The sequence below is a fragment of the Hyperolius riggenbachi genome, chromosome 12 (genome assembly GCF_040937935.1).
Source record: "Hyperolius riggenbachi isolate aHypRig1 chromosome 12, aHypRig1.pri, whole genome shotgun sequence".
Classification (NCBI taxonomy): domain Eukaryota; kingdom Metazoa; phylum Chordata; class Amphibia; order Anura; family Hyperoliidae; genus Hyperolius; species Hyperolius riggenbachi.
The window spans coordinates 91,542,629-91,786,421 of record NC_090657.1 but is presented as its reverse complement, the minus strand read 5'-3'; the positions used below and the strand labels follow the sequence as shown (position 1 = coordinate 91,786,421).

Here is a 243,793-nt window from a genome sequence, read left to right as displayed (position 1 = left end):
ATGCTACATACTTTAGTGGAAAGATCTTTAAGGATCTGTACACACAGCCGACATTAAACAAAGTGATCTGATTTGATTTGATTTGTTATGAAAGTCTTTCAAAATGCAAAAGCATTTTCTTTAAAAAAAAAAATGATTTTCCAGGAATGAAAGGTGAGAGGTGAATTTTGTATAAAGCCACATATATTTCTTTAAATCTACATAGATTTCCCAGGAGTGGAAGGTGAGAGGTAAGATTGGCATAAATCTACATAGATTTGCCAAGAGTGAAAGATAAGAGATGATATTAGCATAAATCTACATTCATTTCCCTAAATCCTCAGATTTGCAAGAACTGGAAAATGACAAGTGAAATTTGCATATAGTTGCATGGATTTGCCTGAATCTACATACATATACCTTAATCTCCATGTTTGCCAGAACTGGAAAGTGAGATTTGCATATATCTACATACATTTGCATAGATCTACATACATTTGCAGGAATCTACATGAATTGCCTAAATCTACATACGTTTCCCTTAGGCTGCTTACACACAGGGACGTTACAGGCGCACGTTAGTGCGCCTGTAACGCTCCCCCAACGCACAGCAATGTAACACAAGTGGGCTGTTCACACAGCCCACGTTGCGTTACATGTAACGCTGCACGTTCTCCCGAAAGTGCAGCATGCTACAGCGTTAGAGCGGCTATAGCCGCGTTAGACTGTTTGCACATGCTCAGTGGGGGGCAGAGAGGAGGCGGGGAGAGCCAGCTACAGTAGCCGCGCACATGGCTACTTAATATTCACTGCACTGGCAGCAGCTGATTGGCCGGCGGGACCACGTGATGCGGAGTGTCTCGCTCCGCATCACGTGGTCCCGCCGGCCAATCAGCGCCACTCTGGGAGACCTTATAGGGATAGAGCCGCCTAACGCGGCTCACTCTACCGTCCTATCTTGCAGCACCATACGTTGTGTTAGGTGCACGTTATGCGACCTTAACGTGGCACCTAACGCAACGTCTTGGTGTGCAAGTAGCCTAAATCTACATATATTTGCCAGAACTAAAATGTTAAAAGTGAGATTTGCATATATCTACATTTCCATAAATCTACATGGATTTGCCTAAGGGCTCGTTTCCACTATAGCGAATCCGCATGCGGGCACTGCATGCGGATTTGCATAGTCAATGTAAGTGGATGGGGCTGTTTCCACTTGTGCGGCGGCGGGAGCGTTTTTCGGAGCGGCAGAAATCTGCACGGCAGAGCCGTCAGATTTCGCGTGCGGGAGGAATGCGGGCGAATCGCCGCTAATGCATTTAATAGGGAAATCGCATGCGGCTTTGTCATGCGGATTTCCCCGCGATTTCGCATGGTTTGCTATGGAACTTTACTCCGGCAGTGACATGGTTAAATTCGCCTGGCTCCTTGCCATGTGAAATCGCATGCGAAATCGCGGCTAAATCCGCATGTCGAAACGCAGCCGTATGCGATTTCTTCAGCGGTGGAATGCAGGCGATTCCGCACCGCAACAGTGGAAACGAGCCCTCAATCTACATAAATTTGCCAAAGCTGGAAAGTGAGATGTGAGTTTTGCATACATCTACATATCTTTGCCTAAATCTACATAAATTTGCCTATATTTACATATATTTGCTTAAACCTACATATATTTGTTGGAACTAGAAAGGGATAAGTGAGATTTGCATACATCTACACACATTTGCCTAAATTTACATACATTTGCATGTATTCATACATTTGCATAAATCTACATATATTTGCATACATCTACATAGATTTGCCAGAAAAAAATTAACGTGCGATTTGCATATATCTACATAAATGTGCCTAAATCTACATACATTTGCCCAAATCTACATGTATTTGCAGGTCTGGAACGTGAACAGTGAGATTTGCATACATCTACATAGATTAGATAATAATTTAGATAGATAAATTATGTAGATTTAGGCAAATTTAGATGTAGGGAAATGTATAAATTTGCCTAAATCTACAGACATTTGCCAGAACTGGAAAATGAAAAGTGAGATTTGCTTAAATCTACATAGATTTGCCTAAATCTACATACATTTGCCAGAACTGGAAAGTGAGAAGAAATATTTGCATGTGTCTACATAAATTTGCATACATCAACATAGATTTGCCTAAATATACACACATTTCCCTAAATCTACATACATTTGCCTAAATCTACATGAATTTCCCTAAATCTACATAAATGTGCCTAAATCTACAGACATTTGCCTGTACTGGAAAGTGAAAAGTGAGTTTTACATACATCTACATAAATTTGCATAAATCGACATAAATTTACCCGAACTGGAAAGTGAGAAGTGATGTTTGCATGTATCTACATAAATTTGCATACATCTACATTGATTTGCTTAAATCTACATAAATTTGCCTAAATATATTTGCAAGGTCTGGAAAGTAAAAAGTGAGATTTGCATACATCTACATAGATTTGCCTAAATCTACATAAATTATGTAGATTTAGGCATATTTAGATTTAGGGAAATTTATAAATTTGCCTAAATCTACATTAATTTGCATAAATTTACATAAATTTGCCAGAACTGGAAAGTGAGAAGAAACATTTGTATGTGTCTACATAAATTTGGTCTGTATAGCAAGGAGAGACAGGAGATCCCCTCAAGACAGGTCCCACTAGTTCTGCAGGCGTCACCCTGCTTTTCCAAGGACAGGAGGATTACTGTGTGCCATCGCCACCATTATGGCATTTAAATGAGTAGAAGAGGAGGGATTGTCCAGCCAGTCATCGCTAGTGTCCCGGAAGTGACTTCGGGGGGCAGAAGGAGAAGAGGAAGAAGATGGAAGAAATAGTAACCAGCGTGGAGCGCAGCAGCTCCAATCAGGAAGTGCCCGATATGCTGTGTCAGATTCAAAGGGGGGGGGGGGGGGGGGGAGACCAGTGTGATAGATAGCAAGGGAGAGTGCATTCCAATAGGGAGAGCGCACATCAATAATACAATACTATTATCTATATCAATATCATAATGCATAACTATAGCAGAATAAAATAGACATCATAGTAATAATTATCATAGCCATCCTTTTTATATTCCATATGAATCTTTTAATATGCATTACATCCAGTTCCTGTGATATGCAGGGTAATGTCCATACTGAAATAGCTAATAAATGCCCATATAAAAAAAAATGAAAAGATAGAAATAAAAATATATACATGTCCATCTTCAAGGAGGCAATTTTAAAAGGGCCAAGTCCAAGAAAGGCAAATAAACCTTACGCAGCCTTAAAGGGCCAGTAAAAATGGCTGCGACTCCAGGGTCACAATGCAGCAGATGAAGCTCTGTGTCCTCCTGGAGAGCACAGAGTACTTAGAGGGGAAGGGGGCGGGAAAGAGGCGAGGAGAGCCAGTGAGAGGGCCTGAGAGGTGGGGAAGGGGCGTTATGCAGGAATGCCTCTCTTGCTAAGGATGCCCTTTCACCATTAATCTACCGACAAGCTGCTTCGGGGGGTTAGGGCGTTGGTGCGGTCTGATCGACCTAAGTTGTTTAATTTTTATTTTTATAAATATAGGTTTGTTTTTTTACTGTTTTTGACTATTTTATTTATTTTTCAATCCCCTCCCTCCCCCCCAGCCGGCCATTTACGGCGATCGGCTGTCATAGGCTTCTGTCTATGAGAGCCGTCGCTCTCTTGTCCCCCAGGGGGACAGCCATGTCACATGGCTGTCCCCAGTACAGCGCTGCTGCTGATCACAGCGATGTACTAACAGTAAAGACGGCGGTTTCGCCGTGTAACAGTCTCCAGGCGGGTGGAGGAGCTCTGCCCCGAGCAGGAGATGCGAGCACAGCCTGCGCGTGATCTCCTGCAAAATGCAGCTTCAGGACTTGACGCCAATTGGCGTTAGGCGGTCCTGGGGCTGCCGCCGCGGCCACTCCCATGGGCGTAGAGCGGTCTTCAGGTAGTTAAAATTCTTTGTGACTATCCCTAACCTCCCATACCATGTGTGATCCTCTTCCTGAAACTAACCCTATCCTCCCCAGCCCCCCCCCCAGTGCTATGTCACTTTCCCGACACTAAACCCTAACCTCCATCGCCTAGCACAAAACACTCTTCCTCATGCTTAACCACCCGCCAATACTAAATCCCCTTCCACCTAAGCTTAATCTAATGGTGTTGCCAAGACTAAAGATTAGTGCTGCGTTCACCAAATCCCTAGTAGTGATCCTCCGATCCAAATAGTCACGCTTCAGGTTCCCTAACCATCATCAGCAAGTAAGGAGGCAGCTTTGAATATCATTATCTGCACATGGCAAAATTGGCAAGTGCAGGAGGTTAAAACATTTTATGGCATTTTATGGTCATCAGTGCAACCTTAGGGAAATGCCTGCCCACCCCTTGGACAATTTATAGAGATTTGTGGATTTATTAAAAGTATTGGTAGTCTCATGGACAAGAGATGGGGGATAGCATTGAAACCTAGTCAGGGAGTATATTTCTTCCCCTCTACAAGCACGATACTTGATGTACATACAAATGCACAAGTCAGTGATGAAAAAAAGGTGCCTACTCCTTAAACACCACTAGGTGTCACCTGTAAACCTAGGAAATCTTACAGACTTCACATTTATAAGCCATTGAGAAATAAACTGTTCAATTCACTGCATAGTATAGCTCCCGTTTTTATTCAAAGCAGACCTGAACTCAGAACTTCATCTCTGCTCTAAAAGATACGCAACAGCATAATAACCTTTAAAGAAAAACATTTCTTTGTTACAGCTGATACAAATCCTGCAATAAATCTGCAGGGTTTATCCTTTCTGCTTTCATGGAAGCAGGCATATTGTTAACATCCTGTACTTTCAAATGAATGTATCTGCCATGGCAGTCAGGTGACACGGGAGAGAGATCAAATAACAACTTGTGATTAGACACAAATTAGGGGGATTAGATAGGCTAAACTCTCTAAATACATAAAGGGTGCATTTCTCTATGTTTTCCTCCTGTCCTGATGATTTTGCATCGATTTGTTACTAGACTTCCGCTCAGTCTGCAGCCAGCTGTTAGAGGCTGAATCAGGGGCGCCTTAACCTACTGACCACCCAGGCAGCGGCTTGGAGCGGCTTTGATGGGGAAGGCGCAATAAATTACTGTCAGTCCAAGGGGAAATACAAATTCCTGTCCTGAAAGACCTTTGTAAGGGACTGGAGAGAAATAGATTTCCTTCTGTTTTAAGAAGGCAAATTACACCAAGCTTTGCTTTTTTAGTAAGAGGGCATTTTGGTAACTTTTATCTCCCTATATATTCCTAGTAGCTTGGGTCACCCTGAGCTGCTTGGTTCCTCTGCTCTTTTCACAAATAGCATTCTGCTAAGTCAGGGATAAAGAATCATTCAGAGTTCAGATTTATAGATACTGAATCATGCATCCTTGCAATCTGATTGAAGAAGTATCCACTGGGCAGAATGGTGGTGTAGTGGATAGCACGATTGCCTTGCAGCACTGGGTTCCTGGTTTGAATCAAGGACTATCTGCATGCACTTTATATGTTCTCCCTCTGTCTCCATAGGTTTCCTTTCTCATCCCCAAAACATGCAGATAAGGTCATTGGCTTCCCCGTAAAACTGGCCATAGACTATGATGGACATATGAATATGGTAGGGGTTAGATTATGAGGCCCTCTGAGTGACAGTTAGTGACAAGACTATATGCTCAGTAAAAGGACTGCTGAAAAGTTTTCGTTACGTAAATAATAATAATTAATAATAATAACAAAAACCTCTAAGGCACACCTGAAGTGAGAGGGATTTGAAGGTCAACATATTAATTTCCTTTTAAACACTGCAAATTGTTGATCTTTTGCCTCTAATACCTTTAGCTGTGGACCCTGAACAAGGATACAGATAAGATGTTTCTGACTGAAGTCTGACTAGATTAGATGCGGGTAATAAGCCTTGTTCTTTGGCAAACATAAACGAAACATAAATTGCAAAAGAATGTTTCTCCTCCGTATGTCCAGTGTATATAAGCTCTGAGTTTTAAAGGATACCCGAGGTGAGATGTGACATGATGAGATACACATGGGTACTGTATGTACAGTGCCTAGCACACAAATAACTAGGCTGTGTTCCTTTTTTTTATTTCTCTGCCTGAAAGAGTTAAATATCAGGTATGTAAGTGGCTGACTCAGTCCTGACTCAGACAGGAAGTGACTACAGTGTGACCCTCACTAATAAAAAATTCCAACTATAAAACACTTTCCTAGCAGAAAATAGCTTCTGAGAGCAAGAAAGAGATAAAACGGGGAATTTCTTATCAGTGAGGGTCACACTGTAGTCATTTCCTGTCTGAGTCAGGACTGAGTCAGCCACTTACGTACCTGATATTTAACTCTTTCAGGCAGAGAAAGAAAAAAAGGAATACAGCATAGTTATTTGTGTGCTAGGCACTGTACATACACATGTCTATCTCATCATGTCACATGTCACTACGGGTATCCTTTGACATCTAGCTAATATACAGGAACAAACTCTGAAAAAGGCTTATTAGCCGAAAGCTTTCTTTTTTGTTTACCTCTAACTTAGCCAATAAATGGTATCATCCTGATTCAAAACATCTTTCTTTTGAAAATAATATTAATTACATTACAGGGAGTGCAGAATTATTAAGCAAATTAGTATTTTGACCACATCATCCTCTTTATGCATGTTGTCTTACTCCAAGCTGTATAGGCTCGAAAGCCTACTACCAATTAACCACTTGCCGACCGCACACTCATACCGTGCGGCGGCAAAGTGGTAGCTGGAGGACCAGCGTCACACATCTGCGCCGCCAGGTGCCTCCCTAATTAATCAGGAAAGGCCGCTCGCGCCAGCGGCCGTTTCCTGTTAGATCACGGAGCAGGTCTCCGTGAATAGCCTGCGAGCTGCTGATCGCGGCTCGCAGACTAAATGTAAACGCTGGAGACGTTTGTCTCCTTTGTTTACATTGAACGGCGCTGCTGCTACAGCAGCGCCGTAAGGCAGATCGGCGATCCCCGGCCAATCAGTGGCCGGGGATCGCCGCCATGTGACAGAGGACAGCCTGTCACAGGCTGCACAGGACGGATAGCGTCCTGCGCAGCCCCGATCACCAGGGGTGAGAGGGAGGGGGGGAATTTCGCCGCGGAAGGGGGCTTTGAGGTGCCCCCCCCCCCCCCCCGCAACACCCAGGCAGGCAGGAGCGATCAGACCCCCCTGCACATCATCCCCATAGGGGGGAAAAAAGGGGGGTGATCTGATCACTCTGCCTGCAACCTGATCTGTGCTGGGGGCTGCAGAGCCCACCCAGCACAGATCATAAAAAAACACGCTGGTCCTTAAGGGGGGGTAAAGGCTCAAGTCCTCAAGTGGTTAAGCATATTAGGTGATGTGCATCTCTGTAATGAGAAGGGGTGTGGTCTAATGACATCAACACCCTATATCAGGTGTGCATAATTATTAGGCAACTTCCTTTCTTTTGGCAAAATGGGTCAAAAGAAGGACTTGACAGGTTAAGAAAAGTCAAAAAAAGTGAGATATCTTGCAGAGGGATGCAGCACTCTTATAATTGCAAAGCTTCTGAAGTGTGATCATCGAACAATCAAGCGTTTCATTCAAAATAGTCAACAGGGTCGCAAGAAGCGTGTGGAAAAACCAAGGCGCAAAATAACTGCCAATGAACTGAGAAAGGTCAAGCGTGCAGCTGCCAAGATGTCACTTGCCACCAGTTTGGCCATATTTCAGAGCTGCAACATCACTGGAGTGCCCAAAAGCACAAGGTGTGCAATACTCAGAGACATGGCCAAGGTAAGAAAGGCTGAAAGACGACCACCACTGAACAAGACACACAAGCTGAAACGTCAAGACTGGGCCAAGAAATATCTCAAGACTGATTTTTCTAAGGTTTCATGGACTGATGAAATGAGAGTGAGTCTTGATGGGCCAGATGGATGGGCCCGTGGCTGGATTGGTAAAGGGCAGAGAGCTCCAGTCCGACTCAGACGCCAGCAAGGTGGAGGTAGAGTACTGGTTTGGGCTGGTATCATCAAAGATGAGCTTGTGGGGCCTCTTCGGGCTGAGGATGGAGTCAAGCTCAACTCCCAGTCCTACTGCCAGTTTCTGGAAGACACCTTCTTCAAGCAGTGGTACAGGAAGAAGTCTGCATCCTTCAAGAAAAACATGATTTTCATGCAGGACAATGCTCCATCACACGCATCCAAGTACTCCACAGCGTGGCTGGCAAGAATAGGGTATAAAAGAAGAAAAACTAATGACATGGCCTCCTTGTTCACCTGATCTGAACCCCATTGAGAACCTGTGGTCCATCATAAAATGTGAGATTTACAAGGAGGGAAAACAGTACACCTCTCTGAACAGTGTCTGGGAGGCTGTGGTTGCTGCTGCACGCAATGTTGATGGTGAACAGATCAAAACACTGACAGAATCCATGGATAGCAGGCTTTTGAGTGTCCTTGCAAAGAAAGGTGGCTATATTGGTCACTGATTTGTTTTTGTTTTGTTTTTGAATGTCAGAAATGTATATTTGTGAATGTTGAGATGTTATATTGGTTTCACTGGTAAAGATAAATAATTGAAATGGGTATATATTTGTTTTTTGTTAAGTTGCCTAATAATTATGCACAGTAATAGTCACCTGCACACACAGATATCCCCCTAAAATAGCTAAAACTAAAAACAAACTAAAAACTACTTTCAAAAATATTCAGCATTGATATTAATGAGTTTTTTGGGTTCATTGAGAACATGGTTGTTGTTCAATAATAAAATTATTCCTCAAAAATACAACTTGCCTAATAATTCTGCACTCCCTGTAATTACATCTTTACATATCCTTCCATAGCTTCAACAAGGATAATATAAACTCACATCAAAACAGGGCTGGATTTATCAACAATGGGGCTCCTGGGCAAAGTTAACCAAACAGACACCCCCCAACCAATAAGCAGTATTAAGTGCCCATTGTTGCTGCCAAAATTCTCCCCGGGGCCCCTGAGTCAGCTGCTAAATGCCCCCCCCCCCCCCCACCTAACTGTGCTCCCCAGGGCCCCTGCAAAGTCTTTGCCAGAGTAGTGTCTCACCAGTGCTGGCAGAAACTCTCCTCTGTCTGTCTGTTGCTCCGTGCATTAATGTCTTCATCCTCACAGGGGCACCTCTCCTCTGTGACCCGGCACGTTATTACGTAATATCATACCACGGATCACAGAGAAGATGCAGCCTGCAGTGGATTGAGGGCTCGTTTCCACTATCGCGAATCCGCATGCGTATTCGCACATGTACTGCAAGTGGATGGGCCTGTTTCCACTGTAGCGTTGTTGAGGTGCGTTTTTTTCAGTGGTGAAAAAACGCACAAAAGAGCCGCAGAATTCGCCTGCGAGTGGAATGCATGCGAATCGCCGCTAATGTATTTAATAGGAAATTTAGCATGCTGTTTTGGTATGCGAATTTTCATGCGAATTTGCATGCGAACTCGCATAAAATCAATGGAAAAGCACACCGGCATTGCCATGGTTAAATTCGCATACATCGTCATCCATGCAAATTTTCATGCGAATTTGCACGAAAATTTGCATGCATGTGAAATTCGCATACGCATGCGAATTTTACCACAGCGATTTCGCAACGCAATAGTGGAAACGAGCCCTAAGATGGAAGTGCAAAAAGCCACACACTGACAGAGGAGTGCAACCGCCAACACTGGGGAGACACTACTCTTCCAAAGACTCTGCAGGGGCCCCAGGGAGCACAGTTAACCACTTGCCGACCGCGCACTCATACCGCGCGTCGGCAAAGTGGCAGCTGCAGGACCAGCGACGCAGTTCTGCGTCGCCGGCTGCAGGCTAATTAATCAGGAAGCAGCCGCTCGCGCGAACGGCTGCTTCCTGTCAATTCACGGCGGGGGGCTCCGTGAATAGCCTGCGGGCCGCCGATCGCGGCTCGCAGGCTAAATGTAAACACAAGCGGAAATAATCCGCTTTGTTTACATTCGTACAACGCTGCTAACAGTAGCAGCGTTGTACCAGATCAGCGATCCCCGGCCAATTAGCGGCCGGGGATCGCTGTCACATGACAGGCAGGAGCCTGTTAGAGGCTGCACAGGACAGATCCGTTCCTGTGCAGCCTCGGATCTCCAGGGAAGGGAGGGAGGAGAGGGAGGGGGGGAATTTCGCCGCGGAGGGGGGCTTTGAGGTGCCCCCCCCCCCCCGCAACACACAGGCAGGCAGGAGCAATCAGACCCCCCCAGCACATCATCCCCCTAGTGGGGAAAAAAGGGGGGCGATCTGGTCGCTCTGCCTGCACCCTGATCTGTGCTGGGGGCTGCACAGCCCACCCAGCACAGATCAGCTAAAACAGCGCTGGTCCTTAAGGGGGGGTAAAGGGTGGGTCCTCAAGTGGTTAAAGAGACACTGAAGCGTAAAAAAAATGATGATATTATGATTTGTATGTGTAGCACAGCTAAGACATAAAACATTAAGATCAGATACATCAGTGTAATTGTTTCCAGTACAGGAAGAGTTGAGAAACTCCAGTTGTTATCTCTATGCAAACAAGCCATTAAGCTCTCCGACTAAGTTAGTCGTGGAGAGGGCTGTTATCTGACTTTTATTATCTCAACTGTTCCTGGACTATTTACTTTTCCTCTGCTAGAGGAGAGTTCATTACTTCACAGACTGCTCTGAAAGACTCCTTTTGAATGCTGAGTGTTGTGTAATCTGCACATATTATAGAATGATGCAATGCTAGAAAAAACACTATATACCTGAAAATAAAAGTATGAGAATATTTTCTTTGCTGCTAATCTTCTAGTAATTATTCATAGTACACAACCAATTCACTATATCATATTTTTTTTTTCGCTTCAGTGTCTCTTTAAAGGAGAGGTCCAAGCTAATAAAAAAAAAAAAAAAATCCACTTACCTGTGGCTTCCTCCAGCCCCTGGCAGCCGTCAAGCTTGGGCAGTACATACCTCATGACGTCGGCTAGATCACGTGACCCGCACCGTGGAGTGCACAAGAAGTCGACCCGGAAGCCGACCTGGCGAGGTCGGCTTTTGCAGTGAAGGACACCGGCAGTGAGCAGAGCTGCGGCGAGGGCACAGGATGGCTGCCAGGGGCTGGAGGAAGCCCCAGGTAAGTGGATTTTGATTTTTTTATTAGCTTGGATGTATCCTTTAAGTGGGGGGGAAACACCTTGGGGGCTCCTACAGGCTCTGGGGCAATTGCCCCCTTTGCCTCTATGGTAGCACCGGCCTCGCATCTGAACTTTCTGCTGATAAATGCAAAGTGTCATTATCAGGAACTTATAAGGAGTTATAGACAACCAAGAGATGAACAAAAAATAAAAATGTAAAGAACAAAAGTTGTAAAGCTATAAACATACTTATCCAGGAAACATTACATTTCACCGAAGTTCAGACTCTTGTAGCATTATCACAATTCTTATGAGTTAGGAACAGTGACTGGGCTTTCCAACCAACAGTCCCAAGTTCTGTAGATTTTATTCTGACAGCCCCTATTTTAATAGGTGATTTTTTTTTCCAGTGATAGAATAAAGGGAATCTGAAGTGAAAATAAACTTTCGAAATAATGCATTGTATGTGTAGTACAGCTAAAGGTGTGTACACACGCACTACAAAAGGAAATGACGGGTCCCCCCTGCTGTCGGCGGATTGATAAGGCTATTTCTGAACGATCCGCGAATCGTTCAGAAACAGCCTTATCAATCCGCCAACAGCATGCACACACACGCATTCTGTCGGCTAAAGACCGCCCAGCGGGAGGGTCCTGCGGACCTGTCGTTTCCTTGTGTAGTGCGTGTGTACGCACCTTAAGGACAAGAGCAGGGGTCCCCAAACGTTTTGGTTCGAGGGCCGGTTCAACATACTTCAGACTGCTGGGGGGCCGGAGTATGCATAAAATTATATCTTTGTGGGCCAGACAGTGAAGCATACACAGGTGACAACCTGAAGTCCAATGGGACAGCAGTGTCACCTGATGTGGAATTGGATTGTAAACCAGCGAATTACTGCTCTCTGGCTTCCATGTGGATGGGTGGTACCATCACTGCTATTCTATATGTGGATCACCAATATTTAAAGATGTAGCTGACCGCATCTAAAAGTAATACATTGTGTGTGTGGGGCCGGTAAAAAAGCCTCAGGGGGCCGCATTCGGCCTGCGGGCCTTAGTTTGAGGACCACTGGACTAGAGCATTAGTAGAACAGGAACCAGTCTCATATTGTTTCCAGTACAGGAAGAGCTAAGAAACTTCACTTGTTATCTATGCTTCCCTGAGCTCTCCAACACAATTGGAGTCACTGTTTTCCGAGGCACTTGCACTTCAAAGAAACAATGACAGGCAGCTTCAGATAAGATAAGGGAAGTTAAAAGGGTCATTCCCTCCCCCCCCCCCCCAAAAAACAAAACAAAAAACAAAACAAAAACAAAAACAAAACAAAAAACAACAACATAGCCAGTCACCCACCCACAAAAGTTAGTAAAAATAAACAGTATAAATGAAAAAAGAAGATAAAAAAAATAAGACTACAGCTGTTGGAGACCGGACCATGAGGACCCCACACCCCCGGGTCCCCCCAAAACAACCTCATGACCTAATCATTTTTAATGAAACAAAGGAGACTGATCTCGACATTGATGGTCCCCATGTCGTAGATGTATCTAGTCTCCTTGCGGGAGATCTCCTTCTCTATGACACCCCCTCCAGGATGGTTTAGGGCCCATTCACACTAGAAATTGTTAAACGCTAACGCAAAACGCTGAGCGTTTTTCTGGCGTTTTTTCCTAGCGATTTTTCACTGTATAGAGAGCGTTTTTCCAGCGATTAGCGTTTTGCGATTTCTAGTTCAATTCAAATACTTTTATTGAAATGCTAATCGCTCCAGAATCGCTCAGAAAACGCTGCATGCAACGCATTTGCGTTTCAGCAAATCGCTAAACGCTTAGATGAGAACACTTCCATACACTTTCATTGTGCACACGTTTTTCAAATCGCTGGCAGTTTTTAGCAAAGCTGAAATCGCTCTGAAAACGCACAAGTGTGAATGGGCCCTTAAGCCTCTTCAGGCCACACACTCTCAAATTACTACTACTGTCACATGCACCTCTGCAAAATGTTTAGCAACATTGTGCAGTCCTTTCCCTATGTTGTACAAATGCTCACCCCTTTTCTTCACCAGTCTAGTGGTTCTCCCAATGTATTGCTTACCACACGTGCACCGCATATTTTCATTTACATATTTAGTGGCGCACATGATAAACCCCTTAATTTTAAATTCCTTGTGATTGGTGGATGAAACCATCTTATTTGTCCGTACAGTAAGCCCATCTTTACAAATAGAGCATCTACAGAATGGAAAGAAACCATCTGTCTGCCATAAATTAGATGACTGCTTGGGGAGAGTAGCGCAAGTAGGAGCCAGATGGTTCTAAAGACTGGGGGTCCTCTGATCCCCCACCGTAGCTCAGTTTCGCTTTCGGCAACTGAGCCTGTAACCAGCCCCTGCGTAGCCCTGGCCGCGCGCGTCCTCATTCACGCAGGCGCAGTAGAGATTTTCTCATATTACACCTGCGCAGAATGTGAATGAGGATGCGTGGTCGGCGACAGGCTCAGTCGCCGAGAGTGAAATTGAGCTACGGCGGGGGGACTGGAGGATCATTTAGTACTGGCGCGGGCACAGGGCGACTGCAGGGGGCCGGTAGAAGCCCCAGGTACAATTGTACAACTGTAAGTAAAACTGACTTTTTTCTGACATCAGGCTTCCTTTAGGCACCCCCCAATGTTTTCCTGACCCATGCCAGCCCTCCATGATCCTCCATCCTCCCGCCGCGGTGCAGAATAGTTACCGATGACTTGCAAGTCAATGGCAACTGCATCTGCGCAGCCCTGGCTCCTCCTATTTTAAAACATATTTATGTCCAATAATGTTGTGGGGAGGTGACCTGCCTGGATTAAATACCGCTGACTGAGGACTGGGAGCGCGCTTTGGAGACAATAACAGGAATCTTGATAAATATAGGTACTTTGACGTCAGCAGACAAAGTCCCAGTTTACTCAGTTACTTAAAGGGATACTGTAGGGGGTCGGGGGAAAATGAGTTTAACTTACCCGGGGCTTCTAACGGTCCCCCGCAGACATCCTATGCCCGCGCAGCCACTCACCAATGCTCCGGCCCCGCCTCCGGTTCACTTCTAGAATTTCAGACTTTAAAGTCTGAAAACCACTGTGCCTGCATTTCTGTGTCCTTGTTCCCGCTGATGTCACCAGGAGTGTACTGCGCAGACACAGACCATACTAGGCCTGTGTATTACGCTCCTGGTGACATCAGCGTGATCGAGGGCACAGCAACGCAGGCGCAGTGGTTTTCAGACTTTAAAGTCTGAAATTCCAGAAGTGAACAGGAGGCGGGGCCGGAGCATTGGAGAGTGGCTGTGCGGGCACAGGATGTCTGCGGGGGACCATTAGAAGCCACGGGTAAGTTCAACTCATTTTCCCCTGACCCCCCCTACAGTATCCCTTTAAGTTCCAGGATATTTCATTTACAGCTAAAATCTTTAGAGGCTGTGAAGCAGCAAAATGTCATATGTCACATATTCAGATCTTGCCCTAAGTTGCTTGTTAACCAGGATTTACGGTATGTTGCATTCATAGTTTGGGGCGGTTATGCAGGAAGACCCAATCTCAGCACTTTTTTGTTTAGTCTTGAATGAAGTGGGAAAGGTTTTTATTTCTTTATTTATTTTTTAAACGCCTGTGTTCCTGTTGTGGAAGTTCACCTTACTTCCTGTAACAGTAAAAGAGATTCTAAACCTTCCTCACTCTGTCCAAAATGCATAAAAAATGTTTTACTGACAAATTCTTTGACAACAGATTTGAAGCCGACGGAGAGGATATTGACCAGACAGCAGATCAGCTAAGAATGGGCCATCCCTATCATCTTTCTGTTGATTGCAGTTCACATCAGGGCCGTTTCTGTGCGCTTTTCACAGCACACTGCCCTGTGCAATCAGCAAGGTATTAATTTTCCCCTATAACTAAATGTAGCTGGTTCACATCTATGCGCTGCGCTGAGCAGCATTACAAAAACGTAGGGTTGCATGCATTTCTGTGCATTGAGCTGTAAAGCGAACATCAATGCAAGTGAATGGGTGCGCTTTTTTAGCGCATAGAAGCGCGTACAAGCGCATAGAAGCGCATGTGTTTTATACCCCTATTTGGGAAAAAAATATATTTACATAGAAAAACAAAGTTTTATTGACAACTGCTACTGCTACAATAAGCAAGACGTGCTTTAAAGAAGCGCAGCGCAATGCACAGAAACGTGCACTAAAGTGCACGCGTTTTTTACCACACGCTTTCACACGTTTTTCAGCGCAGCACATGTGAACGAGGCCTAATTTTTAGGATTTGCCATGTTAGACTGTTTGTTGTACTAGGCTGGAATTTATTTATTACCCTGTAAACCCTGTGGTGGCTGGAAAGTACAATGGTTAAGGGCTCTGCCTCTGACACAGGCGACCTGGGTTCAAATCTCGGCTCTGCCTGCTCAGTAAGCCAGCACCTATTCAGTAAGAGACCTTGGGCAAGTCTCCCTAACACTGCTACTGCCTATAGAGCGCGTCCTAGTGGCTGCAGCTCTGGCACTTTGAGTCCACCAGGAGAAAAGCGCGATATAAATGTTCTGTGTTTGTTTGTTTGTTTGTAAACGTCCTGGAACAGGTCAGGGTGCGCATACTGATGATTTAATTCAAAGCGCAGCGACTAAATGGGTCTCAACTGGAAGTCAATGTGTTTTGCTTTATCAATAGTTTAACCGCTTGAAGACCGTAGGCTTACACCACCCTAGTGACCAGGCTATTTTTTTTTTACAATTTAGGCCACTGCAGCTTTAAGGCCTTGCTGCAGGGCTGTACATCTCAGCACACAAGTGATTCCCCCCTTTCTGCTCACCTACAGAAAGCTTTCTGTTGGTGGGCTCTGATCTCTGCCGGCATGTTTATTTATTTTTTTATTTATATGTTTGGTTTTTTTGAATAAATATTTTTTTTTTTTTTTTTTTATACCCGGCCCTCCCTCCCTCCCCTCACCAGCCAATCACCGTGATCGGCTGTCATAGGCATCAGCGTATGACAGCCGATAGCTCCTGTGCCTCCCCAGGGGAACATCCGAGTGACACGGCTGTCCCAAGTACAGCACTGCCTTAGAATCAGATCACAGCGCTGTACATTGTAAATAGATGGGGGTTTCGCCTTCTAACAGTCTCCTAGCGGTGATCGCCGCTGGGAGACTGATGACGAAGCGGAGCATGGCAAGCTAATATTTGTAGGAATCATTCAAAAGACCAGAGCTTAATATAAAACTATACACATTTAATTTAAATTCTTATTGCATGATTAGGAAAAAGTTACATAGCAAGATATTTACCTACATAGTTTTACAAGTAACAGATTTTTCTGCTCTGTAGTCAGTAAAATGACCATGCAGTTACACCATTTGACATTTAGCTGCATGTAAATGAACCTGATGATGTTTTATATTACCAGTTTATATAATATCATAGGTTGCTTGATTTCCCCTCCAACCACCTTCCAAGCCAACGGTGGATGAGTAGGTTGTGAAGAGATCTGCACAAAGAAGCAACTTTATTAAAAAACACCCAACATATCACTGAGCTATCAGGTTTCCCTGACAACACTGATCACATGACCAACATAAGACATACATGATAAAGGGATCAGTACCAGGACAGGCCCATATAGAAGATGCCTTATTTTAAAGCTCTTCTCTGAACTACCATACATCCCCCCCCCCCCCCCCCCACACACCACCACCACATAAATAAACAATGCCAACATTATAACGTAGTGAGTTTAGATGTAATAATATGCTTATAATTCTGGCTTGCATACAAATTTCAAGAAAATTGTAGGACGCTTGGAATGGCGAATTAAAGGGAACCTGCAGTGAGAGAGCTATGATGGCTGACATATTTATATAATTTTAAACATTTCACATTGCCTGGCTGTCCTGCTGACCCTCTGCCTCTCCTACTTGTAGCCACAGACCTGACCAAGCATGCAGACACTGGCATAAATATGGGAGAGCAGCTGCCACGATTGTGGGGGCGGCAGGGAGGAGGGCCTGGACTTCTTCCTTCCTCCTCCTCCACCAGGCCCCCTCCTCCAAGCTCTACCACTAAGACCTGCAGATCAGTGTGGCAGCTGTGACTGAACTTACCTATTCCCCCATTGGGTCTCTGCGGTGCTCCCATTGCAGCCAATAGGTGTCACTGTCTACCCTGCCTTCCTATCGATCTGACACACATGGTGTGACGTGCAGAGAAATCCAGACTGAAAGGAAGGCAGAGAGTAGAGAGGGCAGTGACATCAAGTGGCTGCAGTGGGAGTGCCTGAGAGACCTGATGGGAATAGGTAAACTCTGTCACTGCCACCATGCTGATCTGTAAGTATGAGTGGCAGGGCCAAGGGAGATGAGGAGGGCCCCCGACCAAGGAAGGAAGATGTCTTGGCTCCTCCTTCCCACTGGGCACAGGGGTAAGGGGGGGGCGGGTTGTAGGAAGGGGGCCAAGACTTTTGCAGGGTCGGCTCCTTCAGGCATAGTTATACCCCTGCATGCAGATTAGGTGCTTCTGACTAAAATATGACAAGATTAGCAGCATGCTTGTTTCCGGTGTGTGACTCCACTGATGACAGTAAGATCAGCAGGACTGCCAGGCAACTGATATAGTTTAAAAGGAAATAAATATGGCAGCCCCAATATCACTCTTAGTTTAGGTTCCTTTTAAATGAACCTCCCACCATAATTTATTGGCCCAGTTCCAGGCTGCGTACCATTTCCATGCAAGACAGAATTATTTGCATCTCACTGACCATCTGTAGTAGTGAGTAAAAACAAAGAATGGATACTTATAGCACAACATAAATATGACCTATACATTTCTATACCTGGACCACCAGTTCCCAACCAATAGTAATGAGATCTAAGTGCTCTTCTGGCCATATTGTTGCTCTTGGAATCTCCCAGCAGTCATTCTATATCTCAGACTATACATGACATTGAGCATTTTAATTATGTCCAATAGATAATCGTCACTGATCGTCTTCACCATCAACAAAATCATCAGAATCGCTATCATCATCAAGGTCATAAACATCATCATCATTGCCACTAACGTCCAGATCATTCTCCTCGGTGTACTGAATGTAATCAAAGTTCTCTATCCAGCAAGGTACACTCTTCCATTGTTTGATGGATTGTGTTCCTTCAGGAGTTTGCAATACAAAGCTCTTGTTCCTGACGCTGATGGTTGGAAGGGCCACTGATTTGTATATCATTATGAAACCCCACTGCAGCTGCAAGGAAGAAGATATCATGTTACTGGAGGGTATACAACGGTGTACAACCGCTTTCATAGAAAATATTTTAATAATTCAAGCTGGTGTTTCTTAACCACTTTCAATTTCAGCCTAAACAAACATACTGTCATTAAGTTACATTAGATATGTTAATTAAAATAGATAGGTAATATAATATCTTACCCACCCTGTTTTAAAAGAACAGGCAAATGTTTGATTTCATGATGGCTGCCATCTTTTTGGTTGAAAGGAGGTGACGGGGAGCATGAGACACAGTTCCAACTGTCCTGTGTTCTGATCACCCCTCCCAGTTGCTAGGCAACGTGAATAACAACATAGGAAATCCCATCATGCTTTGCACAGCATCAGGGGAAAAAAGCCCGCACAGTTTTCTTTGATGGGTGGAGCTTAGCTAAAAATGAAGCTAAAAATGATCTTTTCGTAAGAAAAACAAAGTTCTGATGCTGTGAAACTTTTAAAGAAACACCAAGCCTTTTCAGTTCTGCTGAGTAGATTTTTAGTCCGGAGGTTCACTTTAAGGACTGCAGTCTTAAAACCCCTTAAAGGGGAACTGTAGTAAGAGGTATACGGAGGCTGCAATATTTATTTCCTTTTAATCATAACAGTTGCCTGGCAGCCCTGCTGGCCTATTTCTCTGCAGTAGTATCTGAATAACACCAGAAACAAGCATGCAGCTAATCTTGTCAGATCTGACTTTAAAGTCTGAATCACCTGATCTGCTGCATGCTTGTTCAGGGGCTATGGCTAATAGTATTAGAGGCAGAGGATCAGCAGGGCTGCCAGGCAACTGGTATTGCTTAAAAGGAAATAAACATGGCAGCCTCCATACACCTCTCTCTTCAGTTTCCCTTTAAGGACCAGACTTTTTTTTTTCCATTCAGACCACTGCAGCTTTAACGGTTTATTGCTCGGTCATACAATCTACCACCAAAATGAATTTTACCTCCTTTTCTTGTCACTAATGCAGCTTTCTTTTGGTGCTATTTGATTGCTGCTGTGATTTTTAGTTTTTATTATATTCATCAAAAAAGAAATGAATTTTTCAAATACGGTAATGTAAAATTTACATATACATTTTTGTCCAAATTTATTGTGCTACATGTCTTTGATAAAAAAAAAATCCAATAAGTGTATATTTATTGGTTTGTGTAAAAGTTATAGTGTTTACAAACTATGGTGCAAAAAGTTAATTTTCACTTTTTGAAGCATCTCTGACTTTTCTGAGCACCTGTCATGTTTCATGAGGTGCTAGAATTCCAGGATAGTATAAATACCCCCCAAATAACCCCATTTTGGAAATAAGACATCCCAAAGTATTCACTAAGAGGCATGGTGAGTTCATAGAAGATTGTATTTTTTGTCACAAGTTAGCGGAAAATGACACTTTGTGACAAAAAATAAAATTAAAAAAAAGTTTCCATTTCTGCTAACTTGTGACAAAAAAAAATGAAATCTGCCACAAACTCACCATGCCCCTCTCTGAATACTTTGGGGTGTCTACTTTCCAAAATGGGGTCATTTGTGGGGTGTGTTACTGTCCTGGCATTTTGAAGGGTGCTAAATTGTAAGCACCCCTGTAAAGCCTAAAGGTGCTCATAGGACTTTGAGCCCCTTAGCGCACCTAGGCTGCAAAAAAGTGTCACACATGTGGTGTCGCCGTACTCAGGAGAAATAGTATAATGTGTTTTGGGGTGTATTTTTACACATACCCATGCTGGGTGGGAGAAATATCTCTGTAAATTAGATTTTTTTGATTTTTTTACACAGATATTTCTCCCACCCAGCATGGGTATGTGTAAAAATACACCCCAAAACACATTATACTACTTCTCTTGAGTACGGCGATACCACATGTGACACTATTTTGCAGCCTAGGTGCGCTAAGGGGCCCAACGTCCTATGAGTACCTTTAGGATTTCACAGGTCATTTTCAGGCATTTAGTTTCTAGACTACTCCTCACGCTTTAGGGCCCCTTAAATGCCAGGGTAGTATAGGAACCCCACAAGTGACCCCATTTTAGAAAGAAGACACCCCAAGGTATTCCATTAGGTGTGTGGTGAGTTCAAAGAAGATTGTATTTTTTGTCACAAGTTAGTGGAAAATGACACTTTGTGGGGAAAAAAAACAATAAAAATCAATTTCTGCTAACTTGTGAATGTGCACAAACTGTGCATGGAATAATTATATAATCTTACCTTACAAAACCTGCATCTAATCATTCTCCCAGGGACCCAGTCCACCATCTTCTTTTGGAGATCAATAGGAGGTCCAAATTCTTCATAGTAAACTCTGATAAGTGATAATAAAATGAGGTATTAAGCCACAGCAAATACAATACAAAGTTAAGCTTTGCAAATACAGTAGCCTGAAGTTAAAGAAATATGGATGCTGCCAGAGAGCGGCACACAAAGAGTCCCTCCTTCTTCCTCCTGATTTTTGAGCTAGGGCACTGTAAAGGTAGGTCATTCATGATACAACCAAACAATTCAATCTTTAATTATTCGATAAAACAATCTACTGTACAGGAAAGTAAAAAAAAAAAAAAAACGTTTCAATCAGAAAAATCTGATCCACTATTTTGAAAATTCTGATACATTTTTCAGAAAATTGAATAGTATATGATATATTGAAATGATTTTTCAAATTGTACGATCGAATATTGATCACATTTTATAAATAAAAAAAAGCTACAAGTTTAAAGAGAGCCCGAGGTGAGCTAATACAATAAAAAAAAATCTAGGCTACCTGATCCAGAGGACTGAGCAGATCAGGTAGCCGCCAAAACCGCTGCTCCCAGCTGTTCCTGTGGCCGCACTGGCCAACTTTCACTTTCGTGACCTCTGGGTCATGACGCTGGAAGGAGAGATTGATTCTCTCTCACAGCGTGCAGGGAGGCAGGGGAAGGGCAGGGGGCGCAGCCGGGGGGAGAGAGAGCTCTGGAAACCCTGAAGGAGCACCCTCTCAAATGTTTACCCTCAAGATAGCAACAAATATTGTTGCTAATCTCGGGGGGGGGGGGGGGGGGGGTGAAGCGCGGTGGGGGCCAAAGAGCGGCACACAGAGGCATGTCATGAGGCAGAGGACATAGACAGAGGCAGTTCGTGGGGGGTAGACGGGACACAGAGGCTCTGCCTCATGACACGCCTCTGTGTGCCGCTCTCTGGGGGGGGGTTGAAGCGCGGTGGGGGCCAGAGAGCGGCACACAAAGGCATGTCATGAGGCAGAGGATCAACCTCTGACATTGCAAGGTGAGGGGGGGGTCCCTGTCACTACCTAACCTGGGGGGCGCCGCCTGTCACTCACTACCTAACCTGGGGGTCCCTGTCACTCACTACCTAACCTGGGGGGTCCCTGTCACTCACTACCTAACCTGGGGTCCCTGTCACTCACTACCTAACCTGGGGGTCGCCTGTCACTCACAACCTAAACTGGGGGTTGCCTGTCACTCATTACCTAACCTGGGGGGTCCCTGTCACTCACTACCTAACCTGGGGGTCGCCTGTCACTCACTACCTAATCTGGGGGTCGCCTGTCACTCACTACCTAACCTGGGGGTCCCTGTCACTCACTACCTAACCTGGGGGGTCCCTGTCACTCCCTACCTAACCTGGGGGGTCCCTGTCACTTACTACCTAACCTGGGGGGTCCCTGTCACTCACTACCTAACCTGGGGGTCCCTGTCACTCACTACCTAACCTGGGGGGTCCCTGTCACTCCCTACCTAACCTGGGGGGTCCCTGTCACTTACTACCTAACCTGGGGGGTCCCTGTCACTCACTACCTAACCTGGGGGTCCCTGTCACTCACTACCTAACCTGGGGTCCCTGTCACGCACTACCTAACCTGGGGTCCCTGTCACGCACTACCTAACCTGGGGGTCCCTGTCACTCACTACCTAACCTGGGGGTCGCCTGTCACTCACTACCTAACCTGGGGGTCGCCTGTCACTCACTACCTAACCTGGGGGTCGCCTGTCACTCACTACCTAAACTGGGAGACTCCTGGCGCTACCTTAAAGGGATACTTAAGTCAAAAATAAAAAATGATTTTTACTCACCTGGGGCATCCCTCAGCCCCCTGAAGCTGTATGGTGCCCTCGCAGCCTCGCTCCGATCCTCCTGTCCCCGCCGGCGGCTACTTCCGGGTTTCGGCGACAGCCGCCGACAGGCTGGGAACGCGAGTGATTCTCCGCGTTCCCAGCCGCTATATCACCCTCTACGCTGCTATAGCAAATAACATATACGCTATAGCAGCATAGAGGGTGATATAGCGGCTGGGAATGCGGAGAATCACTTGCGTTCCCAGCCTGTCAGCGGCTGTCGCCGAACCCGAAAATAGCTGCTGGCGGGGACAGGAGGATCGTAGCAAGGTTGCGAGGGCACCATACAGCTTCAGGGGGCTGAGGGATGCCCCAGGCGTGTAAAAATAATTTTTTATTTTTGACTTAAGTATCCCTTTAACTAGGGGGCACCTGTCACTACCTAAACTATCCAGGCCTGCCAGCCCAGCATCACCAGCAGCCAACCAGCCCAGAATCACTGTCAAAAAGGCCACAGCATCACCACTAGTCAGGCCAGCATTTACTTCAACCAGCTAAGCACAGCCCAGCATCACCGGCAGCCAACCCAGCCACAGCATTTTCCACAGCATCACCGCCAGCCAACATGGCCACAGCATCACCGCCAGCCAACATGGCCAAAGCATCACCGCCAGCCAACCCGGCAACAGCATAACCGCCAGCCAGGCCTTTCAGCCCACACATCATCCCCAATCCAGCCAAAAACAGTATTGCCAGGCAGAGCAGCCAGTAGGGGAGAATTCAGAAGCCAGGTGAGAGGCATCTACCATATTAAGGGGGCATTCTGCCTAGTTATGTGAAATGCTGTCTATTTATGTGCCTCATGACTGCTGAATTTGTTTTGTTGGGGGCCTCATGATTGCTGAATTTGTCTTGTTGGGGGCCTCATGATTTGTTGGGAGCCTCAAGATTGCTGAATTTGTCTTGTTGGGGGGGCCTCATAATTACTGAATTTGTCTTGAAAGGGCCTCATGATTGCTGAATTTGTCTTGTTGGGGGTCACATGATTGCTAACTGCGAGACTATGGGAAAAGCTGAATCATCATCATATGAGACAATAGCATTAAAGTGGATCCGAGGTGAAGTTTTGATCTTTTCATAAAATGTGCCCCTTACATAAACTTCATAGGGCAATTAAAAAAGTACTTTATTTGTTATTAATCTAATGAAGCCCCCACCCCCTCAGCTCTACTTTTTTAGCTTTTTAAAACAGAAAATAAAACTGGGAGGTTCTAAAAAAAAATGAATACATTTTTCAGGAGTAGGATGGATTAAACTGTTTATCTTCACAGTTTATTTTCAACTTGAATATTCCATAATGTTCATGTATGAGTTAAAACGTTTGTACAGTATTTAGTTTAAATTGCTGTTGCCACTTTACGACAGATAAGTGACTTTTGGGTTGCAGTTTGGGCACTCGGCCTCCAAAAGGTTCGCCACCACTGTCATAATCTAATGTCCCACCAGTGTTGCCAACTCATCCCTTCATTTACTGACACATATGAATTATACATGTTTTGTGGCTAGGTAGATGCAGTTAAGGCACTGATTATGTACAAATACCCCAGAACCTGTATGCCTTAGATGTGTCAGTAATTAAAGGGATGAGTTGGCAACACTGTGTCCCACCATTGGTAAGTTCATGTAAATTTGTCTCCACCCGTGACCACACCCACATTCTGGTCCATAGCCGCACACAGTATGTACAGTATAGGCTGTTCTCTAGTGCCTGCACTGTGTGTGCTGATCTAACTCCAGTGTGTACTGTATAAGGTGTTACTCTGTGCCTTTACTGATTTAAACCAGCTGTATTGTATGCTGATCCCTGCTACTTTCAGTATGTACAGTATTAGCTGTAAAGCCTGGTACACACATACAATTTTGATTAGCCACTTTTAGCTCTGTTCATCAAATTAATTGTCTGTTGGCCCACTTACTGCTTGGGGGGGAGGGTAAAATTGGTCAGTGATTGACCAATCAAAATTGTATGTGCGTATACATCTTTGATCTATGCGCGCGCCCCACCTAGTGCCCACAGATGCCCCCGATCTCCAAGGACCCTAGGAACGCCCCTGCTTATTGTACAAAAGAGGTATCTCCCCCTCAAGCTCTTGTTTCAGGGGTTGTTGGCTAGAGGCATATCAGGTTCATTGCTAGTGGACATGTCCTATTGGTTACAGGAAGAGTGTTTCTAATTGGCATCAGAAGTGCTTGAAATTCAACTGTCTCCAAATCCTTGGGTTGCCCTTTTCCGCATAAATAGCTCCTACCTTAACTAAATATTACAACAATCTCCTGGCTCAACTTTGCAACGTAACTAAATCTATTATAGCTAAAGAGTGGAAATCTATCACTCTTAGGGCTTGATTCACTAAACTGTGATAACTCAAATATCACACCTTATCAAAGATATCACACCTTATGAAAAGATATCACACCTTATCAAAGATGTCACACCTTATCAAAGTTAACACGCCTTATCAGAGTAGCATAGCGAGCACTTCAAACTCGCAGGGGCTCAGGGCAGGACGAGTGCCATTGCCAATTAGCAGGCATAAGTTTGTAGCGCTCGCTATGCAACTCTGATAAGGCATGTTAACTTTGATAAGGTGTGATATCTGTGATAAGGTGTGATATCTTTTCATAAGGTGTGATCTTTGACAAGGTGTGATATTTGAGCTATCACTGTTTAGTGAATCAAGCCCTTAGTGTGGTGGCCTTAAAGAACAAGGTTCAGGAAATGTATTTGTTGGAAAAGATCACCCTCTCCCTTAGCAATAAACAGGACCAGTTTCTTAAGATCTGGACCCCCTGGTCGGAGTGGCGTCTTGCTCACTAGTGATTATGGGTATGGATTGGTGGCTCAATTTTGAGACTCTGTTTGATTCTAGCTCTGGGTCTTGTTTTTGCTCAGTTAGGACTGTCTTAGTATCATGTTTCAGGGTTTTGACTGTTATAATTGTTTTTTTTTTATAACCTGCACAGGCGCAGTACAGCCATGCTTGTACATGGACAGGAGCATGGCCGCAAACAAGAAGGATCCTGGACAGCAGCATTGGGATTGAGAACATCTGGAAAGTCTCTTACTTAGGTAAGTATCCATTATTTTACGGTTTGCTTTAAAGGGAAGGTCCAAGCAAAAAAAAAAAAAATGAGTTTCACTTTCCTGGGGCTTCTACCAGCCCCATGCAGCCATCCTGTGCCCTCGTAGTCACTCGCTGCTGCTCCAGTCTCCCGCTGGCAGCTTTCTGACCTCGGAGGTCAGGGCCGAATTGCGTACATTTTTACACATTCCCGCTAGTGCAGGAACATTAACACATACATTTTTACGCGTTAGTGGTGCAACGCATACATTTTTGTTCCTGCACTAGCTGGAATGCGTAAAAATGTATGCAATGTGGCCCTGACCTCCGAGGTCAGAAAGCTGCCAGCGGGGGACTGGAGCAGCAGTGAGTGACTACGAGGGCACAGGATGGCTACATGGGGCTGGTAGAAGCCCCAGGTAAGTGAAACTAATTTTTTTTTTTTTGCTTGGACCTTCCCTTTAAAGGGACCTTGAGCAGAGCTTTAAAATGAAAATCGGCACATACCTCAGGCTTCCTCCAGCCCCCCGTAGCCTGTGAAGTACCTCGGCATCCTCCAGATCCCGCTGGTGCTCCGTTAGCCTGGCGACTTTGGTCAAAAGACTGAAGTGTGCATTCGCAGGGGGCCTACGGCGACACGCTCATGATCGAGCCCGGTGCGCGGTTGGGACACACGCGCACTTGTGCATGACTTGGGCTGAAGTCGCCAGGCTAACAGGGCCACCAGCGGGACCACGGAGGGGACCTGGATTACGCAGAGGGACCTTGCGGGCTATGGGGGGGGCAGGAGGAAGCCCCAGGTAAGTGCCTATTTTCCCTAGGGCACTTAAGTATACTTATCTTTTAACAAAAAAATAAAATAAATAAATAATAAAAATACATTCCTAAAACAAGCAATTACACATGAGGTCTTTCCAAAACATAAACACTGAACTTACTTAAAGGTAGGGTTCACATTCACATAATGAGTGTCTTCAACAACACGAAAGTCACTGCCAACAGCAGCTGCAATGCCGCAGTTCCTGCAGTCAAACTGGACATCTTCTGGGAGGAACTTCTTTTCCATCTCCACCTTGGCTTGTTTAATCTGCCGTTCTGTTACAGATTCTGTTTGCAGTTTGTTAATCTGTGTCAGAAAATCAAGAATTTATCAATTGGCTGAGCATTACACACCTAGATTTATGAATAACAGAAACATAGCAGCTCCATAAATATGGTCCATTTGCCAGAAAAGGTCTATAGGCAACACATTTGCAAATACCCATCACAAAGAACTGGACAATAATTATTATTGGTTGTACACAAGGGCGTTTAAAGTACACCTTTTGCCAGACCAAACCTTTTTCAAATAAAGCATGAAGATGCTATTTTCAGCTTGTCACTGTAACGATCGGTGTCAGCACGCAGAGAGAATCTGATTATTGGTGATCTGCAGTATCACCAAGAATGCAGATATATACCTGATTATGGATGATCTGCAGAATCACCAATAATACAGATATAGTACTAACCTCTGGACACCTGTATATAATCGTGAGTGTTTGGTGTAACAGTATGACTTTGAGTAACGCACCTGATGAGCAGGTGATCTTAGGCAGTGTGGGAGACACTGCTATCAGAGAGCACAGAAACTTTCCAGCAGCCTGAGACTCTCCAAGGGGTGGAGTCAGGCTGAAGGTAGGAAGGGCCAGAGAGTGGGTGACACCTGAAGGTGGATGTCACTGACAGATCTAGAGACTATCTCTTAAGGGGAGAGATAGCTCTTGAGGTCGGGCAAGCCAGGTCGGTAACACACGGACAGACAAAGTACAAAGACAGAAAACTGATTCGGTATCCAAGGCAGGCAGGGTTTGGCAACGGAATATCAGATAAGCGTGGTACCGAATCAGAGAGCAGAGGAATAGTCAGGAAAGCAATAGGTCATAACAGATAACAAACAATGCGACCTTGGGTGTGAGGTCTGTGGTCTCTACACCCTGGAACTAGTCTGAAGTATAACAGAATGATAACACAGTTCCCTAGTCTTGGGTGTGAGGTCCGTGGTCTCTACACCCTGGAACTAGTCTGAGGTGTAACAGAATGATAACACAAGTTCCCTAGTCTTGGGTGTGAGGTCCGTGGTCTCTACACCCTGGAACTAGTCTGAAGTATAACAGAATGATAACACAAGTTCCCTAGTCTTGGGTGTGAGGTCCGTGGTCTCTACACCCTGGAACTAGTCTGAAGTATAACAGAATGATAACACAAGTTCCCTAGTCTTGGGTGTGAGGTCCGTGGTCTCTACACCCTTGAACTAGTCTGAAGTATAACAGAATGATAACAATAGAAGTAATCTGGCTCAGTGTGAATTCCCAGGTCCTCCTGGTTCAAACACACTGTTGGATCTGACTAAGGTCCGAATGCTTCCACGTAGTGTTCGCAACGGCAGACAACTCGTGAGTGGCCAGCAGTAACTATATATACAGCAGCGCTCTCCCGCGCCACCCCTAAGTGATGAACCAATGGTTACCCGCTCTGAGGTCAGCTGACCAACCTGGTCAGCTGATCCCTCCTTGGCCACCATAAAAGTTCTGCCTCTCAGCGCGCGCACGCGTATTCCTAAACCTATGTGAACTAACAGACTCAGCCACACCAGATGCACGTTGCTGCGTGCAAACCGCCGCGCTGGACGCAGAACCAGCCGCCTCGCGGTCCACACATGCGGCGGCTTTTCCGCGTTCCCTCAGATTACCAGACGCACGCTTCCGCGTGCAAAGCGCCGCGCTGGACGCGGAATCAGCCGCCTTGCTGTCAGTACACGCGGCGGCTTTTCCGCGTTCTCTCACAGTCAACCTGTGCTGGAACAACTAAAACCTTGTACACCCGGTACATTGCAGGTAGCCGGGGCCATCTGTGCCCAAAATCTGTGTACTGTGAGTGCGCGTCCTGTTCTGTTTCACTGGCAGAGTAGCAGAGTGCTTCCAGCCACGGGAGTGCAACGGTGGAGAGCGCATGGGCGGACTGGCCCCAACTAACAGGGCATCTACCAGACCATCCAGGACAATATGGGTGAAAGAGGCACCCTGGTGTGTATAAAATTCTTTAAAAAAATTAAAAATAAAAAACGAAAGAAAGGGAGGTAGCTTACCTCAAATAACAAAATCTTTGTAACAAGAAAATATTTTTATTATTAAGTACAGGCAATGCTTTTCACGGGTCTAAGTCTGCTTCTTCAGGCCAGTAACCGTGCCAAATGAAAAATCCGCATTAGCATAGGTGTGGCTCCCTGTGCTAATGAGTTTTTTTCATTTGGCACTGTTATAGGCCTGAGTAAGCGGGATTAGACCTGTGAAATACATTGCCTGTGCTTAATAATAAAAATCTTTTGTTGTTACAAAGATTTTGTTATTTGAGGTAAGCTACCTCCCTTTCTTTCATTTTTAAACAATTTTATACACACCAGGGTGCCTCTTTCACCCATAGTGTGTTTATATACCCCCCGACATATCCTTTTGGAGGGGTTCAGACAGACTACATGTGGTTCACACAACAGGGGCCAACAGTCGATTTTCCTAGAAGAGCGACCGTCACCAGGTCCGGGTGGACCACATCGAGTGGAGTCAGGTTTATGGTCTCCACCTGCTTCTTGCAGTCGCTTGCCCCTCTGCAACCCGCTTTTCTGAGTAGTTTTCATTATACCACTTATTGACCTTATACTAAAACGTATTACGCTATTGGGCTCCCATCCTTTTTGTGTTTCCTGTGTCTTTTCTCCAGGGTGTAGAGTCAGGGTGTTCCATACCACGGACCATCCAGGAGGACGGCAGCATGGGAGTGATCGGTGCGGAGGGCGCTGGAGGAAACGCCAGGTATGTATAAAACTTTTCCATCCTTACGTCTCAGGTACACTTTAAAATGAACCTCCGGACTAAAAATCTACTCAGCAGCACTGGAAAGGCTTGGTGTTTCTTTAACAGTTTCACAGCATCAGAACTTTGTTTTTCTTACCCAAGCCTCATTTTTAGCTACACAGAAGCTAAGCTCTGCCCCTTTAAAGAAATCTGCCCGGGCATTTTTCCCCTGATGCTGTGCAATGCATGATGGAATTTCTGATGTTGTTCTCGCTGCCAAGTAGGCACAGCTGGGAGGGGTGAACAGGACACAGGACAGTTGGAATTTTTCAGCCAAAAAGATGGCTGTCGCCGTGAAATCACAAACATTTGCCTGTTCTAAAACAAGGTGGGTAAGAGATTATATTACCTATCTATTTTAATTAACATAACTAATGTAACTTAATGACAGTATCAGTGGTGCTCATCCAATATTCGAGTATCCAAACTACCCAGATAATCCGAATTTTTTCCACTACCCGAACTTTGAATAGCAATTCGGATATTTTTAAAAACCGGATAGCACTATCTGAGCAAACTCGGATTTCCCATCTGAAATCCGGGCGGATAGTTTATTCAGATATCCAAGCAGAAGCCAAAATTACCTTCAATGGCAAAAATCCCTTTCGAAGAGAGAGAGAGAGAGAGAGAGAGAGAGAGAGAGAGAGAGATCTATGTTATTTACTGGCATCACCCCTAAGGGGGACTTTTTGCCTCAGTTTATGCATAACTTGTAATATGCCTTCTTTATAAATAAACACCCTTGAAACGAGAGAGAGAGAGAGAGAGAGAAAGAGAGAGAGAAAGAGAGAGAGAGGTCACTTCTGGGTTTTATATCCGGATATCCGAATCCGGCCGGATATCCAAGTTTACTCGAATACCAAAAAGTTCAGATTCGGATATCTGATTCGGATCTGGATATCTGGGTATCCAGATCCGAATTTAATTTGGATTTTGAAAAGGGGTATCCGAGCATATGGACAGTATGTTTGTTTAGGCTGAAGTTCCTCTTTAAGTCCCAATACCTGTGCGTTACAGACAGTAATTTTGCATGTGTACCTTTAAGGCATGGTGCACACTGCATCGAATCCAGCCAAAGCAGTGCCATATCTGTACTGTACAGACACACTGTACAACTTCAGGGACTGATAAAGGGTTCATTGCAACTTTTGAGCAGATGCATGCCATTTATAAAATGATTGGCAATACGTCTGCTCTTCAAAACACAAACATACCTGTAAGGATTATTTGAAGCAAAAATCACAATAGAGAAACAGACGCATTAATAACAGATTGTTGTGAACCAAGTTATAGAAAGCCATTGCTGGTTGTGTCCCATCCTTTTTTGTCCATCACTACAGGGCTGGATTTCTAGATAGTGCCATCAGTGACTTTATTCATCAGGAATGGATTTATGTTGAAGAGGGACGTTAGGAAAGAGGCTTTATTAAAGAGACTCTGTAACAAAATTTTCAGCCTTATTTCTTCTATCCTATAAGTTCCTATACTTGTTTTAATGTGGTCTGTCTTACTGCAGCCTTTCCTAGTCAGAGGCGTAGCTAGGGTTTTCAGCGCCCGGGGACAAAGACTATTAATGCACCCCCCAAAGTCAAGGTTGCGGCGCGCTGCGCCGCGCCAAGAAGGGGCGTGGTCACATAATAAATGTGGGCGTGGTTATGGGTGGAGCCAAATGTATATGGAGGTTAGCAGGCTCACGCTCACCCACCCTCCCTCAGTATGTACCTTCCAGCATGTTCCAAGACAAATTCAGCAATCATGAGCCCCCCCCATCAAGACAAATTCAGCAATCATGAGGCCCCCAACATAACCAACTCAGCAATCATGAGGCCCCCAACAAGACAAATTTAGCAATCATGAGGCCCCCAACAAGACAAATTCAGCAATCATGAGGCCCCCAACAAGACAAATTCAGCGATCTTGAGGCCCCCAACAAATCATGAGGCCCCCAACAAGACAAATTCAGTAACCATGAGGCCCCCAACAAGACAAATTCAGCAGTCATGAGTCACATAAATAGACAGCATTTCACATAAATAGGTAGAATGCCCCCTAAATATGGTAGACACCTCTCACCTGGCAGCAGTTCTCCAAAATACACTCAATCTGATGTGGTTCCCCAAAAATAGGTAGCCCCAGGTCTATAGTTGTCCCCAGAATAGGTGGCCAGCAGTATAGATGTCCCCAGAATAGGTGGCCAGCGGTATAGATGTCCCCAGAACAGGTAGCCAGGGGTAGAGATGTCCACAGAACAGGTAGCCAGGGGTATATGTGCCCAGTATATGTAGGCAGGGATATGTGTATCCAGTATATGTAGCCAGAGGTATATGTGCCCAGTATATGTAGCCAGGGGTATATATGCCCAGTATATGTAGCCAGGAGAATAATATGTGCCCAGTATATATAGTCAGGCGTATATGTGCCCAGTATATGTAGCCAGGGGTATATATGCCCAGTCCATGTAGCCAGGGGATATATATGCCCAGTATATGTAGCCAGGGGTATATATGCCCAGTATATGTAGCCAGGGGGTATATATGCCCAGTATATGTAGCCAGGGGGTATATATGCCCAGTATATGTAGCCAGGGGTATATATGCCCAGTATATGTAGCCAGGGGTATATATGCCCAGAGTAGGTAGCCAGGGGTATATATGCCCAGTATATGTAGCCAGGGGGTATATATGCCCAGTCCATGTAGCCAGGGGGTATATATGCCCAGTATATGTAGCCAGGGGTATATATGCCCAGTATATGTAGCCAGGGGGTATATATGCCCAGTATATGTAGCCAGGGGTATATATGCCCAGTATATGTAGCCAGGAGAATAATATGTGCCCAGTATATATAGTCAGGCGTATATGTGCCCAGTATATGTAGCCAGGGGTATATATGCCCAGTCCATGTAGCCAGGGGGTATATATGCCCAGTATATGTAGCCAGGGGTATATATGCCCAGTATATGTAGCCAGGGGGTATATATGCCCAGTATATGTAGCCAGGGGGTATATATGCCCAGTATATGTAGCCAGGGGTATATATGCCCAGTATATGTAGCCAGGGGTATATATGCCCAGAGTAGGTAGCCAGGGGTATATATGCCCAGTATATGTAGCCAGGGGGTATATATGCCCAGTCCATGTAGCCAGGGGGTATATGTGCCCAGTATATGTAGCCAGGGGTATATATGCCCAGTATATGTAGCCAGGGGTATATATGCCCAGTATATGTAGCCAGGGGGTATATATGCCCAGTATATGTAGCCAGGGGGTATATATGCCCAGTATATGTAGCCAGGGGTATATATGCCCAGTATATGTAGCCAGGGGTATATATGCCCAGTATATGTAGCCAGGGGGTATATATGCCCAGTCCATGTAGCCAGGGGGTATATATGCCCAGTATATGTAGCCAGGGGTATATATGCCCAGTATATGTAGCCAGGGGGTATATATGCCCAGTATATGTAGCCAGGGGGTATATATGCCCAGTATATGTAGCCAGGGGGTATATATGCCCAGTATATGTAGCCAGGGGTATATATGCCCAGTATATGTAGCCAGGGGTATATATGCCCAGAGTAGGTAGCCAGGGGTATATATGCTCAGTATATGTAGCCAGGGGGTATATATGCCCAGTCCATGTAGCCAGGGGGTATATATGCCCAGTATATGTAGCCAGGGGTATATATGCCCAGTATATGTAGCCAGGGGGTATATATGCCCAGTATATGTAGCCAGGGGTATATATGCCCAGTATATGTAGCCAGGGGGTATATATGCCCAGTATATGTAGCCAGGGGTATATATGCCCAGTATATGTAGCCAGGAGAATAATATGTGCCCAGTATATATAGTCAGGCGTATATGTGCCCAGTATATGTAGCCAGGGGTATATATGCCCAGTCCATGTAGCCAGGGGGTATATATGCCCAGTATATGTAGCCAGGGGTATATATGCCCAGTATATGTAGCCAGGGGGTATATATGCCCAGTATATGTAGCCAGGGGGTATATATGCCCAGTATATGTAGCCAGGGGTATATATGCCCAGTATATGTAGCCAGGGGTATATATGCCCAGAGTAGGTAGCCAGGGGTATATATGCCCAGTATATGTAGCCAGGGGGTATATATGCCCAGTCCATGTAGCCAGGGGGTATATATGCCCAGTATATGTAGCCAGGGGTATATATGCCCAGTATATGTAGCCAGGGGGTATATATGCCCAGTATATGTAGCCAGGGGTATATATGCCCAGTATATGTAGCCAGGAGAATAATATGTGCCCAGTATATATAGTCAGGCGTATATGTGCCCAGTATATGTAGCCAGGGGTATATATGCCCAGTCCATGTAGCCAGGGGGTATATATGCCCAGTATATGTAGCCAGGGGTATATATGCCCAGTATATGTAGCCAGGGGGTATATATGCCCAGTATATGTAGCCAGGGGGTATATATGCCCAGTATATGTAGCCAGGGGGTATATATGCCCAGTATATGTAGCCAGGGGTATTTATGCCCAGTATATGTAGCTAGGGGTATATATGCCCAGAGTAGGTAGCCAGGGGGTATATATGCCCAGTATATGTAGCCAGGGGTAAATATGCCCAGTATATGTAGCCAGGGGTATATATGCCCAGTATATGTAGCCAGGGGTATATATGCCCAGTATATGTAGCCAAGGGTATATATGCCCAGAGTAGGTAGCCAGGGGTATATATGCCCAGTATATGTAGCCAAGGGGTATATATGCCCAGTCCATGTAGCCAGGGGGTATATATGCCCAGTATATGTAGCCAGGGGTATATATGCCCAGTATATGTAGCCAGGGGTATATATGCCCAGTATATGTAGCCAGGGGTATATATGCCCAGAGTAGGTAGCCAGGGGTATATATGCCCAGTATATGTAGCCAGGGGGTATATATGCCCAGTCCATGTAGCCAGGGGGTATATATGCCCAGTATATGTAGCCAGGGGTATATATGCCCAGTATATGTAGCCAGGGGGTATATATGCCCAGTATATGTAGCCAGGGGTATATATGCCCAGTATATGTAGCCAGGGGGTATATATGCCCAGTCCATGTAGCCAGGGGTATATATGCCCAGTATATGTAGCCAAGGGGTATATATGCCCAGTCCATGTAGCCAGGGGGTATATATGCCCAGTATATGTAGCCAGGGGTATATATGCCCAGTATATGTAGCCAGGGGGTATATATGCCCAGTATATGTAGCCAGGGGTATATATGCCCAGTATATGTAGCCAGGGGGTATATATGCCCAGTATATGTAGCCAGGGGGTATATATGCCCAGTCCATGTAGCCAGGGGGTATATATGCCCAGTATATGTAGCCAGGGGTATATATGCCCAGTATATGTAGCCAGGGGTATATATGCCCAGTATATGTAGCCAGGGGTATATATGCCCAGTATATGTAGCCAGGGGTATATATGCCCAGAGTAGGTAGCCAGGGGTATATATGCCCAGTATATGTAGCCAGGGGGTATATATGCCCAGTCCATGTAGCCAGGGGGTATATATGCCCAGTCCATGTAGCCAGGGGGTATATATGCCCAGTATTTGTAGCCAGGGGTATATATGCCCAGTATATGTAGCCAGGGGTATATATGCCCAGTATATGTAGCCAGGGGTATATCTGCCCAGTATATGTAGCCAGGGGTATATATGCCCAGTATATGTAGCTAGGGGTATATATGCCCAGTAGATGTAGCCAGGGGTATATATGCCCAGTAGATGTAGCCAGGGGGTATATATGCCTAGTCCATGTAGCCAGGGGGTATATATGCCCAGTATATGTAGCCAGGGGGTATATATGCCCAGTATATGTAGCCAGGGGTATATATGCCCAGAGTAGGTAGCCAGGTGTCCCCCTCCCTGGCTCCCCAGCAGGAGGGGAGCAGCGCAGAGAAGAGGGAGAGCTGCTCTCCCTCCCTCGCTGTCCCCTCCATTAATGTCCGGGTGCTGGCAGCGGCGGGCGGAACTTACCTCCGTCACGTCGCAGCGCGGATGGATCTGCCGCTACTCTGGTCTAGTCCAGACCAGAGCAGCGGCTGCGGGACCCGAACTTCCGGCCGGCGCTGGAGCGAGACGGAGGTAAGTCCCGCCAGCTGCGCCAGACACCCGGACAATAACGGAGGGGACAGCGAGGGAGGGAGGGAGAGCCCTAAGGTGAGAGAAGGGGGGGAGATGGCCCCCTTCTCCACCGTCCGCATAGCTCTCCCTCTTCTCTGCGCTGCTCCCCTCCGCAGAGAAAAAAAAATCAGCTCAGCTGGGCGCCCTTAGGGACCCGGCGCCCGGGGGCACTTGACCTACCCCGACCCCCCCTAGCTCCGCGCCTGCTCTTTGCAGTTAACTTTACACAGTGTAAAGTTTACTGCAAAGAGCACTGTCTGCACTAAGGAGAATTGAATCATCTATTGATCTATAAGCAGGGCCGGTTCTAGATTTTTTGCTGACCGAGGCAAACGTGTGAGGATGTGCGCCCCTCGACATTTGGAATGATCGCACAGCAACCGACAATTTACTTTGCTTCATGGGCGTACTGCATCTCAAAATAATAACACGCTGGCTGGCTGGCTGCACGTCTGTGACAACCAAACTGCTCACCCTCCTCCATTTCTCCTCAGTCAGGACAGCAGTGCCACTTCCTCCCTTCTGCTGTGCAACTCAAATGAAACACTGCTGCTCTCCTGCCTCCCCCCTCCACACTTACTGTCAGACTCCTCACACAGCACAACAAGATGCTTTTCCCCAATAATGACCTCTTCACTTCACTCTCCCCTCCTCTCGCTTCTCCTCCTACTCTGACTGCATGCTGTGTGTGTAAACACAGTACAAAAATGCCTGTAATCTCTGAGCTTGATGCAAATGTTTCACCTTGCTTCATGAGAGAACCAACCCTGTGTATAAGTGGAATAGAGGTCCTTGGATGCAATAGGGACAGTTGATCTTGGGAAAGGCTTGTATTGATTCTTTCTTTTCGCATTCACTAGGCTCTGTTTCAGCTGGCTGAATCTGCTATTGTGTTAAAGGTACGTACACACCTTTGACTTATGTCACCTGTCGGGAATCGGGACCCAATCCCCTTGGGTGACATTGCTGGGCCGGCCAATACAGACTCATGCCAGCTTTGTAGCTGACAACGTGTTCTGTTGCTATGCGGGGGGCGGACGCACAATGGAACGGCGCATATGTGACATCACACGGTGGGCAAGGGGAGCAGCGTGCACAGAAGGAGTAGGCTGTCGCTCGACCAAGTTGATCCACCGGACAGATCGCTTATGGACTGATGGTCGAAGATACTGTACACAGGGGTGAGCCTGGGGTGCCTGGCACCTGGGTGCAAGATTTTCTCTGGCGCCTATAGGAGTGGTTAAATTTACCGTGCCCAACCACATAACCACACCCGTGTCCTGCCTAATCACACCCACACCTTCCACCTCTTTCCGCATGCATGTGATACCCCATTCCTACCCCTCTTCCATGGGCTTGCTCCTGGCTGGCTTTGGCTTCCTGCGAGTCTGCTAGTCTCTGGACTGACTCAGGCTGAGAGGCTCTGCGAGTGCGACGCAGTCACACACTGTGTATTTATGGCTGCCTGCGGCCACCCTACTCTCGCTCGCTGTTGTCGGCTCCTCCCCCCGCCAAGCCCAAGCTTGAGGTGGGCTGCCTGTATCTTTCCCGTTGCGCCGCGCAGCCTGCCAGTGTTGCCAACCTTTCACGTTATTTTTTTACTGACAAATACCTAAAAATTTACTGACAAAAGATTGTTTTTACTGACAAAATTTTCCCACTAAATGCACATAAGAGACAGCTTTTCCCCATTTAAATGCACATAACAAGAGACCGCTTTTCACCAGCAAATGCACATAACAAGAGACCGCTTTTCACCAGCAAATGCACATAACAAGAGACCGCTTTTCACCAGCAAATGCACATAACAAGAGACCGCTTTTCACCAGCAAATGCACATAATAAGAGACAGCTTTTCACCAGCAAATGCACATAATAAGACAGCTTTTCACCAGCAAATGCACATAATAAGACAGCTTTTCACCAGCAAATGCACATAATAAGACAGCTTTTCACCAGCAAATGCACATAATGAGACAGCTTTTCATCAGCAAATGCACATAATAAGAGATTTTCACCAGTAAATGCACATAATGACAAACAGACAGTGTCCCCAGGATAGGTAGCCAGGGGGTATATGCGCCCAGGATAGGTAGCCAGGGGGTATATGCGCCCAGGATAGGTAGCCAGGGGGTATATGCGCCCAGGATAGGTAGCCAGGGGGTATGTGCGCCCAGGATAGGTAGCCAGGGGGTATGTGCGCCCAGGATAGGTAGCCAGGGGGTATGTGCGCCCAGGATAGGTAGCCAGGGGGTATGTGCGCCCAGGATAGGTAGCCAGGGGGTATGTGCGCCCAGGATAGGTAGCCAGGGGGTATGTGCGCCCAGGATAGGTAGCCAGGGGGTATGTGCGCCCAGGATAGGTAGCCAGGGGGTATGTGCGCCCAGGATAGGTAGCCAGGGGGTATGTGCGCCCAGGATAGGTAGCCAGGGGGTATGTGTGCCCAGGATAGGTAGCCAGGGGGTATGTGCGCCCAGGATAGGTAGCCAGGGGGTATGTGCGCCCAGGATAGGTAGCCAGGGGGTATGTGCGCCCAGGATAGGTAGCCAGGGGGTATGTGCGCCCAGGATAGGTAGCCAGGGGGTATGTGCGCCCAGGATAGGTAGCCAGGGGGTATGTGCGCCCAGGATTGGTAGCCAGGGGGTATGTGCGACCAGGATAGGTAGCCAGGGGGTATATGCGACCAGGATTGGTAGCCAGGGGGTATATGCGACCAGGATAGGTAGCCAGGGGGTATATGCGACCAGGATAGGTAGCCAGGGGGTATATGCGACCAGGATAGGTAGCCAGGGGGTATATGCGCCCAGGATTGGTAGCCAGCGGGTATATGCGCCCAGGATTGGTAGCCAGCGGGTATATGCGACCAGGATAGGTAGCCAGGTGGTATCTGTGCCCAGGATAGGTAGTGAGTGACAGGAGCGCGCCCCGCCGCCGCTCCCTCCTCCGCTCCCCCCTCACCTTGCAGCAGCTTCAGTCAGACCTCAATCAGCGGGCGACCCGACCAGGAAAAGGGCGCCGGACGCACCCGCTCTATATGCGGAAGTGATGTCACTTCCGCATATCAGTGCGGCGTGCTAGGTCCTAGTGCCCGCCCGCCTGATCGAGGTCTGACGCGGCGGCGCCGGCAGCTAGAGGGAGGGAGGGAGCTTGAAGCTTCGGCCACAGGGGGAGAGCGGCGGCGGCCACAGGGGGAGAGCGGGGCCGGGCGGCGCCTCTCAGAGGCAGGCGCCTGGGTGCCTTGCACCCGCAGCACCCGCCCAGGCTCGGCCCTGACTGTACACATGCCTGACTATCGGCTGAGGTGGTCGTTATCGGCTGCCTCAGCCAACTTTAGCCACGCGTGTGTTAGCCATTTCTCCCACAAAAAAGACAGCTATTGTTTTTACACATTACTGTGTTATACTTCAAGCTGTTAAAGTGGATCTAAACTCTTGCACAGGACACCAGGAAAACATAACAGAAATGCACCCTGTATGTATTTAAAGAGTTTAGCCTGTGTAATTCCCCTTCATTTGTGTCTAATCACAAGTTGTAATTTGATCCTCCCCTGTGTCACATGACTGCCTATGGCAGATATGCAGATAAGTACATTTGAAAGCACAGGCTGGAAACAACATGTCTGCTTCCATGAATCAGAAAGTAGAAACAAGGCAGATTCATTTTAGTATTGGTATCAGCTGTAACAAAGAAATGTTTTTTGTTTAAAGGATATTATGCTGTTGTGCATCTTTTAGGCCTTGTTCACATTGCGTTCGGCTCGCGTGTCCGTCCGCGGTGGGCTTATTTTGAGGCGTTTTTTCTTTCCGATTCCCGGCGCTTGGGTGGACTTTTTTTTTTTGTTGTTGACCGGTTTCCGACACGATTTTCCCGAGCTTTTTGGTAATTCACTCCCTGATCCGGAAAAGAATAAATACAATGTATTTATTTTTAAAAACGAGAACGCAATTGCTCCACAAAGCGGTTTTGTGAGCGTTTTGCATTTTTTCTATACCTTCTATTGAAGCGGAATCGCCTCAAAAATGGCTAAAGCACCACTTATCTAAACGGATCGGAAACGAACCGCTTAGATATGAACTCTCTCATAGAGAATCGTGTAAGCGATTTCAGGGTGATTTTGAAAAATCGCCCGTGCTTAAAAAAAACAAAAAACGCCTGCAGTGTGAGCAAGCCCTTAGAGCAGAGAGGAGTTCTGAGTTCAGGTCCATTTTAATCATATAATTAATATCCAATTATATATCCTCTGATTCATTCAAGTAGGGTAAGCTAGCCAACTGGCTAAAGTGTACTTATAATTAAGAGTGGTAAAAATGGAACTCTTAATAGTAAAGGGTGAATGGATTGCTCAGTGAATCAAAGAAGTTGACACCTCCCCATTATACCAAGTCAATCAATTAAAAACGGTCACTTCCTTATTTGCTTTATTTATTTCAAGACAAAAAACAGAAGTCAATGATTTGGTACCGTACCGCATCCTGTCCCTTTATCAATGCAAACTGTGCTTGAATGCACAATCTGCCCGCCCCTCTGTATGATTTCAAACAAGTAAGTCTTGGATGCAATAACTTCTAATGCACTCACAGTGGTGTGCAGCGTTTGAGCAGCTGCTGCACAAATTAAAATGAGACTAATAATAGGACAAATAGTATCTGTGTACACCCAAGGAAGGGCAAGTGCACCCATAATACATATCTGCTTGCTCAATAAACTGTAAATGCAAGTTTGCAGTGTATGGAGTGCCTTTTACTAACGTGTGGATTGTCTGACTTGCAGGAGTGGTGTATATATATTATAACATTACTGGGGTTCAAGGTAACTCTGGTATCCATTTTGTGGGTGGAGTCTAGGGCGCTAGAACGTCTGTGCCTGTAGCCTCCTGTGATGTAAATCCAGGCCTGCCAATAGCACTTTATGAAGTTCCATCTTAAAGGACCACTATCGCGGAAAAAGTAGGTAGTTCAAATCTTACAGAACCGATCAGTTTTGAGCCAGTCCATCTCCTCATGGGGGATACTCTGGGTTTTCTTTATTTTCAAAAGCATTTTCAAGAAAACCCTGAGAATCCCCCATGAGGAGATGGACTGGCCCAAAACCTGACGGTTCTGCCATATTTTGACTGCCTACTTTTTCGCGATAGTGGTCCTTTAAAGTATCCTATCAATGGGTGGCATAAAAAAAGCATGATAACAAAATATTGTAATATGTGAAACATTCACCAAGAGCACTAAAAGTAGCTACTAGCTTCGCTCAGAAGGTAGAAGTTGGCATCAGTAAATCACTGACTGCTGGCTAAATTGTTCAGCTGCACAAGGCCTTGATTTGCCCAATCCCAATTTCAGCTTCCTGGGTGAGGATGATTTGCCATATTAGGAGAATTTCTGCTTATCAGTAGATATCAGGACACTCTTGCTTTTCTGTGAAACACAAGTTGGAAGAAACTAACTAAGCAATACCCACCTCTCTGCAATATTCTCTGTCAGGCAAATTTTGCACCTGTTCGATGGCTCGTTTCATTAAATCCTCCAGGAATTCATTGGTTTTCTCTCTGCGACTTTCTTTACCTCCATATTTAGCCAGAAATGAGTAGCAGCTGTCCTTGTCCCGAGCTCTGCCTCTTGCCTATAAAAAGTTCCATTAGAAATGTTAGCCCCACAACATATTGTCAAATACATTATTCCCAAACTCAGTGCCGAAAGGCAATCTGGACTTGATTCTGGACCCTGTCATAGTCCATACATCCCAGACCGTCATCGTCCAAACATCCCAGGACCCGGTCATAGTCCCTACATCCCAGACCCTGTCATAGTCCATACAGGGCCGGCGCTACCATAGAGGCAGGGAAGGCAGCTGCCCCAGGGCCCCAGAGCTTGTAGGGGCCCCCAGTGGCTACAAGAGGAAAAAAAAAATTTCAAATCGGCCTTATCATTTTTGAGAAAATCGATTTTAAAGTTTCAAGGGAAAAAAAATACACATTTAAAAACCTGCCGACTTTAATGGTTGATAGCAAATCCACCTTAAATGCTAAAAACCCTAAATTTGCAGGATATGTTAAGGAGATCATTAGGAATAAGAGGAAAAAACTATTTTTCAAAAAGACCTTATAGTTTTTGAGAAAATCGATTTTAAAGCTTCAAAGGAAAAAAGTATACTTTTAAATGCGGTAAATGTCACTTTTAGTAGCAAACCTAACGGTGGTGTAATTTTACATGCATCAAACGAAAGCGCAATAAATTTCCTGACGGGGTTTCCAGGGGGTCTATACGCAGCCGCAGCGCTTTGGCTAGGGATCGCTATACAGCCGCAATATGGCTGTATGAAGATCCCTGGCATTTTTTCTATTTTCCCAATTTTTTTTCATGTTTAGAGTGTGGGAATCTAAAAAAAAAAAATTATGTGGGGTCCCCCCTCCTGAAACTTTTTAACCCCTTGTCCCCCATGCAGGCTGGGATAGCCAGAATGTGGAGCTCCGACCGATTGGGACTTCACACCCTGACTATACCAGCTGCAAAAAAGGTCCCCTAATGCCGATTTTTGTTCCGGGGTAAATGTTGGGGGGGCCCCCCAGGTTTATTTTGCCCTGGGGCCCCATTGTTGCTTAAACCGGCCCTGAGTCCATACATCCCAGACCCTGTCATAGTCCCTACATCCCAGACCCTGTCATAGTCCCTACATCCCAGACCCTGTCATCGTCCGTACATCCCAGACCCTGTCATCGTCCGTACATTCCAGACCCTGTCATAGTCCATACATCCCAGACCCTGTCATAGTCCATACATCCCAGACCCTGTCATCAATGATACATCCCAGACCCTGTCATAGTCCCTACATCCCAGACCCTGTCATAGTCGCTACATCCCAGACCCTGTCATAGTCCATACATCCCAGACCCTGTCATCGTCCATACATCCCAGACCCTGTCATCGTCCATACATCCCAGACCCTGTCATAGTCCCTACATCCCAGACCCTGTCATCGTCCATACATCCCAGACCCTGTCATCGTCCATACATCTCAGACCCTGTCATAGTCCAATCATCCCAGACCCTGTCATCGTCCACACATCCCAGACCCTGTCATAGTCCCTACATCCCAGACCCTGTCATAGTCCCTACATCCCAGACCCTGTCATAGTCCATACATCCCAGACCCTGTCATCGTCCATACATCCCAGACCCTGTCATCGTCCATACATCCCAGACCCTGTCATCGTCCATACATCCCAGACCCTGTCATCGTCAATACATCCCAGACCCTGTCATCGTCCATACATCCCAGACCCTGTCATAGTCCATACATCCCAGACCCTGTCATCGTCCATACATCCCAGACCCTGTCATCGTCCATACATCCCAGACCCTGTCATCGTCCATACATCCCAGACCCTGTCATAGTCCATACATCCCAGACCCTGTCATAGTCCATACATCCCAGACCCTGTCATAGTCCATACATCCCAGACCCTGTCATCGTCCACACATCCCAGACCCTGTCATAGTCCCTACATCCCAGACCCTGTCATAGTCCCTACATCCCAGACCCTGTCATAGTCCATACATCCCAGACCCTGTCATCGTCCATACATCCCAGACCCTGTCATCGTCCATACATCCCAGACCCTGTCATCGTCCATACATCCCAGACCCTGTCATCGTCCATACATCCCAGACCCTGTCATCGTCCATACATCCCAGACCCTGTCATCGTCAATACATCCCAGACCCTGTCATCGTCCATACATCCCAGACCCTGTCATAGTCCCTACATCCCAGACCCTGTCATCGTCCATACATCCCAGACCCTGTCATCGTCCATACATCCCAGACCCTGCCATAGTCCATACATCCCAGACCCTGTCATCGTCAATACATCCCAGGACCCTGTCATCGGCCATACATCCCAGACCCTGCCATAGTCCATGCATCCCAGACCCTGTCATCGTCCATACATCCCAGACCCTGTCATCGTCCATACATCCCAGACCCTGTCATCGTCCCTACATCCCAGACCCTGTCATAGTCCCTACATCTCAGACCCTGTCATCGTCCATACATCCCTGACCCTGTCATCGTCCATACATCCCAGACCCTGCCATAGTCCATACATCCCAGACCCTGTCATAGTCCCTACATCCCAGACCCTGTCATAGTCCCTACATCCCAGACCCTGTCATAGTCCCTACATCCCAGACCCCGTCATAGTCCATACATCCCAGACCCCGTCATAGTCCATACATCCCAGACCCTGCCATAGTCCATACATCCCAGACCCTGCCATAGTCCATACATCCCAGACCCTGTCATAGTCCATACATCCCAGACCCTGCCATAGGCCATACATCCCAGACCCTGTCATCGTCCATACATCCCAGACCCTGTCATCGTCCCTACATCCCAGACCCCGTCATAGTCCCTACATCCCAGACCCCGTCATAGTCCATACATCCCAGACCCCGTCATCGTCCATACATCCCAGACCCTGTCATCGTCCCTACATCCCAGACCCTGTCATAGTCCCTACATCCCAGACCCTGTCATAGTCCATACATCCCAGACCCTGTCATCGTCCATACATCCCAGACCCTGTCATCGTCCATACATCCCAGACCCTGTCATCGTCCATACATCCCAGACCCTGTCATCGTCCATACATCCCAGACCCTGTCATCGTCCATAAATCCCAGACCCTGTCATCGTCCATACATCCCAGTCCCTGTCATCGTCAATACATCCCAGGACCCTGTCATCGGCCATACATCCCAGACCCTGCCATAGTCCATGCATCCCAGACCCTGTCATCGTCCATACATCCCAGACCCTGTCATCGTCCATAAATCCCAGACCCTGTCATCGTCCATACATCCCAGTCCCTGTCATCGTCAATACATCCCAGGACCCTGTCATCGGCCATACATCCCAGACCCTGCCATAGTCCATGCATCCCAGACCCTGTCATCGTCCATACATCCCAGACCCTGTCATCGTCCCTACATCCCAGACCCTGTCATAGTCCGTACATCCCAGACCCTGTCATAGTCCCTACATCTCAGACTCTGTCATCGTCCATACATCCCTGACCCTGTCATCGTCCATACATCCCAGACCCTGCCATAGTCCATACATCCCAGACCCTGTCATAGTCCCTACATCCCAGACCCTGTCATAGTCCCTACATCCCAGACCCTGTCATAGTCCCTACATCCCAGACCCCGTCATAGTCCATACATCCCAGACCCCGTCATAGTCCATACATCCCAGACCCTGCCATAGTCCATACATCCCAGACCCTGCCATAGTCCATACATCCCAGACCCTGTCATAGTCCATACATCCCAGACCCTGCCATAGGCCATACATCCCAGACCCTGTCATCGTCCATACATCCCAGACCCTGTCATCGTCCATACATCCCAGACCCTGTCATCGTCCCTACATCCCAGACCCCGTCATAGTCCCTACATCCCAGGCCCCGTCATAGTCCATACATCCCAGACCCTGTCATCGTCCCTACATCCCAGACCCTGTCATAGTCCCTACATCCCAGACCCTGTCATAGTCCATACATCCCAGACCCTGTTATCGTCCATACATCCCAGACCCTGTCATCGTCCCTACATCCCAGACCCTGTCATAGTCCCTACATCCCAGACCCTGTCATAGTCCATACATCCCAGACCCTGTCATAGTCCATACATCCCAGACCCTGTCATCGTCCATACATCCCAGACCCTGTCATCGTCCCTACATCCCAGACCCTGTCATAGTCCCTACATCCCAGACCCTGTCATAGTCCCTACATCCCAGACCCTGTCATAGTCCATACATCCCAGACCCTGTCATCGTCCATACATCCCAGACCCTGTCATCGTCCATACATCCCAGACCCTGTCATCGTCCATACATCCCAGACCCTGTCATCGTCCATAAATCCCAGACCCTGTCATCGTCCATACATCCCAGACCCTGTCATCGTCCATACATCCGAGACCCTGTCATCGTCCATACATCCTAGACACTGTCATCGTCCATACATCCCAGTCCCTGTCATCGTCCATACATCCCTGACCCTGTCATCGTCCATACATCCCAGACCCTGCCATAGTCCATACATCCCAGACCCTGTCATAGTCCCTACATCCCAGACCCTGTCATAGTCCCTATATCTCAGACCCTGTCATCGTCCATACATCCTAGACCCTGTCATCGTCCATACATCCCAGACCCTGTCATCGTCCATACATCCCAGACCCTGTCATCGTCCATACATCCAAGACCCTGTCATCGTCCATACATCCCAGACCCTGTCATCGTCCATACATCCCAGACCCTGTCATCGTCCATACATCCAAGACCCTGTCATCGTCCATACATCCAAGACCCTGTCATCGTCCATACATCCTAGACCCTGTCATCGTCCATACATCCCAGACCCTGTCATAGTCCCTACATCCCAGACCCTGTCATAGTCCCTACATCCCAGACCCTGTCATCGTCCATACATCCAAGACCCTGACATCGTCCATACATCCCAGACCCTGTCATCGTCCATACATTCCAGCTGCCATCTTTTTTTGGGGAAGAGCAGTCCCTATTTTTTCACCAATTTTCTCTGTTCCCGCTTGTTTCTCAGTTGTCCTTCTTTTATGTCTTACATGTAGGTCTGTATAAAAAAAATGTTTTTCAATTTTTTTACTTCTGAAGATAATTACATTATATGCAACCTCCAAACTACTGCATTACTTAATTAAAAGTCAATTTTAAAGCTCTAGCATTCTTTCCTATCCGTTACAGTAATTTGGTGAAGCATGAAAAGTTTTCTATTGGCCATCAGTTCTTCAGGGTCCTCATAAATGGAGGTCCTCATAAATGGAGGTGGTGCGTTTTTTGCCAAAATATTTTTTCCCACTAAATGGTATCCAGATTTACCATTTTAGAAAGCTGAGAGCTATGCAGTCCTGGGCACCTCCTGCGAGTCACAACCCCAAGGTGTTCATTATCAGTACTATATTTTTCTCACATGTGATCAGGGAACCCTAAATAATCAGTAATTATTGATTATTCCTATAAACGGGTTGATTAGGGCACTTTCACTTTTTAGATATGATCGTAAAATCCAACATTTCCAATCCACAAATCAAACATAGAATCATTTACTGTTTTATTGTTGTTGCTCAATGACACATTCATTGAAGTATTCCAGAGCTAAAAACTATGCACTATTAACCCTTTTTATCTATTTCCTGCTCTCGGAAGCCATTTTCTGCTAGGAAAGTGTTTATGGTTGAAATTTCTTATCAGTGAGGGTCACACTGTAGTCTGATCCAGTTCTGCCAGACAGGAACTGCCACTTTCATACCTGATGTTTAACTCTTTCAGGCAGAGAAAGAAAAAAAGGAACACAGCCTAGTTATTGGTGTGCTAGGCACTGTACATAAGCATGTCTATCTCATGGTGTCACATGTCACTTCGGGTATCCTTTAAAGAGAACCCGAGGTGGCTTTGCAATTACGTTAGTGGGGCACAGAGGCCGGTTGTGCACACTAACCCCAGCCTCTGTTGCCCCATCGTGTGCCTCAAAGACCCCCCTGCTCGCCGCTATACTCCCCGCAGTGGCGACACGCAGCGCGTCGCCAGCACAATGTTTACCCTAGCGCTGTCTGTCAGCGCCGCTCCCCCGCCTCCTCCGCATCGCCGCTACCCGCCCTCGTCCCTTCCCTCCAATCAGCGGGAGGGAAGGGACACGGGCGGGTAGCGGCGATGCGGAGGAGGCGGGGGAGCGGCGCTGACAGACAGCGCTTAGGTAAACATTGTGCTGGAGACACGCTGCGTGTCGCCAGCACTGCGGGGGTATAGCGGCGAGCAGGGGGGTCTTTGAGGCACACGATGGGGCAACAGAGGCTGGTGTTAGTGTGCCCAACCAGCCTCTGTGCCCCACTAACGTAATGAAATGCCACCTCGGGTTCTCTTTAAGGTATTTTATTAGCTCATTAGCCTTGACTTGCTCTGATGCTTGCACTGGATTCAACAGGAATCAATCCTGAAAGCCGCATCTACACACGTAGATGCGGCCGCGATGTTCCTTATCAATCGAGCCGCTGATGCGGCTCGATTGATAAGATCCAACAGGACGGATCTTGCTTCCGCCGATTCCCTGCTCGCTCCCCACGAGGGGACAATGGCAGGGAATCGAGCAGAAGATAAGCGGCGCCGGCGGGGACGAGCGGGAATCGAATCCGGCGCACGCGCGGCGAGCAGGTACGCGCGGGGACGCGGAAGAGGCGATCCGGCGGCTAATCGAGCCGCCGGATCGCTGCAACATCTCATAGTGTAGACGGGGCTGAACTTGTCTTGGGTTATTAACTGCAGACTTATCTTGTTCTTCATTTAGCTCTTTCCTGCTCTTTGGAATCTTGACTATACTTTGCTGGATTTCTCTTACTTATCACAGTTCACTTGACAATGACTACTGGATTCTGTTTACCAACCACAGTTTGCCTGATTAAGCTCTATTAGATACCTGTTGTTAACCACAGCTCCATCCAACCACTGTATGCCAGTTCCATGCTGCTGCTTCTACATGTGCTGAAAACTGAAAGTGTGTACTTTCTGCCTACTTGACGATACAACATATTCGCATACTGCCTGTTGTCTTTAGGTAGTTAACACTCCTATAAACCTTTACATTGCATCCATTACCCAATATATCAGTACCCGTAAGCAGCTCTACAGTTATATTACCTGCATCATTGATATCTCATTAGTCATCAGACCGTATCGCACAACAATATTGCATTCTGGGATATCCAGACCCTCCTCAGCAACACTGGTTGAGATTAGCAGGTTTAGAGAACCCTCGCGAAATTTTTTAATGACTTCCTGTTGCTGATTCTGTAAATACAGAATAGTATATACATTAACACATCTAATTAAACAAAGATCAAAAGAAAAATCTTGTAATATCCAGAAGGATTTCACTGGTTTGCTAACAGAGCCATTAAAATGTTGGCACTGTCTATTCATCTGATGATGTGTTTGCATTAATGCTTTCATATCATCATGATGTTTGACTGTTGCCTGAGAAACTGCTTCTTGCGCCAAACCCTAGTCAACCGAAGCAGTACATCAGCCTGCCTCCCTATCCTGCAGGAGGAGGTGGCAGAGCTTCTCAAGGCAGGCTGCATTTAATTGACTAACCTCTAATTAACAAAAAAACATAGTGTGGACCTGGGGGCAGCTGGCCAGGGGCGTAACTAGGCCCCACCGGGCCCCCCTGCAGAATTTCTGAGCGGCCAAAATGTTTTGTGGGGGTTGGAGGGGACGCAGCATGAGGGGAAAGCCATGCAGCAATTCGGCGGGGAGGGGGGAAGGTCCCCCCCCCCCTCCCTCACCTCGGGGCTCTCCCCTCTGCGCTCCCCTCCGCCTTAAATCTAAGTCCGGGCAGTGTCTGGGCAGCGGCGGGCAATCTTCGGGTGATCCGGATAGTAGTTATCCGGGTGACACCCAGTACTGCTGTGCTGTGCGGGCTGGGCGGAGGATCAAGATTACCCTTCTGACGTCTTCTCCGGCCGTCCCTCGGCGCCTCCCACGATGCGTTCCACTTGGCGCTCACGTGACTTCAAACACTTCCTCCTTCCGGGTTGAACGAGGAAGTGTTTGAAGTCACGTGAGCGCCAAGTGGAACGCATCGTGGGAGGCGCCGAGGGACGGCCGGAGAAGACGTCAGAAGGGTAAGCTTGATCCTCCACCCAGCCCGCACAGCACAGCAGTACTGGGTGTCATCCGGTGAACTACTATCCGGATCACCCGAAGATTGCCCGCCGCTGCCCAGACACTGCCCGGACTTAGATTTAAGGCGGAGGGGAGCGCAGAGGGGAGAGCCCCGAGGTGAGGGAGGGGGGGGGACCGAATTGCTGCATGGCTTTCCCCTCATGCTGCGTCCCCTCCAACCCCCACAAAACGGCCCCGAGCGGGCCCCAGGAGGGGGGCCAGGCCCCCCGCGGGTGCAGGGGCTGCAGGCCCTATTGTTACGCCAGTGCAGCTGGCCATAAAATGGTTTACACATTTTTGGGGGGAAACAGGGAGAAATTGGCAGTGTTCCTAATCAGGCTGCAACTGAAATGACTACCAACAGAAGCACGTAGAGCCCCTAAGGGCCCATTTATGCTTAATAGCGCAAAACATTTCAGTTGCAGCCCGATTAGGAGCGCTGCCAATTTCTCCCTGCCTCCCCATTCTGCCTACAGTTCTATTAAGATGTTAGCAAGAAGATCTATTAGAAGTTCTTTTTATGTAATTTTATTCAAGAAAATCACTATGAGTTTTAAAATAGCTACTAATACAGCTGAGACTATTTTTGATCTTATTCGACATAATGCCACTGTTATGAATCTTCTTGATACATTGAAAAATAAGAGTCATGTTTGCTTGACTATAAGGGCCTGATCAGGTGGAATACTTGTAGAGGGAATTGCTACTTAGAATGGTTTGTGTTTTTGTTTGTATGTTGTATGATAGGCAAATACTTTTATATAAAATCAAATGCTGGGTGCGCAGATTCATTTCAAGGTATACAATCAAGCTATAATTACCATTATAGAGGGTTCAGACCCCACTTTGCAGGATTTATGACAGCAAAGCTTTAAAGTGAACCCGAGTTATATGGAGGCTGCTATATTTATTTCCTTTAAGCAATACTAGTTTCCTGGCTATCCTGCTGATCCTCGGCCTCTAAGCCATAGGCCCTGAACAGGCATGCAGCAGAACAAGTGTGTCGGACAATTTTGTCAGAACTAACAAGATTAGCTGCATGCTTGTCTGCATGTCAATATGGCAGCCTCCAAATCACTCTCACCTCGGGTTCACTTTAAAGGCTAGTTCCTTTAGTGAGTATTGTTTAAAAGGAAATTGGCAAAAAAAAGCAAGAACCACGCACATTTTTTTGACACTCCCATACACCATTTTGGATACTATTATGCTAATATTATGTAAATTTATACAGGTTTGATTTACTAAGGTTCTTTCAAGATGCAGCCTATTGGAGGACATTAGTGATACTTCAGACCTAAATCACATCTGCTTAAATTGTCTGCTATGGCAAACTGTTTTTAACTCTTGCCTGAGGCATAAAAGATAAGAGTAAGGTTTGTCTAACAAGTATTTAAACATGTTAAAGTGTACCTGAGATGAGGTCAAAGAAAAAAAAAATTATACATACCTGGGGCTTCCTCCATCCCCCTCTGGCCTGATCGCTACCTCGTCGTCCACCACCTGGTTTGTCCGCAACTGGCCTGGTAAGTCGTCCAGTTGGCGCAGGCGCAGTCTGGCTATGCACGCTTCATCATCATGCTCCCATGATCCATGCTCCATTATCATGCTCCCACAGAAGCGCGATGTGGGCGTGTGTGGCCAGGCCATGCATGCGGTATGCCCCGGACTGGAGGACTTTCAGGGGAAATTTGCGGAGGATCCAGGCGCCGACTGAAAACAATGAGGGAACTATCAGACCGGAGGGGGCTGGAGGAAGCCCCATGTATGTATACATTTTTTCTTTGGCCCCATCTCAGGTAAACTTTCAATGTAGAAGTTCTATACCTGCGTCATGTGTTTGGTCTGGTTGCTGTACCCGGCTCCAGTCAGTGGTGCAGTCTTTATGTTAAGATCTTTAAGCATCCCATTGTTGGTAATCCACTCATGCAAGGCGTGGGTAGTTTGCCGAGTACGAGTGAATATGATGCCGCGGGAACCAGAGGCAACCTGGAAGTGATCCTTCAGAATCTCTTCAAGCTTCTTCAGCTTGGGGTTTTCATTGTTCTTGTCTCGAGATAATTCCATCAATGTATTGCTGTTTTCTTCAAAGACAAATAAGATACATTAATCGGTTACAAAAAAAATAAATAAGCCAAAAGCCTGCAAGAAAATAGGCCATACTTATGGAAATTGTTGGACACAGGCTGGTAAATAAACATTTACAGTTTAAAATACATTTTGCACTCTGCAATTAAAAAAGTACATTAAAAGTGTTTTCTTGCTTGCTGGTGGCTTAAAGAGACTCTGTAACAATTTTTTCAGCCTTAGTTCTTCTATCCTATAAGTTCCTATGCCTGTTCTAATCTACTCTGGCTTACTGCAGTCTTTCCTAACTGCACTGTCTCTGTAATAAATCAATGTATCTTTCCTCTGTCCTGTTTGTCGGGCTAAAGCTTGATTGTGTGGAATGTGCAGGGCTGCTTGTGATTGGTAGAAGCGATACACACCCTCTGCAGGCCCCCTGCATACTCTGAATGACTCATACACTATGCTTAGCTGAGCCTATTAGAAGCTGGTTAGTTTGTTTGTAAACACTGCCTAAAACTGTTAATTACAAGCCAGGATTGCAGCAGAGAGTGGCAGAAACAGCACAGAGGGGCACAGGAGAAAATAATGAATAGAATGGTATGCTTTTTATTGTAAGAATATTAGAGTACAGATTCTCTTTAAGAGACTCAGAAGTCTCCTAAAAATGAGGTTTTTACTTTAAAAACCTCTTTAACATAATTGCCCCACCTAAAATGCTGCACCCCTGCAGCTGAAAAAGCCATAAATCACCCCTAATTCCCCTGGCAAAATCCACGACTTTCCTGGTCATGGATTTTGCTGCCCAGGGAGGCAGAGCTTTGGGCTGTAGCTCTGCCTCCATGCGCGTCAATCAGTGCTGATCCCTGCCTCTCCCCCACCCCTCTCAGTGAAGGAAAACTGAGAGGGGCGGGGAGAGGCGGTGATCCGCGCTGATGGATGCATGTAGAGGCAGAGCTGCAGCCAAAAGCTTTGCCTCTATGCGGAAGGAGCCCCGCGATGTGCCCCAGGTAATTTGGGCGTTTTCAGCTGCGGGGAAGCGGCGTTTTAGGAGGGGCAATTATATTAACCACTTGAGGACCTAGGGCTTTCTACCCCTTAAGGACCGGCCACTTTTTTTCCATTCAGACCACTGCAGCTTTCACGGTTTATTGCTCGCTCATACAACCTACCACCTAAATGAATTTTGGCTCCTTTTCTTGTCACTAATACAGCTTTCTTTTGATGCTATTTGATTGCTCCTGCGATTTTTACTTTTTATTATATTCATCAAAAAAGACATGAATTTTGGCAAAAAAATGATTTTTTTAACTTTCTGTGCTGACATTTTTCAAATAAAGTAAAATTTCTGTATACATGCAGCGCGAAAAATGTGGACAAACATGTTTTTGATTAAAAAAAAACCCATTCAGTGTATATTTATTGGTTTGGGTAAAAGTTATAGCGTTTACAAACTATGGTGCAAAAAGTGAATTTTGCCATTTTCAAGCATCTATGACTTTTCTGACCCCCTGTCATGTTTCATGAGGGGCTAGAATTCCAGGATAGTATAAATACCCCCCAAATGACCCCATTTTGGAAAGAAGACATCCCAAAGTATTCACTGAGAGGCATAGTGAGTTCATAGAAGATATTATTTTTTGTCACAAGTAAGCGGAAAATGACACTTTGTGAGAAAAAAAAAAAAAAAAGTTTCCATTTCTTCTAACTTGCGACAAAAAAAAATGAAATCTGCCACGGACTCACCATGCCCCTCTCTGAATACCTTGAAGGGTCTACTTTCCAAAATGGGATCATTTGTGGGGTGTGTTTACTGTCCTGACATTTTGGGGGGTGCTAAATTGTAAGCACCCCTGTAAAGCCTAAAGGTGCTCATTGGACTTTGGACCCCTTAGCGCAGTTAGGCTGCAAAAAAGTGCCACACATGTGGTATTGCCGTACTCAGGAGAAGTAGTATAATGTGTTTTAGGGTGTATTTTTACACATACTCATGCTGGGTGGGAGAAATATCTCTGTAAATGACAATTTGTTAATTTTTTTTACACACAATTGTCCATTTACAGAGATATTTCTCCCACTCAGCATGGGTATGTGTAAAAATACACCACAAAACACATTATACTACTTCTCCTGAGTACGGCGATACCACATGTGTGGCACTTTTTTGCACCCTAACTGCGCTAAAGGGCCCAAAGTCCAATGAGTACCTTTAGGATTTCACAGGTCATTTTGAGAAATTTCGTTTCAAGACTACTCCTCACGGTTTAGGGCCCCTAAAATGCCAGGGCAGTATAGGAACCCCACAAATGACCCCATTTTAGAAAGAAGACACCCCAAGGTATTCCGTTAGTAGTATGGTGAGTTTATAGAAGATTTTATTTTTTGTCACAAGTTAGCGGAAAATGACACTTTGTGAAAAAACACAATTAAAATCAATTTCCGCTAACTTTTGACAAAAAATAAAATCTTCTATGAACTCACCATACTCCTAACGGAATACCTTGGGGTGTCTTCTTTCTAAAATGGGGTCATTTGTGGGGTTCCTATACTGCCCTGGCATTTTAGGGGCCCTAAACCGTGAGGAGTAGTCTTGAAACGAAATTTCTCAAAATGACCTGTGAAATCCTAAAGGTACTCATTGGACTTTGGGCCCTTTAGCGCAGTTAGGGTGCAAAAAAGTGCCACACATGTGGTATCGCCATACTCGGGAGAAGTAGTACAATGTGTTTTGGGGTGTATTTTTACACATACCCATGCTGGGTGGGAGAAATACCTCTGTAAATGGACAATTGTGTGTAAAAAAATCAAAAGATTGTCATTTACAGAGGTATTTCTCCCACCCAGCATGGGTATGTGTAAAAATACACCCCAAAACACATTGTACTACTTCTCCCGAGTACGGCGATACCACATGTGTGGCACTTTTTTGCCCCCTAACTGCACTAAGGGGCCCAAAGTCCAATGAGTACCTTTAGGATTTCACAGGTCATTTTTGTTTCAAGACTACTCCTCACGGTTTAGGGCCCCTAAAATGCCAGGGCAGTATAGGAACCCCACTAATGACCCCATTTTAGAAAGAAGACACCCCAAGGTATTCCGTTAGGAGTATGGTGAGTTCATAGAAGTTTTTATTTTTTTGTCACAAGTTAGCGGAAATTGATTTTAATAGTTTTTTTTCACAAAGTGTCATTTTCCGCTAACTTGTGACAAAAAATAAAATCTTCTATGAACTCACCATACTCCGTACGGAATACCTTTGGGTGTCTTCTTTCTAGAATGGGGTCATTTGTTGGGTTCCTATACTGCCCTGGCATTTTAGGGGCCCTAAACCGTGAGGAGTAGTCTTGAAACCAAATGTCGCAAAATGACCTGTGAAATCCTAAAGGTACTCATTGGACTTTGGGCCCCTTAGCGTACTTAGGGTGTAAAAAAGTGCCACACATGTGGTACCGCTGTACTCAGGAGAAGTAGTATAATGCGTTTTGGGGTGTATTTTTACACATACCCATGCTAAGTGGGAGAAATATCTCTGTAAATGACAATTGTTTGATTTTTTTACACACAATTGTCCATTTACATAGAAATTTCTCCCACCCAGCATGGGTATGTGTAAAAATACACCCCAAAACACATTATACTACTTTTCCTGAGTACGGCGGTACCACATGTGTGACACTTTTTTGCAGCCTAGGTGCGCTAAGGGGCCCAACGTCCTATTCACAGGTCATTTTGAAGCATTTGTTTTCTAGACTACTCCTCGCGGTTTAGGGCCCCTAAAATGCCAGGGCAGTATAGGAACCCCACAAGTGACCCCATTTTAGAAAGAAGACACCCCAAGGTATTCCGTTAGTTGTATGGCGAGTTCATAGAAGATTTTATTTTTTGTCACAAGTTAGTGAAAAATGACACTTTGTGAAAAAAAAACAATAAAAATTAATTTCCGCTAACTTTTGACAAAAAATTAAATCTTCTATGAACTCGTCATACACCTAACATAATACCTTGGGGTGTCTTTTTTTTCTAAAATGGGGTCACTTGTGGGGTTCCTATACCGCCCTGGCATTTTACAGGCCCAAAACCGTGAGTAGTCTGGAAACCAAATGTCTCAAAATGACTGTTCAGGGGTATAAGCATCTGCAAATTTTGATGACAGGTGGTCTATGAGGGGGCGAATTTTGTGGAACCGGTCATAAGCAGGGTGGCCTTTTAGATGACAGGTTGTATTGGGCCTGATCTGATGGATAGTAGTGCTAGGGGGGTGACAGGAGGTGATTGATGGGTGTCTCAGGGGGTGGTTAGAGGGGAAAATAGATGCAATCCATGCACTGGGGAGGTGATCGGAAGGGGGTCTGAGGGTTTGGCCGAGTGATCAGGAGCCCACACGGGGCAAATTGGGGCCTATTCTGATGGGTAGGTGTGCTAGGGGGTGACAGGAGGTGATTGATGGGTGTCTCAAGGTGTGATTAGAGGGGGGAATAGATGCAAGCAATGCACTGGCGAGGTGATCAGGGCTGGGGTCTGAGGGCATTCTGAGGGTGTGGGCGGGTGATTGAGTGCCCTAGGGGCAGATAGGGGTCTAATCTGATAGGTAGCAGTGACAGGGGGTGATTGATGGGTAATTAGTGGGTGTTTAGGGTAGAGAATAGATGGAAACACTGCGCTTGGGTGGTGATCTGATGTCGGATCTGCGGGCGATCTATTGGTGTGGGTGGGTGATCAGTTTGCCCGCAAGGGGCAGGTTAGGGGCTGATTGATGGGTGGCAGTGACAGCGGGTGATTGATGGGTGGCAGTGACAGGGGGTGATTGATGGGTGGCAGTGACAGGGGGTGATTGATGGGTGATTGATAGGTGATTGACAGGTAATCAGTGGGTTATTACAGGGGAGAACAGATGTAAATATTGCACTGGCGAATTGATAAGGGGGGGTCTGAGGGCAATCTGAGCGTGTAGGCGGGCGATTGGGTGCCCGCAAGGGGCAGATTAGGGTCTGATCTGATAGGTAACAGTGACAGGTGGTGATAGGGAGTGATTGATGGGTGATTGATGGGTAATTAGTGGGTGTTTAGAGGAGAGAATAGATGGAAACACTGCGCTTGGGTGGTGATCTGATGTCGGATCTGCGGGCGATCTATTGGTGTGGGTGGGTGATCAGATTGCCCGCAAGGGGCAGGTTAGGGGCTGATTGTTGGGTGGCAGTGACAGGGGGTGATTGATGGGTGATAGGTGATTGGCAGGTGATTGACAGGTGATCAGTGGGTTATTACAGGGAAGGACAGATGTAATTAATGCACTGGCGAATTGATAAGGGGGGGGGGGGGTCTGAGGGCAATCTGAGCGTGTGGGCGGGTGATTGGGTGCCCGCAAGGGGCAGATTAGGGTCTGATCTGATAGGTAACAGTGACAGGTGGTGATAGGGGGTGATTGATGGGTAATTAGTGGGTGTTTAGAGAAGATAACAGATGTAAACGATACATTTGGGAGGTAATCTGACGGCGGGTTTGCGGGCGATCTAATGGTGTGGGTGGGTGATCAGATTGCCCGCAAGGGGCAGGTTAGGGGCTGATTGATGGGTGGCAGTGACAGGGGGTGACAGGGGGTGATTGATGGGTGATAGGTGATTGGCAGGTGATTGACAGGTGATCAGTGGGTTATTACAGGGAAGAACAGATGTAATTAATGCACTGGTGAATTGATAAGGGGGGGTCAGAGGGCAATCTGAGCGTGTGGGCGGGTGATTGGGTGCCCGCAAGGGGCAGATTAGGGTCTGATCTGATAGGTAAAAGTGACAAGTGGTGATAGGGGGTGATTGATGGGTGATTGATGGGTAATTAGTGGGTGTTTAGAGGAGAGAATAGATGTAAACAATGGATTTGGGAGGTGATCTGATGTCGGATCTGTGGGCGATCTATTGGTGTGGGGGGGTGATCAGATTGCTTGCAAGGGGCAGGTTAGGGGCTGATTGATGGGTGGCAGTGACAGGGGGTGATTGACGGGTGATTGATGGGTGATTGACGGGTGATTGACAGGTGATTGACAGGTGATTGACAGGTGATCAGGGGGATAGATGCATACAGTAAACAGGGGGGGGGTCTGGGGGGGGGGTCTGGGGAGAATCTGAGGGGTGGGGGGTGATCAGGAGGGGGCAGGGAGCAGGGGGGGGGGATAAAAAAAAAATAGCGTTGACAGATTGTGACAGGGAGTGATTGATGGGTGATTAGGGGGGTGATTGGGTGCAAACAGGGGTCTGGGGGGTGGGCAGGGGGGGGTCTGATGGGTGCTGTGGGCGATCTGGGGCAGGGGGGGGAGAAATCAGTGTGCTTGGGTGCAGACTAGGGTGGCTGCAGCCTGCCCTGGTGGTCCCTCGGACACTGGGACCACCAGGGCAGGAGGCAGCCTGTATAATACACTTTGTAAACATTACAAAGTGTATTATACACTTTGTATGCGGCGATCGCGGGGTTAACATCCCGCCGGCGCTTCCGTATAGCCGGCGGGATGTTGCGGCGAGCGAGCGGTGACAGGCGCCGGCGGAGGATCGCGTCACGGATGACGCGATCGCTCCGCCCATGCCCTTAAATGGACCGCCGCCTCTGTGGGTGAGCCGGTCCTTAAGGGCTCCACTTCCCGGCCGCCTCTGTGCGTTAGACGGTCGGGAAGTGGTTAAAGAGGTTTTTAAAGTAAAAACCTCATTTTTAGGAGACTTCAGAGTCTTTTTAAAAGGCATTTTATTTATAAGGAAAAATAAATCACCTACGAGAAAACTTAGGAGAAAAAGTGAATTGGATCGGGCCATATGATTGTGAACATTTTTCACTACCTCATCTCATCAATCTTGATTGAGTAAAACCTTGTACACATCTACAAGGACCGTCAGGACTTGATCCTCCGGGTGACAGTTTGGGGCTAAGTGCTGTACTTAATGTTGTTAGTCTGCAAATTGATGTGTTCAGTTGCTATGGAGGGTTGCAGAAGGACTACAACACGCACAGGATGGACTGACACAGGGGTAAGGAGGAGAACAATGTCCTCGACCTGTGCTAAGAAGAGATGATCTGGCAGTCTGGATCCCCAGCTGAGGGCTTCGTACACATACTAGATTCTTGGCTTAGGTGGGCCTGACTGGCCTTCTCAGCTTAGCACCATCTAGCTTGTGTACAAAACCTTAAACAGAGAAATCTTTGCATCCTTGTCCATTTCATTTAATCTAGAAGACTTTATCTACACAATAGTAGAGAGGTTTTATATGGGAACAGCAGCCAAGATGAGGAAGAGTATCTTTTTGTTTTGCTGTAATCATATTATTATTATTATGTGTAAAATAGTAACTTAAAAATACTCACGCCAGTCAAATGTAATAACCTAATCTAACCTAACGTAAAAATAAAAAATATGTTTTTACCATTGAATAGCTTCCAGAGGAAGACATCTGTTGGCTCATCTGAATTTTTTATGAACTTCTCTGTAATATAGAACAAATGCAGAGACTCCAAGGCATCCTGCATCCGGACTGTGTCGTGGATAAAGAGGGCATCATTGTATTTACGCAGGTGCAGAGCACATGTCCTTTTCCTTCTATCTTTCTGCATTGCTCCTGAAGTACAAGTACAATTCAAAATGAATACATTTGAGAAACATTTTAACAGCATTTAAAGAGAGACTGAAGTCTCTCAAAATACTGTTTTTTTTATTTTAGAAATCTCTTTAATACCAATGCCCTAACTGAAACACCGCATCCCTGCGGCTGCACACTAACTAAATCACCCCAAACTCCCCGGGGCACATTGCGGGGAGCGCTTCCGTGAAGAGGCTGTAACTCTGTCTCTACACGCATCCATCAGCACGGATCGCCGCCTTCGCCCGCCCCTCTCAGTCTTCTTTCACTGAAAGGCGGAGATACGCGCAGATTGACGCACATGGAGGCAGAGCTACAGCCCAAAGGTCTGCCTCCTCCAGCAGCAAAATCCACAACCAAGAAAGTCGTGGATTTTTGCTGGGGAGTTTGGGGTGATTTAGTTAGTGTTCATCCGCAGGTGATGCGGCGTTTCAGTTAGGGCATTAATGTTAAAGAGATTTAAAAAATAAATCTGTATTTTTAGAAACTTCAGAGTCTCTTTAATAAAAATCTTGCTGTAGTGAGCCAAAAACTGACTATTTAGAGAAATTGGTAACCATTTATAGCCAATAAAATCTCTACTGAACATATAAATACCACAAAAAAAAATACAAGAGGCAAAATAAAAGCGTTATTACAGACAATGATGCATCCAAAGTAGCAAACAGTTAATTTGACACCCCACCATGAGTACTACAATCAGGGATGATTTACCATAAGGCACTGTAGGCACTTGCCTACTGGCGCCTAATGATGGGAAGGTGGCTCACGCCCCTCCTCTAGTGCCTCCATCCCTTCTTCCCTATGCAGAGTCCTGAGCAGAGAGTAAATGAGAGGTTACTCACCCTGCTCTTGGCATTCCACTGACGAGGTCTCCCTTCAGTCAGGGCACCACTAGCTATTTAATACTGAGGGTACCTCTGGCTACCTAATGCTAAGAAACACTTATAGCTATGACAGGCAATGGAGAAGTGACAGCAGGGACAGCCAGCACACTTGTGGAGGGCGAAGTCTAGGCTGCCAGGACATCTGTACCTATAGGCTCCTATGATGTAAATCCGAGTCTGACTACAATACTAGGTCAGCTTCCAGATCATAGTAGAATTATATTACTGTCAGTAATTGTATTAATTAAATTTAAATAGTTAAACTCCTGTCAGTTGTTTTTTCACTTGCCTCCCTGCCCATACAATTCTATACTGCCCCCATTCCATCCTCAGTCACTTCTCCCCTGTCCCTACCCGATCCCAGTTACAATGACTTGCTAGAGATGGTCAGTGAGATGCTTCCAATTCCAGGTGGCATGCACATTCTGTGCAAATCGTATGCAGCTGGGAACCAATCAAATATGCAGAATTTTGATTACTAAATTTTGAGCTGCATACAACTTGCTGAAATAATAAGCATTTGATTGACCATCTCCTTTCGTAACCCCAATCCAAACACACTTCTCATTTTTGGTGATCTTTTAAACTGAAACACCAAAACATACAAGAGAACCAATTTGTGAATAGGTGAGGGGGTCTGCAGTGATCGCTACACTTATTCACATCAGAGGGAGTGGATATCTGAGAGCCCCATCATTATTGAAGGTGCTTCAAGAGTCCATCATTAGTCCACCCCCACCACATTTACCATTGCACCCATCTTAACCACTTGAGGACCCACCCTTTACCCCCCCTTAAGGACCAGCGGCGTTTTAGCTGATCTGTGCTGGGTGGGCTCTGCAGCCCCCAGCACAGATCAGGGTGCAGGCAGAGCGACCAGATCGCCCCCCTTTTTTCCCCACTAGGGGGATGATGTGCTGGGGGGGGGTCTGATCGCTCCTGCCTGATGGGTGTTGCGGGGGGGGGGGCACCTCAAAGCCCCCCTCCGCGGCGAGATTCCCCCCCTCCCTCTCCTCCCTGTTCCCCCTGGTGATCTGGGCTGCACAGGACGCTATCCGTCCTGTGCAGCCAGTGACAGGCTGTCCCCTGTCACATGGCGGCAATCCCCGGCCGCTGATAGGCCGGGGATCGCCGATCTGCCTTATGGCGCTGCTGCGCAGCATCGCCGTACAATGTAAACAAAGCGGATTATTTCCGCTTGTGTTTACATTTAGCCTGCGAGCCGCGATCGGCGGCCCGCAGGCTATTCACGGAGCCCCCGCCGTGAATTGACAGGAAGCTCGCGCGAGCGGCTGCTTCCTGATTAATTAGCCTGCAGCCGGCGACGCAGAACTGCGTCGCTGGTCCTGCAGCTGCCACTTTGCCGACGCGCGGTATGAGTGCGCGGTCGGCAAGTGGTTAAGGTAAAGGGTTATGGGGAACTGTGTGTGTGTGTGTGGTGTGTGTGGGTGTGTGGTGTTTGTGTGGTCTGTGTGTGTGTGTGTGTGTGTGGTGTGTGTGGTGTGTGTGGTGTGTGTGTGGTGTGTGTGTGGTGGGTGTGTGGTGTTTGTGTGGTGTGTGTGTGTGTGGTGTGTGTGTGTGTGTGGTGTGTGTGTGTGTGTGGTGTGTGTGGTGTGTGTGGTGTGTGTGTGTGTGTGTGTGTGTGTGTGTGTGTGTGTGTGTGTGTGTGTGTGTGTGTGTGTGTGTGTGTGTGTGTGTGTGTGTGTGTGTGGCTTCACCAGTCCCCACTCCATGGAAGGAACCTCTTAATGTGGAAAATGATGTTGCGTGGTCTGGTACAGGAAAGGGAATCTGGGCGCTTCATGACCTTCCTTGACAGATCAACCAGGTTGCATGCCTCCTCCTCACGTCATTTCCCTTGTGGACCTCCCTTCCTACCCTATACAGCTCCCTGGTCTCTAGTGGTCATCCCTCCCCTATACAGGTAGTGTTTATCGTTCCTCTCCCTCCCCAGTTCCCTGGTGTCTAGTGGCCAAAACAGCCCCGCCCCCCAGTTTCAAGATGTCTAGTGCTTTCCCCTTTCTCCACTTCCCTGGTGATCTAGGGCTTTACCTTCAGTATAGCTTCCTTGGTGGTCTTTAGTGGCCCAAACATAATGCAAAGTGGAAAAGCTACTTTCTCTGCTGACCAGTGTTGCTCAGTGGCAAATTCAGACAAGCCCCATCAGTGCTTATTTTAATTTTCCAACAGGCCTTATTTACATTTTTCATTCATTCACTATGAATCAATGAAACGCCCAAGCAAAAAAAATCTAAAAATGGTAATGTGGAGGCTCCCTCTTGGCTAGGAGTGGGGAAGTGATGGAAATGGGTGGTGTGGTGACATCTTTGACGCCACTACTTAGTGAGGCTTTAGTAAATCAGGCTCACATTGTGCTGAAGTGCTAATGGCAATTTGTACAGAAGTTGGAACACTTACCATCTTCCTCCATTTTAACAACTTTCTGCTCATACATCTGAGTGCCAAAGTCCATTTCCACAAAGTCAAAGTCGCCAAGATATTCATGGATGATTTTCATGGAAGACTTTAATTTATCTCCGAATGGATCCTGGAGAAGAGGAAATATTGCGTAGAGCTTGTTACAAAAATTTGTATTAGGAGGCAACTATGTACCCACCTCCGCTGTATCAATTGCTGACATCTACAAACTCACTCAAAAAAAAAAAAAAAACAACTAAAATCATTGCAGCTGGTCAGGATCTATTACAAATGGTCCATGCCAGATGTTCATGTGTGGAATGGAAACTGCATAACTGCTGTTCCACAATTTTTTGGCAATACTCACCATGGTCTGTTATGACAACTGTTATGACCCAGGCAAGGGTTTCAAACTATCATCTATTTGCATATAATTTGAATTAATCCAGTCTAAATTTCTTGGATCACATAGGTTCTCGACTGTTCTTCAGGCCTTTAGGAAGTATGCCTTGTGTGTATGTATGGAGTATGTAAGTACTCCTTGTGCTTGTGAGGCTTTCCTCTGGTTCATCAGTTTGTCCTCCCCATACAAAAAAAAACACATTTCAATGTTAGGTTAATTGGCATCTGGCCTACTTGCAATTAATGTGTGTATGTGGTAGGGACATTAGAAGGTTAGTGGTGTCAGTGGACAGACTGACTCTCAACCAGAGAAATCTTGTGAATGCGACTTAAATAATGGCCAATCAATGTGAAGAAGGGAATATTGGAGAACTGGAAAGAGTTCAAGACACTCCTAGGCTTGGGGACATAACTATAATGCAGCAGAAAACTTGCTTTATATGCCACCATACTATGCCTAGCTTTGTATAGCTGCTACCATCTAAAAAGTGGTGGTGGTGCTATTCAGCTTTATAAATGAACTGCTTCTTGTCATATATTACCTGACAAAAACAGACACCGACCCCAACCACACTACCTGATTTTATCTGACACACAAGAGGAGACTACACAGATTGGTACACGTCAATAGCGTTCAAAATGTTTTGGATTAAAAGTTTATACTGAAGTATTTAGACATACAAAGTTAGAAAATGCTCATAACACAATAATACATAACATATACTCATAGTCATCCTTCTGCATGTATTGGACCTAAAGCACCCCCAGATGGAATTTAGCTCAACTACAAAAACAAGTTCCTCTTGGGAGCTAGGAAGAATGCACAAAATAATACATAACAAATGATAAAGACTATGGCTGAGTATTCGAGTAATACTGGGTTGAGCATCTAGAGGAGTACATATCCGATGTCATTTCGGGTAAGCACCTATAGGAATAGCCATACATACATAGTTGGTAGGAGTAGGCAAAAAATGTGTAGCGGTCGACAAAATGAAGAAGTAAAAAGAGAAATATGAAAAGAGTAGTGAAGGAAAGGGAAAGCCAAAAGAGAGAGAGGGAAGTAAAAGAAAGACTGAAGGAAGAGGGGAAAAAGGAACAGGAGAGAACGAAATAAGAAGTGATGGACTGTCAACCGCCTAAACCCAAAGTGTAGTTTAAGTTACTACAATACAGGATACAGGATAGCCTTCCCCGTCAAAGGATTTCAAGCGTTCAAAAGTTTTAATTGAATGCTTTTCCTAATCCAAAAAAAAAGGCTTCCTCTTTGTGGAAACTTCAATTATTTGGTTATATATGTACTACAGCTTAATAGAATATAGAGGCACACCATAAGAAGCAGTAAATGGAAGATTGCTAATTACCACAGTTCTTTCTGGCACCAAGTCATATTGCTTCCGCGGTTGCTGAGCTTCATTCTTCAGATCCTTACTACTGATTTTAGCCGACATGATCTTCCAAGTGTCAAGATTTGCACATAACTGAAGAATATAAAAGTACGCTACAACATTAAAGAAAATAATGTAGCAACATGGCAACAGCATACACACACTTTTCATGACAATCCTGACTTCTACATTTTCATGGATATCCACAGACATCAATGTGTTACATCACTAGGGAAACGAAGTGAGGTTCAAACTGATCAAAAAGGGACTTGAAGCAAAGCCTAGCAAAATGCTAATCACAATGTAAATATCTTCAGTGCATGCGAAACTGACTGTTGATTCCACTGAAACATCTGTTCTGCTTCCAACTGTCATTTTTACAGTACTGACTTTTCACATGAAACAAGAAAGGTGACTAATTGCCATAAGTAAAAAGCACAGATACTTTCCAAGACTAGGAAACACCATGACAATTACAAGTATTGTAAGAAGTCTTTGGTTCCAGTTGTATCTTGGCCACACTGCCTCTGAAGACGCTAATACAGCAAAACGGACATTAGGCGGGCCGCCACTCCCACACCACCCCACAGCCATTCTTAAAGCGGACCCAAACCAAACATTTTTTTAATTCAAAATATTTAGTTGCACCACTCTGACACATACAAATATAAATAAACACTCCTTCAAGCCTATGATCATTTCAGTGCATGCTTTTCACCCTTCTCTTTTCATAACTAGGGTTATACTGGGTGCAGCCATTAGCAATTCCTCCTTTGTTGGACACTATCTACTCCACCAGTTTGCCGGATTATTTGCCGTTAATATGAAAGGAAGGGAGGGGTTTCTCCAATAAATGTAAAATATTTTATTATTGTCATCATGCAGCTGAAAAAAGGCTGCTATTTATTATTATAATTTAGAAAATAGATTTTATTTCTGAAATCTTGTATTTTTAGTTTGGGTCCGCTTTAACGGAATGGGTGTGTGCGTATGATGTGTCATGCTGGTAGTCACTTGTGATAGCCATTGATGTTTTATATACGTGTAAGCCAGCACAAGGAAGCTTTTTTTCCAGGGGAAACGGAGTGCCGTTGTACTTATCTTTTGCATCAAAGCCAAGTAACTACCTAGCTTAGAGAAAGTCAGATCAGGATTTTTATTGTAAGTCCAATAAAAAATAAATAAAAAAAAAAGCCTCCAAGGAACTTGCTGCAAAATGCTTCTTAAAATGGAATATATTTATATGCCAGAATTAAAATACATGAACTATTGACCTTTTTCTGTGTCTACCCTGCCTTCAGGAGTTGTATTCTGCCTGGAAAACTTTTATGGCTGTAATTTGCTTATCAATGAGGTTTACTATATTTCCGACTTGCATGCCTGAAAATTAACCATTTCAGGAACCAAAAGAACAAAAAGAAAACCAGTCTAGTTATTGATGTTTTGCACTGCACACACACGTTTTTCTCAACATGTCACGTCACTTTGGGCACACTTTAAAGGGATACTGTAGGGCAGTGTTTCTCAACATTTTATTGGTATGTACCCCTTTTAAAACCCAGTAATCACCAAGTACCCCCTAGCATAATAAAAATTATCACAAGTACCCCTTGACAAATATATATTTGATTGTAGTACATTATAATTGGTTCTAAACAATTTCCAAGCATTTACTATTGCTTTTAACTAGCTAGAATGTTAACTTGGTGTTGTTTAAATAAGATTTATCATTTTCTAAATCTCTAAATTTGTTATTCTTGGTTAAGTATATCAAGCCCGAGTACCCCCTGGAACCATCAGAAGTACCCCCTGGGGTACGCGTACCACACGTTGAGAACCTAGGCTGTAGGGGGTCGGGGGAAAATGAGCTGAACTTACCCGGGGCTTCTAATGGTCCCCCGCAGACATCTTGTGCCCACGCAGCCACTCACCGATGCTCCGGTCCCCCGCAGACATCCTGCGCAGTGTACTGCGCAGACACAGACCATACTGGGCCTGCGCTGTGCGCTCTTGATGACATCAGCGGGAGCGAGGACATGGCAACGCAGGCGCAGTGGTTTTCAGACTTTAAAGTCAGAAATTCCAGAAGTGAACCGGAGGCGGGGCCGGAGCATCGGTGAGTGGCTGCGCCAACACAGGATGTCTGAGGGGGACCGTTAGAAGCCCCGGGTAAGTTCAACTCATTTTCCCCGAACCCCCCTACAGTATCCCTTTAAGCAGAGCTCCAGCCAAGATACACTACACATTTTTTTTTATCATTACTAGAGTTCCACCAATTATGTTTAATTATGTGTAAGGGGTCTCCCTTGAATTGTGAAGAGACAGTGAGGTCAGTTCAGCCCTTGCATAAATTGGTACTGCAGTTTATATGCACATACTGTGCCTTTAATTTGCTGATGGGATTCTGCAGACTACATATATATATATATATATATATATATATATATATATATATATATATATATATATATATATAAGGCAGGTTCTGCTTTAAAGTCAGTTTTTACCTATTCAGTGTTAGTTGTATGCTTGTGGGAGGAGGTTGTGTGGGCAATCTCCATAGGGGTGGGAGCAGTTGTGGATGGTCCTACCAGGTGGTGAGAGCAGATTTTGGGGGCTGTCTGCACTGCTCCCGACTCCCTCGAGGTGTAGCTTGCAGAGCGTGGTCATGGGCGGTGTGAGCTCCCGGACCCTGCCTATATTGCACACCTCTGTGTTTGTATGGATGTGAGGACAGGCCAGGAGATAGGCCTGTTGTCAGATTTTCATCTGAATTTGGGGACCTGTTTGGGTTCAAGAAAGTGAGAGCGGAGAGCACTACTGACCATCTGTGTGTTAAGGGCTGGTGCACACCAAGAGGGCTTGTGAGTGCTTCTCAGATTGCCAGCACTTTGAAAAGCACTTGGCTACTGAAACCCTATGAGGGTGTTCCCACAGTGTTGTGATTTTTCTAAAATCGCAAACGCGCTGCATGCAGCATTTTTTGGAGCGACTCAGTGTGAATGAATGAGCAAAAATTCTCATTCAGAAATTGCTCTGAAAATCACTTCACAAAATCACTATCCCAAATTGCTAAGCACCAGCCCTCAGAAGGACAGATCTGAACCCATTAGAGTTTTCCATGAAGTTGACATGTTTAGCTGTGTTTTCTTAATGTATATGTTACCCTTCATCCTACCTGTAAAATGTGCTCTACAGCACTATCGAAGTTTGTAGCTCCGCCAGTTCCAGGAGAGGCAGTGAGTCCCAGGATCTGTGGGAGTTTCCTCTCGTTCCTTATTTTTTTATCCAGATAGATCTGCATGATCTTGTTATACATGCTGTCTTTCTGAGTGTGGTGGCATTCATCTATGATTAACATGGTGAAATCTGGAGGGAAACATAATGATCAGATCTACAAAATGCTTCACATTCTTTACATTAAAATAAAATGCCCTGAGCACAATTCTTTATTTATTTATTGGGTTTTAACATTTTTTTAATTAGTAATTTATCAGATATTAGAAATATTTTTATTTTATTTTTTAGCTCCGCCTGCCAGTATGACTGGTAAACTTTTGAGAGCAGCAAAGAGTCTATTGTGTATACCAGTTTCTGTAATCAGTACTGTGAGATGATTATGCTTTTTATGTACATATAAACAATATAATTAAGCTGACAAAAAATGTACTTGCATAATTATGGTCAAAATGAACATGTTGCGTTTTTCTCAGTAAAACTGAAACTTCCTCATAATTGTTTCCGTTTCCTGGCTGAACATGTAAATCATTAAAATGTCTTGATTAGGATAATAAAACAGCGCTGTATGTTAATGATAAATGGTGCAGAAAGCCCACTTCCACAGTGTGACACAAATTATGCTTCTTGTGAACCAGAATGTGCACCTCACCATCCTCAAATGAGTCGTAGGATACCTCAGAAAGGGAAAAAGCACAGGGAATACAGAAGCTTACTAAGTGCACTAGTATATGGACCACTGCAGATGCACTACAGAGAATTATACTTATGTAAGGGTTGCTAAACTATAGATATTGCATACGCGGAAACCCCAATGTACTCTAGGGTCGCTGTTTTTGCAGTTGTGATTGATTGCTCTCTAAACTGTGGGGGAGGGGGCTGCGGTACTAATAGTAGAGACTATATAGAGGTGCCTTTTTTAATTTTACAGTTCAACGATTTTATTGACACTTTCACAACAAATTCACAAGGCTAAAAGAATGGCATCATACCACAAGACATACAAAAAGTACATATTATATGCAAATATACAATCATACACAAACATACACTACCATGCTAAAGATAATAAACAGAACAGTAGTAGTAAAAAAAATGTCTCCTGTTTGTTCATTTAGACCCTTATATCACTGTAGGGGTTTTGAAGCATAATATTTAAACAAAGTAATTACCATAAAAAAATTAGTATAGGAAGCACTGGCATTATTTAGTAGTATATAGTACTAGTAAACACATCTATTAATAAAAGAATGTTAACTCTTTGGAAAAAAAACTTTTTTTTAGTGTTTACCACCCTATTTCAGGTTGCAATAAGAAACTTCTCACGGAAATTCTTCTAAAACTCTCATAAAAACATCATTAGCACAATAAAACTACTGTGAAGATCAAAAAGATAATTGAAATAAAAAAAAATAATAGATAATAAAATATGTTGAGACTAACATAAATATGTGTAAGTACTATGTGATTGAAGAATAGGGTAAATAAAACTAATAAATCTCAATGACTGGCTGACCATCCGCAAGCATGAGTGCTGAGTGCTGCAATCTGTGTGTGACACACTTAAAGAGGAACTCCAGCCTAAACAAACATTAGTTATGTTAATTAAAATAGATAGGTAATATAATCTCTTACCCACACTGTTTTAAAAGAACAGGCAAATGTTTGATTTCATGGTGGCAGCCATCTTTTTGGTTGAAAGGAGGGGAGCATGAGACACAACTCCAACTGTCCTGTGTCCTGAGCACCTCTCCCAGTTGCTATGCAACGTGAATAACAACATAGGAAATCCCATCATGCTCTGCACAGCATCAGGGAAAAATGCCCGGGCTTTTTTTCTTTGATAGGTGGAGCTTAGCTAAAAATGCAGCTAAAAATGATGTTTTGGTAAGAAAAACAAAGTTCTGATGCTGTGAAACTGTTAAAGAAACACCAAGCCTTTTCAATTCTGCTGAGTAGATTTTTAGTCCGGAGGTTCACTTTAAATATCCTAAATGTATGCATTTTTTGCGCACGTGTATTACTTTTTGGTTTCAAAATGTAGTGTGAATCCATTTTCACATATGCATGAGCCTATGGATAGCATTCATGTAAAACTGAGCATGTGTCATCCATCAATGGAAAACCACTAAATGCATAACAGTTGGATTAATTCTCGTACCTCTGAGGTAAAAGGAGCTATTTCTAGTGGGGAAAAATGGAATTACATGGCTAATGAATTAGAACTCAGATCTGAAGGTAAAATCAGTAAAGAAATGCCAGTAAAACCATAACGCTAGAAAGAAATGATAAGTGGTGCAAACGGTTTTCCACAATATGACCCTTTCATTAACAGTCAACAACACTACAATCATAATAATAGCAATAATAGTAAAGAATACAAAAACATGAACTGCAAAAAAATAAATAAATAAACAGACAACATAAAACATAACAAGAACTAAAAAATACTTATAAAACACAAAAGGCCTTTATTTAATTAACTTATTCTAGTTTTCACCTGATCTAGGTTATATTTTTACACTTTAGCAATAACATGTCATTTATGCCACCACCAAGCAAGACACCAGCAAGGAAGAAAATAGTCAGAATAATTTTGATAGTACTTTTTCTAGTACTTTTTAGTACTTTTTCAATTGCAGATTGCTGAAAAGTAATTTTAAAAAGAAGATGAAAATTGATCTCCTAGGAGAAAACTTAGGAGATCTGAATTAAATGAAGGACCAAAGTATGCCTTAATCATCTATAGTCATAAAATTCATAATCTAATAAAAGTAATCAAACTCCTAACAAGATACTTTTAAATGGTATAAAAATGCTCAGAAATAGTTTCAGTAATAACAAATAACCATAGTAAGCTGTTAAAAATGTTGAGAAAGCACGAGCCATCATAAAAAAGGCTGAGGGAGATTTAGGGAATCTTCCATGAATTAGCTACAAGGTTGCATTTCCTGAAATCTTGTTGAGCCCTTCTGGATGTAGTGTTCTTAGTCTAGAAATCCAGAAGGACTCCCTGTTTCTAAGTCTCTTCAAACGATCTGGACCTTCTGCAATCACTTCAATTGGACAGAAGAGCATTTGAGAGGAGTCTGAGTTATGAACCTCTTTAAAGTGTTTGGATATGCCATATAACTCAAAACCATTAGTAATATTACGTCGATGTTGTCCAAGTCGTGTTCTAATTTCTTGAATGGTGCAGCCTACGTATTGGAAGCCACAGGGACATTGAATTGTATAGATGACAAATGTTGTAGAGCAGGTAATGGAATCCGTAATTTTGAAAATTTCTTTTGTCGTCGTTGAAGAGAATTCCAGTATATTTTCGGTCATATAACTGCAACCTTTGCAGCGTTTGTGATTACATTTGAAAATCCCTATGGTTAGTGCATCAGATCTGGTATTGTGGCTTTGCAGAGAGGGTCGTTTGCTTGGAGCCACACAGTTATTTGTTTTAGCTCTCCTGTACACACATTGCACATCAGTAACTGCCTCTTTCTGGAAGGGATCGGCAGCAGAGATGGGCGCCTCCACACACTTTACACTTGTATGTATATCCTCAAAGGAGTTTTTTTTCTTGTTTAGCTGTAGTTGGAATGAAGAATCCTGTCCTGCAAAATTATCCCACTTTTTTCATCAACATACACTAATGTCTTATCATCCTTACTACAGATAGTCAAGTAGACGCTTATGATTTCGGCATGCAAGCAAATTACCATATTTGCTGCCGTATAAGATGCACGGCAAAGGCAGAGAATCCGCGACATACAAACCTCTGACCCGCTTGCACGTTGGGGATTCCCTGCCTGTGTGTGCACTTTGCCGCTCCCATCCCTGCGTGCCTCTCTCCCTCCCTCTTGTGTCTGCTGGCTCCCCGGGTGTAGCATGCATAGCAGCTTCTTAGCTATCCATGCGCAAGCGAGGATTGCAGACATCCATCTCCTCTCCACTTCTCGCTCTAGTGAGCGGCTTGAACTGATCATGTCATCAGTTCAAGCCGCTCACTAGAGAGAGAAGGGCAGAGGAGATGGATGTCTGCAATCCCCATGGGCACATAAGAAGCTTATGGTTTTGTAGAGTGGATCTTTGCATAAATTGTCTACATTTCACGATTGCAATCGAGAAGTATTTGTACCATTCAATAATAAAGATTGATGCTTTTCCTACTAAAACCCCTATAGTCTCGGGACTGTTTTGTATATACTAATTGCATAGTGTGTTGGGGTGGAACTATACTAGTTTATTTTATTCTCAGATATATTAAGTTTAAACTTTGTTGCCTCAGGTGAATGGCAATAGTACTTATGTGCCATGCAAGAGTTTAATGGCCTGTAATTAATTATCAGTGAGTTACGCTAAAGTCTGACTCGAGTGTCATGTACAGCCCTGAATTCTTAACAGCGGGAAAAAAATCATGGGCAGACCCAAAAATACACAATACACAATATAAGTAGCAATTTTATTCACAAAGAGTGGGTCTGACAAAATAAACTTTAGATAAAGTAATCAAGTAGTAACATGCCTCTTGATAATTCATCAAGTAGTCAAATGCCACTAAAATATTAAGTATTCACACACCTCCAGATAAAATAATTAAGTAGCCAGATGCCTTACAATGAACAAAATAAATAGCCAGATGCGCCAAAATAAAAATCCTTTAGTAACCAAATGGGCCCTGTATACATAAATTAGTAAGCCATGTTCCCCAGAAAACAGAATTAAGTAGCCACGTGCCCATATATATCAGTATTAGGTAGTGAGCTATAGGTGTCCCAAGTATAGGTCATTATAGGTGTCCCCAGTATAGGTGTATAGGTAGTTATCTATAGGTGTCCCCAGTATAGGTAGCAAGTTATAGGTGTCCCCAGTATAGGTAGTCCCCAGTATAGGTTATCTATAGGTGTCCCCAGTATAGTTATAGGTGTTCCCAGTATAGGTAGTTAGCTAAAGGTGTCCCCAGTAGATAGCTATAGGTGTCCCCAGTATAGGTATAACGTAATGGAGAACAGAGGCGCCAAAAAGAATAAAAACAGATATTAAAAAGTTTAAAAAGACTGAGGCACCAGGTGTTAGCTGGACGATTTGCTGTTGTGTACTCCAACTATCTATTGCCTGATGAAGCGGGTTTAGGCCTACGAAACACGTTGCAAATACCCCCTGGAGTGTACCAATAAATTTACTTTATCGTAAAATACACAGCTTGTTGTGTCTGCTTGCAGGAGGTAAGTCCACCACTGCCTCCTAAGTATTTTTAAACTTTTTAATATCTGTTTTTATTCTTTTGGCGCCTCTGTTCTCCATTACGTTATACCTAATATCCACCCCTGGTGGAGGGGGATACCCCTTTTTCTTCATATCTACAGAGAGCGGCTTCTTAATCCTGAGTGAGGACAGGATAATCTCCTCACCTGCTTATACAGTGGTTGCCTGGAGGTAACCCTGCTTGTGAGTATATTTCTGTACTCGTTTCATGAAAACCCAGTTATCAATACTTACTACACTATACTGGGCTCTCGGTTCTCTCTCTCTTTACATATAATTACCTATAGGTTTCCCCAGTATAGGTAGTTAACTATAGGTGTCCCCAGTATAGGTAGTTAGCTATAGGTGTCTCCAGTATAGGTAGTTAGCTTTAGGTGTCCCCAGTAGTTAGCTATAGGTGTCCCAAGTATAGGTAGTTGGCTATCGGTGTCCTAGTATAGGTAGGTAGCTATAGTTGTCCCCAATAGCTTGGAAGGGGGAGCTTGCTGGCACACAGCAGTGGAGAGGGGGTCCAACTCCCCCCTCCCTCACCTGGGTCCCCCCTTCTTCTGCGTTCCCCCTCTAGTTTTTAGTGCAGTGATGGGCTGGTGGCAGCGGGCGGGGAATGACTCACCTCATCCTGGATCCAGACGCCGGTGTTCTGCCGCAGAGTCTCTGCATGTCACGTATCTTCTGCCTCCAATGCCGCTCACTGTACTTCTGCTAATCAGGAAGTACAGTGAGAGGCATTGGAGACGGAAGACAAATGATGTGCAGTGACGCAGATCCCCAGCGCCTGGAATGCGGAAGTAGTAAGTAGTTTCCTGCCCGGCCGCTTCCATTGTGTGAAATTCTGGAGGGGGTAGTGCAGAAAGGGGGGCCCCAGGTGAGGGAGGGAGGAGTTGGGCCCCCTCCCTGCCGCTATGTGCCCAAGCCCCCTTTCCTGCGCTGCTACCCTCTCCTTTCCTGCTGCTCGGTGCAGGGCCTGGGAGGGTCCATTTCAAGGTAAAGGGGCTAGACCTACCGGGAAAATTCCTGTGTTCCTGGTGGCCCAGTCCAAGCCTGAACATGGCCTCATTCTATGTAGGATTGGAACTATGCAAATACAGTATATGTTTATCTCACCATGTCACATCAGCTAAAAAATGTCAGCTCAAGTACACTCTAATTGACAATACGGAAGAGTTTTCTTTTTACACAATAAATATGTAAATAAAATATGCATGTTCCTATGGACAAATAATTAAGAACTTCATCCATCACCATATGGAGGCATTAGTGGAGATGCAGGCAGATTTGAGAGTGATACTCGCCTACCTGAAGACTTTGTACCTTCTTCTTTGAAACCCAGTAAGTGATGTTGTGCATGTGTGTTGCTCTGCCCTGATCTTAAAGGGAACCAGAGACGAAGCACCCTTGTGTATTTTACCATGTATATCAGTAAGAACATTAGAGAAAACACTTACCATGCTCTCTGTTTCACCCTCACTGCTAAAAGTGTCTGTTATCAGCAGTCACAAGAATCCCAGACTGAGCAATTAAATCTGGCTTTGCTGGGAATGATTATTGCTGAGTCATTATAGCAAAGCCACAAGGGGGCAGGCTTGGGCTTGAAATAACACCACAGAAGACAGACTTAGCTATAATCTTTCTGTAGCAAAGCTAGACGGAGCAGCCTGACTTCTCAGTCGGGGATTCTTATCAGACGTGATAACAGTCAGATTACACAGAGAACAATGAAACAAAGGGCAGATTAGGTGTTTACTGTCATGTTCCCACTGATTTATAAGGTAAAATACAAGAGGGTGCTTCATCTCTGGTTCTCTTTAAAGGGGTTCTTCCGCGAAATAGAAAAAAAATAAAAAGTGGTTTATTTATAAACTATTAAAAATCCTCTTCAAATAGTGCGAAAAGTGTTTTTAAAAAATGAATAGTTTCATCAAAGTAACACGTAATGTAATCAGTGACAGATGTCGGCCAGGGAGGCTAATCCATTTGTTAGGGGTTTTTTTTTTGTACTATAATAGCACAAACATAACTGCTGCGTACCTAGTTGACAGTTCTGTAGTCCGTTGCTGTCAGGAATGGCTCTTACAATTAGAATAACGGCTGTTATCTCCCGGAGCTCTGCGCAGTTATTTATTTTAGTTTCAGGGAGGGAGAGAGAGGACCCCGGAGCAATGAATCAGGCAGAGGGAGATCAGCTGATCAGTGAGAACGTAATTTGTTGACGTCATTGCCCGGCAACCAGACTACGGCGTGTATGCAGAATCCTCTTTATCTCCTGAAAGCGAGTGATCTCTTTGTCGCTGCAAGATTTATGGGTTTGTGTTTTCTTATTAACTTTTAGCTGCCTGGAGAACTCAACACAAACCAATAAATCTTGCAGCGACAAAGAGATCACTCGCTAGAGGATTCTGCATAGACACCCTACGTTCTCACTGATCAGCTGATCTCCCTCTGCCTGATTCATTGCTCCGGGGTCCTCTCTCTCCCTCCGTGAAACTAAAATAAATAACTGCGCAGAGCTCCGGGAGATAACAGCCGTTATTCTAATTGTAAGAGCCATTCCTGACAGCAATGGACTACAGAACTGTCAACTAGGTACGCAGCAGTTATGTTTGTGATATTATAGTACAAAAAAAAACACCCCTAACAAATGGATTAGCCTCCCTGGCGTCATCCGTCACTGATTACATTAGGTGTTACTTTGATGAAACTATTCATTTTTAAAAAACACTTTTCGCACTATTTGAAGAGGATTTTTAATAGTTTATAAATAAACCACTTTTTATTTTTTTCCTATTTCGCGGAAGAACCCCTTTAAGGCCCATTTTACTTCTTCTTCAGACCTTTCAGACAGATTTCCAACATTTCTATAGATGCACCTGTCATGTGAAAGTCTTCAGCAATGTTTGTAACACTCTCATACCTGCCCACACCTCCACTCATGATATAGTTGAGATCTTCTATAATGACAAAAAAATGTTTTACCTGTTATTTCTACGTGCTTCTCACTGTTTGTTGTGTGGAGAGCATTGTGCAGTATCTGAGCTGTGCAGATGATAACATCTTGGCTTTTTACAAATTGTGCAAAGAAGCCCCTCTGCTCCGTTTCTCCACTTATTGCGATAACTTTGTATTTATCCTTGAGGTGTGGATTAAACTCCTTGTCATAGTGCTGCTGTGCCAGGTGCACCTAACAGGTTAAAGAGAATATATTTTAATGTTTGAAAACCTTTAGCACGAACGTGAACCAAGAAGAACAGTGGTATTTAATTAATAATTAAAGCTCAACTAAAACCTCAACTCTCAAACCAAGTAGGTTGCTTAGTGAACATTACAAGTATTACCTTTAGAACTGAACATTTAAAATGGTGAAACTTATGTACCCATGGTCTGTGTTGCTCTCCACGGCCTCGTGATCACGGGTAACCTGTGATCCCGAGCTGTTTTTTCTGATCACGAGGTCAGATTCCAAATTCGTGATCACCTCTCGATCACGGATTCAGTTCCAAATGCATCCGTGATTGTGGTCCAAATCTGGCTCATGATCACGGATTTAGCCGTGATTAATACCTGAAAACCTGTCGACTTTAGCAAAGCCCCCTTACATGCTAGAAACACCAAATTTGCAGGATATATTAAAGCGGACCCAAACCAAACATTTTTTTGAATTACAAATATTTAGTTGCAGCACTCTGACACATACAAAGATAAATAAACACTCCTTCAAACCTGTGAGCATTTCAGTGCATGCTTTTCACCCTTCTCTCTTCATAACTAGGATTATACTGGGGGCAGCCATTAGCAATTCCTCCATTGCCGGACACCACCTACTTCACCAGTTTGCCGGATTTTGTCCCGGCAATTTTAAAGAAAGGGAGGGGTTCCTCCAATAAATGTAAAATATTTTATATTTGTCATCATCCAGCTAAAAAGAGGCTGCTATTTATTATTATAATTTAGAAAATAGATTTTATTTCTGAAATTTTGTATTTTTAATTTGGGTCCACTTTAAGTAGAACAGCGGGAACAAGGGGATTTTTTTTTTCAAAAAGACCTTATACAGTAGTTTTTGAGAAAATCGATTTTAAAGTTTCAAAGGCAAAAAGTGTACATTTAAATGCGGTAAATGACAGTTAATGTATTTACCGCATTTACATGTATACTTTTTTTCCTTTGAAACTTTAAAATCGATTTTCTCAAAAAACTATAATGTCTTTTTGAAAATGTCCTCTCGTTCCCACTGTTCTTCTAACAACATCTAACATATCTGGCAAATTTGGTGTTTCTAGCATGTAAGGGGACTTTGCTATTAACCACTAAAGTCAGCGGGTTTTGGTGGGTTTTTAATCACAAATACTTTTTTCATTTGAAACTTTAAAATCGATTTTCTCAAAAACTTGTTACTGTAACTATGTTAGCCACTACTCACCTTTATAATCCATGCAATTTTTGTGATTGTAGCATGTATAGGGGCTTTGCGTTACCCGGTTCAGCACCGCAGTGCTGAAAATCACATGCATCCGAGCAACGTTCACCTCCCATTTATTCGCCTATAACTTTATTGCTACTTATCACAATGAATTGATCTAGATCTTGGTTTTTCCGCCACTAATTAGGCTTTCTTTGGGTAGTACATTTTGCTAAGAATTATTTTTTTCTAAATCCATTTTAACAGGAAGATTAAGAAAGAAATGAAAAAAAATCATTATTTCTCAGTTTTTGGCCATTATAGTTTGAGATAAATATACGTGTAATAGATTGCGGAAAAGCCGCCGCGCGGACTGGCAGCAAGGCGGCTGGTTCCGCGTCCAGCTTAGCGGTTTGCACCCGGCAGCGTGCGTCTGATGTGGCTGGGCCTGTTAGTGCACACAGATTGAGGAATACGCGCACACGCGCGCTGAGAGGCAGAACCTTTATGACAAACGAGGAGGGATCAGCTGACCAGGTTGGTCAGCTGATCTCAGAGCGAGTGGCTATTGGTTGATCAGCGATGGGTGGCGCCGGGGAGCGCCGCTCTATATATAGTTATTGCTGGTCAGTCTCAAGTTGTCTGCCGTTGCGAACACTTACGTGAAAGCACTCAGACCATAGTCAGATCCCACAATGTGTTAGAACCAGGAGGACCTGGGAATTCACACTGAGCCAGATTACTTCTGTGTTACTATTGTGTTATACTTCAGACTAGTTCCAGGGTGTTGAGACCACGGACCTCACACCCAAGACTAGGGATACTGTGTTACTATTGTGTTATCCTTCAGACTAGTTCCAGGGTGTTGAGACCACGGACCTCACACCCAAGACTAGGGATACTGTGTTACCATTGTATTATACTTCAGACTAGTTCCAGGGTGTTGAGACCACGGACCTCACACCCAAGACTAGGGATACTGTGTTACCATTGTGTTATACTTCAGACTAGTTCCAGGGTGTTGAGACCACGGACCTCACACCCAAGACTAGGCATTGTTTGATCTCTGTTATGACCTATTGCATTCCTGACTATCCTTCTGCTTTCTGATTCGGTACCTATGCATATCTGATTACCTGTTGCCAACCCTGCCTGTCCCTGGTTACCAAATCAGCCTTCTGTCTCTGTACCTTATCTGCCCCTGTGTTGCCGACCTAGCCTGCCCGACCTTGCGAGCTATCCCTCTCCATTGAGAGATTAGTCTTCAGTCCTGCTTGTGACGCCCACCTTCTAGGTGTCACTTAACCACAGGGCCTTCCTGCTATTCAGCCTGGGGCTCCACCCCTTTGGAAGTCTCAGGCTGTGGGAAGGTCTTCGCACTTCCCAGAGGGAGGTATTTCTCATACTGCCAAGGACCACCTGCTCCTCGGGTGGTCCCACTCAAAGTCATTACTGTTGCACCAAACACTCACACTATATAGGTGTCTAGAGGTTAGTTATGCTTGTATTGTTGGTGATTCTGCAGATCATCAATAATCGGGTATATATCTGTATTCTTGGTGATACTGCAGATCACCAATAATCAGATTCTCTCTGTGTGCTGACACCGATCGTTACAATACGCTACCGTAATTAAAACCCATGTATTTTATTTGCCCATCTGCCCCGGTTATTATACCGTTTAAACGATGTCCCTATCACAATTTATGGTGCCGATATTTCATTTCGAAATAAAGGTGCATTTTTTTAATTTGCGTCCATCACTATTTATAAGCTTATAATTTTAAATAATATGATAACATACTCTCTTGACATGCATATTTAAAAAGTTTAGACCCTTGGGTAACTATTTTTGTTGTTTTTGTTTGTTTTTTATTGTATTTTTTTTATTTATTTTTTTTAATAAAAAATGTATGTGGGTAATTTTTGGTGTGGGAGGGAAACTGCTAATTTTAAATGCTAAATATAATTGTTTAAATAAAAATGTATGTGGGTGCAGTTTACTATTTGGCCACAAGATGGCCACATTGAAAAAAGTCCTGGATTCGAACGATCTCGCATCCAGGAACCAAAAAGCAGAGGAGAAGTTTCCTGGGGGCAGAAATACAGCGCTCTCTGGATAGAAAGCGTCGGTATTTCTGCGGGGAAGTTAGATCGGTGAATGGGAATTATATTCCCATTCACTGATCGGGGGGCTAGCGGCGGGTGCGCGCGCGGGAGCACGCCCGATTGCGCGCACCGTGCGGTGGGAGCAGCAGTGCCTATCTGGACAAGGAAGCTCGTCCAGATAGGCTGAACTGGTTAAAGTCAAATCTGTGATCACGGCTGTGATCACAGATTCTACATGCATTCACGGCTAAAATTTGAGTCGGAATTCCGTTTCAAATCTGGATCACGATCATGGTGTATCTGGATTTTGATACTGCCGTGGCTGGATTTACTCGAATTCGTGATCAGGGGTATCCGAGCAACACTGCTCATGCTTGCCTATTAACAGAGGCCTAAGATCTCTGGACCTTTATCAGCTTCCTGTTGGCAGACTACGGTCTTACAACTGGTTACCACCTACTTCCTGAAACCTTCAAGTCCACCTCCTCACACAGAGGACATACTGGGACAAATTTCCTAAGCCCCAGGATTGCAAATTACGATCCTTTGGCTTAGTATGCTACTAGGATCACAGAGCAGGATGTTTTGCAAGAAATTCAGAGGATCCTGGACTCTTATGGTTCTGCCCACGTCACCAGCTACAATGTTCTTCAATTAAATGAATAGGGAAATGTGCATGCATGTGGTTGTGTATCTAAGACAGTAGAATAGCTACCTTATTCACAATCATGGCCACTTTGGCATTCGGAGTCATTTCCAGATGCCTCATTGCCACATAAACAGCTGCTCTAGTCTTTCCACTCCCTGTTGGAAGCCAGATGATGATGTTCTTGCCCTCTAAAGCAGGAGCAATGACTTCCCATTGGTAAGTTCTCAGATCCATCTGCAGAGAAAGTACATGAAAATCAAACAACAAATGAATAGAGTTTACTTGTACAAAGGCAGTGATGTCAAGAAAAATGCATTGGGATCATTATTTGGCCATCTGCATGGTAGAAAGATGTGTAAATACAGGTTAACTTGTCTCAGGATAGGAGTGTGGTGGATTGCCCCAGTTCCGTCTTTCAACTGAGAAACCCAGTTTACACTCACGTACAGGGGTCTGCAACATCAGGAGTCCTATAATTACACATACCAGTAGACTGTGGTGCTCCTCCTCACCACTTCACTCCTAGGCCACACCTCCTTTTCTATGTATCCCCTCTAGTCTCAACCATGAGGATGGGGTGGGAGGAGGAAGTAGCATGTGTGCTACACCTACTCCAAGGTGGTTGACATTAGGGGGATCTAGTGAGTAGAAAAGGAAGCTTGTGAGAAGAAGAGTATGTATGTAGAAAAAATAATGAGCCTAAGTTGATGGCTAGGATTTAATTCTTGACCATTATCTTTGACAGTATAAAAAATTTCTCAATTCAACATCAGACCTAACCGGAATTTAGGTATATAAAAAAGGAGGTCTAAATACCAAAATCTGCATTATAACTGCCCACAGAAGAGAACGTGAGTGGCAACTCAACCATGTCTCCTCCCAGAATGCACTGGAGGAGAGAGGAAAAATGAAACACTGGTCATGTCCCTGCCAAAGCTCTGTCCCTCTCCTTCATCGGTCTTGCATTTAGGATTAATTAACAGATCTACATATATATAGGTTTGGAGGTTCGTTTTTTTAAATGAATAATGTGTTTAATTTATCATAAACATTATTCCTATCTTCAAATTGATTTATTTCTTAGTTTCAAATGTTAGTATGAAGGAATATGATGAGAGCAATGATCAGTGTGGCTTGAATGACAGAATCTGCATCTTTTGCTTAGGAGTTGTTTGTGGTATGCATGCTAGGGGTGTGGAAGGGGTGTCGAACACTGCGAATCCAGCGCAGGAGACTTGGGTGCAGCCGGCACCACCATAGACCGTAATAGGAAGTACGGCTATATCGGAGCACAGTGAGCAACTTCGGCGCTGTCAGAAGACGGAGCTGAAGTTACTTTTAAAACATTGTAATTCGTCCGCCGGCAAAAGCTGGAAGCCGAATTATATAATTTCCCACCATCAACATGGATCTAGAGGGGGAATAGTAATTAACATCGCGGGGACTTGCGCAGCAGCAGGATAAGCCGTATACCGACTGTATCCTGCACCCAAGTCTCCCGGCGGCAAATTCTCTCACACGCAGGGGTGTGCATAGAGGGGTGTCAGGGGCGTGTCTTAAATGGTCCCCTCTTTCTTGCCTCAAAAAGTTAGGCCGTTTGGGTATATTTATTTTTTTATTTTAGATTAGTTTTAAATAAAGTTCTCTGGTGAAGAATGCTAGTCCACTCTTCTTTAGATGTGTGGAAATGTTTGAATAAGGATAATTAATGTCATTGATGTGAAAAACATTATTTCTAGAATATATTTGATTTCAGTTATTTCTGAGAAGGGTGGAGTATGCAAGAAGGGGACACCTCTTTTTCACATGTGCTACATGGATACTAAGTAGCTTTGTTCTTGAAAAATAGAAAAAATAAAGTTAAATTTTGAAAGCTAATGTGTTGTGTCTAGTCAGGGATTCTTTGTATTCCTGGTATTCTTTTGCTTAAAAACAGAAATCATTCAGAGTGAAAAATATTCAGTTACTGGAAATTCAGGACGGGGCACATACTTTTCACATCACTATGACACATCAAAACTAGGTGCATAATGCAAATGTGAAATCAGTCATATAAACCAATGGCACTGAAGTTTAACCTCCTTGGAGGTATCCCCGAGTGTAGCTTTTTACAGCAATTAGTACCCCCCACGCTACACTCGTGGATACCGCTAGGAGAGCCATGTGCAGTGATCACAGCAGAGCTGTCGATCACTCACTTTGACGGGTTCTAGTGGTGGCAACCTTGTCTTCTCTCTGCCCACCCAGTGATCCATCATTAAGTGGAAATCTCAGCATAGAGATACAGCACCTACCGCAGGACAGGAGGAAGATCTTCAGGACGTGGCCAGATCTTTAGAGGTGAGTGATATAGGCGGTGCATAAGGGGATGGGGGGCACTATCGAGAAGGCTATGCTGAAGGGGGGGTACTGGCTACCTTTACTGAATGATGTAAGGAGCAAACTCTGGCTACCTTCACAGGTGGGGCCCTCTGGCCGCCTATAACGGGGGAGCACTGTCTTTCTACCTAAACTGGGGGGGACACTGCCTGGTAACCTAAAAAGGGGGGGGGCACTCTCTGCTTATCAATATATTCTGGTGCTCTTTGGCTATCCATACTGAGGAGGGGGGCACTTTTTGGCTACTGATAACAGAGGGCACACTCTGGCTACCTGTATGGGGCTCATGTTTTGGCTACTTAAACTAGGCGAGTACACTCTGGCTGCCTAAACTAGGGGGGGGGGTTCTCTTTGGCTGCCCATACTTAGTGGTGTGATTCTTGCCCAAGAAAGAGTTGTACCGCTTTTATACTTTTTTTTTTAAAGAATCATGGCATTAAGGAGGTTAAGTCAGAGGTAGTTGCGGTTGACCACTCTGCCTATTGAATATGTGCTCACTGTGATACAGGAAGTAACAGAAGATTTGTGGGTAGCAAACATTTCTCTGAAAACAAAGCACGGTAGCCAAGATACAAATGCTGTGTTAGTCTAGAGCTATTTCTGACAAACCTTACCTTAGCTTCGTGGTCACCGGTATTCCTGGGTGGCTTTGTGTGGTTGTAGTCTTCTTCAGAACACCCCTCACATCCAGTCACAGTGCTGTTTCCTGTCACACTGCCTCTCACAGCTGATCTCTCTGGCTTTTAAGCTGCAATGTTGGGTTTCCTTTCACCTAAAGGGAAACTGCAGAAAAGGTGTCCTTTAGGGGCTCTGTGAAGGCCAAGCAGGAGTGGATCTGATTGAGGCTGCTTCAGCTGCTTGTCACTGCTGAAAAAACGCCGAGATCCCCAGCAGCACCTTGTCATAAGCAAGAATCGAAACTGAAACAGGGACTTTCCTCTAGATTTCTTCTACATACACTAACAATACAATAACATACATAAAACAATGACCCAAATAATGCTTACATCATGCACATGCAGAAGAAATGAAACCAGAATAGTTATAGCAGTATATGCATAGTTAACCGTTTGTATAATCCTAGGAGACGTGACATAGCATAGCAATAGCATTGCCCCTGTGCACTAAACAAGGCAGTGCTGCATGTATAATTTTACTGCTCCTAAGCCAAATTTCAATCTCAAAGCTGCATTATAACAGCCAGCACAGCGACACCTATTGTAGGCTGTTGAAAGACTTCAGTTAGGCCCGGTTCACATTGGCGTTTTGAGTCAAAAGGATCCGGTGAGTGGATCCGGTCTCCGCTTCACCAAATCCGGATGGCTCAGTCCGTGGCCCGGTTCACATAGTACATAGTGAAAACTGATCTGATCAATGATTGATCGGATCCGTTTTCACTCAGCAACACATACCTAATTTTCAAAGACAGCCGGCGGTAGAGGCTTCCTCTTCTTCCGCTGTGACTACACAGCGCGTCATGTGACTAGTCAAGAAGATGAAAGCCTCTACCGCCGGCTGCCTATGAAGATTAGGTATGTATAAACCCTCCCTAGTCCACCCGCCCGGCTGCTGCACCCTCCCGTCGGCCCATGCCCCTATCCCCCATGGTACGGTCCGTTTCTTCACTGGTGTGAAGAAACGTTCCGTTTCCCATTGCCCCCAATGCTGCAGTATTTTTGTCCAGATCCGTTCCGCTAAGCAGAACGGTTCGGAAAATTAGGGCCTGCAGCAATTTTTAGGTCCAGAACATATGGAAAGTATCCGTACCAACGGACGCATGTGAATGGATCCATAGGTTAACATTGGATCCATTAACATCCGTTCCGTTTGTACAGTATATGTTCTGGTTACGTTCCGGAAAAAACGCGAATGTGAACCGGGCCTTAGGCAGCACCTGTTCAGCAAGGGATCCTTTGGCTAGACTAACACTGCCTAGTGCCTACCGATCACGCCGTAGTGGCTGCAGCTTAATGCAAACCTGAACTGAAAAATAAAAGTCAAAATAAACATATACACGTCATACTTACCTCCCGTGTAGTCTACTCATAAATCTCCTTCCTCTCCTGCGTCCTGTTTGTCCACAGTGATAGATGGAATTCCCTGTCCTCCATTTTTAAAATGGCCATTACACCATAACAGCTTCTTGTTCAGCACACTGTTAAACTGTAATATCGCCCTCTTGAGCTATAGGGAAAGATGGGCATTACATTGCTCATCAGTTGTCCTTTCAGTTATAGCTGACAGCAACTGATATATAACTGACAGCAACTGATATATTTCAGTTCTGACAAAATCTTGTCAGAACTGGAAAGAATCGTAAGAAGAAAGTGGTGAGCTTCTGAGAGGAACTGAGGGCAAGGTAAGTATGGCATATTTATTTGCAGTACATCATGTGTTTACTTTAAATAATTTTACTCAGTTCAGGTGCCATTTAAGCGCTTTGCGTTTACCAGGAGAAAAGCACAATATAAATGTTATTTGTTGTGTCTAGCTGATAGGTAACACTTGGCTATATAATATACAGTATACCGAGGCGGAATGAAGACAATGGTAGATGTCCATTAGTTAGGGATAGAGGCTGGGGTGATGTCATGTTATGGCTTTTGGTAGATTAGGGTTCGGTATCAAGAAAGGCTTCATATTATGGGGAAAGTTAGGGTTGGGTGCCAAGAAGGGGTAATCAATTGGGGAGATGTTAGTATTAGCCATCAGAAAAGGGCTTATAATAGAGTTGGAGTTTAGATTTAGAAAGAAGAAGGGAATCTTATGTCTGGCTGAATGTCAGGACAGAAGCATTGAAAACTCTGCTGAAAGGACTCTGCAGGGCCAACAGCAGGATATCAGTAAATACAAAATAACAAGATTTAAAAGGTATCACCAGTTAGGTGCCATGCCCTTAAACCGTGAATGCCGTACAGGCTGTTGTCTCCCGCGTGCTTGGGTTCAGCATGAGGTGGAACGAATTGACAGATCATTAGGTGGGGCTGGAGAAGAACCGGCTGTCATGGTACACATTGGCACCAATGACAAAGTTAGTGGGAGATGAAAGGTCCTCAAAAATGATTTTCAGGTACTTGGAGATAAACTTAAAGCAAGGACCTCCAAGGTGGTGTTTTCTGAAATACTGACAGTGCCACGCGCTACATCTGAGAGACAAAGGGAGCTTAGGGAGTTAAATAAGTGGCTGAGAAATTGGTGTAGGAAGGTGGGGTTTGGGTTCCTGGAGAACTAGGCAGACTTTGCAGTCGGCTACAGGTTCTACAGAAGGGATGGGCTGCACCTTAACCACTTAACGACCACGGTCAGCCGATCGGCGGACCTAGGTGTTAAGTGGTTTTACATGGAAACTTCCATGTCAGTTCACGAAGGGTGTCTCAGTGAACAACCTGCGAGCCTCCAATCGCGGCTTGCAGGCTAATTGTAAACACGCGGGGAAGAAATCAATGGTGGATGACCAAGGTAAGGCAGAGTTATTAAATGCTTTCTTTGCTTCTGTCTTCACAAGGGAGACATCACTGTTGCAAATTACAGATGCAGAAGAGTCTCAATCTTCCAATTGTAATATTAAATACTTAATGCAGGAAGAGGTGAAGGCAAGACTTAATAAATTAAAAATAGACAAGACACCTGGCACGGATGGCGTGCATCCTCGGATCCTAAGGGAATTAAGTTCAATTATCCATAAACCCCTTTATGTTATCTTTTGTGACTCTCTTTCAACTGGCAGAGTCCCAGTAGATTGGCGTACAGCCCATGTTTTCCCATTATTTAAGAAGGGCAAAAAATCAGACCCAGGAAATTATAGACCTGTAAGCTTAACATCAGCTGTATGCAAACTATTTGAGGGGTTACTAAGAGATACTATACATGACTTCATAGTAGAAAATAATCTTATTTCTCAACATTAGCATGGGTTTAGTAAAGACAGATCCTGTCTGACTAACATGCTCAGCTTTTATAAGGTGGTGAACGCTAATGTGGATATTGGGAATGCTATAGATGTGATATACTTGGACTTTGCAAAGGCCTTCTACACTGTTCCCCACAAAAGTCTGGTGCAAAAGTTGAGGCTGCAAGGACTGGGGAAGAGTCTGTGTGCATGGATAGGGAACTGGCTAATGGACAGAAAACAAAGAGTTGTGGTCAATGGATCATACTCCAAATGGATGACTGTTAGCAGTGGGGTCCCACAGGGGTCTGTACTGGGTCCAGTGCTCTTCAATTTATTTATTAATGACCTAGTAGATGCAGTAAAAAGCAATGTTGCCATTTTTGCAGATGATACAAAATTGTGCAGAATCATTAACTCTCAGGAAGATAGTGACATACTGCAACAGGATCTGGATAGGATGGCTATATGGGTACATAAATGGCAGATGAAATTCAATGCTGAAAAATGTAAAGTCCTGCATTTTGGTCGTACCAATGGTCTAGCACTATACAAAATAAATGGGATACAGTTGGGGACATCAAACTTGGAGAAAGACTTAGGAGTACTCATCAACAACAAGTGTAATAATCGTATTCAATGCCAAGCCGCTGCAGCTAAAGCTAATAAAATTTTGGGATGCATTAAAAGGGAAATAAAAACTCGAGATGCTAGCACAGATTTCCCCAAACTTTTTTGTTCAAGGGCCGAGTCAACATACTTCAGACTGCTGGGGGGCCGGAACATAGATAAAATGATGTTGAAATACATTACATTGAATCTTGGTATCAATTCCCCCCAGAACTCCCAGCAGCAGCCATTCAGTCATGCGGTGCCCGAAGAACATCTTTGTGCAGCACTGCTATTCTATATGCGGCTGCCGATATTTAACCACTTAAGCCAACAGGGTTGTTTATTTTTTGCATATGAGCAACTTTCACCTCCCATTCATTTGCCAATAACTTATCACTACTCATCACAATGAATTGATCTATATCTTGTTTTTTTTCCGCCACCAATTAGGCTTTCTTTGGGTGGGACATTTTGCTAAGAATTTTTTTTTTCTAAATCAATTTTAACAGAAAGAAATGGAAAAAAAATCATTATTTCTCAGTTTTTGGCCATTACAGTTTAAAATTAATACATGTTACTGCAATTAAAACCCATGTATTCGATTTGCCCATTTGTCCCGCTTATTACACCATTTAAATGATGTCGCCGATATTTTATTTGGAAATAAAGGTACATTTTTTTCAATTTGCATTCATCACTATTTACAAGCCTATAATTTAAAAAATTATATTAATATACTCCTTTGACATGCATATTTAAAAAGTTCAGACCCTTAGGTAACTTTTGTTTTTTTTTGTTTGTTTTTTAACCACTTCACCACTGAGGGGTTTTACCCCCTGAGCACCAGAGCAATTTTCACCTTTCAGCGCTCCTTCCATTTATTCGTCTATAACTTTATTATTACTTATCGCAATGAAATGAACTATATCTTGTTTTTTTCGCCACCAATTAGGCTTTCTTTAGGTGGGACATTATGCCAAGAATTATTTTTTTCTAAATGTGTTTTAATGGGAAAATAGGAAAAATGTGGGGAAAAAAATAATTATTTTTCAGTTTTCGGCCATTATAGTTTTTAAATAATGCATGCTACTGTAATTAAAACCCATGAAACGTATTTGCCCTTTTGTCCCGGTTATAAAACCATTTAAATTATGTCCCTATCACAATGTTTGGCGCCAATATTTTATTTGGAAATAAAGGTGCATTTTTTTCAGTTTTGCGTCCATCCCTAATTACAAGCCCATAGTTTATAAAGTAACAGTGTTATACCCTCTTGACATAAATATTTAAAAAGTTCAGTCCCTAAGGTAACTATTTATGTATTTTTTTTAATTGTAAATTTTTTAATTTTTTTTTAATTACAAAAAAAAAAAAAATGGGGAGTGTGGGAGGTAATGAGTTAATTTTATGTGTAAAAGTCATTTATTTGTATGTGAAAAATGTGTAGGGTGTAGTTTACTATTTGGCCACAAGATGGCCACAGTAACTTTTTGTTTTAATGCGACCTCCAAGCTTCCTTCCGGAAGCTTGGAGGAAGAATAAGGAGGCTGGACACGTGAGTTTTTTCTCACAATGATCGCGCTGCCCATAGGAGAGCAGCTGATCATTGCGGGGCTTAGATCAACGAACGGGAATGGATTTTCCCGTTCATTGATCTCTGGGCGAGCGGGGCGGCGGCGGTTTTACTAGCGGCGGGCGGCGTGTTTACGAGCGGGAGCGCGGGCAGCGTCGGGAACGCGGAAAGTACGTGTTTCTCCGTCCCTGGTTTTTAAAGGATGGAAAAAGGGGCGGAGAAATACGTACGCGCGGGGGTAAAGTGGTTAATTATAATTTTTTTTTAATTAATTTTATTTGGGTAATTTTTGGTGTGGGAGGTAAACAGCTAATTTTAAATGTAAAATAATGTATTTATTTAATAAAAAATGGATGTGGGTGTAGTTTTAGTCAAAAAGTCCTGGGAGCGATCGGAACAAGAATGAAGACGGGAAACTTTTTTTTTTTTTACTTAGAAAAACTGCAGCCTCTGTCGGTTTTTCACCGGGGGACTTTGATCAATGAATGGGAACTATGATCCCATTCACTGTTCGCTAGGCTAACGTGATGTGCAATGTGACATTGCACATCACGCAACAATATTATTGGTCTGTACTAAACCTAGTAACACTTGTTGCGGCAGTAGCGTGACGAGTGTTACCATAGCAATTCACGTAAATGGCGTACACGCGGTACAGCAGTTGTGTAACGCACGCTACTTTACCCTCGTACCATGCGAACACGGTTTATGCGCATTACTAGGTTCAATACAGGCCGGTAAAATTGCAGCGCAGTGTGTAAAGTTACTGGCCTTTTTTGCATCAAAAAAGGCCTTTTCTGCACTATCTACGACAGGTTAAATAAACTAAGTTCACTAAAGTTTAAAGCAGTCGTGATCAGTGGCGTGGCTACAGACCTTGGAGCACCTACCCCCCCAATATAGTAGCCAAATGTGGCCCCTAGCAATCAATCCCCAAGTATGGTAGCCAGATGTGCTCCCCACTCGCTCCCACCCCAGTGTGGTAGCCAGATGGGCTTTCCCCTTCAACCCCAGTCTTGTAGCCAGATGTGCCCCCTTTCCCACTCCGTTATGGTAGGCAGGTGAGCTCCCCCATCCCAGTATGGTAGACAGATGGGCTCCAGGTCCCTTGATGCCAAGAGGGCTACATCGGGGAGAGAGAGGAGGACAAGCAGGCACAGGACTGGTACCTATGCCATTGGTTATGGTGCCTTTGCTGTGCATTTTCTTTTGATTCTCATGGTAGAGATGTCCCGAACTGTTCGCCCGGGGAATAGTTTGTGGCGAACAATGCGTGTTCGCATCTATTCGCGAACATATGGCATGTTAGATTCACCCCCTATACATTATAATGGAGACAAAAATTGACCCCTCACCCCAGAGTCAGCAGACACGACAGCCAATCAGCTATCCCTCCCACCTGGACCCCCACCCCTTCCCTAGCAGAAAGCCAGCACAGCAGCCATTTTACACTCTGCCTGTGGCTGCTGTGAAGGAGACTAGGGACAGAGCTGTTCTGCTATTAGGTAAAGGGTGCGTTCGGCCTGTGTTCTGTGTCCCCAGTGGAGTTTCTTGCTGCTACAATACCAATTCACCATCTACATAACCCCAAGAGTCCTTCTAAAAGGATGTGTTTTGATCTTATATTGATATTGATGTTCAGTGTGTCCACACAGTGCACTTTAGTGCTACAGTAGTTGACCCTTCTGAGGGCCGTTTTTCTTTTTCTTGCCATTGTTCTATTGCAATTCTGTGTGTCCAGTGCACCCATTAGCTTTTGGAGACAGGTCTGATGGTTCTAATAGTGCACCGACCATAACCCAATAATCCTTCACCACCATTACTGGCATCTAGTATCTCCATATGGCCTCAGTGCACAATCAGTTTTTTTGTCACTTAACTGTCATTGAACTACTTCAGCCCGCCCATAGAGGCTGGAAAACTGCGATCGCCTGCACTCCCGTGAACGTGCGCACAAGCACGGCGGTCACTACACAAAGATTGCAGCCGAGAGGACTAACGTTTAGGATAGCATAACAATGATTTGGTCATCTGACATCACTAAAGCGCTTTGCGGTTGTTTGCGGCGAGTTAAACGCATCATTTAGTCTGTCAGTGTGTACCGGGCCTAACCCTTACACCACCTTATCGCCGTGTACGCATGCTGGATGTTTTAAAGCACTTAATTCCACAAATTTAAAATGTAGTGCAATTTCTGCCCTTTAGAGAGATTAAAACACGACTCTACGTCAACTACGTAATTTTTGGTAGGACTTTTGCCATGGATCCTCCTCCAGCATGCTACGGTCCAGGTAATAGGCCCCTTGAAACAACTTTTCTATCACTTTTGTGGCCAGAAACAGCACCTATAGGTTTTAAAATTTGCCTGCCCCTTGAAGTCTATGGCGGTTCACCTGTTGAGAACTTTTGCAGAAAATTTGCGTTTGCAAACTGAAACTTTCATGTTCAGGCCATCACTTATGGTAAACCCCTGCGGAGGGTCATTTTGTGCAAGGTACATATGTACATATTACACATTAGATCATACATGTCAAACTCTGGCCCATGCGCCAAATCTAGCTTGCAGAGCCATCAAGTTTGGCCTACAAGTTGTTTCCTCACTTTGCATTATGTTTGGCCCACTCTAGACCACCAGAGAAGCTAAACTGAGGGGTGAAGCCTTATGGGGGAGGGAGAAAAGCACTAGGCACCAGGTAACTGTACAGGGGAGGGAGGGCCACTAGACACCAGGGAACTGTTTAGGGTGTATATACCCCCTATGTATGTAACCCCCCCCCCCCTCCCATGATGGTTAGCCTAGACTATTGAGTAATGCAGCCTTAATTTTATATGAAATGTTAAACATCCAATGCACTTGCATGGCTGACTTGTAAAACAACATTGAGTTTGCTGGATGGGCTGTCCTGTGTATGTTGGCCACGGTTTGGCCCATCCACCCACCTGACTGACCCACCCCAAGGGTCCATTCACACTAGGGCGATTAGCGGGTGATTTCCGCTAATTGCCGAAGCGCTAGCGCAATATTAACCCTATGGCAGTGATCTCACTACCGCGATTGTTTAGCGATTAATGGCAATTGCAAAACGTGTTGCCTGCAGCATTATCTTGTGATTCAGGAGCAATCGCGATACAGTGCTTATAAAAGCGCTGATCGCAATCATCGGGAATCGAGTGTAGAGTGATTTGACTGCACTAATCGCAGTAAAATTACCCACGCAAAATGGTAGCGTTAAGCTACGGCTAAGCGCTAACGTTTTGTGCTTTTAAGTGTGAATGGGCCTCAAGTGCTCTGTACTGTTCAAGCTTGCTGTTTCTCCTTAGAGGCAGTGCAGACTCTTCTTCCACATTTAGACCTGCCCTTCATGTTTTGTAACGGAATTACTAATCAGGGGCTCTATTGACTATGGCTATGTTTTCACTGTGCCGGGATGCATCTTGCTAGGCGCAATAGCAATTGTGCAATGCGAGAATGCATCTGAAGCCCTCTAGTCGCACCATGCACCGCTATGGCATTCGGTTGTGGTACACTGCTGACCATCAGTTTTTCTCCGCACGCAAATTCGGATGCAGCCTATTTATATTAATAGACTGAAAAATCTCATCCAAATTCATTTGCAGGGAATCGCACAAGTGGAAACCAAGCCTAAGTGGAGCATGTCGTTTATATGAGATGCAAACTGTCTGAACTAATAAAGGAAGACATTTTTGGAGCAAGCAGCAGGCGGCAGGGCGAGGTTCAGTTCACATTATGGTGTTCAGGGTCATTGACAGTGCAGCAAATATGCAATCACTCTTCACGGAATGGAAAATTTACAGAACCACTGTTCAGACATTTTCGTTGCATGGGACGTCACAAAACTGCTAGTATGACATGCCTGACTTATGTCTGATGTCTGGGAAAAACCGGTGTAAGTTTGAGTTCAGACACTGTAATAGACACCGGACAGGACAGATATGTGGGACCATTTTCTTGTCTAGTGCGAAACCAGCCCTTTATCCAGTATATAGGCTGTTATTGCAATGAATAGGCCTTATACTTTTTTGAAAGCCGCCTAATTTTATAGCATTTTTTTCCCCCATTTGTACCCAAAGCCTTTGCACGGTGCTGTACATACAAGACTGTTACACATCCATTATTTAATACAGCAATATTTATTCTGATAGACGGCAAGGCATTCATACAATCTCACAGTATAACACAGTCATGTTCATACAAAGAAACAGATGTAAAGAGGTGTAAGGCAAAAAATAAACACTGACCAAACCATCCATGAACGGCCACCAGGAATGTGCAGTGCGGTTGGTGCAGACATTTCAGTGTACATAATAAGTGATTGCTTGATTAACAGATTTTACCGCAAAAGAGACCACAGGTTGGATGGCTAGGGATTCAGAGCAATATTAAAGCAGGATTGTCACCATAAAAATCAAATTTCAACAGCAATTGGTCTGAGTGCATTAAGTGATAAAGATGCTAATCCTGCATTCAAAACTCTTTCTGCTGTTATGGTTTGGAGTTATCACATACCTTAGGAGCACTGGCCCTTTAACTGCCATTGCCTGGTGAAAGTTGCATGCTGGGGGGTCTTTATCTATAATATATTCCTCCTCTTCCCTTTATTTCCCCCTCCTAATGACATAAAAGACAGTGCACTTCCTAGTATAGACCTCAATGGGAGTCGGAGGAGGAGGCTGGGTGACGAATACACAATTAGCAAGAGGAGGGAGGGAAAAAAAAATTGAGTGAGGGAGGAAATTATGTCAGGATTAGCTTCATTCAAAGGTAACCGAGATGGAAACTGTCTAGAATAGGATTCTCTGCTTTTCCTTTATACAATTCACAGGAATCATAACCCGGACAGTGCAATACATCTGTTATGTAAGTAGAACTAGTATTTATCTACTTATGTGTTTTTTTTATTTCTATGGTAGCATGGGTGTCACTTGTTCTTTAAAGTGATATTCCACTCTTTTTGATGAAAAGGAAATTGCCTCACTTCAGATCTGTACGTCACAAGGGATTTTTCAGATATTCTAAACGATTCCTTGGTGGTGTCAGCAGAAACTTCTTCATGCATAATCAGCCTTCCTGTCTGTGAGAGTCCTTGCTAATGCAGTACAACTACCCTCTGTCTTATAGCCGTGCAAGTGCTGTGTTATAAAAACTAAGGGTAAGGTCACACTTGAGCCCCTGGAGAAAAAAAAAAAACATAAGCATTTCTCAGCAGACGAATGAGCATTTTTGGCCGACAGCCAGCTGAGAACAGCCAACTTTCGGCAATAGGGAGACACACGATGTGCAAATAAAACCAAAAAGCAGTGGTGTTAGCTTTTACTTTTTATGCTGCGGTAAAACGCATTGCTACCAGTGCACTGCGATTGTGCACTGGGAAGCATATGTGCATTTTTGCGTTGCAGAAAACACACAGGGCCATATGCAATTCACTTTTTCACCTGAGTTTTCTCCGAGGTGATATTCTTAAACTTGTCAATAAAATGCTTTTTAAACCACCAGAAAGCAAGAAAATACTCAAAATTTTTATATTCCTTTTTCACCTACTTTTTGGTACTTTTTTGGTGAAAAAGTACTGGAAAACTTTTTTAAATCGAAGATGAAAAATTATCTCCCAGGAGAAAACGTGAATTGCATATGGCCCACAGTATTTTAAGCAAGTTTGACCCTGGCATGAAGCCCTATCTAGTGACCTCAGTATTTGAGTGCTATAAAGTAGATATTACTGTATTTTTGGAACTAAAAGACAAGAGTTTCTGCCACAAAGGGGTATAGAGGAGCAAGGACGACACAGGAGGACACAAGGGGGGGGGGGGGGGGGGGGAAGGAGGAGGACACAGGAAGACACAAGAGGTACAAGGGGGCATAATCCACAAGATGCCCCATCACCATGGATGCACGAGGTTTAAAATATTTATTTTTAATTTTTTCCCCTGGTTTTTGTCCTCTAAACCTAGGTGCGTCTTATGGTCAGGAGTGTCTGAAAAATTCCGTACAGGATTGGGAAAATTGTTATTTCAGCATTCAGGCTCTTTAAAGCATACACAAAGGGCTGAAGACTGAGCAGAAGTTTTTAAAACATTAAATTACAAAATAACTCTCATGCTCCACTGATATAGGTCATAGAATTGTTTCTATAACAAATGTAGAAATGTACTTCCCAGTTTTTCAGTTAACTGTAGACGGCAGTGTTTTAAAATACTACTGGTAATTCTTATTCAATGCACATTATGAAACTTCATAAAAAAGGGAGTAAACAGCATGGTCTGCAGCATTCTGCGCAGGCAGAGTAATTCTGCACCTGCACAGAACGCTCCAAGCCACGTGAGCGGTGCAGAAGACACTGACCTTGCGAGGTCGGCATCTGCAACGGAGGGGACCCCGGGACACCGGCTGGAAGCAGAGCTGTGGGGAGGGACACATAGGCTGCTAGAGGAAACCCCAGGTAGTTTTTTTTTTTTTTTTAACTCCTCGCACCTTCCCTTTAAGCATTACTGTACTTTTGTGTGGCTCTGACAAAACTTTTAAAAACTTTAGATTTTTTGATGATCGCTTTAAAAAATATTGAGTATGAATATCATACAAGAAACGTAATTACATATTTTCCAACACTGACCAACTAATGCTCGATGACAAATACCAACATTAAACTGCATGTACACAGATTTACAAGAAGACAGCTAAGTTGGCCATTAGGGGAGGTCCATGAGATGCTAATTGTTACGAGTTGATTCAAATTTTATGTAACTTCAAAATGGATCGATCAAATGTGGCAGCTGCTGTATTTAAGTGGCCTAGCATAAAAATTTGCATTAACTGGAATCACCCATAGTAAAATCTATGTTGCGCTTGTGGTGGCTTAGGCTTGATGCAGCATAGATCTTACTACTCTGAAACTGTCATAAGGAACAGGCTCACGAGTCCTCGCCGGTATTCAACTCAGCTGAGCTTTGTACTAGTCCGGAGCCAATGAAGTGATCACTGTGAGACAATCACAGTGATCTCAAGGAAAAAAAGGTTCTAGTCCTTAAAGTGAACCTCCGGACTAAAAATCGACTCAGCAGCACTGAAAAGGCTTGGGGTTTCTTTAACAGTTTCACAGCATCAGAACTTTGTTTCTCTTATACAAGCCTCATTTTTAGCTGCACAGAAGAAAACTGCCCGGGCTTTTTTCCCCTGATGCTGTGCAAAGCATGATGGGATTTCTGATTTTGTTGTTCTCATTTTGCTGTTTTGGTGCAATTTTTTTTTTTTTTTTACATTTGGAATTTGACATTTGAAGCCTAGCGTGTGCAGCTGGGAGGGGTAATCAGGACATAGGACAGTTGGAACTGTGGCTCCTGCTTCTTGTCACCTTCTTTCAACCAAAAAGATGGCTGCCCCCATGACAAAGATGGCAGCCCCCATGAATCACAAACATTTGCCTGTTCTTTTAAAACAGGGTGGGTAAGAGATATTACCTATCTATTCTAATTAACATAACTAATGTAACTTGATGACAGTATGTTTGTTCAGGCTGAAGTTCCCCTTTAAGGGTCCAGAACCTAGTAGTCCCAAATGAGTTAAAGGACACCTGAAATGAGAGGGACTTGGAGGCTGCCATATTTATTTCCTTTTAAGCAATACCAGTTCCCTGGCTATCCTGATCCTCGACCTCTAATACTTTTAACCATAGACCCTGAACAAGCATTCAGATCAGATGTTTCTGATTGAAGTCTGGCTGGATTAGCTGCATGCTTGTTTCAGGTGTGTGATTCAGACACTGCTGATGCCATAGAGATCAGCAGGATGCCAAACAAGTGGTATTGTATAAAAGGAAAACAAAAAAGTAATCCTCCATATCCCTCACACTTTCCTGTAACTTAGTATTATTAGCATTTAATTGACCTTCCCTAGTGGTCATACGTAAGATGTTCCAGCAGATTAAATCTCTTGGGTTAAATCTGCCTGTAACCTATTGACCCCCACAATAGGTTCAATAAACGTCTGATCCATTTGGGAAAAGCATGATTGGGCTCAATAGTACGTTTTAGTCAAGCAGGCGGGGGGGGGGGGGGGGGGAGGAGTGGTGGGCGCCACAGAGCTTTGTGCTGCATCAAGCAATAGAACAGCACTGTGGACAGCGGTCAAGTTCACTCCCAATCAGATTTCTGTTACAGGGTAACAGATTGATATGCCTACATTTGTGACTGGGGCATAACTGATCGCTTGTTAGATCAGGCCACTGTCAGTCTATGGCTAGATTTAGCAGGAAAAAGCAGACAAGGACAACCAGTAAACCAGCTACATGGTATTAATAAAACATCTGACTTTAATGCATTCCTTACGTAAGGTGCCTGTCCATAAACTGGCAAATATTTGGCAGATCCAATATCCACCTATTGTCATACATTCAGAGTCACAAATGTCCCCATCATTCACTAACAAATCCACCCCCCTTCCACTAAGAGTCACAAACCTTTATATATGCATTTCTCTTAAGAAAAACAAAAGATGTCTTGCTTGGTTTAAAAAAAAATAAATAATAATAAGTTTACAGTTGGGGAGACATAGCCGCGGCTCATTAATTCTTTAATTATGCCAGTTGCTTGGTCATCATTGCTGGTCTTTGGGATTCGAACCTGGAACAAGCATGCAACCAATGGAATCAGAAGAGCTGATCTACATACTTTTTCTGGGTCAGTGACTCGGGAGGCATGCAAAGCAGACGATCAGCACAACAGCCAGCCCTGTAGCAATGATTTTTTACGCCTAATACACACCATGCAATTTCCTATCACAGCTAAGTTTTGAATTGATAATTTCCAACAGGTCCGATCAGGTTTCTGATTGATTTTCCAATCAATTTTGTTTAGTAGTGATGAAAAAAAAAACACAATCGGCAGCCTGAATTATTAATTCAACCTGTCGATCTGACAGGAAATTGCATGGTGCGTACCAGGGAGAAGTAATCAAACGCACACACTTCCAAGTAACTCTTACTTTAAGTTTCCCTTAGAGCAGGGGTGTCAAACTCAAATACAAAGTGGGCCGAAATTGAGCTCTGGGACAAAGTCGCGGGCCGACCTCAATGTCTAGTGGCCACCATCCTTTCTTATAAAGTTCCCTGGTGTCGAATACCCCCCCCCCCCCCCCCCCCCACATACAAATATAATGCAAAGTGGGTAAACCACTTGAGGGCCAAATCTGATGGCTCATAGGACCAGATTTGGCCACCAGCCAGAATTTGACATGTATGCCTTAGAGGAAGCAGGAACCATAGTAACTTGTAATGTCCATGATTTATCACACATACTAAGTTCACCTGCTTGGAAAAGATCTCACTAGGCCACGTGGAGCTGCACTACTGGGCCTACCTCACCAGCCCATAATCGCACGATCATGTAACTTGTACTGTTTGCCTTGTATAACCTTGTTACGTCTGTCATTCTTGTATCATTTTATATATTTATTGTCCAGCACTGTGTAATATGTTGGCAATTTATAAATACAATAAATAATAATACTATAGATGAATGACTATGCCTTTAGGCCTCTTTCACAGTGCGATGTTAAACATTAACGCAGAATAACTCACTGCAATGAAAAATAAATGCCCTGTTCACAGTGAGCATGTTGCGTTGGTGACTAATGCTGCGCGTTAAGTGAAAGTACTACATGCAGTGCGTTATACACGTTATTAACTGCGTTGGACTGTGTGCACATGCTCAGTAATGACTTGTAAGTATACTTTTCATTGCCTGTATGCTCTACTGTATGCGACAATAATGGGGCATTAAGTTACGTTGTGACTTTTTTGGGGCGATGCGTTGTAATTTGCATTGCGACTTTAACGTCACATCAAAATGCAATGTTCTACTGTGAAAGAGGCCTTACAGTTCATTCCAGAGCCCTCAAAAAGTAAATGGCAGCAAAAAAATGAAATAAGATCCTGGATAACTCAGCCAGCCTTCATGCAGATTAGATCCACCCAATCAAAATGTACTTTTTTGTTTCTTGGAACCTGCTCTGACCAAACTTTTCAAGTTTTTCGTTCACTGCCGTCAATGTAGCCGATTCCTAAAAATATACTTCATTGCAGACAAGCTCTTTAATTTAATGGAGTTGAGTTAGAAAGTGTTGCTTAGAGCAAGAGAAATATCTGCGAATACACTGGTGTCTTTTTTACCTTATCTGAACTGAAGAAGCTGCTTGTATTTGCGACTAAACATTCTAGTACACCAACGTTTATTTTTATCATCTTGGTACAGTATAATCTTGTTATAGTACTCTGGTTACAGTAAAGCTTCTGGTATAGTAAACTAAATGTCTAGATCCTGGTCAAGCACCATTATAAGTATATGGGAGTAATGACTGGTATGAACCCGGATATAATAGAACTTATGTTATCGTAAACCTGTTTTTTGGCCCCTGCGGTATTCTGTATCAGGCTATAAATGGTGCATGCATCATGCAGAGACCGGTTAGCTGTGGTCCATGGGCTGGCTGGCAGCCACTTGTAACCTGCTTGCTGTCTGTATACTACTTTGGGCCTGTGTGGATTACCTCAAAAGCACCAGCTGGTGAGACCTAAGCTTCCCGTTTTCACTATAGAAGTGATGCAAATTCAGCTACCTCACTGCATCACTTCCGCATCTCCTGATCAGCCCTGGGCGCCCATGAGGCTGGGTGAGGCAGGTTCCTCAGGTGGCGGCAGTTGGGGGGCGGCGCACACCAGCCTGTGGGTGAGGAGGGCCACCGAGCAGGAGGAGGTAGCAGCCAGGATGGGGGAGCAGCGGGCACAGTGGTGAGGAGGGGGGGGGGGGTCGGACCCTCCTTCCCACACCTGGGGCTCCCCCGTCCACTCTCCCCCTACAGCGATTTGCTCACAATTCAATTAGTTCAGCCAGGCAGTGGGAAGCGTAATGACTCACCTACTTCCTGGATCCTGCGCCGCGTTCCACCTGAAGTACAGTGGGCGGCATTGCAGGAAGTGACGCGAGCGGATGAACGCATCGCAGGATCCAGGAGCGGAACAGGGGAGCCCCAGGTGAGGGAGGGGGTCCGACTCCCCTCCCCACCGCTGTGCCCGCTGCTCCCCCTTCCTTGCCGCTACCCCCTCCAAGCTACATATACTGGGAAGCAATTATACTACCTTTGGGATGGGGGAGGGGAGCATCCTCACAAGTTTGCCTCAGGCGGCAAAAAGTATAGGACTCCCGATGCAGAAGTGAATAGAGGAGATGGGATGCGGACAGATGCAGCTGTGCAAGAATCTGCGGCATGCTGTAGAATCTTGGATTACTCTACATAACCTGCATGCAATGGGAACTGTTCCATTGCCGTGCATTGGTTTCCGGACACCCGCACGTAATGGAAACGGGTCCCTAGCTGCTGTCTGATTACTGAGGGAATTGCCGGTCATCTGTGACTTCCTCGTGCATGGCTGCAACACTGCACCATCATCCAGGCTGCAGAGAAGTGTGGACAGAGGAGCACACAAAGGCCTCAATTCACTAAGCTTTATCAAACGTTTGAAAATTTACCTCATGGGTAAAATCTAATTTTGAATTCACTAAGGTGTTATATATTTATCAAATGTTTTATTGATAAAAAGTTCAATAACTATATAACACCTTAGTGAATCAAAATTAGATTTTACCCATGAGGTAAATTATCAAACATTTGATAAAGTGTTTGATAAAGCTTAGTGAATTGAGGCCTATCTAAACTGTACCTGCTTTAACTGGTGAGACCTAGGCTTCCTGTGCAAGCTGTTGTGTCATTATTGCATGCAAATCCCTGCATACTGAGCACTGTGCATTTTGATCAAGCTTAGACAATGTGTGCTCACTGGCTGAAGCATTGAAAAGAAAAAATGACCCCCAATTAAAGACTGAATAAAGATCCAGTACTAAAGTATACTTTATGTACTGGAGTATGAAAATTTCACATAAAGTGAACTTCTGCTATAGTAAACCACTTTGCCCAGTCCCTTGGTGTTCACTATAAAGGGATTCTCTACTGTATACGTCCATTAATGAAATGTATATCTTGTTTCTAAAGCAAGGTGCTTGTAAATTATAACGGGACAATATAGGGTTAACCTTGTGTACTTTTGGTGTGTTAATAGTTTATCCTAACCCCATTACATACACCAACTCGGTTAGAGACCATTACAGCAAATATGCTATAGTAGTGCACTTTGTTCTCTTGTTTCTTCCTTTGTTGTACATAAGAGCCACCCTAGCCTTTTCTTTGGCTGTGACCACTAAACCAGCAAAATTAGGCCTACTGGCTATTTGGCATCAGCTTCCAACACAGATATAGCATTATATGGCCACACCATTGTCAGTATTCCTACATGGACTCACTGGACTCACCTGGCCCTGCACTGATCTACTACATGTCAGCTGAAAACAGCAACTTTCATAGAAAGTAAATAAATAAAAATTAAATTGTGACCATGTGGAGATCACATAAACATGACCTATTCATAAAAAAAATCCAATTGCCTGCATATAACTAACATCAATTTATTGTCCCTTCGAGAGCAAAAGGCAATAGTCGTTAATTCATATACTGTACAAGAAAAATCGCCACCTAGTGGCCAGATCATTTGAAATCTACAATGATTCTTCTGTCTTTATCAGTAATTTTAGCTTGACATCAGTTCAAGCAGTGGGGAGAAAACATGTGACAGCTAGTTATCTGTGATCCATGACGTGGGGCTATACTATTATAAAAAAAAAAAATTGGGTGTCTACCTACTTATCATAAGTATGCATTAAATGATGTGGCCATACACAGATTTTCTCATTCAATTCCTAGCAGATTAGATTCATCTGCTAGGAAGAGATTCCCCAAAATATCAGATTGGTTTTTGATTGACAGGATGGAAAACTAAGGCCTCTTTCACAGTAGGACGCTGCGTTTCAGTGCGACGCTAAGGTCGCACAACGCGACCCTAACGCAACGCATATAGACTAACATTTTCTTTATGTGTCTCTTGGTGCGCCGTTTTCGTTGCACAGTAATGGAACTAAAACAGTGCATGCATTACATAAAAAAAAAAACACTTTACTGAGCATGTGCAACACACATAGCGCAGCAGATTCATTGCTAAACGCACAGCATGCAGCACTTTAATAACGCTACACACAAACGCAACGTGTGCACTGTGAATGTCGATTGATAGCCTATATAGCTTTGCACTGCATCGAACTGCCAGCTGGTGTAACACTTATAGATTTCCACCCAATGTTCCAAAACAAATCAATTTCTTGCTGAAGTAGTATCAATTCAGAAGGAATCATTTCCTACCATACAATGCACATCAATCTATTGAAAATCGATTGAATTGCACAGTTGCACTGTTCAATGCAGAGCAAATCTATGGGCCAATGTTCTTGCCCTGCCCCCAATTGCTTTAAATTTTCCATCCTGTCCAATCAATTCTTTCGATCCATTTTTAGTCAAAAATGTATTTAAAAAAAAAAAAAAACAGACATTTTGGGGAATCCATTCCCAGCAGATGAATTGGATCTGAAAGGAATCGTATGAGAAAAATTGATGAATGTATGGCTTCCTGTGTAATTTTCTTTTATAACAGATGGCTTAAAGGGAAGGTTCAAGCAAAATAAAAAAATGAGTTTCACTTAGCTGGGGCTTCTACCAGCCCCATGCAGTCATCCTGTGCCCTCGTAGTCACTCACTGCTGCTCCAGTCCCCCGCTGGCAGCTTGCCGACCTCGGAGGTCGGCGGGCCGCATTGCGTACATTTTTACGCATTCCCGCTAGTGCAGGAACATTACATTACTGGTTCTATGCGTAAATGTTTACGCATTGAACCAGTAATGCGTAAAAATGTATGTGTTAATGTTTCTGCACTAGCGGGAATGCGTAAAAATGTACGCAATGCGGCCCGCCGACCTCCGAAGTCGGCAAGCTGCCAGCGGGGGACTGGAGCAGCAGTGAGTGACTACGAGGGCACAGGATGGCTGCATGGGGCTGGTAGAAGCCCCAGCTAAGTGAAACTCATTTTTGTATTTTGCTTAAGGCTGGTTTCACAGTGGGACGTTACAGGCACACGTTAGAGCAGCCTGTAACGCACCCCACCGCACAGCAATGAAAAATCAATGGGCTGTTCACAGTGCCCACGTTGCGTTACACAGTAACGCTGCGACACCAGACAACGTACTGCATGCAGTACTTTTTAAGCGGCAGAGCCGCGTTAGACTGCTTGCACATGCTCAGTAACGTTGAGGAGGAGTGGAGAGCGGCCAGGCACATGGCTAATTAATATTCACTGCACTCAGTGACGTGCAGTGTTTACTTCCTGGAGCGGCCGCTCTTTGCAGCGATTGGCCGGCTGGACCACGTGATGCTGCATGCGCACAAGAGTACGCATCACGGACGGCAGAGTGAGCTGCACAACGCGGCTCACTCTGACGTCCACCTTAGAGAGCACCAGGCGTTGCGTTTTAGGGGACGTTATGGTCGCATAACGTGCCCCTAACGCAACATCCTGGTGTGAAACTAGCCTGAACCTTCCCTTTAAGCTGGCCATACACTTCTTGAATTCCACCAAACATTCCAAAATGATTGATTCCTTTCTGAAAAGAATCATTTCAAAAGAAACAGATTCCTACGGCAGAGCAATTTCCAATAAATTCCAGCAGGGAATCTATTGAAAAATCGATCAAACTCCAGAGCTGCACCATTCAATGCAATGCAAAGTTATAGGCCATCGATCTGCCAATACTCTTGCCCCGCCCCAGATTGTTTTACATTTTTTTCATCCTGTTCGATTTTTTATTTGAAATGGATTAAAAATGGATCAATATGACATTTTGGAGAATAGATTCCCAGCCGATAAATCAAATCTACAAGGAATGGAATAAGAAAATCGATGAGTGTATGGCCATCTTTAAAATTATGTAGACAACGTCGCAGTAACACCTGAATGATAAATTCTGGCTCCTCTCTCAGATATACAGCAGTATCAGTTCCTATATATACCAACCAGAGCAATTTTTACACCCTCACCCTGTGAACAGTTTTAGCCTTGAAACTTCCCTGTCAAATGGATTGGAAAAACAAGTCAAGCAAAGGCTATGGTGGCATTCTCAGTTTTAGCATACATTGTAAGTCACCTGACAGCATTTCTTTAAAAAATTCCTAAGTGCTGTTGCACTTTAAAAAGTAAACATGTCATGTCAGAAGCATGGAGGCCGTCATTGCTGATTCTCTGGATATAAACTGTGTCATACAAATCAAATGTATAAATACATGAAAAAGGTTTGGTCTGCAGGTTCCAAGTAAGTTATTCCAGGCAAAGGATCATCAATCATTTCAATCCCTACTTCATGTACGAGGAATTTCCTATACACAAGTTGTAAGGCTCTTTGGGCTTGATTCAGTGGCTTTCTAGGACGCGATGTCTGCTCGATGATCTGCCCAATCGGCTGCCTGTCAAGTGACAGGTAGCCTATTAGGCCAATGAAAGCGCCGGGATGACGTCCTAGAAAGCCACTGGACCAGCCTTTAGTTACAAGGAGCACGTGTAAGTTACCAGCGCATGCTACGCTGCACTACCACAGCACAGCGTGCGCTAAGCTCGCGCTCCTCTCATTAAGCTGCTCTGATCTATGCAGATGTCCGATAAATCACTTTATATGTACCAAGTCAAAACAAACTGGCCACTTCCTGCTCCAGAGACTCTCAGTACAATCTCAGAATCAGTCTGTGCCACCCCCTGGCAGTCTGGGCAGTACGATAATGCAATCCAAGAAGCAGCAGTGGCCAGACACACACACAGCTGGAAACCAACTCCCTGAACTCAGTGCTTCTGGTTATGTAAATAAGATTTCAAAACAATTTTAACCACTTCAGGATCACAGGTTTTCTTCCCTTAAAACCAAAACAACTTTTACATTTCAGCGCTCCTCCCATTCATTCACTGATAACTTTATTGCTACTCATCACATGTGAATGATCTATAGGTTGTTTTTTTCGCCACAAATTAGGCTTTTCAAGGGTGATATTTTATTTTAGTAATAATGTTATTCTCTATGCATTTTAAAAAGAAAAAAGAGAAAAAAATGAAAAGATACACTATTTCTATATTTCTAACCATAAAAAAAAAGCAAGGGAGGCTAGGATTAGATCAGGGTTGATCAGGGTTAATCAGGGTTGATCAGGGGTATATAGTCCTGGTATATTTATTTATAAGTCCTGGTATATTTATAAAATCCTCTAGGTGGCAGTCAGACTACAAGAAAAGAAGATCCAGTTACCTTGTAATCCTCTCAGGAGTGATTACAAGGTAACTGTATCTTCTTAAGTGCTGGCAACATTGTTTGTAAACCTCACAAATGAATGAGCACTGCTATTGGCTTATAGCAGTGCTCATTCATGGTTACAGGCATCTGATTGGTGATGGGAGTAATTACTCCCATTCATCAATCCCACCCAGAAATAAATGAAGCTGGTGCACGTGCACGTGCACGCACGGGGGCGCGCACCCGCGGGCGGGAGCGCGGGAGCGCGCGGGAGCGGGCGCGCGCGCGTGCACGCGCGCGATCGCGCCCGCACAGCACAATAGCGGCAGGGGCGTTTATAAACGCCCCTGATCCGCTAATTAAGTCAATAGGGGCGTAGTTAAGCGTCTGGGAAATCCGAAAGTGGTTAAGCAGCAGAACAGTCACAGATTACAAAGGTATTACGTGGTGCTTTTTAAATCTGGGCCTGGAGATGGGCTACAAATTCAGGAAACTATCATACTTAGAAGGAAAGTTCAGCCTCAATATTGCGCTTACCCACTTAGTTACTTTTAAGAGACTCTGAAATAGTCCCCAGTAAAATATATTGAGCATATGATAGAATAAATTATCCTGGTTTACCTACAGTAAAACCTGTAAAAAAAATTGTGTTATAGTTACACCCAGGAGAAGTATTATTGTTGTGGAGAGGCCATGGATGAAGTTCCACAGTGTCAGGAGAAAGTCTTGTCCCTTTTCACCATGGACCTTTAATAGTGTACGCGGCATCAACGACTACCAGGAGGACTCAGGAATTAAGCTCCCTTAATGCTAGGTACACACTGAGATTTTCTGGCAGATTTACTGTCAGATCGATTATTTCCAACATGTCCGATCTGATTTCCGATCGATTTCGGAGCATTTTCCAATCGTTTTCCAACCGTTTACTTCAATAGGAAATCGATCGGAAAATTACTCTATTCCACTTACAACTTTGCCTATCTTTGAACCTGCTGAAATTTAGGCCCTGCTCACACAAGAAAAGAAAAAAAAAAACCCAAAAAAAAAACCGCAGCGTTTTCAGGAAAGCAGAAAAAGCGAAATCAGATGGTGAATCGATCCAATATTATTAGGATGCATTCACACTGTCAATCAGAACGTGAATGTAATGCACAAGGACTGAACTGTGAATGCAAAGTCCCGACCAAATTGCAAGCGTGATGCAAATCGGACGCAACAGAAGCCTATATGAGTGGACAGTGTCTATTCCCACTGAACTGGTCTCCGCATGGCAACGCTCACCTGTCCCGTGGTTTGGCAGCAGTGGGAACGACTTAGCACGGACGCCGCACATCCTGAGCGGATGCACTTACCGCACCACTTTCACTGCATTTGCCTCGCAGTGTGAAGCAGCCCTTAGGCTTCCACTGAAGATGGCCTCTGATTACGTTTATCATCATATAATCTTTTTCCCCATGTTTCCTTCAGGGTCATTTTAAAAAGCACACAAAGGATGACCAGAGTAACCATATATTGTCCACCTTATTTTCCAATGTGCCCTCAGAGTAATAGTCATTAAACACCAACACCCGACCAAAAACATCCCCACTTTCCTCCTGCTGAGCAGGCTTAATATGAATATGGCAGCTCTATAGCATACATTTTAGAATGGAGGGAGTTTCAGTACAATGTAAATCCAATGAATATACTGCTCATCTGACACCTGGAACAGAAATTTGATCTCAATGCACCTTTAGCAATGTTCTGAAGAAAGGTCCCAGCATTATTCAGGTAACGAAGTCCCAGGAATGATGCAGTGGAAAGGCAAGAATGGGTGTTTTAGATCTTGCAGCAAAACAACCGTAGCTAAAATTCCACCGGGGTTCGGTTCATGTTCATGGGCTTCATCAGTCTTGTAAACAGAAAACAATTGTGCAATCCTATGAGGCTAGACAACCCCAAAGTGCGGAGAGTCGTATGGAGAAGCCACAACACCTCTGCTTCTTGAAGAATGATAACATCCCCATGCTGAGATGTCAGCAATTTTTCCTCAGGTATCAGCAACAAAGTTTAAACTCCTTGTAGTGAATTTCATGTCACCCATACTAGTCATAAGGCTGTGGTGCCACAGAGTTTGTCAAACCCTTGAAGCTCATTGGAGGAGGAATGAAATGGTCATCTCACAGCAGCTTCCTGCTGGACTTATTTGTCTATCAGACCACCTTCTTTCAGCTTAAAATAGAAGAATTTCTCCAGGGTATTGGCACATTTGCAGTACTCGCTGTCAGGAGGGTTGTACTCTCGACAGTTGGTGATGATCCTCTGCAGATCAGCAATGAAGATCTTCTTGGTCACATAATATCGGTTCTTCAAACGTTCTGTCATGGTTTTCAGGTCTTGCGTGGAATGGAAAAACAGGGGCCATATTAATAAAAGTTGCTTGAGGTACACATGTACACACATACACATTCTTAGAAATTAGCAACCAACTGATGCCTAACCCTTAACCTTGCCCCTCAATGCACACAAAAAGAAAAAATATCAGGTGCCATGGAACTATGGGTGCCACCATAGGTGCCCATAGAAATCAGGATTGTGGAGTCGGAGTAATTTTGGGTACCTGCAGTCGGAGTTGGTAGTTTCATAAACTGAGGAGTCGGAGTTGGATGATTTTTGTACCGACTCCACAGCCCTGATAGAAATGACAGCTATCGGGGAAATTTGGACACCAGGGGCCTCTGAGCAGACACTTGCGCTAGTTTATATTTGTAACACAGTTTGCATACTAGGCAGCAGCAAATTTCCACCTTTTAGCCATAATTTCTATGAGTACCTATAGAGGGGCCCAAAATTCCACAGCCCTACGGTGTCCAAATTTCATGCTTCCAAATCCCTCACGGCCCTTTTCCACTACCTGCGATTTATGGTCTTCAAAAAGTGGATCAAAGCAGTTTTCCCGACTGCAATGAGAACCGCGATAACCTGTAAATCACGGCGCTCATTTTCCACTACTGCAATTTTTTCCCCCTCAAATCACCATGGCTGGCTTGCACGATTTCCGTCGCGATCACATTCCTGTGACTGGAAAAAGCTGCAGGCTCCCATTGACTTGCAATAAAGTCGCAGTAAAATAGATTTTTCAAGAGATTGTAATTGTTGCTATTTTTCCACTACTTTACTGCAAGTCAAAGGTAATGCTTTTAAAAATGCAGACGCAGCAAAGCGCTCTGCAGTCTGGCTCAGCAGTACAGTCAGATGTTGGTAAGCAACAACAACTGAGGTGAGGTAGGGAGGGGCTCTGACTAACTCTCTTCCATACGGATGCTCCTGGTGCTGAAGGTACTGCTGGAGATGTGCACTGGAGGGCAGGATGTGTGGCATGCTCGCTTCTCACTCCCCCAAACTTCAAAAGCATCGGCACAGCAGGCATAGGCTGGGCAGGAGAGAAGGGGTCGGGCATCATGCAGAGATACCCGCACTGCACAGTATTTTGGAACGCAGAGTGCCTCTGCATGGTGCTCCACCCCTCCCCAAATCTGCCACCCAATGCCCATCATGCTGCCACTGGGAGGAGTGAGTAGTAAGTGTGACCACACTCTTTGCACACAGCTGCAGCTGGGGCCTGTGCACGTGGCACTGTTTGCCAAAGTCACTTAAGCCCCTGTGTTGCCCTGGCGGTGGCCCTGACTATGGGTACTAAAAGGGAACCAGAGAGGAATGGGGGGTGAAAAAAGGAAAAGATTTTATACATACCTGGGGCTTCTTCCAGCCCCATAAGCCTGAATCGCTCCCACGCCGCCATCATCCGCTTCCTGGATCCTCCGGTACCGGGCCCGTCACTTCCGGCGGACACGGCCAATTGTCCGCATCACAGGGGCTCCCTCCATACCTGTACGCATGCGGCTGCGCAGTAGGCAGCCCCATTCGTATCTGTATGGAGAGATCACCCTGTGATGTGGAGAATTGGCCGCGTCCGCCGGCCGACTCGCGGCAATGACGGGACCCGGTGGCGGCAGATCCAGGCAGTGGAGGTCGGCGGCGCGGGAGCGATCCGTGCGTATGGGGCTGGAGGAAGCCCCAGGTATGTATATTTCATCCTCTCTGGTTCCCTTTAAAGGTAAGTCTAAATACAAAGGTTATTAAAAAAAAAATGGAAAAAACAAAAAAATGGTACGATAATGTTCCTTCACCCTCACACCTCCTAGTTAGAAAAAGGTGAAACCCAAAAAAGGTGAAAAAAATGTTTCCCAACTCCAGATGGCTATCAGATAAAATTCCTGGATCAACACTGCCGGAATGACCCAATAATTGTAGCTGTGAATGTTCTTCAATGCAAGAAAAGCATCCAAGCCACCTTTGGAAGCATTTGAATTTACCATACCTACTTTCTGTGATGGTTAAAATGTAAAATATCTCATTTATGCCGTCTGGATGTGATATGGTAGCTCGGAGATCAATGAATGGGAACATGGTTCCCATTCATTGATCTAAGCCCCCAGCAGAAAAACTGACGGCCTCTTAACAGAGGCCACAGTCTTTCGGGGGGGGGGGGGGGGGGGGGGGGGGCAAAATCGTAAAACTACATCTACATATATTTAATACTGTACAACACATATTACATTTAAAATTAACTGTTTATTTCCCACTCCAAAAATTACCCAAATAAAAAGTTACCTAAGGGTCTGAACTTTTTAACAGGATACTGGGGGGTCAGGGGAAAATGAGCTGAACTTACCCGGGGCTTCTAACTGTCCCCCGCAGACATCCTGTGTTGACTCACCGATGCTCCGGCCCCGCCTCCGGTTCACTTCTGGAATTTCTGACTTTAAAGTCTGAAAACCACTGCGCCTGCGTTGTCGTGTCCTCGATCCCGCTGATGTCATCAAGAGCGCACAGCACAGGCCCAGTATGGTCTGTGTCTGCGCAGTACACTCCTGGTGACATCAGCGGGAGCGAGGACACGGGCGTGCAGGCGCAGTGGTTTTCTGACTTTAAAGTCAGAAATTCCAGAAGTTAACTGGAGGCAGGGCCGGAGCATCGGTGAGTGGCTGCGCCAACACAGGATGTCTGCGGGGGACCATTAGAAGCCCCGGGTAAGTTCAGCTCATTTTCCCCCGACCCCCCTACAGTATCCCTTTAAATATGCATGTGAAGAAGGTAGATTACGAACATTTTATTTAAATTATAAGCTTGTAAATAGTGATGGACGCAAAACTGCACCTTTATTGCCAAATAAAATATTGGCACCATACATTATGATAGGGACATAATTTAAATGGTGTAATAACCAAGACAAATGGGCAAATAAAATACATAGGTTTTAATTATGATAGCATGTATTATTTTAAAGCTATAATGGCCGAAAACTGAGAAATAATGAACTTTATTTTTTTCGTAACATCCCTGTTAACATGCATTTAGAAAAAAAAATTCTTAGCAAAATGTACCACCCAAAGAAAGCCTAATTGGTGGCGGAAAAACAAGATATAGATCAATTCATTGTGATAATTAGTGATAAAGTTATTAGTGAATGAATGGGAGGTGAAAATTGCTCTGTTGCATGAGATGAAAAATCCCCGCGGGCTGAAACACAGTGCCTTGTCCCCTCATTTCCATAACATACCAATTGGAAAACGGATCACTTCATAGTAATCTGGGGCTTCAGATTTCTTTACTGGCTCCATGAATGGCCAAGCGCTTGGGTGTGTCTGAAAAAAAGAAAAAAATTAAGCTGGACACAGTGCTATACTTAATATGAAAAAACAAAATGCTCCGAATAAAAAGGGAATGTAGTTGTAGCTGAACTTAAGAGATATCTCTTAATGTCACAATAGGTGAACCACAAAAAGTTCTGTAAGCCACAACCCAAATATAATGTGCAGGCTAAAATACATAACCATGCAGCACTTACCAAAGGTTTTCATATTCACAACCCCCCCATACACTTTCAAACTTCGAATTCTACAGACATTTTCATCTACCCATCAGGCACAGTGCCTTGCAGCTACTTTCTCCAACACGTGCCTTGTCATAAACCACTGCGTATAAACTCACCATTTGAGTGCAATTTTTGCCGTCCAACAGAATTGAACTGGATCCTGCAGGTGACACTACAGGTCCTTAATGCTGTACATATGCATCGCTAGGCAAAAACAAAGTGACCTGCTCTGTCTAAGTTCTTCAGCCTGGAACTTGCTGAAGAACTTAGTAAATTCTACTGTAGGTTTGAGAGAACGGAGAGTCCGGAGAGGCACCTGGAATCTCCTGCCCCCTCTCCGTCCACTGTAAACACCCCGAGATCACCCTCTCCCTCTGAGGTCAGTGAGGCTGAGGTCCTGCAACTCCTATCAACTCTGAATGCCAGGAAAGCCTCCGGCCCTGATGGCGTTTCTCCTGCTTGCCTGAAAACCTGCTCATGGCAACTTGCTCCCATCCTCTCCGCTATGTTCACGATGTCACTAAAAGAAGGCAAGGTCCCCGCATGCTTCAAGAGGTCCACTATCATACCTGTTCCCAAAAAGCAGGGGGCCGTCGACCTTAATAATTTTAGGCCTGTGGCCCTGACATCTGTTATCATGAAAACCCTGGAGCGCATAGTCCTGTCCTCCCTGAAGCACTCCACTACGCCCCTCCTTGACCCTTACCAGTTCGCCTACAGGGCGAACAGGTCCACAGATGATGCAATAAATATCTGCCTGGAGTTCATCAACGACCACCTTGACAGACCAGATGCGTACGCCAGAATACTACTCCTGGACTTCAGCTCAGCGTTTAATACCATCTGCCCACGCATTCTCCAGGATGATCTGGTCGCACTCGGCGCCCACCCAAGCCTACGCCTTTGGATCACAGACTTTCTCACCAATAGGTCCCAAGTCGTCAGGCTGGGCGACATTTGCTCACAACCAAGGACCACGAACACAGGTGCTCCTCAAGGCTGCGTCCTGTCTCCACTGCTGTTCTCCCTCTACACAAATAACTGCAGATCCGAGACAGACTCTGTCAAGGTCATCAAATTCGCTGATGACACCACCATTGTTGGCCTTATCACGAAGGATAATGTTGAGGAGTACCATCAGCAGGTGGTGAGAATCTGCAACTGGTGCAAGGAGAACAGGCTAGTGCTCAACACTGCGAAAACAGTTGAGCTAATCGTTGATTTCAGGAAGTCGGCTCCCGCCCCACCTCCAATTTACATTGATGGCACTGAGGTAGCTAGGGTTCCCTGCGCCCGACTTCTGGGCACGACCATCTCCAGTGATCTCAGATGGACGACTAACATCACTGCCACCCAGCGGAAAGCCCAACAGAGACTGTACTTCCTCCGCCAGCTGAGGAAGTTTGGCATGTCCCGAGAGATTCTGACTAGCTTCTACTCCGCCACCATTGAATCGATCCTCTGCTCTTCCATCTTAGTCTGGTATGCTGGCGCCACCACCAACGACAGGAACAGACTTCAGAGAGTCATCAGGTCGGCGGAGAGGATCATTGGGTGCTCCCTCCCCTCACTTGCCATCTTACATAAAAAGAGACTGCGATCTAGGGCACTGAGGATTGCTAATGACCCCTCACACCCAGGCCACCGCTACTTCAGGCTGCTTCCACTGGGGCGGAGGCTATGTGCCATTGCCACAAAGACCACTAGACACAGCAACTCATTCTTCCCCACGGCTGTCAGCCTCCTTAATTCCCTCCACATACTCCCATCAGGGCAATCCAAATGAGCTGCAGACCGGGCAGAGTCACAGAAAACCAGGCAACCGGCCCACGTGACTAACTGGGGGAATCTAATGTCACATTGGGATTGTGATGTATAATGTAACTGATGTAAAATGTAACTGTTGTAAAATGTAACTGTTGTAAAATGTAACTGTTGTAAAATGTAACTGTTGATGTCTGCTAGCTTGTTTTTTCTATCTGTCTTGTTCTTCTTTTCTCGAGCCACCTGTACTGTACTGTGCCAAAACCAATTCGGGGCATGGATCCATGTCATGCTTGGCGAAATAAAGATTTCTGATTCTGATTAATGTAGATGCAAGGAAGGACCACAACGCTCTGCACCACAGAGCAGCTTCTGTGGGTGGGGTAAGGAGGTGAACAATGGACTTGACTCAGCTGCTAATTATAGTTTAAAGTGTACCTGAGATGAAAGCTATCTCAGGTACCATACTTACCTGGGGACTTCCTGATGCCCCCTTGAGGCTGCTGAGTCCCTCGCCGACTTCCCAGGTGGGTCCCGTCCCCAGCAATAAGACCAGGAAGCTTGGCCGAGATCCCACGGCTGAAAGCATTCTGCACTTGCGCAGTACTACTCTAAGTATAGAAGCCGAGATGTCTGTCATCTGTCATCTCAGGTTCACTTTAAAGATCTGGCATGCCGGATCATTAAGAGACCTCAGGGAACAGCCTTTTACATTAGTACTGGCCTTTAGTATATGCTCTCAATCTCATCTCAACTACTCTAACAAAATCTTTCCCTATACAATTCCATTATGAATGGCCGAGCTAGACAAAGTGGACCTACAATCAGGATACGTTAGATATTTACCTCAGTAGGAGGGAGAGAATCTCTGAGACCCTGTCCACAATATTTGACTTTAATGACAAAATATTGCTTGCTGCCTCACACCTTTGTGTACGAGAGTGAGCAGGCACACAAATGGCCCATGCCTGAACAGTAGCAAGGAGTCGCTCATGCATGGCTTTTTCCTCTGTGCAGGAGCAGCTTTGTGTCACTGTATAGGCCGTCCGTGTGCCTACATAGTGCTGCCACCCTCATACACGGCCAAAGAGGTAGAGGGTCCTGGCCAGCACCAGAGGGGTCATTGACATTGGAGAAGTCTCTACAGCATCCAGAGGCTTCCCCCTACTCATGTAAGTACGCAACTTTTTTTTTTCTTAAACTCCACAGGTGTACTTTATAGTAGGCATACATCTGTGGATGTAGTGGACTAATAATATCAACCTAATTTCAACGGTTTACCAGCTTGCCATTTTATATTAGCATAGATCTGATCTAATATCACTCTCCACCAAATCCACAAGCTTCATAATGCTCAGTGCAATTCAAAGTGCTCCCAGGAATTCTATTGTTCAAAGAATAGCCTTACTTAGTCAATGTTCAGTCGATAATTGATCATCAGCTGAGGGGCCTTCAACTGTATTTCAATAGATATTAATTTGACTTAAAGGACACCTGAACTGAGGTGTCCTTTAATGATTTCAATCTAATTAAAAATATTGCAAAATCTTGCACAATGTGTACCCAGCGTTAGTTATCCCTTCACATTACTCATCTGCAGCTCTGTATAGATGAAGCTCAAAATCAAAAATGAAGATACAGTGCCTTGTTCTTTTCTCACTTACTTCTACCCTTCAGTTCAATCTGCACTCCTCTTATGATCTGCTCATTTAACACCTCATCGCACCCTGCCTGCTTACAGAACTTCACTAGGTCTACCAGCACTCTCCGTGACTCTCTATTACATGCAATTAGGCTTGCATATACCCTTAGCACATTCAGACAGGTGTTTAGAACTAACCTCTTCTAATTGGCCTGCTCATTCCTTTCTGTTCTTCCTCTTCATTACTAAAATAACTATGTCGGGTGTGTTATTGTGGTGTATGATACATGGTGGTCTTGATAATGTATGCAGCAGGGTCAACCTTGTATATCTTCATGGTTTAGTTCAAGGGAAATAAGTATATGCCATAAGTGGTGTCTGTCAATTATACATTATTGAAGAGAGAAATGCATTGTACACATGCACGAGGCAAAGGGCCTGGCAGGATTCAGTACTTGACCTTTTGGGTGACAATGCTGGGCCAAGGTTGTACAGACTGTTGCCATGCGGAGGAAAGAGGGCTGACAGAGCAGTGCATGAGAAGCACTAGAGTGGACAGGGATGTGTGGGACAATGCCCTCTGCCAGCGCTTGGCTGAGTTGATCCACCAGAATGGTTTTATGTGCAAAAAAAGTGCTCAGTCTAGCTCTTGAGTTGCTTGAAGATTATGCAGAGTCTCTTATAACTTGGATTAACTAGCTGGATTGAAGATCAGTTTATAAGCAGGAGATTGTGCCATGCTTTTCTAAAGCCTTGTACACATGCTAGATGGAGGCTGAAAAGGCTGAAAGACCACCTCTGCTAAGAATCTAGAATTAATACAGAAGGCCTGATGCCGCAGCTTAGCATTCAACTCACCCACCCTACAGCACTGTTCTCCTCACTCACGCCACCTGCAGCATAACGTTCCATGTGTAATCGCTTTGTCGGCTCCTCCCCCCCATAGCAACAGAATGGGTTGCTAGCCATGAAGAGTCTGAACAACATCAGTCCTGCACTGTCGTACGTGTGCATGAGGCTTTATTTATAATGAAATATTACAATTTGTAATTTGCCTTTATTTGTAATGTTAAGATTGACATAAATGATACTCAGCAGAATTCTGTGAAATACACTTTACCTTAATCTGTGCCAGAAGGTTCTTCAGGACGTTGTAAAGCTGGTCTGGATCTTTAATCTCCTTTCTGTAAGAAACCAAAACATTGGGACTGAACATTTTATTAAATAACTTTAAGAAGCCCTTTAAGATTATCTGCACTCTCACCACTATTCTAACAGTGCACAAAGATCAGTTTATCGTACTTTTTAATTACATATCAAAATTGGCCTTAAATTGTGGTAGCGACATAAGACTATGGTACTGATTACATTGGGAGCTCCTCTTAGGGACAGTTAAAGTCACGACTATGTACTCTAAAGCGATATGCAATATGTCAGTGCTATTTCAATACAAAAGAATAAAAATACTTTTAGAATCCTAGCCTTATTGATAATGCTGCAGAAGAGGTCAATGCTATAGAAGTACATATTGATAATAATGTACAGAGCACTTCCGCTGCTTCCACCCTCATATTCCTCCAGCAACACAGCAGCCTGTTCTGAGTTTCTGTACGAGGCTGTAAGTGAAAATATAAAACAGGAGTGCTTAGGAACCAGCTTTGTGGTTAGCAATTGCAACTAGTTTTAGTACGCTCTAAGGTCTTGTCATAAGGGTAATTCTCCACTTGTTTACAACAGCTTTATTGCTGGCAATACTAGACTAGCAAATAATTCATAGACGCTATTCACCGTTGGCAATGAGTGGTAAAATTGTGTTAATTAGGCCTTAGGGCAGGGGTCTCAAAATCAATTTACCTGGGGGCCGCAGGAGGCAAAGTCAGGATGAAGCTGGGCTGCATAAGGGATTTCACAAAAAAAGTCAATCAGCAGCTTCCACCTCCCACTCAGCTTCAGCTCTGCCCCTTCCAGGAAATGCCGGCGGATTGCCCCCCGGGCGATTTGGGGGCTCTGCAGCCCTCGTTTAGCGGCGGGGAATACTTGGGATACTTGGGAATACTTGGGAGCACTGAAGCGAACTATAAGGAAGCTTTTTCCGGCGCGGGCCACAAAATATGGTATCAAGGGACGCAAATGGCCTGCGAGTTTGAGACCCCTGCCTTAGGGCTTGTACACACTGTTGCACTTGCGCTGAGCTATTAAAATCTCACGCATTTTTTAATCGTAAGGTCTTTTGAAAAATCATAAAAATCGTGAAGACCTGTACACACTGGTGCGATGGGATTTTTCTATTTTCATGAAGGCTTTGCGATTTAAAAATCACATACGATTTTTAAAACACAGCACAAGCTCAGCAGTGTGTACAGGCCCTAAATGAGTGATAACATTAGTAGTTACTGAAGCTGTGGCTGTTAGCAGCAGGATTATTAGCAGCTGTGTCTAACAACATCTTTAAGTGAACCCGAATGGAACCTCGGGTCAAGAATCAAATACCTACCTAGGGATTTGCTTTGCCCGGACCCTCCTGCACGAATGCATGCAGGTGCAGTACGACCACACTTGTGTTTTCTTGGAATCAGACAAGCGCTTGTCAGATACCTTTGGGAGATCCGCACTTAGCAGACTTTCCTTCTTAGGTAAGTATTTGACCTGAGGGTCTCCTCAAGTACACTAGAAGTCTTTATTAGGGCTCGTTCACACTGAAGGCGTTTTTGGATTCTTTTGAGCACCTGTGATTTTTCAAAATCACCCTGAAAGCGCTTACACTATGCTATCCTATGCGCTAGTTCAGACTGGGGCCATCCATCCGCTTTTCGTTCAGAGAAGCATTGCATGGACCATTTTCGGGGTGATTTTGTTACAATGGAAGGTACAGGAAAACTGAAAAACACTCACAAAAATCCCTTTTTGTGTTCACTTTTTTAAGAATAAATGCATTGTATATATTCTTCTCCAGATCAAAGAGTTTACTTCCTGACTCACGTCAGGAAGTGAAAAAAATGGAATGGCTCTGCAAAAACGCCTACAAAAGCGCTTACCAAAAACGGCCAACGAACAGAAATCGCCGGGAAGGGGGGGGGGGGGGGAAATGGCTTCAAAAAACATCCAATGCGAACACTAACGCGATCGGAACGCAATGTGAATGAGGCCTTACAGCTGGTAGGTTTCTGCTACAAACTGCTAGCATGACATGGCCCTTCTTGTTACCACAAGTAGGTGATCATGAAGAGGGTTGACAAAGCTTTGTGAAGGATCTGCGTGCAAAAAACAGGGGCGCCTTTACTCGTCATATTTTTATAGGAGAAAAATTACTAAGGATTTCATCACCTCAATGAAGCAGACCCCAAAACCAAAATTTTAGGACCTACTAATGGGTCAAAAACAGGGACATATTCATCTGCTATAACCAACAGTCCCTACTGGAAGGTATAGAATAGTGATCAACCACCCAGCTGCTGCTGGAGGGTCAGATCAAAATTTGCTCAAGTCACGTTGATGCATAATGTAACAGAATATAAACAACACACATACCCCTTTTCCTTGCAAGATGGCTTCCATCCAGTCTCTCCTGAAATGAAAGAAGAAGTCAGCCCTGCAGCCACACATCCACGTATCATGCTTTTCTCACATGTACACACTTACGTATGCCTGGGATACACTCTACTGGGATCTGCCGCACACCCTCCTTGAAACACGTTAAGCCAGGATACACTTTGCGGATCTGGGCCTGCCTACGTTCAATCAACTTTTTGATTATCTGCATTAAACAAACAAAATGATAAAGAGACCACCCAAAGGCTTGCAATCAAGTGTACAAATTCTAAGTTCCATTTAAGGAGGAGGCACTAATTTCAAAATGCATAAAATACTGGACTTCAGAGTTTATTCATTTTCAAATCTTTGCTGCAAAACGGAACCATCTGAAAAGTTGTGCATGAAAATTACCATTAGCTGACCCTGACACTAGACTCATAAGATGCCTCACTAGAATATATGCTAAAGCCCAATTTCCATGCCCAAAACTAGGCATGTACTTATAACTATCACCCTTAGAGGATTGTTCTGGGAGGATTTCTGGGAAAGATTTTAGTACAGACACACTGCTCAGCAGTTTTTTTCTATTCTATGGGGCAAAGAGGGGCAAGGGAGCAAAAGGTGTCCCGATGCAGACACTAGAACAAAAGAACAGAGGTGGGTCATTAGTGATCCAACATGACTGATCACTAACCAGGATGTAAATGGAGTATTGGAACACCTGTACTCCCACAAGAATGCCCTTTCAATAAAAAAAAAAAAAAAAAAAAAAAAAGTTTCAGGCAAAGAAAATGGGATGAGGGATGAGCCTCCAAATTTGGAAATCCACTCCAAACGTGTCAGAACAGAAACAGATGTGGCCTGTGGTAGAGGCGGTTAACTCACCCTGGTCACAGCGCTCCACAGCACGTTCCATCTCTCCGACACTTCCTCCTTCTCGCTGTGAAGAAGGATGTATCAGAGTAGAAGAAGGCTGCACGCGCCGTCCATGCAAGGCGGTGAGTACCTGGGCCCGCCCACACCACACCCCTTCCCCTTTATATGGCCTGCTGCTCCCAAGTCAATGTTGCTAGCATGTTCCCAAATCATTGGGTGATTTTAAACTTAGGTTAGGGTGGGGACCCCGAGAGAAGGCTGCACGTGCTGTCCCTGCAAACATGCTTCGCAGCGTGGAACCAATGTCTCTCTCAATAAGAGAAAGGTAAGGTCCCCTAATAAGTTGAATAATGTGCATAAGTTTTCTTCCATTATTTGTATTGTGAGATGCATTAGTTCTTAATGCACCTGTTCTACTGCAATGAGCACAATTGTGCCTTTGTGAGGCTTATTAGCCCTATGCAGTGAGTTTGTCAGGTGCATCTTGGTTAGATGCACGCCCATTTCATTGAATCTCTTGTTGAATACTATCCAGTATATCAATGGAGTCTGGGAACACCTGTACTCCTCCACAAGAATGCCCTTTTCATTTAAAAAAAAAAAAGTTTCAGGCAAAGAAAATGGGATGAGGGATGAGCCTCCAAATTTGGAAATCCACTCCAAACGTGTCAGAACAGAAACAGATGTGGCCTGTGGTAGAGGCGGTTAACTCACCCTGGTCACAGCGCTCCACAGCACGTTCCATCTCTCCGACACTTCCTCCTTCTCGCTGTGAAGAAGGATGTATCAGAGTAGAAGAAGGCTGCACGCGCCGTCCATGCAAGGCGGTGAGTACCTGGGCCCGCCCACACCACACCCCTTCCCCTTTATATGGCCTGCTGCTCCCAAGTCAATGTTGCTAGCATGTTCCCAAATCATTGGGTGATTTTAAACTTAGGTTAGGGTGGGGACCCCGAGAGAAGGCTGCACGTGCTGTCCCTGCAAACATGCTTCGCAGCGTGGAACCAATGTCTCTCTCAATAAGAGAAAGGTAAGGTCCCCTAATAAGTTGAATAATGTGCATAAGTTTTCTTCCATTATTTGTATTGTGAGATGCATTAGTTCTTAATGCACCTGTTCTACTGCAATGAGCACAATTGTGCCTTTGTGAGGCTTATTAGCCCTATGCAGTGAGTTTGTCAGGTGCATCTTGGTTAGATGCACGCCCATTTCATTGAATCTCTTGTTGAATACTATCCAGTATATCAATGGAGTCTGGGAACACCTGTACTCCTCCACAAGAATGCCCTTTTCATTTAAAAAAAAAAAAGTTTCAGGCAATGAAAATGGGATGAGGGATGAGCTTCCAAATATGGAAATCCATTCCAAACGTGTCAGAACAGAAACAAATGTGGCCTGTGGTAGAGGCGGTTAACTCACCCTGGTCACAGCGCTCCATAGCACGTTCCATCTCTCCGACACTTCCTCCTTCTCGCTGTGAAGGAGGATGTATCAGAGTGATGGAGAACCGTGCTCAGAGGCAACAATCAGGGTGAATTAACCCTCTCTGCTGCGCGCCACACTTGTTTCTGTTCTGACACATTCGGAAGCGGAAAAAACATCTCTCCAACAGCACTCTTCCTGCTGGAAGGCATACAGGAAAATTATTTCCAAGTATATGACAGCATGAGGTAACTAATAATGACAGCAGATGGTTCCATACATACCTCCTTCTGTTTCTTTATGATGTGAGACAGCTCAGTATAGGGAATACGAGGATTCAGCTCACATTCCATCAAGGTGGCTCCTTCATAGTCTTTGATATACCCTAGATAGCGGCTCTTAGGAACCTTGATGTCCTTTGAAAAGCCCTGTGAAAAAAAAATAGAAGATTCTATATTAAATGAAGAGGAGTATAAATACTGAAGGAAATTAATGTATTGAAGCTTATTAGCTACCGCACAAATGAAATCACCACACCAGTAGATGCACTCCACACGCACAACGCTCTTTTGCTTAAATCTTTTAGTGTGTTTAACATAAAGGTGGGTACACATGCATGATTACAGTCACCCACAGGGATTGGGACTCCATCCCTCTGGAAACCAGTTTGGGGCCAAGTGCTGTACAGACGTGTTGCTTGCCTATAAGTCAACACATTCTGTTGCTATGCATCCTACGATGTAGCATCTTCAAACAGGGGGGTAAGGTGGAGAACAATGCGCTTGGCAGAGAGGAGCTGACCTTGGCAACGCATCAGGACCACCTGAAAGGCTGCCTCAGCCACTAACTACCCTTGGTACAAAACTTTAGGTTTCTCAACATTACTAAAAACATGTATCTCTTTGTAAATAACTGTTTATATTCCCACTCTGTGGTGGGTACCTTCAACTCAGGCACCCCTTAGCACGCATTAAATGTGAGGAATATTCTAGAATTGTGCATGTCCTTTAAAATCATTACATTAGGATTTAAATTAACTACAAATACGTATTTAAGTCTGTTTATGTACCATTTCCCTTATTTTTATTTCAAAATTTACTACAATGAAATTATGAATTGACTAATAAGCTCAAGTCCCCACTGATCCAGCAATAGTCTCCCCACCACTGAGGAGAACGTGTGGAGAATCTACAGTCAATGCACTAGCCTCAGGTTTATAATCCCTGAAAATGTCATTGTTCTCATAGCTTGTTGAAGTTCACAGGTTTTATTTTTTTGCAGACCAAAAAAGCGAATCAATGCAGGACCTAATTTACAATGCTTGAAGGCTGATCTTCTAAATATCATGCTGTGCAGCCTATTGAATGTATTCTCTGCTATTGTACAATGCCAGCAGTGGATTCATTTTAGCACTGCCAGGGGAGAGCTGTACAAACTGTCAGCTAAAAGACGAGCCTGAGAAAAATGGGCCAGGATGTTAACATGGAAAACGACAGGTTCAGACCCAGCGTGATGCTGCACTGCTGACAGGCTCATTTCCTTACAGCAACAAAAGCATCAAGCTTTATGGCTTCCTACACGTAACTGTATGTAAGATGAAAGCAGACAGCTCGTGTGCGCTGCCAGTAGAAGAAAGGGATGAATAGGCAAATTAAATAAATATATGGTCAATACATACTCTGCTTCAGTACAACTGAAAAACGTTTTAATCCTTGTACAGACAACAGAATTCTGCTACCCAAATAAACAGTGCCGGCGGTTCCATGGAGGCAAAGGGGGCAATTGCCCCAGTGCCCCAACGTGGCTCTCCCCCTTTTCTCCAGCTATGGTGACCCTATTCATGTCTGCAGGGAATGAGAAAGAGAAGAAGTCCAGAGCAAAGAGCAGCCTCCTGTGTCCCGCCTGCATTAGATAAGACTCTGCTATGTGTACTCTCTGCATTTGTGGGGTAAAAGACAAGGGAAATAATGGGTACCCCAACAATGTTGAGGACATAGGATGGACACCTACTGATACTGTGACTGGGGGGGTATGATAGGACGCCCCCAAGTTACTTTTGCCCTGGGGCCCCATTGTAGCTATGACCGGCCCTGCAAATAAACTGTATGAGTGACAGTCTGTACAGACATCCCTGATCCAGCCAAGTCCACTCCACCTTGCACTAGGGAACACAAATGAGGCACACTGGATGTTTCTGGCTGGTTGCTGATGCAGTCCCCTAAAACACAGGGCCCAAACCTCTGCTCCATTGCACAGTTAATGCTGCTCCGATGAACGAGTCTGTACAGACTAAAACATTGTTGAATTATGATTTGCAGACAGACCATAAATCAACATCTGAACACTGCTTTTTTTTGAACTTAGAGGACAACTGTAGCGAGAGGTATACGGAGGCTGCCATATTTATTTCTTATAAGCAATACCAGTTGCCTGGCTGTCTTGCTGATCCTCTGCGACTAAGGGTACGTACAGACATACGATAACGATCGTTCGTTCTGAACGACGAACGATGTTAAAGGAGGTATCGGCCGATGATCGTTTGAAGAAAGGCTACTTTGAACATCGTTCGTGTACGAACGATCTTGGAACGAGCGTTGCGTGCGCAACATAATGTATAAACTGATTTCAAACACAAGTGTCAAAAAGAACTGTTTGAGCATGTGCAAAGCTTTGAGAACGAACGATGAACGACCGATCGTTGTACAGACATTACTTTTTGAACGATGGTCGTTGGAAAAGATCTGGAAGAATGGATCGTTCTTTACCAACGACATATCTCGTTGGTCGGTCGTTTTAATGATCGTTAGTGCACTTTTTACGAACGATCGTCGGGCAATGCCGTCGGTAACGATCGTTTTAAACGACTATAGTCGCATGTCTGTACGCACCCTAATACTTTTAGCCATGCAGCAGATCAGGGGTCTCTGACATGATCGTCAGATCTGACAAGTTTAGCTGCATGCTTGTTTCTGGTGCGCTGCAGGCAAATAGATCAGTAGGGCTGCCAGGCAACTGGTATTGTTTAAGAGGAAATAAATATGGCAGCCTCCATATAATGTTCACTACAGTTGTCCTTTAACTGAAGTCTTCATAGGCAGGGATCAAACTTGTCCTTGTGGTTTTGCAAGCACCCTGTAATCGCATTTTCTGTGTACAATTTTTGCATTTGTTTGTTGTTTTCACACTCTGCAAAATACATTTACATTGAAAATGTATGCGATGTGCAAAAAAAGCAGAAGGTTGAAAAATAAGCATGGATAATTGTGAAAACTCTGCTTCCCGAGCACCCATTGACTTGGCCGCCTATGGCAAAATGTGCGCTAATTCACTAAGTGTGATCCCTTTCTTAGAGTATGACATTCAAGTATAGACAAAAAGACACTCACCTGCTTCTTAAAATATCCAATAGCATATTCATCTGCATATGTGAGGAAATAGAGGATGTTATGTTTAATATGGTATTCCTTTAAATGGTTCATCAGATGGGTGCCATATCCCTGAGATTAAAAAAGACAGCAATCCGATTAATAAAAATGTATGGACAGTTTCCTTCAAATTATATCTAAGCCTACTTAATAGATTATACAGTATTTGCAGAAATACCTGACTTTTACCCCTAAATACTGGTCATGTGTCCTGTGGCTATTCTTACTAAACCAGTTTATACATTTGAGTGTCTACCAGACAGCAGAATACTGCATCCTCTCCTTCAGATTTACATTGTGTGGTTTAATTCAATCCCCCAGCTGCTGTGTCACTTCACATGTGTGGGTGTTACTGGGTGGATGGAAGAAATGTGAAAGCTCTTCACATGAAGGCTGTGTACAAAAAAATGAGATACAAGCAGATAGGAGTAATAGGTACACGGCTAATCTGTTCATATATAGACTGTGAGGTAATCGTTAGGAACAGAGACAGAGCAGGATCTGTCAATAGCAGTTTTCAGAGAATAATTGCAGGATAAAATGAAAACTCCTCTTTCCCAATAGGCCATTTGATTTTTTACTAGTTACTAGCTACCCTGAAAGCTGTATGGGCACATTTTTGTGGCTGACGTTACACTGAAAAAACCCAAGTAAAAGATGCAAGAGATACACTGGGGCAGAGGGCTGTGCGGGTCCAATTTTTCAGACCGCGCCCCGACACGACCCGCAACCTGCTTTCTGGTGAATCTGGTACCCGCACCCACAGACCCGCTACCCTCACCCGACCCGCAACCCGATAAAAAGCAAAACTGACCCGATGCAGGCCTTTACGCTGGGGCACCCTGCAGCAGGACCCAGTGCTTAAATGTTATTTGCCAGATAGACCGAGATTTCAATACAAGAAAGACTCTTAGATACTCTCTGCCATGAACGAGGGGAATTTCCAATGGATTTTTGGAAATAGAGGCAGTTGGCTCACTTCGTATGCCTCTCTGGCCGGGCCAATAAGGATGACGAATCAAAGTCAAAAATTGTAAATCTTGGTTAATAGTAAAATCAAAATTAAACATGGTATTTCTGTATTTTATAGACTGTTGATAAATTCTGTGTACCCAGACATCCCTAAATATATGGCGGAATGGGAGAGAGAAATGGGGATACCCGGCTCAGATATGCAAAAGACTGTAGCCTTAGGATTAGCACATACATCTTCTTTTGGATCACCTATCCAAGAAATCAACTTCAAACTGCTTGCTCGATGGTATATGACCCCGGACAAGATACATAAGATATATTCAGAAAGTTTGGATGAATGTTGGAGAGGCTGTGGGGGTTTGGAAACACACTTTCATATATGGTGGACCAAAAATCACGGCTTTCTGGGATGCTACTCTTGAGGTGGTGGAATGAATTGTGGGAGAAAATCTCGAGGGAACCTTGGGTTATCTTATTACATGGTATTAAAACAGGGGTAAAGAGCTATAAAAAGTCAATTATACCTTCATTACTTAACGCAGCTAAGAGTTTAGTACCCAGATATTGGAAGTCGCATACAGTCCCTACAGTAAAGGAATGGTCTGAGGTAGTAAATAGACTGTCGACATTCGATGAATTACATTTCCTGAAACTGAATAAGCCAGATAAATATTATGCAAAATGGAGAAGGTGGCCAGAGTTTAAGGAAAATGAAAGATACGCAGAATTTTTCTCTTTCTAATATCAAGAATGATAAGAATAATTAATCTATTTTCTCTATATGATGTATTAAACATTTAGTCGACTCTCCCTGGCAGATAGATGAATAAAGATAATTAATGCTTGGTTTATGGAACATGGGAAATGGATATACCGTATATACTCGCATACAAGCCGAATTTTTGACCCCCAAAAAGGGGGTCAAAAGTGTGTGTGTGTGTGTGTGTGTGTGTGTGTGTGTGTGTGTGTGTGTGTGTGTGTGGGGGGGGGGGGGGGGGGGGGGGGTTGGCTTGTATGCAAGTCTTCCCTGGTGGTCTAGTGGTGGGTGGTCCGCGCCCCGCTCCCCCCCTCCCCGCGGCCGCCGCTGCTATTCCCTGCTTAGGCAGCGGCCGCTTCCTAATCCGCGTTCCCCTTCTGAAACTTTTCAGAGTGTATCACAGCAGCGCGCCCGGCGCTGCTGCTGTGACGATGCAGGGGGCAGGAAAGAGCGGTTCCCTTGGTAACGGCGATACAGATCGCCGCTATAGGGAGCCGCGCTCTTTCCTGCACTCTGCATCGTCACAGCAGCAGCGCCGGGCGCGCTGCTGTGATACACTCTGAGAAAGTTCAGAAGAGGAACGCGGATTAGGAAGAGGACCGCTGCCTAAGCAGGTAATAGCAGCAGTGGCCGCGGGGGGAGCGGGGAGCGGAGGGGAGCACTACCTACCTATGCTGGGCACTATACTGGCTAAACTGGGCACTATACTAGCTAAACTGGGCACTATACTAGCTAAACTGGGCACTACACTGGCTAAACTGGGCACTATACTAGCTAAACTGGGCACTATACTGGCTAAACTGGGCACTATATTGGCTAAACTGGGCACTATACTAGCCATACTGGGGCACTATACTAGCTAAACTGGGCACTATACTGGCTAAACTAGGCACTATACTGGCTAAACTGGGCACTATACTAGCCATACTGGGGCACTATACTAGCTAAACTGGGCACTACCTACCCATACTGGGCACTATACTGGCTATACTGGGCACTATACTGGCTATACTGGGCACTATACTGGCTATACTGGACACTTTACTAGCTATACTGGGCACTATACTAGCTATACTGGACACTACCTACCTATACTGGGCACTATACTAGCTATAGTGGGACACACTGGGGGGCTGCACCAATCCAGCATTTCCTACCCCCGGCTTATATGGGGGTCAATCATTTTCCCTGTTTTTTTCAGGAAAAGTTGGGGGGGTCGGCTTATATGCGGGTCGGCTTATATGCGAGTATATACGGTACCACCTCGGAAGGAAAAGACAGGAACTAATAAGTGATTTGTTTTGCTTTTTTCTTTTGTTGTGTTCTTTCTTTTTGTCTTTAAAGTGCAATTAGAGAGATAAAAGTATTAGAATCAAAATAATGGAGAAGGAAGGAATTACTGCGAATAGAAAATAGGCTGTTTTGTATAGTTCAACTTATAGTATATAATGACCATTGTAAACCACTGTATTTGTAAGTCGGATGGAGTGCGTTATATATATCTTGAACTGTGGTATTTTTATGTAAATTTTGTAGACCTAAAAATATAAATATATTAAAAAGAAAGACGGGAACCTAAACATTTTTTTAGCATCTAGCTGTGTAAACTCCCCTAGAGTATTAAGAAACCCATGACAAAAAGCAGGGTTCTACCCATGCAGGACCTGTAGGGCAGTGTTTCTCAACATTTTATTGGTATGTACCCCTTTTAAAACCCTGTACTCACCAAGTACCCCCTAGCATAGTAAACATTATCACAAGTACCCCTTGACAAATATATATTTAATCATAGTACATGATAATTGGTTCTAAACAATTTCCAAGCATTTGCTATTGCTTTTAATTAGCTAAAATACTCATTTGGTGGTGTTTAAATAAGATTTATCATTTTCTAAAACACTAAATTTGTTATTCTTGGTTAAGTATATCAAGCCCGAGTACCCCCTGGAACCATCAGAAGTACCCCCTGGGGTACGCATACCACACGTTGAGAACCTAGGCTGTAGGACATGCAGGGAGGGATTAAAGGGAATGTCCAAGCAAAATAAAAAAAGGAGTTTCCCTTACCTGGGGCTTCTACCAGCCCCATGCAGCCATCCTGTGCCCTCGTAGTCACTCACTGCTGCTCCGATCCCCCGCTGGCAGCTTGCCGACCTCGGAGGTCGGCAGGACGCATTGCGTACATTTTTACGCATTCCTGCTAGTGCAGGAACATTAACACATACATTTTTACGCGTTACTGGTTCAATGCGTACATTTTTACGCATTGAACCAGTAACGTGTAAAAATTTATGTGTTAATGTTCCTGCACTAGCGGGAATGCGTAAAAATGTACGCAATGCGTCCCGCCGACCTCCGAGGTCGGCAAGCTGCCAGAGGGGGACTGGAGCCGCAGTGAGTGACTACGAGGGCACAGGATGGCTGCATGGGGCTGGTAGAAGCCCCAGGTAAGGGAAACTCATTTTTTTATTTTGCTTGGACATTCCCTTTAACTGTCAAAACTAACTTTGTCACCTCTAGATCTATTGGGATGGAGGGGCATCACTTCATAAAAGGGGGAGGGGACACATCAGCAAGGGCCTCAAGCAGCATAGTGTCTCAAGACACTTCCTTCAACAACACAGGTCATGTTCTAGTCTTAGAATTTGTGGGATACAAAAGCTTGTCCCAGGGTGAAGGGAGGGAGGGTGCAATAGGGAAAGGGAGGTGTGGAGGTTGAAGGCTCGTTCAAGATCAGTTCCCTGGATGTGCTGGGTCTCCACACTGACATCGACCTTAATTGCTTTATTAGTAGTAAGTAGGCCCATGTTTTCATGTGGGTGACCACTGGCCCTTTAAGACATTGAGACAGGGGCTTTTTGTCCTGGTTGGTTCCAACATGAGCTGATGGGGAGTGGCTATCTTATTTATTTTATTGGTAATTGTTGCATGTATACCAGGTTGTACAATCCATTAGATTTGGGTTGTGGACACGAGTATTGGCATGTGTATGGTGATAACCCGATGAGTTGCTAAGCAACAAAACACGTCAGGCGGACCTACGGAGCGACCTGCTGTGTTTGTTGCCATTCGCTGGATGTGGTGCCGACGTTAACACACATTTTTCCTTAGATCTAGCCACCAAGATTGTGACACGGGCCAAAGATTGCCATTCAGCTGGTTGATGCACCATGTGTCCACCCATAAGCTGGGTACTTGCAAGCTTCAAATTGGTTGCAAGCTTCAAATGGTCTAGCAATGCACTTGTTGGAGACTCATACTGGTCAGTGACTGCTACAAGTCTTTAGACTGTCAATTTTTTATTAGATCTTTCATTAAAGACTATACAATTTTACGCTATGAGAGTATTTTTTAATGACTGATCCAGGGGTTATATGGTGACTGAAGGCCAAGTGTCGTGCAGTTTTTTCTGAGTGGCGTCGGGGGTGGCCTGTACCCCAGGTGCGCAGATTGCCTTCCTGGGAGTCAGGAAACAGGAAGGCGGGGGGGGGGGGTGTCCTTGTGGACATCAGACATTGCCTATGTGCACATTCTCTGTGTCACCTGCTGGATATTTATTGGTGGCTATCACATCTTTTACTTTATGCCTGGTACACACCATGCAGTTTCCCATCAGATGGATGGGTTGAACTGATAATGTAGACAGGTCCAATATGATTTACAATCGTTCTCCCGATTACTTCTGTACAAAATCAATTAAAAAAAAAAAAATCTATCAGATATCAGATCAGACCAGTCGAACATTATCAATTCGACCAGTCTATGTGACAGGGAATTGCAAGTTGAGTACCAGGCATAAGCACTAAATACATTTAGTTGAAGAGCGCTCCATCAAAGAGACTATCTAGTTAAATCGATGTTTATACCAAGCTAGAGGAAACAATTGAAGAATTTTCTTAATTTTTATACCTTGATTTGAGCGCCTAAAATACCGGTACTGTCTAACTAAAATATACAAGCAAAATTATTTGCCAACAACTACACAGCATAATGGGGAAAAAAGATTTTAAATGATAATTCAGTAGGCAGTAGCAGTGGGAGTTTTCCGCCTCAGAGAGCACACTGCACTTGCTCAGACTGGCTTCCACTGGCCGAAGTTACGGGACCCCGTGGAGAAAAGACGGGAGGACGGTGGCATGGGAGCGATCCGTGCGGATGGGGCTAGAGGAAGCCCCAGGTATGTATAGATCTTTTAAAGTATGTTTATCTCTGGTACACTTTAAAAGCAAGTTAGCATTGGCACTTTCTGACTGCACTGCTTTGGTTTCAAAGATCTGCTATTCATTTATTGATCAACAATAATAAAATAAAAAATACAAAAAAAATTACAAACCTTGACTTGCTCATTGGAAGTGACTGCACAAAACACAATTTCTGTGAAGCCTTGAGTGGGGAACATTCGGAAACAGATTCCTCCAATAACACGGCCATCTTTAATAAGTGCAAGAGTTTTGTGTTTTCTGACAAAAAAAACAAAAACATAAAATGTGACCAAAAGAGATATGAAAATGGCACTAAATCCTTTCTATGCTTGGCCAGCATAAAAGCAAATTTGTAAAAATGTGCTTAAAGATGGAATTGAAGATGGCCCCCAAATAAAGGGTCCCCTTGATGACTTGATGTTTTTATTGATTGATATGCTCAATAAACAAGAGAGTGGTTTGTAAGTACAGTGGAGTCTTGCGTGATACCAATTGTAAGCACAGTCTGCACTATCTCTCCGCTTCTCTCAATTCAGCTAGACCTTTTTGAAGTGGTAAGACAGAAGGGCCGTCACACAGTGCCAGTACTCCTTTCCTCGGCATTGTACTGTTCTGTGAGCTTAGAACTGGGCTCACTCTACCTAGTAGCTCAGCCCTTATTGTGTGCTGGTGTCGCTTAATTTTGTGCAAGGGATAGCCTAATGATCAGAATGAAGACCAGAATGGAGAACTTACGGGTCAAAGACAAGACGCGTGATGTATTCTTTAGGCATTCGGGGAAGCTGGTGGGAGAAGACATTCTGTAGGCCTACAAGCCACATGAGAATCTTCTTATTAGACTTCTGAGACAAGGAGTTTCCAATAACATGAAACTCTATGATCCCCCTGCGCTCCTCCAGCCGTGCAGTCTCATCCCGCGCTGCATTTGCAGATAGTAAGCTCGTCTGCCACAGAATGAAGAATGGAGATCGATACATTGGAAGACACATTCAAGGATAGCAACAACAATTTGTATATTAGAAGAAACCTGAAATAACAGGGATGTGGAAGCTGCCTGCTGTGGTAGTAAAAAAAAAAAAAAAAAGACAGAGGCATGTTCCCATATGAAGGACATGCCTCTGTGTGCCCTCCTCGCGGCTCTCAGTGCCCCATGTGCCCCGCTAGACCCCCCTGGAATTTGCAGACATGCAGCTCGTCACCAAGCTAATGGGGAAGGGGTGTCCCTTGCAGGAGTGGAACTCCTGCGTAACGCCCCTTCCCCACCTATCAGAGACTTCTTACTGGCTCTCCACCACCTGCTCTCCGCCTCTCCCCTGCACCCTCTATGCCAATCAGCACTCTCGGAGGAAAGCACAGAGCTACATCTGCAGCGTAGTGACTGAAAGGTCCCAGAAGTGATCTGGATGTAGGAGCGGCAGGAAGCAGTGATAATGGATGCCGCCTGATCCGGCTACCCCTCCTCAAACTCCTGAAACCAAAGGATCAGTTTACCAGCCAAGTTATGGGCATTTTTGAGGCCATAAAATGCAGCAGCTTCCATATTCCTCATTATAGGATGCTTTTAAAAAGTAAAATTTCATTTTTTTTTTCCCTTAAAGAGAATCCGAGCTGGGGTTCTAAGAATGATATCCGCACAAAGAGGCTCGGTCTGCCGATACAGCCCAGCCTCTGTTGCTATGTAGTGTCCCCCCCAGGACCCCCTGCTATGCCCCCATAAATCACAGCCGCGCTGTCGACACGCAGCATGTCGCAGCGGGCTGTGTTTACCTATGTAGTATCATAGGTAACTCACTGCTCCCCCCGCCTCCTGCATAGCTCCGGTCCCCGCCCGTGTCCCTTCCCTCCATTTAGCGGGGAGTGTAAAAAGGGCCTAAGCTGCGCTGCTTGAACTGTGCAGCTTAGTGAATCAACCCCTACTGATTTGTATGTGAGCCACATGTAGCCATCAAAAGAGCCACTTCTGGCTCCCAAGCCATAGGTTCCTTACACCTGTTTTAAGCAAATACAGAAAATTTAGAAATAAAAAGATAACAGCTAGGTATTTTTTTCCGTCTGCTCTCTGGGGGCGGAGTGCAGAACGGGAGAATTACTGTAGGAGAGTATTTACTTTTAAACCCCTCCTCTCAGGATTAATGCCTGTTTTGATAGAAGGTGCGCAAAAAAAAAAAAAAAAAAAAAATGCACAGTCAATTCTATTTAAGCAATACATTGCATCAAAAATGGCCTTTAGTCTTACATCTGGGCCCAGCATGGCAGCGGGATCAGTGATAGTCAGCATAACCTCATTCACCAACTCCATGGGAATGTCGCCCATAACACGGATTCTCTTGGCATCCTCCAGGGTCAGGCTGTCTGACAACTTCCTCTTCTCCCCTGTGTGAAATATACAAAAGCTATGGGTAAGAAAGTAAATCCATGAGACGCAAACTAGGAAACAAACTTACAGGCATCTTTAGCTTACAAAGTACAAGATCCAGTGAGCAAACTAAAAGCTGAAGTGGTGTGCTGGGGCTTGTAGTCACAATTGCTTCTTTGAATAATAAAGTCTTGATGGATTTGCATTTAATTGTGCTGGCATTTTTGTAAGCCTGTAAGCCAGGAGCGCAACTACAGATCATGGGCCCCCCCAGCAAAACTTTGATGGGGCTCGCAATACTCACAACCCTTCCCTTGTTTCTCTTTGGTGACCCTCAAAACATGGGTGTCCATCATACAAGGGTCATAAAATAAAGAGTGGCCATTAGGATCTTTGCAACCATAACAAGCGCAGCCACAAAAACACCAGATCTGAAGTGTCAGAGAAAGGGAAGGTTAGTAGTTGAGGCCCCCCACATCCCTGGCCCCCCTGCAGTCACAGGGGCTGTACCCCCTAGTTACGCCCTAGCCTGCAGCCCCCTCTCCTATTCCATTAATAGTATAAGTAAAATCTTAATTCCGAACACCTCGATTTTTGTGATTACAATGGCTATGTGCAGACAGTGTTCCTAGGTCTAGTGGAGGAGTATTACTATCAGAGAGGGGTGTGGCCAAGTGGCCATTCACCACCCCTCACAACTAGGACTTGGGATCAGTGCGTGGCTGTTTTTTTACTCAAACCCCTCCCATGGGATAGAATGGAGGGCAATGGAGGAACAGGATTTAGACAACAGTATCCCTGGAGTCTATAAAGGAGAGCTAGTCAGACCATTCTACAGAAGTAAGAGTCCACAGAGGCTGGCGCCACCTTCAGAAAAAAATTAAAAATAAATAAAATAGCTCTTTATTGAAAAAGTCATTAAAATGACATGCAGGAGTAAAACACAGCCATAGCGGCTGCTGCTGCTATGGCCATTTTTTACTCCTGCATGTCATTTTAATGACGCTTTCAATAAAGAGGTTAATGTTTTACTAAAGGTGCTGCCAGCCACTATGGCCTCTTACTTATACTGGTGCTGTGATCTAGGGCTTTAGCACACTGCACATCTTTTTTGCATAGGGTGCTCCCCTACACTGTTGGTTTTTGCATTCTACAGAAGTAACGCCGATCACATGACTGGCCTGGTGTACCAAATGACTTGCATTCTACAGCTTAGGAGAAACTAAATAATTCAGGATCAAAACTTAAAAACAATGACAAAGCCCTGTAAACCACCACAAATCTTTCAAAGAAGGTGATGTCATGTGACCACAACATTGTAATAAAAATACAGGATTTTATAAGCATGTGCTAAAATTAGAATGACAGAACAAAAAACATGTGAAGCAGGTGGTGGGTGCACAATAGTAAAAATACAGTGCCTGCAGAGTTAGTAAAAAAAAAAGGCTCCCTCTTGCCTCTTGTAATATCAACAAACAGGTTTAATTGCAGAACCTCTGCAGCATGTAACATTTGATACTAAACATATGAATGGTACCTGGTAGGGGTTCGGAAATCCCAGCATCTCCACTGGATGTTAGAGAGGAGCTGTTATTCAGGCTGTTGCTGAAGAGTGGAGCGCTGGGGGCTGCACTTGTGTTCACAGAAGCTAACGAGAGAAACAAGCATGTTTTAGAAGATACAAATCCCACTCCAAAAGGGCTTATTTTTAAAAACACCTCTCAGTAGAATTACAATGTGACTCCTTTCATAAGACGGCTTTCAGAATTTGCCCTGTTATAGAGGAGTTTGATGGGCACATTTCTGGTGGAGATTTTTAAGTTATGGTAGCATGGCATTTTATACATCCTCACTCTTAACACTTTCCGATGATATGGAAATCACAGCACCAATGCTCTGCCCCCCATAGCACAAATGTTGAACATAGTCCGAAATAAGAATAACTGCCTACCTGCCACTAGATGGCACTGTTACCCCCCAAAAAAACCAACTCCTTTTGATGAAAGTATCAGATTACACTCATCACCGGCGGCATCTGCCGCTACTATGCCCGCCTTCTGCCCTCATGAAATCACAAACATTTGCCTGTTCTTTTAAAACAGGGTGGGTAAGAGATTATATTATCTATTTTAATTAACATTATTAATGTAATTTAATGACAGTATGTTTGTTTAGGCTAAAGTTCCTCTTTAATCTCTAGTTATCTGCCTTGCAGTCACTGCCATGTATTCCTCTTTTCTTAATTTTCTCTGCTTAAAAAAACACAATAGAGAAATAATAGCTGAGCGAGTTGTGCGCCCCCCTCCTACACTTACCAAGAAAGGTTAGATAAACTGGGTTTATTTAGTCTAGTCTAGAGAAAACATGCCTTAGAGGAGATCTAATTAACATGTATAAATACATCAGAGGGCAATATAATACCTTGGCGGATGAGCTTTTTGTCCCTAGGCCTTCTCAAAGGACTAGAGGACATGATCTGCGCATGGAGGAAAAACGTTTTAGCCATTTATTTAGGAAAGGGTTCTTTACAGTAAGGCCTCGTTCACATCTGACTAGCGCAGATGGCCGTGCGATCCGAACGCAACGCGTACGATCACACGCCATCTGCGCTGCTGCCGATCCTATTCATTGACAGTGATGGACCAGCTCTGCGCTTACGGGCAAAATGCAGGCAGCAGTATGCAAGCGCTTCCCAGCGCATCGTACTGCTGCGCAGCGCAGTAGATGTGAACGGTAGAAGGGCAGTCTATGCCCTTCTGCCGTTCCTGAGTTTCAGCACATCATACACGCTTCCATATGCACACGGAAGCGCGTATGATGTGAACAGGGCCTTAGAGTGATTAAGATGTGGAATGCATTGACACAGGAAGTAGTTATAGCAAATTCTATACCGGCATTTAAAGGGGGCTTAGATGCTTTCCTTGCGTTGAAAGACATCCATGGCTACAATTACTAGGTAATGCCCAATGATGTTGATCCAGGGATTTTATCTGATTGCCATCTGGAGTCAGGAAGGAATTTTTTTCCTTTGGGGCTAATTGGATCATGCTTTGTAAGGGTTTTTCGCCTTCCTCTGGATCAACAGGGATATGTGAGGGAGTAGGCTGGTGTTGGCGTTTTACTTTGTTCTCTGGTTGAACTCGATGGACGTATGTCTTTTTTCAACCACCCAAATAACTATGTAACAGTGCTTGAGGCTTTGCTTAGACTGTTTAGCTACGTGGAATTCTCCTCCCACAGCATTCTGGGAAACCAGGTATATTTTCTTACTTGCCTCTTAATTCTCAGTAAATACACTCTGCAGACACGCACATGGCAGGACTAAAGGTGAAATGTTAGAATGAAAATCAGGGTGGGGTAAGATTTTACAATAAACAAAACATTGACTAAATGTATTATAAAAAAAAAAAATATATAACTCTGGTATATATTTATTTATTTAATTTATATATGGCTATTACTAGACCTACTGCACTTATAGAGATGACGTATCCCTCTTGCTCATTAGATATTTTATATATTTCCCTTCCAACTTATAAAGGATATAGCATTTCTTGTTTAGAATGTCTCAGTAAATGTTTATCAGCAATTCAATAAAGGTCTTATTACATTGTAATCTGTAAACAAACATGAAATGTTGTGAGAAGTTCCTATATTGTATACTATCAGAAGAAGGCTTTCTTACAGTCACATTAGGTCTGTTTACAAGTATACATTATTACTATATTTATAAAGGCGCCAACATATTACGCAGCGCTGGACAATAATTATACATTCAGATTGAACACTTTGACACACAAAACTAGATGAGCAGTAATAATTTTTAGGACATTAGGGAGTACATTATTCCATACCTGGACGGGATACTAGCTGTGGACCTTCTGTGTTGGGGACAGTAAAATCTGCCTCCCAGATTGGGGAATTTTCACCATAAATCTCCTCTTCCAACATGGAAAGAAATCTGTAATGTAAAGGGTGAACAAGATATGGTAAGCACGTGTGTCAAGGCTTTCTTTTCTACCCATGGAGAAATGCACAACCAATAGGTGAGCTATACAGCTGTAGGTGGTTAAAACCAGAGATAGTCAACAGTGGCATAGCCAAGGAGCTGTAGGCCCTGGTGCAAGTTTTACATTGAGGCCCCCCAAAGCATTCTATACATAATTGATACGGCGCACCAAAACCTGCCAATAGCAGCTACAGTGTCAGAGGTGCAAGTAGGAAATGGGGAACAGCTTGTAAATGATTACTACTATTTAAAGTATCTATAGAAGTGATTATTATGAGAACAGGACCAATAGCGAGACAACACTGTAGTTGAGGGAGGGCCCCTCGGGACCCCTCTGGCCAAAGGGCAATGATGCGGTCACAACCTCTGCACCCCCTATTGCTACGCCCCTGATAGTCAATGAGAAACAAATCATTCATGATGGTATGGAAATGCAATGCAAGCTGTATGCAGTGCAGCCTGGAAATGAACCAATCCAAACCAACAGGAAGTTCAGGTAAGTGGTCCAATTTCAAACTGAAAACAGTTTGCAGGCCAGAATTACTAAGAAAAAGAAAAAAAAACTACAAAGCGTACTTGAGGTGTAAATGACAGAACATGTCATGTCAGGTTCTGTCTGAATGATGAAGTATTTGGGGGTGGGGGGCGTCTTACGGGTTAAATAGGATTATTGCACTATATGCACTTGCACGATTGACACTTTATTCCCTCTATGGAGGCCCTGGATGATACATGGTTATTTGATATAATATATATTATTGTGCCCTACCTCTTACAATTGTGATTTTAAAGTGGTTTTATGTGTTTTTTCAATAAAGATGCGATTTATATTGTGGCCTATATCAGTTTGGTGCGGTTATTTTGGTGATTTTTTTGTTGGTTTATAATTTGCTTTCCACCATTCTGCACATTCTGAGTTGTACAATAGGCCTCATCATTATTATTAATGTGACCTAGGTGGTCCTAACCTACTAATTGCTATATGGTTTGATGGAGCTTACCCATTTCAGTGTGTAATACGGGTTAAATACCTGTCCGGACGTCTCCTATCCTAGCAAGTGGTCGCTTAACATCCCCCCCCCCCCTTTAGATATGTGTTAATTTTTTTTAATTGGCTGCTGAGGCTATGGCCATGCCCACCTGTGTCCACATCCCGCCTCCAGCACCAGCTCGATTGGTGGCTGAGTTTGGAGGAGGTTTACAGAATGAAATCTATTGGAAATCGATCTAAATGCATTATTGGACCATTAGATCCAATACCACCTCTGTGGACCAGCTGGCAGCAGATCGACCTAGATTTTCATCCAGTCAGATAGATCAAATTGATTGAAATTGGCTGCAAATCGATCGGCTTATTTGATAGAATCGATTTACAAACTTAACGATTCCATAGACTTGACCAGTGTATGGGCCCCTTTAGCCTACTTCAACAGGCCTGCCTGTCCATAGAGATATCAGACAGCTAAGGATTTAACCACTTCACAACTGAGGGGTTTTACCCCTTGAGCACCAGAGCAATTTTCACCTTTCAGCGCTCCTTCCATTCATTAATTAGTCTATAACTTTATAATTACTTATCACAATGAAATGAACTATATCTTGTTCTTTTTACCACCAATTAGGATTTCTTTAGGTGGGGCATTATGCCAAGAATTATTTTATTCTAAATGTGTTCTAATGGGAAAATAGGAAAAAAAATATTTTTCAGTTTTCGGCCTTTATAGTTTTTAAATAATGCATGCTACTGTCATTAAAACCCATGAAATTTATTTGCCCATTTGTCCTGATTATAAAACCGTTTAAATTATGTCCCTATCGCAATGTTTGGCGCCAATATTTTATTTGGAAATAAAAGTGCATTTTTTTCAGTTTTGCGTCCATCCCTAATTACAATCCCATAGTTTACAAAGTAACAGTGTTATACCCTCTTGACATAAATATTTAAAAAGTTCAGTCCCTAAGGTAACTATTTATGTATTTTTTTTAATTGTAATTTTTTTTAATTACAAAAAAATAAATAAAATTGGGGAGTGTGGGAGGTAATGAGTTAATTTTTTGTGTATAACTAATGTATTTCTATATGAAAAATGCTTTAGGGTGTAGTTTTACTATTTGGGCACAAGATGGCCACAGTAACTTTGTTTATGCGTCCTGCAAACTTTTTTTTTTCTTACAATGATCGCGCTGCTTCTCGTAGAATCAGCTGATCATTGCGGGGGCTTGGATCAACGAACGGGAACGTTTTTTCCGTTCATTGATCTCCGGGCGAGCTGGCGGCAGCGTCCACAAGCACGGGGGGGCGCGCGGAAAATCACGTACAGCGGCGGGAGCGGCATCAGGTGCGGATTTCTCTGTCCCTTGGTGTTAACAGGGTGGAAAAAGGGACGGAGAAATCCACACCGCTGGGGGTGAACTGGTTAAGTAATTTTTTTATTGCACTCATTAGCAAGATGTAAACAATACCTTTTCATCAACAAAGGGTTGGGTAATTAGGACAACTTCTTCAAAGAGCTTACCTAGAGGGAATGTGTAAAGATAGCATCTGTGACTTCTGTAAATAAGGAAAGCGAGAAGGGGGATTTGCGTGGGGGGGGGGGGGGGGGGGAGGAAGCTCCTATACCCATTACATGCAAGGAGAAATTCCAGGTAAAGAAAGGGAGAAAGGGTGCTTCGTTCCCTTTAATAAATGTGAAAAATAGTACCAGCATTTAACAAGAAAGAAGAGGCAAGTATGATCTAAATTAATCTCTACAGAAGAAGCAAGTCCATTGGGGAACATCACCTGCAAAATTTACATTACAAGATAGGCAGAATATTTGTTGACTCACTGTATGTATGATGAGTAACATTCATAGCTCAACAAAAAGGATCCCAAGTGAATAGGAAACATTCAGCAAATTTTGAATAGGCTAAATGCAGTGGGATTTCTAGGATATGGAGCTATTAACCTTAAAAACCTGGAAAACCTGAGAAACTGATGTGTGCATGAAACAGCCTCCCAGCAGACAGAGCAGATCCAGCATCAGTCACAGGAATATAAAGCATTTTTAAGTGTTTTTGCCATAGCCCTATTTAGCACTAGGTTTTAAAATATATAGTTAGAAGCCTTAGAAATATTGCAAATACAATTGTCTTGTTTTGGTGCTCACTTTACATCTCTCTCTGGAGACAATAGGCATGATTCACAAAGCTTTTTCACCAGTTTTCACCTTATTTATATGTTACTTTTTTAGGCTTCCAAAGAGCAAAAAATACAATTAAGGTAAGTAAAGTAATATTGAAGTGAAGTTAATCAGGAACAACTTACTTTGAGTGATTATTTTGCTTGTAAATGTACTGAAAGGTTATTTTATCACTTAGGTGATAAGTAATTTATAAGCAGTTTTGTGAATAGAGCCCACTGTGTGCAGGAAATTGTGTTGCTTTGCATCTGAAACATTACAGACTTGTTTACCGCATATTCCCTATGTTGTGGTAAAATTTGCTGTGCATTTTTACCACTATGTATGCCAGTTACGTGGCACATTGCGCAACCTGTGTTACTTAAAGGATTTCCGAGGCAACGGATTAAATCTGACTTTACTTACATAGGACTACTTCCAGCCCCTAGAAGTCATTTGAATCCCTCGTCACATCTCCGGTCTTCTCCAGGGTCCCGCTGGCAGTCTCTAAGGATCGCAGACCCCGATCGGTCAACCTCTTCTGCATGGACGAGCGCCCGCGACATCTGGAGTGTACTGCGCAGGCCTCATGTGAAGCAGGCTCCCAAGTCACCGCAGGCACAGTATGCTACCGGTGGTGTGGGAGCTTGAACACGCCCATGCAGAAGAGGTGACGGATTAAATCTAGCTTTACTTACATAGGGCTTCTTCCAGCCCCTAGAAGTGATTTGTGTCTAACCATAGCTCCGCTGTTCCCCAGGGTCCCGCTGGCTGCCTCTAAGGATCCCCGACCCTGATGTCGGGGGCATGTTCTAACACCCACATCATTGGGAGTGTACAGTGCTTGCGGTGACATGGGAGCCCCTCTCAAGTGACGAGGCCTGCGTAGTATGCTCCCGATGACGCGGGAGCTTGCCCACACAGAAGACGTTGACCAATCAGGGTCGGCGATCCTTAGAGGCAGCCAGCAGGACACCGGAGAGGACCGGAGCTGCGGCGAGTGACACAAATTACTTCTAGGAGCTGGGAGAAGAAGTAAAGCTAGATTTAATCCATCGCCTCGGAATCCTTTAAAAGGACAAATAAAGCAAGAGGGATATGGAGGTTGCTATATTTATTTTGTTTTAAACAATACCAGTTGCCTGGCTATCCTGCTGATCCTTTGCCTCTAATACGTTTAGCCCTAACCCCTGTACAAGCACGCAGCAGATCAGGAGTTTGGCATTATTGTCAGATCTGACAAGATTAGCTGCATGCCTGTTTTTGATGCGACTGCCAGGGAACTGGTATTATTTAAAAGGAAATAAATGCGTCAGCCTCCATATACCTCTCAGTTCAGTCAACCTTTAAGTAAATAGCACTATGCAAGTATTACCAAAGCCCTAGGATCTCAATATATGGTATGCGTACCCATGAGGGGTGGGGTGGGGGTCAGAGGGTACTTGAACTTGTCACAGTCATTTACAGGGAGTTTGGGGTTGAAATAAAATATAGCTCATATATAAATAAGCTTGAATAAGTTTTAGAGTTAATTAAAATCATAAAGGAATATTTGAGAAGCATTTAAAATAATCTTGAACACCTTATAAATCTATATCCAAATCAAGGTGTACGCGAGATGTTGCTCACAATAGGGAGAACTAGACAGTCACCGGCTTTTAGAAAAGGCCTACATGCTGTAGATCCGTTGAGAAACACTGCTAGGCTACATGGGCTGCGCTAATTGCGCAATACAGGGAATGTAACTGCATTAGATACCAATAAAGCAATAGATCCACAAATTAAAAATAAATAATTAATAATAACAAACAACTCTTGTACACCTTCATTTTCCCAGGCAGTAACTGAGCAGAGTTACCCTGCCTACTAAATAAGCAGCATTTCTATAGTGTATGGTGTACTCACTTGGGGAAGTGGGTGAGAATGAGTGTCCTCTTCTCAGGAACCAGTTTATCTTTCTCCACCCTGAACTTTTCCAGCAGTTGCCTGCGTGTGACTGTGAAGATGGAGCGCAGTAGGCTCCTCCCAAACACGTGTGTGGTTTCATAGCGGGGCAGGCTATCGCAGCTCTGAGGAACATGACAGTAACACAGCCACCTGCAAGAAAATAAAACATTAGAGGGAATCTGAAGTGAAAATAAACTTGTGAGATAATGATTTGTATGTGTAGTACAGCTAAGAAATAGAACATTAAAAGCGCAGACATGAGTCTCATTATTTCCAGTACAAAAAGAATTAAGAAACTTCACGTGTTATCTATGCAAAAAAAAAGCTTCTCTGTGCTCTCCAACTAATTTAGACATCCACAGTTCTTTTTTTCTGAAGAAATACACTCTGTATATATTTAGAGAGTTTAGCCTGTCTAATTCTCCCTCATCTGTGACTTATCACAAGTGTAATTTGATCTCTCAGCTTAAGGTTTTGCTGCAGAGCTAATGACTCTGAACTTTCCTGGTCTGTATTATAGTTTAAAATACAGATTGTAGTTTGTAGTGCAGTTTGTAAACTGCAAATATTAGAGAATGATGCAATGAGAGATATATATAGATATATATAGATATATATAGATATATATATATATATATATATAGATATAGATATAGATATAGATATAGATATAGATATAGATATAGATATAGAGAGAGAGAGAGAGAGAGAGAGAGAGAGAGAGAGAGAGAGAGAGAGAGAGAGAGAGAGAGAGAGAGAGAGAGAGAGATATATACACACATACATACATATTTTCATACATATATACATATATCTCTTCTATGCTACTAATGTTCTATGAATTATCCATACTACATATACAATTCTTTATATACTTTTTTTCCATGTCAGTGTCACTTTAAATGCAATCACCAAGTCACTTAATACAACTCCTGCAAGTATGCTCTCTCCCCGGAGTAATCAATCATAGTTAGACTTGAATGGCATACATCCGCTCTGAAGTGGCAGACCATAGGACATCTCTGCAGCATAATGGCTTATCCATACAATAAGAATACAGTACTGCTCTGGTTAGGTCCGATGCAGTGTGAACCTAATTTACAACCAGGGTTGACCACCACCACCCTCCTAAGTAACCAAAATGGGTATATCCTGCTCAATACCAGCATCCATAGGAGTTAAAGGGTTTAAAAAAATAAAATAAATAACAGCACATTTTTAAGTAACATTAAACTGAAAACCCAAGGATCATCACGGTTTACCTTGTGTAATTAACCTTATAGGTAGCGACATCCTCATTCTGGGACCTCTGACGGAATTGTGACGGGGTTTCAAGCTTCCAATAGTTTAAACAAAGCAGGAACATTTTAGAGAGTTCGTACATTGTCTGGCGTTCCTTTGGTGGCAGGTGGCTGAATTTGTACTGCACGAAATTCAGTACCCCCTGAACAAAACACAAACAATAAGGGCAATGAATACTTTATTTCCAATACAGAGTTTAAAGGATCACAAGCAATTCTGTCACTGCCCAAGACATAGGTCATAGTTGCCATATACAAGAGGGAGGCTTATTTGGTTTACAAAATTGTCAGATAGAAGGACAACGGAAGATTAATTATGGTTGATAAAACATGAATGTGCCATAAACTGTCCAGAAAAATAAGAGGGTCATTTATAAAAGTAAACGGATATGTCATATTTCAGAGTTAGAGTTTCAGATATCAAATGAGGAAGATGGAGCATATAAATAAACTGTAAAGGTCTAGATCACCCAGACAGTTGAACCACATAGTTGAGTCACCAGTTGCTGGGGACTGACTGTGTAGCACAACCAAATAGCAGAATTTGTAAATCTTGACATGAAGTTTGGTTACTGCAGCGTTTCTGAACGGGTCTTGTAGTTTTTGGTAGTACAGTGCTGTTCCAGCTTGGTTTGTTATTTTGTTTTTTTAACTGCAGGCACCTCATTTTACACAAAACCTAAAATAGACCAGTGATCTGCAAACTTGGCTCTCCAGCTGTTAAGGAACTACAAGTCCCACAATGCATTGCGGGAGTCTGACAGCCACAGTCATGATTCATTAAGGCAAATGCATTGTGGGACTTGTAGTTAACAGCTGAGAGCCAAGTTTGAAGATCACTGAAATAGACCATTAGATGGCGTTTTTAAGTCTATGGGCTTGATTCAGAAAAGGGTGCTAAGTGTTAGCACGCCAGTGAAAAGCCACTTTGCATGTGCTAACATGCTTTGCACGTGCTAAGTAGTTAGCACATGCAAACTACTTAGCACCCTAGTTTTTTGTTTTTTTTTAAATCAGTGTTTATTCAACAAAGGAAAGGAACATGTGACAGAATATGCAGTGTAGCAGTGCGCCTCCTAACTTTTCCAACAGTAGCTTCAGCATCAATTATCACTGTGGAAGATGAGAGGTATTGTTAACAATAATATAATGATCGTCACATGAAAATATAGAGCTCAGATTGAATTTAAATTTCCAAATATTCTATCTTTTACAAGATCATAATTAGCAAGACCAGGGGTATCTAACCATGGAGCTTAGCACCCTAGTTAGCACGGTGCTAAGTAGTAGTTTGCATGTGCTAACTACGGTCCTAAGTAGTTTGTATGTGCTAACTACTTAGCACCGTAGTTAGCACGCCCAAAGCTTTTAGGCTTGCTAACTGGGTTAGGACTGTTTACTGAATCGAGCCCTATGTCTGAAGACAGGCATTAATAGTACTTTAAAACTGGGTGAAAGGTCTCATGACGTTACCTGTTCAATATTTGGTTTCTCAAATGGAGGACTTCCCAGCGACCCTTCCACAACTGGTCGGATCATCTGCAGAATACATTTTCTAAGAAGCTACAAGAAATGAGAGAAACATTAGTTTAAATAAACAACAGTACAATATAATAACACAAATGAATACCATGTGTGTCTTCAATTCTCACCTTGAACAGGTAAAAGTAAACCTGTTTGGTGTCTGTATCCTCCTCCTTGTGGACAGACATAAAGAGGTTCTCCACATCCACCACCATACCCAGCAACCGATTGATTTCATCTTCTGAAACATTTTCTAGGTGTGACACATGATCAGCTGCAAATTAAAGCAAAATCATTAACAAAAACGGTTTCCTAATCCAAATGCAGACTCATTTCTGTTAAGGAAAAAAAAAAAAAAAAAAAACTCTTTTACAGCAAATAATGTATACATATACACATGAACACAACACCTGTAGATATAAATCAATTCATGATAATTAGGATGTATCCATGTAAAAATCACTTAAAGTACACATCAAAAAGGAGTGGGTGGGTGATGTTCTGAATGGCGTAAGGCACCAGCATTTAAAGAGACACTGAAGCGAAAAAAAATATATGATATGATATAATGAATTGGTTGTGTACTATGAATAATTACTAGAAGATTAGCAGCAAAGAAAATATTCTCATATTTTTATTTTCAGGTATATGGTGTTTTTTCTAACATTGCATCATTCTCTAATATCTGCAGATTACACAATACTCAGCATTCAAAATGATTCTTTCAGAGCAGTCTGTGAACTAATGACCTCTCCTCTGGCAGATAAAAAGTAAACAGTTGAGATAATAAAAAAGTCAGAAGACAGCCCTCTCCCAAAGTGGTAGAAATAAATGGCTTTTTTGCATAGAGATAACAACTGGAGTTTCTTAACTCTTCCTGTACTGGAAACAATTAGACTGATGTATCTGATCTTAAAGTTTTATTTCTTAGCTGTACTACACATACAAATAATATAATTATTTTTTCGCTTCAGTGTCTCTTTAAGCGCATCGTTTCTCCACTGGCACTCTTCTGTTGAAGCAGATTCATCCACAATACCCTTAAAGTGCCAACAGGGGGCTGTTGGAATCTCAATGGTACATTCTGTTGCACACACACCACACACTATATGGGGTCTCAATGGTACATTCTATTGCACACACACTGTATGAGGTCTAATGGTTACATTCTATTGCGCACACACACACACACTATATGGGGGCTAAATGGTACATACACACACACACACACACACACACACACACACACACACACACACCTTATATAGGGTCTCAAGGGTACATTCTATTGCGCACACACACTGTATGGGGTCTCAAGGGTGCATTTTATTACACACACACACACACACACACACAATGCTTTTTTGCGCACTTGGCTTGCTATTCCCCATTGCCAGCAGCCAGCTGCTCTCAGCTGGATGTCAGCCACAACTGCAGATTAAAGTGTGACTCCTGCCTAAGGCTCAGTTTACACTTAAAGGGGCACTGTGACGAAAAATTTAAAATATGTGCAAACAGACAAATAAGAAGTATGCTAGTATGCTTTTGGTTTTGGACTAGTCCATCTCTTTATAGGGGATTCTCAGCATAGCTTTTATTCTTTATAAAGATATTCCCTAAAAAGTATTTAAACAATGATGCTGTCCAGCTTCCCTGCTAGCTACATCGTGTTTTGGCAGTTGGACAGAGCAACTACCATTCACTAAGTGCTTTTGAATATGCAGTGGGATGCAAAAGTATTCGGCCCCCTTGAAGTTTTCTACATTTTTGTCATATTACTGCCACAAACATGAATCAATTTTATTGGAATTCCACATGAAAGACCAACACAAAGTGGTGTACACATGAGAAGTGGAATGAAAATCACACAATTCCAAACATTTTTTTGTATAAATAAATAACTGCAAAGTGGTGTGTGCGTAATTATTTGGCCCCCTTTGATCTGAGTGCAGTCAGTTGCCTATAGACATTGCCTGATGAGTGCTAATGACTAAATAGAGTGCACCTGTGTGTAAGCTAATGTCAGTACAAATACAGCTGCTCTGTGAGGGCCTCAGAGGTTGTCTAAGACAATATTGGAAGCAACAACACCGTGAAGTCCAAAGAACACACAAGACAGGTCTGGGATCAAGTTATTGAGAAAATTAAATCAGGCTTAGGCTACAAAAAGATTTCCAAAGCCTTGAACATCCCACGGAGCACTGTTCAAGCGATCGTTCAGAAATGGAAGGCGTATGGCACAACTGTACCCCTACCAAGACAAGGCCATCCACCTAAACTCACAGGCCGAACAAGAAGAGGGCTGATCAGAAATGCAATCATGAGGCCCATGGTGACTCTGGACGAGCTGCAGAGATCTACAGCTAAGGTGGGAGACTCTGTGCATAGGACAACTATTAGTCATGCACTGTACAAAGTTGGCCTTTATGGAAGAGTGGCAAGAAGAAAGGAATTGTTAACAGAAAGCATAAGAAGTCCCGTTTGCAGTTTGCCACAAGCCATGTGGGGGACACAGCAACCATGTGGAAGAAGGTGCTCTGGTCAGATGAGACCAAAATGGAACTTTTTGGCCAAAATGAAAAACGCTATGTGTGGCAGAAAACTAACACTGCACATCACTCTGAACACACCATCCCCACTGTCAAATATGGTGGTGGCAGCATCATGCTCGGGGGGTGCATCTCTACAGCAGGGACAGGGAGCTGGTCAGAGTTGATGGGAAGATGGATGGAGCCAAATACAGGGCAAACTTGGAAGAAAACCTCTTGGAGACTGCAAAAGACTTTAGACTGGTGCGGAGGTTCACCTTCCAGCAGGACAATGACCCTAAACATAAAGCCAGGGCAACAATGGAATGGTTTAAAACAAAACCTATCTATGTGTTAGAATGGCCCAGTCAAAGTCCAGATCTAAATCCAATTGAGAATCTGTGGCAAGATCTGAAAACTGCTGTTCACAAACGCTGTCCATCTAATCTGACTGAGCTGGAGCTGTTTTGCAAAGAGGAATGGGCAAGGATTTCAGTCTCTAGATGTGCAAAGCTGGTAGAGACATACCCTAAAAGACTGGCAGCTGTAATTGCAGCAAAAGGTGGTTGTACAAAGTATTGACTCAGGGGGCCGAATAATTACGCACACCCCACTTTGCAGTTATTTATTTGTAAAAAATGTTTGGAATGATGTATGATTTTCGATCCACTTCTCACATGTACACCACTTTGTATCGGTCTTTCACGTGGAATTCCAATAAAATTGATGCATGTTTGTGGCAGTAATGTGACAAAATGTGGAAAACTTCAAGGAGGCCGAATACCTTTGCAACCCACTGTAAATCTATCCCTCGGAATCCCCTATAAAGAGATGGACTAGTACAAAACTGTTACTTCTGTCAGATTTCTACTACCTACTGTAAGTGACAGCAACATAGGAGAAAAGTAATTTATGGCTCATTTTACTCTGGAAGAAACATACTTCTTATTTGTTTTTGTTTAAAACAGATTTTACATTTTATTTTTTTTGCCATAGTGCCCCTTTAAATGGAACCTGAACTGAGTAGAATTATTTAAAATAAACACATGATATAGCTGCAAATGAATATTACATACTTACCTCACCATCAGTTCCTCTCAGAAGCTCACCATTTTCTTCTTACAGTGATCCCTTCCAGTTCTGACAAGATTTTGTCAGAATTGAAATATACCAGTTGCTGTCATTTATGTATCAGCTGCTGTCAGTTACAACTGAATGTGCAAGGTAATGTCTATGTATCCCTATGGCTCGAGTGGGCGATATTACAGTTTAACAGTGTGCTGACCAGGAAGCTGTTATGGGGTAATGGCCTATTTCAAAATGGAGGACAGAGAATTCCATCAATCACAGTGGACATACAGAACGCAGGAGAGGAGAAAGAGATTGATGAGTAGACTACACGGGAGGTAAGTATGACCTGAGTATGTTTATTTTGACTTTTTATTTCCAGTTCAGGTTCTCTTTAATCAGTTGCTCTCAGTTATAACTGAAAGGACAACTGATTTCCAACATAATTCACAGGTTTTCCTATGGCACAGCTCACACGTAACGCATTTTAATTGAAATCTTTTTCACAATGCACTGCTATGGGGGAAAAAAACAAACAAAAAAAAAAAAAAGGTGCACCTCAACTGATTAAGTGTAAACAGGGCCTTAGGGTGCATACACACTCAATTTTGACTGGCCAATCACGGACCAATTTTACCACCTGTATACTACAGATTGTGTAAGTAAGCTCTCATACTGCATGAAAGTGGTAAAATTGGCCAATCAAAATTGGATGTGTGTATATACTCTAAAGCCGGATACACACTTTCAATTACGATTAGCCAATCCATTACCAATTTTACTACCTTCATGTAGTATGAGAGCTTACCTACAGAGTCTGCTTATAGCGCTCAAAATTTGACGACTCTCATGGAAGTGGTAACATTGGTCAGCAACTGGCCACAATTGAAAGTGTGTACCAGGCTATAGCCATAGTCCCCAAACAGGTGAAGTCAGACTGAAGTCTGAATGGAATAGCTGCATGCTTGTATAAGGTGTGTGACTCAGACACTACTGATGCCAAAAAGATCAGTAGTACAGCCAGGCAACTGGTATTGTTTAAAAGGAAACAAATATGGCAGCAACCATATCCCTCTCAGTTCAGAAGTCCTTTAACTTTTTCCTCCCTTGCTATATTCATATAGATGCACAAAATACAATATCATCCAGTTGTTGACTGAGATCATGAAAGAGGCCATTCTTGTAACTGGGGATACAGCCCATGTCACAAAGGGCTAATGCTCTGACAAAGTAGGACTACAGGTCATGTTACATGGACAACTTAGTCACCATGGGAGAGTTGCCACAAATAGTAGCAGAGACTAAAGTTAGATTTATCTTCACAAAGTTGTCAGCGTCTAGCTACTGAAACGGCGGTGTGACATGGCCCTATGAATCAGAATTTATCGAGAACATTGTCTGATATTCAATAAAGCAGTTGATTGAACAAAGACAATGCTCAAAAGTGCATTAGCCCATAAAAGCTAGATTTCACTACATTGCATTTAGGTCACCTGACAGATCATTTCTAGCGTGCAGCAATGGTTCACTACATCTACCGTGTCCCGATTTCTCTTTCCATTGCTTTTGCAAGAAAAACTCAAGGAAAATCCTCAGTATACTGTGTGTCAAAAATTGCTAGAAGATGTCACTTTTCAGTATCTGCAGATTCTGCACCTCCTCCCAGGTATAAAACTTTTGGCACAGTAAAAAAAAAAAAACACGCTTTTTGTCTACAGTACATCTATCCACACAATGCAAGATGCCTGCATTGGCTGGCTTTCTGGTTCTGAATATGGGGTCTAGAAATCTCACAACCTATAAGGTAAAAGCAGGCTGTGCCAGCATAGTGACTGATACAAGCTGACGCCCATCTCTTGTATATAAAAATGTGCAAAAGGAAGTGCGCTCTCTACGTATCTCTCCGGCAGCCACCGGAGGGATACGTAGAGTGCACACCTACTCTTGCGCAGACTGGCTGCGACTGGAGGAAGTTATGGGACCCAGTACCGGAGCTGCAGGCAGCGGAGGACGGCAGCATGGGAGCGATCCAGGCGCATGGAGCTGAAAGTTCATGCTGGATCCACATACCTCGTTGCCCGTTTCTTTCCTCGTCCCTCTGGTCCTAGTGATCACTCCTTGAAAAATCTGACTTTTGGCTAAACCCAAATTTTCAAACAGGAAGAGGCAGGCTTTCTAGGATGTTCCCTCCCATCAACAGGTCTAAGGAGTCGATACAAAAATCATCCGACTCCTCAGTTTGTAAAACCACAGATTCCAGATACCCAAAATGGCTCAGACTCCAACTCCCTAGTCTAGTACTTACCAGGGCTGTGGATTTGGTGCAAAAATCATCTGACTGCGAATCCCGACTCCTCAGTTTATGAAACCACCAACTCAGACTCCAGGTACCCAAAATTGCTCCGACTCCTCGACTCCAACACCCTCCCATTCCGTCCTCTTAAAGGGATTGAATGGAGTGGGGAAGGGAATGGGAAATGAGGATGATGGGAGGGAACATCATAGAAAGCCTGCCTTTTCCTGTCTGAAAATCTGACTTTAGCCAAGAGTTGAAATTTGCTAGGCGTGATTACAGGGACCAGAGGAAACAAGGAGAATGGACAATGCACAGAGTGTGCCTTACCTTAGGGAGCTTTGCCTCAGGTCAGTTGTGCTTTCAAGAACAACTGTAACAAGAGTGATATGGAGGCTGCCATATTTATTTCCTTTTCAAGAATACCAGTCTGGCTGATCTATTTAGCTGCAGTAGTGTCTGAATAACACCAGGAACAAGCATGCAGCTAATCTGGTCAGATCTGACTAGAATGTCAGAAACATCTTAGTTGCTAGTTTACTGAAGCAACTGGCAAGTCAGACTCTGTATGCATGGAAGTTGGTCTTGTCAGCTGGAAGAGACCAAGTAAAAAGTGGGGTAGTGCTGCCTCTTCAGCAGTCCTACTGCCAGATGAGGCGTTGTCAAGTACTGAAAAGTAGCTTTTCTGAGCATTTGTTTTCACCCAAATTATGTTAAGAATGTTATTCTGTTGCTGCAGTATGACTGACAAAAGGAATAGCAGAAGGTCACAATATTTGTTAAGCTAGCCATAAGTTGAGAACCCAAATTCGTAACTACAATGTAAATCATTGACCTACTCCATTGTGGTTCAGCAGAAACCTGATCAGGTGTGGGTCAAACTATTGCCACCGCTAGCGTACCATGCCGTACAGTATACATAAATGAGGCCATAGATTTACTGCTTTGCTCCTCCCCTAGCCAGGGGATAAGTTGGTGATAACTGATCAACAACAGATACAAAAGTTTGAATCTGTTTTCCTGGATATGCCCACCTCCATAGTGGCTTTCTGAGGTATAGATCACATTTTCCTCCATTATCCTGACCTGCAATGCTTACACACCATAAGAGGTGGGCTCCCTGCAACTTGTTCACAGACGCTACCACTTCTAAAATGTCAGAGTTCTGGGCAGGTAGTAAAGAACTTTTTACAGACAAGTCAGGGTACAATGAAACTAGTGTGCATTGCTGGGTACTTAGGAATACACAGAGACCACACAGTAAAGCCACCTTACCCAGTGGATGACCACAGCTCCGGCACTGTTCAGTCAGGCTGGCTGCAGATTGCTGAAGGTCCATTCTTGGTGCAGTTTGTGGATTTGGATTTTTCCATCCATTGCACTTACACACATCATTTGCCTGGCATATCAAAGGAGGAGAAAATGATGAAATGTGTCATACATCATTACACTGTCCAAGTAATGCAAGAACACTATAGAATGCTTATTACAGTCACCACATCACAAGGATTGCAGAGTTTAGATTAATCTGACATGAAAATAAAAATGCTTTAAAGTGAACCAGAGGTGAAAATAAACTGATGAGAAACAATTGAATCTGTCCTACTCCTAAAAATGACTTTGACATCTCATGGTTTTAATTTATGTATAAACATTTACAAAAAGTAGATTTAATGTTTAATTGTCTCTGCTCAATGGCTGTGTCTCAAGTGCCCCTGAGGGAAAATACATGAACTGTTGACCTTTTTTTTTATCTATCCCTTGCAGTCAGAAGCTCAGTTAGGGTACTGCGCCTGCACTGGGAAGGTAAATATTTACATCCGCGCTGTTCGGGGAGCTTTATCGCTGCCGCCGTGGGACTGAGGAATACGGGGGAAGCCTCAATAGGATCCCGAAGGCTTCCCCCCCCCCCCTGGTGAGTACCCCCCAGGGGAGGTTTTTCTCATTACAGGTTTTCTTTAATAATGTAATCAAATGTCTTATTTTTTACAATAGTCATTAAAATATTTAGTCAGTGTTTGCCCATTGTAAAATCTTTCCTCACCCCGATTTACATTCTAAAATTTATTACAGGTGGCAACATCTTTACTGCTGCCAGCGGCATCGGTGCAGAAGGTTTGTTTACTCAGTGATCCAAAGCCAGTAGAAATAATGCCAGATCTCTCTGCAGGGGAATTCTGCATAGTTAAAGTGCCTAGACTAAAAATCACTGGGAGGGAAGGGTTACATAACAAGATACAGCTATATGTAGATATTGGAAGGGTTTCTGATGCTGAAACTAGGATTAACAACATAAAAGTGGGTATCCTGAATCATTTACTACATTCTTCTACATGTCACTACAGTGCCTCTTTATGTAATGTACACATGCTCAATAACTGTAGCTCAGAAAGATCATCAGTTACCATTCGGTTTTGTGACTGAGCACTGTACAGACACATGGCATAGCTACAGCCCAGCAGCCTGTTCTATGAAGAGAGGAGGGGGCAAGGAGGAGTGGCATTGCAAGCCAGTGGAAGCCACAGCATGAGACAAAAAAGTGCCTGCATTTCACAATCTATCATGATGGATCACCAAGCGTGCGTTAACCCTACATGCATTGCATAACATTAATGCTACAACGTTCATATAACAAAACAGGCACTCTGCATGTGAAAAAAAAACAAGTATATTTCACAGTATGATCAGCTGCAATTAAAATGTGCATTCCCACTCATGGTATGTAGACAGTGCTTTAGGATTATGCAATCTATTATAAAGCCGAGATGTGTACACGTTCATACAATTTTATAGACAGAGAGTTCACACGTGGTACTATTATGCAATGCATTGTGAACTTACCCAAAACATGACACAAATCTAGATTTAGGCCTAGTTCACATTATAAATAGCCAGCGCTATCGCAAGCTCTGAGCGATTTATTGAGCGATTTTGAAAGCGCTTTTCTAAGCGCTTGTGTAGCATTGTTTTTTCACTTCCTGATGTCAGTCACGAAGTGAACTCTTTGCCCCAGAAATTAATAAATACAATGTATTTATTCATTAAAAGCACTCTGGAAATTGTTTTCTTTCAAAGTCTTTTTTAAGAGCCTAGCGATTTTTTATCGAATTATAAATGCTCAGAAAATGGTGCAGGAACCACGTTTGCGATTAGATAGAAAGCTCAGCGCTCATGTGAGAACACTCACATAGAGCAACATTACAGAAGCGCTTTTAGGCTGCTTTCACAGTGGGACGTTACAGGCGCACGTTAGAGCAGCCTGTAACGCACCCCCACCGCACAGCAATGAAAAATCAATGGGCTGTTCACAGTGCCCACGTTGCGTTACACAGTAACGCTTCACGTCAAGACAACGTACTGCATGCAGTACTTTATACGCGGCTAAGCCGCGTTAAGACTGTTTGCACATGCTCAGTACAGGTGTTTATTTTTATTTTAGGGGCGGAGAGGAGGCGTGGAGAGGCCGCTACGTAGCCAGGCACATGGCTACTTGGCATTCACTGCACTTGCAGTGTTTACTCTTTGGAGCGGCCGATGTTTGGCTGGCGGGACAACGTGATGCGGAGAGCTCCGCTCACGTGGTCTCCGCAGCGCCTCCGACAGAGCAGGCGCACCAAGAGCTGCTTGTAACGTGCTCTCGGTAGCGTCCTGCTCCAACACCACCAGGCGTTGCGTTAGGGGCACGTTATGTGCCCTATAACGTCCCCTAAACGCAACATCCAATCACCAGCGCTTAATAAAAGCAAAATCGTTCTAGGTGTGAACAAGCCCTCAAACTAGAGAAAAAAAATTCAAGCTTGCGTACAATTCAAGCATGCTTACATTGGTTTATCTCTAGACTTGTAAGATGGGCTGACACACTCCTTATGAGTGAGGACTAAAAAATTCAAAGAAAATACAAATTTCCATTTTGCAGGTAATTTACATTGGCACACCTGGATATGTACACATGCAAATGAGATGCAAGAACTGCACATTAATTAAGGATTAGGGGAATGCAGCTTTAATGATGCATCTCCTGTGCACATTTCTGGATCCCCGATACAAATTTTCGGGAGCTAGTCTAGTGGGGTACTTGGCAAGCACAGGCTTTCAGAAGGGGTACATACCCCTGGACGCTGTTACAAGGAGATGGAACAAGAACAGGAAGAAGAAAAAAAAAAAAAAAAAAAAAAAAAAAAAAAGCGTGCAGGACCCCGGCAAGTGAGTATGTGTTTACCCCAGATGCTGTCTCTCCCCCCTCCCTCCTGGCTAGCTATTCTGCAGGCATCTATTCATGGCTATCTATACCGGCTGCACCTACCCCTGGCTACCTATGCTGCAGCCACCTTTTAATGGTTACGCATGTTCCTGGCTATTTATACTGCAGAAACCTATTACTGGCTACACCTATCCCTGGCTACCTATACTGCGGTCACCTATTACTGGCTACACCTATCCCTGGCTACCTATACTGCGGTCACCTATTTCTGGCTACACCTATCCCTGGCTACCTATACTGCGGTCACCTATTTCTGGCTACACCTATCCCTGGCTACCTATACTGCGGTCACCTATTTCTGGCTACACCTATCCCTGGCTACCTATACTGCGGTCACCTATTTCTGGCTACACCTATCCCTGGCTACCTATACTGCGGTCACCTATTTCTGGCTACACCTATCCCTGGCTACCTATACTGCGGTCACCTATTTCTGGCTACACCTATCCCTGGCTACCTATACTGCGGTCACCTATTTCTGGCTACACCTATCCCTGGCTACCTATACTGCGGTCACCTATTTCTGGCTACACCTATCCCTGGCTACCTATACTGCGGTCACCTATTTCTGGCTACACCTATCCCTGGCTACCTATACTGCGGTCACCTATTTCTGGCTACACCTATCCCTGGCTACCTATACTGCGGTCACCTATTTCTGGCTACACCTATCCCTGGCTACCTATACTGCGGTCACCTATTTCTGGCTACACCTATCCCTGGCTACCTATACCGCGGTCACCTATTTCTGGCTACACCTATCCCTGGCTACCTATACCGCGGTCACCTATTTCTGGCTACACCTATCCCTGGCTACCTATACCGCGGTCACCTATTTCTGGCTACACCTATCTCTGGCTACCTATACCGCGGTCACCTATTTCTGGCTACACCTATCCCTGGCTACCTATACCGCGGCCACCTATTTCTGGCTACACCTATCCCTGGCTACCTATACTGCGGCCACCTATTTCTGGCTACACCTATCCCTGGCTACCTATACTGCGGCCACCTATTTCTGGCTACACCTATCCCTGGCTACCTATACTGCGGCCACCTATTTCTGGCTACACCTATCCCTGGCTACCTATACTGCGGCTACCTATTACTGGCTACACCTATCCCTGGCTAGCTATACTGCGGCCACCTATTACTGGCTACACCTATCCCTGGCTACCTATACTGTGGCCACCTATTACTGGCTACCTATACTGCAGCCACCTATTACTGGCTACACCTATTCCTGGCTACCTATATTGGAGGCATCTATACCTGGCTACCATACGGGAGGGGTAGTGAAACTCTGTAAAAACAGCGTGGGAGATTTGGGCACAGCCAGTGCTGCCATAGGCCGTAACAGGAATAACGGCTACAGCAGAGCTTGGTGAGTAATGTGGACGCCGTCAAGACAGAGCACAAATTACTCTAAAAACACTAATTTGGTTGCCAGCAATAGCTGTAAGCCAAATTACATCTTTCACTATCCATGGCGACCTAGAGGGGGAATAGTATTTAACGACACCAGGACTTTTGCAGGAGCAGGGTGAGCAGTTTTACAGCTTTACCCTGTGGGCAAATCTCCCAGCGGCTTAAGCACATGTATGCTGAGGGAGTGGGGCACATCTGGCGCGCACATGTGCACATTATTTAACGTAAGGGGGCCCCGGGTCCAAATAATTATATAATACCGTATACCATGGATTTTCATACTGTTGCAACCCTACTCCAATCACAGAACCGTCTACAATGCATTTCTATTAGCCACATTGGGTATCATTCATAAAGAGGCTGTCGGTAGTGCGGGAAAACACCGTTCTTCTCCGCAACCGGTACTTTAGACTTCTGGGTGGGCATTCATAAAGAAGTGTGTAGGTGCGGTGGCAGTGCGGAGATTCCCCGAACTAGGCTGGCGGTAGGCAGGCGGAGACACAGGAAGCTGCCGAGTTGATACATTTCTCCGTGTTCCGCTCTGCTGCAGCTGCCTGGGAGGTCTGTGTGTCTCCATTCACATGCATTGGTATCGCCACATCAGAGGGAGCGGGACTTTCCGACCTGACACCGCTGGCGGTATTCTTTATGAATTAACATTTTGCTACATTTGTTCCGTTAATCACCGCACAAGGCGGTGATTTATCACTCTGCTCGGTATGTCTTTTTTTCATGCAGAAAGAGCCTTTATGAATGCTGACTTTGCCGAGTGGTCGGTAAAGTCAGCTGTTTTTAGCATTTCCGCATGCGGAAATGCTTTATGAATGATACCCATTGTGGTCTTATCAGCTGAACGACGAACTGTACACACGCTCGATTTGACGTCCGGACGGGACATCCAAACAACCCGTCGTTTCGGAAAAAAAAAATCAGACGTGTGTATGGGCCTATACACACACACAAACACATTACCAACTATCTGCCAACTTGTCTGTAATTGCTGGGCATACACGGCTGGATTTTGCCGCTCGATTCTCACGCTCGATCGATTCCCCGCCCCGCAACGATCAAGCGGGAGTTCGGACATGTCAGAAATTATCTATCGAGCCATATAAATGGCTCAGAATCGAGCCGTGTATTCCCAGCATTAAGTCCCATTCACACGCTCAACAGCGGTCTTTTATGCAGCACAATTGTCAAACAGCTTTTGTTGTGAAACAAGTTGAAACAACTAAAAAAAAAAAAAAAAAAAAAAAAAGTCTTGAGATTGTTCAAAAAGCTGATAAGACTGATAAGAAGTCAATCCAACAGTTGGATTGACTTCTTATCAGTCTTATCAGCTTTTTGAACAATAGCAAAAGACTTTTTTAACTTGTTTCACAACAATAGTTGTATGGGGCTTAAAGAGGATCTGTAACATGAAAACATCCCCTGGGGGGTACTCACCTCGGGTGGGGGAAGCCTCCGGATCCTAATGAGGCTTCCCACGCCGTGCTCCATCCGTCAGGGGTCTCGCTGCAGCCCTCCGTGGAGTCCGGGCAGCGGTGACGTCAATATTTACCTTCCTGGCTCCTGCGCAGGCGCTCTGACGGCTGTCGGCTCCGAACTACACGGAAATACCCGATCGCCGTCGGGTCCGCTCTACTGCGCAGGCGCAAGTTGCCTGCGCAGTAGAGCGGACCCGAATGAGATCGGGTATTTCCGTGTAGTTCGGAACGGAAAGCAGCCACAGCGCCCCCGCTGGAGCCAGCAAAGGTAAATATTGAACTGACAGTCGGCACAGTCGCCGGCTGTTCGGAGGGCTGCGGCGAGACCCCCGTGAGACAGAGGACGGCGTGGGAAGCCTCATTAGGATCGGGAGGCTTCCCCCACCCGAGGTGAGTACCCCCCAGGGGATCTTTTTAATGTTACAGAGTCTCTTTAAAGAGAGTCTGAAGCGAGAATAAATCTCGCTTCAGACCTCATAGATAGCAGGGGCATGTGTGCCCCTGCTAAAACGCCGCTATCCCGCGGCTTAACGGGGGTCCCTTCACCCCCAAATCCCCTCCGTACAGCCGGGGAGCGCTTCCACATTGGGGCAGGGCTAACCGCCGCAGCCCTGCCCCACGCGCGTCTGTCAGCGCGTATCTCCGCCTCTCCCCCGCCCCTCTCAGTCTTCCTTCACTGAGAGGGGCGGGGGAGAGGCGCCGATGCGCCGCTGATAGACGCGACTGGAGGCAGGCTGCAGCCGTTAGCCCTGCCTCCAGGAAGAAAAAATACATGACCAATTTGCGACCAAGGTTTGCGGGGGTGGGTTTGGAGGTGAAGGGACCCCCGTTTAGCCGCACGATAGCGGCGTTTTAGCAGGGGCACACATGCCCCTGCTAACTATGAGCTCTGAAGCGAGATTTATTCTCGCTTCAGAGTCTCTTACAGGGCCCTTTTCCACCAGCGCGTTTGCACTGGCTGAATCGCAAAAACGCAAACCGCTAGCGATTTTACAATCGCTACGGTTTGCTTTTTAACATAGGAATCGCGGTAGGTCATTTCCACTACCGTGATTTGTTTTTGCCGGGAAAGCGAATGCGCGGCGGAGCGATATCTGCCGCGATTTTGCTATGCAGTGCATAGCATAGCAAAATCGCGGCCGCAAACGTCGGGAAATCGCCGGTAATTGCGATTCAGCAATCGGTAGCGTTCAGCGTGAACGCTAGCGATTGCTAGTGGAAAAGGGCCCTAACAGACAAGTTTGGTAGATGGTAGGTGTGTATGAACCTTAATGGGTAATAATCCTGGTGGGTCTAAAGCTGGGTACACACAGTACAATTTTCCATCAGATCGATCAGATAATTTCCGACCAGTCCGATCGATAACGCAATCAATTTTGGGTGGTTAACTCAAAATTGATCGCATAATCGATAAGGAACAATTTAGACATCTACACACGATGCAACTTCTTATCAGATCACCCGTCAATCTGATGGAAAATTGTACCGTGTGCATCAGGCTTAAATGGATATTTAAAGGACCTCTGTCGCGAAAAATCTTAAAAATGTTAAATATGCAAACATATACAATTAAGACGTATGTTTCTTCCAGAGTAAAATGAGCCATAAATTACTTTTCTCCTATGTTGCTGTCACTTACAGTAGGTAGAAGATTTCTGACAGAACCGACAGGTTTTGAACTAGCCCATCTCCTCATTGGGGGTTCACAGGGATTTCTTTATTGTTAAAATGCACTTAGTGAATGGCAGTTGCTCCGTCCAACTGCCAAAAAAAAAAAAAAAAAAAGTGTACAGTGAGCAGGGAGGCTGGTTAGCATCTTTGTATAAATCTTTTTCAGGGAATGTCTTTATAAAGAATAAAGGCCATGCTGAGAATCCCCTATGGAAAAATGGACTAGCCCAAAACCTGTCGGTAATGTCAGGTTTCTACTACCTACTGTAAGTGACAGCAACAGAGGAGAGAAGTAATTTATGGCTCATTTTACTCAGGAAGAAAAGTACTTCTTATTTGTATGCATTTTAAATTTTAATTTTTTCGCGACAACTCCTCTTTAAGTGTACAAAAAAGTTTTACTTACCCGGGGTTTCTACCAGCCCCCTGCATTCGACCTGTGCCCGCGCCGGTACTCTACGGTCCTCCGGTCCGCAGCTCTGTTTCAGCAACTGAGCCTGTTGCCAGCCACTGCGCTTGTGCGGCCGTGGCTGTGCGCATCCTCATTCGTGCTCCCGCCTTCAGGAGAGTCCTGTACAGGCGCAGTACAACAAAATCTCTACTGCGCCTGCACAGGAAGCTCCTGTCAACAGGAGCCACAACCAAGGACACACGATCAGGGCCACACAGTACCTGGAAACAGGCTCAGTCACCGAAACTGAGCCAAAGCAGGGGACCTGAGGATCCTAGAGTAGTGGCACAGGCACAGGTCGACTGCAGGGGGCCAGTAGAAGCCCCAGGTAAGTAAAACTGATTTTCGTTTTTTTAGTAGACTTAAGTATCCCTTTAAGATCTATTCTACTGGAATCCGCCACTGAGATGATGAAACTCCATCATGTACATTTGTACATGTACCCCAATGAGAATCTGTTCATTAGCAAAGCAATGTGGAACTCATTGTTGGGAATATATATATATATATATATATATATATATATATATATATATATATATATACACATATATATATATATATATATATATATATATATATATACACACACACACACAGAATATCCCCACTGCACACACACAGTCTCTCTATAGTGGACAGGAAGCGGTTGCTGCACACAGGTGATAATGGCCTTGGAGCAGAATGAATGGAAAAAGGAAGGAACCAAGTTTCTTCTGGGGAGGGAAGTTATAAATGCATGCACACAGATACAGCGCTGCTTACCTTACAAGCCGAGAACACGCCGAGCTTCTCCAGCTTCTTGGCCCGGGGAAGGGCCCTGACTTGAGCTTTCCTCTGGCTGGCTCTCTGCTGCTGGCTCAGGCCGGGCCTGGCAGGGTCGCTGCTGCCCGAGCTGCTTCCAGCGGCAGTGGCGGAGGAGGCGCTCTGGCCGGCGGCTGGAGACTGCACAGCGCTCCGGGACTGCGAGGCCTGGACCAGCTCAGCCATAGCAACGATGTACGCTGCGCACACTAGCAATAAAGCTTCCCAGTCCAAAGGAGCAGAAGCCGGAACTGCACAGGGCGCGGGTGAAAGGGATGTCGGATATTGTAGTCTTAAATGAAAAGCGTTGCTGTGTAAACTTGTGTATTTCAAAACACCCCCCCTAAAACACAGATGGGCATTGAAATGCAAATATTCCCTATTGTATGCAAATAGAGTACAGCTTTCAATTCACCCAAATCCCATGAGCTGTGTGTGACTGTGTGTCTGCCTGAAGTTTATTTACATGCAAACCTGGCAGGGCAGTTTCTAGGCTAAATTGCACCCAGGGCTAGGGTGTAAACATTTCCAGGTAGCCAGTATTGTTGCCCCCATTATAGGTTAGCTAGGTAGTTGCTTCCAATGTAGGTAGCCAGTATAGTTGCCACCAGTATAAGTTAGATAGGTAGGAGACCCCAGTATAGGTCTTATAGGTAGGTGCCCACAGTATACGTTAGGTAGGTGCCACTAGTATACGTTAGGTAGGAGCCCTCAGTATATGTTAGGTAGGTGTCCGCAATATAGGTTAGATAGGTAGGAGCCCCCAGTATATGTTAGATAGGTGCCCGCAATATAGGTTAGATAGGTAGGAGCCCTCAGTATATGTTAGGTAGGTGCCCCCAGTACAGGTTAGATAGGTAGATACCCGCAATATAGGTTAGATAGGTAGGTGCACACAGTATAGTCTAGATAGGAGCCCTAGTATATGTCAGATAGGTAGATACCCGCAATATAGGTTAGATAGGTAGGTGCACACAGTATAGTCTAGATAGGAGCCCTAGTATATGTCAGATAGGTAGATGCTCGCAATATAGGTTAGATACAGTGCTGCCCATAATTATTCATACCCCTGGCAAAGCGGATCCGAGATGAAAAACTAACTATAACAAGTAACTTGTCTATATATCTTATCTAAAGTTTAGATAGTTTACATAGCAAATCTAGCTGCAAACAGCTTTAATAGAAAATTATTATTTCTTCCTGTGATACAATGACAGCAGCCATGTTGTTTGTAAACATTACACAGAGGCAGGCTTATCTTGGATCTTGAGCACTCATCCTGTGAAAAAAACCTAATCCCATTCCTCCCCTCTTCCTCTAAAATCAATGGCTAGTAACACCTCCTCCTGCCCAGACTTAGCTCCCATGAGCCCTTGCTACTGCCAAGGCTCTCTGAAAACCTGTGGGCGTGGTTTATTTAGTTTATACGGAATTAGAGTAGTAAAACAAAAACAAAAAAGTATTTGGCTTGAGGAATGCCCTATAAACAATAGGAAAGGAACAGAATTATGCAATGAGTAAAAGTTCACCTCAGATCCACTTTAAATTTTTTGACGAGAAATGACATAGGCGTCTCCCAAAAGATAATAAGACGATGTAAAAGAGAAATTATTGTGGAAAAAAAAAACATTTCTCAGCTTTTATTTACATTTGAGCAAAAAGTGTTCAGTCCAAAATTATTCATACCCTTCTCAATAATCAATAGAAAAGCCTTTATTAGCTATTACAGCAATTAAACGCTTCCTATAATTGCAGACCAGCTTTTTGCATGTCTCAATGGGTATTTTTCCCCATTCATCTTTAGCAATGAGCTCCAAATCTTTCAGATTGGTCTTCTTGCCAGCATCTTTAGCCCCCCTCCACAGATTCTCAGTTGGATTGAACTGGCTAGACCACTCCAAAACATTAATGTTGTCTGCTAACCATTTCTTCACTACATTTTGCTGTGTGTTTTAGGTCATAGTGATGCTGAATCCTCATGTATTACTAATTTTTCATGGTGCCGTTTTCTGTGATTAGGTTGCCTGGTCCATTGGCTGAAAAAACAACCCCAAAGCATTAGGTTACTACCACCATGGTTGCCAGTGGGGATGGTGTTCTTTGAGTTGAAGGCTCCTCCTTTTTTACGCCAAATGAAGGAAACATCATTGTGACCAAACAATTAAATTTTTGTTTCATAGAAGACCAGAAGTCTTCTTCTTTGTCCAGATGAGCATTCACAAAGGCCAAGCGAGCTTTTGTGTGCCTGATCTGGAGAAGTGTCCTCCTTGTTCAGCATCAGTGGAACCCAGCAGTGTGCGGTGTCCGTTGAATTGTCTGCCTTGACACATTGCCACCAGCAGAGCTCAGATTCACCAGGATGGCCTTGGTGGTGATTCTTTATCACCTCTCTCCCTATCCTCCTGGCCAGCACAGGTGTCACGTTTTGGCTTCCGACCACATCCTCTGAGATTTCCTACATTGCAGAACATCTTGTACTTTTTAATAATACTTTGCACTGTAGCCATTGGAACTGGAACACATTTAGAAATGGCCTTGTCGCCCTTTCCTGACTTGTGCGCAACCACAATGCGCAGCCGCAGGTCCTCACTGAGCTCCTTTGTCTTAGCCATGGCTGTCCGCAAACCAACTGCAGAGAGCTGCTGTTTTTCACCCGTTGAATTGATTTAAACAGCTGTTCCCAATTAATCAGGGTAATTAGGATACTTTAGAACAACTTGGACTATTTGGAATGGTACAGAACTTTGGATATTCTCACAGACTGTGACAGTATGTGAAGGGTATGAATAATCTTGGACTGGACACTTTTTGCTCAAATGTTAATAAAATCTGAGAATTTTTTTTCCACAATAATGCCTCTTATACATCGTCTTATTATCTTTTGGGAGACACCTATGTCATTTCCTGTCAAAAAATTACTTTCTGGTTGAATAAAAGTAACTTTAAAGAGACTCCGTAACAAAAATTGCATCCTGTTTTTTATCATCCTACAAGTTCCAAAAGCTATTCTAATGTGTTCTGGCTTACTGCAGCACTTTCTGCTATCACAGTCTCTGTAATAAATCAATGTATCTTTCCCCTGTCAGACTTCTCGGCCTGTGTCTGGAAGCAGAGGCGTAGCTAGGGGTGGGCGGGGTAGGACAAGTGCCCCCGGGCGCCGACTCCCTAAGGGCGCCCATCTGTCTTTTGTTTTTTTTCAATCTCCTCTCTGCCCGAGTCTGCAGACTATGCAGAGAGTAGCTGCGGTGCCAGCGCACGTCATTACGTGCTGTGCACGCAGCTTCCACGTGCAGGATGCTGTCACTGGAGCCCCGGGAAGTTTGAGTCAGTAGTGGAGGCCTGGCTGGATCGCGCAGGGACTTATCAGTGTGGACTGTCACTGGAGTGCTGATCGGACTCTGTGCGGAATCCACATAGAGCAGAGGGAGCCGTGTGCATGCTATCCAGATGGAGCTGAGTATGCTGTGTGGTGGAATGGATTGGAGGGAGCCCCGGGAGCTGTCAGAGGGAGCCGCGTGTGGAGACACAAGTGAAGAGGGAGGGAGAGGAGCTGCGCTTTTGCATGTGAGCTGGGGAAGTGTTGTGCACATGCTGGATGCTGCAGCTGGAGAGTGGAGACCCGGGAAGTGTAATGGCCCCGCATCTCTTATGATTGGCTTATACAAGCACCGCAAACTGTAGAGCAAGACCGGGACAGCCTGGGATATTCTTACTGACTTCAGCTGCCTCCCAGAGTAAGCTGTCCGCTCGCTGCCTCTACCTGTCACTTGCTTGCTTTCCCTTTCAGCCACGGAAGGATGGCTCTCCTTACTCTCCCTGCTTCTATAGCATTCCTGATGTTAACTCCTTCCTTCACTCCTCTTCTCTGCTATGGTATGCCAGGCCAGGCCTGCTTCTTCTATTAAGACTTAGTTCAGCGTCCCTAATTCTTTGGCACTAACCCTTTTTTATCATTATTATTATTTATTGTATTTATAAAGCGCCAACATATTACGCAGCGTTCACCAGAATATCGTAATGTGGGACAGAAAATCGTAATGTGGGCAGAGTTCACCAGAAAATCGTAATGTGGGCAGCGTTCATCAGAAAATTGTAACATGGACAGCATTCACCAGACAATCGTAACGTGGGCAGTGTTCACCAGAAAATCGTAATGTGGGCCAGAAAATCGTAATGTGGGCAGCGTTCACCAGAAACCCTTTCACTACTGGTCATCTTGTTACTTAGTAGTTTGCACTAGTACTTTTTTAGTGTGTATTTTACTGTTTTATTGCAATTGCATAATGCCTAGCACATATTTATGCCCTGTAGACTCATGCGCAGTACTTGTATCCCTCTGGGGATTCATATCATTCAATCTCAATAGCACAAAGCACCTTCCTATTCCCTTAACCCCACTGCTACTAGGAGACTTTGGTTCAAATAAATCTTTCCTCCCCCTATTCAGTAAGCCAGCACCTATTCAGTAGGAGACCTATAGAACGCGTCCCAGGGGTCGCAGCTCTGTCGCTGTGAGTCCAACAGGAGAAAAGCGCCATATAAATGTTCTCTGTCATGTCTCTGTATCTATAGCACTGACATCTCCTGCAGCACTTTACAGAGTACATAGTCATGTCACTGATTGTCCTCAGAGGATCTCACAATCTAATCCTACCATAGTCATAGTCTAATGTCCTACCATATTATTATTATGTCTGTATATAGCACTGACATCTTCTGCAGCACTGTACAGAGTACATAGTCATGTCACTGATTGTCCTCAGAGGAGCTCACAATCTAATCCTACCATAGTCATAGTCTAATGTCCTTCCATATTATTATTATGTATTTATATAGCACTGACATCTCCTGCAGCACATTACAGAGTACATAGTCATGTCACTGACTGTCCTCAGAGGAGCTCACAATCTAATCCTACCATAGTCTAATGTCCTACCATATTATTATTATTATGTTTTTATATAGCACTGACATCTCCTGCAGCTAATTACAGAGTACATAGTCATGTCACTGACTGTCCTCAGAGGAGCTCACACTCTAATCCCTATCATAGTCTAATGTCCTACCATATTATTATAATGTATTTATATAGCACTGACATCGTCTGCAGCTCTTTATAGAGTACATAGTCATGTCACTGACTGTTCTCAGAGAAGCTCACACTCTAATCCTACCATAGTCATAGTCTAATGTCCTACCATATTATTATTATGTATTTATATAGCACTGACATCTTCCGCAGCACTGTACAGAGTACATAGTCATCTCACTGGCTGTCCTCAGAGGAGCTCACAATATAATCCTACCATAGTCATAGTCTAATGCCCTACCATATTATTATTATGTATTTATACAGCACTGACATCTTCTGCAGCACATTACAGAGTACATAGTCATGTCACTGACTGTCCTCAGAGGAGCTCACAATCTAATCCTACCATAGCCATAGTCTAATGTCCTCCCATATTATTATGTATTTGTATAGCAGCACCGATGATCACGCTCCTATTCTGATGCGGGGCCGCGCCCCTATTTTGCACTTTGCCACCATGGGGGGGCACATAACCTGTCTTTGTCCCCGGGCGTTGAAAGCCCTAGCTACGCCTCTGTCTGGAAGGCTGCCAAGTTCTTCAGTGTTGTGGTTCTGCTATGAACTCCCCCTTCCAGGCCCCTCTATGCACACTGCCTGTGTATTATTTAGATTAGGGCAGCTTCTCTCTTCTCTCTTATCTTTTACAAGCTGGATAAATCGTCCTCTGAGCTGGCTGGGCTTTCACATACTGAGGAAATTCAGACAAGGGCAAAGCTGTTTGCAGGAAGAAAAGAGCAGCCTGAAACTTCAGTGCATGAGAGATGCAGGGGGAAAGAAACACACAAATGATCTCTTGAGATTCAAAAGGAAGGGTGTATACAGCCTGCTTGTGTATGGATGTATTTTCTATGTGTGGACATACTGTACATCAACCATACTTCCTGTTTTGGTGGCCATTTTCTTTGTTTATAAACAAACTTTTTAAAACTGTTTTTAACCACTTTTAATGCGGCGGGGAGCGGCGAAATTGTGACAGAGGGTAATAGGAGATGTCCCCTAACGCACTGGTATGTGTACTTTTGTGCGATTTTAACAATACAGATTCTCTTTAAGTAAAACTTTGCCAGGGGAATGAATAATTATGGGCAGCACTGTAGGTAGGTGCCCACAATATAGGCTAGATAGGTAGGAGCCCCCAGTATAAGTTAGATTTGCCTTATCGTATTTTTATAAATAGCATTTTTCTGGATAAAATGCACATTTCCCCTTCATATTTTATAAATTTACTGTGTTTTAGTTGTGGTTGCACTCCATTATATCATGTGCCTAAAGTCTGGTTTACACTTTCAATTATGATTGGCCAATCACTGACCAATTTACACGGTAGAAAATTCCCCAGTGCACTCAGATGTAAATCCATGGGGGGATAAGGCTCTTCTTCTTCACTTGTATGGAGTACCAGCAAGTTCCCAGCTGGTGTAAGAGAGAAGCTGACAAGTGGTGAACACATCACCTTCAACCTTCCATGTGAAAGAGGCCAAAGTGTGCTAATTGGATCATTGAACATTCACATTGACATAGACTATACCTTTTGAAACAATCAATATGCAGACACACTGCTCAGCTACAGCCAAGCAGTGTGATCTATTCCAGTGTTTCTCAACATTTTATTGGTACGTACCCCTTTTGAAACCCTGAACTCACCCAGTACCCCCTAGCATAGTAAACATTATCACAAGTACCCCTTGACAAATATATATTGAATCGTAGTACATGATAATTGGTTCTAAACAATTTACAAACATTTACTATGGCTTTTAATTAGCTAAAATACTAATTTCGCTTTGTTTAAATAAGATTTATAATTTTCTAAAACTCTAAATTTGTTATTCTTGGTTAAGTATATCAAGCCTGAGTACCCCCTGGAACCATCAGAAGTACCCCCTGGGGTACGCGTACCACATGTTGAGAACCTATGATCTATTCTATGGAGAGGGCTGCAGGTCCATTTCCAAGCAGTGGTGTATCTAGAGGGTTTTGTGTCATGGGCTCTATGCCTGCCCCCGTGCTGCACCACCATGCCTGCCTCCCATGCCTCCCCATCCCCCAGACCTCAGATCAGTGGCTACTCATTACACTATATGTATATAGGGAGATTTTGGCTACATAATTATTTTATCTTGATGCACCTGGCTATTTAATTTGTTTACCTTGAGGCACCTGGCTATTACTTGATTCTTTTATTTGGAGATGGATGGGAGAGCAGGCACTCTAAATGGGCATATGCAGGAATGAGGTTAAGGGTTAAAATCACAATTAAATTGGCTTACATCAAAGAAGGGGGAAATGCCATTGAAATAGAAAAAAAGTTTTTAATCAAACCAGACACTTGAGTGATAATGCATTTCGCAGAACATAGTCTGCTTCCTCAGATCAAGCAACACAAAGTGCAATAACAAACAACATAGGCACTCCTTACAAAATTATACATCACAAAATACATTCCTGCATATACCCATTTGGAGCACCTCCTACCCACCGATCAAGTTTTACCCAGCCCCTCCCTAGGTACCCAGCCCCTCCCTATAGTTAGAGGGGCTGTTGGTCAGAGGCGTAGCTAGGGGTGGGCGGGGTAGGACAAGTGCCCCCGGGCGCCGACTCCCTAAGGGCGCCCATCTGTCTTTTGTTTTTTTTCAATCTCCTCTCTGCCCGAGTCTGCAGACTATGCAGAGAGTAGCTGCGGTGCCAGCGCACGTCATTACGTGCTGTGCACGCAGCTTCCACGTGCAGGATGCTGTCACTGGAGCCCCGGGAAGTTTGAGTCAGTAGTGGAGGCCTGGCTGGATCGCGCAGGGACTTATCAGTGTGGACTGTCACTGGAGTGCTGATCGGACTCTGTGCGGAATCCACATAGAGCAGAGGGAGCCGTGTGCATGCTATCCAGATGGAGCTGAGTATGCTGTGTGGTGGAATGGATTGGAGGGAGCCCCGGGAGCTGTCAGAGGGAGCCGCGTGTGGAGACACAAGTGAAGAGGGAGGGAGAGGAGCTGCGCTTTTGCATGTGAGCTGGGGAAGTGTTGTGCACATGCTGGATGCTGCAGCTGGAGAGTGGAGACCCGGGAAGTGTAATGGCCCCGCATCTCTTATGATTGGCTTATACAAGCACCGCAAACTGTAGAGCAAGACCGGGACAGCCTGGGATATTCTTACTGACTTCAGCTGCCTCCCAGAGTAAGCTGTCCGCTCGCTGCCTCTACCTGTCACTTGCTTGCTTTCCCTTTCAGCCACGGAAGGATGGCTCTCCTTACTCTCCCTGCTTCTATAGCATTCCTGATGTTAACTCCTTCCTTCACTCCTCTTCTCTGCTATGGTATGCCAGGCCAGGCCTGCTTCTTCTATTAAGACTTAGTTCAGCGTCCCTAATTCTTTGGCACTAACCCTTTTTTATCATTATTATTATTTATTGTATTTATAAAGCGCCAACATATTACGCAGCGTTCACCAGAATATCGTAATGTGGGACAGAAAATCGTAATGTGGGCAGAGTTCACCAGAAAATCGTAATGTGGGCAGCGTTCATCAGAAAATTGTAACATGGACAGCATTCACCAGACAATCGTAACGTGGGCAGTGTTCACCAGAAAATCGTAATGTGGGCCAGAAAATCGTAATGTGGGCAGCGTTCACCAGAAACCCTTTCACTACTGGTCATCTTGTTACTTAGTAGTTTGCACTAGTACTTTTTTAGTGTGTATTTTACTGTTTTATTGCAATTGCATAATGCCTAGCACATATTTATGCCCTGTAGACTCATGCGCAGTACTTGTATCCCTCTGGGGATTCATATCATTCAATCTCAATAGCACAAAGCACCTTCCTATTCCCTTAACCCCACTGCTACTAGGAGACTTTGGTTCAAATAAATCTTTCCTCCCCCTATTCAGTAAGCCAGCACCTATTCAGTAGGAGACCTATAGAACGCGTCCCAGGGGTCGCAGCTCTGTCGCTGTGAGTCCAACAGGAGAAAAGCGCCATATAAATGTTCTCTGTCATGTCTCTGTATCTATAGCACTGACATCTCCTGCAGCACTTTACAGAGTACATAGTCATGTCACTGATTGTCCTCAGAGGATCTCACAATCTAATCCTACCATAGTCATAGTCTAATGTCCTACCATATTATTATTATGTCTGTATATAGCACTGACATCTTCTGCAGCACTGTACAGAGTACATAGTCATGTCACTGATTGTCCTCAGAGGAGCTCACAATCTAATCCTACCATAGTCATAGTCTAATGTCCTTCCATATTATTATTATGTATTTATATAGCACTGACATCTCCTGCAGCACATTACAGAGTACATAGTCATGTCACTGACTGTCCTCAGAGGAGCTCACAATCTAATCCTACCATAGTCTAATGTCCTACCATATTATTATTATTATGTTTTTATATAGCACTGACATCTCCTGCAGCACATTACAGAGTACATAGTCATGTCACTGACTGTCCTCAGAGGAGCTCACACTCTAATCCCTATCATAGTCTAATGTCCTACCATATTATTATAATGTATTTATATAGCACTGACATCGTCTGCAGCTCTTTATAGAGTACATAGTCATGTCACTGACTGTTCTCAGAGAAGCTCACACTCTAATCCTACCATAGTCATAGTCTAATGTCCTACCATATTATTATTATGTATTTATATAGCACTGACATCTTCCGCAGCACTGTACAGAGTACATAGTCATCTCACTGGCTGTCCTCAGAGGAGCTCACAATATAATCCTACCATAGTCATAGTCTAATGCCCTACCATATTATTATGTATTTATACAGCACTGACATCTTCTGCAGCACATTACAGAGTACATAGTCATGTCACTGACTGTCCTCAGAGGAGCTCACAATCTAATCCTACCATAGCCATAGTCAAATGTCCTCCCATATTATTATGTATTTGTATAGCAGCACCGATGATCACGCTCCTATTCTGATGCGGGGCCGCGCCCCTATTTTGCACTTTGCCACCATGGGGGGGCACATAACCTGTCTTTGTCCCCGGACGTTGAAAGCCCTAGCTACGCCTCTGCTGTTGGTGCCTATAGTTCTTTGAACTTACACCAACTGACAAATTCCATCCTGTCAGAAAAATTTTCTGGATTAAGTCTATGCGGTATCCCAGAAAAGTAGTTACCTGAGTTTGAGACCATGCCCGTTTTTAGGGCCGTGCAGCCCGTGCGGGCGTTCTGAGCGCTATTGGGAGGGGGGGCTCTGTAAAGGAGGGGGGAGCCGGAGCCGCGGGAAGGGCAGCCCGACCTCTCCCTGGGCTGCCCTCCGTGCTCCCCCCTCAGATGCCGAGTAATTAGCGCAGCAGGAAGCTCTGTACGCAACTACTCACCTTCCTGAGTTCCACTCGCCGCTGATCTCCTTTCAGCATAGACGCTGATACACACGCTGCTTCCTGTTTAATCTATCCTACACTGGGGGCAGCTACCTAATCTAACCTATACTGGGGGCACCTACCTATCTAACCTATACTGGGGGGCACCTACCTATCAAACCTATACTGGGGCACTTACTTATCTAACCTGTATTGGTGGCACCTACCTACCTAGCTAGCCTATACAGGTAGCAATTATACAGGCTACCTATATTGCAGGCACCTACCTAACTAACCTATACTGAGGGCACCTACCTATTTAACCTATGATGGGGGCAACTATTCTGGCTACCTATATTAGAGGCATCCACCTAGCTAACCTGTAGTGGGGCACCTACCTATCTAACATATACCGGGGGCGCCTGCTTATCTAACCGATACTGGGGGCAACTATACTGGCTACCTATACTGGAGGCACCTACCTGGCTAACCTATACCGGGGGCAACTATACTGGCTTACCTATGCCTGGCTACCTATACTGGGGCACCAATAGCTGGCTACCTATATTGGGGTACCTATTCTTGGCTACCTATACTGGGGGGACCTATACTGAGTGCAACTAGACCTGGCTAACCTATACTGTGGGCACCCATACCTTGCTCCGGGGGGGGGGGGGGGGCACAATTTATACACCCTCACCCTGGGTGCATTTTAGCCTAGAAACTGCATTGTTTGAGACAATGCTGACTTTGGATGGCTCACCAACCAACCTGCACTGACAGCGCAAGTTAAAATTAGCGTGCACACGCTACGTGTGGTCTCCTCTGCGTAGTTTGTGTTTTTAACTTACGCAAACTGATCTTAATTGCTGCGCGATAGCATATAGCGGGACTGCAATATTCCACTAGCACGGGCGCTGTTACGTTAACTAAGAGAGGACCGCACGTAGCGTGCGCACGCTAATTTTAACTTGCGCTCTCAGTGCGCAATACATTTACCTGCCTTTAATGAATCAAGGCCCATGTTTGTAACCTACTTCTGGCACTTATAAGAACATGAAGGTTATTGAAAAGTAAATGTATTCTTTTTTCCTAGGGATAAGTTCCCAAATTCAGAACTCTGATCCAAATGTGTCAGAACAGAAACAGAGCCATTATACTTGCGGACGCTGCAGGGGGGTGTAACTCAGCCTTATCTCCAGCTCTGGCCGCCACACTCCACGTTGCATTCCGTCACTTCATTTTAACTGGCAGAGACAGTGACAAGGGTGACTTAAAGAGAAACCGTGACAGAGGATTGAACTTTATACATAATTATTGCAAAAAATAAGCAATTTTGTTCATTATGTTATTTTCACTGCAGTTCCTCTTTAACCCTCCCCCCTGCAGTGTTCCACATGTATAAATTAATTTGGTAGAGATGCCCCTAATGTCATAAAACTCTTAAAAAATGGAAAGGTAAGAATAACAAGCTTATTTCAAAGTATCACTAGGCACTCCTCAGCAAAATCATAGCACTTCTTATGCTACAGTATTGACCTGACGAAGCCGTATAACCTGAGAAACACGTTGTCGTTTGTATCTAATAAATATATTTTTAGTCCTACTTTGAGGTAAGCTTGTTTTTCTTACTTTTTTTTTAAAGAGTTCTATGACATTGGGGGTGCCTCCACCCCATTCAGTTCCATATGGCCCTCATTACATGATTTACGGATCATACATTTCTTTTCCTAAAGATCAACCCGAATCCAACACCATCCAAGTAAAGGCAGGCTTCTTCACACGCTTATCGTGGTTGTTGGATTAACAACCCAGGTTTGTAAGTAAACTTCTTCGACATACACTCCATTTTTTTCTCTCTGTGTGTTTCCTATTTTTCTAGTACAGATATTCTTCAGTACCTTACTTCTCCACATGTACATTTGCCCTGTTTCTGTTCCAAACCATATGAAACAGAGATTTGCGTTCCCAAGCTAGTCCCTAATGTTTACTTAATGTCGTAGTTGCATCCATGATTTTCACAACAAGATCTTATTTTCAAACTTTTCAGAGCTGTCTGGATTTAGGAAAAAGCTCTTTAACCATTAATAGTCCAGTATGATAGGAATTACCATCACAATCAGAAAAATGAAATTTTAACAGACAAATAGAATTTTGATAAACAACATACTGTTTTAATACCCTACCACGTAAAAATAACTAAATGACAGCAGCATCTATTAACAAATCTTGCATTTTTATAAAGTCTAAACTGTTAGACATACAGTATTAGTTGTAACTAGATATTTTCAATTATAATCACAAAAGCATTTTTAAGATTGTTCAGCAAATTAAGATCTGCTGTCTTTAGCAGCCTCCAAGCTCTGGATCTTGGGCTGAGCTGCTCCTTGAAGCTGTATTGGGACAGTTCTTTCCTGCATGATTGGCAGAGGTTGATGTAATGCATTTATCCGCAGTTTTCCATCTGCAGTCACGGTACAGCTGATGTCTTCAGCCCTGATATCCTGTGGGAGATCCGCTTCTTTCCTGAAGATCTGACACTTGTAGGAGAAAGAGCCTTTTCCGTCATCGTTTTTTGACTCCTTGGCTCCACTCACCAGCAGTTTATTTCCAAGTAGTTTGACTGTCAGGTCTTGGGGAGGAAAGTCCTCAAGTTCCAGGGTCAGGACAAAATCACCTTCAAGAGCCTTTGTGTCACTGCTGGTGGCTACAGTCAGAGCCTTGTTCTCTTGCTGTGTCAGTTCCTGCAGCAGCTGATGGTGAAACTGTTCCATTAGCTTCATACTGGCTCTGATCTCTCCTACAGTGCGGATCATGTCCTGCTCCAGGCTGGTGAAAATATCTCTGGACAAGGGCCAGAGAGGTCTTAGGGACAGAGTGAGTGGGCTCGGGGAGGTATTACTAGTCAGCTGAAGGCTCAACATTATGCTTTGGAACTTCTTTGAAGATCTATCCGTCTGATAAAGCTTCTGAAGCTGAGCTGGGGGCTTAGAGTCACAGGTACTCTTTTATATATGTCGCTTTAACTTCCAGGGTATTCTACCATTCCAGATCCCTGGCTTACATGTTGCAGGTATTAGTCAGTGGCCTCATCATAACTCTACATAGTAATATGAGTCAGGCCCATAGTCTTCAGTCTCTCCATAACATGCTAAAAAAAGCTAGATTTCTCACTGTCTCTTTACCCAAAATAACAACGTGACTTCACTCTCTGAGATGCTGTGCATTGTACCCTGACAGCTCCTAAACTGGGCATCACTGAGTGGCGTCAGAGAGACCACAGAACTTTCACTTCTATTCCAGAACACACTGTTTTACCCTATTGTTTTTTTATTTTTGAATAATAATGAGCTATAAATAGCATGTACGGTTTCCTTCTCAATAAATGCATAGACTGCAATAACCGATAGCAGCAGCTGATAGCAGCCAAGTCTCAATTTTCACAGGTTTACACCAGGAAGGATACATTGAAAGTACATGATGAGTAGATGCTTTGGGTCAATGCAAAATACAAGACAAATGAGGGGAATAACCGAGAATAAATTATGCTGATTACTTAGTAGGTATCCATCTCCTGCAAATATAAAGCAAAAAGTAAAAAGGGAGTGCAGGATACCACGCTACTTAAAGTGGACCCAAACCAAACATTTTTTTTATTAAAAATATTTAGTTGCACCACTCTGACACATACAAAGATAAATAAACACTCCTTCAAACCTATGAGCATTTCAGTGCATGCTTTTCACCATTCTCTTTTCATAGCTAGGGTTATACTGGGGGCAGCAATTAGCAATTCCTCCATTGCCGGACACCATCTACTCTACCAGTTTGCCGGAAAAGTCCCGGCAATTTGAAAGGAAGGTAGGGGTTCCTCCAATAAATGTAAAATATTTTATATTTGTCATCATGCAGCTGAAAAAAGTCTGCTATTTATTAATATAATTTAGAAAATAGATTTTATTTCTGAAATCTTGTATTTTTAGTTTGGGTCCACTTTAAAGTGGTGTTGTCATAAAAAAAATGCTTTTCCTCTAAAACATTAAATGCAATAAAAAATGAATATGAATCACTATGAGACTGCTTTGATACCTTTTGGTTGCATATTTGAACCTCACTAAGCACTCCCCCCCCTCACCTCGGGCTCTCCCCTGAGCACGACCCCTCCTGCCCCCCAAAACACTGACAGCCCTGAGTGGGGCCCAGAGGTGTCCCCCCACGGGTGCAGGGGCTACAGACCCTATTGTTAAGCCACTGTTATCAGAGAAGAAATTAGTTAGCAAATAGAACTAATTTCTCTGCTCCCCTCTTTCTCTCTGTGCGCACACACGTTTCCGGTTACGGTTTGTGCCTGGGGACACATGCACATTGGTGTGTTGCTCCTTGCAGGTGCGGAGTGTGCTTCTGTGGTGCATGCGAATAGGCACCAAAGCCTCATTTGAATAATTTAAAAGGCCCCCTGTAACAAATGTTGTTTGTTCTGACAACTTGTTGGTTGCATGAATGTGTCTGTGCATCTGGCCAGCCTCTGATTCTGTTCTTGTGCACCTGATCTGACCCAGCTTGTCGAACTACTCTATATTTATCCCCTGGTTTGACCTCAGCTTGTGACCCCGACTGTGCTTGTCTGCTGCCTGCTCCAAACTTGGTCTGTCTCCTGGTATGCTCCGTAGCTGCCTGCTTCTGGCCTTAGCTTGTTATAGACCTAGTCTACCAGCTGCCTACCTCCAAATTTCGAGTTCTGCTTACTGACTCACTGGCCTCTACTCACTTAGGTATCACTGGCACTAGCCAAAGTAATCCTAGGTGTGAACTGGTGGGCACTAGGCTTCAAAGCCAATCTTCCCTTGTGTGGTGTTCTGGTGAGAACGCATGGTCTCTTATGCTGGGACTACACGGGTCGATCTTGAGCCATTAAGATGGCTCGATAAATAATTTCCGACATGTTCGATCTCCCGCCCGATCATTTTCGCTGCCCGATCGTTTTCGCTGCTCGATTCCGGATTAAAGTGAATGGAAAAAGATAAGAAAAACGAGCGGAAGATAAGAGAATTGACTACGGAATTGAGCGGCGAAACGATTGAACGGGAGAATCGAGCGGCAAAATTGACCTGTGTATTCCCAGCATTAGACTCCACACCTGAGTGGCACTCCGTTCCACTAGTGGAAGAGCGAACAGATTCCACTGTTCAAACAAATTTCAATTTCTAACAAAATACCATGCAGGAGAGCCAAAAACGGGTGACCTAACATTTATAAAACAAAAACACTGTGCATGCACACATCCCATGATGGCTGTTTAGGAACTTTGCAAAGTATATCCCAACAATTTGCCATGTTGTTTCAGGCAGGATGTTTTTTCTTTCTATGTATTTTCCCTTTGAAATATCTTTCTGTGCTAATGTTTATTAAACACCTTACATTTTTGCAGCCCATGAGTGGGGAACTCTGCCCCCAAGCAATACCAGACCACATGGCATACAGTTCTCAACACGTGAATATTTTGGATGTGTTCAGGGGAGGGTTCAATCATTTTTTGTAGCTGTCTTGGTGGAATTTCACACTTCCAGCCAGACAATTAACAATGTAAGGCATTGTTAATTGCCTGACTGCACACAAATTTGGAACGTGCACAATAATTTTTGGAGCGTAGATGAATCGGATGCAACGTAATAATGTAATCCTATGAGAACTAACAGTGTCCTTTTTCATTAGGCTGATTGCCGCGTACATTCCTGCTCTACTCACCTGTCTTCTGTGTCTTCCATCATCTGCCGCTGCTGCCATGAGGATCAGCTTTACTGCAAGCGACACTTGGCCGGTATATAGATCGGAACCTGGGCAGAAACAGGCTCCCATTGGGTTGCATAAAAACAATGAGAATCTTGCTTGGCAACAGGGAGGATTCCAATTGGCTCACCCAGATCTTTATACTGGCCGAGTGTCCCATGCAGTGGAGCCAAGCGACGATGGGGGAAGCAGTGCAGGACAATGGTTGCAACAGCGAAAGAGATGCACAATGGTGAGAAGTGGGAACATGGTGACAGACACTTGACAGGGGCATACATTTGAAAAAGTCGCAAGCTAATTTAGGCGCAACATTAAATAATGATATTACTAGCAATATCGGTAAAAAAAAAATTTAAGCGCAACGTTAAATAACAAAGATGATAACAAAAACACTAAATAACAGTTTAATTGTGGTATTGCATTATCGGTAAATTTACCGATAATTTTGAACCTAACTATAACTTAACCTCTCCCTACTCTCCCACAGAACCCTACCGTGGTGGTGCCTAACCCTAAGACCCCCCTGGTGGTGCCTAACCCTAGGACCCCCCTGGTGGTGCCTAACTCTAGGACCCCCCTGGTGGTGCCTAACCCTAAATCCCCCCTGGTGATGCCTAACCCCAGGACCCTCTAGTGTTGCCTAACCCTAAGACCCCCCTGGGGGAGCCTAACCCTAAGAACCCCCTGGTGGTGCCTAACCCTAAGAACCCCCTGGTGGTGCCTAACCCTAAGATCCCCCTGGTGGTGCCTAACCTTAACACCCCCGATCCCTGCTAACAACAATACGATAAATTTCAGTTTAATTGCAGCCACCCGCTAAATAGCGTAACGGCTTTCTAGATTATAATAAATAACAATTGCACCCATTTTTGGCCGCAACTTTTTCAACTACTCCTTGACAGGGCACAGTGTATTTGCTCAGGATCATTGTGTATCCGGTGTAGTGGGGCCTAAGTTAATTACCTTTACATAGAAAATGCCTAGGAGTAGAGTTGGGCCGAACGGTTCGCCTGCGAACGGTTCCACGCGAACTTTGGTGGTTCGCGTTCGCGTCCCGCAGGCGAACCTTTGCGGAAGTTCGGTTCGCCCCATAATGCACATGGAGGGTCAACTTTGACCCTCTACATCACAGTCAGCAGGCCCAGTGTAGCCAATTAGGCTACACTAGCCCCTGGAGCCCCACCCCCCCTTATATAAGGCAGGCAGCGGCGGCCATTACGGTCACTTGTGTGCTGCCTGCGTTAGTGAGAGTAGGGCGAGCTGCTGCAGACTGTCTCTCAGGGAAAGATTAGTTAGGCTTAACTTGTTCCTGTCTGGCTGCATACCTGTTCTGTGAACCCACCACTGCATACCTGTGCTGTGAACCCACCACTGCATACCTGTGCTGTGAACCCACCACTGCATACCTGTGCTGTGAACCCACCACTGCATACCTGTGCTGTGAACCCACCACTGCATACCTGTTCAGTGAACCCACCACTGCATACCTGTGCTGTGAACCCACCACTGCATACCTGTTCAGTGAACCTGCCACTGCATACCTGTTCTGTTCAGTGGACCCGCCACTGTATACCTGTTCATTGAACCCACCACTGCATACCTGTGCTGTGAACCCACCACTGCATACCTGTTCTGTGAACCCACCACTGCATACCTGTGCTGTGAACCCACCACTGCATACCTGTTCAGTGAACCTGCCACTGCATACCTGTTCTGTTCAGTGGACCCGCCACTGTATACCTGTTTATTGAACCCACCACTGCATACCTGTGCTGTGAACCCACCACTGCATACCTGTTCTGTGAACCCACCACTGCATACCTGTGCTGTGAACCCACCACTGCATACCTGTTCAGTGAACCTGCCACTGCATACCTGTTCTGTTCAGTGGACCCGCCACTGTATACCTGTTCATTGAACCCACCACTGCATACCTGTGCTGTGAACCCACCACTGCATACCTGTTCTGTGAACCCACCACTGCATACCTGTTCAGTGAACCTGCCACTGCATACCTGTTCTGTTCAGTGGACCCGCCACTGTATACCTGTTCATTGAACCCACCACTGCATACCTGTGCTGTGAACCCACCACTGCATATCTGTTCTGTGACCCCACCACTGCATACCTGTGCTGTGAACCCACCACTGCATACCTGTTCAGTGAACCTGCCACTGCATACCTGTTCTGTTCAGTGGACCCGCCACTGTATACCTGTTCATTGAACCCACCACTGCATTCCTGTGCTGTGAACCCACCACTGCATACCTGTTCTGTGAACCCACCACTGCATACCTGTTCAGTGAACCCGCCACTGCATACCTGTTCAGTGAACCCGCCACTGCATACCTGTTCTGTTCAGTGGACCCGCCACTGCATACCTGTTCAGTGAACCCGCCACTGCATACCTGTTCTGTTCAGTGGACCCGCCACTGTATACCTGTTCAGTGAACCCGCCACTGCATACCTGTTCTGTTCAGTGGACCCGCCACTGTATACCTGTTCAGTGAACCCGTCACTGCATACCCGTTGTGTTCAGTGAACCTGCCACTGCATACCTGTTCTGTGAACCCGCCACTGTATACCTGTTCTGTTTAGTGAACCCGCCACTGCATACCTGTTCTGTTCAGTGGACCTGCCACTGTATACCTGTTCAGTGAACCTGCCACTGCATACCTGTGCTGTGAACCCACCACTGCATACCTGTTCAGTGAACCTGCCACTGCATACCTGTTCTGTTCAGTGGACCCGCCACTGTATACCTGTTCATTGAACCCACCACTGCATTCCTGTGCTGTGAACCCACCACTGCATACCTGTTCTGTGAACCCACCACTGCATACCTGTTCAGTGAACCCGCCACTGCATACCTGTTCAGTGAACCCGCCACTGCATACCTGTTCTGTTCAGTGGACCCGCCACTGTATACCTGTTCAGTGAACCCGCCACTGCATACCTGTTCTGTTCACTGGACCCGCCACTGTATACCTGTTCAGTGAACCCGCCACTGCATACCTGTTCTGTTCAGTGGACCCGCCACTGTATACCTGTTCAGTGAACCCGCCACTGCATACCTGTTGTGTTCAGTGAACCTGCCACTGCATGCCTGTTCTGTGAACCCGCCACTGTATACCTGTTCTGTTTAGTGAACCCGCCACTGCATACCTGTTCTGTTCAGTGGACCCGCCACTGTATACCTGTTCAGTGAACCTGCCACTGCATACCTGTTCTGTGAACCCGCCACTGTATACCTGTTCTGTTTAGTGAACCCGCCACTGTATACCTGTTCTGTTTAGTGAACCCGCCACTGCATACCTGTTCTGTTCAGTGGACCTGCCACTGTATACCTGTTCAGTGAACCCGCCACTGCATACCTGTTCTGTTCAGTGGACCCGCCACTGTATACCTGTTCAGTGAACCCGCCACTGTATACCTGTTCTGTTTAGTGAACCCGCCACTGCATACCTGTTCTGTTCGGTGGACCCGCCACTGTATACCTGTTCAGTGAACCCGCCACTGCATACCTGTTGTGTTCAGTGAACCTGCCACTGCATACCTGTTCTGTGAACCCGCCACTGTATACCTGTTCTGTTTAGTGAACCCGCCACTGTATACCTGTTCTGTTTAGTGAACCCGCCACTGCATACCTGTTCTGTTCAGTGGACCCGCCACTGTATACCTGTTCAGTGAACCCGCCACTGCATACCTGTTCTGTTCAGTGGACCCGCCACTGTATACCTGTTCAGTGAACCCGCCACTGCATACCTGTTGTGTTCAGTGAACCTGCCACTGCATACCTGTTCTGTGAACCCGCCACTGTATACCTGTTCTGTTTAGTGAACCCGCCACTGCATACCTGTTCTGTTCAGTGGACCCGCCACTGTATACCTGTTCAGTGAACCCGCCACTGCATACCTGTTGTGTTCAGTGAACCTGCCACTGCATACCTGTTCTGTGAACCCGCCACTGTATACCTGTTCTGTTTAGTGAACCCGCCACTGTATACCTGTTCTGTTTAGTGAACCCGCCACTGCATACCTGTTCTGTTCAGTGGACCCGCCACTGTATACCTGTTCAGTGAACCCGCCACTGTATACCTGTTCTGTTTAGTGAACCCACCACTGCATACCTGTTCTGTTCAGTGGACCCGCCACTGTATACCTGTTTAGTGAACCCGCCACTGCATACCTGTTCTGTTCAGTGGACCCGCCACTGTATACCTGTTCAGTGAACCCGCCACTGTATACCTGTTCTGTTTAGTGAACCCGCCACTGCATACCTGTTCTGTTCAGTGGACCCGCCACTGTATACCTGTTCAGTGAACCCGCCACTGCATACCTGTTGTGTTCAGTGAACCTGCCACTGCATACCTGTTCTGTGAACCCGCCACTGTATACCTGTTCTGTTTAGTGAACCCGCCACTGTATACCTGTTCTGTTTAGTGAACCCGCCACTGCATACCTGTTCTGTTCAGTGGACCCGCCACTGTATACCTGTTCAGTGAACCCGCCACTGCATACCTGTTCTGTTCAGTGGACCCGCCACTGTATACCTGTTCAGTGAACCCGCCACTGCATACCTGTTGTGTTCAGTGAACCTGCCACTGCATACCTGTTCTGTGAGCCCGCCACTGTATACCTGTTCTGTTTAGTGAACCCGCCACTGCATACCTGTTCTGTTCAGTGGACCCGCCACTGTATACCTGTTCAGTGAACCCGCCACTGCATACCTGTTGTGTTCAGTGAACCTGCCACTGCATACCTGTTCTGTGAACCCGCCACTGTATACCTGTTCTGTTTAGTGAACCCGCCACTGTATACCTGTTCTGTTTAGTGAACCCGCCACTGCATACCTGTTCTGTTCAGTGGACCCGCCACTGTATACCTGTTCAGTGAACCCGCCACTGCATACCTGTTCTGTGCAGTGGACCCGCCACTGTATACCTGTTCAGTGAACCCGCCACTGCATACCTGTTGTGTTCAGTGAACCTGCCACTGCATACCTGTTGTGTTCAGTGAACCTGCCACTGCATACCTGTTCTGTGAACCCGCCACTGTATACCTGTTCTGTTCAGTGAACCCACCGCATCAGTGCGCATACCTGTGCAGTTAAGTGAACCCACCTACCTACGTGAGTGCACGCAGTGTGATATACCACTCCGTGCATACCCGATATGGACAAAACAGGTAGAGGAAGAGATAGTGCCAGAGCCAGAGGAAGGCCACCCGGCAGGTCTGCGCGAGGTCGTGTAAATGTAATTTCGTGTGGACCTGGCCCACAGTACAGTGCTCGGAAGAAGGCACGTCCCATCACCTCCCAAGATTGTCAGGACGTGGTTGAGTATTTAGCGACACAGAACACCTCATCTTGCTCAGCCACCAGCGCTACTACTAGCACCACTTCCGCTGCATTTGACACTTCGCAAGAATTATTTAGTGGTGAAATCACTGATGCACAGCCATTGTTGTTACAGCCAGATGAATTTTCACCAGCTCATATGTCTGAGTTACGCGGCAACACTATGGATGTAACGTGTCAGGAGGATGAAGGACCTACTGATGGTGCAAGTTTGGATTTGTCTGAGGCAAACGAAGCTGGGCAGGATGACTACGATGATGACGGTAATAGGGATCCTCTGTATGTTCCCAATAGAGGAGATGAAGAGGGGGACAGTTCAGAGGGGGAGTCAGAGAGTAGTAGGAGGAGAGAAGTTGCTGAAAGAAGCTGGGGCAGCTCTTCGTCAGAAACAGCTGGTGGCAGAGTCCGGCACCATGTATCGCCACCTATGTACAGCCAGCCAACTTGCCCTTCAGCATCAGCTGCTGAGGTCCCCATAGTGCCCACATCCCAGGGTGGCTCAGCGGTGTGGAAATTTTTTAATGTGTGTGCCTCAGATCAGAGCAAAGCCATCTGTTCGCTCTGCCAACAAAAATTGAGCCGTGGAAAGGCCAACACTCACTTAGGGACAAGTGCCTTACGAAGGCACCTGGAGAAAAGGCACAAACAGCAATGGGATGGCCACCTGAGCAAAAGCAGCAGCAGCACACAAAAGCAAAGCCACCCTCCTTCTCCTCTTCCTCCTCCATCAGGTGCATTATCTGCTTCTGCCGCTTTCTCCCTTCCACCTTCACAGGCACCCTCCTCCACTCCGCCTCTGCCCTTGAGCGGTTCCTGCTCCTCTGCCCACAGCAGCAGTCAGGTGTCCGTGAAGGAAATGTTTGAGCGGAAGAAGCCAATTTCGGCCAGTCACCCCCTTGCCCGGCGTCTGACAGCTGGCGTGGCGGAACTGTTAGCTCGGCAGCTGTTACCATACCGGCTGGTGGACTCTGAGGCCTTCCGTAAATTTGTGGCCATCGGAACACCGCAGTGGAAGATGCCAGGCCGCACTTATTTTTCGAGAAAGGCCATACCCCAACTGCACCGTGAAGTTGAGAGGCAAGTGGTGTCATCTCTTGCGAAGAGCGTTGGGTCAAGGGTACACCTGACCACGGATGCCTGGTCTGCCAAGCACGGGCAGGGCCGCTACATTACCTACACAGCCCATTGGGTGAACCTGGTGGTGAACGATGGCAAGCAGGGCGCAGCGGACCAAATTGTGACACCTCCACGGCTTGCAGGCAGGCCTCCTGCCACCTCCTCTCCTCTTGCTACATGCTCTTCGCTGTCCTCCTCCTCCTTAGCTGAGTGGCAGTTCTCCTCTCCAGCTACACAGCCCCAGCTCCGCAGGGCCTATGCTGCATGCCAGGTAAGACGGTGTCACGCCATCTTAGACATGTCTTGTCTCAAAGCGGAGAGTCACACTGGAGCAGCTCTCCTGGCTGCTCTTAAGAAACAGGTGGATGAGTGGCTGACCCCGCACCACCTGGAGATAGGCAACGTGGTGTGCGACAACGGCAGTAATCTGCTTGCCGCTTTGCATATGGGGAAGCTGACACACATACCCTGCATGGCACATGTCATGAATCTAGTGGTTCAAAGATTTGTGGCAAAGTACCCTGGCTTAGCGAATGTCCTGAAGCAGGCCAGGAAGTTCTGTGGGCATTTGAGGCGGTCTTACACAGCCATGGCACGATTTGCGGAAATTCAGCGCAAAAACAACATGCCGGTGAGACGCCTCATTTGCGATAGCCCCACTCGCTGGAACTCGACCCTGCTCATGTTCTCCCGCCTGCTAGAACAGAAGAAAGCCGTGACCCACTACCTCTACAACTACAGTAGAATGAAACAGTCTGGGAAGATGGGGATGTTCTGGCCCGACAACTGGACACTGATGGAAAATGCATGCAGGCTCATGCGGCCGTTTGAGGAGGTGACCAACCTGGTGAGCCGCAGTGAGGGCACCATCAGCGACTTAATTCCCTATGCTTACTTCTTGGAGCGTGCTGTGCGTAGAGTGGCGGATGAAGCTGTGAATGAGCTTGACCAGGAACCGTTACGGCAGGAACAGGCATGGGACCAATTTTCATCAGACCCAGCTGTTTCCTCAACACCTGCGGCAGCACAGAGGGGGGAGGAGGAGGAAGAAGAGAAGTCGTGTGCAGAAGACGAGTCAGACTCAGAGAATGATGAGCAAGGTGTTTCTTTGGGGGAGGAGGAGGAGGAGGAGGGGACAGCAGCAGGAGAACAACCTCAGCAGGCATCGCAAGGGGCTTGTGCTGCTCAACCTTCCCGTGGTATTGTTCGCGGCTGGGGGGAGGAGGTTGACTTACCTGACGTCACTGAGGAAGAGCAAGAGGAGATGGAGGGTACTGGATCCGACTTTGTGCAGATGTCGTCTTTTATGCTGTCCTGCCTGTTGAGGGACCCCCGTATAAAAAACCTCAAGGGGAATGAGCTGTACTGGGTGGCCACACTACTAGACCCTCGGTACAGGCACAAAGTGGCGGACCTGTTACCAACTCACTGGAAGGTGGAAAGGATGCAGCACATGCAAACCAGCTGTCAACTATGCTTTACAATGCCTTTAAGGGTGATGTGACGGCACAACGCCAGCAAGGTACCACTGCCACTAATCCTCCTCCCGTGTCCACGCAGTCAAAGACAGGACGCTCCAGCGATCTCATGGTGATGTCGGACATGTGGACGTTCTTTAGTCCAACGCCTCGCCGTAGCCCTTCCGGATCCACCCTCCACCAACGCCTGGAACGGCAGGTAGCCGACTACCTGGCCTTAAGTGTGGATGTAGACACTGCTGTGAACAGCGACGAGGAACCCTTGAACTACTGGGTGCGCAGGCTTGACCTGTGGCCAGAGCTGTCCCAATTTGCCATCCAACTTCTCTCCTGCCCTGCCGCAAGCGTCCTGTCAGAAAGGACCTTCAGCGCAGCTGGAGGCATTGTGACAGAGAAGAGAAGTCGCCTAAGTCACAAAAGTGTTAAGTACCTCACCTTTATCAAAATGAACGAGGCATGGATCCCGGAGGGCTGCTGCCCGCCCCAAGACTAAGTCAGTCCCTGCACTCACAGCATCTCTGCCTGCACGCCGTGTGACTGGCTGCCTGGCCTGCCCCAAGAAGACTAAGTCGCTCCCAGTCCCTCCACACAGCATGTCTGCCTGCAGGCCGCTTGACTACCTTCTCCGCCACCACCAACAGGGTCCAGGACTCCAGGCGGATTGCTGAATTTTTTAGGCCGCTGCTAGCAGCGGCCGCTGTAATAATTTTTCTGGTGCGTGAACATGACTGCCTAATTTTTCTGGCTGCACTGCGGGCAGCTGCAACAACAAAAGAAAAGGCATGTACATGCGCCCATTCCCCTTCGTGATCATTACCTTGCCGTGGTGAAGGGGCTTGCGTATCACAATGAAGCAATGACCGGCGCCTAGATGAGTGTCTCGGGGGGCACACCCACGATAATAAGGTCGTTGCCTCATTGTGGTCAGACCAAATTTGATCAGCTGGACAGTCACTGTTCTGTCATTCAGCTACATCAGCCAGGCGACCATATGGGCTGTAAAGCCACCAAAACCTGCACTCTCGCCATGATGCGCACCAGTCCAGCACGGCCGTCACTACACAAACAGCTGTTTGCGGTGCGTTACACGGTGAGTTTGGTGTGTCAGTGTGAAGCAGTACCTTAATTACACTACCTGATTGATGTATACACATGCAAGATGTTTGAAAGCACTTTAGGCCTGTCATTTAGCATTCAATGTGATTTCTGCCCTTAAAACGCTGCTTTGCGTCAAATCCAGATTTTTCCCCGGGACTTTTGGCATGTATCCCACTCCGCCATGCCCCCCTCCAGGTGTTAGACCCCTTGAAACATCTTTTCCATCACTTTTGTGGCCAGCATAATTATTTTTTTTTTTTCAAAGTTCGCATCCCCATTGAAGTCTATTGCGGTTCGCGAACTTTAACGCGAACCGAACCTTCCGCGGAAGTTCGCGAACCAGGTTCGCGAACCTAAAATCGGAGGTTCGGCCCAACTTTACCTAGGAGTTCCCATCACTCATTAAAGTTGAAGAAATTAGTAGCTGAAGCTACTTTATCCTTTGGATTCCCCATCATTTGATTATATCGAATGTTCCCAGCTGTAGACATGGCAAGAAGGAAGGCCCTGTACCTGATGAGCATTCATAACAGTTACTCGCATGGACTCTTCTAGCTGTACAAATAAACATGGCATAGCCTAAGCTAGCATTCTTAAAGAGCTTGGGATTTCAGTAGCTCCAAGTTATTTTGACATTGCTATATTTACCAGAAAGTATTAGTCTAAAAACAGGATTTCCTTGTAAACTGACACTTGCATGTGGGATAGTCACTTTATTTTAAGTCACTATGTATCGGAGATAAATGTAAGGTTGTGGAAAGATATACAGAGCTGACTGCCATGGTCAATGCAATGAGTCAACAGCTACCTTTCCACCATTCCCACGTAGATTCCAGCAACAGATTTATGGTTAGTTAAAAAAAAATTTCTACTAAACACCAAATCCTTTAGAAAAATAATTGAAAAGGGTTCTGTTGACCTTTTAAACAACAAAAACTGCTATCGGCCTCCTGTAGCTGGAATGTCCGACACCGTCCTCCAACGATGCGCCGTTCCCCACTGCTGGTCCCGGTGTAATTATTCATCTAACTAGACGAATAGAAGTGCGGCTGCGCTGCCATGGCCGCGCGCATGCTTGCTCCCACACACATCAGCGGGAGCTTACTGCACAGGCGCGGTATGAAGTTTTCCTGTAATGCACCTGCGCAGTAAGCTCCCGCTGGCACACGCGGGAGTCAGCACACACATGGCCACGCAGCCGGACCTCTATTCGCCGAGTTAGACGAATAATAACACCGAAAACCGGCGGCGGGGAACGGCGCATTGTTGGAGGACGGCGTGGGACATTCCAGCTGCAGGGGCCCAATAGAAGCCCCAGGTAAGTGGCAGGTTTTGTTTTTTTAAAGGTCAACAGAACCCCTTTAAAGGACAACTGTAGTGAGAGGTATATGAAGGCTGCCATATTTATTTCATTCATATTTTAACCACTTAAGGAGTCAGGACCACGGGCTTAAACACCCCTAGTGACCAGGCCATTTTTTACTAATTAGGCCATTGCAGCTTTAAGGCCTCGCTGCAGGGCCGCACAACTCAGCACACAAGTGAATCCCCCCCCTTTCTCTGCCCACCAACAGAGCTTTCTGTTGGTGGGCTGTGATCTCTCCCAGGATGTTTATTCATTTTTTTATAAATATTTATTTCTTTTTTTAAACAATACATTTTTATTTTGTTTTACTTTCTAACTCTCCCTTCCCCCGCCAGCCCATCAGCGCGATCGGCTGTCATAGGCTTGAGCTTATGACAGCGGATCTGCCTCCAGTGCAGCACTGCCGTAGATCGCAGTGCTGTACACAGTAAAGATATGGTGGTTTTCGCCATCTAACAGTCTGCTAGCGGCGATCGCTGTTTGGGGACTGATGACGGAGCGGAGATGTGCGTGCATCGGCACGCGCGATCTCCTGCAAAACCCTGCCCCAGGACTTCATGCCAATTGGCGTGGATTGGTCCTGGGGCTGCCGCCACATTCACGACAATCGGCGTGGAGCAGTCAGCAAGGGGTTAAGCAATACCAGTTGCCTTGCAGCCCTTAATTATTATATTATTATTATTATCCATAGCTTCTTGTACATTACTGTTCCAGCTATATGTATGCTATGAAATTATGTATGGTCTTGTGCAGCGTATTTGTGCATATTGAGATCATTTACAATAATAAAACCTTTTCAAAACAAATAGTCCTTAATGCCTTTGTTTTTGCGTGGAATGGTAATCATACCCTTGGCCTTCAGGCACAGAGTGAGAAAGATTGGGGGAGTTTTGCTGGGACCTGAGTACTGAGTTCACTATATCCAAAGGTTTGCTATAACAAGATTCTACTGTAATGTGACGTAAAACGTAGCGAGTTTTAAGAACTATTTTAACCACTTCGCATCCAGACCTTGTTTTCCCCTTATGGACCAGAGCAATTTTGACGTCTTAGCTATGTCCCTATTTAATCAGCCATAACTTTATCCCTACTCACGACACCTAAATGATCTAGGTATCATTTTTTTCAGGACAAAGTAGACTTTCATTGGCTGGCATTTTGTCCCTAGACCAAAAATGTTTTTTATGCATTTAAATGGGAAAAAGAGGGGGAAAATGAAAAAAAAATGCATTTTTTCTCAGTTTTTATCAATGCCAGTTTAAAAATAAAAAGTGCCACAGGAGATAAAAACATGTCACCAGTATTATGTCCCCCAGTATAGATAGCAAAATGTGTCCCGAGTATCAGAACCCCCCTGTATAGCCAGATGTGTCCCCAATATCAGTCACCCCCAGTATAGCCCGATGTGTCCTCTGTGTTTGGCACCTCCCAGTATAGATAGACAGATGTGTCCCCAGGATTGCTGCCCCTCATTATAACCAAATGTGTCCCCAGGAATAGTGGTCCCCTATTATAGCCAGATGCGCCCTCAGGATTAGCGGGTGCACCCAGGATTAGGGCCCCCACCATTATAGTCAGATCTGCCCCCAGTATAAAATTCTACACTTAAAATTAAAATATGTGCCCCTCTTATGATAAATGATAAGAAAGCAGCCTGACTTACCTTATCTCGTTCCAGCGATCAGCCTGCAGCCCGAGCCTCCGATCCCCGCTCTGCACGCAGCCCTATGATGCTGAATAGCCGGGTCCCGGCTTGATTACGTCATCAAGCCGGGACCCGGTAACCGGCATTACAGGGCTGCGTGCAGAGCGGGGATCGGAGGCTCGGGCTGCAGGCTGATCGCTGGAACGAGATAAGGTGAGTCAGGCTGCTTGCTGATCACCTTTTATATCGATATGGTCACCGAGGGGAGAGATGAAGGATCACCGCTGTTTGCTACAGCGGTGAGCGTTTATCCGTGGGGGGGGGGGGTCTCTAATTGGCTACAAGGGAACATTTTCCCTTCACCAATTAGTATTGCAGCTGTCAGTGCCGGGAGGTACGCTCTGAAACAGGGCTGCAAGCAGGTCAGTATATCTACGTGGCTGTGGCTTGGAGGGTGCCACAGCTGACGTAGATATACTGTAGCTGTGGACAAAGTGGTTAAGACATTTTGAGCATCTCTCTTACATCACACAGGTAAAGTTCTGGTTATGTTCAGCCAATGTGGCTATGTGTGGGTGTATTTGTGGGGGATTGTGCTTGTGTTAGACCTGAATTTTTCTGTAATGTAATGCTCTCTATTATTTCTGCAGGCAGGTGGTATGGTTAATCACTCACCCGCTCCCCTGTAATTCAATAATGACAGAAACTCCACCCCCTCCATCTCCAAGACAGCCATGTTTACCAAATTCTTCCGAAGCCCTGTGGCTACCCCCACCTGTGTGCCATGGCCCGGCCCCCGATTTGACAGCCACCAATTAAGCGGCGGCTGCCGAGCGGGGGTGGGCTGTGGCAAGCAGGTGGGGGTGGCCACAGAGTTTCAAAAGACTTAAAGTGTACCTGAGGTGATATGTGACATGATGACATAATGTACAGTACATGCATAGGTACAGTAAAAAACATATAACCAGACTGTTTTACTTGTTTTATTTTGCTTCCTGAAAAAGTTTATTTTTAGGCATAAAAGTAACAGCTTCTGTCTTGTCGGTACCTTGTTGGGAAGACAGTAAACTGATAAGGAAATTACAGCAATTTAAGTTTTCCTGGCAGAATACAACGTCTGAGAGCAGTGGGAGATAAAAATAAAATGTCAATAGTTCATGTAATTTAACTCTGGGACACTTAATAGGCTGCAACTGAGCTGAGACAACAAAGCATTCAATCTACTTGTAAATGTTTAAATCTAAAATAAAACCATAGGACATCTTAAAAATGTGGCTTAGCCAGTTACAGGGAGGCACTTGGGAGGATGGCGAGGGACTCAGCGGTGCTTTTGGGGGCTGGAGGAAGCCCCGGTTAAGTATCAAATGTTTATTGACGTCTCAGGTTTACTTTAAGGAAAAAGAGCCACAGCGGCTTTGCCAAGGAGGGGGCAGAGTTTCTATCATTAATGAATTATGGAGCTAATTAGAGTTGAGCCGAAATTTTCGTAATTTCGCATTACTAAAATTACGCATGCGAAATTTGCGATTACGATGCGAAATTACGGTAGCGTAATTGCCATTAAAATCGTAATTGAAAATACCGTAAGCGTAATTTTCAACGCGTAATTTCGAGTTTCGTTCATGCCGTAATTTCGCATTAAACGCTACCGTAATTTCGCGTTAAACCGTAACGCTCCGTATAATATAAAAAGCCGCCGACTTTAAGGGTTAATAGCAAAGCCCCCTTAAATGCTAAGAGCCTCAAATTTGGAGAATATATTAAGGAGATCAGGAGGAATAAGAGGAAAATTTTTTTTTTCAAAAAGACCTTATAGTTTTTGAGAAAATCGATGTTAAAGTTTCAAAGGAAAAATGTAAACATTTAAAAACCCGCCTAATTTAACGGTTAATAGCAAAGCCTGCTTAAAGTTTAGGAACACCAAATTCCCAGGGTATATTAAGGGGATCAGTGGGAATAAGAGGAAAATTTTTTTTTTCAAAAAGACCTTATAGTTTTTGAGAAAATCGATTTTTAAGTTTCAAGGGCGAAAATGTCTTTTAAATGCGGAAAATGTCAGGTTTTTTTTTGCACAGGTAACAATAGTGTATTATTTTCATAGATTCCCCCAAGTGGGAAGAGTTTTACTTACTTCGTTCTGAGTGTGGGAAATATAAAAAAAAAACGACGTGGGGTCCCCCATACCAGACCTCTTTAACCCCTTGTCCCCCATGCAGGCTGGGATAGCCAGAATGCGGAGCACCGGCCGCGTGGGGCTCCGCACCCTGACTATACCAGCCCGCATGGTCCATGGATTGGGGGGTCTCGGAAGGGGAGGGGCAGCCAAGCTTTCCCCTCCCCCTCCGAGCCCTTGTCCAATCCAAGGACAAGGGGCTCTTCTCCACCTCCGATGGGCGGTGGAGGTGGAGGCCGCGATTTCCTGGGGGGGGGGGGTTCATGGTGGAATCTGGGAGTCCCCTTTAAAAAGGGGTCCCCCAGATGCCCACCCCCCCCCCCTCCCAGGAGAAATGAGTGTAGAGGTACTTGTACCCCTTACCCATTTCCTTTAAGAGTTAAAGTTAATAAACACACAGACACTTAGAAAAAGTATTTTAATTGAACAAAAAACATAACCACGAAAAAAGTCCTTTAATACTCTTAATTAACCATTAATACTTACCTGTCCCTTTAAATAAATGATCCCTCACAATATCCTCGGAAATGTTCTATCAGTTACAATGTAACAAAGTTATTTTCCTGGACAGAGATGGCGGCATACCTCTGGGTTAGGCTCCACCCCCTGACCCCAATAGGACAGCTTGCTTATAAAAACAAAACCCCGCCTCCCCCCGCCATTCTCTTTTTTCTGTCCTCTCATGGGCAGGTTTGCTTTTTTTTTTCCTCTCCGTTTTTATTTTTTAATCTGCCATTTTTGTTCCTTTTGTTTGAATTTTTTGGCAGTTTGACGGGTTCAGCCTCTCCCGTCAGGCGGTACGCATTGCGGCCTCTAAATGGGGCTTAAATATGCAAGGGCAGTCCCTTTGTTGCCGCCCCCCTGTGTGCTGTGAGCCGCCTTACCCAGCGTCCGGACGAGAGTGGCTGCTATCTTCCGCCCTCTCTCCTTTACCTTCCGGATTGGGCAAGTGACGTCAGAGGATCTCGCGAGATCCGGGCATCCATTTAGACTGGGCACATTACCGGAAGCATTCTGCAGGACGCCAGAGCGGGTGCAGTGGGCTTGCTGCGGTACCGCTTTTTCACCTATCCAGGCTACGGTTGGAGTGCCCGGCAGGAGACCACCCGGTTCAAGTTGGGGAACTGCAAGGTATTTCAGCACGTCTGCAGGAGCAGGTGATATGTTTTTTATACTATTTTGACTTATCTGATATTTGCATTATTTGCTTTTTTAAGATGGAAGATGCGGATAAACATCCCTCAAATAGACAGATGAGGTAATGAGTGATTATTTAATCACTCTTGATTCTATGTCACAGCACCAGGGTGTATAGTTAAAGTTGATTGCACGGGCTTAAAAGAGGGCTATATTCTCCCATCAGTAGGAGTGGATGTTTTTAGTGGAACATATCTTTTTGTGTTTCCACAGTCCGCTTGATGGAGAAAGGAGGAGTGCGGGGTCTAAAGGGCGCCAATCCTCTGGAAAACTTCGATCCCCTTCGAGGTCAAACAGAGATGAAAGATCATCTAGAAGAGATTCGCCCAGAAGACAGAGCAAGAGACCTGATAAAAGACAATCGCCTAAAGAGCGGCAGTCTAGGAGACAATCTCCCAGTAGAAGCAGATCTCCCAGGAGATATTATTCAAGCAGATATTATACCTCACGCAGGAGTAGGTCTCCGCAGCGTAGAAATTATTCTCCAGAATACAGATCTCACAGACATAGATCAGGTAGACGTTCTAACAGTCCTTATGAGAGACGAAGATCTTCTCCAGGACCAAGCAAAGAGCAAAGATATGCTCAGCCAGAAAGATCATGCTGCTGGTCATGTGGGCAACCGGCAATGCCTGACAAGATGGTATGCGAGGCCTGCTTTATGGAGCTGGGCAAGGAGAAGGAGACAGATAATCAGCAAGTAATGATGTTTATACAACAGGCGGTTCAAGAATCATTTGAAAAATTGGCTGCTACTCAAGCACCTGCAGTTATTCCACAGAATCAGTCAGAGGAAGCTTCTACCTCTGCGGGTTTATCACCATTAAGGCCCATACACACGTCGGATTTTAGCGAACGACCCGTCGTTTGAACATTCCGTCGTTCGGACGTTTTCGCGTCAAATCCGACGTGTGTACAGACTATCGTTCGGGTGATAAGACTGGTTACCAACGATCCGCCGGGCGGATCGCTGGTAACCAGTCTTATCACCCGAACGATAGTGTGTACACACGTTGGATTTGACGCGAAAACGTCCGAACGACAGAGCGTTCAAACGACGGGTCGTTCGCTAAAATCCGACGTGTGTATGGGCCTTTAGGCTTTGACTTCGCACTAATTCCAGCCTTTGTATCGGAAGTGAAGTCGGTGATAGGCTGGGAAGAAGAAAAAGCGGCACAAGAACCGGATAAATATTATCCTCACCTAGACAAGCAGCCAAACAACTTTCCCTTTATGAAAGTGATTAAGGATATCTTTCATAAAGAATGGAGCAAAGTGGAACAGAAGCAGTCTTTGGTGAATAGATTCACAAAGCTTTATCCCTTCAATGAAGATGATGTTAAGATAATGGAGTCTCCGCCAGTGATAGATAGAGTTGGGCCGAACCTCCGATTTTAGGTTCGCGAACCGGGTTCGCGAACTTTCGCGGAACGTTCGGTTCGCGTTAAAGTTCGCGAACCGCAATAGACTTCAATGGGGATGCGAACTTTGAAAAAAAAAATAATTATGCTGGCCACAAAAGTGATGGAAAAGATGTTTCAAGGGGTCTAACACCTGGAGGGGGCATGGCGGAGTGGGATACACGCCAAAAGTCCCCGGGAAAAATCTGGATTTGACGCAAAGCAGCGTTTTAAGGGCAGAAATCACATTGAATGCTAAATGACAGGCCTAAAGTGCTTTAAAACATCTTGCATGTGTATACATCAATCAGGTAGTGTAATTAAGGTACTGCTTCACACTGACACACCAAACTCACCGTGTAACGCACCGCAAACAGCTGTTTGTACTAGTGACGGCCGTGCTGGACTGGTGCGCACCATGGCGAGAGTGCAGGTTTTGGTGGCTTTACAGCCCATATGGTCGGCCTGGCTGATGTAGCTGAATGACAGAACAGTGACTGTCCAGCTGATCAAATTTGGTCTGACCACAATGAAGCAACGACCTTATTATCTTTTGTGTGCCCCCCGAGACACTCATCTAGGCGCCGGTCATTGCTTCATTGTGATACGCAAGCCCCTTCACCACGGCAAGGTAATGATCACGAAGGGGAATGGGCGCATGTACATGCCTTTTCTTTTGTTGTTGCAGCTGCCCTCAGTGCAGCCAGAAAAATTAGGCAGTCATGTACACGCACCATAAAAATTATTACAGCGGCCGCTGCTAGCAGCGGCCTAAAAAATTCAGGAATCCGCCTGGAGTCCCGGACCCTGTTGGTGGTGGCGGAGAAGGTAGTGAAGCGGCCTGCAGGCAGACATGCTGTGTGGAGGGACTGGGAGCGACTTAGTCTTTTTGGGGCAGGCCAGGCAGCCAGTCACACGGCGTGCAGGCAGAGATGCTGTGTGTGCGGGGACTGACTTAGTCTTGGGGCGGGCAGCAGCCCTCCGGGATCCATGCCTCATTCATTTTGATAAAGGTGAGGTACTTAACACTTTTGTGACTTAGGCGACTTCTCTTCTCTGTGACAATGCCTCCAGCTGCGCTGAAGGTCCTTTCTGAGAGGACGCTTGCGGCAGGGCAGGAGAGAAGTTGGATGGCAAATTGGGACAGCTCTGGCCACAGGTCAAGCCTGCGCACCCAGTAGTTCAAGGGTTCCTCATCGCTGTTCACAGCAGTGTCTACATCCACACTTAAGGCCAGGTAGTCGGCTACCTGCCGGTCGAGGCGTTGGTGGAGGGTGGATCCGGAAGGGCTACGGCGAGGCGTTGGACTAAAGAACGTCCGCATGTCCGACATCACCATGAGATCGCTGGAGCGTCCTGTCTTTGACTGCGTGGACACGGGAGGAGGATTAGTGGCAGTGGTACCTTGCTGGCGTTGTGCTGTCACATCACCCTTAAAGGCATTGTAAAGCATAGTTGACAGCTGGTTCTGCATGTGCTGCATCCTTTCCACCTTCCGGTGAGTTGGTAACAGGTCCGCCACTTTGTGCCTGTACCGAGGGTCTAGTAGTGTGGCCACCCAGTACAGCTCATTCCCCTTGAGGTTTTTTATACGGGGGTCCCTCAACAGGCAGGACAGCATAAAAGACGACATCTGCACAAAGTCGGATCCAGTACCCTCCATCTCCTCTTGCTTTTCCTCAGTGACGTCAGGTAAGTCAACCTCCTCCCCCCAGCCGCGAACAATACCACGGGAAGGTTGAGCAGCACAAGCCCCCTGCGATGCCTGCTGCGGTTGTTCTCCTGCCGCTGTCCCCTCCTCCTCCTCCTCCTCCTCCCCCAAAGAAACACCTTGCTCATCATCCTCTGAGTCTGACTCGTCTTCTGCACACGACCCCTCTTCTTCCTCCTCCTCCCCCCTCTGTGCTGCCGCAGGTGTTGAGGAAACAGTTGGGTCTGATGAAAATTGGTCCCATGCCTGTTCCTGCCGTAACGGTTCCTGGTCACGCTCATTCGCAGCTTCATCCGCCACTCTACGCACAGCACGCTCCAAGAAGTACGTGTAGGGAATTAAGTCGCTGATGGTGCCCTCACTGCGGCTCACCAGGTTGGTCACCTCCTCAAACGGCCGCATGAGCCTGCATGCATTTTTCAGCAGTGTCCAGTTGTCGGGCCAGAACATCCCCATCTTCCCAGACTGTTTCGTTCTACTCCAGTTGTAGAGGTACTGGGTGACGGCTTTCTTCTGTTCTAGCAGGCGGGAGAACATGAGCAGGGTCGAGTTCCAGCGAGTGGGGCTATCGCAAATGAGGCGTCTCACCGGCATGTTGTTTTTACGCTGAATTTCGGCAAATCGTGCCATGGCTGTGTAAGAGCGCCTCAAATGCCCACAGAACTTCCTGGCCTGCTTCAGGACATCCGCTAAGCCAGGGTACTTTCCCACAAATCTTTGAACCACTAGATTCATGACATGTGCCATGCAGGGTATGTGTGTCAGCTTCCCCATATGCAAAGCGGCAAGCAGATTGCTGCCGTTGTCGCACACCACGTTGCCTATCTCCAGGTGGTGCGGGGTCAGCCACTCATCCACCTGTTTCTTAAGAGCAGCCAGGAGAGCTGCTCCAGTGTGACTCTCCGCTTTGAGACAAGCCATGTCTAAGATGGCGTGACACCGTCGTACCTGGCATGCAGCATAGGCCCTGCGGAGCTGGGGCTGTGTAGCTGGAGAGGAGAACTGCCACTCAGCCAAGGAGGAGGAGGAGGACAGCGAAGAGCATGTAGCAGGAGGAGAGGAAGTGGCAGGAGGCCTGCCTGCAAGCCGTGGAGGTGTCACAATTTGGTCCGCCGCTTTCTGCTTGCCATCGTTCACCACCAGGTTCACCCAATGGGCTGTGTAGGTAATGTAGCGGCCCTGCCCGTGCTTGGCAGACCAGCCATCCGTGGTCAGGTGTACCCTTGACCCAACGCTCTTCGCAAGAGATGACACCACTTGCCTCTCAACTTCACGGTGCAGTTGGGGTATGGCCTTTCTCGAAAAATAAGTGCGGCCTGGCATCTTCCACTGCGGTGTTCCGATGGCCACAAATTTACGGAAGGCCTCAGAGTCCACCAGCCGGTATGGTAACAGCTGGCGAGCTAACAGTTCCGCCACGCCAGCTGTCAGACGCCGGGCAAGGGGGTGACTGGCCAAAAGTGGCTTCTTCCGCTCAAACATTTCCTTCACGGACACCTGACTGCTGCTGTGGGCAGAGGAGCAGGAACCGCTCAAGGGCAGAGGCGGAGTGGAGGAGGGTGCCTGTGAAGGTGCAAGGGAGAAAGCGGCAGAAGCAGATGATGCACCTGAAGGAGGAAGAGGAGAAGGAGGGTGACTTTTCTTTTGTGTGCTGCTGCTGCTTTTGCTCAGGTGGCCATCCCATTGCTGTTTGTGCCTTTTCTCCAGGTGCCTTCGTAAGGCACTTGTCCCTACGTGAGTGTTGGCCTTTCCACGGCTCAATTTTTGTTGGCAGAGCGAACAGATGGCTTTGGTCCGATCTGAGGCACACACATTAAAAAATGTCCACACCGCTGAGCCACCCTGGGATGTGGGCACTATGGGGACCTCAGCAGCTGATGCTGAAGGGCAAGTTGGCTGGCTGTACATAGGTGGCGATACATGGTGCCGGACTCTGCCACCAGCTGTTTCTGACGAAGAGCTGCCCCAGCTTCTTTCAGCAACTTCTCTCCTCCTACTACTCTCTGACTCCCCCTCTGAACTGTCCCCCTCTTCATCTCCTCTATTGGGAACATACAGAGGATCCCTATTACCGTCATCATCGTAGTCATCCTGCCCAGCTTCGCTTGCCTCAGACAAATCCAAACTTGCACCATCAGTAGGTCCTTCATCCTCCTGACACGTTACATCCATAGTGTTGCCGCGTAACTCAGACATATTAGCTGGTGAAAATTCATCTGGCTGTAACAACAATGGCTGTGCATCAGTGATTTCAACACTAAATAATTCTTGCGAAGTGTCAAATGCAGCGGAAGTGGTGCTAGTAGTAGCGCTGGTGGCTGAGCAAGATGAGGTGTTCTGTGTCGCTAAATACTCAACCACGTCCTGACAATCTTGGGAGGTGATGGGACGTGCCTTCTTCCGAGCACTGTACTGTGGGCCAGGTCCACACGAAATTACATTTACACGACCTCGCGCAGACCTGCCGGGTGGCCTTCCTCTGCCTCTGCCACTACCTCTTCCTCTTCCTCTACCTGTTTTGTCCATATTGGGTATGCACGGAGTGGTATATCACACTGTGTGCACTCACGTAGGTAGGTGGGTTCACTTAACTGCACAGGTATGCGCACTGATGCGGTGGGTTCACTGAACAGAACAGGTATACAGTGGCGGGTTCACAGAACAGGTATGCAGTGGCAGGATCACTGAACACAATAGGTATGCAGTGGCGTGTTCACTAAACAGGTATACAGTGGCGGGTCCACTGAACAGAACAGGTATACAGTGGCGGGTTCACAGAACAGGTATACAGTGGCGGGTCCACTGAACAGAACAGGTATACAGTGGCGGGTCCACTGAACAGAACAGGTATACAGTGGCGGGTCCACTGAACAGAACAGGTATAAAGTGGCGGGTCCACTGAACAGAACAGGTATACAGTGGCGGGTTCACAGAACAGGTATACAGTGGCGGGTCCACTGAACAGAACAGGTATACAGTGGCGGGTTCACAGAACAGGTATGCAGTGGCAGGATCACTGAACACAATAGGTATGCAGTGCCGTGTTCACTAAACAGGTATACAGTGGCGGGTCCACTGAACAGAACAGGTATACAGTGGCGGGTCCACTGAACAGAACAGGTATACAGTGGCGGGTCCACTGAACAGAACAGGTATACAGTGGCGGGTCCACTGAACAGAACAGGTATACAGTGGCGGGTCCACTGAACAGAACAGGTATACAGTGGCGGGTTCACAGAACAGGTATGCAGTGGCAGGATCACTGAACACAATAGGTATGCAGTGGCGTGTTCACTAAACAGGTATACAGTGGCGGGTCCACTGAACAGAACAGGTATACAGTGGCGGGTTCACAGAACAGGTATACAGTGGCGGGTCCACTGAACAGAACAGGTATACAGTGGCGGGTCCACTGAACAGAACAGGTATACAGTGGCGGGTCCACTGAACAGAACAGGTATACAGTGGCGGGTCCACTGAACAGAACAGGTATACAGTGGCGGGTTCACAGAACAGGTATACAGTGGCGGGTCCACTGAACAGAACAGGTATACAGTGGCGGGTTCACAGAACAGGTATGCAGTGGCAGGATCACTGAACACAATAGGTATGCAGTGGCGTGTTCACTAAACAGGTATACAGTGGCGGGTCCACTGAACAGAACAGGTATACAGTGGCGGGTCCACTGAACAGAACAGGTATACAGTGGCGGGTCCACTGAACAGAACAGGTATACAGTGGCGGGTTCACAGAACAGGTATACAGTGGCGGGTCCACTGAACAGAACAGGTATACAGTGGCGGGTTCACAGAACAGGTATGCAGTGGCAGGATCACTGAACACAATAGGTATGCAGTGGCGTGTTCACTAAACAGGTATACAGTGGCGGGTCCACTGAACAGAACAGGTATACAGTGGCGGGTCCACTGAACAGAACAGGTATACAGTGGCGGGTTCACAGAACAGGTATGCAGTGGCAGGTTCACTGAACACAACAGGTATGCAGTGGCAGGTTCACTGAACACAACAGGTATGCAGTGGCGGGTTCACTGAACAGGTATACAGTGGCGGGTCCACTGAACAGAACAGGTATACAGTGGCGGGTCCACTGAACAGAACAGGTATACAGTGGCGGGTCCACTGAACAGAACAGGTATACAGTGGCGGGTTCACAGAACAGGTATACAGTGGCGGGTCCACTGAACAGAACAGGTATACAGTGGCGGGTTCACAGAACAGGTATGCAGTGGCAGGATCACTGAACAGGTATGCAGTGGCAGGATCACTGAACAGGTATGGAGTGGCAGGATCACAGTACAGGTATGCAGTGGGCTGAGGGCTCACTGAACAGAACAGGTATGCAGTGGCAGGATCACTGAACAGGTATGGAGTGGCAGGATCACAGTACAGGTATGCAGTGGGCTGAGGGCTCACTGAACAGAACAGGTATGCAGTGGCATGATCACTGAACAGGTATGCAGTGGCAGGATCACTGAACAGGTATGCAGTGGCAGGATCACAGTACAGGTATGCAGTGGGCTGAGGGCTCACTGAACAGAACAGGTATGCAGTGGCAGGATCACTGAACAGGTATGGAGTGGCAGGATCACAGTACAGGTATGCAGTGGGCTGAGGGCTCACTGAACAGAACAGGTATGCAGTGGCAGGATCACTGAACAGGTATGCAGTGGCAGGATCACTGAACAGGTATGCAGTGGCAGGATCACAGTACAGGTATGCAGTGGGCTGAGGGCTCACTGAACAGAACAGGTATGCAGCCAGGAAGAAGTTAAGCCTAACTAATCTTTCCCTATATGAGAGACTGCAGCAGCTCGCCCTACTCTCACTAATGCAGGCACACGAGTGGCCGTAATGGCCGCCGCTGCCTGCCTTATATAAGGGGGGTGGGGCTCCAGGGGCTAGTGTAGCCTAATTGGCTACACTGGGCCTGCTGACTGTGATGTAGAGGGTCAAAGTTGACCCTCAGTGCATTATGGGGCGAACCGAACTTCTTCCGCAAAAGGTTCGCGTGCGGTACCCGCACGCGAACCACCTACGTTCGCGCGAACCACGTTCGCCGGCGAACCGTTCGGCCCAACTCTAGTGATAGACGCCTCAATAATGAGATTAGCCAGGCACGTAACTCTCCCTATGGACAATGCAGTTTCATTCACCAACCCTCTAGATAGAAAGATTGATACGGATTTAAAGAAGGCTTTTCTAGCAGCTGGGGCCGCTTGTAGACCAGCAGTGGCATTGACTTCCTTGGCAAAGGCGGCGAAGGTATGGATAGATAATATCGAAACAGCTTTAAATTCTGACACTGACAGAAGTGAAATTATAAAGGCATTGGATGAGCTGAAGTTGACCAGTGAATTCATGGGAGAGGCCGCTATCGACACCATCAGATCGTCGGCAAGAGCAATGCTCCATACTGTGACAGCAAAGAGGGCTCTTTGGTTAAAGCCGTGGTCGGCGGATCAATCGTCTCGAAATAATTGGTGTAAAATTCCGTTTGATGGGAAACACCTATTTGGCCCTGAAATGGATGGCGCAATAGCAAAAGTTACGGGAGGAAAGTCCGGATTGTTGCCACAAGACAGAAGAATTAAGCCCTTTCGCCAACAGTCAAATACAAAACAATCAACAAGCAGATTTCAACAGGCAAGATCTTATAAGCCAGGGAGGCAGTTCAACAGAAACTGGAAAGGTTCACAGTCATCCTTTCTCAAGTCAGGAAAGCCTAAGTCAACTCTTAGTTCCGGACAGAATCAGAAACCGTTCTGAAGGTGCGTCCACCCGGTCTACGCCAGTAGGAGCAAGATTGCAATACTTCTGGAAAGTCTGGGTGGAGTCGATAGAAGATACTTGGGTGCACAGGACTCTAAGAAAAGGACATTCGTGGAAATTCAAGAGAACTCCACCAAAGAGAAAATTTATAGAAACAAAATGACCGAAAAACAGGCTGAAGGGGAAAGTGTTGATGGACTATATAGACTCATTAGCCCAAGTGAGAGCAATAATTCCGGTTCCAGTCAAGGAAAGGTTTTCGGGAATTTGCTCACCTTTGTTCGTAGTTCCAAAAAGTTCAGGAGGATGGAGGCCAGTGTTGGATCTGAAATTTCTAAACAAACACATAAAGATCCGTCACTTCAGGATGGAGTCACTATAAACCATAATAAAGTTGGTGAGAATAGACGACTGGATGACGACCATCGATCTGTCGGACGCCTATCTCCACATACCGATAAAAGACAGTTTTCAAAAATTTCTCGGATTCTCAATCGAAGATCACCACTGGCAGTTCCGGAGTCTTCCTTTCGGTCTGTCAACGGCTCCAAGGACGTTTTCCAAAGTTCTTCTTCCAGCAATTGCCTCATTAAGACGCAGAGGACTGAGGGTATTTCACTATCTGGACGACATTCTGCTAGTTCATCAAGATCGTTCAGTCTTACTACAGCATCAGAAGGTTCTAGTGGAAGAATTGCAGAGACTAGGTTGGATGATAAACTTTCAAAAGAGCCAACTGAGACCGTCCCAAGACATGATTTTCCTGGGAGCCAGGTTTATTACCAGGGAGAACAAGATATGCCTCCCAGACCAGAAAATAGTGATGATTCAGCAAAAAGTCAGAGCATTCTTGACCCAGAGGGTAATATTAGCCAAGCAGTGTCTGAGTCTCCTAGGAACCTTTTCATCGGCAATACCGATGGTGAAATGGGCACATTGGCACATGAGGATGTTACAGATCTTCTTCCTCAGGTCATGGAACAAGCGGAACCTATTCCAAAGGTTTATTCTACCCCTGAGGGTAAAGAACTCGCTGTGGTGGTGGACACTCTCGACCCACCTCAAGTCGTGTCACCAGATCCAACAGCAGATTCCTGTAGTGATAACCACAGATGCAAGTCTGCAAGGATGGGGAGCCCACTGCAAGGGATTTTGCGTACAAGAAAAGTGGAGAGTCCCTCTAGTAGAAGTCGCTTCAAATCTCCTGGAGCTAAAGGCAGCCTTTTTAGCTTTAAAGGCTTTCAGTCATCTGATCCAAGGGAAAGTAGTACTTCTCCAGATAGACAATACGACAGCAGTATCCTATATCAGGAGGCAAGGGGGAACAAGGAGTCAGTCCCTCTTAGAAGTGACAGCCTACATCATGGATTGGGCTCAGAAGAACTTGTCAGATTTGACAGCAGTATATCTGCCAGGGAAACAGAATATCCTAGCGGATCAGCTGAGCAGACACTTCTCCAGTATCCACGAATGGTCACTGAACCAGGTTTTCCAGCAACTTGTTCAAAAATGGGGATCCCCACAGGTAGACTTATTTGCTTCAGTCAAGAACTCGAAAGTAACCAGGTTCTATTCACGCCTTCACCATCCAGAGGCTTTAGGGACAGACTGTTTGTTGCACCCGTGGACATTCAATCTCGGATATGCCTTTCCACCGTTTCCAATGATAACGAAATTCTTGCAGAAGTTAGCAATGGAATCATGCACGATCATTGCTATTGTGCCCTACTGGCCGAGAAGACCATGGTTCACACTACTATTGGAACTGAGTGTGGAAGAACCATGGAGCCTTCCAACGATTCCAGACTTGCTCTCTCAGGGCAACCTGATGTGTCCAAATGTCAACAGCCTCAGTTTAACGGCATGGAAGTTGAAAGGGAAAAATATAGGACCCTTGGATGTTCTGAGGAAGTGATTAGTACTCTGCTGCAGGCAAGAAAAAGATCTACGAATTCAACATACCACAGAATCTGGGAGAGATTTGCAGCATTTGCTACCACAGAGCGTTTTAATATGTTGATGCCTAATGTCCATCATATTCTAAACTTTCTACAAACAGCAGTGGACAAGCAGTTAAGTTTATCAGCAGTCAAGGTTCAGGTTTCGGCTTTATCTGCCTTAACGAATGAAAGATGGGCCTTGAACCCGTTAGTGATGCAATTCATACAAGGAGTTCAGAAGATTAGGCCCCCGAGAAAGCCTTTCTTTCCCCAGTGGGATTTGTCTCTCGTGTTGCAAGTTTTATCAGAGCCTCCGTTTCATCCTGTGGAGTCTGCTTCCCTGTGGAATATAACTTTGAAAACTATTTTCTTAGTAGCCATAGCTTCGGCAAAACGTGTTTCAGATGTGCAAGCGCTGGGGTGTTCACAAAACTTACTTCAGTTTTTCCCAGATAGAGTGGTAATCCGACCGGTTATTGATGATATCCCAAAAGTCGCTGGTTCCTTTCACATAAATCAAGAATTGACTTTGCCAACATTCCCAGTGGAGCATGTATGTCATCCAGTAGATGTAAGGAGGAGCATTAAGGCTTACTTAGACAATACAGCTTCTTTCAGGTCAACAGATCGTCTGTTTGTGAATATTCAAGGTCCAAAGAAAGGATCCTCAGTAACGGCCAAAACAATTGCTAATTGGCTAGTCAGGTTAATTCAGCAAAGTTACAAAAGTAAGGGTTTAGAAGTTCCAGAAGAGGTTCATGCACATTCGACTACAGGGATGGCTGCCTCTTGGGCTTCGTTCACTAAAGTCTCGGTTGATACAATCTGTAAGGCCGCAAGTTGGTCATCTCCACATACTTTCTTATCCCATTACCATGTTGATCCGGCTTCTCTGACTACATTAAGTTTTGGAAAAGCTGTTCTGTCGGCAGTTGTAAAATAAAATATGTTGTGTTTTGCATTTTCCTCCCTCGTGTTGTGATTTTTTATGTCCCAGAGGTATGCCGCCATCTCTGTCCAGGAAACAGGAAAATTGAATACTCACCTTCCGGTAATTTTCCTTTCCTGGAACAGAAGATGGCGGCATATGAATCCCACCCTCCTGTCCATTCGAGGACTGATTTTCATGAGAATGGCGGGGGGAGGCGGGGGTTTGTTTTTATAAGCAAGCTGTCCTATTGGGGTCAGGGGGTGGAGCCTAACCCAGAGGTATGCCGCCATCTTCTGTTCCAGGAAAGGAAAATTACCGGAAGGTGAGTATTCAATTTTCCTGTACAATGTAACAACTTTGTTACATTGTAACTACGCCGCACCCGACGTCACTCGCCACCGCCGCCGCCGCCGCGTCTGTGCTGCACGGACCCGACAGAGCTCTGAGCTATAGCTCAGAGCTCTCTAAGCATCTTTGTATTTGGGCTCCAAGGAGCCCCATTGGTCCTTAGCAGACCAATGGGGTTCCTTCTGATTTAAAGGAACTCCATTGGTCTGCTAAGGACCAATGGGGCTCCTTGGAGCCCAAATACAAAGATGCTTAGAGAGCTCTGAGCTATAGCTCAGAGCTCTGTCGGGTCCATGCAGCACAGACGCGGCGGCGGCGGCGAGTGACGTCGGGTGCGGCGTAGTTACAATGTAACAAAGTTGTTACATTGTAATAACTTTGTTACATTGTAACTGATAGAACATTTCCGAGGATATTGCGAGGGATCATTTATTTAAAGGGACAGGTAAGTATTAATGGTTAATTAAGAATATTAAAGGACTTTTTTCGTGGTTATGTTTTTTGTTCAATTAAAATTCTTTTTCTAAGTGTCTGTGTGTTTATTTACTTTAACTCTTAAAGGAAATGGGTAAGGGGTACAAGTACCTCTATACTCATTTCTCCTGGGAGGGGGGGTGGGCATCTGGGGGACCCCTTTTTAAAGGGGACTGCCAGATTCCACCATGAACCCCCTCCCCCAGGAAATCGCGGCCTCCACCTCCACCGCCCATCTTGGATTGGACAAGGGCTCGGAGGGGGAGGGGAAAGCTTGGCTGCCCCTCCCCTTCCGAGACCCCCCAATCCATGGACCATGCGGGCTGGTATAGTCAGGGTGCGGAGCCCCACGCGGCCGGTGCTCCACATTCTGGCTATCCCAGCCTGCATGGGGGACAAGGGGTTAAAGAGGTCTGGGAGGGGGGACCCCACGTCGTTTTTTTTTTATATTTCCCACACTCAGAACGAAGTAAGTAAAACTCTTCCCACTTGGGGGAATCCATGAAAATAATACACTATTGTTACCTGTGCAAAAAAAACTGACATTTTCCGCATTTAAAAGACATTTTCGCCCTTGAAACTTAAAAATCGATTTTCTCAAAAACTATAAGGTCTTTTTGAAAAAAAATTTTTTCCTCTTATTCCCACTGATCCCCTTAATATACCCTGTGAATTTGGTGTTTCTAAATTTTAAGCAGGCTTTGCTATTAACCGTTAAAGTCGGCGGGTTTTTAAATGTATATATTTTTCCTTTGAAACTTTAACATCGATTTTCTCAAAAACTATAAGGTCTTTTTTAAAAAAAATTTTTTCCTCTTATTCCTTCTGATCTCCTTAATATATTCTCCAAATTTGAGGCTCTTAGCATTTAAGGGGGCTTTGCTATTAACCCTTAAAGTCGGCGGCTACCTAACATTGATACATGCGTCAACTTTTCCGCTTGGGAGCATGGCCATACGCATTAATTTCGTAATACCGACTGTAATGTGAAAATTACGCGAAAATTACGCTTACGCGAAATTTCGCGAAATCCTTCTTCATTACGATTATGTACTTACGGCCATAATCGTAATTACACTAATTACGCGAAATTTCGCGAAATCGTAATTAGGTCATTACGCTCATCTCTAGAGCTAATGAGTTATGTAGCTAACCGTACTACCCACGGATCCTTGCAGCAAGAATACAGAGCGCTTTACATAGAAGGCTCTGTATTTTACGCCGGAGGTACTCTTTAAATTGATCTTACTTTATTAACTACAGCTTTTCCAAAAAAAATCCAAACAAACCATGGTTTGCTATGATCAATATGTGTCTGCAATTTGAGAAAAATCACAGCACTTCCTTTTCACTGCAAGCATCATACTTCCCCTTCAATTTTCAGCTGTGAATGAAGAGCTCTCATATTACACATCTCAGGGCTGTAGATATAAGGTAAACAAGCACACTCATTACAGCACATGGGAAGGTGAAAATTGAATCTTTACGTTTGTGTGGTTTGCTTCCCGCCAAGGGAAGCCATGATTTACTAACCCCCTGATGGGACAATAGGAAATGTGCACTTGGCAGAGAACAGTGCAATACATCTGTTGCTCAAAGTCTTATTTCAGGCCTTGGTTTTAATTAGTGTGTGCAAGAGAACATAATTGAAAATTAATATATTTTTTAAAAGTATCATTAAATATGTAAAATAGCTGTTGCAGCGGTTCACAGGTTATCATCTTCTTGCAAGTACCATACAGGTTCCTCATGCTGTCTCATTTAGAGCTCACACCCACCACAGTGATGTAGTCAGCATAGCAGGAGGAGGGTCCAGCTGCTCTCCCCACTTAACCACACCTCTTTCTTACAGATGTTGTCTTCTCTTAACCACACCTCCCTACCACAGCCATGATTAGCAGCCACTCTGTAGGACAGTGTTTCTCAAACCTGTCTTCGTGACTCCCCAACAGTGCATGTTTTTCAGGCAACCTCACCTATGCACAGCTAGGTAGATTCCATGTAGCTGAGAGACACTAACTACCCCATCTGTGCATCGGTGAGGTTGCCTGGTCACAAGGACAGGTTTGAGAAACACTGCTCTAGGAGGTGTTAGCAGTTAGAAGCACCCACCCCAATACATGGAAGAGCAGACCAATGGATATGCAGATTGGGTCTCCAAAGCTTGGTTTACACTGGCCTGGTGCTGACGGTAGCAGACCAATGGACAAGCAGAACAAGCCTGTTCGCATGTTTGTTTTCACCATATCCTGTTTGCCCATCCAACAGAATGGCATACATCTTGTCCTGAGAGCAGCGGACACGGCAATAGACCTTCAGAGTGATTCAGTGTATCTATTATACACATACACTGCCATTCTGGCAGTGGTAAACTTAAAGTGAACCTGAACTGAGCTTAAAGGGACTCAGAGCACCTCTCATGGGCATTGCGCCTTTAAGCCAGACGACTTCCAACAAAGTCCTGCTATGACCCCTCTAGAGGAGCCTCTTGCAATGGCCATGCGTCTCACTTCCTCTTCCTGCTTCATTCAGTGATGCACTTCTCTAACTGAGAAGACAGGAGTGACCCAGAAGTTATAACACAGCCAAGATGGTAGTCGCGATTTTTAAATTGAAATCAAGCGAAAATTGTGTAGAACGTAGAACAGTGATTCAGGCATCAAATGAAAGAGAAGAGCACAAGCTACAGAAAGGTATGCATCTTTAAGTACTTTGCAGTACTAGTCAGAGTCTCTAAGCATACCCATGAGAGGTGCTCGCAGTCCCTTTAAATCTGAGGTTTTTTTTACTTACTTCGGGCTTCTTTCTGCCCCTTGTAGTCCGTGAGATCCCTTGGGATCCTCTTGGTCCTCTCCGTTCTCCCACTGATGTATGACCTGAAGATGAGTCATGTCAATTGTGCATGCGTGGTCCTGTCTGTGCACCCTTCTTAATTGTGCTCTCGACAACCATTCTGTGCGTGCACAGTTCTCAAAAGAATGGACCGTGCAAGCATAAAATTCTCCCAGCTGGTCCCAGAGGATGCCGAGGGACCTCATTGACTACAGTGGTCTGGAAAAAGCCCCAGGTAAGTAAAAGACCTTAGATTTAAGCTTAGTTCTGGTTCACTTTAAAATTGCATGTGCCAGATGGGGACTGAAGGCAAAATATCATGATTTCCTCCCAATTCTCTCTTGAAACTCTGCCGACACATTGGTAAGCACAGATTTCCCACACGTCCATTGTGTTTGATCACATGTAAAAGTAGCCCGTATAACATTCCATGCTCTAACACTAAAACAGGCTTCAGGGTTCTGTCCCTACCACAGAAAGTTTGGAAACGGTGTTGGAGCATCAGATGAGCAAACACACTGGTTGCTTAAGCTTATGAGTGTATTAGCGGGAGAGATAGACAGGAGGAAATCCCTATATAAACATTTTTAAAAGCGCCACAAGTCTTTCCATATATTATATATGTTTTTAATTAAAGTAATCTTTCCATTTGGTTTTGAGTCAGCCAGGAAGATACTGATCAAACAATAAGCTCAGATTGCAAATGCTGGCAACCATGGCAAAAAACAGACTGTCCAGAAAATGCTGCATTGCTGTATGAGTAATCAGCTGCAAAGAATGTGAGATCTGTTACTTAATGCTGGGCATACACGGCTTGATTTTGCTGCTCGAATCTCCCGCTCGATCGATTCCCCACTTGATTCTGCAGGCGATTCTCTTATCTTCCACCTGTTTTTCTTATCTTTTTCCATTTGTGTTCAATGCGGAATCGAGCGGCGAAATGACCGGGCGGTAGATCGGACGTGTCGGAAATTATCTATCACGCCATCTAAATGGCTAAAAAACGAACCGTGTATTCCCAGCATTAGTTCCGCTGGGCTAACAGTGCGATTGGCAGCAGGCTGTGACGTATAACTAAAAGTTTCTGCTAAGAACACACTGCAATGACTGCACTTTATACTGTACATATGTACAAACATGGCAAGCAAGCTTGAATAATGTTTGCCGTTGAAGGACCACTATCATGAAAAATCATAACATTTAAAATACACGTGTACAGATAGATAGGATCTATACAAAGATGGTGGCATGTCTGTCTACTCATTTGCACAAAATGTTGGCAGTTGGACTTGTTTGAAAATAAAGGAAACCCTGAGAATCCCTTATGAGGAGATGGACTAGTCCAAAACCTGTCAGATCTTTATTGCTTACTTTAAGGGACAGAAACATACGAGAAAATTAACTTATATTGCATTTCAATCTGGGGAAAAATGTACTTCCCATAAAAATATGTACATTTACATTTTAAGTTTTACAATTTTTTTGCGATAGTGGTCCCTTTAGCCCTGAAGTGAATAAAGCTGAACTGGAGAGATTTTTTTTTTCTTAGCACAAGTATTATTCCCTGTTGAGACATTCCTAATGAAATAGCAGGGCTCTTACATGGAACCACAGAAAGTATGCTACAGTCAGGGGGCTGTACAGCATCTGCTTGGATCATTTTACTTTATGAGACAAAAAAGATCATCTGAATTTCATGATAGACAAAATTGTAGTGTAATACAAGAGAATTATGTGTGGGGGAAACTGATCGCCTTTGTCAAGCAACGTGGCCATGAATATAAGCCAAGTCATTGGCCGATCATTCATTGTTTTTAGCTAATAAGCTCAATAAGTAATGACTGGGTTAAATGCTAAAGAAGCTCAGTGAAAGGTTAACACAGCTCACTACTCACAGCTATAATCAGCCTGTACTAGTTCATTCTAGATTAGTCACCGCTGTTAAACATAGGCTTTGCACAACTAATGAGTGACAAATCTTTCTTTTTAGCTCCTCTGGTTCTCAGCAAGCTGTCACCACTCTCTGAGGTACAAATTATAGAGGGGAGATGATGATCGCCTCCCCGCAAAACTCAAAAAGAAAAAAAAATGACTTCTCTAAAGCGGGAAACTATCAGGAAAAGGTGGCTTCTGTGAAGTATGTGTTACGGTCAGTTACCTGACCAGACGAGCCGGCTGGCACGATCGGATGGCATGGCTGGCGTCCTGATGCATCCCAGCGGGTCTGGCGTTTTGTACTGACGCACGTTGTGTTGTGCCGCGTAAATAATGGCACTGAAAGGGTGAATGCTGCGTACGTGCTTGTAAAGGGCGTCTGTTTATACATCTCTTAGCTTACGTGTGTTGCGTGCGTGCGCCTGCATTCAGTGAAGTGCCATGAGCACGGATGTGTCCATTGCCGTCCTCCCAGGTGCCTCCGTTCACCCGCAATAAGTCCCGGTAATCTTGCTCAGTCACGTCAGTCAGCTCTTCTGCGCATGTGTGGCCCCCCCACGCATGCGCAGAAGAGCTGACTAGTGCAACTGCACAGGATTACCGGGACTGATTGTGACTGAACGGAGGCACCCGGGAGGATGGCGAGGGACGCATCTGTGCTCATGGGACTGGATGAAGCCCCTAGTGAGTATAATATCTCTTATCCCGCAATCTCAGGTTTCCTTTAAGAGACATCCAATGCTGCAATTGAGGGGAATGGAGCCTGTTATTATTGAAGTTTTAATTCTGTAGTTGTAGATTGACTGCTGATGTATCCACGTATAGTCCTTTCCTGTTAACCTCAATTCATGCACGAATATGCTCTGAATGGAAGAAATAAGTCACTACAGGTCTTTTCTTATTTCATGTGAGCCTATTTTCATATTGTAAGTACTTTCTGATTGTGGCTAACTGCTGAACATAAGCTGCATGGTGATTTTGTAATAGGGGCTAACTGAGAAGCTACACAAGTAATAAGAATTTGGACTTCGGACCCATCAACTGGGGGACATTTTTGTCACTCTTCCATGTATCTGCCAAATAATGTTTGAGGGGTTTCTTGCCTTTACTGCCTACTTCACCCCAGAGCATCTTGATTTGAGTTTTAATGTCACAAAACTAGCCTTTGAATGCTTGCTGGTTCTTGTAAATTGTTCCCTGCTCCTTGCTCCCTACTCCTGTTTTCTTGACTTCCTGCCTACCTCTCTTGTTTACTGTTTGTGTATGCATTGGACTATCTGGTTATGACATTATGCCTGTTTGATTATTTTTTTGCCTGCCAATTGTGTGCTTTTGCCATTGTACATAAATTGTATGTGTATCGATATTGTATATATCAGCATGGCTAGTTAGATAGTGAGGGTGGTATTCTGGAATTTGTGGTGCACCGTGTATTCTGATTGTGTTGATTGTACATATTTTGTTGTGTGTGTATTTGTCTAACATTATTGTAAATAAACATGTTTATTCAGTGTTACCTTGCAAGTGATCTTAGCTACTGCATTGTCATGATAACGATCTGCATGAGCATCGTGATCATTTGACTTACTGACATGTTACAAGGTCCACTTTTGGTTAAGATTCAAACCTCTGACAGATGTTTTTACACTATGCTGCAGCATCTTTGGTACAAACAAGATTTAATAGTGAATTCTATAATAGTGAACTGCCCAGGTTCTGATGCAGTAAAGCAGCAGCTATGATATTTCAACCACCATGCTTTACAGTTTGTAATAGGTACTTCTGGTCAAATGTTATCTTTGGTTTCCACTGAACATCTTGCATGCATTGTTTTTCTTTTCTTTTCAGGGTATATTGTTGAAGAAGTCTTGACATTTGCCTCTCTGCTATGTGGACATGCGCACCATCTAACAAGGAAGGTATAAGGAGTAAAGGTAGCCATACATCTAGCAATGTATGGGCAGATTCGACCAAGAGACAAATCTCTCTCTTATCGAATCTGATGAGAGAGATCTGTCAGCTGCCCATTTACCACAGGCCGATTCCCAAGGAATTTCAGCATGAAATCTCTTGGGAATTGGCCTTCTGCGCCCCATACGTCCACATCGCCGCCCCGGTGCTCTCCCCTCTTATGATAATGTCCCCCCAGTGCAATGTATAGATTACTTTTTCTCCGCCTCCGCTAGTCTCCGCAGGCACTCTGCTCATCATACATGCGCACCATGTGGTTGCCTAGTAACATGGCCGCGTGTATGCTGCCTGACATCATACGTGCACCCCATACACGTGCAAGGACATTGGGGGTTCTCTGGGGAAGCTTAAAGTCACTGCTTCAAAGTTGAAGACCCATATGCACATGTTAAAGAAATTATTATTAATTAGAAACGGGGGGGGGGGGGGGGAGTTACAGGAAGGGGTAGGAGAGGGGAACTATAGTAACTCTTGCTTCATGTTTTATAACTTGTCGTTGCAATCTGAGTTGATTACATATAGTATATCTCATCCCTTTGGGGATTTTTTTTTTGTACAGGAAAGATTTTATTATTTAAATGTATTATTATTATCAAATATTTATTATTTGATTTATTTTTAAATAAATGTTCAGTTTTAAAATCCCACCTACACATTCAGCTGGTAATGCTGTGCCAGTTGAAGAATTCATGCTTTTCATGCTGCAATACAGAAATCTCTAACATAATAAGAGCTAAGTCCCTAGACTTGGTGACTGTTAACTAGGCACAATTGTCTTCTGTAAAACTGTTTTATCTGTACTACTCAGCAACACATTTAGGATACATATAAAATTGGCGTCGAGAGACTGGGGCGCAGGATACAGCTGGTATATGGCTGATCCTGCTGCTGCACAAGTCCCGGCCGCACTAAATACTATTCCCCCTCCAGGCTGCCATGGATGGTGGGGAATGAAATAATTTGGCTTCCAGCAATTACTGGAAGCCGAATTATTGTGTTTTAAAAGTAACTTCAGCTCCGTCTTCTGACGGCGCCGGAGTTACTCTGTGTGCGCTGCTATAGCTGTAATTCCTATTACAGCCTATGGTGGTGGCGGCTGCGCCCAAATCTACCTGTGCTGTAATTAAAGCACTCAACAAATGTAGCCCTTTCTTGTAATGACAAAGTGGTGTATGTACTAAACTGCCTTAAAGAAGAGCTGTCAGCCATACTATCTCAGAAAAAACAAACACATATATAAGTCGATAAATACTTGCTCTACTTACATAACATATGTATTGCACTGTCCACGTTTTGATTTTAGTGATTTTTCTACAGTAAAAAAAGAGAAAAACCTTCTTAGCATTTCCCATTTTGCGTGTGGTTATTTCGAAGCCAATCCTGATGTCATTTCCTGCCCTACTCTCCTGTGCCTGATTTTCCTGCCCTTCACTATAGAAAGTGCATTGTTTCAGCATGAGAAATATTGGCCAATCAGAGAGGAACAGAGGTGTGGGAGAGGAAAACAGAAGGGAAAGAGGCTTCAGCCAATCAGGCTGCATTAGTTAAGTCTGAGGGGAAATAGAGAAGCAAAACAGGACAATCCAGCATGCCCTGCAACTTCCGTTTTGTGTACCAAATAAAAGTCAGGTAAACTGGGGAATTATCATTTATCAACAAGAAAAGTAACAGTGATTTTAACTTTTGGATTGCCTGGTTAGCATCCTTATTACTTGTTTACCAGATAAAAATAAAGAATTGATTTTTGATTTTATGCCCGACAGTTACACTTTAACCACTTGCCGACCGCACGCTTATACCGTGCGTCGGCAAAGTGGCAGCTGCAGGACCAGCGACGCAGTACTGCGTCGCCGGCTGCAGCCTGATTAACGAGCGATCGCGCGGCTGTAGCCGCGCGATCGCTACGTCACACTCTTCGGCCCCCATGTGACTTCAGCCCGCCGGCCAATCAGCAGCGCCGGCGGGCTGTTAACATTCAATTTGCCCAATAGAATGAGTATAATACAGTTTGTTTACGTAACAAACTGTATTATACTGCCTGCCTCCCGCTGGTGGTCACACTTAGCGATCGACCACCAGCGAGGAGAGCAGGCACAGTAAGAGTGCACACACACACACATTAGGAGCCCCACAGACCCCCCGATCACCCGCAGCACCCATCAGACACCCCCCTGTACCCCCCTGCAGCACGCAGATCAGACCTAACCACCCCCCATATCACCCATCAATAAATCCCTGTCACCACCTGTCACTTCTATCCATCAGAGCAGACCCCCAACTACCCCTTAGGGGTATCTGATCACCCCCACACCTCCAGATCTCCCCCCGACCCCCCCCCCCCCCCCTCTGTATACTGAACCTATCTATCTCCCCTGCATCTGTCTATCTCCCCAGTGATCAGCTGCCAATCACCTATCAGTCACCTGTCAATCATCCCTTGTCACCACCTGTCACTGCCCCCCATTAGATCAGACCCCCAACTGCCCCTTAGGGGTATCTGATCACCCCCCACCCCTTCAGATCTCCCCCCCCCCCCCCGTATACTGCATCTATCTTCCCTGTAATTGCCCGCTGATCAGCTGTCAATCACCTATCCGTCACCTGTCAATCATCCCTTGTCACCACCTGCCACTGCCCCCCATCAGATCAGACCCCCAACTGCCCATTAGGGGCTTCTGATCACCCACCCACCCTTTCAGATCCCTCCGAGACACCCCCCCCCCCCTGATCACATCAGCAGTCCATTGTTTACATCTGTTTTTCCCTGTAAACACCCACTTATCACCCGTCAATAACCCATCTATCACCACCTGTCACTCCTATCCATCAGATTAGACCCCCAACTACCCCTTAGGGGTATCTGATCACCCCCCACCCCTTCCGATCCTCCCCACACCGTCCTAGTTCATTGATTGCGTATATTCTCCCCCCTGCCATTGTGTATCTTATCTCCTGTCTGTAAGGCTTGATTGTGCTTTGTTTGGCTACAATTGTCTCAATTGCACTGTGATTGGCATCGATTGTCGTGTGATTGGCTTCGATTGTCACGTAATTGGGCTTCGATTGTCGCGTGATTGGCTTCAATTGTCCGTAATTGGTTTTGATTGTGCCAATTGCCCACTGATTGGCTGTTTTGCCCTGTGATTAGTATCGATTGTCGTGTGATTGGCTTCAATTGTCACGTAATTGGTTTTTGATTGTCACGTTATTGGATTCAATTGGTCCGTGATTGGCTTTGATTGCGCCGATTGCTGTAATTGTGTTGTAATTGTCTCGTGATTGTTTTTGATTATTTGTGATTGCTCTCTGATCCCCAACCCCCCCCCCCCCCCCCCCCCCTCACCATCACCATCACTATCACTGTCCTAGTGATCTAAAAAAAATTTTAGTATCACTAGTGGTAACAAACAGTTAGGCCAGTTATCTAAGCAAAAGGGTTGTTAGTGTCAGTTAGTGCTCAGCCCACTGCACCACAGTCACTAATTAGCGTCATCACTGTCGCTAATCAGCATTGGTACTATATAGTATCTGTAAGTGATTATTAGTGATCACAGTCAGATCTATATTAGGGTCTCTAGGATCCACAAAAAAACGCAGTGTTTGCCCGATCAGACCTGATCGTTCGCCTGCACTGCGTTCAGCCCGCCCCACCGCAGTGACAGAAATTTCTTTTTTCTGATCACTGCAAAAAACACTGTACACAAGCTGTGGCACTGTAAACATCAGTTTTGATTTTTTTTATCTAAACTCAGTGACCACAGCTTTCTACCTCTCAAGTACTCCCTTTCGCTAGGTAGGTGCTCTTTTCCTGGGTAGTCTCAGAGGAATACCTCCTAAATTTAGCAGGCCACCATGGCAAAAAAGAGGTTTTCCAATGAAGACATCTACAGGTACATGGACCAGTCGGATGAGGATGATTGGGTCGACTTATTCGACGAATCTTCGGGTTCAGAGTACGATCCTGTAGACAGCAGTGGCTCTCAGACCGATAGTTCCGATGACGAGGTTGAGGTCCCGGCTAGAGCCAGGCGTACCACACCCCATGTCACTGGACTGCAGGTGGCGGAAGATCAGTCTCAAGGGCAGCAGAGTGGCGCTGATCTGATTTTTCTTGGTGAGGCATGCACCAGCAGCGCAGCATCTCCTGGGCCTATCAACACCAGTACTTCCGCAGAAGACCCTGATGAAGTGGAAGTAGAAACTGGTTCGGTGGTACGTGAATTAAGATCCGATCCGCAGCCACCAAGTAGACGGGCCCGTACTCCCATTGGTTTTCCAGAGGTGCTGGCAAACCCTGATTGGCATTCCCCTGATCCCGCCGCACCCATACTGCCCCCTTTCACCGCCCAGTCTGGAGTCCAGGTGGAGACATTTGAACTAGGATCGGCCCTAGACTTTTTTGAACTGTTCCTCACCCAGGATCTCCTTGACTTAATTGTGGCTGAGACCAACCTATATGCCACACAATTTATAACCGCCCATCCGAAAAGCTGCCACGCCCAGCCTTTTCGGTGGAAACCACTCCAAGTTTCCGAACTTAAAATTTTTTTGGGCCTTCTCCTCAACATGGGTATTACTAAAAAAAATGTATTGCGCTCTTATTGGTCTACACGCCAAATACATAACATGCCCGTGTTCTCTGCTGCCATGTCCAGGACGCGATTTGAGATCATCCTGCGCTTCCTGCATTTCAATGACAACGACACCTGTCATGAAAGAGACCACCCAGCTTATGACCGGCTCCACAAAATTCGGCCCCTCATAGACCACCTGTCATCCACATTTGCAGATGCTTATACCCCTGAACAGAACATCTGTGTAGATGAGTCCCTCGTACATTTTACCGGGCGCCTTGGCATCAAACAGTACATCCCAAGCAAGCGCGCCCGGTATGGGGTGAAACTGTATAAGCTCTGTGATAGGGCCACAGGCTATACATCTCGTTTTAGGGTCTATGAGGGAAAAGACTCAAAATTGGAGCCGGTCGGATGTCCTGACTACCTGGGGAGCAGTGGAAAGATTGTGTGGGACTTGGTGTCACCCTTGTTCCAGAAGGGGTACCATCTTTATGTGGACAACTTTTACACAAGTGTGGCCCTCTTTCAGCACTTAAAGTTAGAAGGAATCCGATGCTGTGGCACCGTGCGGCCTAGTCGCCGGGGCTTCCCCCAACAGCTCGTTAACACCAGACTTCAACGGGGGGAGAGGGCCGCCTTGTGTACCGATGACTTGCTCTCGGTGAAATGGAAGGACAAGAGGGACGTTTACCTTCTGTCTACCATTCACACAGACACGACAGTACAAATTACACGGGCAACAGAGGTCATTGAAAAGCCCCTCGCCGTCCACAGCTATAATGCCAACATGGGAGGGGTGGACTTCAATGACCAGATGTTAGGGCCCTATTTAATTTCCCGGAAAACCAGACGCTGGTATAAGAAAGTGTCTGTGTATTTAATTCAATTGGCGATGTACAACAGCTTTGTTCTCTACAGTAAGGCTGGGAGAACTGGATCTTTCCTTCAATTCCAGGAAGACATTGTTTCGGCACTCCTCTATCCAGAAGGTGACAGAGCCCAACCCCCAAATGCAACTAGCCGGCTGCATGGAAGGCATTACGCCTACCCGATTCCCAGTACCCCAACTCAACGCAACCCCAGAAAAAGATGTCGTGTCTGCAGCAAGGCTGGAATAAGGCATGACACCCCCGTTTACTGTCCCCGCTGTCCTGACCAGCCTGGCCTATGCCTAGGGGAGTGTTATGAGAGGTACCATGAGAAGGCACACTTTTAGAACCTAGGGAACTACAGACACAGCAGTAGGCACACAAGGGTCTCTCAGTGCTATTTCACACTGGCGCGATGCGTTAGGGCAAATTGCCTAGCAAAAGTCACACTTTGCGGTCCCCCCCTACGCCGGAAGTGCTTGACTTAACGCTAGTGCATGCCTACGTTACTGCGTGGCTTCTGCGGCAATTTGGGTCGGCCCGGAAGTCATGTTAGTCTACGGCGACGCAGTTAATTACTAGGCCGAATGCTACTCTTGTGGTATTCCCTGAAGATCTATTTTGGGCGAGACGGTGCGGCGGGCTCGACCGACCGGATAGGCCAGTATGCAGTGTGAACCCAAACATCAGGTTTTGAGAGATCCAAATACACTGGCCTGCCAGAAACCTCTCCTTTCACTTGGGACAGAATGCATAATGTACTTCGCCACATATCTGTGCGATTTGCACTTTGCACATTGACCCATGGGGGAGGAGAAGTTTATCCTCAGCTCGCAGGTAAAAAAAAACAAAAAAAAAAAAAACAGGTAAGCAAAAAAGTTAATATTTGGTTACCAATGTTATTGTTTGGTTTGAACATATTTAATAAAGTTTAAAAAGTTAATGTTATTGAAGCGCTTTGCTGCTTGCTTGCTTTTTTTTTTTTTTTTTTTTTTTTTTTCTTCTCTCTTTTTTTCCAACCGACCAATCAGCTGCAGCACTGATGATGCATCCTGACAGAAGCATTGCGCTTCTGTCAGGTTACACAAAATCGGTGCATGCAGCGCTGTAGGACGAGATTTCTCCTCCACAGTAAAAAAGATACGTTTGCCGAGGCATATGGGCCAAGGTGTGGTGTTGGGGATTCATATGCTTTGGCAAGCACTTTGTATCAAAAAAGAACTCAAGCAATGATTTCTCCATTCACATCGATCAATGTGGATGAATAAATCAGGATTGCCTGGGCATACGAGCTGGTGGGTTTGGATTTTTGGGGTGGCAGCTCCTATGTCCAGGCGGACGCCTTCCCCTCCTTTTTGTTTTGTTTTTTTCGTTTTTCTTCTCTCTTTTTTCTATCCAGACCGACCGACCGACCGACCAATCAGCTGCAGCACTGATGGTGCATCCTGACAGAAGCATTGCGCTTCTGTCAGGTTACACAAAATCGGTGCATGCAGCGCTGTAGGACGAGATTTCTCCTCCACAGTAAAAAAGATACGTTTGCCGAGGCATATGGGCCAAGGTGTGGTGTTGGGGATTCATATGCTTTGGCAAGCACTTTGTATCAAAAAAGAACTCAAGCAATGATTTCTCCATTCACATCGATCAATGTGGATGAATAAATCAGGATTGCCTGGGCATACGAGCTGGTGGGTTTGGATTTTTGGGGTGGCAGCTCCTATGTCCAGGCGGACGCCTTCCCCTCCTTTTTGTTTTGTTTTTTTCGTTTTTCTTCTCTCTTTTTTCTATCCAGACCGACCGACCGACCGACCAATCAGCTGCAGCACTGATGGTGCATCCTGACAGAAGCATTGCGCTTCTGTCAGGTTACACAAAATCGGTGCATGCAGCGCTGTAGGACGAGATTTCTCCTCCACAGTAAAAAAGATACGTTTGCCGAGGCATATGGGCCAAGGTGTGGTGTTGGGGATTCATATGCTTTGGCAAGCACTTTGTATCAAAAAAGAACTCAAGCAATGATTTCTCCATTCACATCGATCAATGTGGATGAATAAATCAGGATTGCCTGGGCATACGAGCTGGTGGGTTTGGATTTTTGGGGTGGCAGCTCCTATGTCTCTCTTTCTTTTCTTTTTGTTTCACATTTTTTGGCAGATATTTGTTCATCCACATTGATCGATGCGAATGAAGGGATGTTTGCCATTCATTTTTCCTTTCAGCCCAGAATGCACTACCTGTATGCCCAATATAAGGAGTATAGCAGAAATACTGGCCATACATGTAATGATTGCAGAGGCCCTAAAATGCCAGGACAGACCCCACAAATGACCCCATTTTGGAAAGAGGACACCCCAAAGTATTCCGTGAGGTGCATGGTGAGTTCATAGAAGATTTTGTTTTTTGTCACAAGTTAGCATAAATTGTTGTTTTTTGTTTTTTTTCACAAAGTATCCTTTTCTGCTAACTTGTGACAAAAAAGAATTTTTTTTATAAACTCACCATGCCCCTCATGGAATACTTTGTGGTGTCTTATTTTTAAAATGGGGTCATTTGTGGGGTTTGTTAACTGTCCTGTCATGTGGGGGGGGGGGCTAAATTGTGAGCACCCCTGTAAAGCCCAAAGGTAGTCATTGCACGTTGGGCCCCTTAGCGCAGTTAGGCTGCAAAAAAGTGCCACACGTGCTATCGCCGTACCCGGGAGAAGTAGACCAATGTGTTTTGGGGTGTATTTTTACACATACCCATATTGGGTGGGAGAAATACCTCTGTAAATGACAATTTTTTGATTTCTTTACACACAATTGTCAATTTACAGAGATATTTCTCCCACCCAATATGGGTATGTGTAAAAATACACCCCAAAACACATAATACTACTTCTCCTGAGTACGGCGGTACCACATGTGTGGCACTTTTTTGCATCCTAACTGCGCTAAGGGGCCCAGAGTCCAATGAGTACCGTTAGCATTTCACAGGTCATTTTGAGAAATTTGGTTTCAAGACTACTCCTCACGGTTTAGGGCCCCTAAAATGCCAGGGCAGTATAGGAACCCCACAAATGACCCCATTTTAGAAAGAAGACACCCCAAGGTACTCAATTAGGAGTATGGTGAGTTCATAGAAGATTTTACTTTTTGTCACAAGTTAGCGGAAAATGATTGTTAATGGGTTTTTTTACCAAGTGTCATTTTCCGCTAACTTGTGACAAAAAATAAAATCTTCTATGAACTCACCATACTCCTAACGGAATACCTTGGGATGTCCTCTTTGTAAAATGGGGTCATTTGTGGGGTTCCTATACTGCTCTGGCATTTTAGGGGCCCTAAACCGTGAGGAGTAGTCTTGAAACCAAATTTCTCAAAATGACCTGTGAAATGGTAACGGTACTCATTGGACTCTGGGCCCCTTAGCGCAGTTAGGGTGCAAAAAAGTGCCACAAATGTGGTATCGCTGTACTCGGGAGAAGTAGTACAATGTGTTTTGGGGTGTATTTTTACACATACCCATATTGGGTGGGAGAAATATCTCTGTAAATGGACAATTGTGTGTAAAGAAATCAAAAAATTGTCATTTACAGAGATATTTCTCCCACCCAATATGGGTATGTGTAAAAATACACCCCAAAACACATTGTACTACTTCTCCCGAGTACGGCGATACCACATGTGTGGCCCTTTTTTGCACCCTAACTGCGCTAAGGGGCCCAGAGTCCAATGAGTACCTTTAGCATTTCACAGGTCATTTTGAAACATTTGGTTTCAAGACTACTCCTCACGGTTTAGGGCCCCTAAAATGCCAGAGCAGTATAGGAACCCCACAAATGACCCCATTTTAGAAAGAAGACACCCCAAGGTACTCAATTAGGAGTATGGTGAGTTCATAGAAGATTTTACTTTTTGTCACAAGTTAGCGGAAAATGATTGTTAATGGGTTTTTTTACCAAGTGTCATTTTCCGCTAACTTGTGACAAAAAATAAAATCTTCTATGAACTCACCATACTCCTAACGGAATACCTTGGGATGTCCTCTTTGTAAAATGGGGTCATTTGTGGGGTTCCTATACTGCTCTGGCATTTTAGGGGCCCTAAACCGTGAGGAGTAGTCTTGAAACCAAACTTCTCAAAATGACCTGTAAAATGCTAACGGTACTCATTGGACTCTGGGCCCCTTAGCGCAGTTAGGATGCAAAAAAGTGCCACACATGTGGTACCGCCGTACTCAGGAGAAGTAGTATTATGTGTTTTGGGGTGTATTTTTACACATACCCATATTGGGTGGGAGAAATATCTCTGTAAATTGACAATTGTGTGTAAAGAAATCAAAAAATTGTCATTTACAGAGGTATTTCTCCCACCCAATATGGGTATGTGTAAAAATACACCCCAAAACACATTGTACTACTTCTCCCGAGTACGGCGATACCACATGTGTGGCACTTTTTTGCACCCTAACTGCGCTAAGGGGCCCAGAGTCCAATGAGTACCTTTAGCATTTCACAGGTCATTTTGAAACATTTGGTTTCAAGACTACTCCTCACGGTTTAGGGCCCCTAAAATGCCAGAGCAGTATAGGAACCCCACAAATGACCCCATTTTACAAAGAGGACATCCCAAGGTATTCCGTTAGGAGTATGGTGAGTTCATAGAAGATTTTATTTTTTGTCACAAGTTAGCGGAAAATGACACTTGGTAAAAAAAACCAATAACAATCATTTTCCGCTAACTTGTGACAAAAAGTAAAATCTTCTATGAACTCACCATACTCCTAATTGAGTACCTTGGGGTGTCTTCTTTCTAAAATGGGGTCATTTGTGGGGTTCCTATACTGCCCTGGCATTTTAGGGGCCCTAAACCGTGAGGAGTAGTCTTGAAACCAAACTTCTCAAAATGACCTGTGAAATGCTAACGGTACTCATTGGACTCTGGGCCCCTTAGCGCAGTTAGGATGCAAAAAAGTGCCACACATGTGGTACCGCCGTACTCAGGAGAAGTAGTATTATGTGTTTTGGGGTGTATTTTTACACATACCCATATTGGGTGGGAGAAATATCTCTGTAAATTGACAATTGTGTGTAAAGAAATCAAAAAATTGTCATTTACAGAGGTATTTCTCCCACCCAATATGGGTATGTGTAAAAATACACCCCAAAACACATTGTACTACTTCTCCCGAGTACGGCGATACCACATGTGTGGCACTTTTTTGCACCCTAACTGCGCTAAGGGGCCCAGAGTCCAATGAGTACCTTTAGCATTTCACAGGTCATTTTGAAACATTTGGTTTCAAGACTACTACTCACGGTTTAGGGCCCCTAAAATGCCAGAGCAGTATAGGAACCCCACAAATGACCCCATTTTACAAAGAGGACATCCCAAGGTATTCCGTTAGGAGTATGGTGAGTTCATAGAAGATTTTATTTTTTGTCACAAGTTAGCGGAAAATGACACTTGGTAAAAAAAACCAATAACAATCATTTTCCGCTAACTTGTGACAAAAAGTAAAATCTTCTATGAACTCACCATACTCCTAATTGAGTACCTTGGGGTGTCTTCTTTCTAAAATGGGGTCATTTGTGGGGTTCCTATACTGCCCTGGCATTTTAGGGGCCCTAAACCGTGAGGAGTAGTCTTGAAACCAAATTTCTCAAAATGACCTGTGAAATGCTAACGGTACTCATTGGACTCTGGGCCCCTTAGCGCAGTTAGGATGCAAAAAAGTGCCACACATGTGGTACCGCCGTACTCAGGAGAAGTAGTATTATGTGTTTTGGGGTGTATTTTTACACATACCCATATTGGGTGGGAGAAATATCTCTGTAAATTGACAATTGTGTGTAAAGAAATCAAAAAATTGTCATTTACAGAGGTATTTCTCCCACCCAATATGGGTATGTGTAAAAATACACCCCAAAACACATTGTACTACTTCTCCCGAGTACGGCGATACCACATGTGTGGCACTTTTTTGCACCCTAACTGCGCTAAGGGGCCCAGAGTCCAATGAGTACCTTTAGCATTTCACAGGTCATTTTGAAACATTTGGTTTCAAGACTACTACTCACGGTTTAGGGCCCCTAAAATGCCAGAGCAGTATAGGAACCCCACAAATGACCCCATTTTACAAAGAGGACATCCCAAGGTATTCCGTTAGGAGTATGGTGAGTTCATAGAAGATTTTATTTTTTGTCACAAGTTAGCGGAAAATGACACTTGGTAAAAAAAACCCAATAACAATCATTTTCCGCTAACTTGTGACAAAAAGTAAAATCTTCTATGAACTCACCATACTCCTAATTGAGTACCTTGGGGTGTCTTCTTTGTAAAATGGGGTCATTTGTGGGGTTCCTATACTGCCCTGGCATTTTAGGGGCCCTAAACCGTGAGGAGTAGTCTTGAAACCAAATGTCTCAAAATGACCTGTGAAATCCTAAAGGTACTCATTGGACTTTGGGCCCCTTAGCGCAGTTAGGGTGCAAAAAAGTGCCACACATGTGGTATCGCCGTACTCAGGAGAAGTAGTACAATGTGTTTTGGGGTGTATTTTTATACATACCCATGCTGAGTGGGAGAAATAACTCTGTAAATGGACAATTGTGTGTAAAAAAATCAAAAAATTGTCATTTGCAGAGATATTTCTCCCACCCAGCATGGGTATGTGTAAAAATACACCCCAAAACACATTGTACTACTTCTCCCGAGTATAGCGATACCATATGTGTGACACTTTTTTGCAGCCAAACTGCGCTAAGAGGCCCACAGTGCAATGACTACTTTTAGGCTTTACAGGGGTGCTTACAATTCCGCACCCCCCAAAATGCCAGGACAGTAAACACACCCCATAAATGACCCCATTTTGAAAAATAGACACTTCAAGGTATTCATTGAGGGGCATGTTGAGTCCATGGCAGATTTCATTTTTTTTTGTTACAAGTTAGCAGAAATGGAAACCTTTTTTTTTTTTTTTTTTTTGTGACAAACTGTCATTTTCCGCTAACTTGTGACAAAAAATAAAATCTTCTATGAACTCACTATGCCTCTCAGTGAATACTTTGGGATGTCTTCTTTCCAAAATGGGGTTATTTGTGGGGTATTTATACTATCCTGGAATTTTAGCACCTCATGAAACATGACAGGTAGTCAGGAAAGTCAGAGATGCTTAAAAATGGGAAAATTCACTTTTTGCACCATAGTTTGTAAACGCTATAACTTTTACCCAAACCAATAAATATACACTGAATGGGTTTTTTTTCATCAAAAACATGTTTGTCCACATTTTTCGCGCTGCATGTATACAGAAATTTTACTTTATTTGAAAAATGTCAGCACAGAAAGTTAAAAAAATCATTTTTTTGCCAAAATTCATGTCTTTTTTGATGAATATAATAAAAAGTAAAACTCGCAGCAGCAATCAAATAGCATCAAAAGAAAGCTGTATTAGTGAGAAGAAAAGGAGCCAAAATTCATTTAGGTGGTAGGTTGTATGAGCGAGCAATAAACCGTTAAAGCTGCAGTGGTCTGAATGGAAAAAACAGCGCTGGTCCTTAAGGGGGGGTAAAGGCTGAGTCCTCAAGTGGTTAAGCATAGTTGAGCATGCATGAGGAGTAGAGCAGAATGCATTGCATGTAACGTACTATTAGTGCTTTTACCTCAAAGATTCCCAATCAATCCAGCAGAATAAGCTCTTAGCAAATATATATCACAGTTTCAGCTGTGATATTTTGTATTTTCTTCATTACTACTATACCACATTCCCTTAAAATTGAATACGTTGGCATATTTACTACAGATAAAATGTAAAATTGTTAAATCTGTTTTATTGAGAGTATTAAAACAGCATAAAAAAGGCATACAGTCATTTCAACAATGAAACAGGAGGACCACAAGGTCTCAATTTGAACATACAAACATAAAAACACTGCTCAAAACACTGTACATAGCTGTTACAACAGTATTGCTTAGCATACCTCTGATATGAGAAAACAAAAGAGGAAAAAAAAGTGAGAGTAGAGTAAGAAAAAAAGAGAAAATAACAAAAGCATGGTGGAAGTCACGGGGTCCCGAACCTTCTTCAGACCTCCCACCAAAGCAAGGAAAAAGGGAGAGGGACAAGAAAAATAGAGGGAAAGCGTGAAGAATGCACAGAAAAAACAAACAAACAAAAAGGATACCCAAACATAAACTGAGACAATATTAAAAATCCAGTAGAATCACAACTCCACAAACTAGACACATAAAAAATATATATATACGTTATATAACTCTGAATAGTAGAGGTTAATAATAATAGAGGCGCTGTGAAAAAAGGGCGCAGGATAACGCTGAAATCATTGTTCTTCGGCAATGATAAGGAAAATATAGGTTTGCAAGTAAATATAGGTTAAAGTTAGCAATTGTTTCTAAAGTCATTTTTAATGATTTAAGTATTGCAAAGCCAGATATTTAGGTTAGTTTTATCATTTCTTCATCTTTATCTGAAATAAAGTAATGGATATATTAAAATGACGGTAATAAAAATGTGTGTCGGGTGAAATCACAAAATATGGTATATAGCAATGAAAAAGAAAATATATTTACAGTCGTAATAAGCATAGTAAAACAGTGTTAAATATTACAGATATTTTACTTCTACTAAACCTAACCCTATTCTCACACAAAACCCTCTCTCTACCTATCTCTAGCACTTATACCCCCCTAACCCAGAGACCCCCATGGTGGTGCCTAACCCTAAGATCCCCCCTGGTGGTGCCTAACCCTAAAGGTGCGTACACACGCTTAGCGGATCGTTCAGAAACAGCCTTATCAATCTGCAGACAGACTGTACACATGCACTACTGTCAGGAGAACGACCGCCCAGCGGGAGGGTCTGACGGACCAGTCGTTCTCTGTAGTAGTGCGTGTGTACGCAACTTTAGACCCCCCTGGTGTTGCCTAACCCTTAGACCCTTCCCCCGGGGGTGCCTAAACCTTAGACCTCCCATGGTAGTGCCTAACCCTTAGACCTCCCTGGTGGTGCCTAACCCTAAGATCCTCTCTGGTGGTGCTTAACTCTAATACTCACCTGGTGGTGCCTAACCCTAAGACCCCCCTTCCTGACACCTAACCCTAAACCTTCTTTCCCTGTTGCGAATACAAAAAGTGGTATATTTGTAAGGTAATACATTTAAAAATGATAATTTGCAAAATTATAATTCTCAAAATGAATTTCCATATGTTAAAACAGTTAAAATGATGATGATTTACAAAAAAAAATTATAATTGTCAAAATTAATTTGTAACAATGTTTTACAAACCACTAATTTTTAAAATGAAAAATGTCCCACTATTTAACGGTTTAACAAACCAAACCACTAATTCTCAAAACAAAAAAATCCCACTATTGAATGGGCGCCCGAATCATCCAGTTTTGCGTCCAATAGCCGATATTTAACATTAGAGTTAATGGCGGCACCGAATTTGTCTACTTCTCATTAGCGCCCGATTTTCCTGCTCCCCCCTGAATAACATACTTTAGATACGAGTGTAAGGAAAGTATACAAGACTATACTAGTCTATACTATGCTATCGAAGCCTCCTCCTATGGGATGGCCACCAGGCCAGAGTACTACTCAAAGGGTATGACATCTATGATAAAAGTACGCTATGCCTCCCACTCAACACTCAGGATGGAAACTGTGTGGAATAGGCCAAGAGCACAATGTCATCTGGAACAGAGTTCTCTAGAATAATAAACAATCAGAATCCTTAAAGAGAACCCGAGGTGGGTTTGAAGATTATTATCTGCATACAGAGGCTGGATCTGCCTATACAGCCCAGCCTCTGTTGCTATCCCAAACCTCCCTAAGGTCCCCCTGCACTCTGCAATCCCTCCATAAATCACAGCCACGCTGCTGACAAACAGCTTGTCAGAGCTGGCTGTGTTTATCTCTATAGTGTCAGTCTGCTGCTCTCCCCGCCTCCTGCAGAACTCCAGTCCTCGCCTGCATATCTTCCCTCCCTGCTTATTGGAGGGAAGGGACGGGGGCAGGGACCGGAGCTATGCAGGAGGCGAGGGAGCCGCTGAGACTGACACTACAGATGTAAACCGAGCCTCACACCATGGCTGTGATGTATGAGGGATTGCAGAGTGCAGGGGGACCTTAGTGGGGTTTGGGATAGCAACAGAGGCTGGGCTGTATAGGCAGATCCAGCCTCTGTATGCAGATAACATTCTTTAAACACACCTCGGGTTCTCTTTAAGAAAGAGACCTTCCAGAGCCAGATAAGTTTCCCTGAAGTGTATCCAACATAGATCGAATACTTAAAATATGTTTTTTTATTGTTTCATTGAAAATGTAGTTTTTTAAGACTGAATGGGAAATACCGTAAATATGCTGAGAGTATCTAAAATTATTAAAAGCATATTTTTTTCATTTGTGTGACTGTACACTTAGATAATCATTTAATAAGAGTACATCTAATAAAATTTTACGAGCATAGAAGGTGTACACACGAGTTCCTGCTCTGACTACACAGATCATGTGTCACAGCTGTACCACATGCATTTCAAAATAATATTGAACTGAATATTATCCCAAATACACAGTTGCATGTTTTTTTTTGTTTTTTAAATTGAACAGGTGCTTTTTAGCATTTATTTTATTTAGGTTTATCTCTACAAAAATGAAAAATATGTACTGTATGAGTGAAACACATTGTTTTAAAGGATTTCACATTGAAAGATAAAAATATTAAAATATATATGTAAAACCTGTGTCAAAATACTGTGATGTAAAGCAAATCTGTGAAAATATTTTACACATTTCTAACTTAGACAGTAATACCTCTGTTATCCAGAACGCAGTTAACCAGAAGTCTCGAGCAACCAAGATTCCTGGCCTTGCAGGATGCATAAATCTACTTTTACACGTCTCTATACGTTAATAAACCTCTGTTACACCCAGTTAAGTCTGACCTTAATTGACCTTAAACATTAAGAGCTGGTTCACACTAAGGGCCATATGCAATTCACTTTTTCACCTGAGTTTTCTCCTAGGAGATAATTTTTCATCTTCAGTTTATAATAACTTTTCAGCACTTTGCAATAGAAAAATTACCAACAAGTACTTTAAAAAGCGCTATCAAAATCATTTCAAGTTTTTATTTGCTTGGTGGTGGTTTAAAAGGCATTTTGTTGACACGTTTGAAAATTTCACCTAGGAGAAAATTGAAAAAGTGAATTGCATATGGCCCTAGGTCCGGAAACGTATCCGTGGCTCAGTTTTTCAGCCCTGACTAAAACCGGAGCCACGGATAGCAATGTTAAAAATAGCAGCCGTTTTCACCCAAGAGAAAAACGGATCCATCTGCGTTTGCAGGGACCCTGTTTTCAAAACCTGAATGGAAGGTCCGGATCTGCTGCATTTTCACACAACGGATCTGGACCCTGATACACACAGGGGTAGTGGCAGGCAATGGGAAAACGGATTTCCCTCTACACAGGCAAATTTTGACCACAGCCTAGTGGGTGGGAGAGGGGGTCACCATGCTGGAGGGTGATAGCATGCAGGACGGGGTGGCAGCAGTCAGCGGGGAGAGGGGACGTCCCCATCCTCACCCCATCATCCCCGCTACCCCTCCAGCTAGTTTAGCAAAACTTGTTACAACATATAGCAGGGATCCAGGGCCAGGCCGAGGCAAAGGCGAGAGAGGCTCCAGCCACGGGGCGCAGTGTAGGAGTGGGCGCACAACTCACTCAGCTATCATTCCCCTATTGTTGTTGAAGCAGAGATAAATAAGAAAATAGGATACATAGCAGTGACTGCAAGCCAGATAACTAGAGATTAAGGTGTTGGAGGGTTGGGGGCCCTGGGGCACCTCTTAGTCTAATAGCAATCAGTGTGTGATGGCTGGGGGGGCAGGGATGGAGGGGCGCACTTTGGTGTCTCAGCCTTGGGTGCTGGAGGACCTTGTCCCGACTCTGCCAGGAGCTTACCTACTTACCTACTTCTTCGTTTACGATCCGGTTCTTTTTAATGAATCGATTCGAATAAATCGGTTCATTGAAAAGAGCCAAACTTCCCATCACTAGAGTCACTGCCTGCAATGCCGCCCTCTAAATTATATCGAGACAGTATGTAGCAAGCACCTATGGAGGACCGAGGACAAAGTGAGACGTGCTCTCCACTCCAGTCACCTGTGCACTGCAGGTATCTTCACAAATAGGCGTCAGCACCGTCTTCAATAAATAATAATAATAATTCTTTTATTGGTATCAAAGCATAAAAGCAAGGAGATCAAGCAACCAGCGACAGCTCCGCTGTTTCGGGCAGTCTGCCCTTTCTCAAGCTGTTAAAGCATGTCCTCCACATCTAAAACTGACCTAGTGTTCATTTATATAATACTCCAAAAGAGTCAGGTGACCATGATGCGACCAATCCCACGCGTGAGGCCGCCGGCGGACCTGATGGGAAACTATCAGCCCAATATTTAAATTACATTCACTCCCCGTCCCTCATGGTATCAGTTTCCAAACTACGGCGGGGGATGGCAGTTTGGATACTGATACCATGAGGGGCGGGGAGTGAATGTAATTTAAATATTGGGCTGATAGTTTCCTATCAGGTCCGCCGGCGGCCTCACGCGTGGAATTGGTCACATCATGGTCACCTGACTCTTTTGGAGTGTTATATAAATGAACACTAGGTCAGTTTTAGATGTGGAGGACATGCAGCTTGAGAAAGGGCAGACTGCCCGAAACAGCGGAGCTGTCGCTGGTTGCTTGATCTCCTTGCTTTTATGCTTTGATACCAATAAAAGAGCTTATTTATTGAAGACGGTGCTGACTCATTGGAACGCCCTCTAAATTATAGAGGGCGGCATTGCAAGCAGTGACTGTAGTGATGGAAAGTTTGGCTCTTTTCAATGAATCGATTCATTCGAATCGAGTCATTAAAAAGAACCGGATCTTGAACCAAAGGAGTAGGTAAGTAGGTAAGCTCCTTGTTCCCTACTATACATTGTAACAAGTTTTCCTAAACTAGCTGGAGGGGTATTATTATTTATTATTTATTGTATTTATAAAGCGCCAACATATTACGCAGCGCTGCACAATAGATAAATGGGTTAACATACAGGTAGAACATACGGAAACTCACAACAAAACAAGATCATGCAAATGATTTGATAACAATACAGTGTCATAGGTCAAGATAGAGACTGTTCGAGTCTACAAGAAGGGTGGTTGTGAGTAAGATTGCATAATCAAGATGGGTACATTAGGGAGGATGGCCCTGCCAGAGGCTTACAATCTAAAGGGTTTGGAGGGTCTGGGGAAGGGGGACCCAGGTGAGGGAGGTTGGGGGACGTCCCCCCTCCCCGCTGACCGCTACCACCCCCATCCTGCCTGCTATACCCCTCCAGCATGGCGGCTGCCTCTCCCCCATGGCTGGGCATACATTTCCACAGACTGGAAATATATGCTGCAAAAATATCATTTTTAGGAAAAACGGGGGAAGGAAAAAAAAAAGTTTAGAAAAACTGATCCATGTAAAATGTATCTGATCTGCAACGGACCAGTGTGGACCTAGCCTAATACAGAGTTTATGGTAATTATACAGTGTGGGGTGTTTTTTTTAACTAGGCCTATTTTTAATATTGACTCTCAAGCAACCAAAAACTATGCTAAGGGCTGGTGCACACCAAGAGAACTTCTGAGCGTTATTCAGAAAGCCAGCGCTTTGAAAAGAGCTTGGCTTCACCCTATGAGAGTGTTCCCACAGCCGTGTTGTGATTTTTCTAAAATCGTAAACCCGCTGCATGTTGCATTTTTTGGAGAGATTCAGCTTTAATGAATGAGCAAAAACGCTCACTCATTCAAAAATCGCTTTACAAAATTGCTATCTCAAATCGCTCAGAACTAGCGATTGCAATAGCGATTTTGGTGTGCACTAGCCCTTACATGGCATCAGTCAATCCCTGTTGGCGCCAGATGAGGGTTTTACTGTAGTTTTTACTGTAGTTGCTTGTCCAGGCTATTCTTCTTTGCAATTACATTTCTTTGTTGTAAGGGTGTATGAAATGAGACTTATTATACATTTATATAGCGCTGACATCTTGCACAGCACTTTTGCAGAGTACATAGTCATGTCACTAAATGGTCCATACACGCATCATCTTTTCTGATAAATTTTGGACCGATTTGATCATGTTGATAGAATATGCCAGTAATCTATTGTTCCAGCAAATCTGGTCAATTGACTTTTGTTCAGTTTGTGCAGTTTATCGATCAAAAATCTAATTGGACATGTTGGCAAATCTGTGTTTAAGGGGGACAGGGCAGGAGCAGTGGAGGATTTGAAAAAGCCGCAAGCTAATTTAGGCGCAACGTTAAATAACTAAGCCTAAAGTATACTTATTTATGCTGAAGCTAACACCCTCCTTTTACTGTACCTGTTTTGAATGCAAGGTGTGTAATCTGCCCGTTATTCGAGCTCTGCACACTTGTGCAAGTGGTCAATTCAGGTGCAGCGTCTGTTTGGAAGCGCTGCCATTACCTTCTGCTGTACAAAAAACATAAGTATACTTTAGGCTAGCTGCCTTCATGGGCTTCAGTTTGCATTCAAATTCTTAGAATAGTGATTAGTACCTAATTTGTATCTGATTTGTATTCAAGGTGTGTATTTAGCCTCAGGGGGGCTCTGCACATCACTCTAGGGGTTTGATTCACAAAAGAGTGCTGACTGTTAACACGGCCGTTTTCGCTCTAATTTTCCCATTGCGCGCGATCGCGAATTTTCACACGAAACGATAACGTTTTCGCGCGCAAATGCGAATTTTCGCGTGAAAACGTTATCGCTTTCACTGGATAATTCGCGTTTCTGCGCAAAAACATTATCATTTCACGTGAAAATTCGCGATCGCGCGCAATGCGAAAATTCGCACGAAAACGGCCGTGCTAGCAGTTAGCACTCTTTTGGGAATCAAGCCCTAGGTTTCATTTCATTTGCAGCCTGTGAGTGCTGCCAATCGCTTGCTGTCTTAAAAATAAATAAAACAAAAGTAGAACTTTACCCTTGCATAATGTCTAATTCCTGGTGCGAGAGAAAGCACTGCTGATTTAGATCAGTGTAACCCTTGCCATGTAGCAATCTTAGAGAATTACATTTACTGTAACTCAGAGCTGACCATTTATAGCACTAATGGTAGCTCTATAGCTAGGAAAACTATTTCTTGTGTAAATATTTTTAATTTCTAACTTTACAAAATGGAATGATATCCCACATTAATGTTAGACAGTTTCTTAAGTCCTCAATACACACCAGACAACACCATTTATTCATTCCATGACAATGTCTAGGTTTTTGCATTTGACAATAGCTGAACTCCAATTCTCTCTCCGACTTTCTTTAATTCCAGTGGGCTAATGTATCCGGCTGCTGGCTAGGTGATATTTAAATGTCATTACAGCACTCTTCAAAGGAAATTAAATTATATGCAAATGTATACACTTTACATAGGGTGGTATTTCTCAGCAGACCGAATGTGTAAACAAAAGTGATCCACATAAAATCTACTAGTTAAGATCACTACCATGTCCGCATACCCAAATGTTTACTATATCAGAGTTTACTATAACGAGATCATACTGTATAACAGATAATCCAAGATGGATAAACAGTAGACATCTCTTGAGCTCTCCCAAGCACTGAAAGAAGAAGCCAGATTTTGCCATATGATACATACTTTCTCGTCCAGATAGGCTGCGTGCACTCCCGTGGGTCGCGCGCGCTCCCGCCGCCGGCCATTAGCCCAGCGATCAATGAATGGGATTATAGATCCCATTCATTGATCGAAGCCCCCCACAGAAAAACTGACAGCCTCTTACCAGAGGCTGCTGTTTTTCTGAGTCACAAAAAGTTTGCCGTCCTCCTAATGCTTCCTGGAAGCATACGATCACACTTCCAGGACTTTTTGGCTGTGGCCATCTTGTGGCCAAGTAGTAAAACTACACCCACATCCATTTTTTATTAAATAAATACATTTTTTTACATTTAAAATTAGCTGTTTACCCCCCCACACCAAAAATTACCCAAATAAAATTTTTAATAAAAAAAAAATGTAAAAAATTACAATAAAAAAAACCAAAAAACATAAATGGTTACCTAAGGGTCTGAACTTTTTAACCTCCTTAGCGGTAACCCCGTGTGTGACACGGGGTAAGCCGCCGGAGGGTGCCGCTCAGGCCCTGCTGGGCCGATTTTCATAATTTTTTTTTTGCTGGACGCAGCTAGCACTTTGCCAGCTGCGCCAGCACCCCGATCGCCGCCGCCGCGCGCCCGATCACCGCTATCCGGTGTGGCGCGCGGCCCCCCCCCCAGACCCCTGCGCTGCCTGGCCAATCAGTGCCAGGCAGCGCCAAGGGGTGGATCGGGTCTCCCAATGACATCCCGACGTCGGTGACGTCATCCCGCCCCGTCGCCATGGCGACGGGGGAAGCCCTCCAGGAAATCCCGTTCTTTGAACGGGATTTCCTGATCGCCTATCGCCGGAGGCGATCGGCGGGGCTGGGGGGATCCCGCTGAGCAGCGACTATCATGTAGCGAGCCCTGGGCTCGCTACATGATTTAAAAAAAAATAAATAAAAAAAAAACTGCTGCGCTGCCCCCTGGCGGTATTTTTCATACCGCCAAGGGGGTTAAATATGCATGTCAAAGGAGTATGTTAATATAATTTTTTTAATTATGGGCTTGTAAATAGTGATGGACGTAAAAAAAAAATGCACCTGTATTTCCAAATAAAATATTGGCGCCATACATTGTGATAGGGACATAATTTAAATGGTGTAATAAGCGGGACAAATGGGCAAATAGAATACATGGGTTTTAATTATGGTAGCATGTATTAATTTAATTAATAATATTAATTAACTATAATGGCCAAAAACTGAGAAATAATGATTTTTTTCTATTTCTTTCTTAATATTCCTGGTAAAATGGATTTAGAATAAATTAATTCTTAGTAAAATGTATCACCCAAAGAAAGCCTAATTGGTGGCGGACAAAACAAGATATAGATCATTTAATTGTGATGAGTAGTGATAAGTTATTGGCAAATTAATGGGAGGTGAAAGTTGCTCAGATGCAAAAAATAAACAACCCTGTGGGCTTAAGTGGTTAAAGAGAATCTGAAGCAAAAAAATGTGCTACTTTTACCTTTTAATTCACTTCAGTACTCTCATCAGCTGTAAACCACCGCATCCCCGTCGAAAAACAAGGGCTGCAGACCCCCCCAAATCCCCAGGGGGAATCTGGCCGGCGTTGCCTGAAGAGGAAGACCTCTCTGCTGTAGCTCTGCCTCTTCTGATGTCAATAGCGGTGGATCGCCGCCTCTTCCCGCCCCTCTCACTCTTCCTTCACAGGGAGAGGCGACGATTCGCGCGGCGATTGATGGCAGGAGAGGCAGAGCTACAGCTCATAGCTCTGCCTCTCAGGGCAGCACAATCCACAACCAAGTTGGTTGTGGATATTTACCCGGGGATTTGGGGGATCTGCAGCCCTCGTTTTTCGGCAAGGATGCGGCGGTTTACCGCTGATGAGACTTCTGAAGCGAAGTAAAAGGTAAATATAGCAAAAAAAAAAAATCACTTTAGAGTCTCTTTAAAAGAGCCCAACTATGGATTGGGTTTCAATAATAGATTTCCTATCAAACATAATGAGACACACACAAAGAACATTTATATCACACTTTTCTTCTGGCGGACTCAAAGCACCAGAGCTGCAGCCACTAGGGCGTGCTCAGTAGGGGCAGAATAGGTGCTGGCTTACTGAACAGAAAGAGCTGAGAAGGAGAACAGAGAGAAATGCACCCTGTATGTATTTAGAGATTTTAGCCTGTTTAATTCCCTCTCATTTGTGTCTAATCACAAGTTGTAATTTGATCTCTCCCCGTGTCACATGACTGCATCGGCAGAGATGGCAGATAAGCTCATTTGAATGCACAGGCTGTTAACAATATGTCTGCTTCCATGAATCAGGAGGTAGAGACGCTGCGGATTTATTTCAGGATTTGGATCAGCTGTAACAAAGAAATGTTTTTCTGTAAAAGGTTATTCTGCTGTTGTGTATCTTTTAGAGCAGAGAGGATGTTCTGAGTTCAGGTCCAATTTACTTCTGATATAGTATACTATATCTACTCCAGATTAGAATATTAAAGGATTTTATGGGGTAAGATTAGAGTATTGGGTTACAATACAAAATATTTTTGCCGTTTTGTATAGAAAACATTCAAACCCCAAATCTCAAAATCTATATATGTATGATATTTATATCAGGACCTTAGCCTTACAGTATTATTCCTGCCCAGAAGCAAATACTATTAACTACAGTTATATGTTACAAACAGGTGCCTTCCATAGTTGAAGTCAGTCAGTCAATCTCAAATGTTCTGTTGAATACTCCATGAAAATGTGCTTTTCACACCAAAGCAAACCTTGTCCTTAATAAGCCTGAACGACGCTGTAAAAAATGGAGAGGCTTTAAACTGATTGATTTCATAAAGGAGACAATGAGGCAGTGTGAGAGGAATCTGTCTGCATTGTTGAGCAATACAGGCCATGAAACCTAAACCTCTCAGAGTTACGTCAAACGTGTTATTTTAGTGTGTGCGAGCTGTGAATGAAGACGGACTGAGTCACGTTGTTATGTAGAGGAATATTTACCAATAGTGTGACATGTGACCCAGGGGCTAGGAATGTAAGACATGCTTGGACCGTTATATGGAAGTATAAAAGCACTTGGAATTTATAGACACCCCAGAACAGACTGAAGCCTGTAATCATACTACTGCTGCTGCTACTACTGCAGAGCAGGTCCTTCAACAAAATGCTGTGCCTTCAGCTGCAGAGGACTGCTGTACCCTTGAGGCCCATTCTACAGCCAGTGTGGCCATTGTCAGTGGATGTCTTCTCTAGAATGGAGGAGGACATGATCAGGACAGTAGAAGGCATAAAAGCTGATATTAGACACATGGAGCAGTTCCACCAACAGCTGATGCGGGAGATGACTTGCGAAGACAAGAAAATTCTACCAATGATAACCAGCAACGATATGACATCTGCAGAAGGTGGATTTCTGTTGAATCTTGGAGTTCAGGGCTTTTGTCCTCAAGAGCTCATTGTCAAGGTGCTGGGGAAGAAGCTATTGGTGACTGGAACCAAGGAAACAAAAAATGAGGATGGAAAAGGCTCCTACTCCTACAAATGCCAGATCTTCAGGAATGAAACTGATCTTCCTCAAGACATAAGGGCGGAGGACATCAGCTGCACATTGACTACAGATGGTCAACTGCGGATAGAAGCCCCCTGGCGGACCATACCGGCTGTGGAGGAGCGGACTGTGCCCATCCAGCTGACAGCTCCTCAAGGAACGCACCAAAAAGCAGATGATGCCAAGGAAGCAAAAGATGTCAAGGACAAGAAGTAAAGGACTATTCTATATTTATTTATTATACATACTGTAAAGCCTCATTTTATATTTAAATATGTTTTCATTGTTACATATGTTTCTCCAATGATTTTTCTTGTACAGTTATTTATTGCAAATTATTTAATTTCATATAATCATATACGGTACAACTCTTTTTTATGGTATACTAAATAAATGAATGGGTTATTTATTTATAAAACTGTATGATCCCCATTGTTGTTTTTAGGTCTCGCAAAAATTAAATATGTATATATTTTATAACGTAATTTGAACCAAAAACTTGGAATATATGATCAATGCATTTAGTGCAGACATTAGTATAATTACCATAGCTCTTATTTTCCATTCTGTTTTTAAGAAAAATGCCATTTTATTGAACAAAATAAATGGTTTTAGTTTGGCTTTATATATATTGTAATGATTCATATCAAACATTATTTCAGGGTATTTACTTTGTTTGCTTTTATGTGGAATAAAACTCAGTCCCTCTACAATGTCTCTTAAAGAAACTTGTAAGTAGGGGTGTCCAAGGGGAGGTGCCATGAAAGCCCTACCTCTTTAATCCTCTCCTTACTGGTTTCTCAACTTACTTAACCATAAATAATATTTTTTTATCCACATTTCAAGCAAAAAAAGAAAAAAAAGACACTTGAAACATTTTGTTCCTGCATCCTGGATTAAATGCAATATTACTTTGATTGGTCTAGTTATTGTCCTTTTTAGCTTGTTGGATGCGTAAAATGATTTATATAGATAAGGTGAAAAATCAAAATAAAGTAAAATAATTAATTAGAAAAAGTTTGTGAATCTACCCCAAACTTTGCTGCCAGTCAATTGATTAGTGCCGTTGTGAAAAATTAGTTACAGTGGCTGTTGCCCTGAAGCTAATCAACACTCCTGCTGGAAGATAAGGAGTCTCTGGCATGGCCTTATGAAAACAGTACTCCAAGCAGACCACACTGAGGGCCATATGCAATTCACTTTATCTCCTTAGTTTTCTCCAAGTTGATATTTTGACACCTTGTCAATAAAATGCCTTTTATACCCCCAGCAAGAAAGAAAATACACAAAATAATTTTAATAGTACTTGTTCTATGACTTTTGATACTTTTTCAATTGCAAACTGCAAAAAATATTATTTAAAAGAAAAGATGAAAAATTAACACCTAGGAGAAAACTTAGGCGAAAAAGTGAATTGCACATGGAATAAAATAGAAAAAACCGAGAGACCAATATGGTGTAGTATGTTAAAGACAATTGGTAAGTGGTTTAGTGAGAGAATTTATACTCACAAACATGGGTTACCATTCAGGCAACCCTGTAGATGCAGGTGAGGAGATTAGACCTGTCCTCACTCAGGATTAAGAAGTCGCTCTCTGTAATAAAGAAACAAGAAAGGGGGTAGCACTCCCCTCCACCAGGAGTGGACACAGAGTATTTGTATGTAGAACAGAGGCACCAGCAGGATAAAAGTCAATAACATTTTTAAAAATTGCTTGGAGGAAGTGGTGGGCTTGCCTCCCAAAAGCAGACACGAGCTTGTCTTTATATAAATCAATACATTTATTATACGGTACCCCAAAAACAGTGCAACGCGTTTCGCAGGCCCAGCCCGCTTCATCAGGCAATAAACGTGGGGACAAAACAGAATTTCGGCAAACGGAGACGCTGCACCTGCTATTGCCGAAATTCTGTTTTGTCCCCACGTTTATTGCCTGATGAAGCGGGCTGGGCCTGCGAAACGCGTTGCACTGTTTTTTATATAAAGACAGGATCTTGTGTCTGCTTTTGGAAGGCAAGCCCACCACTTCCTCCAAGCAATTTTTAAAAATGTTATTGACTTTTATCCTGCTGGTGCCTCTGTTCTACATACAAATGAATTGCATATGGGCCTGAGTATCATTGCTATGGCTGCATACAAATGCAATTTTAATGTACTGTTAATTTTTTTTAATTCTTAGGCCGTGAGATTTCCCTTTAAACTGTCTGTACTTTAGCATTTTAGGTTTCTATAACTAAAAACACCATTGGAGGTGCCCAAAAAAAGTATAACAAAAATTAAAAACCATTTAAAAAGAAGGTAAGGGGAGCTTACCTTCATAACATTATTGATTGGTTTTTCAGACTTTGATTCAAATATTGTAAAAAATTTCCAACATGTTTCATGACTCTGGGCCACTTCTTCAGGTTAAAACAAAGTGCCTTTAAAAGTAAAAGGTAAAGCTCAGAACTTATACTAGCTACTATATATATTGTCTATATTTGTTCACCAATTGTGGGTAGATCTCTTAGAACAGAATATACCGTATTTTTTAGGCATATAAAACGCACTTTTTAAACCCCCAAAGTGCCTGCTTCTTACTGCATATGCCAAATACAGGGAGTTCCCAACATACGAAAGCCCACTTGTACCGCAATGTCGGGGACTCCCTCTACTGTCACCCTGTGTCCTCTGCTCCTCTCATGTCTCCTGTGCCCCCTCCCCCCCTATAAATAGAAATCAGCAGCAACACGGCTTACAAGATCCAGTGATGATCAGAGACCTCTCCTCTTCCTCACAGCTTCCCTAGTGCTGGCTTCTGCGCTGACATCTGCTGATGACATGATCAGCAGAAGCCGGCATTAGGGAAGGTCTCTGATCGCTGTTGGATTAGGTGAGCCGTGCTGCAGCTGATTTCTATTTACTTAGGGAGTGCAGGAGACATGGGGGGAGCTGAGGAAGACACAGGGAGCATAAGAGGACACATGGGATAGCAATAGAGGACATGGGGACACATGGGAGAGCAAAGGAGGACACAGAGGGGGACAGAAGGGGAGACATGGGGAAGCGGAGGAGGGCATGGGGTGACAGAAGGGGACAAATAGGTGGCAAAGAAGGCCTCAGGGGGACACATAAGGGAGCAAAAGAGGAGACATGTGAGAGCAAAGGACGTCACAGGAGGACAGAAGGGGACCCATGAGAGAGAAAAAAAACAAATCAAAGCTTCTAGTTCATTGTTAATTTATTATCTGCCGGCTAATTTATCTGTAGCTGACAGCTTTTGTTTCTTTTCCTTTCTGTCAGGGGGATATATGCGTTAGGAAAATGTTTTTCTTAATATCTAAAGATGATCAATGCTTCTAGGACATACATGTCAAACTTCGGCCTGTGGGCCAAATCTGGCCCACAGAGCCATCAAATTTGGCCCCCAAGTGGTTTCCCCAGGTTGCATTAGGTTTGGCCTACTCTAGACCACCAGGAAGGCTATATTGATGGTGAAGCCCTAGAACACCAAGGAAGCCATATGGGGGAGGGGGAAAGCACTAAACACCAGGGAACTGTATAAGGGAGTGTCGGGTGCTATTAGACACCAAGGAACTATGTAGGGAGGGAGGAGAACCATTAGACACCAGAGAACTTTATAAGGCAGGGAAGTGGCGACTTGACATTGACATCGACTTGACATTGAGTTTGTCCCACGACTCTGGTCCCAGTGTTCAATTTTGGCCCACTTTGTATTTGAGTTTGACACCCCTGTCCTAGGAGAATGTATCCTGCATTAAGAATTCATGATTGATTTACTAGGTGACAGATTTGTACTACTCTGACTGGATGGACCTGAACATCTTATAACACAGTAAACAAAAGTGAAGTATGATAACGTGATTATGATCAAGGGAAGTACAAATCGATCAATCTGTAACAAATTTCCACAAATTTTCCTTGCAGAGGAAATTCTCCTGGAAGAACTAATCATCACAGTCAGGGGCGTAGCAATAGGGGTTGCAGAGGTTACGACCGCATCGGGGCCCTTAGGCCAAGGGGCCCTCCCTCAACTACAGTATTAGCTCTCTGTTGGTCCTGTGCTCATAATTATCACTTTTACAGATACTTTGAATGGTGATAATCATTCACAAACTGTTCCCCATCCCCTCTGACACTGTAGTTGCTATTGGCAGGTTTTGGTGCACAGTATCAATCGTTATGTATAGCGTGCTGGGTGGTGGGGGGGCTTTGTAAAATTTGCATCAGGGCCCACAGCTCCTTAGCTATACCACTGATCACAGTTAGCTCAGATCAGCACCAGAATTTTCTGTGCCATCTAGTGCCAAATCTACTAAAAAGTTAAATCATATTTTTAAATAATAATTGTAAGTTTCCTTCTCTAACCCTCATTCCTTGTTCCTTTGTTTACAGTGCAGCCCTTTTTAGGCCCTCCAATATAGTGCTACTTATTATAGTGGATCACCTTACCCCGCTTCTTATTATAGCTCTGTTTCACCCCAAAACATAGGGTTTTTAAACCCTGCTACAAAGTGGTAGCCCCTGCTGCAGGTAAAACTGAATAATTCCCACAATAATAGTATTTGTTGTTCAATAATTCTGTTATAAATGTTAATGTATCTTTAAGAAGGTATTTGCAGAATCATGGTTTAAGGGTTAGGAATTATGAGTAAACATGCAACAACATTCTTACCAAGTGTTGTAGCAACATCACCCAAGGAAGAGGGGACTCCGTCAATCCTCCATAGGGGAAACACCTGGCAATATAATCCAACACATCTGTTGGTCTCAGCAGAAAAGTCCCAGAGTCCAGGTGTTTTCCCAACCCAATTATACCCCCTAAACCATAACACACGCAATCGCATATACGGTCGCTATCATAGGTCTGTGATCACAGTACAAACCTATGATATCTGCTTCTGCGCAATACAACACAGCCGAGCATGGGCACCTCATGCACAGGCAATGGACAGTATGTTTTCGGACTTCATGTAGTATGAAAACATACTGTGCAAAAAACAGATAAAAACGGTTAGAACAAGATAAAGGTGGAACTGCAATGGAACAAACATGTTATGCTGACCTAAAGTTACCTCCAGAGTTATTCTAGAGGCTCGAGGGTAACTCCAGGGCTCAAGTGTAACTTTATAGACCAGATGGGATGTGAACAGTAATCTCACTATACAGTATATAATCCATACATGTCACCTTCAGGGTGCAGCTGCATCCCCTTGCAGTGATTGGCTTAACCTCCTTGGCGGTAATCCCGAGCTGAGCTCGGGGTATGCCGCCGGAGGTCGCCGCTCAGGCCCTGCTGGGCCGATTTCAATTTTGTAAAAAGCAGCACACGCAGCCGGCACTTTGCCAGCCGCGTGTGCTGCCCGATCGCCGCCGCTCCGCGGCGATCCGCCGCGTGCAGCGGCGAAAGAGGGTCCCCCCAGCCGCCCGAGCCCAGCGCAGCCGGAACAAACAGTTCCGGCCGGCGCTAGGGGCTGGATCGGGCGGCTCTGACGTCAGGACGTCGACTGACGTCCATGACGTCACTCCGCTCGTCGCCATGGCGACGAGGAAAGCGAAACAAGATAGGCCGCTCATTGCGGCCTATCTTGTTACTTTCGATTGCCGGAGGCGATCGAAAGTACGCTTCCGGAGCGCCCTCTAGTGGGCTTTCATGCAGCCAACTTTCAGTTGGCTGCATGAAATACTTTTTTTTTAATTTAAAAAAAACCCTCCCGCAGCCTCCCTGGCGATTTTAATAGAACGCCAGGGAGGTTAAAGGACAACTGAACCTAGAGTGATTTGGAGGCTGCCATATGTACTTCCTTTTAAGAAATACTAATTGCCTGGTAGTCCTGTTGATCATTCTGGCATAAGTAGTGTCTGAAACACGCACCTGAAACAAGCATGCAGCTAATATTGTCACAATTGACAAATATGTCAGAAACACCTGATCTGCATGCTTGTTTAGGGTCCATGGCAGAGTATCAGCAGGATAGCCTGGCAACTGGTATTGCTTAAAAGGAAATAAATATTGCAGGCTCCATATACCTCTCGCTTCAGTTGTCCTTTAGGGTAGGTGCACACATAACATAACGTGAATGGTTGCATTTTCGTCATGTGCGTTTTTGCTGCGTCTGCGTTAGTTAGTGTTTTTTACCGCAGAAGCATTTTTCAAGTGTTTTGCGTGCATTTTAATGCGTTTGCATTTTTCACGCATTTTTCAATTGCGTTTTATACAAATAATTAGGAAGACAACAGGAAGCGGAAATGCATCACAAAACAATTTTCTTGCAAAAACACATAGAAAAACGCATGTAAAACGCATACCATTGCATTTCCATTGAATTTCATTATGTGTGTTATTGATGCGTTTTGCACATTATGCAACAAAACCAGCGGTTTTAAAAAATGCATATGTGTTTTTTTTATGTTTTTTTCCTGCAGGCTAAAGACTTCCATTAGCAGCAAAAAACGCTGCGTTTTCCGCAACGCTAGCATTTCTGCTAAGTGTGCACCTTAAGCACATGAGCATTTTGGTTAAAGCTACTTGATTAATCTCTCTATTTCCTCTTCATTCACTTCACAGCTATCTTCAGTTATGGCCTCTTGCATATTTGTCCATCCCCACAGAATAACACTACACAGCAGTCACGTGATCACAGTGTCATTGGTGAACAAATAGGGAGGCTGGAACTCTGCATGGGAAACCAATATTAAGGAGGACACAGAAGGGAGGAGGAACTACATTTGACATCTTCACAGCCACAACCCCCGCGAACTCTTTGACAAACCCTTGTCAAAGAGGATTGGGAGTCCGAGCACTGGAATGGGGAGGTACAGGGGGACGCAGGAACCTCTGAATAATCCAGTGGCTTCCCTCTACTTAGTAAGTACTCATTTAGGGCACCCTTTTTTACCTACAGGTACACTTTAAAAAAAGTAGCATCTCTCCAAATGTGTCAGCCTTTTGGCTAAGATCAAGTGTAGTATCTGTTCTTATCAGGCTCAGGGAGGCATGTTACTGGGAACCCCGGCCTGGTCTCCCGGGGGAAGGACGCCTTGAACGAGTTGAATTGATGGGATTCTCTGATCCTCTGGTTCATAATACTCAGGGGCTGACTTAGGCCCCGTTCACACTGCACGCGTTTCCAGCCGCGTTTTGGAAACGCGTGCAGGTGGCCGACACGCACGACATCAGACATTGCATAGAGTGCAATGTCTGATGTTCACACTGCATGCGTTCCGGACCTGTGCGGTCCGGGAACGCATGCTGCACGCATTTTTTGTAAAAACGCATGGCTGTCCCATTCACTTTTTAGTGATGGGATCAGCCACGCAACGCATACGAACGCGGATGGCGTGCGTTCGTACGCGTTGCGGTCCGCATGCGTTGCGGTCTGCGTTCTGCAGTCTGAACGGGGCCTTAATGGATCTGCCATGATCGAAGCTGAAGGGCTGAGGGCTAGAGATGTCGCGAAACGCCGATTTTCGGTTCGCGAACTTCCGTGGAAGGTTCGGTTCGCAGAAAAGTTCGCGAACCGCAATAGACTTCAATGGGGAGGCGAACTTTGAAAAATAGAAAAAATTATGCTGGCCACAAAAGTGATGGAAAAGATGTTTCAAGGGGTCTAACACCTGGAGGGGGGCATGGCGGAGTGGGATACATGCCAAAAGTCCCGGGGAAAAATCTGGATGTGACGCAAAGCAGCGTTTTAAGGGCAGAAATCACATTGAATGCTAAATTGCAGGCCTAACGTGCTTTAAAACATCTTGCATGTGTATACATCAATCAGGGAGTGTAATTAGAGTACTGCTTCACACTGACACACCAAACTCACTGTGTAACGCACCGCAAACAGCTGTTTGAGTAGTGACGGCCATGCTGGACTACTGCGCAACATGGCGAGATTGCTCTTCCTCACTCAGTGATGTCAGGTAATGTGTGACTTCCTTCTCAACTTTCCATGGCATTGTTAAAAAGCTTACGTTTTTATAAATTACATTTTCTACTTGCTGTGTACTTGTTCAGTACCGCTACAATGAGAATCCGGTGGAGGCGGGCAAGTCTGCCATTGTGACCCCGGGTAATGGCTGGGGAATAAGAGGTTTGATTTCGGTGTGGAGCCTCAGCAACGGCTACCACTACACATCCAAGGAGGGCAGCAGGCAGGGATGCACGCCCGCCCGCCCCGAGGTAGTGACCAAAAATAACAATACAGGAGGAGGCCCAGCTGTGTATTTGAAATGAATGTACTTTAAATCCTTTAACGAGAACCAGTTATGGTGGGCAAAGATGACACCACATTCCTTTCACGAGAATCATATGGAGGCGGGCAAGTCTGCCATTTGTGACCCCGGGTAATGGCCGGGGAATCCGGTGTGGAGCCTGAGCAACGGCTACCACTGCACATCCAGGCAAGGAGGGCAGCAGGCAGGCAGGCATGCACGCCCGCCCTCTTCCTCTACCTGGTTTGTCCATTTTGTCCATCTCGGGGGGATGCTAGGTATATGCAGTGAGCTGGGTTCACTGAACAGTAAAGGTACTTGGATGCAGTGAGGTGGGTTCACTCAACACAACAGGTAGTATGATGCAGTGAACTGGGTTCACTCAACACAACAGGTAGTAAGATGCAGTGAGCTGGGTTCACTGAACAGTAAAGGTACTAGGATGCAGTGAGGTGGGTTCACTCAACACAACAGGTAGTAGGATGCAGTGAGCTGGGTTCACTGAACAGTAAAGGTACTAGGATGCAGTGAGCTGGGTTCACTGAACACAAAGCT

At 44.7% G+C, this 243,793-nt stretch overlaps 4 protein-coding genes across 5 annotated transcripts; 1 reads left to right on the top strand and 3 right to left on the bottom strand.

The window, feature by feature from the left end:
- Positions 1-16,863: 16,863 nt before the first annotated feature.
- Positions 16,864-106,339, bottom strand: DHX58 (DExH-box helicase 58). Its single transcript, XM_068263056.1, has 14 exons — positions 106,298-106,339; positions 82,834-83,002; positions 79,907-80,074; positions 75,660-75,864; positions 67,369-67,559; positions 64,167-64,283; positions 62,401-62,530; positions 58,883-59,074; positions 51,243-51,499; positions 48,390-48,539; positions 41,113-41,274; positions 26,547-26,734; positions 20,643-20,736; positions 16,864-18,422 (listed from the first exon to the last, which is right to left on the bottom strand). The coding sequence occupies exons 3-14, from the start codon at positions 80,072-80,074 to the stop codon at positions 18,159-18,161; spliced, it is 2,118 nt and encodes a 705-aa protein (XP_068119157.1). The 5' UTR covers positions 82,834-83,002; positions 106,298-106,339; the 3' UTR covers positions 16,864-18,158.
- KAT2A (lysine acetyltransferase 2A) lies at positions 92,427-159,565 on the bottom strand. 2 transcript variants are annotated; one of them, XM_068263055.1, is made up of 18 exons: positions 159,329-159,565; positions 150,541-150,664; positions 143,505-143,650; positions 143,326-143,415; positions 141,814-141,995; positions 140,510-140,701; positions 135,289-135,395; positions 132,972-133,082; positions 131,315-131,451; positions 129,814-130,022; positions 129,210-129,336; positions 123,106-123,216; positions 120,004-120,147; positions 117,530-117,644; positions 117,419-117,455; positions 115,011-115,074; positions 110,170-110,254; positions 92,427-93,484 (listed from the first exon to the last, which is right to left on the bottom strand). In XM_068263055.1, exons 1-18 carry the CDS (start codon positions 159,551-159,553, stop codon positions 93,471-93,473), a joined length of 2,220 nt encoding a protein of 739 aa, XP_068119156.1. In that variant the 5' UTR covers positions 159,554-159,565; the 3' UTR covers positions 92,427-93,470. The 2 variants fall into 2 exon arrangements, with proteins under 2 accessions (XP_068119156.1, XP_068119155.1); XM_068263054.1 differs by lacking the exon at positions 92,427-93,484 and adding an exon at positions 106,746-106,942.
- A 12,400-nt stretch (positions 159,566-171,965) lies between these two features.
- LOC137541355 (heat shock protein beta-11-like) lies at positions 171,966-172,815 on the bottom strand. The gene has a single exon (XM_068262619.1). It carries the CDS (start codon positions 172,715-172,717, stop codon positions 172,124-172,126), a length of 594 nt encoding a protein of 197 aa, XP_068118720.1. The 5' UTR covers positions 172,718-172,815; the 3' UTR covers positions 171,966-172,123.
- Positions 172,816-234,592: 61,777 nt separating this feature from the next.
- On the top strand, positions 234,593-235,533 carry LOC137541323 (heat shock protein beta-11-like). Its single transcript, XM_068262571.1, has one exon. The coding sequence runs from the start codon at positions 234,646-234,648 to the stop codon at positions 235,243-235,245; it is 600 nt and encodes a 199-aa protein (XP_068118672.1). The 5' UTR covers positions 234,593-234,645; the 3' UTR covers positions 235,246-235,533.
- The last annotated feature ends 8,260 nt before the right edge of the window (positions 235,534-243,793 follow it).

Bases quoted from the DNA above. Each gene is read 5' to 3' on its own strand.
- DHX58 (XM_068263056.1), bottom strand. From the start codon at position 80,074: ATGGATCTGAGAACTTACCAATGGGAAGTCATTGCTCCTGCTTTAGAG. The intron at 75,865-79,906 runs GTAGCTATTCTA...TTAACCTGTTAG, and splicing joins TGGCCATGATTGTGAATAAG to GTGCACCTGGCACAGCAGCA. The intron at 48,540-51,242 runs GTATAGAACTTC...CTGTATTTACAG, and splicing joins AGACCAAACACATGACGCAG to AATCAGCAACAGGAAGTCAT.
- KAT2A (XM_068263054.1), bottom strand. From the start codon at position 159,553: ATGGCTGAGCTGGTCCAGGCCTCGCAGTCCCGGAGCGCTGTGCAGTCT. The intron at 143,416-143,504 runs GTGAGAATTGAA...CATTTCTTGTAG, and splicing joins TTTACTTTTACCTGTTCAAG to CTTCTTAGAAAATGTATTCT. The intron at 140,702-141,813 runs GTAAACCGTGAT...ATTTTCTTGCAG, and splicing joins TATAAGGTTAATTACACAAG to GTGGCTGTGTTACTGTCATG.
- LOC137541355 (XM_068262619.1), bottom strand. From the start codon at position 172,717: ATGTTGAGCCTTCAGCTGACTAGTAATACCTCCCCGAGCCCACTCACT.
- LOC137541323 (XM_068262571.1), top strand. From the start codon at position 234,646: ATGCTGTGCCTTCAGCTGCAGAGGACTGCTGTACCCTTGAGGCCCATT.